General features: G+C 39.2%; 3 protein-coding genes across 12 annotated transcripts; 2 read left to right on the top strand and 1 right to left on the bottom strand.

The window, feature by feature from the left end:
* Window positions 1-106,178: 106,178 nt before the first annotated feature.
* Window positions 106,179-141,998, top strand: SNX2 (sorting nexin 2). Of its 3 annotated transcripts, XM_086770050.1 has the most exons (16): window positions 106,198-106,309; window positions 114,230-114,351; window positions 115,485-115,602; window positions 122,068-122,231; window positions 123,507-123,573; window positions 123,783-123,826; window positions 123,917-124,058; window positions 127,350-127,428; window positions 133,136-133,211; window positions 134,219-134,332; window positions 134,560-134,653; window positions 136,461-136,666; window positions 137,655-137,798; window positions 140,497-140,577; window positions 140,685-140,756; window positions 141,511-141,998. In XM_086770050.1, the coding sequence occupies exons 3-16, from the start codon at window positions 115,569-115,571 to the stop codon at window positions 141,559-141,561; spliced, it is 1,368 nt and encodes a 455-aa protein (XP_086626176.1). In that variant the 5' UTR covers window positions 106,198-106,309; window positions 114,230-114,351; window positions 115,485-115,568; the 3' UTR covers window positions 141,562-141,998. The 3 variants fall into 3 exon arrangements, 2 of the variants coding, with proteins under 2 accessions (XP_086626175.1, XP_086626176.1); XR_015261413.1 differs by lacking the exon at window positions 114,230-114,351 and having other exon boundaries at window positions 106,179-106,309; window positions 140,497-140,597; XM_086770049.1 differs by lacking the exon at window positions 114,230-114,351 and having other exon boundaries at window positions 106,179-106,309.
* Window positions 141,999-149,940: 7,942 nt separating this feature from the next.
* SNX24 (sorting nexin 24) lies at window positions 149,941-241,556 on the top strand. Of its 5 annotated transcripts, XM_086771040.1 has the most exons (8): window positions 149,944-150,063; window positions 175,318-175,425; window positions 196,160-196,243; window positions 202,966-203,070; window positions 233,799-233,893; window positions 235,133-235,165; window positions 236,063-236,127; window positions 240,525-241,556. In XM_086771040.1, exons 3-8 carry the CDS (start codon window positions 196,181-196,183, stop codon window positions 240,593-240,595), a joined length of 432 nt encoding a protein of 143 aa, XP_086627166.1. In that variant the 5' UTR covers window positions 149,944-150,063; window positions 175,318-175,425; window positions 196,160-196,180; the 3' UTR covers window positions 240,596-241,556. The 5 variants fall into 5 exon arrangements, with proteins under 5 accessions (XP_086627163.1, XP_086627167.1, XP_086627164.1 ...); XM_086771037.1 differs by lacking the exon at window positions 175,318-175,425 and having other exon boundaries at window positions 149,941-150,063; XM_086771039.1 differs by lacking the exons at window positions 149,944-150,063; window positions 175,318-175,425 and adding an exon at window positions 191,929-192,013.
* Window positions 241,557-243,153: 1,597 nt separating this feature from the next.
* On the bottom strand, window positions 243,154-251,207 carry PPIC (peptidylprolyl isomerase C). 4 transcript variants are annotated; one of them, XM_086770966.1, is made up of 5 exons: window positions 251,037-251,207; window positions 247,510-247,623; window positions 246,926-247,031; window positions 245,142-245,326; window positions 243,154-243,741 (listed from the first exon to the last, which is right to left on the bottom strand). In XM_086770966.1, the coding sequence occupies exons 1-5, from the start codon at window positions 251,199-251,201 to the stop codon at window positions 243,613-243,615; spliced, it is 699 nt and encodes a 232-aa protein (XP_086627092.1). In that variant the 5' UTR covers window positions 251,202-251,207; the 3' UTR covers window positions 243,154-243,612. The 4 variants fall into 4 exon arrangements, with proteins under 4 accessions (XP_086627092.1, XP_086627093.1, XP_086627094.1 ...); XM_086770967.1 differs by having other exon boundaries at window positions 246,938-247,031; XM_086770968.1 differs by lacking the exon at window positions 247,510-247,623.
* Between the last annotated feature and the right edge of the window lie 9,762 nt (window positions 251,208-260,969).

Here is a 260,969-nt window from a genome sequence, read left to right as displayed (position 1 = left end):
AAATTCTGAATTTCTTTCCACAGCTCTTATCTGTCACTTGGCAACACTTAGATTTTTGAGCTAACTTAATAAACCTAGCACTCTAGGTGACCTGAGCTCTGTTGTTTAAAGAAACAACCAAACCTCCAAAAATATTCGTCATCCAGGAACAGCAATACCTCTAACTGGGCCTCCTGTCGTCTGTGTGCATATGAAAAATCTGAATGCAAAGTGAGAAGAGACACATGTGCTGCAATTGCCAGAGTGCTGAAAGAGAGCATAAGAAGGAGCAATCCTGTGCCTGGAGAAGAGCTTAAAACAAATTGACAATTTGCATTTCTGAGGGTGTGAAGAGTGTTGACTATGGTCATGCAGATGGCAGAAGGAGCAGTCCTGCTGAGTGATCTTGACTGCCTGGAGATGGGTGAAGCTGCCATAGCTATCTGTACTATCTAGCTGAAGCAGGGGATAAAACTGAACTCTGTGAAAGGATTTGAAACAGACCAAGGTGTAAGTATTGTCAAGTCCTGGAAGAAAGAAATTGCCTGTTCCAGAGAGTGAGGATTTAATAGTCACCTGCTCTCTCTCAGGCTATCACTTTCTACAGAGTATATTCTCATTCAGCACATAGTGAATCAAATGATGCAAGTATCACAGGGCAATAGAGATTACTAAACGAGATAGGATTGGGATGCCAGAAAATGTCCAGGTTCTGTGGTTAAAGATACCCGAGAGGTGATTGATGTTGTGTCGAAGACTCCCAATTCCAGATAATTGGATAACTGAATACAGCTGGGGAGGTCTGGGCATTTTGAGTGAGCGCTGCATGTGCTGCTCATCTGGCTGTCCACGGTTACGGAGCACGCTGGGGCAGAAAGCAGTTTCAGAGTGAGCTAGTGCGAAAGAAAGGCCAGCTTTATGTAAGCAGGAAAAGTAGTGTCTGGAGGGTTTTATCTCTGGAGAAGGTGAACTCATGTTATATAAACTGCTGATTTTAATGTTCCTAATTTGTAGTTTCTTTCCTACCTAGGGCCCCAAAGTCTACATGTGGTACTCTCTGATGTCATGCCTTTTAGAGAAATGCTGATTCTGTGATCTTCAGCTGGCTGAGCGTGTGCTCTGCATATTTTTATCCTTAGTAGCTATAGAATCCAGGTGCCATAACTCCTTCTGTTTGGTTTATAATACCCCAGGCAGATCCCCCCTGGCATGAGTCTAAGTTGGGTTTCTGCCAGCAAAGTGTAAACATTTCCCAGAGGCAGAAGAGCTGATCAGGGATTTTCCAACAAACATCTTCAGAAAAATATGAATTAGCCAGAGCTTTTAACAGGAGAACAAACTCCTTTTGATTACAACCCTTGGCAGAAAATGTCCTCCCCATCCACTTGGAAATTTCTGATCAAACAAAGGTAGTGAAGTAATTTGCTAGTGAACCAATGTGTGTCCTAGTACAACTTTATTTGTGGACACCACAGATACAAGGAATGGCTTTTCATGTTCTCTCACCCTCAAAGATGTCAGAATAAGACCTCTCTGTATTTGTCCTGTAGTTCTGTAGCAAAGGTGATCAATAGGTTGCTAGAGAGCAAGAGTGAATTCCCAATTTCATGTAATCTCTGGCTCTCCTCTTTTGAAGAATGAAGATAATTTGCTAGGACGCTTGCTTTTTCATTGTTGGCTGATTCGTTCGTTTGTTTCAGGTATTTGAGATGGGCAGCATATGGAGACATGCAGTACCAAGACTGCAAGTATAGAACTTTATTTCATCAGCAGGATGGTGGACTATGTTTTCTCCTGCATTAGTACAGCAGCATTTTAGTAATATTTTATTTATTTGCCTTTCAGTCTCCATTTTAGAGGGCAAATACATTGGTTTACTAGGTTACTAATGAATAAAATAACTATAGTCAGCATAGTTGGTGTATGAAGGAGATGGAGACAAGTTAGACAAACAGTTCAAATTGAATATTCATTTCACTATAACTGTCATTCAGAAACCTTTTCATAAGATCAAGTTGACATAAGATCAATGGCGTAACAAAATACAATTGACAGCATAACTGTAAAAAAACACTCCAACATCCACTTATTTATAACAAAATGGTAACTGTCTCAGAAACATGTTCTCTGAAAGCTGATTTGTTGCATGTTTCATCACCTACCATTACAGCAATGTCAGAATATGACTGTGCAACACAGTCAAAAGTGAAGTAATAATGTCAGCACATTATATGCTAGGTATGAATTAATGGATCAGTGAATGGATCTCATGGAGAGACAACTTTTGTCTGCATGTAGACTAAGATTCAGTTCCTAGCACCCTTGAAATATTTCTTAGCCTTTTAAAAACCTACTTGATGAAAATTTGACAGAATGGTGGTCTATGAAAAAGGTAGTCCCTGCCTTTGTAGCATCAAACTGCAAGCCCTAATTGTCTATCATGAAATTGTTTCTCAGTGGTGTAATAGGAATAATTTCTGAAATTATATTGCATTTCCTATTGTAATTTCAGAAACATCTTTCTGACTGTTCTTTAGCTGTACACCATCCATCCTCCTTGCACACATTTAGTAACATGTCACCAGTTTTTCAGATCCTACAGATTTTGTGTGATGGACTGCTTTTGTCTAACACACATGGACAGCTATAAATACTAGCTGAAGCCATCTGTTTCCTGAAGAAAACATTTCTCTTTGTCTTTGACGTCTGCATAGCCACTTCCTTTCCCACTCTAACTGCTAGGTGTTTTGCCAGTGTGCTTACTGGCAAGCAGTGTACAGGAGGAAGGAAAATAATTATTCTGCATATATTTGGGAAACTGATAAGAAATCCTGAGGCTGTTAGAACACAGAGCTAGCTTTTGCATATCTCTTTTGTCAGTCAACAATACTGCTCCAAGAAAAAATAAAATCATGTGGGTCTGGAAGGGAAGGGAAGAGGCCTGAAAGAAACATAAACGTACATGTAGATGGTGTACAGATATCTCTAGGACGTTGAAAAACTGCAGAATAGGGGCCAACTCAAAAAGCTGTCGGCCAGCCATACACTTATGTGTCTGCATTTGCATGCAGATGTCTGCATGGATGTCCAGTAGAAGAGAATCTTTAAATTCTTCTTCTCAGCAAACCTAGAAATACATTAAGCAATGAAACACAAAAGCACACAAGTGCAAAGTCATAAGGAAACACTGAAAAGGAGTTACTTACCTCCCCCCCCCCCCCCAAAAAAAGGCGAGTGACAAAGACAACTGTCTTCCAGTACACAACTAAAAAGGAAGATAGAAATAAATGCCTCTTCTTGTTGCTCTGCACATTGTCTACTATGGGTAGAACAAGAAGCAGCAAATACAGGACTGTAGCAAAAGGGATGGAGGTTATGTGTTAAAACTTTCCACAAGTGATGATAGCACTGGAATCAATAGCCTGGGGGAAGATGTGAGAGAGCCGTAATTGGAGGCTTTTAAGAGCAGGTGGGAGAAGCAACCATCAGGAATGACATGCCAGAACAACCCTTAGAAATGCCATGAGGCAGGCGGTTGAACTTGAGTGACCTCCTGAGATCCCTTTCAGGCTGTTCTCTTTTAATGGGTCTGTGATTCAGTTGTGGCAGGATCAGCTTAAGAGAGAAAACTGTTGAGGTCTTTACAACTGTGGGTTTTATAGCACTGTCAAGACAACTAATGGATCTGCCAGAGGTCTATGACATGGCATTTATTATCTGATCAAATAATATCCATATACAGGTTTGTTAAGGAATTGAGTAAGTGACATAACTTTAAACTTCCTTGAAAATGGCTGCCCGAACTGTGGCAGCTTCTAAAATATGTTTCTGGTCCATTAAGAAACCAGATAAATTCCTTTTGCTCAGTGCAAGGCCAGTTTTCACTAGGTGTTAGGTTTCTGAGCTATAAGAAAAGGTTCCTTTACAGGATCCTCAGATTTTACTACGTGCAGTAGTGGCACAGGAGAAAAGCAGAGAGGTCAGTTACTGAGAGTAACTCATCAGTCCAGGTTTAGTGAAAAGGAAGAACCTCCAGCAGCAACTAAAGGTGCCCATTTTGGTGAAGAGGAGCTGCCACTGCCCTAGCAAGCTTGTAGAGCAATTGTGGGATGAGAGAGTGGCAATCCTGGGAGTGATCCCGTACCAGTACACAGCCCTCAGTTCCCTTCCCTGTTGCTCAAAGATGGCTTCTGTCTCTCCCTTCCTGGAGGTACATATTAAAAAGCATCCTAGAGATATCAACAAGATAAATGTGGCTTCTACCAGCAGCACAGGAAAAAGTTATGTTTGCTGTTCCAGTAACAAAGGTTTGAGCTCTTGGCACAAAAAGGATGCCCTGGTGAAAGGCTCTTGAAAGCCAGACTTGGCTGCTGCTGCTGCCAGATTCTGGGAGGAAAACAGGACAGGAGAGTTGCATCTTCAGCAACAGCTGCTGCTGAAAGCACTCTCACCTCTCACTCAGCAATAGCCACTGCTGTTTCCACTGCTCTGACAACTGCAAAGTGGCAACAGTGCTGGTGCCCTACACAACTGCCTGCTTTACCTGTAACAGGAGCAAGGCCTGTACAGAAAATAATCACTGCACTCAGAGAGCACATGTGTAAAACAGTACTGTTGGTGAGCCTTTTCCTGTTTGTCAGAAGGAAATGTTTGTGAGATGCTATTGGGCAGATCTGTTAAAGGTACTGCCAGCTCTCTCCGGTACCTTGCTCCGCAGAGCACTCACTTGCCACACTGCTCGCTGTTTACTGCCGGTGTCAGGGGATGATGCACTGATGTTGCTCAAGAAGGTCTCACTTGGCAACACACAATAGGATGCTGGTTACACCTGTGTTGCTCCAGGTCCTTTATTTCCCTGGGCAGGACCAGGTAAATAAATCAGTCAATTTCTTTTGTTTCCTGGAGCATGATGCCTGACACTTCTCCTAGAGGAGAAAATAACTTTATCTTGGAGTGAAGAGTTATACCCCAAAACAGTGGCTGAGGCAGCTGCATTTGTATGAACTACTTTCTGAGACACTTGATAATGGGAATACCCTTTAGAGCACTCCTTATAGAGGATGTTACAGTTCACAATTGTACTTTGACTTCATAAAATCTTAACAGGAGAAAGAAATATCTTCCAAATCTATAATTGCACTTATTTTTCCTGGGAGTCATTTGCAAAAATAATATTAAATGCATTGCTTTTTAACAAAGTAAAAGCAGTGCTGGGTGCAAACTGCTGGCTGTTCTCAGCTAAAAGTCACTTGGATGTCTCACTGGCTTGAAAGTGCCTGCCTGATATGTTCCCAGGCATCCTCTCCTAAGCTGCTTTTCTGAGGCTATTTTCCCTCTACAGTAGCTAGTAGAAGTAGTTAGAAAACCGTCAACCATATTCGTGGGCATCTCTAATTGTATGACAGAAAATTGCCATTCAGTGACATCCAGTGTCCAGTGACAGCACTGGAGATAATTTTTGCCAGTTCTCAGTAGAGTTGTGCTGTGTCTTCACAAACCTGATGATAGTGCTGAAAGGAAGTGCTTTAGAAAGTACTTCAAAACTTTAAAAGACACTGTGTACACAGAATACTCACAAAGAAATCCAGTGTAGTATACACTTTGAAAACTTTTTGTGTCTTCATATGAACAAGATGAGCAAATGCTGCAACAGAGTCCACAGTAAAAAAAAAAAACAGGAAAAAAGCCTTTTTTATGTTGTGGCAATAAAAATCCAGGCATTCTCCTCCTTTGCTTTTTATTATACTTTTACAATAAGCATAAAATATGCACATATTTCATTAGGCAGTGTTAAACAGACAAAAAAAAATCCATCTGAGGATCAAACGCTTGTGTACGTTCCAATTTATTTTGAGGGTTTTTTTTAATAAAAGTCCACTATGGGAAAAGTAGCAAAACTTGTTCTTTTTAAATTTCCTTGGGTAAAGAAATTTGCTGCATGAAAAATAGTAGGCAACCTTAGGGAGCTGTTATTCTGCCCTTTCCAGCCTTTTTCAATAGAAAGAGAGGAAAGATTTGTACTTCAGCATAAAATTTTTAGGCCAGAATCTGGGTGTGTTTAACAGGTGTGTTACCTGCTCTGAACGTCCAAGGACTGGGTCATATCCAGCAGAGACTAAGGGGAAGAGAGTTTGGCATTGATCAAAACCAAAGAAGATAAGCTACTTGGAGATCTCCAATGGTGTCTCTTAGTGAAGTGCTTGGCAGTCAAGAGGCCGCTTCATGCTTCTCCTGTAACACACATTTTGAGGCTGTTAAAGTCACCATCTCTTGGACTGTTAAGTCAGATACTGGAACAAAAGGAATTTATTCTGAAAGCAATTCTAAAAGCAAATTCTCTTGTCCAGAAACAGGACAAATCCATTTCCAACAGAGAAAAATTTTTCACTTCTACCTTTGTCCTCTAGATGGACAGATAGACAGATGTTCTTTTATATGTGTATGTAAATGTATATATAGTGCAGAATAATTTAAGAGGTCACAGGTATAAGATATAACTTGGCAGCTACCTGTTAAACTAACAAGTTTTCTCTGGCATTTTGTGCTCCTTATATACCTTTATGTAGCAGAACTTACGTCAGTCAAACACTGCTTGTTCAGAATAATGGTAATTTCAAAGCAGTGAAAGCATGCTGTGCAAGGTGCCAGGCAGCTGCTCAAGAAATATTCCAGATAAAAGCCTTTTCAGAAGCCAAAATTTTTCTAATTATATATTTAGAACTTGACTAAACATAAGTTTGGAAAGATGATCCATACAAACTTTCCAGAAGTTCAATCTGTGTGCATTGAAATTATATTTGAAACCCAGTAACTACAAAACCATAAGTCAGTGGTATGATCATCCAATTATCAACCATCCTTAGAGTATTACTTTCTGTATTCCAGATGCTGTCTTTGTGCTACTTCAAGTGCAGTGTGTTCCAGGTTTTAAGGCATAGCTCTTTAACATGGTCTCCAGCTTCTGGCGTTCAAGTATCACAGGAACACATTTCAGCAGACTGTTTGCAAAATTATTACTGCAGGGACCAAGCTATTAAAAAAATAAGATTTGCAGGGCAAGAATGCAGACATTGTTCACACAAAATCATGTGGGTTTTAAATGGAAAATGAATGGTATCCTGCAAGTAGAACATGAGTGACAGAGTTGAGGCCCCTGCTCCTTGCAGGGGAGTTGGACTAGATGACCTTTAAAGGTCTAAACTATTCCACAGTTCTATGATTCTATGAAAGTACAGCGGCAGATAAACCAGGGCAGCACGGAGATGCTTGCTGCTATGTGGCCTTGTTGATCACCAGAGGGAGACAGAGCTTGTAACATTTCAGGGTAGCGCTGAAAGTGGCAAGCAATGCTGAGGGCAAAAGTAGCACAAGATTATGTCAGTTTCCAAAACAGTGACTGATACACATAACAATCAGAGTTCACTGCTTTGCTCTGTTTTCTTAGGGTGGGCATGCAGATGATGAGCGAGAGAACAGTACCTTTGCATCAGCTGAGGACAATATACTCCTGAAGAAAGACAGAGTCACTAGTAATAATTTTTTAAATGTTAATGCAATATTTATGCAAATATGAATAGTTTGACCAAATCAACACAGAGGCATGTGTGTATGTGCTTTGCTGGGGTGCAACCTGGTCAAGAGATAACTAAAAAGGGGTTTGAGACCCCATCTTCAAATCGGAGGAGACCTGTTGTTATTAAAAAGGGCATGTCTGAATTGACATTTAATTGTTTCAAAACTTGCTAATAATAAGGTAAAATTTGGTGGCCAGAATACTGGAGGAAAAGTGTGTTCTCTTTTATAATTGCAGTATTTGTAATGAGCCCATGTATCAACATGGCGAAAAGACAGCAGAGATCATCTGTTCCTGGGTGCCAGGGCCCAACACCTGCAGAGCGGTGAGATCAGCCTGTGGATGATGAACTCAAGCCTTCCCTGTTTCATCAGCCAAAATAATTATTTAGAATTCTACAGTGGCTGCAGCAACGACTGCTGGAAAAAAAAATCTGGCAGCCAAAAACCATGGTACTGCTCCAGGCAACGGACCTGCAGATCTCAGAGGCATCATAATTACCTGGATGAGATGGCTTCTCACAGCTACCACAGCTAATCAGCATCCTCTGCTCTCAAGCAATTAGATTCGCTAACAGCCTATCTGGCTAAACATCTCCATTCTGTTTTCTGCCCTATCTTATTGATAGGAAAGAAAAAATTGACAGCTTAGAGATTTGCAAGTAGTCAGACTGTCAGACACTGTTTTTCACTGAAAGCACACTCAGTGTCATTTCCCCGACGCGTCTCACAGCAGAACCACACTGTAATGGTCAAGACAATGCAGACTCTCAAGTACTCTGTATTCCAAAACACATGCAGAAAATCTAACATTTCTTCTGTGTGCCACCTATGATTGCAAGAGTAATGGATCACTTACATAGCACTCATTTTAAATTACCAGGTATAATACAACTTTCATCTATTCAAACGCGGTGACATGAAGAGTTATTTCAAGTACAGGAGAGAAAAAAAAAGAAAGACACAGCAGCTTCCACAGCATGGAAAGGCAAAAAAAAAAAAAAAATTTAAAAGCTGTTAATCAGAGAGCTCATTTTCTTCTGTTCAGAATAGTGCCTTCATACATGGCTGTGGTCTTGGTTCATTTTGGCTATGGCAACTGTTTTAAATTTAATTTGGAAAAAGTGTTTCATGTGCCAGTTTTAGGAACGATGTCTTTTGTAGCACTGAAATAATGTCATTTCTGGGGCTGCTCAAGTCAACAGGATTACCTGGTTGGTAATTGCTTGGTTTTGGCTTTATTGAAAGTTTTTTTTTTGCATTTCAGAATAAGCTTAAACAGATAAGCAGACACATACTGTTCTTCTCTTACCCTATTTCCTCTCAGATTTGCCAAGTTTCTCCTAGTTCTCACACAAATTCTACACAGTGGGTAAAGAAAAGAAGCCATATTTAATTTTACGGGTAATACACTAATTCAATTCAATATTACCTGAATGGGAATTTTCAGTGGTAGCATAGCACAGTTTGCTTCAGGATATCTCTCTGTTAGTGCAAACACAAACTTAAAACAGGACAACAAGTTTTTCAAGAAGGCAAATTCCTAACATTATAACTATTTTGAGCGTCCATTTTAAGATCACTTTAGAAAATATACATTACTATCGTTCTTATTTCATCATTTCTTTTCCTCTTTTATTTAGTCATTTACACTGTATCCATCTTGATAAAATTTAGCCATCTGTACTATGTCATATAAGCCAAATATTCCTTCTAACGAAGTTCCTTGGGAATGTTGTCATTAATTTTCAGCTATACTGGGAATTTTTCCCAGTGTTTACAATCAAGTAATGTCTTTCTTCTCCAGAGATCCTCAGTTTCTCACACGCTGTGGACCTGCCCCTAGTCATTCTTAGTTCTTCAAAGAATTTGTCTCCAGTGATGGGATTTAGGTTTTAGTTCAACACACACACTGTTGGGTGTGTATAAACAATGTTTTTATATCAAAAGCAAACACGATTTTTTGTGAGCGCTCTGTATATGCACAAAGACAGGTTGTGTGTTTTAAAGAGCCATTGTTTCATTTACTGGCAGAGGAGGCTGACAGGAGGCAATGGAGATCTTAACTATTTTGGCCTGGGAGTCAGGAAGACAGCTGAGATCCAAAGAAGTAATTTGATGCTTTCTCACCATCTGCAAAAAGATTTTCTCAGCAGGTTGGTACAGGCTGCTATGGACTGTGAGTGAGCTCATGGCTGTGTCTGTCTCACAGAGCTTCCTGCTGCAATCACTGGAAAGCCCATTTTCTCTCTCTGCAGCCTCAGCCAACTCTGCTAAGGAAAGACCATGACAGCACGAAAGTAGAACACACAAGCCTTTTCTATGAGGGGCCAACTTCTGAGAATTAGTTTTATTGCTTTTATGTGGTCTTTTGATTTAAAAAAAAAAAGTTATAATTTGATAGCAATAGGAAACTGCTAATAACCTTTCTTTGATTTCCATGGTTCTTGTTGGAATCTAAACCACATCGGCCACCAATTGCTTCTCAAATTCTTCTGTACCCTTGCCTGTGTTCTTTCTCCTTTCCTCTCCTTCTGGAGGGAAGGAAGGGTTAAGTCCATGTCCTCACAGAGGAGTAACAGTTCTTCCCAAAAGACAAATCACAAGCAAACTATTTAATTGTAAACATCTCACTGAAGAATTGGTACACGAGTGAGACATGACTTCATCCTTTAACCCACATGCTTCACTGGTCTAGGGAACCCTGGTGGGTTCGGCCCATTTTAGTCATAGTTGTCATGGGAGATCCTTAATGACTTAGTAAGGTAGCTTAAAAAATCTCCACAAAGAATCCAGCATATGGTGTATTTATTGGCAAATGCTAATCCCCTGTAGGAGCAAGTTCTGTAGTAACAAATGATGAATTATGTGGCTTCGTAAGCACTCATGTCATCAAATGCACCATTGACCTTTTTACATTTTCAGGGGGATTTTCTGCTGTGTGCAGTTTCTCTGGTTTGGAGGTGAAGCTGTTTAACAACATGTCCTGAAGGAAACAGGTAATCAATAATTTCACTTTTGGTTACTGTAAAAGGTAAATGAGACCCATACATTTGTTGGGCAAGTAAGCAATCCAGGGTGTAGCAAAGCTTAAGCAGGGGCTAACAAAGAGCATCAGTACTCATAATACAGGAACACAAAGTAGAATTCCTTGATAGGAGGAAAGAAGTAAGATTAGGTCAAATAGGTCTTACAGTGCCAAAGGAAAAAATGTTCACTTAAAGTATGCTTTTTTTGGGGGCAAGAAGCAAAACTGCAAAAAATACCTCACTCCAGTGAATAAGTCTGTTATGAATGTTAACAAAAGATGCTTATAAGGTAGCCTGCAGTTAGCAACCAAGAGAATGGATCCCCATTTAGGTTAATCTGAGAGATTATCTGAATCTGTTACCTGGATTTTGTGACTATAATTTTGGTCTTGGGCTTGTTAGGATATGGAAACTTCAGGAACTGTATTGAGAACTGGAGAAGGGCTGCCTGAAACTACCAGATTGAGAAACAGAGCACAGAAGATCAGGATACTGTCATATCTGGCTGTCCTCATAGCTTGAGACTAATCTGCCGACAAGAAGAGTGTCTGAAACACCAATTCAGCAAAATAGGACTGCTGCTGGAACCAGGGCACAATTTCCAGAAGAATGGTTTTCATAAACTAACATTTTAAGATCTGATAGAAAGGATCAGCTGTTACAATGTGTATATGACACACACAGCTCTGTGCATACGGTACACAGTCTATGCTGCACTGACTGCAGTACAGGCAGACCTGGGACAACGAACGCTTTCTTCTTCTCATTGACCATCATCCACGTCAAATTCAAAACTATACCCTGTGTTGAGCCAACTGATGAATTTCAGCTCTTCTGTGCTTGCCTTAATCACTACCACAGTCTTCTGCACCCAGAACTATTCCTGAAAGCTGGGGGCTACAGCTGGTATCAGGTCTGGCAGCCCAGATGGGAGAAATTGAACCTATGTTTCACAAGGTGCATCCACCGCCAAGTGAAACCAAGGAATCCATAGCTATGGAGGTAATGTAGTTACTTTTGTTCTTGGTCTCTCCCTGCGCTGTGCAACAGCTGAGATGAGCTAGCATAACAGGGTGTTGCATTGCATGTACATGCTGTCACAGCTGTGGGTAGACAGCTGTTGGAAACACCTTTTTACCTTCTGGCTGAATCTGTAGAAGTCATATAGGTAAACAGCAGGTAAGTTATCTTGCCTGTAATTCACTTCTGAGGTAGATGTCAGCACAATTCTGAGGTACAGCTAATATTAATTTACGACATGTTGCACTGGCAGACTACATAAACCTAAAATTAGTGCTAGGAATGGTTCAGTGATTAGTCGTGCCTGATCAATTTGGTGGGCTTCTATGACAGGGTTACAGCATCAGTGGACAAGGGATGACCAACTGACGTCATCTACCTGGACTTGTGCAAAGCATTTGACCCTGTCCCACATGACATCCTTGTCTCAAAACTGGAGAGACGTGGATTTGATGGACAGACCACTTGGTGGATAAGGAATCGGCAGGAAGGCTGCACTCAAAGAGACATGGTCAATGGATCAATGTCCCAGTGGATACCAGTGACTAGTGGTGTTCCTAAGGGGCTGCTGTTGGGCCTGGTGCTGTTTAACATCTTTGTCAGTGACATGGAGAGTGGGATAGGGTGCACCCTCAGCAAGTTCACCAATGACACCAAGCTGTGTGTGCAGTCAACACACTGGAGGGAAGGGATGCCATCCAGAGTGACCTTGACAGACTGGAGAGGTGGGCCCATGCAAACCTCATGAAGTTCAACCAGACCAAGTGCAAGGTCCTGCACATGGGTCAGGGCAATCTCAAGCACAAATACAGGCTGGGCAGGGAATGGATTGAGAGCAGCCCTGAGGAGAAGGACTGGGAATACTGTTGGCCAAGCAGGTTGAGGGAGGTAATTCTCTACTCCACTCTCTACTCCACTCTCATAAGACCCGACCTGGAGTACTGCATCCTGGCCTGGAGCCTCCAACATAAGAAGGACATGGATCAGTTGGAGAGGGTTCAGAGGAGGGCCACAAAGATGATCAGTGCTGGAGCACCTCTCCTATGAGCACAGGCTAAGAGAGTTGGGACTGTTCAGCCTGGAGAAGAGGAGGCTCCACGGAGACCTTACAGCTGCCTTCCCGTACCTAAAGTTGGCTTATAAGAAAGATGGGGAGAAACTCTTTAGCAGGGCCTGTTGTGATAGGACGAGAGGTAATGGTTTAAAATAGAGGGAGGAAGATTCAAACTGGACATAAGGAAAAATATTTTTACAATGAGGGTGGTGGAACACTGGAACAGGTTGCCCAGAGAGGTGGTTGATGCCTCATCCCTGGAAACACTCAAGGCCAGGTTGGATGAGGCTCTGAGGTACCTGATCTGGTTGGAGATGTCCCTGCTTTTTGGAGGGGGGTTAGATTAGATGACATTTGAAGGTCCTTTCCAACTCAAACTATTCTATGATTCTATTCAGAGGGAAATGTTGAGCTGTTGGCTGGACCGCTACCAGTGTTTTTCTGTTTTAATATATTTCCTACAGGGCTTTTCATCCATGGCTTGACTGGGCTGGACCATAATTCATGGTAGAAGCAAATTAGGGCTGCAGATGAAGTTGAGCAAGAAATGCCACCTTCATTACTTTTGTGAAGATTGCCAATAACTACAGCATGGGTGCCGGAAGCTGGGCACTTCTGCAACTTCTCTCCCATCACACACCACATGCTGCCCATCCACATCCACTGGGACTGTCCACGAGAGACCTGCCAACCACCTCCCCTATCCCTGCTGCTCACCCTCGTGACCCAAGGTAAGTAGAGGCCTTCTCAGCATCACAGAAACAATTCTCAAAGTCCCACTCAACCCAGAAGTACGAAGCAAACCACAGTAGAGCAGCACAGCCACACTGGAAAACAGAGTAACTTAAGCAGATTGAATCGCTTGAGGCTTGGATCGCCGAGAGAATTTTTGGGCCCTGAGAACATTTATATGCCCTGGGCCTAGGCTGCCTTCTCCATCCCACCATGACTAATGGTCCTAATTGATTGGAACTGCCAAGCCTGGCTGCCAAGCAGAATATTTTTATAATCCTGGTTCTATTTATGCACCGACAAATACAAAACTTGATGTCAGAAAATAAAGTGCAAAGCAGAACTGCAGGAAAAGAAACAAATCAGCAGAGAGGACTGTGAAATGACGAATGACAAGGCACTGACGGGAGGTACCACATGTGAATACCTGTCCCTGGTGCAAGCGAGTGCTGAGAGCGCTTCTAGAAACAAGTCTCTGAAACAGCATTTGGCATATATTTTGGGAAATTTTTTTTCAGTTTTGAAACATCCACTGGCCTCTGCTGGAAATGCACTTGCTTTTCTGCTTTCAGTCTTTTTCAGGGAAAAATAGCATCCAAATTTGTCACCTTTAACAGAGCACTTTAAAAAACAGAACCAAACCTGCTACAAAATGAAAGCCACAAAGAATCTCAGTAGGAGCAGACTGTTTTTATTTTCTATGACAGATAAAATCTATTCTTTGGAAAAGACCGTTCCCCTCTCAGGCAACACTGCAGGTTTTTTAGCCAGGCAGAAGAAAACGTGGTGTTCTGGTTTGATTTCTTCTGCTAGCCAGAGTAATCAGTGCATGTTCATTTGTTATATAGAGGAATCAGCTTGGAGGAGCAAGGTATTCTTAAGGCTGGTTTTGAACTTCAACAAGGCCAAGTGCAAGGCCCTGCACATGAGTCAGGCAATCCCAAGCACAAATACAGGCTGGTAAGAGAACGGATTGGCAGGAGCCCTGAGGAGGACTTGGGTGTGCTGGTGGATGAGAAGCTCAACATGAGTCAGCAATGTGTGCTTGTAGCCCAGAAAGCCAACCTCATCTTGGGCTGCATCAAAAGAAGCGTGGCCAGCACATTGAGCAAGGTGATTCTGCCCCTCTACTCCACTCTTGTGAGACCCCACCTGCAGTACTGCATCCAGCTTTGGAGCACCCAACATTAGAAGGACGTGGACCTGTTGGAGCGAGCCCAGAGGAGGGCCACAAAGATGATCAGAGGGCTGGAGCACCTCTCCTCTGAGGACAGGCTGAGAGAGTTGGGACTGTTCAGCCTGGAGAAGAGGAGGCTCCATGGAGACCTTACAGCTGCCTTCCTGTATCTAAAGGGGGTCTACAGAAAAGATGAGGAGAAACTCTTTAGCAGGGCCTGTTGTGATAGGACGAGAGGTAATGGTTTTAAAATAGAGGAAGGTAGATTCAGAGTGACATAAGGAAAAAAAACTTTTACAATGAGGGTGGTGGAACACTGGAACAGATTGCCCAGAGGAGTGGTAGATGCCCCATCCCTGGAAACATTTAAGGCCACACTGGACTGGGCTCTGAGCAACCTGATCTTGTTGGAGACGTCCTTGCTCCTTCCAGGGCGATTGGACTAGATGACCATTAAAAGGTTACTTCCAACTCAAACTATTCTATGATTCTAGGATTCTATAGCAATCCAAGGACTTACTATAGCTGATTTGACGTAAACCATCTTTTCTCTTTCATTGCTACCTAAAAAAACACATAGGAATAGTCACAACTTCTCTCACAGCAGCTCCTCAACTCTGCTCTTGCTTGTGCACTGGCTGCAAGCCTTCATGAGCCTGTTTGGCTTACCTTTATTCAGACAACGCTGTCCCTCCCATTATGCTTACTGTAGTTTTATGAATGCATCAAGCTTAAATGAAATACTTGGAAAAATTCACAGATCATTTCGAGTAGACTCTGGGAGGCAGGAAGGTGAGGGAAATCTGTCAGGCGGTGATTTTTACCTTATCCAAGTTTTGATTCTCTCTGCTTTTGCTCTTTTGCTATGTGGTATTACCAATCTGTGTTTCCTGTCGATCCCTGAGCACAATCCTTTCCACAGCCGAGGCTGTCTGCAGCTGCCCATCAGGCTGGTAAAATCAGAAGAGTAACAGTGAGAAGGGGATGCATTTCCAACACTTGCTAAGAGCTTATCTGAGCGGCTGTATCATTGACTTTCTTGACTGTAGCAACAAGCAATGAGATGCCCAGAGAGAGACTGGAGGCAGACAAACTTGTCAAAGGACAACAGCAAAGCAAAGAGATTCAGTAAGGAGCTGTGTTACTCAGTAAACAAATACAGCAGAAAACACAACAGAGGAGACAGACTCGCCAAGAACTGCCATACTGGAGTAAGATCAGTGCCCCTTCCTGTGCGTGAAGTAGATAAAACCTGGTCTTTTACATGATCCACCAAGTTTTATAAGCAGAACTGCTACACAGTCATTTGTCACTGTAGTGCTGGGAAGATCACTGCTGAGTTTCACCCTTCGGCCTGCATTCAGATACAAAAACTGACTGTGTATTGATTGTACGGTATATTGGCTTACCGCTGACACCATAAATACGGGCTGTAAATCTGCCCATTTTCCCACAGCACTGGCTAAGGGGACGAGGGCCCTGCCCTGTGCTCCCATGCAGGCACTGGCGGCAGCTGCAAGGGGGAGAACGACCGGTTATCTCAGGGGACACCACATAAGATGGAGCCACGGCTTGCTCACCCATGAAAACCCTTGTGAGGTGCCCTGACCAGCCCTGTCCTCCCACACTGCCTTGCCGGGAAGAGGAGATCCCAAACCTTCCTCCTGCAGCCGCGATGCCAGGCCCTAACGCCTGCTCTATCGCAACGACCGAAAAAGCGAAGCTTCGGTTTTTCTTTTTTTCTGCTCTGGAAACGCATTTGCTGGAGGAAGGCAGCAGAGGGGGCCCTTGCCCCGCCATGAGGCCGCGGGCCGGTGCCTCTTGCTTATACACCTCTCCGGCCGGAGCTGGCGAGCGGGTTGAGTTCAGGAGGGGGCCTAAATTGAAGTGAGGAGCTCAGAAGAAGCGTTGCGGTGGGCAGCCGTGTCCTATTCCCCTACCCTGCTCCAATCCTCCTTCCCTGCAACAGGTGACTGGGGAAAACGCTTTTTTCCAACACGGCCGGGTGACTGGTGCAGGCCCAGCCGATGTTTTTTGCACCCTTCACTAAGGCACAGTTTGGTTTGCCATATTTTTGCAATGGGCAGGTCTCGAAAAGAAGTCCCCTGAGACTGAAATGCTTCCTTTATGGTCAGGGAAACCAGCCACAAAGGGTGCCACATTCCCAATGCTGTCTGAATTCATAGCGAATCTGGAATGGCATGTGTTCACGTTCATCGTGAGTCAGGAACGTGACATGAGAACTTTCCAGAATATTTTCCCTTTGCTTATCAACTGGATGAAACTGATAAACAGAACAGAATGAATTTTCACTCCCAAAGCAGCATTTTTTAAATCACACGTAGAATTAAAGGATAGCTAGTGAAGAACTGATTTAGCAGAATTTGTCTTGTCTCTGGGCCTGATTCAGCAGTACAGCACTGATGCCAACAGGGTAGTGCACAGAGGTCTTCAAGAGGGAACCTTGTTGTAAGACCCTGTCTTGAGCTATGATCATGATTACAGCTATCACTGCAGAAGAGTATGTTTTAGTAATTATTATTTCCTCATGTACTCTACAGGAATAAAAGAGCAAAGAGTTGTCATGCATAAGTTACACTTATTCCATTTGTGTTTACTAAGCAAGAACTGTATACCTGCACGTAACAGGCAATAAATCCCTGATGCCACAGCCTACAGTTCAGAGGCAAGAGAGAATGGAAAAGAAAGGAACAGTGAATGGCAACAAAACAAGTTTTTATTTACTTGTGATGTTTATCCTTTCCCTGAGATTTTACCTTGTACAACTGTCTCCCTTCTTTGGGGTGTTCTGTCTTCAGGTGCAATGTGATACATTATGCTTGGTTCCTCACATGGGCCAAAGTTTTCATGACGGCTTGGAAAAGAATTTCTGTGGAAGTTGTAAAGTACTTCCTTAGTGCTTTTTGAAAGTGTCTAGACCAACAGATAGACTGTGAGGAAAAAGAAGGAATAAAAGCACCAGGCTGCATATCTTACTTTAATATTGATTTAGAAGAATTTTTTTTTTGCATAAAGGCTATCATATTTTTCTTTTTTGTAGTTTTTAAGTGGTCGTCTGATTATTTAAAAACTATGACTAGCATGCATGTCTGGGTATTTTTTTTCTCTACAAGAAAATTCACAAGAAATCTCAAAGTTATGCACAATTGATCTTCATGAAGTATCACTTTTTCAGTATAAGGGAAATACCTGAAAATTTTTAAAGAACTTTTTTTTTGTGGTTAATTTTTTCATCTTGCTCTTTGGGGTTCAGAACGGTTTTGTTTCTTTGCCAAACACATGGAGGAGAGACAATGATGTTGAGCATGCAATAGTGATTCAGATGGAGTCCTGAGACTGTCAGCATTGTCCATCTGTCAGGACAATCTGCTTTGGATAAACAGTGAGAAACCAGCAGGAAGATACCAACTTTTAATGACTGCTAGGGAGGACAAGTGAGGAAAAAGTGTGTGAAACAGAAGACAAATCAAGAATTTGAGGTGAAAGCTATCCATCTACCCCAGAGTTATGTGGCAAGTTCATCTCTGGGAAGGCAACACAAGGCAGCATGAAGCTGAACTTGGTTAGGACCAGCTGGAGCATCAGTCTGCTGCACCTCACAGCACAGCATGCTGTGTGTAGACCTCGTGTGCCCCCATGACAAGGATCTCCACAGAGATTAAGAGCTGAAACTGAGTTTGTGACCCCTTGCAGCTCAGGAACCTTTGCAAGTCCCTGGATTTTTCATGCTTCTCATCTGCCCAAGCTACTCTGAGCTCCTTTCTTCTGTAAGCACATTTGTCTGTCTTCCTCTCCCTAGGCAGAGGGCATCTGGGTGGTTGTGGCAGAAGTGGAGTCACAAGGAAGAGGAGCAGCTTATGGGGAGAGGAAGGAGTGCTTTTGGGAGGGCCATGCAGCTGGCTGTGAACATGGGAGCAGCAAGAGGGGCTGGAGGGAGAGAATAGGTGCAAGTAAGGCAAAGCCAGAAATCTAGATCGTTTTCTTGCATCTGTGTGCCTCTGTGACCTTTTGGCCACTTCGTGTCACCCCATCTGTCAGCCTAGAGCCTTGGAACCACCTGATGTGGCCATGTGCCAGTGGGTAGCCAAAAAGCACAAGGAGGCTGGGACTCAGGCAATTATCACCCAGTGACTGAACAGGTTTCTAATGACCTTAGGGCTCACACTTTCACTGAAAGCAGGTAACACTCCTGATGCTTCACTGAGTTGGGTAAGGAAGCACTGCTGCTCCAAGTTTCCTGATGAAAGAACAGTGGCAGAGTAGGTATGTGACTCTCATGGCCTCGAAACATCAGCAATGTCCCTCTTCCCAGCTCCGTGCGCAGGGCTGTACCAGGGTGTCCTTTCGGTCACCGTCCCGTGGGACTGCACGCGGGAGATGCTGCGGCTCTGTTAGAGTGCATATCTACCTGGAAATAATTAAATACTCGTTGATACTTACAATGTTATCAATATAATTGTGGATTAGAATTTTTGCTTTTCAACAGATCCTGGTTTTACAATAGGTCCTGTGAAAAAAAAAGTTGAAACAATAAATGAGTGTAAATAGTGTGCAGCAATGACCTGGGATCTAGTCTTTCATGGTGTACAAGAAAACTATCCTTTACTGGCTTGCATTATGCTGCTGAGATGCTGCTGCTAACCGGATACTACTTCTTGACTAAAAAGGTAGCATTTGATTTGGAAACAGTACATTTTTTATTTTAAGTGGAATAGAAAAAAAAAATTGATTTTAAGCCCTAATTGCATACATGTCAAATAACATGTCACATTTAAAGGCTGTTGTGGGACCAAACCGGTGTAATTGTATATGGACAGTGTTATCTAATTTACCCTGGTTTGTATGATTTACTGATATGTTTTGCTGTGGGTTGCATTATTTAGTTGTTTGATAATCTCTTTTCTTTCTGTTGTGATTTATGAGATGGTATTTCTGCTTGTTTTATACCAGCATGTTATTTTGTCAATCAAAATCTCTTTGTGCAACAGTGATATACAAAAAAAGATAGTGGAGAACAACCCGTAGAGTGTACCTCATGTTTGCTTTAAACAGATTATTTATGGGAAATATATCGGAGGAACCAATTTGCAAAGCAACGGTTGGTTATGTGTAAAGAACAAATGCTGCAATCAGCACTCTGTGGGTTTGCTTGCATATGTTTTGTGGACCTGTACAGTTGTCTAAATGATTAATGATGACAAAATAAAAATTCTTTTTTTCCTTTTGAGCCTTTGTACTTTTCCCTTCTCTCTCCTGATGGTGGAGTCGTATGCTCTGTCTTTGCTGCATCACATTTCCTCCTCACCTTTCTAGCCTTATCTGGGACTAAGCACAGAAACAGTACAGGGCCTGGCTATTGCTTTTCCCTGTTCCGCAGGCTGCTGCTGCAGGCTGGGGAAGTGCAGAGGTTTTTGTCTGATTTTGCAGCTTGTGCCTTTGAGTCACAGCTGATGAAAGAAAAAGGGATGGAATACATCCTAAGCAGTCAAGGCTATGTGTTCAAGGGGTTATGTATGCATGCCAAAGGCAAAATGTAGAAAAATAAGTTAATTATTGTCCTTAATATCTCCTGCTGAGATGAGAATGCAGGTGCTTCATTTGATCTCTTTCTACATGGGTATCAAATTTTGCATTTCATAATAATTAATGTTACCAGCTCTTTCACTGATCAGTTACTGAGTTTTTTTATTTATGAAAACCACCAAAAAGCAAGAATTAACTGAAACAAAAATAAAATACACTTTAGACCTGTGAAACACATGGTTTACTGTGAACTCTCCACAAAGTACGGCAATGCAGTGACAGTGATGCCAATACTATTATACAAGCTAGAGAGAAAAATCTTGTAAGCATACGCAATGCTTAAAAGAAAATTTTGTAGCAAGTGTTTTCCATTTTATTAGAATCAGTTCTGCTAAGACAGGCACCCATTCAGATAGCCAACTTGAGTCCCAAGCATTGAATGATGATGTATTGTACATGCAGGCAGCCACCTTAGATCACTACAGAGGGCATAAATACAGCATTAAATTGGTGCTGTTCCATTTTTTACCTGTATAAATTCATGGTCCTGTTTCTGTCAATAGCAAAAATCAAATTGGTTTCTGTAGGGACTTCATCCATGAAATTAATTTGTTGGCTAAAGCATTAAATCTCTGATTATGACCTCAGTTATTTACTATACATATGATTCAGATGTCAGCAAAATATAATCAGGACGTTAGATGGTTATAAAGAAAAGAAAATCAAACAGAAATAAAATTATCTCTATTGACAAGGAGCAAACACATGTGTCTGAAATAACTTAGGAAGCTGGAGCTGGTTTGTTGATTTCAAAGAGCTTTGGAGGGAATGTAAAGTACTTAGTACAAGAGTGCATGAGGTGTGCTTATACCTTTAATACATCTCACATATTTGTCAGGGAGAAAAAGTGAATCTATTTTTAGAAACAAACTTTGCAAGAGAAAAGGGAGCATGAGAAAGTGCAGTTCCCACCCAAGCTGCGAACTGGTATTTCCGGGTTAAGCGACCAGAAGGCTTGATGGCCCTACTCAGAATTACAGGTTTACATGCTTTCTTTCTCTGTCTTTATCTCTGCATTCACAGGCTCAGTGGATGATAGGTATTTAACTAATATACAACAATTTATTGCCTTGAAACAAGAAAACATCACAAGTCTAGGTGACTTTCAAATTTACAACACAAACAAAAGCGAGACAGAGAAAAGCTAACATAATTCTTTAGCATCAAAGCTGCTGCTAAGAGGAGTTCAAAAGTACCCTTATATTTATAAAATATGCTGACAATCAAAGAGCATTTTCTAATTCTCTAAATGAGAAGACAAGCAGGGTGCTGGTTTAGAAGGAGGAATAAACAGGTATGGTATTTTGTTATCTTTCTGACAAAATGTAAAAATTCAAAAAATTAACTGCAGAGGCAGTGTTCAGAACGTATATAAACCAAAGGCTTTCCTTTAATCCTTTGCTAATCCCTTACTTATCTTTCCTACTGTACATGCATTGTTAACAAAGATACAAACGGAGCAGAGACATGCAGGCACTCTAAAGGAGATAAATTCCGATATTTCAAGTACAAAATGCAGAATACCCTCCACTGAAGAAGTCGTTGTACTGATGATAGCATGTTTACTTTTTAAGATTTATAAAACATTTTCGCAGTATTTAGTAGTGAACATATGCATATTTCTGGATTATTGAAACATTTCTTATTTTTTTATTATGATAGATATGAGAGACTTTTAAAGATAATGTAATGATCAGCTTTGAATTATACCAATGTACTAAATTCTCATTATAATTTAGGAATAAATAACAGAAATTTAATTAAACTGCTGTATTTTTATGTACATTTTATGGGAGAAATTGCATTAAAATATTTATCTTTTGCTAGAAAAACACTTCTAGTAGAAGAACACAAGTTAGTCCCTAAGTAATATTCCAGTCCTTTTCTGAAATTTAGTTCAAGATGAAGGTTGTTGGAAGTAATATAAATTATTGACAGTGAATGCACTGCTTATATCTGAAGAGCAGACCATTCGTGGTGATAATAAATTTGGCATTTGAGTGTTCCAGAGACCTGCAAGATTTTGTTCAAAGACACAATGCAACTGGAATTTTCAGTCTGCCTTATTTCAGTCAATTTGGAAGAGACATGGTTACAAAGTTGAAGTACAACTTTGTTCAGCTTCGTCTTGTTTTTTGTTTTATTTTATAAGTTACTTCTATCATTTTGATGTCAAAATTGTAGTGAAGGGGAAAACCTTTGCAGATATGACTTGTATAATCAAGCATTGCTGATTCCACATCCTGTGCCATATTTTAATGGCTAAATGTGAAGGATTATCAAGTCATCGAGTATAGAGGTGACTATATTATTTAACGCTAGATATTTTTATGAAAAATCTACACCACTGTTCATTGTGTGTATAATGCTACTGCTGGAGGAGGTGTGAAGCAAAGTTACAAATAAAATAAACTCTAAAAAAAAGCCCAACTCTTTAGAGACTGGATAAATAGTGAGAAGCATGTTTAATACAACTAATTTATAGATGAATGTGGTGCCAAGCAAGAATACATTAACAAGGTAAGGCTGCAGGGTCTCTAGGTAAGATAATATATTGCTTTCATTAAAAAGCAATCTGCATGGACCATATCCACTAACACTGGAAACTCTACAGCTGTCACCTTTATCAGGGGAACAAGAGCAAGCCACTACATTTTAATCACTGGAGTTTGTCAGGAACGAAAAACAGCCAGCTTCCCACAAATCAACAGACATGTATCCTGATAAGGAGAGTGAATTGGAAAAGGACAGCTACACCCCGCACTACACCACCTATTCTGGAGTGATCAAAGCGCTGTAATTGTAGCAGATAAATCTACTGAATTAGGCTCTGGGATGAAACACCCGTCTTTTCACAAAACAAACGCATGCTTACTTGAGTCATCTGTGACATATTTCACTTTTTAGTTGGAGTATTCCCAGTAGTTCACAAAAGCAGCATGAGAGAAAAATCAGATGCTTGTACCCAAAATCCAGTGGCATTTTTTCCAAAATCTCTTTCCTGATCATTACACAGTAATTAATAACTGGACTGCAGTTACTGAGCTATTATTTTGACTAGCTCTGCCAATAAAAGTAAACATAATTATTTTTAATACTCCTAGTCTTTGAATTTGTCATATATGATATACATGACAGCAAATACTATTTTTCTATGGTAGATAATTATTCTTCAAAGAGATGGCACAAAGGAATTGAGAGGAGCAATGCTTGGTATAAGAAGAACTTGAAGACTCTTGCAGAATACATACTATGAAAGTCAAATTTTACCCTCTAGTGCAATCATAGTTATATGATAGCTATGTGGTAGGCAGTGATAGCAGATATGACCCCTATAATGGATAATATAACAAGGATTTCCTGTAAGGAAAGAAGTATTAACTGTAAGACTGTCATGGAAAATTATTTTGTCCAAGGTAAATATGGCAATAATTGCTTGCTTGTGGAGGGCTGACTGTAACTTTTTTTTTTAAGGCAGGGAGAAACTGATGGACAAGATTTCCTTTTTTTTATGAGCTAGAACGGTAAAACAAAACTAGATTTTTGGGAGAGGTATTTTCATTAGCAAGAGCTTTGCAGTACTGATTAAAATCAGTACAATGCAACAGAGAGGTCTTTTAAAAAGGGCTAATTTTAATACTGTGTATAGAAATCTTGGAGGGAATGAGATATATCGGGTTGATAGAATTTACAGTTGTGAACTCCCCACTCCTTGACTGGCTAGGATTAGCTCATTTGCGGAAGCTGGTATGATCCTTGCTGGCAATCTGGGTAAGAGCACTTAGCTAAACACCTTATTACATTTGCACAGGCAATTCAAGTTCTTAATCAGAAGTGAGAGGGGAATAAAGTAACTATTACCTCACAAGGTAACAGTATTAATCTTGAGAAATACAACACACCAAGGATCGTTAGTGTGATTTGTTGTTTACTGCTCACTAGAAAATCAAATTTAGATACAACAGGCCTTCTTATTTACAGTATTTCAAAACTTTTTGGCATTCAGAAAATATTCTAAATAAATCAATTAAGTATAAGTTATTGGAACCCTTCAAGGCAGTTTTGTTTATGACACCCATTCTCCCATTGCTTATTTACATACAGTTAACAATCACTAAAGTCAAAGCTGCAGATCTCAGAAATTAATGTGAGTTCATAACTAGAAAAGTTACTGTCAGGCTGTCGTGAGAGCTCAGCCTCAGAGAAATCATCCTGTGGCGTGGTCTCCATGAGGATACGGATCCCATCTACGGCAATTAAAAAGGCATGCGGAGACAGGCACCAACTGATACAGACAGGTCACCGCCGAGACTTAGGAAAGTGCCTGAGCGGCTGTGCAGAATACGCATCCGAGCCTCCGTCAAAAGTCTCGGAGGCTGGGAGCCTAATTTCCACAGGCACCATTAGAAGCATCTGAGGTCTGTAGCTGCGTGACTGCTTCTCTCCATGCCCCTTTACCAGGCTTACAGGGTTACGCCATCACAGTAAACCAGAGTTCATGGGACTGTCCGCCGTATCTTTTTGCCGCTTGTAGGCCTGGTTGGTTATCCGTGAGAACGGCGGGAGGCGATTGCGACACTCACGTGCTAAGCAGGTAGCTAAGTAAACCAGCCCCTGTCACCTTCCCCTCTGTGTTTTGGTTCCTGCTAAAAGCTATGATAGCCAGGCATCACCCCCCAGCACTCATACACACACAAAGAGAGATATGTGCATGAACACTCTTCCCACATGCTCAGTTGCACTGTAGAATCAGTTAACAAATACATTATTTTCCCTGGTTTCATTCCGGGATTTTGCTTATTTATTTTAATATCACAGTTGTTCTGTACATCTTAACAGCTGCAGAGGTGGGGACATCAGGATTTATTCTAATGGGTGTAGGACTTTGCTCACTAGACGGCAAAGAAGAGCTACCTGCCTCTGTGTACAGGCTCTGTTTAATTCTACAATTGATTTCAAAGTGTAAGAGAATGATGTAGCTAAACTCTTCTGAAAAAAACAGAGAACTGTGTTTGCATTTTCTAAATTCCCCAAATATTTATCTGTGAGAGGACCTCAGCCTGGATTCTATCATATGCTAGAAACCTATTGGTTACCTGAAGACCAGAAAAAACAAACATGAAATCAGTTTATTCTTGTGTTTCACCCTCAGAATCAATTATTTTTATCTTCTCTGCATTTCAACTGTCCTTTTAGTGGTAAAATAATATCCAGAATGGAATGAGAATCAAAGATTTCTTTTTGGCTATCATTTTCTTCTGGAGTAAAAATTCATGTAATCCATCATCTGGAGAGCTACTGAAATAAAATCACCAATACTCTGTCAACACTGTGAAGAAAGTCCCATTGTCTTTCTGGTTTTTTTGTACTTTACAAGAGAAGATCTGAGTATTTCATGTTGATTGTTTGATTGGCTGCACTGGGACTCTTTAAAAATACTAAAAAATCAACAGTCTGTTACAAATCAAATACATGCTTCTATCAATCATGAGCCTGGGGTATTATCTGAGGTTTTTACCCAGAAAGATGTCATTAAAAGTTGCAGAAATTAATTGGTGCCATTGGCTGTAATGGCCTTTCCTGACACAGTTTCTCAAATGTAAAGAAAAATTATGGATAAGGCAAATTCCTCATGGGATTTTTATAGATGTCTGCTTTGTTCTGTTATTGTTTATTGCAAATGTTATTACTGTGATCTATTGCCCCATCATGCTTTGTCTATACTGCTTATGCCATTTCGCAGCCCGCAACAACTGAGGGCTTCTGTCACTGGCCAATTCCATTTGTTTTGGAATTCTGTGTTTCATATATTCTTGTAACATTCTCTAGGTGTTAATTTTGTGTGTTTAAAATTTCATACTCAAACAGATGTTGTTCTGGTTGATTAAATGCTGCCAATGATCTTTTTAGAACAACTGTGAATTGTCTCTCAGTATGTGCATCTTCTTCTACACTTAGTTAAAGTGTTGTACAATGCTGCAGGAGCTATTAGTTTACTTCAGTTGTTCTCTTTTGCATATCTGTGAAACAGATCTCTTACAAGACAGTTTTCACTCTCTTCCTTTTTAAATTTATTACTTATGAGACTATCTTCTTAATTACAAATTAGATTATCCTGAGAGCTAACCTTCCAGAAAGGTAAATCTTTTAGGAGCACGAAACTAAGAAATGCAGCCTAAGAAGTACAGTAGTAAATGAATCCCCCAAAATTAGATTTGAGATTCACACAAGGTTTCATATTGAATACCAGCATGTCTTCTTAATACCATCACTGAAGTCAGGTAATAATATTGTATTGCATTTTCCATTCTGGGGCTTGAAAGATCCACTTAAAGGCATTTGGGACTGTAAGTCTTCTCTTAAAAAACTGTTGTGAATTAAACTTTAAAGCATACTTTTCTTCATTAAACCTCATCAGAATACACTGTGTATAATTTATTGGACCTTTAGGTTAATCTGTTCAGTGTTTTCTGTAAAATGCAATACATTGAGCGTGATATGCTCTGGCAATATAACCAAAATGCAAGAAACAGGGGCAAAGAGGGAAACCTATTACTGTATTATAATTTCAGCAATGTAAGGGTATTTTCTTTTTTTTCCTCTAGGCTTCGGGCTCGTCATACGCCCATGTGAAGTAGTGTAAAAGGATTAGCATCTTTAACCATCCGCCCAGGCTTCAATCTGTAAAGCAGTGATAGTTAGCCTGTCATCTTTCAGTTTTAATCTGCTTCTGCTGTGTGCATTAGTAATCTGTCTTCTGCCCGTGCATTTTAGCTCTGTCTGTTGATGCAATGCCACTACTCTTATCTAGCTATGGCAACTTCAGCGTACAGCTTTCAAACACACACTTTATCTCCTTGTGACTGTCAGTTTGTTTTTGTTTGGATAGTTTCAGAACTGTGCTTCAGTATTTGAATTGATTATCCTGTGCTAAAGTTGCAAATCCTTGGAGAGCCTCAGCAAGGGTTTACTGAAAATGGGAACAATGGGCTGCTTGGGGGGGTCAAGGGATCAGTAACAGAAACACAAATTTTCTTTCATATGGGGTTTTTGCAGTGGACCTTCTCTTGTCACTGATATTCTTATTCTAGGACAGGTCTTTGTTGGCCTGTTTTACATGGCATTTTAGTCCCATCCTGGTTGTAATAGTCAAACATGCCCATAGCAAAAGTATGACTATTGTTATTTAGACTTCTGGTGTCACTCTCAGGGAAAAAGGTCTGCATTTGAATAACTCTAGAGGTTGAATATGGCCTTTCTCATAAAGGCGGTTCCTGCAGGGCAGCTTTGTTAGACTGGAGATGTTGAGAAGGCCCATCCTGTGCATCACACATCAATGGGAAAGTGCTTTCTCTACCCCTCCTTGGTGATTTCCAAGACCACTTCTCTGCCATCTTTCTTTCTTTACATTTATTGTTTCATCCTCATCTCCCCATTATGGGTCAGACATCCCATGGCCCTCACTGAGGGTAGTGCAGAACAGCTGAGAACAGCTGTATGTTGGTGTCACATTGGGTGTTCAGGCAAGCCCATCAAAATGGCACAAATCTAAACTGGAGCTCCCAGTGACATTATTTCTGTCTGGAATTGTTACTTGTAGGACCACAATCACCACTGTCCATATAGCTAGGTACTTGTGGGACATTGTTTACATTACAGCAGCAAGGGTACCTCAATTTCTGCAGTGCATAAGGCTGGGATCTTGCCTCCCCTTATCCTCCCAGCTCCATACGATTTTTCAAGTGCTCATTATGAGTATGATGCTGAAGCTATTCAGTGAAGGTGTGACACAGCGTGTCAAGTGATATGGTTGTAGGTGGGCAGACACTTTTTTTTTTTTTAAATCAACTATTCATCATATGATTTAGATGACCCATTATTTTGTAAAGTTGTGATCTATTATTAAGCAGCTCACAAAAAGGCTGCCTTTGCCAGATTGTTTTCAACACCCAGCTCAGCCCTCTGTAATTCACACCTAGAAAGCTGAAGTGACATGTCTCATAACCAATGTGTGTCCTTGTTTGTACTGAAAATGGAGGCGGGACTGCATGTCGAGTGCCTTGCCCATATTTGTTTACTTTCATGGGAAGAGGAACCCTTGGGCTGTATTCTGTTTTTTTTTTTTCTTTCTCGTTCAGGTAGACTTGTACAACAGTACTCAGAAGCAATGCATCAGAAATTTTCTGGGTGCCCATGTGAGTTACCTGTACCTAGTGCGCTCCCTTGGCTGCCAGCTCCCAAGAGAAGACCCTAAGGAGATGCAAGGAGCATCTCCAGAGAGGGTGAGCAGTTATCTGCTGCAGTTGTTTCTACCATGCAGTGTTATCTTCCCTGTGTCTGATGGGATAAGGAGGCAGGCTGCCCTCATTCATCTTTGATTTCCACCAGGGGATGGTCAAAGAATACATGAGATGGATGCAAGGACACCAGCTTGATGGAGCTCAACTACTTGCTCCACTTTCCACCAGGTTGCAGTAGCAGCAACCAACAACTCTCAGAGCAGTATTTCCTAATTGTACTCTACATACCACTTTTGTGACAGCCGTCCTTACAAAGAAGAGCTATAAAAATCAGTCTGTTGACATGCTCTGGGCGTGGAGTTAGGTTTTCTTAGAAGGTATTGTTCTGATTTATTGAACCTGCTGATCACTCAGCAAAGTTAACAGAGAAAAACCTTCATTTTTATCAGATCATTCACGTAGTCAGGATACAAGCCTCTGTGTAAAGACTCTGCAAGATGCACATTAGAAAAAAAAAGGGCCTGTTGTGCTTCCACTAATGTTGAGGCAGTTTGAAGAGGACCTGTTTCTCATTTCTCACTGGTGTAGTTGTGCTGTTCCCAGAGGTGCAGAGACAATACATAAGCGAGTAGTCAGGTCCTTTTTTTAAAGCACTGGAACAACAGGATGCAGACCAGACCAACTCTTTTGCAGAAATGAGTGTGGGCTTGATCCTCAGTTTGTGTAAACTGGCACAGCTGAGACTATCTTTAGTAGGGAACTGTGGCGATTTAAGACGTTTGAGAGGCTGGCTCCCCAGGCAGAGCAATGAGAAATGCAGGACAGCCAAAAAGAGACACAGAACATTAAAAATATGTTGATAATAGGGATTTTTAAATATATATACACTACAGGCTTGTCTTAATCTATAAAGTTTTAATCTTTTGCTGTCTACGAGACATAAGATGATGTATTTTTGATACATTTTTAGAGGTCAGGCCCAAAGTCATGCTCCTTTAGAGGTCTCATGGCTGTTTGTGCTTTTTTGATGTTTGTACCATCATGCAGACCTGATAAGTAGATGAATGACCATGATAAATGAGCATAATGAGAAAGTGATAAGAATTGCAGCATCTGACATGAGTTATGTCTCTGTTGTCCAGAAATGGAGATGCTCTACTTTTATCTTTACTCTCTAATTTCTTAATTAGAAAGAAAGCATATTTTCCACCCAGTGTATATGTATTTGGCAAGCATGCTGTCTAATAACAAGATATTTCAGCCAATGACCTTATTATAGATACTGCTGTAATTTTTTTGTTTAAAAATGTCTCTCCTCCCTGTAGAGCATGAGCCACAGGACCAAGCTTTATGCAGTGATATACAACAAAAATTGCTAGATGTAAAATCTAATGGGATCCTGATGGTTTGCAAAAAATGAAGGATTAGGGCCCAATCCTGCAAGCTTTTGAAAATACATGCTCATTTTCTCACATATATGGTCTGATTCAAGTTGCTGGGATTAGTTATATGAGTAATGACACACACATGTATTTTTAAAAGCTAGCTATGGAGATCAGATTCTAATCTGAGATGCCCAGAAAGTCTGGATTCTGAAAGCCTTATAAGGGCAAAACTCCCTTTAGTGAGATTTGTCCCACTAATAGGACTCTTGCTTTAGAAAGACAACAGAAGTATAGCCACTGAAATAGTCCTCTAAAAATGAGCCACTGCATGCTGTTGGAGAATTAGAGCTGCAGATTTTTTCAGAAAATGCAGTCTGCCTGCAGGAACCTTAACTTTCCAGAAATCAAATGAATGGTCTGACTTAATTTATAGCAGGGGTGCTTTCAATCCAGTGATCGTTCATTGTCTTATGCCCCTACTCTGCAAAGATTCACGCACTTGCATGCTTTTCATACTGAGCACTTCCGCTGAAAAAGGGTATGCATTTGTGGAAGCAGAGCTTAATGGATTGAACCTACTTCTCTCAAAGTGAGTGGCAAAACTGTTCACTTGAGTGAGAGGAAGATAAGATTAACAGCAATAAAGCTACACCAAGTTATGAAATTCTGCATGCTGTAAGCAACAAAACAATACTGGCTTCAAAATCATAGAATGATAAATTAAAATTAATTTATTTTTATTATATAGCACAACTGCTATAATATAGTGTTTTATTCTGCCATTTAATTATCTGCATTAATTTTCTGTAATAATGCCAAATTAATTGTGCTTAACAGCTGTCATCAATAGTTGAAACTACCCCAGATAACTGCAAAAGCATATTGTGCAAATGTTTTTGTTTTGCTTGCATCAAAAGGCAAAGTTTATAAAACATCAGCAGTACTATGTGTAGCAAAGAGGAGAGAAACATTTTGTCGAGGGTGTTTATTTAGATTTTCTTGGTTTCCTTTCAAACTAAGATTTGTTTACTAGAGGCATTACAATTTAGTGAGACAAATTAGGCTAAACTTTTTATCTCTGGTGGTTTGCACATGCACTGATTGAACTAGTATTTCTTCTAAAGATTGCCTGGGAAGATAAATGAACAAGAGGAGCAATTAGAGTAAGGAAAAACTAAAGATTGGCTGACATGATTTAAGTTTACCTCTAAGGCAGTTTGTCATTTTGTCTCTATAATCTCTATCAGAATTGACTAAACCCGTAAACATAAATCATTATACTAATTTATTTCACCACACTGTGGTCTGGGAGAAGAAGATTTCATTTTTTTCAACAGACTTTGGGGGATTCAAGCATTCGCAGAACTTTTTTAATATGTAAAAAAGCAAGCCATCCTGAAGAATCATTGATTAGTATTTCAGCTTCTTTAAAATCTGATTTTTTTGTGTGTGTTAAGCCAAGAAATGTTCCTGTTACTATTGCTACAATAACTACTAAGAATTCAGAATAAATGGGCATGGATTTGAGTTTTTAAGTGACTGTATAAAGCTTAATGCATGACAAAATGTAATGTGAGGCCATCAGTTAATACTTCACACTGGACCACTTAATAAGCAACCTTCTCTCCTGAGATGCATCAGAACGAAGCCTGTAGGACTGTGGAATACCTTTGTGGGAGGGAAACCAGTAGATATCTGAGGACGCCCTGCAGTATAAATCTCCATGGGCTGTCACAAGGCCTGTTATAGACTCTCCAAAAATAGAGCTCTGTATATCTTCATTAGGAACTGTACTAACAACACTGGCTGCCTGCAATTTTATTCAGACGCCACAGTAAAGCAAGGATTATATTATGTTGCTCTTGTCAAGTGAAATATTCTTTAACAGTGACTTTAAGGGATGGATTTTCCAGTGTCATTTAGACATCTACGTCCTAGTGACTTGCCTGTTTGTGAATGGTCTCATTCGGTTCAGTGGAGCTCTTTGGATATGTCAGTAGCAGCAGGATCGCTGCCTAAATTCTCCCCTCAAAAGAACACCATCAGAGATTTTGCCTCTCATAGACCCCTTACAGTGGAGGCTGAGCATTGCCTAAGCTCGCTGCCAGCCAACTCTACCAAAACCAAAACCAATGCAGGTTAGTTCTGCTAGCTAAATCAAACAAAAGGAAGGAGAGGGAATGTGTCTCCAGATCTGGGAGGGCAGCCTGCAGCTAGATCTAGTTAAGCATATTGTGAATATTCTGAGTGTATTTTTAAACCTAAGCTATGCATAGCATTTTCCTACAAAATCCTTACTTAAAAATAGGTAATTTGAGGACATCCAGAACTTCAGGAGTCTGCTTTCCTATGGATTTTTGTCTCCTTTTGGTTGATTTACTTAGCAGTTCAAGAAGGAGAGTGCCTGGCACAGCCATTTCCCTTGCAGATTATTTATAAGTCTCTGTGCCTTACCTTGGCACCTATTTTCTTGAAACCATAAGGAGTTTAACTCTTTTTCAGACCACTCTCCTTGCATCTCCCGTAACTCTATATAATCAAGGGTTCAAGCACTGTTATAAAGGAATACACAGATAAAGATTACACATACCTACAGAGCATGAGTGCATAAGCCATAGGAAAAGATGATAAACCAGGATCCCTCAGTAATTATTTCTAAGCAGAAAGCTTTAGAGTTTTCAGAAGCCTAGCTTGCCTTGATAGATGTTTCAGTTATCAGTCTTCTGTATTTGTACTCTACTTAATTTACACTAAATTCAGCACAAGGAAAATATGGCAGGAGAATGTGTCATTTCGTTACTTCACTGCTGCTTAACATAAGGCACACAGTACAGACAGGCATAGCTCACTGAGAAATGTGTATGGGACTTGGTCTTCCACTGGCACGTCCACTGCGGGTGACAGTTCATCCTTGGGCCCATAGTGATCCCTTGTAGTCCCTGCAAACCACAGAAGCAGCCTGTGAGGCTGAGCACAAGCCCTGGAGTAAATTCTGCTACCTATATGCTCCTTTCCTTCCACTTTATGCTTCCCCCCCGCCCCCCCCCCCCCTTTCACTAGCAAGTATGAGTAACTGGAATCCCACTCTTTCTTGAATTTGTATTTCCAGACCAGAGCTTTTGTCACTTAAGTTGTGTGAGCAGCTTTGAACACAAGCAAAAACCTATGTCTCTGAACAGCCAGATTCCCACAGAATGCAATGGAATGGCAGGGGCTCTTACTTTTTTTTCAACTTGATTTTATATACTTTTTCTTTAAAAGCATGCTGCAAAAGGTTAGGTGAGCTTCTTATCTTTTCCCACCTGTCAACCCCGTCATACCTGGGACTGGTTAGAGCTGTAACAGCAATTTCCATAATTAATGGCAATGTGTGGGAACAAGACACCACTGGTGCCCAAAAGTGCCAAAGAATTCTGAACTTCTTTAAAATAGTTCTAAAATAAAGATAGGCATTAGTAATGTAATGAACCAAGATTACTTCTACTGCTGGCCTGGCCCTAAAGCAAAAGATGCATTTGCAAGGAGCATGTATTTCCATGCTCTTTATAGAGGTAGAACAGGCTGAGTGAGAACCAGAAAAATTCCTGCTTAGCTGTAAACTCACTGAATGGAGGGAAAAGAGGCAAATAGTGCCAAGTCTTCTGCCTGTGCAGGAAAGATATTTTATGTTGCAAAAATGCTCATCCCAGCTTTGAACTCCAGAGGGCAATAGTCCACAGCACGACAGATATGTAGGCATTTATTTAAAAAAAAAATTAATTTCCAAAAGCTTTCTTGATACTATCAGCAGAACTGGGGTCATGCCAATAGACACATAACAATGATGGGTGCAGAACATACAGCCAGGGCTGTCCAAGTGCAGCTGGTGACAGAGTATGAGGCTAATTGGGAAAAAAAAAAAGTGCTCTCTTACCTCTGAAAACAGTCAAACAGGAGTTCAGTAGCATGCTGGAGGAAAAGCAGGGTAGGACATAAGTGAGGAGAAGATACATGGTGCAAGCAGGTCATGTAATTTGGATAAGTCCTCCTGTGTGCTAACTAATAGCCTTAAGCTGAGTGTGAGAGGTGTATAAAAACTTGCAATTATCTATTCTGATTATACTTACAAACCCACATTTTTTCTATGTTAGGAACACAGGATTTCTTGCAAGCATCATCTGAGCTGCAAACACTCTTGCACAGCTTTGTTAATGAAATAAACTGTTTGATTAATCAGGAACAAAAATATCTTAATACCACTAAATTCTTCAATATTGTAATTGTTTTTTGAAAGGTGCACTAGACAGGGCCTATGTTTTTCAAGTAAACCACTCCTGCTCTGGCTGCGTCACTGGTAGTACCACTAAGGCCGCTCAGGCTTCTTGCAGATCATCACTGCTGTGGTGGCTTTTGCTCCTACTTGGAGTCTGTGAGTTGTTTTAATCCCTCATCAAGATGTCTGCTGCCTACCTTGTCACTGCTGGCACTGTGCCTCTTCTCCCAGAGGAGATTTCATTGCCCTGCTCCAGCTCTGGGCAGAGGTGACCTCACCTGGACACCATCCTAGATTTAATCCCCAGCTCACCAAAGCAAAATGGGCTCCAAACAAAACTTGAATAGATAGTAGGCAGATAGGAAAAAAAAAAAAAAAAGAAGAAGAAAATGAATTGTCTTTTTGCCTGTCATTGTTTTCAGCTTCTGTGAGTCATGCTTTTCAGATAAAGACTTTGCACTGTTTGTTGTTGCATGCTAGCGTCACTTCTTCCCCTGAGGTCAAGGAAGAGCTATATCTGCCTGCCTGCCAAAGCTTTGCTGGGGAGGAAAGGTTTGTTAGGAAGCAGTGGGAAGTTAGTCAGCCACTCATCTAGGATTCAGAGAGGTGAGGGATGAAAAAGTGTTTCACTGGACTTAGATACTTCTGAATATTTTTTTTTAAATCCTAAATTCATGTTCCTGTAACTATTTGATTATGTTGTACAAATAACTGGCTATTTGCCTTTATTATTTTTAGGTTTTCTGGGATTTGCCTTCCCACACTAGTTTTCAGGGTGGATACTATATGGCTGCATTTTGTTGTTGTTTTCACAGGGGCAGCATGGGTATAAGCTCTATTACCCACCTTTAATGTAAACAGCACCATCTCAGCTGCTCACTGAATAATTGGGAGCTGTGTCTGGATCAGGCTGAGTACAAGTAAATTGAGATAAATCTAGGTTTGGGGTTTTTTTCCCCCTTTAGTTGGGTTTATTTTTACATTCTTTTTTAAACACCTAAGTTTTAGGGTTTCTTCTCTTGAACCATTAACTGAAGCAACAACGTGGGTTCTTTACAGTTCCACAAAATTTTTGGATGATCACATACTTACAGAGGCAATACCTATGATGACAGAACACTTCTGCCTATCTTGTCAATCCCAGAAACGGGCACAGTAATCACAGATTTGTTATCCCTGGGTATGACTTGTATTTTTAAAACTAGAGTCACTGCATGGGGCTTAATATTCCCATGCTTGCCTGTAACTAAATCTAGAATCTGTTCTATCACTGCCTTCATATCGAAAGCACTACATTTGCCTGTTTTAGATACCTGAAGGTCGTATTTCCTTCTGCAGAGATAACCTCTTGTGGCAGTTGCATTCCACTCTACCCAGGAAACTACTGTGCAGTGAAATTAAAGAGGATCTTGGGTCTTTTTCTTATTGCTCCTTATTAATTATTGGTACAATGCAAAGGGACAATGAGTAAGAGGATCATATCCAAGACAGCAGTAAAACAGAAATCTGCATTTAACTCTTTGAGTTCAATGTGAGTTTAAAATAGAGGGAGCAAATAATCTCTGTCTGACAATTGTGAAAGCTCTGACATATAAGTTCACAAGTCAAGCAGTAAGGGTTTATAAGAAAACTGTGATACTACAATCAACTTCACAGGTTTGTAAATAGTAGTTTATAGCTAAGAGAAAACAAGTTATCCAAGTGACTTACTCTTCCAATGTTTTATACCATTCTTCAGTAACTGATTTTGCAGAGAAGGTGAAACAAAGATACCTGACTTCAGTAAAGCATATGATACCCTCTAACACAGAAAAACATCAGTTAGGGTACAGCTTAACATAGAAACAGTGGAGTCGGTGGTAATTGGCTAAAAATGAGGTGGCAGCAGGTTCTTTTGAACAGGAGATGAAACACCTGCTCTAAGGTTACAGATGGAGTTTCTGAGAGGTCACCATGGGGAATGATATTACTTAGCAATCTTTGCACAAAAAGTTACGGCAGTTGTCCAAGGTGCAGAGCTGAGAGGAGCTGTCAGCAGGAGGGGATGTGATTGTCCTACAGGAGCAACCAAATAACCACAAGGGTTACAGTAACAAAAAGAAAAGGATACTTAATCATATAAACTGCCGGAATAATCATGTAGGTACTGGTAAAAATCTCAGTTACAAGTGAGAGGCTCTGTACTTGAAAATGAGAGAGAAAAAGCAGTGATCATAGATCACAATGTAGTCCTCAATCATGTACTAGAAGAAAAAACAATTACAGTATCCTAGGCCAGAAATATTGTACAGCAACACTATACAAAACGGGCCGAGACTTCATCAGGATGTATGTGGCATGTCAAGTTTTAGTGTCTGCTAAAGACAAAGGAAGTCTGCAGGTGTTGAGGAAGATGTTCAGGGAAGATGAGTAGGTTTCAAAATCACTCCCCTCTACTCATGTCCCTTCAACGTGTCTTCAAGGTGAAGAGAGTTCCTATACTCTTGACTCACTCTAGTGTTACAGAAGATGGCTCTTTATATGTGGATTTGTAATCGTCAGTTTTCTAACTTGCATCCTACCCTTTCACTTCCATTGACAGACTCTCCATCTTGACATTGTGTTTTCAAGGGCATCTGTCAGAGCTGTTTTCCAATGTTGTCTTCTTTCTGAATGCGGACATGCAATGTCCATAGCTTTTGCCAGACTGTTTCTCCTTGCCCTGTTTGTAAGCTTGCAGTCTAAAATGTTTCCTATGTGCCATGCTAATATCAATGATACAACAAACCTCAACATTAAATTAAGTTTCCAAATTTACTTGAAAGAACAGTTCTTGGTTAAAAGTAGGTGTGCTGCACATATCTCCGTATCAGAACAGAGACTGGCAAGTTAAGAAGGTTACACAGAAAATATATTAATCTTCATCCTACAGTGTGACCAGCGCACAGTGTAATGTGTATGGCTTTTTGGTTTGTGTGCAAGAAAGGTATTTCCTGTACATTTAAAATGCTGTATTGGGTAGCATACATTTTAAAAAAAAATCTGCTTTGAAGCAGCAGTTCACAGGAGAATGCCTTTGCCTCACTGAGCAGCTTGGCACCAATATTCCAAAAAATAAAAATATAAATGTTACACTTCAGTATTACTCAAATATGCAATTAAAGCTGCCTCCTGTTACCAGAATTTCCATTACTACGGATGTATGTTAATCTTAATATATATGACAACAATAGTTTTGTTCCTAGGACAAGCTTTGTCTGTATTGAAAACGTATTTAAAAACAAAAACATACTACTTTTCTGTAACATTAGTTTATATCTGCTAATTCTGTGTTGTCTTTTCCGCTCTCACTTTTCCACATCTCTCCATTCCTGATACCTTTAGAGTACTGATGATGAGCTACAACCCTACCCTGCACCTTGTTTCCTGAAGAGTGTATCCTCTGCCAGAGCATCTCCTGTGCTGGCACCAGATTTCCTGCATCTCCGACGCTGAAATTAATCCCCACTAAGTTAGTTTCCACTGCTTCCATGCAGGGTCAAAGTAAAAGAATTGCAGAAAAAGTAACAAGGGACTGTGTTTTAAGGTGTAATCAAACCCTTCCATACCAAAACCAGCACTGAGCTGTGTTTAATTCCTTTTATTTGTTTTTCTAGGAATTTTTATTAAGGTACTATAGTACACAAGTCCATAGTGCTCAGGTATATTTTATTCAAATGCATCTTTCAAAAGGGGAGAAAAGGTATGACAGACAAAACATGTGATTGCTAACAAGAGCTCACTCAACTTTCAAAATGCGACGTGGCAGGCAGCTCTTCACACTCTGGGCAAATGGCACACAGTACCAAGAGACATTAGGTTTTTAAAAGTGAAGTTAAACTGATAAATTAGACCTCATTTATTGAACAGCAGTTACAGCCAATTGCCCAGGGAGTCATTTGACACCTTTGAAGACCCTGCTAACTTAATTGGTGATAGTTTGGGGGTTGAAGGAAACATTTAAGCCTGTAGCAGCAGGACACCGTGCAGCATGAAAATGGAGAAGATAGGCATTCTCACTGACAAGGGGAGTCATATATAGATTTTTGTGTCCATTGTTTTCGCTTATTTGTGTGTGTGCTTTACTCAGTCAATCAAATATAATTGACACCACTGGGTTCTGTTGTTTTGTGGATGACAGGAGCTAATGCAAGGGAAAAAAAGCTGGAAGTAAACTTCCCCCTGAAAGGCTGTGTAAAGGTTTTTCCACTGGGCTTGTGACATTTTTTGCTCAATTGTATTAATTGATGTAGTGACAAGGCAGTTGGAAAGATGATGGATACTGATCACTACACTTTTCTTTTTTTTTCTTTTTTTTTTTTTTTTAATATCTGGGCATTAACATAAACTCTGCTTTTGTGTAAGCAGTAGGAATGCAGCCAGTAAGAATGTAAGATGAAGGTTTAAACACCTGCACACCACATTTATAGGACTCAGCAGTCACAACTAGAGATTACTACAGAATGAGCAAGGGATATTGCCTTGAGACAGGGCACCCATATCCCCACCTTGGCTTTTCTGTTCCATTTTTTTTCCTTCTTTTGGAGCCCTCTAGATGTGCTGGCTCCTTGCATCAGCTCAAAGGGCACATTTAATTAAAACTAATCTGACTCTTCCCTAGATTTAAAGCATCTCCAAATCCAAGTTGGAAACTTAATTGCTTGAATGAGGTGATAGAAGAAGTCAGTAGATTTGGTTCCCACAGTTAGTTACTGCAGTTAGGTGGCTGGCTTCCAGTTCTGCAGACTACAAGTGTGGGTGATCACTGGATTCAAGGTACAATGCAGTAACTACCCTGTGCCTTTCTATGAGGATGCTGACGAAACCACACACACACATTTGTTATTCTGCCTCACAGCTTTCCACAGAGGACACTGGAGTCCCAGCACAGAAGAGGTGGCCCCATGTGCACGTGGCCATGTGCACAGAGACAGCGGGAATGTGGTAACACAAGCATAGCTTTGCCTTTGAATACAGATGCTTGATCTGGGCTAACACAGACATCAATCAGTCAGTTTCCTAAAGGACGTCATCCCCGGAGTTGGCTCAGTATGTAAATTGCATAATTATAATCTTAGTTTTTCTGAAAGACACCAATGTCAGTTCCTTGCTTCTGGACTTCATTCAAAGGACGTGGATAAAAAGGGAGTTTGTAAGAGTTCAGACTTCTAAAGGAGAAAGTCTGAGGACTTGACACAAAAATGTAAGTACACCTGTGAATCCACGTTAGGGGGAGCATAGGTATCATCGATGAACACATAGATTGAGTGAATGTTGAACCAGTCATACTCTTCCATTTACTCATTGTCTGCAGTTGTGGTTACTAGACTGGGATGATTAACACGTTTCATGTGTTAATCTCCTAATTAGAAACTTGGCTTTAAATGTCCCACCATCTTTTGGTGGATCCTATTACCTATTACTGGCTTAATACCTACAGGTAAGAGGGGGCATTGGCCGGAGAAAGTTGTCGCCAAAGATCTCATCCAGATAAAATGGTTCATGAAGAAAACTCAGGCAAATTCAGGGAAACTAAGGTGCTTTTTTTTTTTTTCATAAATAAATACTACCATGGGTGTGTCTATCCCATAAATATTTTCTTTAGCAACTTGTAATAGAAGAGCTGTGCCCACAGTTTAAGTGATCTGAATTCGCTTCCTCCTCTACCACTGATGTGTATGATGATGGCAATTTAGGGTGAGAGGCAAACTGGCTAGGATTCCAAATTAACCAAAAGGAAATATGTGGAAGGGAGAGACTCAGCTCTGCTCTTGTCATAAGTCAGGGAAAAGAGGGCACCACTTTTAACCAGAACTGTAGCCAGGTAGAATCTTTTCTTTCTGTTTCTGACATGGTTCTTCTCACACAATATTCTTCAGTGGTACACTGGGTCACAAGAAATGGTGCCTGGTCATGGGTTCACTGTCCTCCTCTTTCTGATGTGGAGCCACATTTTGTACTTGGAGTTGGGGAAGCATCATGTCCCTGAGTCTGTAGGATACCAGATGGAGGTTGTCCCATTGGCTCTTGCTGGAGCTGTTTCAGGAGGAGTGGATCCAGCCAGCATGGAGCCTGGCTTTCACTGGTGGTGGTGGAAAACCATTCTGCTCTCTGAGCAATGAACAGTTTGCTGCCAGGACTTGTCTGGTTGTGCAGCAGCAAAGGTGAGTAACAGTTTTACATGTCACACTGCACATGTGAGAATCTGGAGCCTCTCTGTTTTTGTATTTGCAGACTACAAAATTATTTCACTTGTATTTTCACAAATGTCCAGGAAAAGTGCCACCAAAAAAAATCCATTGTTCCTCTCTGATTTCAGGCTTCACAGACTCTTCCCCTTGGATGCCTTGGTGTGCCTGATCATAGTGCATCAGTGTGCAATATGTGAAACAGTGAAGTCTTCTGCAAGGGCAGATCCCTCTAAAAAAAAGGTGGAAACATTTGCAAAACAAGTGGTACATAATCAAAAGCAGATGATAAAACAAACAATGTCTGTGTAGAATCATCTTAATAGTTCAGTCAAAGAGTAAGAAATTATTTCTTGTTATTTCTTTGGTACCTATTGATAGTTTGCCCATTTGGAAAGTGAAGATCCACCAGCAAAAACCTGCGGTCACTTTAAAGTATTTGATGGTTATAATTTCTAGTCTCAGTCAAAAGCCAGTAATAAGCTGCATACAATTAGACTCTTTAGATGTTTGTATTGTGTGTTTTGGTGTGCAAGCTGACGGGAAATGAAGAGCCAATCAGAGATGCATTCCTGCTTGAAGAATGGCAAGTAGCTATTAAAGGGAGAGCCATGAGTTTCACACTTCATTGAAGGATAGTGTTGTCTACCAACCAGTGCAGGCTTCTGGTATCAAAATTGCTATTTTTACGTATCTATGGGAAGGAAAACTTTTGTTTTTATTGAGAGAACTAAGGTCAAGTAAGAGTATTAAATTCACCACACTTCAGCAAGTAAGGAAGGGAACAGCAAGTCATCTGAGTGAGAGAAAGGGATGCTTTTTTGATGTAACCTTAGTGTAAGAAGATTAATTGCTGTTCTTGTTTATTCTTCAGCTTTGTCTTTTGTATGTGTAAGTGTTCTGCCTGTTTTTAGATTTTATGACCAATTACTGTACTTAGCCTACTTTGGTTAGTGGCTTAAGGGAAATGGAAAACAATATTATGTTCTTCACCCAAGGATGTGGTGGGGCTGTAAAATCAGGCCCAGAGACACCTGAAATGTTTCAGCTCCTCAGCACACTAGCCAAAGGGTATCAGACACCCCGTTGATCTGCATGGGCCGTGGCAGAGTGAGCATCACAGGGATCAAAGAAGGCAGAAGTTTCGCAGAGTCTGTTGATGACACTGAAGGCTCTCTGCATGCAATAAAATATTGGGATATAGACTTGAGCTTGGAGGCTCAGAGAGGGAAAGTGTCACATTTTGAAGGTATTTTCTTGCCCGTGTAGGAGCTTGTAAAATTATGAGGAAGCCAAAACTCTGTGTCTTGAAGGAAGACATAAAAGACCTGATTAAAGAGAAACTGCCTGATGAGACTTTCAGTTTTTATGTCAAGTTCGTCTAAAGCATTTGAATTCCATTAATTTTAGTAAACTTTCAGTCATGTCTGTGTAGTGTTTAACCGTATACAACATGTTCTCCATGTTCAGATGGAGAATGACACAAATAGGTGATTTCCCTAGGACATACACAGCAAATTGCTGAATCAAATCTGGAACTCAGTTCTTCTGGAATCAGTGTAAAGCCTTGTCCTTTAACATGTACTGTTACTTCAAGTGGCTGATCCTACCAGGGAATTAGTATATTACTGTCCTTGTAATTTAGCAGATAGCTTCTAAAATGTGTAAACAGAGCCAGCCATTTTCTGCTGCCAAGGAAAGCACCACATGGCTGGAATTGTGGATTGCTTGCAAGGTGTCCTGAAACTGGTAACATGTGCCGTGAAGTCCCCTGTGAAGTCCAGCAGTATAGGTCTGCCAAAGACAAGGACTTACACAGAAAGGATGATTTGGATATTCACAGGTGAAATGAGGTTTAGAACAATTTTTTTAATTATTATTATTTTCCCTTTAATCCCTTTTGGATACTTCTAAAAGTATCATTGTCACCCTGAACTTGACCTTACTAATTAGTTCTTCAGAAGTTTGATTATATAGGTATCGATTTATGTTTCTGTCATGTGTTGTGTCATTTTACGAAGCAGGAGCGTGGCCTGGCATCACTGAAAAAAAAACTGTCAGTGGATGTTTTGTTCCATTTCAGTGGGAGATTTTTGTTCTATACAACCCTTGCATGAACAGAGAGGGAGTTATTTTCAGACATTCCTGAAACAGAAATAACTCCACAGTGTTAGTACAAACAATGTGAAACAAATGTACACTCCCCCCTCCAGATGTTTTTAATTTTCTGGTTAATTCTCCCAATGTAATTATAGCAGTGTGAGAAACATTGGCAACAATGGGTGAGTCTGCAGTCAACATCCTTTCTGTGTTTCATTATGAAGTTGGAAATAATCCTCTGTGCTAGAAAGATAAAATCCAGTACAGTTTGGAAACTGTGGCTTTAGAATCTGCTACCCCTTCATGGTGAAATTGGTTCTACTTTCACTGAAGACCCAATAAAACTGAAAAAGCAAATAGTGGTATTTCTTGTTGAGATGGTGAACAGCCTAACTTAAACTTCATTATAACAATTTTTTTTTCAGTTAATCTTTGCTTGTTTCCATGGTAATTAGTTAAGTCCTTAAGATAAACAAGTGGAAATCCTTATGCTAAGAATTGGAAGGAAGACTGAATTCATTCAAAGTAAAATATTTCCAAAAGCATGCCACAAGCTGGCATTTGTGGGAACTGTGATGCCTTTAGGAATGCTCACTAATGCATGGTACAGCTCATCATTCAGTTCACCATCCATCTATTAAAAAAAAATCCATACATTGTTATTTATTGTTCTTCTTGAAGTATATGGATTGTTTAACAGAAAAAAATGGGAAAATATTATGTTTATTCAAGGGGCTTTCAGTGTATGCTTCAGCTGTATCACAATGATGGTGATAAAAATTGAGGCATAAATGGATCAATATTTTATAAATATTTTTATCTCAATATAAAAAATACATGTATGATTCTTCGCCGTAGTACTGAAGAATTCAGTGTCACCATGCTGTCAGCCCCTCCGTGCTTAGTCATATATGCTATAGCTTCTGATCAAACAACATCTTTTGTTTCCAAACCATTATTTGCATATTCCTTGATAGTATCCTTTGGATGCATATAATCTGTACGTCATACCAACATGCAGATGGATGATGGTGCATGTTAGATAACTACTACCTACAATTATATTTCAGTGTTGCTTTATGTGTGTGTAAATGCAAATGTGTGTTTGATATTTGTGCAAAGCCACATTTGTCCTTTTATACTCTAGTCAGATTTGCAGGAATGGAAAAGCTGTAGTTCTTCTTTAGACTAATTTGATGAAGTTGTACTGCGTGTGGCATGTGCAGAGACCAGCTTTTCTATGTGCAGAGATGCACCTAATCTATATACACGTGCCAAATGAACTCACAGTATTTTGTGCTACTCCTTTTAGGTCTTTGATAGGTAAATAATCTTTATGATACACAGCGATCCTGACTCATGCCCACTGAAATTATGGATATAAAATAAGCAGAGGGTTTGTGTCAAGGTAGAGAAGGCGGGAGTAGCTGTACCTCAGCTGCCCATTGGATCATGACCATCATAATTGTTTGTGCTTGCAGCCCAGAAAGGCAATCATATCCTGGGCTGCATCAAAAGGAGTGTGGCCAGCAGGTCGAGGAAGGTGATTCTCCCCTCTATTCTACCCTGGTGAGACCCCACCTGGAGTACTGCGTCCAGCTCTGGAGTCCCCAACATAAGAAGGATGTAGACTGGCTGGAGCAAGCCCAGAGGAGGGCCACAAAGATGATCAGAGGGCTGGAGCACCTCTCCTATGAGGACAGGCTGAGAGAGTTGGGGCTGTTCAGTCTGGAGAAGAGAAGGCTCCAGGGAGACCTTATAGCAGCCTTCCAGTACCTAAAGAGGGCTTATAAGAAAGCTGGAGAGGGACTTTTGACAGGGATATGTAGTGATAAGACAAGGGGTAATGGTCTTGAGATAGAAGGAGGTAGATTCAGACTGTATATAATGAAAAATTTTTTTACAGTGAGGGTGGTGGAACACTGAAACAGGTTGCCCAGAGAGGTGGTGGATGCCCCATCCCTGGAAACATTCAAGGCCAGGCTGGATGGGGCTCTGAGCAACCTGATCTGGTTGGAGATGTCCCTGCTCTTTGCAGGCGGGTTGGACTAGATGACCTTTACGGGTCACTTCCCATCCAAAACGTTCTGTGATTCTGTGATTATATGATTACTAATGCCTTGTGGCATATCTCCAGGTTATGGCATGAAGCCACCACTGCATCACTTCTTCAGTTTGCCATCTACATCACAGCTGAATCTGGTTCTAGGCTCAACTCTCTTGCAGTAAATGGTATGGGAGCTGGCTTTTTAAATATACCCACTATTGAGATGCTTGTATAATTAGGCTTTTCTAATAGAGTTTATCAGTAAGCAGTACCCTTTCCTACTTCATAATTAACATCTAAATTTTGCACATTAGCTCAAGATTTTAATAAGGCTTCAAAGGACTGGAGAGTACATCAAGCAAATAATAAATATTTTAAGGAGTAACATGTATATAACATCATGTGCATGTGGAGATTATAAAGGAGTAACATGTATAAAACATCACGTGCATGTGGAGATTATAATGGAAGTGCATTACTTGCGATAATGTGTGGAGTTAAATATTCTGAAATCAGCATACCTGTAGTATAAAATGATTTATTTTGTACAATTTTAAGACTGCAGCCTATCAGAGCATTTCATTTCTGCTTTTTCAGCCAAGACAGGTGCTTGGATGTATATGTAAATATACAATACCAATATGCAAAGTCAGTGGGCCTTATATGAATGCAAGCAGTTGCCAAAATCTGCTGTAAAATCAGAACCTTCTTTAGTAAATAAATGAAAGAACAGCTTTTGTACAGATCTCTTTAAACTTTTTTACTAAACTTCTAAAACCCAAAGTAATTTAGGCAGAACAATGAAATTCAGTAACATCATAAAAACAGAAAAGCGTCAGGAAACATACCATGAAGTTGAGCCTTTCAGTGGGTTGTCTTACCCTCCTGTTTGTGCTGAAGCTACACCAATGTCATATAGGTCTAAACTTTGTTTAATCACCATGTTTGTGTGCATGCTTGCATTTGCCAAGCAGGATGACTGTTTCAGCTGATTTAAACCAGCATATTGGATCAGTGCTGTTAGTGTTTTACATCAGTGGAGAATGCTGCCTGTACTATGCAGATGGCATGCTAAAAGAAAAAGCTAGGGCTTTCTTGAACTTACTACCTTGCTTGCCACAGTGGGAGGCAGAAACATAGGGCACATCTTCCTTAACACAGGCATAGGTGAGTGAAAATGTGGTGTGCAAGAAGTACTTGACACAAGATGCAGTTGGATTCATGCAACAGACACAATATTTGTAGGGTTCACTCTAGCTTTTTATACCTGCTCTTCACCAATCAAGTGTGATGGTGCTTGCACATTGGAATGAAGCTGACAACAATCTTGCAGATCCTCCAGGGGGCTTGTGGTTTTAGTTTTCACAGTAATAGATGAAAAATGAGCAGGGCTAACTGTTGGTATCATTATCCAAAGTTCATTTTCTTTTTCTGTTCATTGTCCTGCAATTGTTTCCTTAACCCCCTCTATTGATCTAGGGAGGGGAGGCTTAGTACTCTGCCACAGTCACCTGCTCCTTAGGGAAAGAATAAACAATCCCAGAAGAAGAAGGGGAAGAAAGGAAGGGGGAAAAAAAAAAAACCAAAACCAGAAGATTGACTGGGGGCCCTAGTGGATTCCTTCTTACACCAGAGCATCATTTAAGTCTATGTTCTTCCATCTACCTTGTTTGCAGTAAATAGCTGCCTATTATATCAGGTCAGGCAAGCGCTGTGGCGTCACAGCTCAGCAGCCGTGATCAGCTTGCCAAGCGTGCAGGGGACGGCCTCCAGGGAGCAGATGCATGTGTCAAGTTCTTGAGCTGTCAAGGCTCAAGGCGACAGTTTATCTGGAGGGTTTAAAACATCCTTGCAAAGTTTCCCATTCTTCCCTTCCCCCCTCCTCTTGTTGACGATCTGCTTGAAAGAAGACAGATGCTGGAGCAGTTTTCTTTAGACTTGTTTAATTCCACAAGGTGCAATGCACCAAATAAAATTCTGTCCATCTTTTAAGAGGGCAAGTTGAGGAGGCAGACACTTTGTTGGGAGGAGGGAAAGGGGTCCTTTATGCTAACACAAATATTTCCAGATGAGTTTGATGCTGCCATTGTACCTTCCATATGTTCTTTGTGCAGAATAAACAAACTATGTTAAAGTTCCTACAGCAACCAAAGAATTATGTCTGGGGTGACATTTTCCAAGCCACTTTTCAACCACATTGAGTTGAATATTTTATAGCCCTTTAACAGAGTACCATGTTATCAATGTGCCATATCTTTTTCCCTTGCATCATTTTAGCCTTAGAACACAACAGGGCTGTCTGTGGATTTGTTTGCATGACCAAAAGGTTTATCTTGTAAACAGAGCTGAATCTCTTATGAAACCATATCTTACAATGCCAGTTTCATATCACTGCCACCTTTGCAGTCTGATTCTGTTCATGGTAAAAATGCAGAGCCATTTGTCCCAGACATTATGTCCAATAGAGTATGCTTTAAAAATGTAACCTCTCAAAAAAAATTCTGAACTCTCTTTGTCCTTTGTCATCCTCTGATCACAAGGAGGCACATTTTCACTCAGGGCAAACCTTTTTCTGCTTCTTGAACCCATGAAAGGTAATTTCTATATTGGCTTCATAAGTTTCACTTGCATCAGGAGGAGGGGAACCACACCCTTTTCAAGACATGTTCTCTCTTTTTACTGTGCTTCTTTTCTGTCTTCTACAAACATAACTCAGGCAGCCAGTTATAGAAAACCTTCCTTTGAGACAATCCTGCCATTGCTCTTCTCTGTAGAACAAGAAAAATTATAAAAGCCATGAAGAAAAGCTGAAACATTCCTCCCTCACCACCACTTTTGCCATGCTTGATCTCCTTGAATAATTGCCTTCCTCCATCAGAACTTAAGAATTTAGAAGAGCTCCCAGCAGGGAGAGGCAGAGTTTAAACCGGGAAGTAGACAGAAAGCTGCATCAGATTTACTCTTGTGCTTTCTTCAGACAGGTTAGGGACTGCCCTTGAGCTGTCTGCAGACACAAGTGATCAAATGCTTTGGACTTCCACAAGTATATACCCTAACTTAAGGCCAGCAAACTGGCCTGCATGGCACTCTCACTTCTCTGTATGGCTTCCCAGTGCAGATCACAACAAACAGGCACACAACACTGAACAAAACGACACTCACTTAACCTTCTTTTAACAGGTAACCAGTCAGATTTAAAGTTAGCATCATGACCCTCTGGTAGCTCTGTTGATTTGCATCTTCCAAAAGTCTGCTTGGAAAGCCTGTTCTCACAGAAGCCATCTGACTCATCAGAGAGGTCCATTATAACATATCCATCCTTTGGTATGCACAGCCTGGAATCGAAGAAAAGGAAGCTCAGTCACCGTGGTACAAGTAATATTTGTTTTCCCATACTGTCTGTGTGTAGGCTGTTAAGATAATTTTTTAAGAAAAAAAAAATGTTGCAGATCAGTTGTCACAGATTATTTATTGCTTGATTGCTCTGCAAATCTTTTTGAGTCACCCCCGCTACTTTTGCCTGGTAGCTTACCAGCCTCTGGATGAAAATCTTGGGCTCTTTCAGATCTGCAGACTGAGCCTGGATGTCATGGCACAGAGATGTCACAATATAAGGTCTCTGAGCAAGTTTCCACAATAAAAAAAAAAAGGAGGAAAATAAGCTTCTCCAGCAGTAAAATTTTACTAGCCATGCAAGGACATACAGTACCTTGTAGGCTCCTCGAGCCTATGCTTAGCACAGCCCAGGCTCAGTGGAGTACCCGGTCACAAAGTGAAGATTTGGAGTTACATCTGAGTATGTGATCTCCAGCTGGTGCTCTGTGCTCTTTAGGCAATCTTGTTCCTCTGTGCAACTCCTTCACAAGGACAGCAAAAGCTGGCCTTCCAGAACTAAGCTGACATTATTTTCAGCCCCAGCCATCCACTCTCTTATCTGTCCTACCACATAACAAAGTGTCAATGATGGGTATTCTTCCTGTTTGCTGTATCCAGCATTCTTAATCTTTTTTTTCCACTAAGTGACTGCACATTGTGTGAGAAAGATGAAGTAAATGGAGCAAATCTAACACTCCATGCTAGAGTTTCTTGACATCCTTTGCATAAGCTGGTAAGTGGCATTGCTCATGAGGCAATTAACATCTTTTTAATACAATGGAAGGTGTGAAGGATGTATCCTAAGCATAGGGCTACGCTCTGAATAAGGAAGAGAAAATAAAGCACTGAATATGTACTGAATAATAAAATGAACCTATGAAAAGTTTCTGATTATAATACATATGACTGATTGGACAACCTCACAGCTGGCATAATCAGACTTTTGAGGGCATAATGCATTATGCAGACATTATGTTATTTCAGCAGTGTTTTTAGTCTGCAATACAGAAATTGAGAAGATAGTTCGTAAAGATGATTTTTTCTTAAATGGCTTTCACATATGTCTCCATGGACAGCAATGTTTTTTCATGCCACATTGAAAAGCAGGAGTTAGATTATAGAAATTGTGAAGTACTGCAGTGATTGATGAATGTATGTTTTAAAACTATTATTTTCTGTTTTTTCCTATTACATAGAATTAATAACTTTGATACATCTCCTCATTACTAAGGTGATTCCAAAACCACAGTTTCTTCTGTCTCTTCTACATCTTTCAGTAAATTGAGAAAGTGATAAGGTTAACTATTTTATGTGGTATTTAGATTTTTTTTTGACAGTGGCCTATGAACAGTGATGTTGTTCACAGTAACCCATGACCATGCCTTTTGCAGGAACCCTTCTATGTTTTTTTTGTGACAGCTTTGAAAGATGTATCACCATTGTCAGAAAGCCTTCCTGAACTTTCAACAGAGTTTTAAAAAATATGTTCTTGATCGCTAATAGTAGAACTGTATGGATTTGGCTTTCTCCACTAAAATTCAAGATTTCAGAGACAGTAAGAGAATCCAGGATACCATTGTTAGGATGCTGTTAGTGTCCTAGTTGCAGTTGTCCCAGTTGCAGTTGAAACTCACTAAGCCATCTTTTAGGATACCAAGTCTCTATCCATTTCAGGAATGCTCAGAATTATAACAAGAGAGCACTTCAATTCATAAAAAAAAAGGCTGCAATCAGGAAAAGATAATTTATCAGAATGAAGTCTTTAAGTGCTTTTTTCCAGTTAAAATGCATCAAACTGAATAATTGAATTGTATTATTGCTATTCGAGGAAAATTTACCTAGTTATTAGAAAATGTCATTAAAAGGAAAATGATTGGCTGTAAAAGTCTTTCCCTGATAAAATGTGTTGACCTAAATGATATTCCTCAAAGGTAAGTCAGAGTGTTATGTGATGTTCTCTTATCGATTGTTGATTCTATGTGTACCTCTGGGAACAGAAACCGCAAAGAAATGTTTTGAAAGGAAAAAGAGTGACCTTTTCTATGGAGGCATTTTAATACTATGTGATGCTGAAATAAATAACTGCAAGTATAACAAAGGGGGGAAAAATCTTTGTGAAAAAAGTAGGAATTTTTATATATTCAGGATGAAATCAGAGTTATAATACAACTGCTATCTACAGTGAAAGCTATAACTTCAGACCTTCCCATTCATGCACTCAGTACTGGAGGGGTAAGGTTGCACCATTGTCATAGTTGAGAACCAGAAGTTTCTACAGTAATTCTTTTGCAATCCTCTTATATTAAAAAATAGTATTTTCTGGGGTTTTTTTTTGTTTTGTTCAATATTTCGGTCAAAGATAGTGGTATTGTTTATTAGCCAAGCCAACACTCATATCCTTAAAAAAAGAGGCTTGGTAGATGTTATAACAGTAGAAGGAAATTAAGCTACTTTTATATAACTGAAATATCTTGAAGATCATGATTACTTTTAGTGCAATATTTAAATCATGTTACTGGAAAGCTTATTTCTGGCCATCTGTCAAGCTGACTTATATATGCTAAGTTTTATACAAGCCTGACAGGGAGCACCATGTGACTTATTCTTCATCAGTTTCTTTATGGTCTAAAAAGAACTAAACAATCCATCCTAAGCCTAATGTATTCCAAATCCCAAGAGGAGGAAGGAGGGTAAGTGCGGATCTATAGAGGGTTATGACCTTTAAGAGAACTCCAATTACAGGTACTGTGGGTAATTTCTCTTGGATCTTTACAGGCCTTGAGACTAAGTAGTTAGTATTCTCATGTTCAAGATATGGCTATATAAACTAACATATATCATGAAAGTATTCCTAAACATTTTAGCTGGAATATATTTTGGACATGGTATTAATGAATCATAGGAACAGTTTAATACTTAAAATCAAACACAGCAGAATGGAAATAACAAGGCATTTATATTAGAAGGAGTTTTTGTAACATAGTGCAAATATAAATATATTTTGTTTAGACAGACTATTCCATCTGTGTTTTGTATCTCGTTTTTGCTAAATTATAATAGTCATAAAACCAAGTAAACTGAGATGAGTAGCTAGTATTAAGAAGAACTAAATCTAAAGATGGGATACCAAGTCTTGACAAGTGGATGGAGTAGAGGCTTAAATCTTCGTCTTTCCTTCCAACAAAAAACAAAATTCCCTCTTTTTTTTGGGGGGGGGCAAGGGGGGAGCTTAGAGAGAAAAATAATTACATTGTTTCCAGATACTTAAGTTTTTCTGCATTTTAAAAATTCTAACTGGACTTAGAAGTAAAGTATAGAAAAAATGCACAATATTGCCAGTCCATTCTTGGACAGGAAAGCAGACCAGGCAAGCACAGGCTTCCTAGTTCTTAGCTGGAGCTTTGTAGCTTCCTTGCTGTGGTATCAAAGGCATACAAAAGTATATAGAGTTTCTCTCCTCTAAATTTGGACAACAGAATTTGCTCACTTTTCTATTCATCATTTGTGTGAATTTACCCACTCTTTAGTTTATCTCTGCTCCTCATCAGTGTTTGAAGCCTTTCTGTCATGACCTGGAATGATGTCTTTTTCTTTAGGGCAAAGTCTTTCTGAACTCAGAAGCTACACGGTGATAATTTAAGCTATTCTACTTAATGACATGAAAATTGATTTCCCTATGGCTGAAGATACCTAAATTTGAATATGCAGAGGATGGGACAATAGAAACATTGTACAACAGTGCATTGTGGTTCAGTTCATGTATTCCAGCCAAGAAGAGGAGGGAAGGAGCAAGAAGTCCCCAGGGCAGAAGGTGGATATAGGTCTGCCTGCCCAGCAGATCATCTTGGCCCGCACATTAAAAGTCAGCCAGCACCCACCAGAAATCAACAAGGCAGATGCTTCAACAGAGGAGGAAGGTAGGAAAGGAGATGTTCTCCTTATCTGTTGGAGAAGCTGGCTGCAAGGGAGGAGGAGGAATGAGGAGAGCACTGCAGAGCGAAGCAGTGTTTTGATACTAGTCAGGAATTTTCACAGCATCTCCAGGGCTTTCTTGGCTTGAAGAGAAGGATCAGGCCAGCGATATCACTGGCCTGCTCTTCAGGTTCTTTCCCTCCATGTGTGTTTTTAATAGTAACTGCAAGACACACATGCAGTCAGGAGCTCTGCCATGACCCAGTAGCCCAGCTGTATGCCTGCTCTGTCACTAGACCATCCCCCCTCAGATGGTCATCCAGGCTATCTCATTTTTCACTTTGGCACTCACCTAAGCTCCAGCACCCTTCCCCACAGGCCACTTGTCTGCTCCCTGCACAGCAGAAACACCAGCACATCTCCCACCCTCGTCACGTCCCAGCAGCCAGAGCTGCTGCAGCAAGAGGTCCTCTGAGACTGGGCCTGCCGTGGAGGCCGCGGCAGCCACTCTCCAGCCATGCTGCCCGCCTGTCACCCTCCAGCCCTTGCACCTTGCCCTCAACACCCTCTGCTCTTGCTGGGGCAGTGTTTCCTGCAGAAGCCGTTTCAGTGGCTGTTGCCATGTTCAGCAGTGGTCACTGTTTCAAGTCCCTACACAACTTTGTATTATTTCATAGAATCATAGAATCATAGAATCATAGAATGGTTAGGGTTGGAAGGGACCTTCAAAGGTCATCTAGTCCAACCCCCCTGCAAGGAGCAGGGACATCCCTGACTAGATCAGGTTGCTCAGAGCCTCATCCAGCCTGGCCTTGAACGCTTCCAGAGATGGGGCCTCCACCACCTTTCTGGGCAACCTGTTCCAGTGTTCTATAACCCGCATCGTAAAAAATTTTTTCCTAATTTCTAATCTAAATCTACCCCCCTCTATTTTAAAACCATTACCCCTCGTCCTATCGCAACAGGCCCTACTAAACAGCCTATCCCCATCTTTCTTGTAGGCCCCCTTGAGGCACTGGAAGACCGCTATCAGGTCTCCCCGGAGCCTCCTCTTCTCCAGGCTGAACAGCCCCAACTCTCTCAGCCTGTCCTCATAGGAAAGGTGCTCCAGCCCTTTTATCATCTTCGTGGCCCTCCTCTGGACTTTCTCCAACTGGTCCATGTCCTTCTTGTGCTAGGGGCTCCAGAACTGGACACAGTACTCCAGGTGGGGTCTCACCAGGGCAGAGTAGAGGGGGAGAATCACCTCCCTCGACCTGCTGGCCATGCTTCTCTTGATGCAGCCCAGGATGCGGTTGGCCTTCTGGGCCGCAAGGGCGCATTGCCTGCTCATGTTAAGCTTCTCATCCACCAGCACTCCCAAGTCCTTCTCCTCAGGGCTGCTCTCAATCCATTCCCCACCCAGCCTGTATTTGTGCCTGGGATTGCCATGACCCAGGTGCAGGACCTTGCACTTGGCCTGGTTGAACTTCATGAGGTTGGCACGGGCCCACCTCTCCAGCCTGTCAAGGTCCCTCTGGATGGCATCCCTCCCTTCCAGCGTGTCCACAGCACCACACAACTTGGTGTCGTCGGCAAACTTGCTGAGGGTGCACTCTATCCCACTGTCCATGTCGCCGACAAAGATGTTGAACAGGGCCGGGCCCAGCACGGACCCCTGAGGGACGCCACTCGTGACTGGTCTCCACCTGGACATCGAGCCGTTGACCACCACTCTCTGAGTGCGGCCATCCAGCCAACTCCTTATCCACCGAGTGGTCCGTCCATCGAACCCATGCCTCTCTAGTTTAGAGAGAAGGATGTCGTGCGGGACAGTATCAAAAGCTTTGCACAAGTCCAGGTAGATAATGTCAGTTGCTCGTCCCTTGTCCACCGATGCCGTCACCCCGTCATAGAAGGCCACCAAATTGGTCAGGCACGATCTGCCCTTGGTGAAGCCATGTTGGCTGTCACCAACCACCTCCTTGCTCTCCATGTGCCTTAGCATGGTTTCCAGGAGAATCTGCTCCATGACCTTGCCAGGCACAGAGGTGAGGCTGACCGGCCTGTAGTTACCTGGGTCTTCCTTATTCCCCTTTTTAAAAAATGGGGTTATGTTCCCCCTCTTCCAGTCATCGGGGACCTAACCAGACCGCCACAACTTCTCAAATATGATGGCCAGTGGCTTGGCAACTTCATCCGCCAGTTCCGTCAGGACCCGAGCATGGATCTCATCAGGACCCATGGACTTGTGCACCTTCAGGTTCCTCAGATGATCCCGAACCTGCTCTTCGAGTACAATGGGCAGTTCTTCATTCTCGCAGTCCCTGCTTGCACCTTCTACAGCTTGAGCGGTGGGACAGGAACTCTTGTTGGTGAAGACTGAGGCAAAAAAGTCATTGAGAACCTCAGCCTTCTCCATGTCCTGGGTAACCAGGACACCAGTTCCCTTCTGGAGGGGGCCTACATTTACCCTGGACTTTCTTTTGTCCCCTACGTACCTATAAAAGCTCTTCCTGTTACATTTTATATCCCTGGCCAGATTCAGTTCTGACAGGGCTTTGGCCTTCCTTACCTTATCCCTGGCCACTCGCGCAGCCTCTTTGTAGTCCTCCCAGGCTACCTGTCCCCACTTCCACCCTCTATAGGCTTCCTTTTTCACTTTCAGTTGGTCCAGGAGCTCCTTGCTCATCCACGCCGGCCTCCTGGCCTTTTTACCCGACTTGTTTTTCATCGGGATGCACTTCTGCTGAGCTTGGAGGAGGTGCTCCTTGAATATGGACCAACTTTCCTGGGCCCCTCTTCCCTCCAGGGCCGCCTCCCATGGCACTTGGCCCATCAGGTCCCTGAAGAGGCCGAAGTCCGCCTTCCTGAAGTCTAGGGCAGAGAGCTTGCCGTGTATTTTCCTTGCTGCCCCGTGGATCTTGAACTCCACCATGTCATGGTCGCTGCAGCCAAGGCTGTCCTTTAGTTTCACATCCCCGACCAGTCCCTCCCTGTTGGTGAGCACCTCTTGTTTTATTTCTTAAGTTTTATCTTCCTTCTATGGTGCCATGGATGTTACCACTTGTGTTTTCTCAACACTACAGAATATTTACACAGCAAGAATTGTTACTGTCTACACAATTTCTTGTATTTCACTTTTTTTTGTATGTGTTTACTGACTTTTTACAACATTTTTATGCACCTTTGCTCCTGTTATTTTCCTTTAACATTTGTAATTTTTTTACTCTCATTATCTTCATTTGCTTTTTCAGTTTGTTTATGCAATCTGTTTGCACTTGATTTCTATTCCTATCTCTCTTTACATTTCATATCGTTGTTTGCACAATTCATACCAATTAAGTGTTTCTGGTTCACTGCACTGTTCGCACAAGCAGCCTGCCTCCCAGGTGAGAGGCTCAGCCACGAAGGAGGAGGATAGCATTAAGATCGGTGCAGAGCCTGTGTCTGCTATACGCAGCCAGTCACACTGCAAGGGAGAATGTGGAAGGGGAAGAAATGACAAAAGAATAAGACAAGAGCAAACAGGAGATGGTATTGGGGGAAAACACTTAGAGAAAGAAGGAGCTATGAACTCAAAAAAAATGAGTTGCCCAAGATTTCAGATATCCTACAAAACAATGACTTAGACTTTTCTTGCTCACATAAGTAGGAAAACAAGAAAAATGGCTCCCACCGTTCCCCCTTAAGTGTGAAGATCCCATCCTCCATTTGCTGTAAAATATAGGAAAAAAAAAAATGTAATTGACTAACTGAGAGTCAGCCTTGAGTGTATTGCTTCTTTGTTGCCTTTCAGACCACCAAATGCATCTTGCAGTGTCACATGGAGGTCACCAAGGCAGTAACTGAAGTCCCATGATAAGCTATCTGCTTGCGAATGGCTTTGTGAAGCAGAGGGTACACAAAGGTGGTATTGCCACACATAGGTGGCAGCTTCACAGCTCTGTTAATGTCCAGGGCTCCTGTGGCTGTTACAAGCAGGCCTTGCTGAGCTTAGCCCAGCTAGAGCTGTGCGACACATGGGTGTCATGCAGCTGCCCATGCTGCCTGCCACTGACAGCAGTCACATAGCAGTGGAGATCTGCCATGGCCTGAAAATGCAACAGTACAGTACCTTTTTTGGCTGATAAAGACCTGTATGACTCACAAGAGAGCATACAGAGATTCGCATCCTGATCATACCTCTGGTGCAGCCTTCAAAGCCCAGACACACAGTGCTCCTTGTTTTGGTACACGCATCCAATCAGGACAATTGAATTGGGAATAAGCAATGTATTCTCACAGACTGATCAAAGGACAGATGACTTTGCTGCTCCAAACAGCTCAGGAAGAAAGTTGGATCTGCCAAGATGTCCTGGTTTTGTCCGGGATGGAGCCAATTTTCCTCTCAGTAGCTGCTGTATTTTGCATTTAGTATGGGATTTGGTATGTGAAGAATGTTGACAATACATTGACAATACATTGTCAATATTATGAGTTGTTGCTAAGACATTAAGGACTTTTTCAGCTTCCCAGGTTTTCCTAATGTGCAGGAAGCTGGGAGGGGTACAGGCAGTACAGCTGATCCAAACTGGCCAAAGAGAATATTCCATGCCATCAATGTCATGCTCAGTATATAAGCAGGGGTTGATCATTACCATTATTTATATATATATAATTATCTTTTCCTTTTCTATCCTAGTAAACTGTCTTTATGTCAATCCACGAGTTTTCTTTTCCTCCCAATTTTCTCCCCCATCTCCTGGGGAGGGGGAGGGTGAGTGAGCAGCTGCATGGTACTCAATTGCTGACTAGGGTTAAAACATGACACAGGAACAGTTGTCAAATGACTAGGACAGCTTTTTCCTTGCAGTTAAGGGAAAAGTGCATTCATTCACTGATGCAACACACAGAGGCCAAGATCAGATGTGAGCCCTGTGAATACTGTCTCTCTGCCTGTGAACATCAACATCTTTTCATGATCCTCCTCACCTTGCAGCCTGAACTACAGCCACCAACCATTCCGGTCTCACCCACACAGACACAGTGCAGCAGGAGAAGGTTCGGGGAGGCAAGTTGCCTGTTGATGGATGTGACTGTTGCAATCCACTGGTAGCAGCATTGTGAGCAGAACACAGTCAAACACTTGAGAAAAAGCACATCTAATCAAATAATTTCCTAGAGAGCAAACAGGCTGAGCGTGCCAGAGTAGAAGGCAAAGAGCAAGAGGCTACACCTTCCGTAGCTACTACTTCCTTGGGCAATAAAGGTGTTTTGAGCAGCATGCTCAGCAATGGCACAAAAACCTACTGTGTGCTCCTGCTGATTTCACACAGATCACACCCAACCTGATCATATCTTAAACTAATCCATCAAATGATCCAGTGTAATCCATCATGAAACCTCAGCCTTTTCAACAGATGTATGCTCATTGTAGTTTTGCCCTGGCAGATCTAGCCAGTTGGAAAACAACACCTCAGATGAAGGCCTATCTTACTAGTAACTGTTCCCCAGAGAAGGAATTAGCTTTTCGAACTGAATTTTCAAAGTTTATAAAGAAGGCTACAAGATTGCTCCAAGGCAGGTCAATGTAGGCCCTTAGTACTCTCAGGTACTTCTGCTTCAAGTTAGGAAAATCCAATGATGTTTCAGAAGGAGCCACTCATATTTCACGTACCTTAAGGTAAGTGTTTAACGTAGGTGCCACAAACTAAAAATTAAGAGGCAGCAAATACCTTTCTAGGGACTACGAAATGTGACTTCAGATATAGTGAATCTTGGCAGTCATGATTGCAAGTACCCTCACATGGGTACAAGGTACTGTCACTGGAGCAATTTGACTGATCCCTTTATGCAAACCAGTACAAGACAGTTGTGAACAGACTTAGCTGGATAACCACAATGAACACAGCTGCTGGTGTTCAGAATTTGTATGTAAAGGGATTGGAGATATGTTGGCAAAACATGGTTCCCTCTGACATTTTGTTCAAGTGCACCTTTTACTTTATATAAGTTCATTGCATTCAGGAACGGTCTCAACTATTTAGAGTAAAAGAAAAAGTGTTAGCATGAGTTAAAAGCTTCTTTACCCAGCCTTGATCTTCTCTGAGTAACACTAGGGGAATAACCATTTCAGAGGTAATGGGCTAACATATGACGTTAATCAGATATATTGAGCCATAGGAAAATTTCTAGATGAGCAGTTTCTCTTTAAAAAGCTGTTTCACAAAAATAGTGATAATTCCTTTACTTTCATATTGTGTGGCCTGGATCTTTTTAAAGTTCTTTCTTCACTTATCGTACGTACGTATTGTCGTACACTTTTAAACCTTATATCTTCCTGTGGAACCGTTGAACCTTTCTAATGATAGCAGCTGCATTAGCCTCCCTTCAGAACTTTGTTCTAATCTGTAGAAGCAATTTAAGGGGTCACCTTACACCAAAATAAACCGAGTCTCTGTACTGACGTCAGTGGAGTTACAGAAATGGTTAATACAGAGGAATCTGTCTGTGGATAGCAGGAAATGTAATCTTATTTTTGAGTTAATATACATTGGATTGTTTTGTTGTAAAAAGACCAGGAGGAGGGCGAGAGTAGGCCAAAGGAATCCTCATTGTGTATGACATTTTTTCAATCACAGCAGAGGGCATAATCTCATACCAGCTGCCATTCTTTAAGCCTACAAAGCAGTCTTCAGCAGTCAATGGACTAGAGTCCATGCCTTGAGGAAGATAAACACAATTTAGTCTTGCCATACAGATCTCTCTTTTTATTTTTTCCTGATTTGTAACTAATGTTTGGATACATCTTGATAACATCTCTCCCATGTAAGTCCCAGATTGCACAAGATCAGGATATTTTTCAGAGTCACATTTTTGCCTTACAGCAAAATGTTGATACAATCAAGACTGGCTAGATTACAAGCAATCACAATTTTTTAAAGTCATGTTTCATATTAACACAATAAATCTATCACCTGAGCAGATAAAAATATACACCAGATAAGATCTTATAGTTTATTTGTTTACAAAACTGCCAGGATGATTTTTAGGACCTTATTTCACTGTGTCCATGTAGACACAACTGATATAAGCACTGGATAAGATTACATTTTTGTTCTGCCTCCAAGAAAATGCATAGTATTCTTTCTTTGTTGGGGGAAGTTGCTGTTGCTTCATTTTTCCAAGTAGGTGGCTGGGCACTCTTTTAGGCAACTGAGAGCAGCTATAAAACTATTTTAATGTTGCACTCATTCTTTTTAAGGTGTAGCTACTTATGCTGCACTGCAGGAGCAGGGGTGTAAAATGAGTGCGTGGGACAGCCAAAACTGTCACCTGAACTAGGAATGAGGAACGACATCCTCTGTGTCCAGTTGTGTTTGTTTCCACAGTAGCTGACAGTGGATAGATGAGTGAGGACTTCTCATTGCACTCCGTCTTGGGGAAAGAAGGCCATTGCACAGCGCCTGGCACTGGGGACCAGGAGGCTTGTTAGATCAAACACAGGAACAAATGCTTGCAGCAGTCCGTGCCCAGCCATGCCCTTCCCTTCACCAGCATGGCCTGTCGACGGTCCTGGTAGCCTGGTGGGCAGAGGCTTGATGCTGTTCTTTCATGGGCTGGTTACTGCCACTGGCCAAGGGAGATCAGCACCACTCCACTTTTGTCCTGGCCATGGCCCATTCCCCTCTCTCATAAAAGTAACCCATCACGTGGAAGTGAGCAGAAGAAACATGTTGCTCAGGGCTTTGGGAGCATCACAAGGGACAGCTGTATGTGCTGCAAGGAAATGTCCGTAAGGTGGGTGCAGCCAGTGGCACCCACTAAGGAAACCTCACTGTGACCACCTTGTTGACGCAAGAAAACCAGAGGCTGTAGCAGTGCATGCACTGGATACGGATATCTGGCCGACAGGTACGTAGTGGAGTCTTGGGTGTATTTTCTTCTTTGGAAAAGAAAGGGCAGGGAAGAATATTTTAAAAGCTTTAAAGATAAAAAAGCCCTGGATTGCTTTATTTTGTGTTGAATGTTTAGTATTACAAACCAGAACAAAATTATCTGCCACATAGTAGACACGGGCCAGTATTGGTAATATCAGTAGTAATCTGCACTAACAGTAGCTGTCTTCAGTAATTTATTATTGCAACTAAATAGGTATTTATTTAGCATTTGTTTTCATTGTAGATATACATGAAATATGTCTCTGGGACTTTTAATTGAAAGTGTTACCAGATTATCCATTTTGCACTTGTTCAGTACAACAGTAAAAAGAAAAGACTTTGTGATTGGATTTGTACTCTTCTGCCGTTAGTCTGTATGCATTCCTATTGATTCAGGTAATGCACCCATCAGGGAAATAAAAATGTTAGGCCTTATTTAATTAAACCAAATTACTTTTGTGGCTTTTACATAGTTTTGCTTATTTTTTCCCTTCTGGGAGTCCCATTAATGTCTGTTGAGCTTTGCATTTTATTTGTAACCGAAAAAATAAGAGCAGGAGATAACTTAGGTGAATTGCAGTCGTATGTAACCTATTAGACAGTGGAAATCAAAGAGCATTAAGTGAACATCCTTTAAAGTAACACTTAACTTTAGAAAAGGATCAGAAAACTAGAGGATCTAATATTACTTGGCCTGAATCTCTGTTACCATATTTGTTTTGATGCAAAGCTCTTTCTATGTTCAGAACTGCAGCTGACTACAAAGAAAGTTCTAGATATGAAAAAGTCTTAACTAGAGACAGGAAACAGGTAAATATCTGTAGGTAAATATCTACACAATATGACTGTCTGTAGTAGTGCAATGTCAGTGACCACATCATATGCAATCTGCAGGGCTGGAGGAAGGGTTTCAGAATACATATTCTGGAAGACCTGGGCTTGCTTCTTGTAAAAGTAGTTAAAATCTGTAAAATTCAGATATTACTTCGTACATCTTTGATCTCCATTTCTTGAAAATCCATTAATGATTCCGCGAAAGGTGTTTGCTTCAATATGCATGTCTCTGCACCTGTGTGATTATGAAATATGGGAACATAAGTGGCAAATTTCCACATTCCTTGGTTATCCCTATTCTTCCATGATCTCAGTATTTCTGTCTTACACTTGCCTGTAACTGCCACAAGCAGACTTAGAAGGCACTCTAAATGAACAATAATGCTAAAGAAACTATTTTCTTCTCTATATTTAAGTTTCTATCATATTAATAATTAGATTCTCAGCCAAGATAAACTTTCATGCTTCCTATCTAAATTAGAGTTCTTTCCTCTGCATTCACTCTTTTTCCCTTATTTCACTCTGTAAACCTTTTTTTCCCATATACAATAGATACACAGTTACAAATATATTCTTCACAGGTATTACTGCGTTTCATTAACTAAGCTACATAAAGAAAAAAATTATAATAGAAGTTTTAACAACTGAAGCATATTCTGAGAAAATGTCCCCTAGTAACGCTACAACAAGAAGATTCTCCCCACACATGTTAAGAAAAAGCGATAAGTCTAGCTCTGTCTGTTGGAAAGAAACTTATGTGCTTCCTGCAATGATTAATGCTCCTCATGAGTGAGAGAGCTTTTTCTTTTTGCCCAGATACCTGTTAAGACTGTCTTAACCCTTGGCACTTTACAAGAGTATCAAGGGGCTGCAAGCAAGCAGGATGGGATGGGACAGCCAGGCAAGTCACAGGAGAGCATGACAGAAAATGGAAAGTGATTTAGCACACCACTGTTGGGAGTGTGCCAGCCCCACAGCTAACCCAAAACGACTGGAGTCCCGATTAGGCATACTGCAGTAATGGAAAACCATCAGATTCATTCAGTATTCAAGGTGGGGAGCTGTATAACAATTTGTTTCACAACAAAAAGTTGACAGAACAAATCCAAAACAACAGTGTGTGCATGTTTACATGGGAAGCTATTGGCATCAGCAGTGCATTTGAAGGTGTGCTTCAAGTCCCTCATGCTTTTTGTAACATTTTCAAATTCATTGCTGTCTTCAAGATGACAGGAAATTCAGGTCTGCCTTCCTCCTGGGAGATCTTTATTCACAGACAAGTCAAAAACCCTTGACAAAAGGCAACCAAGGGAACTTGCTGACCTTTTAGCTGCCTGTCTAACATCAGTGCAAGTATTGCTTCCTGATAAAATGAGAAATTCAATTTAAGGGGAAACATAGCAGGTATTTGAGTAGACTCTCATTTTATTTTACTTCTTGGGCTGTCTCTCAAACAGAAAACAAATGTAAATAAACAGGACTCCATCCTTCATTCCTGTGCAGTTACCAGAGCTAACAATGCTGCTCACAAGGGTAACATCATTCTTGCACCATTGTCCACCCCTCTGACTGCTCTCTTGTTCACTCATTGATGTTTACCTCCCCAAAATAAAACTGTCATTTAGAAATCCAACCTTTATATTATTCTGTTAATTTTTGCCCTTAATTTTAGGAAGAGAGGTCCCCTTCATTGAAAACCCATCAGTACTACCTCAGTTCCCTGGAAATTAGCTGATTCCTCAACTCTGGTTAGCCACAATAACTTCCATAGTTTGGAGGAGAGATATAATGCTAGCATGCACAAAGATTGCTGAGTTATAAGGGGAGTCTAGATTTGTGCCCCAACACATCCAACACCTTTTCTGTATGAACCCCTTTTCATCTTCCTCACTTGCCCCAATGAACTATTTGTTTCTAATATGATCAGTTTGAAAGCCTTGAGCTTTCACATGGGAAGTCTTGGCTGAAGAATACATCAGGGACTGGGGCATCACCCTTATGAGGACAGGCTGAGAGAGCTGGGACTGTTCAGCCTGTAGAAGAGAAGGCTCAAGGGGATCTGATCAATGCATATAAATACCTGAAGGAAGAGTGCAAAAAAGTCAGAACCAGGCTCTTTTCAGTGGTGCCCCGTGACAGGGCCAGAGGCAATGGGCACAAACTGAAATACAGGAGGTTCCCGCTGACTGATAAGAATACTTTTTCACCAAGCACTGGCATTGGTTGCCCAGGGAGGTGGTGGAGTCTCCATCCTTGGAGATATTCAAAACTCATCTGGCCACAGTCCTGGGCAACTGGATCTGGGTGGTCCTGCTTGAGCAGGAGAGTGAACCAGATGACCTCCAGAGGTCTCTTCCAGCTTCAACACTTCTGTGCTTACATGATGCATGCAGGACATTTGAAGCCAATATACAAACTGTGTTCTTCAAAGGAGACGAGAAGCCATTTTATGTATAGAAAGAAAATGAAAAGGACATGGGTCTCCAATTTTGAGAAAGACAGAGAATGACATTAAAAATCCTTGCATTCATACTTTGTCATTTGGAAGTATCTCCCTGTTGTACTCTGCCAAGTAAATTTTTGGCTTTAGTGTCCTAACAATTAAAAACATTTAGTACATAAAGTTACCTTCTCTGCTATGGTGTGTACATAAGGATGTATTATTTTATTTGTACATAGGATGCAAATTATAGAAAAGTTTAAAAAATAAATTCTCTGATGCTTGTAGAAACAAGCACACCAGTTTAACAGTAAGTTGTGGTCTGTTATGAAAATTAACCTGAAAGTGTAGAAATATTTAAGTACAAAGTTTAATCTTAGAAATTTACACATCAGGCTTGATTTGTACATATTTATTGCATATCTTTGCCATCATTAGTTTAAATTTGCTAACCTGGTTGATACAGCTGGATTTGGAAGCCATTTAAGAGTTTGTCCCCATCCTAAGGCTACAACAGAAAAAATACGCATTGTGAAGAAACAAATAGAAAAGGCAGAACAAGTCTGTTACTGGACTTACAAAATTATTCACACTGTAGTATCTCTTAGTTTATTGTTATTTGCAATTAACATCCCTGTTGGGGATGGTGCCTGTGGGGACAATAGCACTCTAGCTTAGCCAGGTATCGTCATATGGATATATCTTGGTGTTTCTTGTGGTTTCAGTTTATTGCAAGTAACTAAAATACACTTGGTAACATATTGCCTCCCTCCAAGCAGTCTGTAAAATTTCTGTCTAATGAATGGAACAAAACAGGGATTCCTACTGCCTGTGTTAGATGTCCAGGAATAAACATATGCCTCAAGACCTATCTGCTTTCTTAACAACCCTTGCTGGTTGTGTGAACAGCACTGTGTTCAAGCACATGGGAAACACTGTTTAGCCCTGGAGCACAATTATCTGTCATAGCCACCTGCTAAAATTCTGTGGTGCTGTGCAGGCCTGCCAGCCAGCACCCTGCAAAGCACAGAGAGCGTTGCTGGGACTGTTGCCGACAGGTAGTTCACGTGCAGCCAGCTTGTTTTGGACTTAAAGAGAGTTTATCTTACAGTTGTGAGCTGTTCTATGCAATTTGGTCTTAGTTTACCACATTTAATGTATTAGGAGAGACTCAGCCTCTTTTCTGGGCGCAGGCACAGAAGGGGACACTTAGAGCAGAACTTGTGCATCAGCACAGCAGTTTTTGCAGCAGTGCCCTTTTCACTATGTTCTTCCACTGCTCTCTCTACATCTGAGAATCCCACTAAAGGTGGAAAAAACCAAGAATCTAGTAATATTTTTCTTCAGGTAATTAGCAATATTTATATCTGCTGTAAAGATGCATGTGGAAAGTGAGGTGACCAGCACTGAGTGGCCAAAGCCTAAGAAAAAGCTGGAGTCTCTGTTCTTCCTTCCTTGTGTTCTCCTCTCTCAGTAAAGCTTCAGTTGTGGTGAGTGTTGATGCATGAGTCCCAGAACTGCTCCCCGTGACACCACCAGCAAAATCAAAACTGTTAGGAACTATTTTTCCTTTATTCATATCCCTGGTAACAAACATTCCTGAACATATACTGTATGTGCAGGTCTGCAATGCTGATTTCCAGTCCTTCTGACTGAGCTGTGAAGATATATTCTCATTAGTATTTTAGCTATGTATTACTGCCCTCACTGCTTGGGCAGTGGGAAAGAAAAGGGTTTATTTGAATGGACTTTATAGGAAGCAGGAAAAGGACAAAGAAGTTTGAAGAATGAACTGGAATAGAACTGCCTCATTTCTCCTGAGCTTTCAAATAATCCAGGTAAATGCGTCAGAGACACCACAGAAATAGTGTTTCAGATTGACACCATAGAGCTCTCTAGTATCCCTCCTAATTATTACATATAACTCCATAGGACCAACATTTTTCAGGATGTCATTATCAAGAATGTTGGATTGCTGATGACTTTGACAACTAGAATTTGATGATTGAAATGCTGTCTGCATGCTCCATCAAAATACAAAAAGGCTTCTCACTGGAAACTAAAACCCACTAAAACCCACTGTGTAATACTGTCTGTTCTGCATTGCTTCAGTGATGATGTATCTCTCTTTTTTAAGTGACTGTTTCAGTACACTGAAGATACACTAAGGACATACAACAATCATATCTTACCAGCTGTTTCATATTCAGCCTGCGCATCGTGCTAGGAGTGGAAGCTGCCCTTCAGAACGGCCTTAGCTTCTGTGTGGACAAAGAAAAGGCAAACCAAATTGTCATAGCTGATAAAAATGAGCCAGCTGCCTTTCCAGGGCAAGCTGCCTCTTCAGATTCAGATTTCCTAAATTTTCCACTTTGTGCACTGCAGAGCGTTCTCCTCCAAATACATGTATGTTCTGGTACTGCCCAGTAGTACGCTTAAACTTTTTACAGTGATGTGTACAGAGAACAGGGACTTTATGTGTGGAATGGTGGATCAGTTTGCCCAGCTCACACACCTACTAGCCCTACTGCCATAGATCATCACTCCATCCTAGAAACCAGGTCTCTGAAATATTCAGAAAGATCAGTTTCTTCAAATGTCAAGCTGGAAACAGAAATGCAGAGTAATGAGGTTTTTTGATACCTCTCCAAGATTTTTGCAGTTCCGCTCTCTGTTCTGGACATAATTTTGCTGCTACAGGAAAGCCTGATAGTTGAGGTTACATGAACCACAGATAAACACTTGAACTAAATTGTGTAGCTTCTGACATCTGTCTACCTATTATTTTTCTAAAATACAGCCTTCCTTGGAGAGCGCCAGTCAAGGTTAGCAGCACAGAATCCCACACCAAGTTTTAGGATAGTTAGATGATCACTTTCTTGATTCTCACTTCACTTCAGCTGAAAAAGCGGTTATAAGTACAAATGCAATTATATTCTTTATACTTGCATTCAACTATTATGCACTATCATACTACTGCAACACATTAGGGCTCCATGAGGACCAGAATAGGGATTTGAAGGAATGCAAATAGGTTGTTTTTTTTTTATTTAGAGGTGCAGATTAACCTTTTAAGTACTCAGTACTGAGATTTTAGCTAAGCAGCATAAATTCTCACATAACGTTGCCTTCAGTTGTGTGTGATTATACTATTTACAGTCGCTCCATAGGAAAATCTGAAAGAAACCCCTTCACAAAGGTGAGCTGAAGGACCATCCTCGAAGCTATAATGGCTGCTGTCACTGCAGCGTCCCTGAGTTCTGAATCACTGATGTCGCAGCAGTTCAGTGGCCACCAAAAATAAGTTATTTTGTACTCTCTGGGGGTGCAACCATAGCAGTGCCCATGGTTCTGCAAAGAAGAATAACTGTTGCTCTATCCCAAAAAAAAACACAGACATTTCCCTGTAGACTAAAGATGTACCTGTATAGCAAAGTTCCCTTGATGTTTTTCTGTCATACAAGAAAAGGAAGGTAGCTAGTCATACTGTAAATTTTATTCCTGCCATGTCCCAATCTGCAAAAGTTTCAACTTTTAAGATATGGTAACAGTATTATTACACAATTTGAATTCTATCAAGCTAAATTGTTTCCTAAACCTGGCTGTAGCATTCACCAGCTGGAAGAGTTCATAGGTACTACGCAAAATGAGGCCTCTAAAGAGAAAAAGAAAACAAGGAAAATGCACATCCCAGGCTCCCTGTCCCACACAGCTCCCATGCCCTTGTAGCACTTGTGCCAAGGGACAGGACCTGTCACAGCACCATCACGGAGAATGTCTGGCTTTGGAGAGAAAAAAGGTAATTTTCAGGAGATCTAAAGCCAGCAGATGCCATGCATCTGACAGCTCTCCTGCTCTTAAGGATGAGGCGAGGGTTGGGGCAAGGCTGAAATGAAAGTCTGTTCAGGAAACTTTTGGCTAGCAGCTGATCCCAGAGACCACTCTATTTTCAGCCTAGGCCAAGGCTAAGAATTCTGTGGCTTGAGAATGGAGAAGCAAAGCAGATCCTTCAGGCTTCAGTTCTTGCCCCAGCCTTTCTCTGCTGTGTGCAAAAAGGATCAGGAAATACCCTGGAGACAATTTACAGTCCAGTCATCTATGCAACCTAAAGGATTCAAACTGAATTTAGAGATAAATCAAGAGCAATCCAGTGGGTTTTTCAGTTTATCCCCACAAAGCTCGTCTTTCCCTCAGTATATTTATTGCTCCTGAGTCTGGTTCTGACAAGGGATATTGATGAAGCGGACAGATTTATTATTTAAGTTTAAATCACATTTGATAGCTTTTACTGGTTAATATTTTATTATGTAGTAACAGTTCATCTAAAAATAATATTTTGTCCTAATTTTTCCAGACACTTTGGAGATCTCCACACTCAGCATGAAGAAAATGAACCGTCTGTGTGCCTGTGTGAAATCCGCTTTCTGGCAGTTCCCCGCACTGAAGTGCAGGTTCTCGGGAGACCACGGAGGAGACCCAGACTGCTGCACAGTATTGATCACAGATGAATGGGCTGCAGTAACAAATCCTAGAGATAGCTCACTGCTTTTTTTTTTCCTGAAGACCTTTTCAAACCTTTCTCTAATCACTGGGTAGAAAGCAGTAAATTAAAGCTGCAAGTTCAGGCTTCAGAAACGCTTAGCAGGCAGGGTGCAGCAGGAGAACATATAAGAGTTTGAATTATTGTATGCTGCAAACTTCCACGTTTTCATTTGAGTCATAAGTTATGGAAGTGAGCATAAATAAGAATTAAATATCTGCAAAGTCTTTTTTCTTCCATCCTTTGATTACAGTTCTATTTTATTTATGACCCCCAAAAGACAGCCAAACTTCTATTATGTGACATTTCTTCTGTAAATTGTTAAAGAATCACAAAAATGAAATACTTCACAGCAGGTTTTTCCTCTATTGCTACCTGCCTGTGGTATTAGCTTGGTCTCTATCCCAGCCCCCTCTTTAGTAGGCAATTTTTTTTCAAGTAGAAAAGGAACTTATTATAGTTTGTCTGCCTCTTTCTGTGATTTTCTCTAAAGCCAGGTGATTAAGCTGCACAAGGTATTTGATGCTTCTGCCACTTTCTAGGTTGTTGTAATATTTTCATTGTTAGTACCTGAAGTATTATTAATTAAAATAAAATTCAAAAAAGAAAAAGAAAAAGAAATCCTTGCATGAACATATGGCAAGTTGTGTATAGAGCAAAGTTAGAGACTATATAGGTTTTCATGTTACTGGCCAAAACAGCATTTTCTTGCCCCCATTGCACCTCTGGGCTGTTTTTCTGGACTTCCCTGCTCTGATAGAAGAGCTTCTCTGAATTTCAGCCTCAGTTTATTTATTGCCAGGCCATATTTATTTGTATCAACTCTCTCCTTAGACAGCTCTTCTCTCTCACAGGTATTCATACATAGGTGTATTTATAGAATAGTCTTTTCTACCCTTGGCTTTCATTTTGCTAGACTAAACAGTCCTAAAGATACAAGAAATGGTGCCATGGAGAGCATAAATCTGAGAGTATCATTTCTAAAACTTTATAGGCTACTGCCTCCTCCAGCTGTTATCATTATTTATTTCATTCTTCCCCAAGCAGAGCACCGCCTTAAGTATTGCAAGCATGATTACTAGTCCAGCTCATTTCTATTATTTCTGTAATACTTGGTTTCATCTCTTGCACTGGTAATGGTTGTTCTCGCAACATGCTCTCTGAGCTTCTTGCATCAGTATAAAAACGCTTCAGTTCTTTCTCTTTGGCTATGCTTAAATTCCTCAGTGAATTATATCCAGCCCTTTTGTTGATGCTTTTGTCTGCAAAACTTCTGCTATTGTCCAGATTAGTCTTCATTTTTCTTATAATCCTTCTTTCTCTGCTTCTTTCTTTGTCTGCTGTTTTGCTCTTCTGTACCTGAGTTTTTTGAATTAAAACTAGATTTGGAGGATATATAACTGCTCCTCCTTGATTTAAAGTTCCTATCAGTCATGGCAGTATCCATTCCCAAAAGATAGTGCCTCAAGGCCCACGGAAAGTCCATCTGCCAAACAGAGCCACTTCTCAAGCAAGCATCTGTGCAGTTGACTTCCTCACTGTGACATCTTTTCCTCTAGGACAAGATGTCATTTTGAGCACCTTCCCTTTTCATTCCTGATCTTTTCCCAGGGGATCACATACTGTCATTTGTCCTGATAGGAAAGCTAGCATTAGATCAGGATTATCTCCTTACCTTATATATGCTCCTACATCCCATCCTTGTTCCTGGCAGTCAAAGACTTTCTCCTGGGGCTGCTCAGGTGCCAGCCTGACCCGTTCTTCTGCTCAAGGAGTCCTTGAGCTGCAGGTCAGTCACTGCCTGACAGTGCCAGCACAGCATTTCTGCTCCATCCTTCTGCTGCATCTCTGACCAGCACTTGTTGCTGGTCAGAGACCAGTGCTCCTTACTGTCACAGCATTAAACCCTGGGTCATTGGCCATCTTTGTTATCCTGCATTTCCCAGGAATAACAAAGGTTATTCCCTCTCCTCTTCTCTTTTTCCAAGAAGCTGGAGCTCAAAAGTGAAGGCACCAAGAAGCCACCCAAAGCAGGCAACAGGATGCTGGTGCTGGCTGCCTGTGGGCATGAGCTGGGTATTTGTCAGAGGTTTCCTGCAAAGCTAATATGAACTTAGAAAAATCTATATAGGGAGATTGTGTGCTTCATCCCCAGAGCAAGCCTCAGATTTGCAGCATAGTGTTTGGGCTGACTTGGGTGTTGTTTTTTTAAGAATTGCTAACAAAAAGTCTTTGCTTAAGGCATTATTCACTCTTCTGACAGCAAGGACTCTGTTGAGTGAGTAGAAGCATCTGACTTTTCATAATTCTATCTAGGTAATTCCATCAACCAAGTACAGTGATCAATGACTAGCTTTATTAATTTTTTTTTTTTATAGCTTTTATAGTAATTTTAGTTTCATTAATTTACATATTTTTTGTTTCAGTATTTTTTGAGAGAAGACTTAAGTAAAGAAAAAACATGTTTAGGCAATGTTCCCAAAACCCAAACAAAAAGTAACTGTTTTCTTTAATCCTGAAAAGAAAATAAAATTTTAAAAAATACAGATTAGGTTTTTATAAAGCCTCTGTTTTACTATTTCCTACTTTCTGCCTGCTTCTGACATAATTTCCTTCTGACCTGTGTTATAATTGAGGTCTGATCCTGCAAAACATTAGTACCCAGAATGAGGTTAACTTTTGCACAGGCTTATTTTGAGGATGTGGCCAAGTTGCAATGGTCAAAAGGCAAACTGCTGCTTCAGTCCTTAGTGGCATCTACTCATTCCTCTCTCTTTTCTGGTAAATCATTTATATAGTGTTATGTAAGAAATCATTACTTGATAATAGATGCCTATGGAGACCATACATTTTGTTAAGCACTGCTGTCTTCAGCATACAGCATTGACAGGAGATGACAGAGAAGATAACTTGCCCTCTGACACCTTATATCCTCATTCTCAGTCCATTATCCTAAATGTTGGAAGAGTCTGGACTGAGACCTCTCTGCCATCTGGCTGTCTCTCAGTGTTTCTCCGATGACACATATCTCCATTCTATTTATGGACTGAGGGGCATATATGGAGAGCTGGCTCATCACCCCACAAACCTTTCTTGTTTCTGTGTCAGCACATGGAAATAGCAGTGTCTGACCACAAACTCTGTGTAATCCTAGCAATACTTTTAACGCATATTTACAAGGAAAAGTGAAGTCCAGAGAGATCTCTTCAATCTAGAGTTGCTGCTGTTTCCAAACGCAGAAAACAAACTGCAGCAGAGAAGAATTCACCTCATAAGCCCAAATAGTAAAGGCAAAAAAAATCTCGGTATACAGACACAGTTCGAGTTAGGCTGCACACAATGGAGTTATTCCTACATTTTTTTATTAGTAGTATGTTATCAGTAAACTCACAAATAAAAGTATATCACACTGTCATCAGCCTTTTCTTAATGTACTTTGAAAATATTCATCATCTAAATCTGTTTCTCTCTCAAGTCTAGCTCTGGAAGTGAATCAAGAAGATTAAAGAGAGTTCTCCCAGCTTAGGCTTTATCATAGCAGACTGACAGCGACGCTCCCTATTCTTCCTGTCTCTTGCTCTTAAATGTTTTCATAAGTGAATTTATTGTTATTCTCATTAGCACTGCCAATTTGGGAAAACATATTGCTCCTATTAAGATGCAGGCTGTCCACGTGCTCCTTTCTGGGACTGGTGTAACAGGTTTTCATAAGGATTGTGTCAGCAAAAGAAAGAGAAGAAGTATCAACATTCCTCTTTTCTTGGCCAAGAAATTTCCTCAAGATTTCTTCAGTGTGCAAGTGGCAAAAAAAAAAATGGCTGTAATGCAGCTGTTGCATGAGATAAATGTTGACTTCTCACAGTGGATACTCTGTGCTTCCATCTTAGACCAGCCTAATCTCACTTCATAGAAATCTCAGCAGTCTTCCAAGTGTCAAAAGTTTACAGGTACTCTCTACATTTGCCTTTCTGTTTCCACTAAATTGTTCAGCACTGACCCACGTATTATCTACTAAAAATATGTCTTTGCCTGTTCAGTATACAGCAATTTGTTGGGGTCAAATAATTATCACTTGCAAATTACTAGTAGTATGCTGCTTTCACACATTTTCTCTCTCCTCCTCAGAAAAATAATTTTAAGCAATTTTAGTCCATAGTGAATTTTACTGTTCTCAATGTCTGTGTTTTTCATCATTATGTCATGTAAAGTACTCAATATTACTACACAATATTGTCTGTGATAGAATCATCATACTTTCTCTCACTTAAAAATTCAGTTGATAATTAAAAGCTGCACCTTTCCTTTAGCTTATAGTGATCTTTTTCTGTTCATTTAAAAAAAAAAAAGAAATTCATATGACAGCACTTAGAAATTAAACCCCATTTCTTAAATTCAAAAAGTCGTAGCTTGGAACACTGATTTGCTCATTCAAGTTTTCTGCTGTTATTAGACAAGTGGGTCATTAAACACAACAAGGAAAACAAAATTCCATATTTTCAAAGGAATATTCTGAACAGGGATTTAAGAAAATCAACTGAAGGCTATGCATCCTTCTGTGCAAACAGGTAATGGACATGATGAGCTAGCAGCAGCAAATATTAAATAATTGAGATCCTCTGGGAAAATCTTGTTGCTGTGATTTAATTCCCTGGGTATGTCCAATGCTAGTAGCATCTCTTGACCTTAAAAATGTTTTCTTTAGAAGCTGTGTTCCAGGAAGTTCTCGCTCAAATTGTTTCAGTTTGCCTTACTGACTAGATCAAGAATCCCATCAGGGAGTTTAAGGAAGTATCAGAAAAATGAGATTTTACACTGAAAATTAAAGTTAATTATAATTTAACAGTCATGAAAAATGGTGCACAGTTCTAATGGCCTAATCCATCATTGCTCTGTACATATTTCACCCATTTTTGACCAGAACACAGAAAGTGTTAAATGCTACCTTATTTGTTTTCACTGAACTTGGGTAAACGCTAATATATTGGAAACAAAGTGAATTTTGTTCTGTACACGTATGTTTGAGACCTAATGCTCAAGATCTTCCCTTATGGTCATATTTGGCAGCTGAAATGTCTTGCTCCCAGTCATGGGGAGTAAAAGCACCCTTTCCACGGTTCATTGCTTTGTGATTACCCCTGGCTGTTGTTTTGACTGTCCTTCCCTCTCCTTTTCCCTCTCCTGGAAGTCAAAGTGGGTATTTAGTCACCAAATCTTCCTGCTTTCACGTAATCTAAGAGCTGCCCCTCTAAGGATTTAAACAATGCTCATGTAGCTATTGACTTGAGCAGAGGGTTGAAGAGTTGAGTCTGAAATCCAAAAGCCATAGTCTTTTTCCAAGTTTTTCTCCCCGTTTGAGCAATACCGAGAATTTTTCCCTCTCTGTCTCTGATAAGTGCTGTGATCCAAATGTTTTAAGGACAAACTGCTCCATCCCTGGTGCTGCAACAAAGCTCTTATAAAGAGATACTGTCATATCTTCCCATGAAGACACTGAGAAGGCTGGCATCCTTAGAGTTTTTAAGATCCCTGTTCTGACATGAGATCGTGTGCTAGCCTGCAAGCGTGTGGCTGCTGGGGGAAAATGTGCAGACATCCTCACAGATTAGATATGCCCATCTGAGCTTCAAAGCAATGGAAACTAAATGTGATTGAAACATGTCAAAATCTTCAGTTCCTGTCCCTTCTCAGGGGGCTCATCCCAAGCCCATGCACTAGTACTTCAGCCAGCTCAAGCCATGGGGAGAGCCCCACGAGCAGCAGCCCCCCCCCCCATCCACCTTCCCCCATCGCCCTGCATGGCACTGCCGACCTGGAGCCCTGGCTTCCCCACACAGCAGCACCGTCTGGGGCGGGAGGCAGCACTGGGCCCATGGGGAGATAAGGGCTGATGGATGGCGTGGATGGCCTGGGGGATGAGATAACGGCCTGGGACCTAACCAGCAAGTATGTGGTGGGAGGAGATGCTCCCTGCTACCACCACAGCCCTATCTCCCACTGCTGTTTGGGAAGGAGGTGAAGGCCTGACCCTGTGTTTATTGTTACAAGAGTGTTTCCACCTTCCTGAATGGAAAATCTTACCTGAGAGAAAGGTTGGAAAGTGAGGTCATACCTTCAAAAGCCTTTACCACGTTTCTCAACCCACACTCTGGTTCCTTGTCTTCCCGCTTGCTTAAGCACAAGGTCTCCAATGACCACAGGTGTGTTAGGTAGGTTATTCCCCTGCCTTGCTGTCACTTCATACATGTCTGATTGCCCCTCTTCTTGGTATTGTGATGCAGGAAAGTCTTCCATCCCTTGTTTGATGTTTTAACATCTTCAAGAGAAGGCATTGGCTCTCAGTGTTTTATAATACCTAAGTCGTTCTTGCAACTGGCAAAATTCAGGATAACCCGGTAAGAGAAAAGATTTTCTGTAATTCTTCTGAAAAAGCAGTGCAAAAAGGAGATCTCCACAGTTGTATTTTCACTTTTTTAATTAAACAATTCTATCATCTGCTACATTTAAAAAAAAAAAAACAAAACCCTTCCCAAACTTGGGAGTAATCCTTTGACTCTTACTAATAAGTTGTTAATATTGCTGCTGTCATAAAGATATCTGCAAAGATGAGGGTGTTTGTTTTTTTTTTAAATGAAATTGAAAAAACAGGTGATTTTTAAAATGTGAAGGCGTGGAATGTGGGAAATAAGACCAGACCAAATTTATTGTTCTTTGAAGAGATTTTTAACATTATCAACTAAAGCCAGTTGATGATCTCCTTTCAGAAGTTAAGTCTCTTCAGCAAATGAGTGTTTAATAATCCTCATGCTCTCATTTTTGTAATCATTTCAGTCTGATATTAAATACGACTTGTTCAGATGTCTCTCTGATACAAGGTATGTGTGTCAGTATTTGGACAGAGAATAATTGGATTCATATCTCTGTTATGCTTTCAAATTGCGAGGTCAGATTTGGGTCTCTGGCTGTAAATTCTTCAATTCTATTCTAAGTCAAAGGAATGTGACAGATTTAATACCTAGAATAAGTTATTAACTGCAATGATGCAGAAACCAGTGGCACTTTCAGAAATAGTAGTCTATACCACTTCTGTTTTCTAAGGAAAAAATTAAAATACAATCTTATTTCTTTGTTTCTTGCAGTTCTAGTAAACATTTTTCTTGATTAATCCATTAAGAACTTGAAATTGATGTGCCCATAAATACAATCTTCTGTTACTTTTTTTAGTGCAGCAATAATTTCTGCAATTATTTTTCCTTTCAAAATTATAAAAGCAAGAGGAATTTATACATACGCGCAGCATTAAAGCATCACTAGCTATAAACAGAAAGTGCCTGTTCCTATCACAAACTGTTTATGAGAGACTAATATAGAATTATGAGCTGTGCGGAAAGAAATCAAGAAAGTTTGGTCAAGTAGGGAACTTTGCCAACTGGTGCATGTGCTTAGTTGAAAAATAGACAGAGTGACCTGTGCACTTTGTAAGAATGAAAACACTCGTGTTTGCTTCTCCTACAGGCTGGTTCGTTATGGTGTGCTCCATGCTCTCCACATCAGCCTGTTTTACCCCTGCTGTTGCAGGGACCCTGCTATGGGCCTTTGAGATGGAAGCTGTGGTTCCTGCACACAGTCTTGCCACAAGTCTCTCAAGCTTGAGGCTTGAGGGCTATCTTTTTCTAACTCTCCTAACTGGCATTGTTTATGAGGACAGGTTGTTACACTTCCCTTTTTACACAATGTCTGGTCATTGTTGGTGATCACTGAGGGCTTAGGAGAAAGCAACCTACTACGCTTGCCAATAAATATGTTCTGTTTTTAAGATATTGTCTTAGGGAATTTAGCCCTGTGTAACAGTCTAAAGGACCACTGGGCTACTCTGAATGTCTGTATTTGAAGGAAGATCTGTGGGAAAATGTAGTAATTTTTTACTACATAAGCAGATACAAGCAGAAAAAAAAGAACAGAGTAGCACTCCAACACACAAACCAGATCTGGGAATATTGATACACGAAATGTAGCCATATCTCTCCACAGTTGGTATTTGCTTAAGCTAAAAAACAACCACCACACATCACATTTCATATCCTAATATCCTCAGAAATTGGCTAGAACACTGTGCATATCATTATTGCCAGATATGTGTTCTCTTTGCAGCTACTTTCATGAATAACTTCAGAAACCAGCCAATTTTTAATTTTTTAAACAAATCTTTTGTTTTTTTCAACCAGGATGATATTATCTTCCTTTGTGGTCAAAATGGTGTAACTGATCTCCTAAGTTTCTTCAAGAGAAATAATGTAGAGTGTGGACTTGAACTTAGGGCTCCTATGCCCCAGAAGAATAGCATAATTTCAGAATCATGTCTCTCATTTTGACTGTAAAATTTATCCTAGATCTGAAAAATAATGTTTTTGTAGAAAGTTCACATCTCCAAATCTGCTTTCAGAAAAAGCTTTTACTGAAATGTTGCCAATTAGCCCTAACTAGAATACAGCGTATAGTATATAGCATAGAGCAACTCTACAAGAAACCAACTTTAATGAGTGTTATATCCTTTCTACCACAACTGTGGTGTTTTGGGAAAAGGGCCTAGTAGGCTAGAGCCAAGAGAATTTATAAAGCTGTCATTAAAGCCTATGAGAACCAGCCCAGTTTACCTGAAAAGGACACTTCTGCTTATTAAGTAGCACAATAATCACAAGACATGATGACAATGTATTGTTCTTTTAGGAGTACTCTCATGACAGTCTTCATCCTTCCCATTCAGAAGCCATGTTTAGTAAGCATTAAATATTTTCCCAGAGGTAGACAGCACCAAAGGTCTAACAGCTCTTAGCTACCAGCTAGCCAAGCACTAGTGATGAGAGCAAATGATTGGGAGATACTACTTTATATTCTTATGATAGTGGTACTATCTTTATAACGTTTTAATCTTGTTTTTCATTTTTTTCAACATTATGCAAAGTAATTTAATATATGTATGACATCATCACGGCTAAGTGCTTGGGCTGAAATGATAAATTATAGGAAATCTTGAAGCTGAGACTGCTATGCTCTCTTTAATTCACCATGTTGTGTCTAGTTACAGCTGGGACCCTGAAGCAGTGGGGAACATTCTGTACCTATAAATCACAACCAGTCATGTGCACACTTATGCCCTCACTCTTATTTTGTTATGAGAATCACTTTCTGCTGTTTTAGGCACTCTTGGCACTTCTGGTTGTTTATGAATAGTTACTTTTATACCAAATTATATATTCTGCTGTGACAGTGCAACCAGAGACATTTCATCCTTCGCACATTATGCCAGGTCGTTGCACAGGGCACTGTTTATTAGCAATGTCAAGAGCGCCCTACCACTGATGGCCAGCATGCAAGTAGGAAGTGCACAAGATGGTGGAAAGAACTGCAAAGGAGTCTATTAGAACTACTTTAATATTTCGCATAACCAAAACCTGTAGCTGCCCCAGGGAGGCGGTAAGTGGACTGGAGTCCATAAGGAATGATAGAAACCTGTCAGTGAGTTTATTTTGATGTAAAGGTCCACAAAATGCAGCACTAAGAATCATCAGCATGAAGGAAAAGGGAGTGCACTGCTCAGAAAGTTGCTGCTTTGTACTATGGACAAAGCTACTGTGGTGAATTTTATTATTTGAATGTTGTTGTGGTTTTTTTTAAAGAGTGGGAAAAAAAAATCCAGTAATTCAGGAGGCATGGCCAACTGAACTGAACTAAATTCAGTAAGCGTTTGGGTTCCAAATTTTGTTTTGTAGAAAAAAGTAGCAAAAACCAAGTCATATCTTGGAAAAAAAATGTTGAAACGAGCTTTCACTTCATACTTTTTTTGATGTATTGAAGGTAGTTTTCATGATGTCATCCAAATAGTTTAAATAAACTGTTTGCGTATAAGGTTAACAAGCTGCAGCAGTAGCAGGGTCTGTGTGGGATATTAGAATTAATTTGATCAATTACTTTTAGTTCCAGAGGTCTCCAGATGAGACAGAAGCCAGCATACGCAGTTTGGCAGATGAAGAATCAGTGCAGTCAACACATGCCGTGAAGGTAATGAACATTCCTTCAAACTTCATTTTTCATCCTGAGCAGAGAAGACAACTAAGCCAAGACACTGCTGCTCAGAGCAGCCAAAATGATAACCATAAATAATCCTAATAGAAAGCCCATGGCTTAAATGCAATTGAGAAGGATAAAATAAGTATTTTGCCATTAAAATGATGTTAAACCTGGAATTTTCATTATGATTTGTCCTGCAGCACATAGAGCCTCCTCTACCTTGAGATGCAGCTTCTGAATTAAAAGATTGCTGAGCATTTTCTTTTGATAAACTGCTTGCAAGAAGAAGCTGGGATAAACAACATTTAGTCAAATCAGGGGAAATCTCTATGGCCTTGTATTTCATTTCCATAGCTGAACTGAAATGCAGGAGGATCGATTCTGCTGGTCAGGTCTCGTGGAAGACAGTGGGAGGCATTCCTATAAAGGGATGCCATGGGCTCCGTGCTGCCCAGTGCTCATACTCTTATACACACAAAACTCCTGATGGTTCATTAGGAGTTTTTACCTGCATTAGAACCAGTTGCCTGCAGTCCATATGCTGAATCTGAACTTTTTTACTGGCATGAAATTTGTTAGATTCCAAGCATAACTAAAATAATACCTCAGTAGAAATTGAAAACCGTGACAACAAATGCAAAAATGTAATCTGTCATGCATTGCATTATATATATACACACTCTGTTTTCTATCAACTGTATTCTCTTTCTTCTCCTGAGTCTCCCTAACTTCTCTGTACAAACAAGCTGATGTACTTACAACAAGTCATCCATAGGCTCATGAATACCAAACATTATTTTTTTAATAATGTTGCTCTCCTAAAAGAATGTCATTATATAGTTAAATGTCTAAGTGTAGAATTAGAATGTTATACTTTATTTATATAGGAATCTGCTATAAATTTTCATTTAACTGTAGGTGCACATTTTCACATTAAGTTGAAATTGTCAAGTCACTTACATGTGTTAAAAATGTGAGAGTCCAGGATTCATGTTTCATATTATGTGAGATTAAGACAGAAGCTAATACAGTTTTAAAAACCTGTCTTCATTATAAATCTGATGTTATCTGTTGGAAAAGAGAAATAGTCTGACTATTTCAATGCAACTTTTTCAAATTACTACATTAAAGTAAGATGATGCAGAAATGAGGCACATAAGCTCTGCTCAAATTTTACTGATCAGAATTGCTTATACCTTCAACTTCTTCTTTCCAAAAAATCTGTGATGGCAGTATTTAAAACTTGAATTTTTATATTTAAAGGTACTTAGATAACTTTACCTTTTATTGAAATATCACAGATAGTTAAATTCACTGCAAGCCATTCTGTTCTGATTTTTAAATTCTGAGATTTACAGTCTCGCAGTATTTTTGCTTTACCTGCACAGAAGAAAATTCCGTCAAATAAGTTCTGATGGCCAGATGTCCTGTTTCTCTCACTTCTCAGTACAGTCTACTCATCTCTATGCAACTATTACCAAGGGAATCACTTCAGGTTCATACCTTGGCATGTCTCAGTCACGCAGCCATTGCACTCTGTTACCTGTGAACAAAAATTCTGGGCAGAAATCCCACAGTTCACCTTGCACATTGATTATTGTCGTCTAAGTTTTAATCTCCACTGTAAGAGTAAAGATAGTTTTATTAGAGATTGTATTATCTCTGTCTTTTCCTTCACATCTCCCACTGTTTTTCCATAGCTCAAATAAACGCTCTTTCAGCCAGTTCCACTTGCAGTTCCTCACAGAAGCAGCAAGCTGTACGTAGCGCAAGCATACCGGGCAGCGGGTGGCCATCAGGTATATGGCAGACCAGATCACTACAACTTAGAGGCTACAGGGAGAGCAGGGAACTTGGCGTGTGTAATCAACACCCACGGTTCACTCAATGCCTCTCAGTTGTCATAGGTGATGTTTCCTGTCAAGTGGTAGCAACACACTGCAGTCAACTTTGGTAACATTATTTCCCTACCAAAAATTTGGCTATCACAGCTGTAATGAAATGTTGGCAATAGGTGGTTTTAAATGTTTTCAGTGTTCAGGTACTGGATGACACCACTCACAACAGACATTTGCTTTCCCCATAGCTTTTACTAGACAGGAAACTCTACCTTGACCCTACATAACGGCAGCGTTATTGGCTGTCAGGACATGCTCCTTTAGGCTGTCTTGCTTCCTCTGTCTTATCTGGATATGTAAGAATGCATACTGAAGAAATGTTTATTGACTTCAGTGAGATTTAGAGTTTATATGTCCGGGAACACTCAAGAAAACTAATTCAAATTAACTGAAGGTGTGAATTTAAAGTTGTGACTACTTTAACTGCATTATGTGCACATTCTCATTCAAAATTAAAGTCGTCCTAATTCGATTTAACTACATTTACTTCCAAAGTAAATTAATACATTCTAAATGAGAGTTGGCTACACAGAAATTTAATGTGGTTTACCCGATCCATTTTAAAAGTTAATTCAGATTGATTTTTCTGCATGTTCTAGACAAAACTATCAGCTCTTAAATCAGCTCTGAAATGGAATGTGAAATCCTATTTCATTTAAGTGTGTAGTCTAAAATGTTACTCACTAGCTCCTCTATGGATTATTCTGCATGTCTGCAGCCTATGCGTTACACCTAGAGATAATTTTTAAGAACCAAAATACTACTTTTGTCATTTGAAGAGTCTCTACATTACAATTCCTTTGCAATAGACTATTTCTACAGGAATGTCACTCAATCTCTCTGGACAGTAGATTAGTAATTATTGAGTGTTTTTAAAATAAAATACGTTTACATGTCTGGCTTTGAGAGATGTTGTAAGTCTTCAGAGGGAAGAGAAATTAACAAATTAATATTATATCATGAACCAACGCAGAATAGAACTCAGAACAATAAAGAGTACGTACATAAAAGAAGGCATACTGGACTGACTTACAGATGTCATTCTAAAGTTAATACAGCATACGTACATACGAATCCAAGCTCTCCATAAGTTAAAAGTAACGGCTGTGGACTGTAATGTGTAATACCAAAGATGCACATTAACTGCGGGGCCACTGTCAGAATGTCACACAGTTATTTGCTGTCTTTTGTAATAGCAGAGTGAAATGTAGCAAGATAATTGCAGATTATTCTTCATAACAACCACCCCTATTAATATAGAGGTAGTTAACAGTATTTTCTTAGAGCACGTTATCATATAGTATGTTTTATCTAGTTATCAAATTCAGAGCAGGAGAGGAGCTATTATTTTTTTACAAAGCTGAAGCATGCTTTGTTCTTCTGGAGAGAACAGTTAATATACCATTAGCTCAAACAAGCTCATTTGTTTATTGACTGATAGATGGACAGAAGAACAATATTTATTATGTGTATAACTTGTAAACATAAGTTAGAGGAAGACTTATGAAGTGCCTCAATGAGTTAGTGTAACAAATTATACTGGCAGTCAATAATTATTTGTCCTCCTAATCTTCTTGGTGATTTTGATGAGAAAGTAAAGATATGTCTGCCTAGGGAAGTGCAGTTGTACCACATCCTATTTTACCGCTTCTAATTTAATTAAGGGTCCCTGCAGAGTTTATTTTCTGATAGCACACACTAAGATTGTGTGGCTGCTTCAATGGCTGTTATTGTTATCAGGTTTTGCCCTATGAGGTTGGTGTGGATAAACTATCACATATAGTCATACCTTCGTTTTGTTGTATAGATGAACCTGAAGAGGACAAATTATCCTTCAAAAGCAGATTGCTATCTAAATTAGATAAAAATAAATGAGGGCCTGTGAAAATTAGGGGTAGGAAGAACTTTAGGATTTTTAAAGTTTGAGTTATGAAATGTTATTCTGGTGTTTAGCGCATATGAATACTTGATTTCATTTGCAACTGGAATAATTTAAATACCTAGATTCAGTTTACAGGTATGAATTTATTCATGTTTAATACTTTCACAATGTTAACATCTGGTCCTAAAATCTTATATTTTTATTTTAGATCAGTCGGTATTTCAAAGATCTAAAGGTACTAAATCTTCCAAAATCAAATATACAAATGCATAGAAAATTACACGGTTAGATTCAAAGCAATCTAAATCTTATCTTTCAGCACAGGCCTGTCTAGGAGCCATGCAAAAATTTAAGCTCTCAGTGTGTGCACAAGCTGCACACAGAAACCAAAGCCAGTTCTTGTAGTTTCAGCACTCCATTTTCATACTTATTTGTGACTATTTATGGAAGGGACATTCAATTTAAGCAACTTCCTATCACCTTTTCCAAAGTCTCATGGGAATAGGAAAAATAGAATTACCTATGACAAACCTATTACCTGTTACTCACACTCATGTCATATTTTGTGTCCTGTCCCCAAGCACCTCATCATATATATGCACCTTCTCCAGAATTTGTTCTTGTGTTGATAAGACGAGGATAATTTGAGACACAAGAAAACACACTGAACAAATGAAAAAGCTTTAATTAACTATGGAGTAAATTGATTCCATTTTCTATTTGGTAAAGGCTATTTAATATACCTCCCTGAACGTGCAAAGATTTCCCTGGGACTGCTGAAGCAAAATAGTAATAAGTGGGGCACATTCACTGAAATGTCTAAGCAGTGCTACCAACTCCATGACAAACAAAGTTTATTTAAAGTACCGCTGCCTACTTGATCCTGCTAAGGGTACAGCCGTACACGCAGTCAGCATGGTTTAGTACAAATACATTTGCAAGCCTTATACCTGTACACATATTTACTGTATGTGTGTAAGCTGTAGTTAAGCTACAATAAAGCTGCACAAAAAAAAAGAGGTTAAAACTAGAACTGCATTTGTGAAACTGAGCCTGTAGCTCTGGCTGCGCGAGTTCAAAGATGCTGAGGCTGGCAGACCTCCCGTGGGCTGCGGTCCCTCGCACAGGCAGCTGGCAGCTCTGCAGCAGCAAAAAGGGCTCCCTGAGCTCGCCCCAAACAGCTTTCTACTGTCTTAGTGTTCAGACCTTGCTTCAGTGAAAGAGTGTTAGTTTAAACCACTGCCAAATACAGTGATTTATCAGATTAGCATATACCATGGAACCGAGCTCAGGCTTACGTCGCAGCTGCACAACGAGTGCTGCCCCCGAGGGACAGGAATGAACGGTACCTCTATGGTGGTGATGGCATGGAGTAAAACTATCTTAGGTGACATGTAACATCTAACTACAGAGTAAGTCTTTAGCAATGACAAAATTAAGAATAAGGAACCTGTTCCCATTAGGATCAGTGGAAAAATGTATAGATACTGAACTTTGAACTTCTAGATCTTGCTACTTGACATATTACAACAAAGGAAATAAAGATGTATTAAGTCCTGCTATCTCTGACATCTATGAATAAAATTTAGGCCTAATTACCATTCTTCTTCAAAAAGAATTAATCAGTGGGATAAAGCTTCTTTACATCCAGTCATATTGCAAGCAATCACTTTCTCCATTTGTGGCACCTTAAACACTGAAGTCAACAATTACCTACTTGAGTGAGTGTTGCAATTTTTGAAGCATAAATGGGGAAAACTCCATGAAACAAGCAATTATTTTAAGGTCACTGCTCCCTTAGTCATCTGGGAGGCATGCATATACATTGCACCACCAAGGAGCACTTTTTAATAGCAGTGTAGATGCTCTGTCTTGCAGCTCACTGGCTCTTGGCCCCATATAGAGTCTGGATCCTCCTAGCAGATTCTTACACATTTCTCTGCTGCTGCTGCTGCTGCTCTCAGCTACTGACCCACTGATGGAAAAGGATTGGGGATGTTCCCCTCTGAAGTTCAAAAGCTCATTTTATTTTGTAGGTCCCAGGGGATGCAGCAAGTAACTTCTGATGTATCGACTTGCTCCTCAGCGTGCTTTTTCCTGCTGACCCTCCTTTCTCTGTGTCACTTGCATACATCCCAAGTTCCTCTCCAGTATAGCCAAAATTTTAAAAAAAGTTCAAGAGGATATTTCTAGATTGCTCTGTAACACCTCTCTAAGAACCTTTCACCAAAGGGTGTCTCTCCAGGCAGATACCGTACTCTGTGTCAGAGGGTTTCATTCCTGTACTAAACAGCAGAAATACAAGTATAGCATGGTCAGTTCTATTCCTCCAGTAGAAATCACAGTATCTGTAAAAGTTTTCTTGCTGGACTCCAAGCTCATTTTTAAAATCCTAAAGTTGGCAGCAGAATAGTTTTAATTATTCTTTTACTATTTTTCAGGACAGAAGGAGTCATTACCATAATGTAGTACAGCAGTCCCTCTGATAGCAAATTCTGTTACAACCAGGTATCTTTTGTCTGAATCACAGCAAATCTTCCACAAACGTATCTTATAGTACTTTGGGTGCCCAGTCATAGATAACAAGTCACAGCTCTTTTGGCACTGGATGAGTACATACAGCCCAGAAAGACATCCACTGCCCTTAGACATCTATAGTTTAAGACAAGAAACAATAGGTAGCTTAAACAAATGGAAAAGGCTAATTAAATGGTACAGTAAACTTGGTAGACATGAAACATTAAAACAGAAATAGAAATGTTCAAAACCTGGTTTTCTGAAAGTCTTTGTGGTATAAAAAAAAACCACCTCTGGATGGTGTCAAGGGGCTGGTGTTGCAGTACACGTAATTCTTGGCTGAAGCAATGGTAAATGGTCAGCTCTGAGGAAGAGCAGATTTTACTAAATCTGAGGCTTTGTTTGAGGTACTGAAGCTGTGCACTCCAGATTCCCTTCTGTTAGGAAGCCTGATTTGTTCTCTACATCCCTTCAATCATTCACACACAGACACAAATTCTCACACACTGAGAAGCAAAACATCCCTGTATTGATTCTTAGTATGATTCAGAACTCATTCAATGTATCTATACAAACAAGCACCATTAGGAAATCAGAATCAAATATTGGTCCATAGCAGTTGTGTTTCATACAGATACAGATTTTTTTTTAATATGATAGCTCTACTGATCAAAATAAAATTTTATCTGAGCATTTAAAGAGATTACTAGAGTTTTAAAGATGTTCCTATGACAGATGTACATTTTCTGACTTCTTAGGCTTCAGTATTATAGCTGGTAAGAAAGCACACTCAAGTATTTTGTCCACAGTAGCAGCAGAAACACAATTTTATTTTATTCTTTTTAAAAGTGCAAACATTGATTTTCTTCAAATTTCCGAGAAAAACTGACTATTCATAAAAGAACAGCATATTTCAGCCTAAAAGGTAAGACTTTGATGTTGTTACAGGCGAAAATACTCCTCTAGTTACAGGCTGCTAGGGAATTTATTTGTCTTAGAAGAATTCCTGCTCCAAGATATTTGCAGACAAGGGAATATATATATTTGCACCTGTCATATACAGCACAGGCTTGGAAGGTTACCAACGTCATTTCAAGGACTAGACAGTTGGGTCTAAATCCTTGACTGTGGCTGAAGAGTATATCCACCAAAGGAGCTGGTGGTCTCATTAAGATGGCCTCTACACTTTCACGTCTTGGACTAGGCACCTAGCAGTCTTCTCTCCTGGTATTTTCTGAAGCTGAATTAGCTCCTAGCAGACCTTAGGGATGAAGACAGCAGCCAAAGATGGTGAGCACAAGCAGTGGCCATCTTTGCGAGCCATCAGGCAGTCAGAGGCTGACACCACAGTTTCTCCGCTGGCTCTGTGCTGCCAGATGGTGCTTACACCAGGGCACTCCATGCACGACAGACAAATCTGCCTTAAGGAAGCCATCTGCACTTCGAGTGGAGCAACAAAGGCATCTACTTTAAAGGGGACGTGAGGTTGGTTGTCTCAAATGCTGCTTACATTCTGGGCCAGAGTTATGCAGCAAGTCCCAGAACGTGTAGAGTTACATGGCTAGCTGAGAGCCTCGAAAAAAAAACCCTCTCTGGCTCAGTCCTGCTCACTTAGACTGTAAGACCTTTTGGATGGAGCCAAAACATATGGTGTCTGTACAGGACCTAACCCAGTGGGCTCCCAGCTGATGACGTGGGCTTATATGCTATTGCATTGCAAAACACTAAGAAGGTTTTTGGTTTTATTATTCAGTGGATGCCAGAAAGTGCAAATGGTGCTTTTGAAAAGCCTTAAAAAAAGTTAATCTACATCTGTAGTGTTGCAGTGTAATGAATAGTCACTTTCCAGCTAGTCAGAAGTCTAATTACAGCTCACTGAAAGCAGACAAATGAATTTATCTGTGGTCTCAGTTTGCAGTGCAGGCACACACACGCACATCGAAGTGCATGATGAATGATGATGAATCCATGATCCCCCTCTATATTCCTTTCTCAAAGCACGGGATTTGATATCTGTTCAAAGCACAAAAGACAGGATAAACAAGCATCAGTCATTTTTAACAAGAGAAGTTCAGTAAAGGGAAGCAAACAAAATCTGTCTTTGGTTTATGCTACCCATAAAAGAAACAAATTCAAATGTTGAGCTTTTGAGGGAAAGCAATGAGGAAAAAAAAAAACCAAACAAAAACAACCCTTAAGTATTAAAAAAGCGCAAAGCAAACCAACAAAAAAAAACCCACAACATCTTGACAGAGTCATTTTGGAGAGAGGAAAAAGGGAAAAATAGATGGAGGAGACAATCAGTTTGCTGTATCCTCCACCAACAGACCTAGACAAAATAGTCTTCTAGCTCCTAAAAGTAGGTCTCACTGGTCTGGAAAGGGAAGTTCTGTTGATATCAGAATGACCTTTGTGGTTATGGGGGGAGTGACCTCTCTGCCCAGCAACTTCGCCACGGTGAGACGCATTCCAGAGGCGGCTGCTGAACACCAGGCTTGCTCCTCACACGGTAGCAGTCAGTGCATTCACACTGAAGGATTTTGACAGGTAGGAGGATACTATGGCACAAAGCCATAGCATCAGTACTGAAGAGAGAAGGGAGAGGCCTTGCCAAAATATACTCCCTCAAAGCTAGCTGCTTACTGTAATCACACATCATTTATTGTTTATGAAAGACAGTCTGATACAGGCAGGGTGCAATGACCTTGCAATTTATTTCACTTTTCTTTGTCACAGACAAGACACAGCTGGGTCAGACTGAGGTTCTTATCCACTCTCTGACCAATACATGCTTTTTTCCCCACCTAACATTAGTTTTCTTTACACACACCAATTAGGAGAAATTCCTCTTCAGAAGTTAGCAGCTCAGATACAGTGCAGGTGTTTGCACTGACCTGGCTCAACTGCTCACTGCCAAATCTGTCTAGAGCACTATCCAGTATCTCAGTGGTCTCCAGATAGTGTAGAGGCCCTGCCTTGCTGACCTTTCCTGTGCTTGCCAGGAGCTGGAGGGAGACCACCAGGGCCCCTCCCACACCCATTGCAAACAGCACTTGTCCTTGCGTGTGGCATCCTGACACTTACCAGCTTGGACTGACAGAAGAATAGTGTTGAATTTTTTTCAGATACCATTTTGGGAACATCTGAGGGTATTACGCAGGGTTTCTCAGTACTGGAATATATAGCTCTTATTAAACATGTCTGTGTGGTACCAGGCATTGGATTATTTTCTGGAGTTTTAACAGGTTAATTTAGTTTGTGGCAAACAACATTACCACATACAAGATATTTACACAGAGGAACGTGGAACATGTATAAAAATACTAATGTTGTTAGGCAGGTCCATGTTTTGGATGCTACCCAGTGTCTGAGCTCTTCTCTTATCAGCAGATTCTATTGTTTAAAAAAATTAGTGTGTTTTATTGACAATACTAGGCTTGACTTAGAAAGTTTAAAAGTATACATTCACCTCCCTTCACGGCACCCAAATTCTCTTTCAGTCTTTTCATAGCATACAAACAGTGCTATACTCCCTGGAAACTTGACTGACTTCATTTAACTGTAGACAACCACGGTAAGTGCATTATCGACATGTAAGCAGATAACAGGATGGGGGCAACTTTTGGCAGGTGACCATCTAATGACATGACAAATGTGCTGCTTTCATGCCAAGTGTCATAAACAACCACGTATGCACTGCCTTTTTATAATCCTGAGGACAGGTTACATAGATCGGACAGTTCAGAGATCTATTCCTATGAAATATGTATGCTGTAGGTAGGAAACAGAGATTTATGTACTTAATAGGCTGACTTGCAGAAAGTCTCTAACTCTTAATGCATATAGCACCTTAGGATCAGAAAGTACTGTATGTGCATTCATTAAGCAGGCCCTGCAGTACTCCTGTGGTAAATATCCCTTTGTTCCAGCTATACTGCAATTTTTTGCTTTACTTCTGCTAATTAATATTCAGACAGTGCTTACTATTATTCTCCCAGGAAAGCACTGCATTATTTCATTTTGCCCAAACAGACCTTCCCTATTTGTTAACGTACTCTTTTCTCTTTGTGTTTTACGGGTCATTAATATGGCTTGCGTGTGCTTGCCTGATCTCTTGATCTGAGGTTGCAAAATTTCACAGTGCAAAATGTGGTCCAAGTCTTTTTCCTCATAAAGGAAATAAAAGCAAAACATTAATCTCTGTAGTGCTTTTGCAAATCAAAGAGTAATTGAAGGATTTAGGATTCTCTCTGCTAAAAAAAAAAAAAAATGCTGACAGAGAGTATTAAGAGTCAGGGATAAAGCCACATAAGACAAAAGCAAATACGGTAAGAAAAAAGTTGCGTATGCTCCCAGTCTTCACAACCTTTACTCCCAGGCATTTGGGACGCTGTTAAACAATAACAAAAAGTGGCTGATTATTTCACCTTATGACGGTCCTGCAAGAACAAAAGGAGACTAGCTTCAATACTACTAGGGTCATCCAGGCACTTCTGAATTCCCTAGTGAGTTGGGATCCAGCCATTTTAAGAATGGGGTCTCCCAAATATCACATGATGGATGTGGCAGAACACAGCCTATAGGTCCCTCCCAAGTCCCTCCTGTGTTTTGTAACTCTTTAAGCCACACAAAGAGATGTCATGCTCAAAGAGTTGGAAAAATAAACCCAAACTGATGTGAAAATGTGGCTGGGGAAAATAAGCTCATGAAAGCCAAATCTGACATTAGTTTTGGACTTCATTGAATTTATTTTTTTGCACAATCGTAACCTCAGCTGTTGCTCTGGGAATTATAATGTAATGTTTTTCTTCATAGCCTTTAGGCCATCAATTAATGCATTTTTGGAGACTGTTACTATTTGTACAACATAAAATATAGTAAGTTTATCTACTTTCCCATAGTGTCCAATTAGAGGACAAGGGAGCCGTCCTCCAAACTGAACTTTAATTCTGACATCAATGAATGAAATTATGATTCACAGGCACTGCTGGTGCAAATGTCCTGAGGACACTCTGTTTCAACTCACAGTGCTTCTTAGAGAAAAGCTCACTAAAAATTATATTTCGAGCTGTTCTCTGATGAACTAGCTCATTGCTTTCATCAGTGGAGACTTGAACTCCTCTTCTCATCTTCATCTCCCTTTTAGCACATACATTGATAGATCTCTAGGGATGGATGTTGTGGAGATAGTATAAGACTGGTGAGAATCCTTTCCTAGCATCAAAGCTGGCTAACAGCTCTGAAACAGGCCCACCTCCTAGGAATGATGTGAGCCCCTGCATATAAAGTGAATTCCTGTGAATGTTTTAAATCAGGGAAATATAAAACATTTTCATTTTTTTTTCAATTTGTCTTCTTCAAGGACCTACATGCTTGCTTTCTTGTAACTATTGGAGTTCCCTGTTACTGCAGCTAACTTTTCTTGCCTACAGAAGAGAAAGGTACCTTGCATAAGTCCCAATATTTTGGGTAGATTTCCCAGGATCCTCACTGAAATGCACAGGTGTCACCCAGACAACTGCTCAGAGCAGATCAACATAGATCTTCCGTTTATACAAGCAAATGTCATGTTGTAAGTTACTACATGTGCACTAAGCTCTCTCTTGTTCCCTATTTTCAGGGTAAATAAATCTTTGCTACCAGATACTCAGAAGTACAGAATGCTTCACAACTATTTTAATTCTTTTTCTTGCAAATAGACTACAAAACTAAACATAAAGGTCCAAGCCTATTGAGTTATGTTATAAATAACCCAGAGCTTGACATTTCTTCTTTGTGCATAGACTTTTTTTCTTCTTTCCCACTTTAAATCACAATTTATACACACGATTTTTCCATTTAAATCACGATTTACACACACAATTTAATCACAATCCAGCTGCTAGCCCTGGGGATCCATTCTAGACCAGCGCTGAAAATGCTGTCACCTGGAGGCAGGTCATCTGGAGCAGAGGCTGTCATCGGTTCTTCCAGCTGATCCCTAACCTGACAATGACACTAGCTGCAGAACAATGCAGATGGTTACTGAAGGACAGTAAGATAGGAAAAAAAAAATCCCAAAGGAAGTTGAAAATTGATTACAAAAAGAAAACTCTACAAGAATTCACATTATTGAAATCCAGCTTTTGCGTATCTAAACAGTTTTGGTAGCACATGACTAGCCTGTACCTCATCACCATGCAGTTTAGAAAAATGAGATTTTAGTCTCCAGGCAGTTTTCATTAATTTTAAAAAGCATTCTGTTTTACAGACTTATTTCCTGCCTTCAGGTTAACATTGGGTGTGTGAGCACTTTCCAGGAAACAGGCTGGATTTTTCACTTGGAGTTTTTTTCCAGCAGACCAGATTCCCATAAGAAGTACCCAGGTGGGAGGTCAGCCGTCACTTTTGGCCTGGCTTTCAGTTATGCTGCTGGCATCAGGTCCATGCTGAAAGAGTGGAGAATCTGATGTCCAGGGGAAAAAACAAGCAGCTGCCAGAGAAGCAAGGGCAGGAAAGAGCTGCTTGGATGCAACACAGAGCAATCATTGTGTCCTTATGTGGCATGTCCAGACCACAACAGAAATGCAATTAGATTAGGGAAAAAAAATGGACTGGGAAATTCTTGAGATGATTATCAACAATTACCAGCATCATTTCTGTACTTACTGCATTTCCATTTTCTTCAGCGAAAAGATACCAGATACTGTGCTGCTGATGGCTCTTCTATAGCAAGTCGTTTATTCAGTTCACTTTGCACCATCATCTGTGAAGACAACAGAGAAAATAAGGGCAAAGGAAAGACAGAAGCTAGAAAACAACAATTCTAGAAAGGTAAGCTGTAAAATAGCACAAGGAGGAAAAGGAAAACAAAACATATATTTAACAGAGCAAAATGTTGGAAGATAGGCAGAAAGGATCACCATATTGTCCCAGGTTCTATTTAGACATGCAGTATTTTTCCCTCTACTTTGAAATTTTCATCTGTTTGTTCCAAAAATTAGAACTGAAAACAAAAGACTGTATGCTTTAAAAATGGATCTGTGTATTTTGTCAGACAGGAGACAGATGAGCGTAAGGCAGTGGGATGAACCAGAAATTTCTTGAGCTCCATTCCAACTCCATCTCCTACAATCCCATGATAAGGCAGAAAGTTATCACAGACAGATACAAAACTGAAAAAAATAACTGATCAGGTTGAACAAATATGAGAGATAAGACCATTTTTTTAAAGGATTCTTAAGAAAATACTGTATATAGGATTTATATTGTGACAGAGTGATCTAAATTATTTTGGTTTATGTTTCAGGATTACTATCTTGCTTCACGTGAATTGGAACACTTGTTTGTGTTGGATGCTTTCCTTTCAAAAAATTCCCTGGGGCTTCTTTTTCAGATATAAATAAAGTTGAAAAAAAACATGTGAAGTGTGGATGAAGGAGGAAAAACAACAGATCCAGACTCTCTGGTACCATTCAGTAGCAGTAGATGCCAAACATAACAAGTAAGTTTTACAACAAGCTTTACACACTAGTCACCTTTTTCATGAAAACTCTAATGCAAGAAAAAAATGATAGTTTAATTCTTCACGTCTTGGTAAGCCCTTTTCAACAATCCATGAAACCTGGGTATTTCCAGTGCAATGAGAGAATCCAGTGCTTGTTCTTGCATTTATGGCTACAGTCTAAAACTGAGCAAAAGGAATCAATCTGCAGAAGTTCTGTAGGGCCAGAGGAAACAGATGCCACCTTGCAAACTAGAAGAAAGAAAGAAACCCGGGCTGCTCCCTATTCTGACTTAGATCACATATACATAGAATCATAGAATCATAGAATGTTTAGGGTTGGAAGGGACCTTCAGAGGTCATCCAGTCCAACCCCTCTGCAAGAAGCAGGGACATCTCCAACTAGATCAGGTTGCTCAGAGCCTCGTCCAACTTGGCCTTGAATGTTTCATACATTGAGCACTCTCAAAAGACACTGTTCAGAGTACTGTGTAGTGTCTCATGAAAGAGTTGATCCACACATGATCAACTCCACATGTATTAGAAAGTTTTCTTATTATCTGCCCAAAACTTTCCCATATGCAAATAAGCCTTTACTTCCTGCTATATTATGAGGGAAACGCAGAATGGTTCACCATCACTTCACTCCACTCTTTACAACTTCTCCTATATAATGTCCCTCATTGTTTTCTCAGCTTTTCCTCACAGATCATGTTATCTAGCTTCTTACCCTTCTTGTTGCTCTCCCCTGAAATCCTTTTAGTTTATCTCTATCTTTCTTACTGTGCTCTGCAGACACAATATTCTCAACTGTGGCCTGAGCACTGAGTTGAGTGACAAACACAACCTGTTTCTCATGTCTTACATAAAATTCTCCTATTAATATTTCTAGAATGAAAATCGCCTTTTTTGCAGATGATGCCCACAGGAACAACTTGTGGTTTGCTCTACACTCTCCATTTCCTGATGCAGTTTTGTTTCCCCATCAGTTAGTCTTTGTTTTGTATTTGTGCATTTTATATTTGCTTCCTGAATGTGATACTTATTTTTTTTTAATTCTAACAGACAAATCTCAAGTTATTAAATTTCAGAATTTAATCTTCTTTCAGCTCTTCTCACTTACCTATAAAGCATCTACAATTTTTTTAAGCCTGACTCTGTTTCATAAGCTAAATCAAGATTGCAGCACTGACCTAGAATAGATACCTGTGGTGTCAGCTTACAATGTCTTTGCATTTTGGCTGTGAAGCATGGACCATTCCTTCTTGATATGGCTTGTTGACTGTCTATTGTGGTAGATGGACGAGGCAACAACTTGCTGCCACTTCCCATCAGTTTCAACTAGCTTCTCTGGGAAGTGGATGCGTCTTTGAAAATGCATATTACAGTAATTACTCAAAGTGATCAAGTGAAATGTTTTTTCTAAAGACAACAACCTGCGTAGGGTTGTCAGTTGGTCATGTGCAGTGGCTTTGATTTAGTAGATTAGCATTTTTCCATACTGCAAGCCACTTCTTATTCCTTTATTCTTTCATATATCATCTTCTTGGATGGACAATGCGCGAAGGACTTTTTATCTGGCTAATTGGTGGACACGTTTTATGACACTTTTCTGGTGTACATCTCTGTGGATTTGTGACTGAATTTGGTATCCACTTTGTAAATAAACATGAAGACAGGCTTCAGTCACATTACTTTCACAATAAGCTTTGACGTACATAGTTCTCTACCAACTTAACCTAGAGAAATGGCAGTCCCGGGACAGTCGAGGTTTGAAGTTAGCCACCAGAGGGAGTCTACTTAGCTCCAAATGTAACAAAACACTCAGTGATCTCACAAGAAAAGGACTATTTTAGATCATACATTTCATAAGAAAGTCTAAGAATACAGAAGTGAGGACATGAATGGCAACCTTGAAGTATGTTCTGGGTATAAACTGTGTTTTCAAGTGCAGTTTAAACACCTGTGTTAGAAAAGGAAGCCTCTTAATTTACTGAATTCATAAAGGAACATGCTGCTCATGCCAACTTTGACATAAATGTCTGGGGAAAATGAAATCCAATGCATTGTTTTTCTTTGAGGAAGAAAAAATACAAAATCCTTTCACTGAGACCAATGGATTTTTCCAGAAGTAACATGCTCATCTAAAATAATGGGTTCCATCTCAACTTACTGACTTAGCAAAGAGAAATATATTCTTGGCAATAGCTTAGAGCTGTTATAAGAGAACAAAAAGCTCGCTAGTCCAAAATACCATTTGCTTCACTTTTTTATACTTATAGTTAAATAACAGTATGGGAATTTCCTAAGGCTTATGGTTTCTGTTCATGATTTTTTAAGAGAAGTGGCTTCTATATAACATTTGGTCTCTGAATCAGAAAACCCATAATGTGTTCCCATCATACTGAAGTCACAATTACAAATCCACAAATGTTTTCCATTTGATTTAATTTGGATATTCTAATGCTTGGATCTAACAAGCAGTTCAATGCCAGTATTTATGTTTTTGATCCATAAGAACCTCAGAGAACACTTTAATTTCCTCCATGTTTTAAAAGGCTTAAGTAAAAATGTGTAAGCTTCTGAAAGAAATTTAAAGGAATTTACCCCCTGTAATATTCAAATGAGTTACACTAATCATGATCTTTATTCAGTATGAATAAATTGTTTAGGTCATACTGAAAGATGAAGATATATTAAATACTTCTGATTCTACCCTGAATCTCACATTGTCTCAGGGCAAATGGAAAAATTAAGCAACTGGCCATATCTTTTATACCTGCCTATGTTCTCATTGTCATCTTTCAAGGTACCACCTGAATGCTTCAGCTGTATCCTCAGGATGCCACAAATACAGGGGAGAGGGTATACAGTGCTTCAAGATGTGCCGCCCTCCCCCAGTCCCCATCCATTCCTCTGTACCCAGCGAAAAGATGTAGGGGTCAGATCCAGTTCTTTGAGAGAGGCTCAGCCTTCCTCATCCTTTCTCCATGACCAGTCAGTGCCTGGATCTAGGAACCCATATCAGACAGCACAGCAAACATCTGTCTTCACAGGTTCCTGCTGCCTAAACACCTGTGCAAAACTATTGGTGCCAGCACTGCATCTGCATTTCTCCCAGTCCTCCCAGTTTTCACCAGTTTTTCAGATAATGTTGGCTCTGGGGCAAGCCCTGCTACATGAGCAGCCTGCCCCACAAACAGGATGTGCCAGCACAATTTTTTCAGCCCTTCCTTGATGAATAGGTACACAGAAGTCAGCCTGGCACATGGATTGGCTCGATAACAGTAAATGCTGGAGCACATACCAGGGTCACAAAATTAATAAGCAGTAGCTGCCAAATGTATACTCCTGTTAACATGCTGTCAGGGACAGCAGTGATGGTGAGGACCACACAGACTGCCCCGAAGTCTGGTTTTGGGCCACACACCTGCAGGCACCAGCACCCTCTCCTGCAGGGGCAGACCGCGTCCTTTCTCTGCACAGGCGGTGCTCCATCCTTTCCTGCTCCATCTTACCAGCCCTGTCATCTAGGGAGGGGATGGGAGACCTCCTCTGCTCTGGACAGCACAGATGAGGCAGTTCCTTACTCTGGTCATAACTCCCCTGCACGGAGGTCCCCAGGTGACTTTTTCCCTTGATGGAGGCAGGCGCCTTCCCAGCAGATGCCTACTGCTAGCACGGCAGTGTGTGCTTCAGGGAGTCTCTGGAGTGTTTAGTTAAAAGCAAAAGAACAACTACAGCTCAATCTGCACAGGTGGGCAAGCTTCCAGCCCTTTTGATCTCATTAGGAAACAGGTGCCTGAATAATCTTGGGGATCTGAGATAAATTTTTAGATAACTGAAAGCATGCAGACAGTTGCCGGTCTCACTGCACACCTGTGTAAATCAGAGTTGTAGGCACTGCCTTTCTATCTATATTGCTAATAAAATTTAGCCAAATGTAGGAACGGAGGAATCACCACAACAAAGCAGAACTACGGTCGTATCCCAACCACTAAAATAATTCTGGTCCCACATAATAAAATGCATATAAGATAAGTCTTCCAAACATCAAGAAGCAGATCATTTATTTTTTAAAACATGAAGACTAATTAAGCTTATAAATATTTAACTTAGTTTATCTATGGGTGACACTATGCCATATGAATGTCTAAGCCTTTCTGAAGGTTTCAACTACCATGTCTACACTCAGATTTTTGTACTGCACCAGATTTATTTAATTTCTACAGATCAAAAAGTACTGCAACTGAATAATAGTTCAATCATTGAGTATGACAAAATAAATATTCTCTAAGCATGAAACTTAATTCTTAACTATTGTTCCAAAACCATCATGCTTTCTTCACCACTTCTCACATGTGCTATTCATTATTTATTTGCTATACAAGACCTATTTAATATTTTTAGTGCTGAGTTTCTGTTACCAAGTATGTGGGAGTTGTTTCCAGGCCACCTGGGACAATGTCAGCCAGGCGGCTTATTCAGATTGCAAACCCAGCTGGATCCTGCCTGGGCCAGCAAAATAAATTCCGACTGCTCATCTCAGCCAGTCAGTTGGAGGAAGAGCATTGCAATAACCTCCCATAGGACAGGGCAACAAAAACCAGAGGACAATCAAATCCTCTCCCAACACAGAGGGAACCGAGCTGGACTTTTGGGCAGGGCTCAGTGACCCATCTGCACAGAGCAGGTACTGCTTCCAGCCCATGCCTTAAATTGCCCATTGCCACCCAGCCATTCCCACCATGTTGATCTTACTGGTTTGGCCGTTCACTTGATGGGTTCCAACAGCCATCACTCCCACTGGCACCACAGGCAGATCTGCTGCAGCGAGCTGTCGGTGACTGTGGACAGCTAGGTGAGCAGCTGAGAAAACATAGCTTTGAAACACCATAGATCTAAACATCTTTTGAAAATGAATGCTTCAAAAGAGCACATACTTCGTAGAAATTGGTCTATGAAGAGGAAGGTGGGTATGCTTGTTGCAGGAAATTATTCAAAATAAATTAAAGATTTCAAATATCTTGAAATAATTAATTCCATGGACTGGTGGTATGTGTTGTTCTGGATAAAGCAGCCTGTCAGCTCTTTATGATCTATATTCATAGCATCAGGCAGGAAGTGGGAGGCTGCTCTTCCTTCTTCCATTTTAATCTGTAGAACTGCAAACAAGAAGGAGGAACTGAGATGTCAGTCCACTATCCTGATATTAATGTGCCAGTATACTAGCAGCCACAGGAAGAGAACTTACTGATCTCCAGGGCAAACACTTTTTTTGTTATATGCTAAAAAAACTGCTTCTCAAACTTTTGACTGATATATACACACACACACAGACACACACACACACAGATAGATAAATATAGTCTGTATAGAGAGAGAATATATCAATAGATACCTGGTGTATATATATAGACAAAAAGTATATATAGAGTGTATATCTAGTCTCTATATAGTGTATATAGATACTATATATCTCTCTATATAAATACTCTATCTATATACACCGATATACATATATTCTATCTCCTCAACCTCCCCTCCACTTTCTATATATTGTTTTATAGTGGCTCTCTCTGTGTGGATCTACATATTTTGTATCCAAAAAAATCAATGCTAAAAAAGCTAAAAGATAGCTTGTGTCAAAGAGGACATGCACCTAAGCTGCCCAAGATAAGGTAGACCTGCGATAGGTTTTCTACAGAGCCGATAGAAAGAGATAAGGGACATAAGTGGGGGTGATCTAGAGTAAACTGAAATTGCTCTCTGCAGGTGTGTATCTCCTACCAACTAAACAGGGAACATAGAAATGAGGATCCTTATGTTACAGGCAATTAAGTATCATGCTTAAAATTAGGTAAGACAAAGCTCTTTACAATCTGTCTTTATCTGAAAGGGAAAACATGCCCAGGATAGAAAGTCCCCCCTTATGGTAGTGCTAGGATTTTTACAGAGGACTGGTTAGGTGAAGTTAAGAAAATCCCACCATGTGCCACGCAGAATTTCATTAGTATCACTTCAAGTTCATACTAAATTCATGCTGAACAGGTTCAATGATTTCACCAATTAACTTACTGGCAGAATCATACCTGTAACCTATTGAAATAAGATGCTTGATGTTTTTCAACACACACAACATGAGGTTAATCAAAGCAAGGAGAATATATTGTAGGATACAAACAGAATAATGGAAGATGAGAAAACCACATGCACTTTATTGTAGCTAAATTTCTACTTTATGCAGACCAAGCACTTTAAAAATCCCTTCTAAGACACAAAGTGAATTGCAATGGTTTGTTTCTGAAGCTCCCATCTCTTTATCAATGGATTCCTCAGTCTTAGGACTGCATACTCTTCTAAGGACTTCCCTGAGCTCTTGAAGCTGTTTCATTAAGAAGAAATTTTAAAATGTTATTATTAACTTATTTAGACAATATGTTGATTGTTTTCTCAATGCTTTTGAGAGATTTTTTTTCTTTACTTTGTGTTTAGCACCTGTTATCACTTGAAGCACAAACTTGAAGGAAATAGATTTTCCAAGCCCAAAGCTACGCCTCCAAAGGATAAATTTAGCTGGAGTGAAATAAAAATTGTCAAAGGAACACAATGCTGTAAAGCCAAATTTTGTCTCAACATGTCTGAAAATATCTTAAAGAAAATCAAACATATGTATTAGATACACAAATACATGTATCAGATATGGTAGTAGCTCGAGTGGTGACAGTGCCAGATTCTTCTTTTGCACTGCTGTTCAGTGGATGTTTGCAAGCTTTCCTGTTACTTACTGGGAAAGCTGTAATCAACATTAAATTGATAAACTAATTGTTATAACAGCCAGAGACAGTGCTATTTGGTGGAAATCAATTATGTTAGAAGTTTTTCATTTTTCCTACTTATCTTTTGCCTGGTCTGGCTATAATGTAGACAGATGCCCCGAGTCAGTTTACAGCAAAATTGTAAATGATGCAAATTACAGCTGCATTTGGACTGTGCAACTTTGAAATAAAGCAAATACTAGTTCATGCATACTCACACTGTGCAATTTTCAATGAAGAATTGCTTTCACATGCCCTTATCTTATATGTTCACAAAGTGGGAAAAAAATCTCAGTGGATTGTAGATTATGCTCTGAAAAAAAATGGCTGGAAACATTTGAAACAACTTTTTCTGGCGCCTAGCTCTCTTAATCCATGCAAATGCAAACATTTTGAGAGATATTTTTAAGTTTCAGTGTGTTTTTTGTTTTCTTTAATTTTAGGGCTCTGGTTTTTTTTAAAGTTGCAGCAGTACACGAGCCAGTGTGTCTGGAGGGGAGGGAAGTAATTTTTTCTCAGACTAATTTTGGATTGAGTATTATTAATAGTATTTTGAGTCAGGTTAATTCTACAGCTACTTTATAATTTTTATGATGATAAATACCACAATCAGCCAACAAGTCACACTTAAGATTCAGGCTCAATAACTTACAGAGTTTATAATTTAGGATATGTGCATATGCTTTGCTGAATTAGATTTTCTCACCTAACCGCAGTTGTCCTAAAGCCAAGCACCTCTCTATGTATTTGTATAAGTATCCTCTCTACACAATGCAAACATGCACCCATCAGGCAATCCATCCTAGCATAAGAGTTAAAGACGGAAATCATCTTTTCCTTTGACTGTCTCCTTCTCTAGCCTACAAATTAGGCTCAATAGCTTAGACTAGACTTCTGCCTTTCAGCCAGCTACAGTTATAAGGGGTAAACTGTACCCAAAATGTACAGGAAAATGCTAAGGAAGAACTGAAGTGGAGAGTTTTGGAGCTATGTGTTGGATACGCACATTTGTAAAACTCCAACAGGGGTCTCAGAAAGCAGATTTCCATTCTCTTACTTTCTACTTTAAGACCAAAGTGAATTACCTCAAACCAACTACACACAGCAAGCTGAGAGGGGCAAACTATTTTAAAGCACTGAACATCTATGTAAGAGCAGATACAACACCTTCCTCCTTTAGCACATGTGTAATTGCAGCAGAGGAATGGCTGGAACATGAAACACCGACCCTTCACAAGCTCTTTGGAGACCCTCTTGGTATTTCCCTAGCAATGGCCTCAAAGGCATGGGGACATAAAAATACATTGTCTGCAGTGTCTGGAATATAAATAACAAATATTGTTCCTTATATATCCCAAAGAACTAGTTGCAATGTCACCCTTGCCTTTTATGCACATTTTATAAATTTATTAATTAGCCAGCGCTATAATTTAATGTTTGAATAATGCAGATCTTCTTTCGGAAAAATCTTGTGATCAGTAAAACCTACTTTTGTTTCTATGGTAACAACTGAAAACTCTCAGCCACCTTAGGATACAGCAAGGCCCACGTCACGGGGATTCCACAGCACAGGAGGAGGCTGCTGTATATGAGTACCACAGTGTCTGCGTTGCGCCAAGTAAGCAGGAAAATAAGCTTCCTTCCCACAGGCCCATGATTCCCAAGGTTTACGTTCATGGTGGTGAACTGGAGAGGCGATTGCACCAAGTCACTAATTTTCTTGTCTTTTCCACCTTCAGGCTTTTGTCGTGATTCTCCACAAGGTTCTCACACATGCAAAAAGCTTCCTCTTCCTTCACTTATTCCTCTACTCCCTCCTCAAATCTCCTAAACTAAGATTAGCTGAAGAATTGTAGCTCTTTGAAAGAGAAAGACAATATAAACTTTCTTCACCTACCAAGTGGTAACAGAAAACTATTGTGAGCTCTCATCTTAACTAAGCCCTGCACTAGATGGAGATAGTACTGCTAGCTGAAAGATGTAGACTGAGATGCAGCTCTGGTTACTGGATTTTTTTAACAAAGTGTGCGCTTTCAGCAGGTGATTTTTGTTTTCTTCTAAAAACAGACATTTGGAAATGGATTGGATTTTTTACCCTGAAACTGTTTTCATTATGGTTCTGACCCTAATGTTCTCACTAGATTAAATTTTCCCTGGAGAAATTAGGAAAAATAAACAGTAATGTTAAATTCTCCCCTGGCGAAACAGTGATGGTAAGAGCTAGGAGGCATTTCTGAGCAGTTTCTAATGCAGTACCATAAACTACCTGCAGAAAATGAGGATCACCTCTGACCCTGCCTCCCAGCCAAGGAAAAGAAAATGGTCCACAGTTGAAGAAACTTGGAATCCATTAAAGAAAAATTGCATAATAGCTACATGAAATCTTTTCTCTGACTAGAAGGATGTTCAGATGGTAACCCCTGATGTGCCATAGAAGGATGGCACCAACAGAGACTGTGCACTTATTCATCCCTGTCACTGTGTTGAAGGTCCAGCCTCCTTCCTTCCACCTTTCTGTTTTTCTAGGTACCCTTGTATTGTTCAGTTTCAGACAAAAGAATGAAGACAACTCAAAATATCAATATAAACAGATAGCTCTAAAAAAGGAGCCGAAGAATATGCACTGAAACTAATTTCTACAAATATCACTCAGACATCAGCTAGGACTGCATATAAATCTTTAAGGAGACTGACTGCTTCTAATGCTCTCACCTCTAACTGAAAGTCCTAGCAATTCAGAGAATAGTAAAAAATTGATGTTAACTTTATTGATTTGTCATCAAAAATCTTGTAATAATTTATCCCTTATAAAATTAGTTTAAATTGATTAATAAAATGCTACAAGTGTTCATACCTTATATAGGACCAGCTCCAGACCTTACGTGATTTCCTCACATTCTCTGGAACTAGGAAAGCAGGTCAAGACACCCTTATGTTTATAGAAATGTATGAAATTGACTTAGTCATGGACCATGGGCCTGCAGTTACATGACCCAAAAATTTTACTGGGCTGTAGCTGAACAAATCATTACTTGGCATTTAGGAACCCTTTGCTCTCTTTAGTATGTTTAAGACTATGCTTCCCTTTGCGGCCGTACACAGATGCTTAAAGAAGGGTTACCTTCAGGCAAGTCCATGCTTCTTCCAAGTATTGTCCCACCTCCAAGCACTCTGGGGCTTTTTAGATGGATGGCTTCTACCTTGGCAAGGGATGCCTCAGATCTACCACCTGCTAACAACATCCTTATACTTGTTTCCAGTATGACTCTTGTATTGGGACACAACTCCTTATGAGCTTTGAGAGACAGCGGTCAGTGAATGGGTGACTGAGGCCCAAATGCATATTACATTTGGAAGTGATACCAGCATCAGTTATGAATATGAGCACAACACCGAACGAGCCCCAACAGCGCCACGCTGCTGCGAAGTCACACTTCATATAAGGATATGTAACAGGCAGGATAGTGATGGAGTTCTAGGTTAGGCATGAGGAATACCTTTTCTGGTGCTCAATAGCAAAGCACTAAAGCAATTTAGTAGAGGTTTTGGGGTTTTCATCTTTGGAGATGTTTAAGAAAAGGTTCGACAAACATTTTCCAGCAAATGGACTAGATAACCTCCCATGGCTCTCTGCAGACCCACACCACAGGTACTGACCTCGAGCTTGTATATCTATCACTCTGTCTTCCAAAACAGCTTCTTCTTAGTCTTGAGTTTTTCAGTTCCATTGATATTTCAGTTGTTAAAATGACACAATATTGCAGTGGCTATTACATTAGTACAATACTAAGACAGAGTCAGTGAAGTCTGACACATGTAAGAAGTTACAAAAATCTGGCATATTTGATTACAAAACCTTGATTCACTTTGCTTAGAACTTAATAATCTTTACTTTGCATCTAATCTAATTGGTTTTGGACAGATGGAAAAAAGTATACCCAAGCAAAGTAATAAATGGTATATTGCCCATATCCAAGTAACTTCTCACGGCCACTTCTACACTTCAGCACCTCTGTGGCCTGAACTAGGGAGACAACACAGAGCCCTAACACTGTTGCATTGGTCTTTTTAAAAGCCATGTAAAATTGACAAGATTATACTCTTCAGTGAAACCTGTTTCTGTATGATAAAAGGAAGGTTTTCATTGTGTACTGACTGCCAAGAATGTTTATGCAGAAGACATTTTTTAATTCCATATCCCCTCTGAAGGGCTGGACTGCAAAGGCTCGCAGAGCCCACGGATGCTGTGGGCAGAAGCAGGGAGAGGTACAGTGAAAGTTTTGTGCAGTAGATGTGTTGACTTGGAGGAACAGCTGACTGGTGGGCCAAAACCAGAAACACACATTTTTGGAGGGTTCTCAACTTTTCTCAAGGCTAACCAAGAAAGTATAGGATCTGACAAGAACTGACAAAAGGAAAGGAAGGGACAGAATAGAGAATGAAAAAAATAAAAGCCCACCTCTAAACATGGGTTTGGGTAAGACTAGCACTGTGATATTGAGGCTTGCTGCCAAGGTGAAGAAAATGTGGACGTACTAGGTATTCTAGGAAAAAAACAAACCCTAGCTGCCTCAGGTTGGGCATCCAAGTTAGTAAACACTCCAGATTTTATTCTTTCAGCCTCTGCTCATTGCCTGTGTAATGAGCAACATACTCCCACAGGAATACTCCAAAGATAAAATTCAACAGTGCCTGTGAAACACTCAGATTCGGTAGTGATGAGTCTCAGAGAAAACTCATGAGGAGACGAATCTTTTTTTGTCTTCGCAGTAGGGTTGGAACTGCTTATAATAAACAAAGTACAGAGTCAACTGTTAGGAAACAATAAGGACAAACAGTGTCTATAACTGTGTGGTCGATACTGCTGGGGAAGAGGGTTCCTATAGAAACACTTGCCTGTAAGCAGGTAATTAAAGCAGGCACAGCACATATATGCAAAGGGCTGAAACAAATTCCACATGTAAACTTATCCCTGGTGTTTCTACTGTTCAGGTTCTTGACTTTACAACCTTAATATCCTTCTCATGTAGCATTACAGAGGTGGTTTTATTGGCTGCAAAGGACGGGGTGGCTGCAGTTTCCATCAGGATACGAGGGTAGCTTCCTCTCCTTCAGATTCCGACTTAGTAGGATGAGGTAGAGTTCACAGCCATTACGTATTTGTTAAATGACACACGTATTAATACCCAAACTGACAGAGATGAGGCTTGCCTTTAAACAAGGATTTGTTTTTTGCAGTAACACATCACAATCTCATATGTGATTGGCTTTTTGCAATCATCTAAGCTTTCCTGCAGCACTAATGGTTTTCCAATCTATTTCCTTGATTGGTTTTCTCTATTTTGGATTATTTTTCCACCAACATTTACTAATCCATGGTTTTTCAAACTGAAATCCCAATTAGTTAAAAATCCAGGTCCTGTAGTTACCTCTGTATTACTTTTTGTCCCCTCTGCCACAAAAATATCTGTAATAGGTTTCTGCAGCCACAGATACCAGAAGTAACAGAAAAGTAAGTTTAAAAAACACAACTTGTAAATACACTATTACTTTGAATCAGAGAAGCTAAACTCCTTACCTACCTTTCTTAATGAGCAGGGAAAAAAAAAAACAAACCAAAACTGACATCTTCTTTGCTCTTCATTTTATTCTGCTTCTGTAGCATACTCAATTGGTGTGATAGATGACTACTTCAAGGTATTTCAGAGAGCTGATTTATAGTCTAGCCACATGAGTGTTAACGGCATGGGTTTGAATGCTGATGAAGTCAGATAACCAGTCAGTCTAGTGGAAAACTATTAAACATCTAAGTACTGTGCTAGGTTAGTACACTTGGCAGAAATCTAAAAAATTTAATACATACCAATATGATCTTTCTAATCACAGCAGATAAAATTATGGTGAGATATGTTAACATATAGTGTCAAAGGACACAGAATTATTACTGAAGTGACTGAATCCTAATTTCTAGATAAAGCGTGCAGGTGCCAGTTATTTGAAAAGCTTCCAGGAACAGCATAGCAGAACAGGAATACCACAGGAAACTAAAAACGCTGTAAGGATGTAATGATAGTACCATCCACAAAAATGCAGATGCCAGAGAACTGTATTTCTGGATAGAAAATGTTTGCAAATTTTGAATAGTTTTTTTTTTCAATTTCTTAGTCTGCATACTTAAATCTTAAAAGGATCTTTGAATGTTTTTAGGTACATACAGCAACGGGCTGAGTTTAACAATAGAATGAAAATGTGAATAGAATATATTTAATCTCATAGTCACTGTGAATAACGTAAGCGTCACTAATATTCTTGTTTTGTGCAGAAAACATGACATACTGAAAAATGTCCCATCCCCATGAAAACTAAAAAATGCTATCCAACCTGGTAAAAGACAAGCACATTATTACAGCTTCTAGTAACAGTGATGTAGCTATGTTGGTCCCAAAATACATCTTTTACTAGATTAGTGGAGAACTTTTTCTAACCTGAGGAAATATAGGAAAGCTTGGCTGCTCCTTTTCTATCTACTTCTATACATCTAAGAAGAGGTATCGTCACTTTTGTTGGAACTTTTGTTTATACATCTCCTCTATTTGATAACTTCTTTGTCATTTGCAATTGGAAACTTGGGAGCTTCCTGAGCTTCAACACAATTTCGTTTTCCCGAGTGGGAGATTTACAAGGTCTCAGATGCTGGCAGGGACAAGGGCCATTCTCTCTTAATTCAGCAGTCCACATCTCCAAGGAGAAAGCTCTCCATGACTTTGTACATCTTGAGCTTGAGCAGTAGAGATAAAGTTATACATGGCACTTTCATGTTTCCAAGATAGCATGGACTTCTGTTTACATATTTACAACTTTCTCATGATGTGAGAGGTCAAAGTGAACAATATGTAAAACGGTATTCTTTCCACTGAGCCTTTACTAGGTACTCTGCAAAACCAAAGCGGTGCCACTCTCAACCTAGAGAGCTTACAGTCTTTACAAACAGACTCATTCTTCCTACCTGGAGAGCACTGTCTCCATTGGACACAGTTTAGAAATTAACTTCAAACATCAACGAAGACCTCACAAAGCACGAGCATGCTGAGTGGATGAAACCTGTACTTTATCAATATGGAAAATCAAGATACTTTGTAATACTTGTTTTCAATATAGCAGAAACAACAATAACCACTCAAATCAAGCGTAAGTATCCTCAGTAACGCTTACTGTATTGATATTGTTGACGTCTGATTTAATCTTTTTTTAAAATTAGTATCTTAACCTAAAATTTTGGAAGAACTGATGTCATTTGTGACCTCACAAACGGAGAGGGAAGAAGAAAAGCAATTTGGAAATAATTTAAGGAATGGGCCTGCAAATACTGTATTTGCATGAGACATGTTACTTCAGTGGTTGTGAATACTGCTGCACCCAGCAAACGACCGCTCTGCGAGAGTGGGGCGTTAACACCTCCAACCCTCACTCCCCAAGGAAGGTCTCATCTTAGAATAGCGTAATGCGTGGAGTTTCCTCACAGAAATGCAGTTCTTCATTCAGTGACTGACATGAAAAAGAGAATAAAGCTTTCTGGAAGTTGCTCCCAGCTCCACGATGCACACGGGGGAGGATTGCAGTGGTGAAGGGTCAGCCCTGCCGTGCCGACTCCTCGCCGAGGAAGACAAGGCAGCAGGCCCCGCGGTGTTTTCGGAGGAAAAAAAAGCCGGAAACGGGTGAGGAGCGGGGTGGGTAAAACGCTTCTCCTCCGTGGGGAGCTTGCCTCCGCGCCTTTGCCAGCAGACCCCTCCGGTCTGCAGGCTCATCGCTACCCAGCGCTGCACCCCCGCCACCCCGCTGCGGGCAGGCACAGCGCCCTGTCCCGGGCCGAGGGCGCCGAGAACACAGACACGCGTGGACGCCGCCTTCGTGGGACGAAGGCTCTGAGGGCTTCCGCGACCGCCTTCACTGAACTATTTCACGGCGGCGTGGGCCCCGCCGCCCCGAACGGGACAAGCTACCGCACCCCCGACCCCGCCGGTGGGCGCGTGCGCGCCCCCACGGTCCCCCTACTCGTCACGTGGCAGTTGGGGGGAGGGCGGGGCGGCCGTCACGTGAGCGCGGCGGGGAGCGGGGCTGGTGGCGGGGCTGGAGGGGAAGATGGCGGCGGAGAGGGAGCCCCCTCCGCTGGCGGAAGCGCGGCCCGCTGACTTCGAGGAGCTGGAGGACGGCGAGGACCTCTTCACCAGCACCGTGTCCACTCTGGAGGTGAGAGACTGCCCGCCACCGTGGGCCCCGACCCCCGCGGCCGGGCCGGCCCCCTGCGGGCCCTCCTTCCCCTCCCGTCTCCACCAGGCCGCCGGTGCAGCAGTTCTCATCGGGGCCCCCGGCCCGTACTGGCCCGGCCCCAGCAGCAGGCCTGCCGCCTGCCACCGCTTCGGGAGCGGCGGCTCCTCGGCGCCTCCTCTCTGGCGGGCGAGTGGCCTCGGCCCCGCGGGGGTTCGGCCGTTCCGCTCAGCTCTTCTCCTCCCGAAAGAAACCGAAAGCTCGCTCTCCTAGCGCCGCTGTGCCAGGTCGCCGCTTCCACTTGTCTTCCCCCTTTCCCGTGCTGCCGGGGTAATAAATATTTCCACCTTTCCTCGTCACACGGCGCCAGTTTTGCTGGTCCTCCCCGCCTCAGACTTGGCGTGCGTTAGTAACAACCCATTTTCTTCGCGGGGCCCCCCTCCGGGTCTTCACTCCCTCTTCCAGTTGGCAAAAACTTGCAGAAACGTACTCCCCCCCTCAGCCTCCTTCCGCAGGGGCAGGCGCAGGGCTCGGCTGCGGGGCCCCGGAGTCCCCGGGCCCCCCCGGGCCGGCGTCGCTCGGCCCCGAGCAGGGGGGCCGTTCCGGGCCAGCGGCGGCGGGAGGCGTTCCTGCAAGGTGTTACAGAACCTGCGGTTGTTCGAGGAAAGCAGAGCCGGGAGAATCTGAAAACTTGTGAATACGTCTCTAAACCGTGCCTGCTTTCTGTGTCAGGAGTCTGATACAAAAAAAAAAAAAGGACCAGAACAACTGAATGCTTGAATAGGTCCTCGTTCTGAAAAAAAGCCTGTGCGTTCATTCTTTATAGCGGGGGATTTTCTTGCTGAGTTGTTGTGGTCATCTTTCACCTGTGTGTTTTGCCAATATCTTCTGGAAGAACTTTGTTCTTCCTGTACACAGTTGCCCATTTAAAAAGAAAATTGTTCCTGTTCCTTTTTTCCTGAAGAGTTTCCTGTCCCTGACCTTTACAGTAATAGGATCAGTGCTTGTTTCTTTGTTTTACTTTAGCTGTTGCCTGTCCTTAACAAAAAAGGTCAGTATACAAAGAAGCTCTTAACTGTATTTTAGTCACTTGCCTTCTCTCAAGTCACTTTTTTTTTTTCTTTTTTTTTTATAGATGCATAATCTGTGCATTAGTAGAAAAAGATCTGTGGAAAAATGCTGTGAAGGAATAGAAAGTAATGTGAACCTGTAGTTAACAAGATTTGTATCACTAGACTTCTGTGCATCTGCGTGGTACAATGTGTATTATTGGAGTCTTACTCTGTGTGCTAAGAAAGGCTGCAATGTAACATAAATAATATCTTTACTCATATGGTCTAGAATTAAAGCTGGAAGAGATACAATAGATTTAGTGTCTAAATCACAGTTACAATGAGATGTCCTCGTCTTGTTAATTAAAAATTGTTATTGAAAACTCCTATAACTGCAAAAACTGGCAAAAAAGTGCACTTTGTATTGGGTGGTTTGGCTGACAGTTCCATTGTACTGCTTTATTTTTGTAAACAGTCTATTTGGAATAAAGTAGCAAAGTATAAAGGGGAAGTATCTTTGCTTAAAGAGCAACTTTGAAAAGTTTTGTCAGTAAAGCTTTTTTTGGCATCTAATCAGCTACAGTGTTTCAGGAAGAACCTTAATCTTATGATTTTCCTGATTTGGAAGGAAGAGATTATGAAAATTGACTTTGAACTTCTCAAGAGCTTGAACATAGATCATTTAACTCAAGTGTATAGCACAGTTAGTCGAGGGAAGAACCGTTATCTCATGGTGCCGGCCTAATTAAACTCCGTCTTGAGTGTTATTTAAATCCTGTAAATATTCATGAAGTAGCTGTTTCTCAATGGCAATGGAAGTTCTATAGTAACAACAGAACAGCATCCTGCTTTTCGTAGTTGATCATGTGTTTGTTGATACAAGCGGAGAGAGCATGGCAAGGGATAGTGAAGTGCAAAGCCAGCTTATAAAAAGGCTATGGTACTTTGAAAAGATTCCCAACTGGTTTATCTTGGAGCTGTCTATTTGCATTTCTTGTGATTGATTTCAGCCCCCCTCGTATTTTTCCTTCCTTTCATTCTCTTTGCAGCTCACAAAAGGCACGATCTTCCTTTCTTACCTATGATATGGTTGTGGACAAGCTGTAAGATACCTAGTAGGTCTTCTGAATAGCTTCCATGTTAACAAAGTCTCAATTTAGAAAACACATGCTAACTCGTCTGACAAAATAGAAATTTAATGTGTATTATGAACAGCAAATATGAAATATTTAAAGGCAGGAAGGCTTACTGACTTCAGTGCCTTATCTGTATAATCAATGGAGAATATTGTTTATTTCAAGAATAATTCTCTGATGGGAAGAAAAAGAAGCTGGAGCTTTAACTTACTTTGTGTACGTATTAAAAGTTAGTATCTTGAATTAAACCCTCTTAATTCTAGAATATAAAATGTTAAAAGATCACACTGAGCTGTAACACCTGACATTTCTAGGGTGCAGTGGGAACATGCTCTAGGACTTGAAAACTTGCTGGGTGGCAGAGTACATGAACACTTCCCTTTCTGTGAACACAGGGGCACCTATGAACTCTCGGCACTGTCAGCAGCTTGTCTGAGCTGACGGGGTGCTTGTTTCCTTTTCAGATATTTACAGTGCTTAAGAGTAGTGGAAATGTTATTTCGTTTTCATTGTGCCAACTATTGTAATGTCTCAAGTACTGCCTCCATTAAATTGATGGTCACTGAGTGGTCTCTGGCTGAGAGAGTTACTTTCATCAATGAGAACAATCAGACAAATGCTCTAAGCCAAGACTGCATTTAGAAAGATACTCAGTGGTGGATGCTGTGTGAGTAATACTGCTGATGATTATATGTATGTGCTGGTTGTCACCTGCAGTGCTTTCCCAGCTACCAGGTTTTTGTAGCTCAGAGACTTCCTGAGCCCTAGGTAGCATTACAGTGATCTATGGACTTACCTACTTGCTAAATTTTTGAGTGCGTTTTGTTTTTTAAAAAAACTGTGTCCATGATATGCACAACAAGAAGTTGTGGAAGTTAACTGTGCATTATGCGAAGAACCATCCCCTGTTAAAAGCTGGTAATCAACAAATTGCTAATTTGTCATTTATGTCCTCTGCCGCTGTTAGGCAAGACCACAAACCACTTTTTTTGAAAGTCATTTTGATGACATATGCAAAAATAGCGTATGTTAGATTTTCTGGAAAATTGTATGTTTAGTGTTACTCTCATTTAATAATTTTCTCCTTCTTCCTCCTTGCATTAGTCTATTTCTCTGCCATTTACCTTCTTTATCTGTTTCGACACTTCTTACTTCATTTTCCCTGAACTTCTAACTCATTTCTGTATTGCCTGTCTCTGTCTTTTGTAAAGCAGGTCCCGTGTGAACATGTAGCTGGGCTGCCACCTACTCATTTCAATCAGTATTTATGTTCCTGGGGGGGTTTTTGGTGGTTTGTTTTTTTTTTTTTTTTTTTTGTAGTGGAAGAATACATGAGGGTACTTGAAAACAGTGAGTAAGCAGTAGATGTTCTAATCTGTTAAGGACTGTCATTTAGGGTAGGGTGTGTATATAATCTCATTGCTGGTTTATCAGTTTATGTCAAAGATCTGCAGTATGCGTTTGGTTTTTGCACAGAAGGCAAAACATTAGATAGGCACAGAAGTCCAGATGTCTTTAATAGTATCTATTGAATTTAACAGTGACAGTTATAGAGGAAGCAGTAAAGACCCCATTGGAATATCTAAGAGGAAAATATTAAGTCCTTCAACACTGTACTATACCTTTGCAGAAAATTACAACTGTATCCGAGATTAATTGGTTTAATTCTACTGGAAATGTGCGTCTTGTTTCTTGCTGTTAAATCCAGGCTGTAATGGAAGCTTAAAGAACATGCAGGTGTTCATTCTAGTGTGATTCCCTTTGTCTTATTTTCTGCTGAAAACATTACTGTCCTACTGTTGAGTCTATTTTCTATGCCCATGCTGTAATTTGTGAGCTTCTGTAACCCTGTTTCAGACAATAAGATGCATTAACTCGAACAACTAGAACAGTATGATGCTCGGCTTTTGTCAGCCTCCTTTTTGTTAAGACTGAAGGAGGCTAGGAGTTCAAACAAGTAGTTGAACTGGTTTGGGGGAGAACTGTACTGTTAAGAGAAGAGAGATTGTGTCCAGACTCTAGGGTTGTAATTTCAGCCAACAGCAAATGTGAGAACTTGTTTCTTCGTGAGTCAGAGCTATGAAATAGTTATTACCACTGAATGTAATGCTCAATAAAAGAGGGGAAAATGGAGCCTCTTATTGCCATTGAAATTGAAATGGGCCCGTAGGCCTCTCACCAGAAAACTATTTTCTAGAAAACAAATAAAGCAGGATCCTGACTGTCCTGCATATCTGAATGCCCGTCCCATTAGGTATCTTGGTTGTTGGATGCTTCTCCTGATGTTCTTTCAGCTTAGGAGTCACTCAAAAATTTTGCAGGCATAAGCCTTTCAGGAAATGGACGTGTTTGTGATATTTTGTGACTCATTCGCATTAAGTAAGTTTAAAATTTCTGAATAGCTGTGCTGCCGATGTGTGTCTGAGCCATGAGGGTTTTTTGTTAGTCCCATCTTCCATTTCTTGTCTGATAACTTGGATTTTCACTGCACTAACTACTAAGTCCTCTGACAGACATCTTAACTGCCATTTTATTTGTACTTTGTCAAGATAAAAGAGCAAATATAGGGTACTGTCTTTAATCTTATACCTGTAGTGAGCTGTAACTGGAATAGCTTAATATATTAATAGTTGTTTGAGTGCATGGATGCTTTATTTGAGAGGCTAAATAGCACTTCCTGGCCCACTGACTGTAAAATAGATTATTAGAAATTATTGACTACAGTTTGTGATATGTTCAGGACTGTGGCTTTCTGGGTTTTCATAATTCCCCAAGAACTATGTCTGTTTTGAAGATAACTTTTGAATATAACAAGCTGAACTTTGTTGCAAAACTCTTAAAAACAAGCTGATACTGCGTCCAAAGTTAAAGTAAGTGTTCAGACCATTAATAATTTTTAAGAAGTTTGTACACTTTATCTTCTTCGTATAAAGTCCCAATTGTTCGTGAAGATATTTAACCCCATCCTTAATTTGTCTTGCCTGAGAATGACAGCTGTTTAAAAAAAAAACAAAGAGGCACTGAAAGTTTAATAGACACAGAAATACCTTATTTAGCTTGTTGTGGTTTAACCCTAGCTGGCAGCTAAGCTCCACACAGCCGCTTGCTCACTTCCCCCAGCAGGACTGGAGAGAAGTTTAGAAGGGTAAAAGTGAGAAAACTTGTGGGTCGAGATAAAGACAATTTTCTAAGTAAAGCAGACGCTTGTGCACAACACAACCAAAACAACATAAGGAATTCATTCACTCCTTGCCATCAGCAGGCAGGTGTTTCCCCATCTCCGGGAAGGCAGGGCCCATCATGTGTAATGGTTACTTGGGAAGACAAACAATACTAACACCATCACTCCAAATGTTCTCCCTACCTGCCTTCTTTCTGCCACCTTTTATGGGATATCCCTTTGGCCAGTTCGGGTCAGCTGTCCCAGCTGTGTCCCCCCAGCTTCTTGTGCATTCTGCAACCTTTTTGCTGTCAGAGCAGAGAGAAACAGAGAAGGCCTTCACACTGTGTAAGAACTGTTCAGCAATAATTAAAACATGCTTGTGTGATCAACACTGCTTTGGTCACAAATCCAGGCCATGGAACTATACAAGCTATTATGAAGGAAAGTAACTCTTTCCCAGCCAAAACCAGTACAGAGCTGAAAGGGCATTTTAAAGGAAAGGCATTTTACCTGTAAATCATCTACAATATCTACTGTTGTTAAAAACATAACTTGAGATTTATAACAAATATAAATTTATTATATTTTTATAAAATAAATAGCACATAAGTAGAACTTTTGTTTCACTGGAAGTCTTTCAGTAAGAGCCACTTCTAGACTTTGTCTTGTATACAAATTATACCAGCTGCATTAACCAGCTTTGCTTCTTGAGCTTTCTGAGGTTCCCTTATGATCTATTTGTTTCAGTCCTCACCTTTTGTGAGTATTCTCCAGTTGTGGTTTGTGGAAACAGAGGTATGTGAAATTTGGAGAAAGGCCTCTGTAATTGATACACTCGCTACAGCTGTGATGCCTAGTATCCAGTGCAGAATTCTTGGTTTTCTTGAATACTGCCAAGGGCAGGATCTTTCCCAGCTCAGTAACAGAAAGAGATTTGTAATCCTAACAGGATTTGATATTTTTCCATGTGTCTATAGCTATTCCTAGGAAGACTCTGTTCCTTCTTCAAAATGGGAATGGGTTCCAGTTATTGGCCTCCGGTTAACTTGTTGCTTTAGGCATGTTAATGTTTGGTTTTTCATATTATGCCATGCGTTGATCAGGTTTAAATGTTCAAGGCGGATCTTGTGTCTTTTGTGATGAGAAGGCAGGAATAGTTAAAAGCAATCATCAGTAACCCAACTACGAGAAGATAGACTGGGGGAATAGCTTAAAGGTATGAGTATTCATAAAATCATAGAATGGTTTGGGTTGAAAGGAACCTTAAAAATCATCTAGTTCCAACCCCCCTGCCATGGACAGGGACACCTTCCACTAGACCAGGTTGCTCAAAGGTCCATCCAGCCTGGCTTTGGATTCTCCAAGGGCTCTTTACCACCACTCATTAATAAAGAGTACAATTAAGGGATAAAGCTGAAAGCCATCTGCTGTGTGGAACAAGTGATCAGGAAGGCTTTTGTTCTCTGTGCCTGGCCATGCTACAGCTGTTTTTCATGGAGTTGAATTGACAAGCATGAACTATATGTCTTTCTGCATCTGTAGTCATGTGGAATCCCCACTGTCCTAAACCTCAGATCTGTCAAAATGTAAGTGGGTTACTGCTCAAAGTTGAGTAGCAGCAAAACTGGTTTGGAATGAGTATCTGTAATGTTTTCATGAATAATTACTTTTGCTGATAAAACTTTAAACTATTTGAATCTCACAGGGAAATCAAGCATTTTTGTGCTCTGCTGTTCTAGCTGACAAGTTCTTGAACTTGCAGCTCTATGCGGTACTGCCTAGAGAAACAGACCATTTCTTCCGGACCCTGCTACTTCTGAGTTCTCAGATAATTTAAAACTGTTGTCTGCTAGATGTGACACATGGTATCTATATTGCCATTTGTAGAATAATGAACCATGTCAAGTGGTGAGGTTTTCTCAAATTTCCTAGTTCATTTCATCTAAATTAATTGCAAGCTTTGTGATACAACTTCACAGAATGAATACACCTTTATGACCTCTGAACACTCTTATTTGTGCTGTGATCATTTTGGCATTGGTTTAGTATGAGATGAGGAGTGTAGATGTGACTAGTGGATTGGTTGCCTGTAAGGTTATAAACTCTACTAGCTACATACAATTCTCACTTGTTCCTATTTTGGCTTTCTTTGCAGGCTTTAGGGCAAAATCCAACAAGCAGTTTGAGAGGCTGCTGCTTTCATTTCTCCTCACTTTGGTTCATTTATTGGTTTCCCCACATTGTATGTGAGTTTTTCAGAGAGTGGCAGCCTTTGGCAGAGGGAGAGGGATATAACCTCTTCTGTCGTTTGAATGGAGCAGCTCCTTGTTGCAACCATAATCTAGTGTAGAGCAATATAAATTTTCTAGTGTTCTTTTTTTTTTTTTTTTGCTTTTATCTTCCTTCTGTCTTCAGCAGGGAAAACCTTGGGCTAACAGCTTTCTAGGTTGAGAGTCTGGATTTCATGTGTCCTCTGAAAAACTGTTTTGTACTGTGTCTGAATTCGTCTGGCAGGACTTCTACTGTTTCTCACTTACTTCCTTTGTACCAGAATTTCAGGTGACTGAGGACTGAGACAGACATGGAGGCCAGGATCTTGCTCTGTGCTGCTTGAAGTAAAGCAACAGTGCTGTACTCCATATCAGGACATACACTGTGCTTGGAGAGCCAGCTGTAAGGAAGGCCTCTCTGTTAGAACTGTTGCTTCTGCTATAGTTATGAATGTTAAAATAAAACCTGGACAGATTTTCTACAGTGGCTTTCCAGTATTTTTCAGTCTTTCTTTAATCTTCTGTAACCTGTGATATTTGTTGAAGTGTAACCTGAAATGGTTTACTATCTGTTTTGTACTCTGGTTCTGAACTTAAATTATGACAACTCTGTGCCAAAACTAGGAAGGAAGTAGTGACACAGTTTTGAGATGCTTATTTTAAAGTGCATACATTAATGAATAAATAAGCTGTTGTTGAAGCCTTAGCTAGCTATCTTGGATGAAGTTGTGAGCAGTGAGTCTTGCAAATTTTCTAGAACTGTTGAAATAACCATAGTTAATACTTACTCAAGAAGGATTTTCTAATTGAAGCACTGATTTTCAGTTCGATCTGTATTTATTTTGTGCGTAAGCTATAAATTTAGTAGCCCAGTTTCAGTATTGCTTTGATTTTCCCAAGTGTCGTCAAGTATTCCTGTTTTTCACAGGCTAAGTTCTAGTCTTCAGTGAATTAAAAGAACTGTATATATGACGAGCCTAGCTTCCATGTCAGTACAATGTAACCTTCTATGGTAGTAATCCCCAAATTCAACCTGTTGCAAAGATACTGACGTTTCTTACGGCTAAAAGCAGCCTTCAGTTGTTTGAATGGCATTAATGCACTCTTTTAATCTCTGAAAACCTGGTATAGACCCCTTGGAGATTTCTTTAATTTTTTTTTTTCTGTGTACAAATCCAAATCTAAATACCAGCCTTTCCAAAAGGAACTTAAAAATCAAATTACATTCAGCAGTACTAATAAACTTATTCTAAGTATTTCTGTAGCAGTTTTTGTTTCATATTCATTGAACTTGAGGAAATGGGTGACTTCTTTTTCTCTCCGACAAGAAATGAAAAGAAATGTTGACTAGCTCATATCGTTTGTTCATTGTTACCGTGCTGGGAGCAGGAAATGGAAATAGCTGACAGGGTTTCCGTTCTGTACATCTTGGTCTTGTTTCTTTGCAATGAAAGAATTTGTTTGTTGCAATAATTCTTATATACTGACACATGGCAACTGATTCTCTGCTAATTATTTCACTTTTTTTTTAAACAGTCAAGTCCTTCATCTCCAGAGCCAGCAAGTCTTCCTGCAGAAGACCTCAGCACAAACTCCAATGGTCCAAAGCCGGCAGAAATCATGCTAGATGATGACAGAGAAGACCTCTTTGCTGGTAATTGCTCTTTTCTTCTGATGTGTCTGCATAAACTCTTTTACTCTTGGACTGAAAGGAATGTGCTTTTCTGGGAAGGAGGGTTAAAAACTTTTTATGCTGTAAAAGGCCATTTTCTTAGCTATAAGGAAATATGAAGCAGCAACCCAGCAACGGAACCTTCAATTTTAGTTTTACGCAACTGGCTTAGCAAATCTTAACTGTTGCTTAACCTCTTGAAGGTATGCTTCCTCAAATATTCATTAAGTAATAAATTAGTGCCTCTATCCATTATCAATCATTCTTCCCTGACTTCAGCAATCATGTATTTAATTGAACTCCTATGATCTTCTGCAGTATGTTGTCAAGTTTATGAACTTGCAGAAGTAACACACTAAAAACTTAAAGTAGCCGAGATTGTTCTTTGCCCGAAGTTGTTTGTTTTGCCATTGTTAACACATCTTGCTATTGATAGTATATTGTTGTAAAACTGTTTTGGAGTATAGCCTTTCATTTCAAACTCAGAGGAGAAAACTTAATCCTGCTTAGTAGTAAAAACAATGGGATATGTGACTTCTTTTCAGGTTTAGATTAATTTGTAAAAGTTTTGTTGGTAAATTAAAATTATGAGTATTTTTTCACCAGATTTGCACGTGTTGTCTCTGTTGTAAACACTGCTGTTACACTTTGGATGTTACATATTTTTGTAGTGTAACTATTAATTCTCTCTCATATATTGAATTAGTGGCACTTTGCGAAATTTATTTAATAGAAAAGTTTAATTTAAATTTCTTAAGTAGTTTGACAGTGATGTATGGATTTTTTTCTTGTGAGACTGTAGCGTTAGTTAAGTTTACTAAATACAGATATCTCAGTGTGTACTGTCAGAGCATAGTGTTGGTTTGTTAGTAACGTGTTCTGTTGACAGTGGTAACAGTATTTATCATTATGGAATTAACAACATTCAAATCTGTTTGTGTGTAAAAACATGACTTAAATTACATCCTGATTTTTTACTTAATAACCATACGTAAGCTGTCACAGTCTTTTTTCCAATTACAAAGAAATATAATCCAGATCATATTGCAAGCTGGAGGATATTTCCTTTTTCAGAAGTCTCTTTTGTTAATATAAAAAGGTTACTAACTGGCATATGGGACCAATCTTGTAATTTCACTAGTGCATGATTGTATATCTGTTACTTGACAGTGCTTTTCGGAGAAAGATGTGTGACATAGTTAATAAATAATCAGTCAGACAACACATTTCCAATGCTTAATCAATGTCACTACTTTGGTGTTGGTTTTTGACTATCCTAACCATGGGTTATGGTTCCTGTCAGTTACAAGTGTAGGAACATTAACTATTCAAGAAAGGAAGTGTAGTATTTGGAGTACCTTATGTATGTCAAAAGGTGGTTCTTAACACTGCTTCTCAGTACTAACACTTTTCCTATTACTACATATTGAGTGTGTCAATTGGCAGTCTGCTTTGAATACAGTCCTCATTGATTCCCTGATGTAATGATTTGAAAAAAAAAATCTTAATAGAATTTAGTTCTGGGCTGTTTCGTATAGATAAGTGTATACATATGCTCCTTACCATTGTTCTGAACTTACAAAATTTGTATTTGCATATATTTGAACTTACATTTTCTTATGACACTGTTAGATTGTGTTGACTAGTTCATTAACTCTGGAAGTGTTTTAAGAGAAAGAATGAAGAACAGAAGGTAATCCTGCTTCTTTTGAATTTGTGTTACCTTGTCTAATAACTTACAAAGACCAGCAATGCTTTAGCACCAAAGCTTTCTAGTATTAGTAATTTGGTTATTTAGCTTCCTTATACAAAGCTGACTTTTATAACCATAGAGCCATTTGGCGTGGGTATTTTAGAAAAGCCAGTTCTCCTTTGGATAATATTAAGAAAAAAGATGGCTGGAGTAAATATTGAAGGGAACCAGACAGAAGGAACAAATGTTAGCAGACAGATTGTTTCAACTGAAATGAATGCTGTGAGGAAAACACACAGAACTGATTTAATGAGTTTGTATTTTGCTATGGAAGACTTGCAGCACTAAATTGAAAGCATCTAACATAATGCATATCTAACATAACCAACACCAGTCTTTAAAAGGTCAATTTATATACAGACTGAGGCTAGCACAAACCCTCAAATGGGGGGAAAAAAACAAGAATGATTTATGGAACCTGAGGCAGAATATGACATCTTTTACAGTGTCCTGTTCTAGGCAGGAAGTTTGCATAAGACAGTTGTACCCTAGTGATGAACTTCTGTTTTTCTATCACTGTCAGCCTAGGCATCCTCAAAAATGATGTCTAATTTGTGTTCCAGTGCTTTGCATTCACAAGTATAACTAGTTTTCTTTCGTAGGACTGTTTTGCTAGGCAATGATGTTAATCCATCTGATTAATTTTCTGATACTGATTTGCAATGAATAGAAATAATGTGAGAAGGCAACATGAGATGTCTATTTTCTTACTTCCAGCATGATAGCATAAGCCTGGCTTTCTGTGAAAGCAGGACTTAATTTACAAGTGTAAATTTACAATTTAAATTTATTCAACATGTTGAAATTCCAAAGAAACCTTTATGCAAATATTGCACAGCTTAAAGGGATGCTTAACTGGAGCGGAAGTGAGTAAGGTTCCACAGCTTTCTAACTTATGTTGTTCCTTCATATTGAATTATTAGACACTATAAAATCTAGGTCAAGGGAATCCTATAGATGACTCCTGAAAGGAGAGACTCTGACTCTCTGGGGATATAAACACATTTAGTTTTACAGACTTATTTGTCCAAAAATGTGATGGTATGCCTCTTTAGCTATTGTAGGCTTGATAAATCTTTTTCATTGTTGCATCTAATAATGCAACCTAATAGAAAAAGAGGTGAGGGAGAACAAACTGTATGTTTTCTTGTACTGTTTTAATGCAGTTCAGAATCTAGGGGTTTTTTTAGGCTTTTTTGACTATGCTTAAAACCTCTTTCTGTCGCAGCTACAGGGTAGTATATGCAATAAAATATTTTAGATACTCATTACCTTCTCTCTGGTGACTCATAAGTGCTTTGGCTGAACTATTAAAACTGGATTTCACAGGTGGAAGAAAATGAGTTTTCCATCTGTCGTTGGAGACCAGTAAATTTTGCTCCTGCATCCATTAGGATTGTGGTTCTTGGTTCTGTGAAAAAACAAACTGTCTTGCTAAACCAACTTCAGCACTTTCACCCTTAGAATAAAAGTCAATGTGTTGATTCTTTGGCCAAGAAATAATTACTTTATCTTACCCTGTAGAGCTCTTACATGTGAAGACCAGTGCTCAAAATCAGCTAGTATTAGGAGTGTCTTGAGGGGCTTTGGGGTTTGTCTTAAAACCTGACTGTACGTAAGTCCTGACTGTCCATTCTTCACTTCTGCTGTACAGTGAAGAACTAGATACTGAATTGAGTCTTATAAAATGTCAGCCTAAAGTTCTGTATATAGTTACAGAAATGTGCTGTGGACCTCCTGTGCAGGACATAGGTGTCTGTGCCTTCTGCCTCTAGTGCTCACAGGTGATGACGAGCAGGGCTGCGAAGTTGTATCAGTGCTCTTCGCCATTTTTGGAGAAAATGGAAAATTACAATTTTTCTTCTCCTCTAGTCCGGTAAAAGATTACTTTTAAGGTTCTTTTGTATTTTCAGTGCTGAAAGGTGTTTGGGAATGGATTGTCTTATGCAGATATCTAACTATTGTGTCCTGGGAGAAAGTCAATGCATTGAGGAGGGTGATGTTTGTTGGAGTTTTTCTTCAGCTTATGATAGATTTGTCTTAGGCTTTTTTTCCTGTGAGTTGATACAGAAGGGGAGATGCTAATTCTGTGGACTGGGCAGGACATACTTTAAGCCAAGCTGAACAGCAAAAGTTTCTAGCTGATAGTGTCTGTCAGGCTGTTGTCATGTAGTGTGCCTGATCAGAAGAGTTTGATGCAGCAGATGCCTTGCTGCTTTTTAGAAGCTGGTTGTTCAGTTACAACTGAATACAGTTGTACAAATCCACAAAAGCCTGTAAACATACCGTTTGGAAATCAGAAGACCTTATTAGTGACAGACTGTTCTGTTAAAACTATTTCTGTTCTCATTAAGATTATTCTTAGTACTCCTGGTTTAACAGTAAGACTCATGGGCTGTGACTTAGGTGTAGTAGTTCTCACAATCAGTTCTGTTAGGATACCTGTCTCTGAAATATTGCTATACCTGGAGAAGCCTTTTTTTTTTTCTTTTTTTTCCAGTAGCTTGTCCTGTGTTCTGGACAACAGTTTCTACTTCAAGTTAGTTCTATGTTTGTGTGATCACCTGAGTAAACTTTCAAAGATAATAAGCCAATTTAAACTCTGGAGCCGTGTCAGAATTTCAGAGGTCTGATATTTACGAGTGTGATCAGTAAAAATAACTTACTCAGATGAAGTGAGCTGCTAGTAAGGAATAGCAAACTTGCACTTTCTAAGATTATATTTGAGAAATACTGATGGTGAAAAGTAAAGAAACAAGAGCTATCCAATGCCGAGATTGAGCCCAGTGCTTGAGTGCTGATAGAAACCTGGTGTAGTTGGCTGTAGAATTTTAATCAAGTATAAATAGTTGTCTTCTCCAGCAGGATGAAATGTTTTCATGTTCTTTTGCAGCTAAGCATCTTGAGGAGGTGGACTCTTCATCCTTAGATACATTCAAAACCCATTTGAATGTAATCCAGAGAAGCCTGCTCTAGCTGACCCTGCTTGAGCATAGGGGTTAGACTAGACGATCTACAGAGGTTCTTTCCAAACTCAGCAATTCTATGATATACTCCAAAACAAAGTGATGGCAGTAAACTTCGTCAGTCTTGAGCAGAATGAGCATCTGCTTCAAACCAGGTTAAGGCATAGTGACCCTGAAGTTTTTGCAGTTTTTTTTTCAATTTATTTTGAGCTTCAGTATCGAACAAAATTTAGGCACATAGGCATTTTCATCCCTGAAATAGAGAAGTGTGGTTTTGTTCATTTATGAAAAACATCAAGGATTGGAAAAGAAGTGTTACAGAAGAATGGGAAACAGAATTGACTAGCAGAATATCTCTAAGTGGCAGCAGAGTTAAAGCTGAGTGGTTTTTATATACTGATTATGAAAGATTATAATATTACTTTTTGCAGTAATAAATGATATCGTTCACTGCATGCTGTTTCCAGTTGTACTTGTACGTTGCTAGTAGATGGCTGTTCTGGAGAAGCAAAGAATCCTACATCGGACAAAAATGATTTTTTTTTTCTTGATTTTTTTTAATTTTTTTTTTACATGCACTATAACTGTGTCACAAATTTTAAAGTCGATCTGATCTTTTATGGTCCTCTTTTCTTAACTGTTGAGTAAAGACTAGTTGTATTCATTATATGCACTAGGCTTTAAAAAGTTTGGAAGAAAGATGACTTCTTTTGAAAATTGAGTGATTCATACAGACAAAAGTTGCAAGCACAGCTCTTTTCCATATTACATGGTAAACCTTTTTGATAACATTATGTTACTCAGAGTGGATCTGTTTTAGTGCCTTTTTACCTGCTTGGTTAAGTACTTGCTATGGCAAGTCTAGTTTGTAAAAAGACTTGAGATCAGGTGGGAAGTCATTTTTCGTCTCAAATGACTGTTCTGTGGCCAACATTATTTTTTAAGGAACTAGAATTCTTGAAAATGTACATTTAGCAAGAACCACAGCAGTAGTTATTTAAACTGGAACAGGAACTTCTCTATATGCAGGAAGTGTGTAGCTTGCCAGTGGTCAAAACCAGTTAGTGGAGGAAAGTATGTGGGATTTGTAGAGCAGAGATTTATGTCTTCTTTGAAGACAGGTGAACTGTGTACAGTCTGAAGAAAGTATTCAGTTTCTAGTGAACTGTTTTAAGCCCCAAAGAGACTGAAGCTAGAGGCTGATACTTAGTCTTGCCAGTCAGAATGTCTCACTTGCTAATATTTATATTTGACAGGTTGTGGGCTTTTGGTGGGAATGAGGATGCATTATGGTTGTGTATCTTCATTTAACACGTGGCGTGATCTGCTCAGTTGTCAGCCTATTTGACTAAATCAGCTGTTGTTCAGAGTGCAAAAACTAAAATTGATATAGGTGCTGGAAAAGAGCATCATTAGTTTTCACAATATCTCATGCAGAAATAAATGACTTATCACTCGTACCTACTTTAAAAGACTCTTTACCTAGTATATTAAAAACCACACAATATTAATCTTGTTTTAACCCTTTATGCACTAGAAGCTCAAATATCACATCTGGTTTTACCTATGTCTTGAAAGAAATTGTCTGCCACAAATTAGTACTGTTTACAGGTGATTGTATTAAACTTGTTTATTGTCATTTTTTAGCATGTGTGTTTGTTATCTTCATGATGCACATGCATCTCTGTTGCACAAAAACTTCTCTACTAACTCAAAATTTTTATCTAGAAGCAACAGAAGAAGTTTCTCTGGACAGTCCAGAGAGGGATCCAATACTTTCGCCAGACCCTACTCCTGCAATCACTCCTGTAACACCTACTACATTAGTAGCTCCCAGAATGGAATCGAAAAGCGTAACAGCTCCTGTGATTTTTGATAGATCCAGAGAAGAGGTACGCAGTAAACTCCTAAATCATGGGAATTTCTTGTTTGTTTTTTGAAGTTTTTTCTTCTTTTAAAATGACAGTTCCTTTATGTTGACTCACGGCCATCACCGTTTGCTAAGGCAAAGTATGTAAAAGAAAACCTATTCTGTTTATTTTGCATATAAAGTTTAGTACGAATTTGATTTATTATGGTGATTATGTTGGAGATCTGTGGTGTGAGGAGTAAGATGCTCCATTCCTTCAGAACAAGTATTGGAAAAGCCTATGTAGGAGGAAGCGGTTAGCTTGATACAGAAGAAATGTTAATAATGTATAATAACTCTTGCTGGCATGGTACAAGTTTGAACTTTGATTTCTGAAGCTGTTAATGGGGAAATAGAGGAACCAGTTGTTAGTGTTATCCTGCCTGCTAACAAACAGCTGAGGGTAATGGTAGTTTTAACATTGCTGTTTACATTTGGTGTTCCATTCAAAGCCTGAGCATTGCTGAGTGCCATTCATTCTGGAGTGTTCTCTTACTAGACAGTGCCTCTGCTAAGTGAGTTTGCTAACACGACTTACCTGTGGCTTGAGGGTGGCTGCCTCCCCAGGTACCATAAGATGGTGTTTTATTCTAATTTTTCACCCCTCTAGCCCTTGTACATTGTCCCTTCTGCCATGGTGTTTTTTAAGTTCTCTGTTTTTGTCAAGCCTGTGTATTACATGAAAGATTATGAAATTCTCCATGATTAGAGCTCAGGCAAGTATCAGAAAATTCTGTCTGTTACTTTTGCCTTCCCAAACTCTTCTGCTACAAATACCATTAATAAAAAGGAATTTCTGTCCTTTGATTAGAGGCATGTAGAAGCATCGCAAATGAGAGTGGTTTTTAAATCACGGTATCCTCTCGCATTGTAAGAAATACAATTAACATACCCTTAAGATAAATATTTGCTAAAAATTTGGAGACCAGAAAGTCCTGAGAAAAGGCTGCCATACTGGAAGCTTTTCCAAGAAAGCTTAAAACTAAAACATAGAATCACTTAAGTTGGAAAAGAACTTTAAGGTCATCAAGTCCAGTCATAAACCTAACACTGTCAAGTCCTCCACGTGAACTTCGTTGCAGTGGCAATCAGTGTTAGAAATTATGTTCACTTAACATTGTATGGTGAGTTTGGAAGGGTTTTTAATTTTACAAACATACTGACTTTTCCTTCTTCTCCCTCTGTACCCTTATCCTTGTAACCATACATAATATGACTACACATTACCTTGTTAAATAATGGCATATCTCTTTTCTAGATTGAAGAAGAAGCAAATGGAGATTTGTTTGATATAGAAATCAATGTATCAGACCCAGAGAAAGTTGGTAAGTTCCTTGAGCCTAATAAGTCAGGTGATAGACTATCTTATCCCTTGAAGACTATTCAGAGAGTTTAGCTTGATTTCTTATTCAGTTATGTTTTGGAGGTTTTTAGTATTTAAATGGAAAGCTATTTAATATATATTTTGGAACAAAAAGTGTGTGAAGGGATTATAATAACTTGCCCTAGGATAAGTATCTTAATTTTCTTACAGGAGATGGAATGAATGCTTATATGGCATACAGAGTAACAACAAAGGTAACTAGTGCAACAAATAATTGCAGATAACTTTGTATCATAGCTGAGTAGATGGCTCGGTAATTCATAACAAATCTTTTTGTTTTCAAGACATCACTTTCCATGTTCCACAAAAATGAATTCTCTGTTAAAAGAAGATTCAGTGATTTTCTTGGCTTGCACAGCAAATTAGCAACGAAGTACATGCATATTGGTTACATTGTGCCTCCAGCTCCAGAAAAAAGTATTGTAGGTAAGTGTAGCTCCTGTAAGGTTGAATTTAAGCATGGCATTTAAATGCTGTAAAATTAAGTATTTTAATTCCTGTTGGGCTTGTAAAAAAAAAAAAAAAACAACAACTTTCTCCATAAATATTACTGACTCTTTATCAGGTGGTCCAAAATACTAAATATTCTTTCTGGTCGGTATTTTTAAAAAGTTCGGGTTAAACTGGAAAGATATGTGCCGACCTCTTCCTCACTCAGAACGGCATTGATTATAAGGAGAGTTGTTGTAATACATGGCCTTCTTTTTCTTATCTATCATTCTTTCTTCACTGTTGCCCTTTTAAGAGCTGATTAGTCTATCATAACAAAGATGTTAAATAAAAGTTTATTTTTAACTTGTGCTGTTATCAGTTGCCACTGCGTACAGAGCTTCATACATACTCCACCTCTCTAATCCTTCAGTATGTTTCTTTTGTCATGGTGAACCCTAAAACCTCTAGTTAATTCTTCTAGGTTCTAATTCAGAAAGTACTTTTGAGTGATGCTAGTCTTCATGAACACTTGCAAGGATCAGATCCTTTCTCCATGAACTAAGAAGCATGCCAGATGCTTTGGAGCAACTTCAATTTTATAAGCTCTAAGCAGGAGAGATTCTTTCAAAATAACTAAATATTTAAAACAATAAAACCTGTTGAAGTCTTTTGGCTTACCCATATAAGTAAGTGATTGGACTCTAGAACACTGATATGTAGGGAATGGCAAAACTTTTTTTCCGGCAGCTTAGTCTGTAAAGCTAATCAGAGCAACAGCTTTTCCTATAAGTAGGAATACGCAACTCAGTAGATGTAGGCAGCAGAAAGCTCAGGAAAATCATGCTTTTAATTCTGTGGAAAAGCACTGTGTTTTTCAGTCTGTAAGACTGAAGATTTGTTCTGAACTTCTGGTAGTTCCTGAAAGTAATACATGATGCTGTAATAACCAAGTTTTTGTGTTACAAAAATAAGTTTAATTACAAATGCTAACAGGTCTTATAAAGATGTAATGAAGCTTCTAGTCATGTCCTTTGGATGATAACACCATTTAAGGCATTTATGACAATATGCAGTTACATGAAAATGTGCTTTCACAGTCAAATTCATCTGTAAGACAACACTTGGACTGGATTTGAGGTACCACTTGAACAAAACCAGCATAAATACTGATATTATTGGAAGTTTGTAAAATGGTGGGACTTATTGCAGTGTAAGCAAGCACTGACTGTCACTTCAGATCTTTGTATAGAGACTTTATTAAGCTTTGGGACATTTCCCAAAGAGCAGGGAACTCTGGCTTTAAATTTTAACTTCAGTGCACACATGGTATTTAGTTATATCCAAGAATACGTAGTCCATACATTTATAATTCTGAAGGAAAGAAGGTATTCTAGGCTGATTTAAAATTAAGCATGTTAAAGCAAAGAGCTGACAAAACGGCTGAAAGTAAGGTGACGTGTTTACATCACACATATTTTAAAAGTCTTGATATAAAATATACGTTCAGTGTTACGAAGCGTGTATTGTACAGAAGTCTGTAGTCTGTTCATACTGTTACACTGTTAATAATGCCTGCAGTTTTAAGCTGCAGCTTTATTTTGGTGATGGGTGGGAGGGACTGGCATTTCAGACTTTAGCCACAGATTCAAGTGGTCAATTACTGACAGTGGAACAATAGGATAAAACTGAGTCAGTGGTGAGCTAGAGTTGGACGTTCTTCCAGACTGCCTCACTACTTACATATGTGTGTTGCAAAATCATATTTTCTATTTCTCAGAAAATCATCTATTAAGTCATGGATCCTTTCCTGTGAAGGATTACAGTGCTTGGGCTACAGCAACTGCTTTACACTTGCATTTAAGTAGGCTTCTATTAGCAGAGAAAGAAACATGATGTGATATGCAGAAATAACTGTCAGTATCACAAGTTAGGAATTCCTCATATTGATCATTTTGATTACATTTCCAGTTTTTTCCCTGTGAACTTCTGTTGCTATCTAATGTAAAGGACCTTTTATATTAAACTGCAGTATTCAGTGCTTTCTGCAGTGAAATATTAATGAATAGTAATACTCTACTGCAAAAAGATGGGGCATGTGAGTTAACTCACATTTGTTTGAATAGCTTAATCTTTGTACTTAAAGACATATTTGATTTTACAGATAAATTTGTGGATTTACAGTTATACTACACTGTGTAGTATACTTCTGAAAAAAATGCCGATCGGATTTATTTTCATCGTGTTACAGAAAAGGGAAAATCTAAGGCTTCACTGAGAGGTTAAGGGTGTCTCCTTGTTCCTGTAAGGATGCTGTTTGTCCCCTCCATGGGTTACTGTGTGAAACTTCTAAAGCCAGAAGGGAGATCGGGTGAGGAACAACTTTGGGAACTGTTGACCTGGCAGGTCACAGAATACATGTTCAGAATCTTAGCCTTAGAACTTTTAGCTGGAGAAGCACAGAACTAACAGAGCAGGAATACACTACAGGTAGAAATAAGATGTTTTTAGTGTATCATAACATACCTCTCCTGTATTTTAGTAAATAAGAATAATTGTGAATGTTCAGTGTTCAGTGGTGTTTTTGATAGGACTCAAGTTCTTAAACTCTCTGGATTTGGGTCTTTAGCATGAAAAATATTGACCTCAGTCTTACAGTTTTGGAATTCTGCTGTTGCTGAGGTTGAATGTATTTCCTATACCACACTACATCAGTAAGTCTGGCTCCCTGTCATAGTTTTTTGGCCACTTTTGACTTAGGCAGAGAAAGTGATGTAAAGCTGCATACATTTTATTCTGCTAATTTTGTAGTTGTTTATATGCTTCAGAATTTTTAGAGCTAATTAGTTTGCCTTAGTTGACTAAAAAACTCTTAGTTTTAGAACTTAAAAAAAAAAAATTAAAATACTGGTAATAAGCTTAACAATTAATAGGCTTTTAACCTGAGGTTTATTTTCCTGTTCTGCTTTATCTGGGTAACTTTTCTTCTGAACATGAGTGACCAGAAAGACTCTGATCTTCATTTAGATTGTCTTCATAAATGCAAATCAGATTAGTTTTGTGTAACTTTTAGTCAGAATTAATATATTACAGGAAATTGCATATTTCACAAAGCTGCTTCCACAAAACCATGCAGCATGCAGTGTTGATGTTTTTCCTGCTACTGTGTAGTGTTTTTCATTGTAGTTTGACTTAAAAATGTAAACTTAGGTGAGCTTTATCTTCTAATCACATCGTTATGTTAATGATTTATGTGATAAAATCAATATGATGCCATTTTCTTCAAAGGCATGACCAAGGTCAAAGTAGGCAAGGAAGATTCGTCATCTACTGAATTTGTAGAGAAAAGAAGAGCAGCTCTAGAAAGGTAATGTATGTATCTAACTAAAACTTGTTTAGCCTCAGAATGACTTGTAATATACTACGTGGTCTCTGTAATTGCTGTTTGAGCCGTCTGTATTTAGGTAGATTCTGGAGGCTGTGTGCAGCTGCCAAATTTTTGCATAGGAATGGAATAATTCCCGTTAGTAATGGGAAATGTAGCTTTACTCATGGAGAGGATTATAGCTAACTTTTTAAACTGGTTGCTGCTTAAAATTGAAATTACAGAGATCCAGTAAGTAAAACTTTTATCAACTTACTGGGCACTTTGGGTTTAAGGAATTAAGGCCCTTCAGCACTATACCTGTTCCATAAAAATCAACTGTTGGGCAGGGAGACGGGTGAAAGAGACCTTCAGTCACTTGCAAGTAAAATGGCCTTCTGATGACTTAGTCACTGATGTGATTAGCTGAATTCTGGCATAAGAGATATTTGATCTCTGTTACCCAGCACTGGTATACAACTAATATTGTTCAAATATCTTTGCTGTGTAAGGGTGCTGTCACTGGTACACTGCATCATTTTCCCCTGTTGACGTGGCTAGTAAACACTTTAGAAAGTATCTAGTAGAACTTACACAAGTATACAGGCTTAATTTTGGCATGATTTTGTAATATGCCCATTGGAGTGATGCATTTGCATCATCTGAGAACAACAGACAGTATAACTGTTTCAGTTAAACTAGAAAATTAACAGAAGTCAAAGGTTTTAGTTTGTATGTTGAAAGACCTGTCTAACAGATAATCTATGAAATTCTTGAACTTCCAGAGTCCCAGAGCTCATCTTAAAAAGAAATATCTCTTCAGAATCCCATTGCTAATATATTTCCATTTCCTAAGTAACAGAAGAACATCTGAATTGATACTGAACTTCAAAGTACTGACAGGTTCTTCTGTAGTCGTTATCTGTAACTGAAAATTGGCATATAGCTTAACATTTGCTGCTTCACATTGCACTCAGAAGTTACTGAAGTTGTTCTGTCACTTCAAATGGAACTATGAAACACGTTCTGGTTATACAAGTTTATTGCTAAAGGATTGGTACTGTTGGATATGCAGACTTGGAATAACAGCTGGGACGGATACTTCCACACAACTTTAGATCAGCCTCACGGTCACAGGCCCTGGTCCTCATGGGGGACTTCAACCACCCTGACATCTGTTGGAGAGACAACACGGCAGGGCACAGGCAGTCCAGGAGGTTCCTGGAATGTGTGGATGACAACTTCCTCCTGCAGGCGATAGAGGAGCCGACAAGGAGGGGTGCCATGCTCGACCTTGTGCTCACCAACAAGGAGGGGCTGGTGGGGGATGTGAAACTAAAGGACAGCCTTGGCTGCAGCGACCGTGACATGGTGGAGTTCAAGATCCACGGGGCAGCAAGGAAAATACACGGCAAGCTCTCTAGACTTCAGGAAGGCGGACTTCGGCCTCTTCAGGGACCTGATGGGCCAAGTGCCATGGGAGGCGGCCCTGGAGGGAAGAGGGGCCCAGGAAAGTTGGTCCACATTCAAGGAGCACCTCCTCCAAGCTCAGCAGAGGTGCATCCCGATGAAAAACAGGTCGGGCAAAAAGGCCAGGAGGCCGGCGTGGATGAGCAAGGAGCTCCTGGACCAACTGAAAGTGAAAAAGGAAGCCTATAGAGGGTGGAAGTGGGGACAGGTAGCCTGGGAGGACTACAAAGAGGCTGCGCGAGTGGCCAGGGATAAGGTAAGGAAGGCCAAAGCCCTGGCAGAACTGAATCTGGCCAGGGATATAAAATGTAACAGGAGGAGCTTTTATAGGTACGTAGGGGACAAAAGAAAGTCCAGGGTAAATGTAGGCCCCCTCCAGAAGGGAACTGGTGTCCTGGTTACCCAGGATATGGAGAAGGCTGAGGTTCTCAATGGCTTTTTTGCCTCAGTCTTCACCGACAAGAGTTCCTTTCCCACCGCCCAAGCTGTAGAAGGTGCAAGCAGGGACTGCGAGAATGAAGAACTGCCCATTGTACTCGAAGAGCCGGTTCGGGATCATCTAAGGAACCTGAAGGTGCACAAGTCCATGGGTCCTGATGAGATCCATCCACAGGTCCTGAGGGAACTGGCGGATGAAGTTGCCAAGCCACTGGCCATCATATTTGAGAAGTTGTGGCGGTCTGGTGAGGTCCCCGATGACTGGAAGAGGGGGAACATAACCCCAATTTTTAAAAAGGGGAATAAGGAAGACCCAGGTAACTACAGGCCGGTCAGCCTCACCTCTGTGCCTGGCAAGGTCATGGAGCAGATTCTCCTGGAAACCATGCTAAGGCACATGGAGAGCAAGGAGGTGGTTGGTGACAGCCAACATGGCTTCACCAAGGGCAGATCGTGCCTGACCAATTTGGTGGCCTTCTATGACGGGGTGACGGCATCGGTGGACAAGGGACGAGCAACTGACATCATCTACCTGGACTTGTGCAAAGCTTTTGACACTGTCCCGCACGACATCCTTCTCTCTAAACTAGAGAGACATGGGTTTGATGGATGGACCACTCGGTGGATAAGGAGTTGGCTGGATGGCCACACTCAGAGAATGGTGGTCAACGGCTCGATGTCCAGGTGGAGACCGGTCACGAGTGGCGTCCCTCAGGGGTCCGTGCTGGGCCCGGCCCTGTTCAACATCTTTGTCGGCGACATGGACAGTGGGATAGAGTGCACCCTCAGCAAGTTTGCCGATGACACCAAGTTGTGTGGTGCCGTCGACACGCTGGAAGGAAGGGATGCCATCCAGAGGGACCCTGACAGGCTGGATAGCTGGGCCCGTGCCAACCTCATGAAGTTCAACCAGGCCAAGTGCAAGGTCCTGCACCTGGGTCATGGCAATCCCAGGCACAAATACAGGCTGGGCGGGGAATGGATTGAGAGCAGCCCTGAGGAGAAGGACTTGTGAGTGCTGGTGGATGAGAAGCTCAACATGAGCAGGCAATGCGCCCTTGCGGCCCAGAAGGCCAACCGCATCCTGGGTTGCATCAAGAGAAGCGTGGCCAGCAGGTCGAGGGAGGTGATTCTCCCCCTCTACTCTGCCCTGGTGAGACCCCACCTGGAGTACTGTGTCCAGTTCTGGAGCCCCCAGCACAAGAAGGACATGGACCAGTTGGAGAAGGTCCAGAGGAGGGCCACAAAGATGATAAAAGGGCTGGAGCACCTCTCTTATGAGGACAGGCTGAGAGAGTTGGGGCTGTTCAGCCTGGAGAAGAGGAGGCTCCGGGGAGACCTGACAGCGGTCTTCCAGTACCTCAAGGGGGCCTACAAGAAAGATGGGGAAAGGCTGTTTAGTAGGGCCTGTTGCGATAGGACGAGAGGTAATGGTTTTAAAATAGAGGGGGGTAGATTTAGATTAGAAATTAGGAAAAAATTTTTTACGATGCGAGTTATAGAACACTGGAACAGGTTGCCCAGAAAGGTGGTGGAGGCCCCATCCCTGGAAGCATTCAAGGCCAGGCTGGATGAGGCTCTGAGCAACCTGATCTAGTCGGGGATGTCCCTGCTCCTTGCAGGGGGGTTGGACTAGATGACCTTTGAAGGTCCCTTCCAACCCTAACCATTCTATGATTCTATGATTCTATCTCTCTCTGTAATAGAGATGGCCAGTTTCCCTCTTGATTCCTTACTTGAACAACAGAAGTAGGATTAGAAAAAGTTAAGTCCACCAGCTTGTGTGCATGCTGCTTTTTCATTTACTTGTTAAAGGAGTTACACAAGTGTACCACTTCTAGTGGAAGTTGAGCACTCCTCCCATACCAGGGAATGGACTCCTTGGGACTTTTGACAGTGCTGGGAAGGCTTCATAGTATGTTCTATTGGGGTTTTTTCAGAAAGGCTATGAATATCTTACATGGCAAGGAGCAACTTTTTCATCATGTCAGCTTCAGCTGTCTTTTCCTTTCAGAATCAAAAAGTTACTTACCTACTAAGGTGTTCAAATGATATTTAGAGGCAGTGGTTCTATTGCTCTTGCCTAAACTGAGGAAAACATATTAAAGTCAGGCCAAAGAAATCTGCTTCAGTTTGCTCTTTTTTGAACCAAGAACTATGTGGAAAGCAATGTACCTTGTTAGTTGAGTTTACTAAAATTTATGTCTTAGAATCGTGAACTTACATACTACAAGACTGCCAGGCAATCGTCCTGAAGCACACTGCCAGTTGCCTCCAGTGAAAATGTTAGAAGTCTCCCTTGGAGTAAAAGCTATTCCATAGCAGCAGATTTCTAAAGGAAAATCCCTTTCGTTGCTTGCCGTGTTAACTTGTGCATTCTGCGGAGTACAGAACAAGCAAGGAAAAGCTGAGCGATCTAATGTATAAAATAGTTTCACTGCAACCCTTAGCTTCTTTAGGAAGAAAAATAAGGATCTGGTGGCCATACCTAATAGAGCATGGAAAAAGTACATAACATTTATAATACCAATATACCTAGACTTTCACTTTGAAGTTCCAGCCCACATCACTTTCTAGGACAGTTTCTAAGCAATTTGAGAATGTAACGGCACTGTTCTGGTACTTCACGGCTGAAACTTGGGCAAAACTAAAGCTTTTGCAAAAGTAGAGTGTGCTGTTGATAGTATTCTGTCACTGCATCTTAATTGGCAATAACATATATTTCTTACATTACCTTGATCTTTTGAGGTACTACATTTCTATAAAGCGTTCACGTAAACGTCAGACACTTTCTCTTAAAACATAACATTAAAATCAGTTTTGACGAACTTGAAGCAGTCTTTAGCGGAAGACAAAGTTGAAGCAGTTTTTAGGGGAAGAATACTGTTGAAATTTCTCTCTTCAACTCATATTTGTTCAATCAACAGCTTTTAGATCTAAGTAGAAATGCAAAAAAATTGCAAAGGGAAGGAATTGTGTTGATTTTGTTTTTATTATTTTTTATTTTTGTTTTTGTGTGTGTGTGTGTATGAGTCTTTTAGAACTAATGTGGATTGAAAGCTTTAGTTTAGCCAGCAAATAAATAGTTCATCCCTAGAACATAGTTGGCTCACTTCTCCAAGATTTCCTTTAATTCTGAAATAAGTCAGCCAGAATTACCTGTAACAAAAAGCCTGTTCACTGCACTATACAAGAATGTTTAAACAAGCTCATCTATTTTTTTTTTCTGGTATAGATCAACTGTCACTAGAGGAGGAGGACTTTACTCAGCTGTTGAAAATATGAATTATAATATTTTATCACTGTGCAGCATACAGTTACGGCAGGCCCCACCTTAAGGAGTTTCTGGTGGAAACAAACTATGTTAGAAACCATTTGCCACACCTTTGGTGTGTTATGTTGTGGTACAGAGTGCATGTGGCTGCATTACTTTCAGTCAGAAGTTCCAGATTTTATGGCGGCCTTTCTTGAGCAAGACTTCAGTGCATATTTCAACAGTTTAGTGGTCATATCTTGTAACTCTGTGTAGGACTTAGCCTAAGTGTTTGTTGGAGGAACATGGCAGAACGCATAAATATGATTTAAGGAGTCAGCAGAGAGGTGAAAGATTGAAGGGGCATGGAGACTGAACTGTCATCTGACCCTGTAGAGGTGACTTTTAAAAAGTGTTCAAGCCCTATTAGATAATGAGGGAGGTGGTGTGCTGCACTGTACCCATTGTTTAGATGAACGACACTTTCCAGTGCTGTCAGGCACATTAAATATATTTTGTTACCTAATATTTTTATTTTTAAAATTATAGGTATCTACAGCGAACAGTAAAACACCCAACCTTATTACAGGATCCAGATTTAAGACAGTTCTTGGAAAGTTCCGAGGTATTTAAGTTCTTTTAAGTTCTCCTGTTTGTTTCTAGATATAGAGCAATATATTCTTTTTGTACTGAGACTGATCCCCTAAATTCATATGAATTGTACCCTTCATGGGACAGAATGGCAGAGCATACTTAGGTAATGGTGTGCTTCTTTTGTGAACAACAGACTTCAGTCACTTGTGCTATCAATCTGGCACCTTTCACAATATTAAATGTATTGTTAAAGATATTGTATATCTCTTTATAAATGTGCATAGTGGATTAATTGTAATACTGAACTGTCTTTTGGCCAATGTCAATATCTTTTTTGTAGTAATAAGTCACAGAGACCTCACTACTGACAAAAGCATCATTGATAGATAACTTACAGTGGATCTGTCAATGCTGCTGACAGACAAAACATCACATGAAGGGTAAATGGTCTGACACAGGGGCCACATTGTATGGCATATTCAGACTAGTCTGAATAATAATATCAATTGAATTAAAGTTTGTTAACTTACCCTCAGGTTTTCTAACTACATAAGCAAATACACAGTTCTCCCATATGCTTGAGGTAGGTTTTGAAATCTGGTCTATATTGAAAAGCAAAAAGACGTCAACCTTTTATAATCAGCACACAGTGCAAATCTTGCATTAAATTAAATGTTTTACAGAATTTGTTTCATCTAGTTTGTTGTAAATCTAAGCTTTTGTGTTGCTGTAGTGGCAGTTTGTTCTCTGTAGTGTATAGGTGGGTAGTTAGGACCTTTGGCTAGTTCATAATAACTTTGGACAAGTGGGCTGTTTGTCCCATTTAAATGTAAAGATGTAGAAGAAAAGTAAATAGTCTATATTTTTAAGTTTTCCTCTTGAGAATGTAAAAGTAGTAAATCTGAGAAATTAGATTCCACTATATTGAAAAACATAGGAGTAAAGAGAACACTATATCCTTTTCTTTCCCCCTTGTGCCCAGTTAAACCTCCATCCTTTTAACCAGTCTGTTTGCCCTTATTTGTCATTCAATTCCAGCTGCCGAGAGCGGTTAACACCCAGGCTCTGAGTGGAGCAGGAATATTGAGGATGGTGAACAAGGCTGCCGATGCTGTCAACAAAATGACAATCAAGATGAATGAATCGGATGCAGTAAGAGCTGATTTTTCGGCTTGAGTAATGAGACGAATTAATGAGCCTCAACAATTGCATTTTAAAGCTGTAGAAGTAGAAAATGGGTTATTAATTTGCTTATTGGCTTGAATTCTTAGCTGTATCAGTTGACCACCCTGCCAGTACATGGATAATTTGCTTCTTTAAAACCAGAAATGTTGTTGGTAATCTAATTTGTAATGCTTGACTCTTTCATCTTTTATCAGTGGTTTGAAGAAAAACAGCAGCAATTTGAGAATCTGGATCAGCAACTTAGGAAGCTTCACGCCAGTGTTGAAGCATTAGTCTGCCACAGAAAAGGTAACTTTACTTTTATGTGGCTGCATGAACTGAAGTGCTTAGAACATCAGGAAATGGTGATGCAATAAGGGCTTAGTATGTCAGAGCTCTTAACTGATTACTAGTTACACAGTACATTTTAATGCAAAAATCTTCTAATTGTACCTTGTAGTTTAAACTGTTCTAGCATTTGTGTATACATTTTTTTTAATGTTATTTTTAACCAGAATATGTCATTCCTAAAGTCATAATTTTTTTTCTTGCAGAGATTCAATACCATACCTAGCAAGTTATTCTACTACAGTAGACATCCATAAATATATCTTTAGGTCTCATTTCTCTCCGAACAAAAGAGTAATTTCTTTCCGAACAAAAAGTGACTGCATAAATCCATTTAAACATCTTTTTGGTTCAGAATTGCTCTGTTAACAGAGTTTAAGCTCTTAAATAGGAATTTATTATTCTTAATTTGGTCCACATAATACATGATCAAGCTACTGCTAAGGTAAACTTTCCTGGAAAGATAAGTAGTCTCAGAATATCAGCTTTTGGTTTATTGCAGAGAAGCAAAGTCTGTAAATTTGTATTTTAATTACCCATGCAGCTGTTTTGTCAAAGATTGCTTTCCATCAGATGATTTAAAAAAACCAAAACACCAAAACTTTGATTTCTACTTCAAGGAAGACCATAAATGTGTCTTTTGACACTACTGTATTAAGTTAAAATATGGGGTCACCTTCCAGCTCTACATTTCCAAAAGTACTTGAAAATTTAGTAAGTTACTTTCTCGTAACTCTATCAGGAATTACTCTCTGTAGTAAAAAATCTTTGGCCAGATGTCCTCAAGACTAAAGAGTATTTTAAGAGTTAATGGAAAAATCAAAGTGTGTGTTTACTGTTGATTTGACACGTGCTCATAGATTTGAAAAAAGGTTGTTGTTTTGTTTGTTTGTTTCTTTAAGAGTTGTGTTTAAATTTTAAGGGGTTTAGATATTTGAATACATTTTGCTTCTACAAACATTTCTGTGCTCTGATGATTCCAGAGAAGCAGCATAGTTGCAAACAAACCTGCACTTTTAATCCTGAAGTAATTTGGATTAAACATTTCTTCGAAGGTCCTTCATAGGACTTAACTTTGTACAGAATGATTTACATGAGATTCGATGAGACAATTCCCCTAGTATTTGTTAATAAATAAACTCAAAACTTCACCTTCATAGATGCCAGTCATGCTGGTATGTGGAGCGTGTTTTTGTTTTTGTTTTTTTTTCTCTTAAGGCATGTCAGAATGTCGCAATACATTACAGTATGCACAGTTAAAGGTACTTTAGTCAATAAAATAGTCCAACAGAAATAAATTCCACTCATGGGGTTGGTGGTTTTGTGATGTAATTGGGGTTTTTTCCACTCTGAACTGCATGGAACAATTACTGTGTTATAGACATGTTAAAATTGTTTTGAATTTGCTCTGTAGGTGAGTTGGCTTTTGTTTTGTGGCCTTGCACTTTCTCTGAACTAGGCAGTTGAATAATACCAAAGTGTCAGTTTTTTCCATGTCTTTTGCTAGACAGAGTAGACATGACATTAACAGGCTCAGCAAAACCTTTACTGATGGAGAGTTTTTTTTGTGGGGGAATTTTTCTCCTAAATGTAGTTTCATTGTGATCTCCTTGTATATTTTATCATGAGCTTTAGGAAACAGAACTTGTATTTTCAGTTAGTGAAATTAGAGTTGAAATGGGGCAGAGGTGTCTGCTCCACTGATGTATGCTGCAGAGTAATAGAACAAATTAACTACATTGTACTGAACATTACTTCTGTATTTCAGAGCTTTCAGCCAACACAGCTGCCTTTGCTAAAAGTGCTGCCATGTTAGGTAACTCTGAGGACCACACTGCTCTATCTAGAGCTTTGTCTCAGCTTGCAGAGGTTGAGGAGAAGATAGATCAATTGCATCAAGAACAAGCTTTTGCTGATTTCTATGTGTTCTCAGAACTGCTTGGTGATTACATTCGTCTCATTGCTGCAGTAAAAGTGAGTACTAGTAGGAAAAATTTCTGTGTTCAAAGTCACATTGCTCAACTTGTAGATTTACGGTAAATGAATGTGTGCGTTTGCACATGTTGTGACACAGTTAAGACTAAATTTTCACCTGAAGTTCTAGCTGAGTAAAATGGATGTATCCATGATCAGTTATTCCAATGATAAAAATGGTTGTGATAAAATATGGTAATGGATTAATAAGATCCAGACAAAATGTAAATGGTGAACAGTACTAACTGCACATTATTTAGGGACATGATACACTATTCTGTCTAATCATACTGTACTGGTTTCTTTTAGGTTACTTATTTTCACAGTATGCTCATAAATTTTAGAGAACATAATTTGGCCATATTTTGTAGATAGCCAATAGTTTTTGTAAGTAAGAAACAAATACACTTTGTGGATCTACATCTCATTAAAGAATATTCCATTTTGGTGTAAGTCATGCTGCACAGCATAATTAGGTTTTGACATGGGAAGGAGTGTTTACAAATTTTATTCAGAAGTATCTTTGAACTTGCCAGGTTGTTGGGAATATATATTTTTCTTTTAATTATTTTTTTTAAATATGTATACTTGAATTCTGCTAACTTAGTCCATTGCTAACAAAAATGTATTGCTAAATATGCATGTAATCCATGTGCATGAGAAGTTTGCTAGAATCTGCATTTAGAGAAGTGTATGCATAACAGAGCACTTTGTAGTGGTTGTTTTGGTGATGTTTTGATGGAATGAGGAACATAAAATGGTTTGGGGCACTAAGGTGTCTGCTCGGAAAAGGCTTCTTGAATGCTCTGTTATTTGTGTAAAATATTGAGCTGTGCAAGCATGCTGTCAAATGAAATGCAAGAAGATGTGTGGTAGACACAGTGAGGTTTTTTTTGAGTATACTTGTTCCAGTTTTATCCAGAATTACCTTTTCTTGCTAGGAATTTAGACAGCTTGGACTGTTTAATAAATTTGTCTGTCCTTGCAGGGTGTGTTTGATCATCGAATGAAATGCTGGCAGAAGTGGCAAGATGCTCAGGTCACTTTACAAAAAAAACGTGAAGCTGAAGCAAAGCTCCAACTTGCCAACAAACCTGATAAATTGCAGCAAGCTAAAGATGAGATAAAAGAGGTAATGTTAGCAAACATTATTTTGGAGGTCAGACTTCCTGCATTAACTCATTCATTCTGCATTAGTGCACTACTTTATACCATTTTTATTTACAAATCACCTACTCATTTGCTGTTTTCCGTATTTGCTGAAATTGTTAAAAGGAATTTATTTAAAGTATTAAATGTATGCAATTGTTACTCATTGTAAGATCTGTAAGGCAGTTAATACTGTCTCTACAGAGTCTGGGAGATGGGAGGAGGGGAACATGGACAAGTTAAATAATGCTTTTAACTGTTAAGAGATTGCTTGGGTAGGCAGAGGAGCATCTCTTGGCTTCTAAAGCTAAAATCTAGCTAAGACGACTAACGGAGAACTGTTCCCATGTTTTGCTTAATTATGCAGCATATCTACCCATATATATACACGTATGTATATATGGTGTAATTTCAATAAAAATAAATATAACATGTTGAAGTGTCATAATTTATACACTTTTTCTATCATGCTTCACTAAGGAAATTGAAGAGGTAGGACAACTTAATTATTTAACATTAATGCATTCTACTCACGCACCTGTATTCTCCCATTAAATAATGGGAGAACATCATTGCAGATTTCGAGCTCTCTGATGCAGTTACTTTGTTTGGCTTCTTCATTGGTCACTAACCACATGCTGCTTTGTTCTTTCTGCCCTTCAATATATTTTGCATATGGTGTTGAAATTACTCATTAACTTGGCTTTCTTTTTTTAAAAAAGGCCTTTATTTACTGGGGAAACTTAGTGTCACTCTTGTGTGACCACATTCTTGCTGGTTGCTTCTCTTGATGTTACCTATCCATCCACAATATAAGTGAGCTAGAACTCCTTGTCAAAAATACTTCCTGAGTATTGGAAGTAGTAGGAAATACTTAGTGATCCTTTCTCAGTGCCAATATTAAGAGAATGAATTATATTGTTCCTGAAGGATTTATTTTTCCTACTTTATGGGATGATTAAGAGAAGGTTGTTAGTAACCCCACAGTTTGAATATGCTGCCATTGAAATATGTTCAGAGTTGCTGAATTCTGTAATAGTAGCCCTTCTGGCAGAGAAATTGTAAAGTGGAAGCTTACACAGCTTGAGCTTCATCCGTGACTCTGTTTCTTTTTGCAGATAAAAGGCCAAAGAACAGTCTAGAAAGACCTTATTGAATAATGAGAAATTTCTCCTTGTCAGAACCTGTAAGATGGCAGAAAGATGGCTGACTGTTATCCACTGATAATTCATATAGTACCTGGCATTTCATCCCATGATGAAACTGGGATGTTGGATGCATTAGGCTTGTAGGGGCTTTCACTGAAGTCTCAGGCACCTACCACCTTGCTGTGGTAGGAAGGCACTGGCAGTGTTAATCTACTTCTTCCTTGGCTGAGTTTTGTATTGTTTCAGTTATCCAATAACTCTTTGGGCTGTTCTTCCATGAAGGACATCCTGTTATGACTTGTTGTATAGCTTCATAATGTGTATCTGAAAAGGCAATAAAAAGACTCTGAATAAATATGAACTAAAAATATAAATACATAGATATTTATTAGAACATAGATGATGTTCATCTCATATGACAATAGTAACTTGGCACTGCACTACAAAATGCTTTTGTGAATAAACAGCACCAATAGATTGCTAACAGGAATATGCTATATTGAAGTATGTTGCTTCCCTGCTGCCTTTTTTTGAGGAAGATAAGTGTTCCTGGATATATTGGCTCTCATGACTCAGTATGTTGAGATGAACAGATACAGTTGCATTTTAAATATGTTAGCCTGCATGCACCTGAAGTGTGAGGCTGATAGCTTTTTTTCAGAGTATTTCTACACAACTAGCTTAAATTTAACAATATAAGAGGTGTGTAAAAGCAGTCATAAGGTAATGTAGATGATGATGTCTTATTGTGTAGCTAGATGCCTTTGCCATGAACTAAGGAGAAACATAACCTAGTGTCATGTATTGTTACAGGAATGCCCACTCCCAATATGACAGGACCCCACAAGCAACTGAATTTTCCTTCCGTGCTCTTCTTACCTGCAATAATTTTTCTATTCCTGCTTTCTGTGAAAACAGTTCTCACTGAACAAGAAAGCATGTGCTTTGGCTTGCCTAAGCAACGTGCATTCTGACTGGAAAGGCAATAAACACGTCCTCAATAGCTTGTAATCTGCAACAGAAATATTATAATCATATATTTGACCGTAGGCAGAGATGAAGATTTAATTATCTCTTCTGGGATTAGGAAAGTACAGGGAACTAACTTTTGAGACTTTCGAGACTTTTCCACACTTAACTGAACAGATAGTCACAGATATCTTACTGTTTATATTCCTTTTACAGCAGTGTTTGTAAAGAGAATTCCGGGTAATGCTTTAGAGATCCTTTTTCTTTTCTAAGTAATGTTTTAAAAATGTTATTAAGTTTTCCTTAATAGCAATACTAAGATATTTTTTTCATTTCATCTACAGATAGCATTACCTTACAGATACCATTGTTTTAACTGATCTGATGATATCCTATTACACAAATTGTTACTTTGAAATTGTTGTTTTAAGACTTTCCCTTAAGTATGCCAAAAAACAAATAGGTCCTCTTCAGCTCTTGAGTGACTATCACTAATATACTAAAAAAAGTTCTGACTGAATAGACAACACAAAGTCTTATCTCTGCATGTTTTTCCTTTGCCAGTGGGAGACCAAAGTTCAGCAAGGGGAAAAAGATTTTGAACAGATCTCCAAAACCATTCGCAAGGAAGTGGGAAGATTTGAGGCACGTACAATTTTGTGCAAGTAAATTACAGTTTTACTTTAGATAATATTGACGTTCCAAGTAAAATTGGTTGAGAGGTTAATATGCCATAATTTATTTATTAACAGAAGGAACGAGTGAAAGACTTTAAAACTGTAATTATCAAGTACTTAGAGTCATTAGTGCAAACACAACAGCAGGTAAGATAAATTTTGTTTCTACAAGTTAATATTTAATATGTTTCATTATAGGTTAGTTAAAGACAAGCTTTAAGTATAGCAGTTTCTAAAACATAAGGAACTACTTTTAGTCTGTACTGTTTTGGAGAATAACATAGTGATAGCAGTTTCCCAGCTATTGCTGTGCTCCCTTGCATAGCTCTAAATCAAGGAAGCAAGGGAGATAGGCAAGCAAAGGGTGTTGTCGTCTTCTGAAATTGAACTAATTTTCACTGATAGATTGGAGTAAATTGATGAATATGTACTTAGACTTACTGAAGAGATTTTAATACCTGAATGTTTATTGCTCTTTTTAAAAAGTATAAAATATTACTGAATATTGTAAAGCAGCAATACATTTTCCAGTGACTCAGAAGTAGACCTTGTTCCCAAAAGAGTATCTGGAGTCTTTCTTCTGTTCATTCTGGGAATGTAACTGTCCAGCTTTTTTTGCCTTTTTTTTAAAAAAAAAAAGTGGCACCCTTAGAGGTAAGAATAGCAAAGCTTACAAACAAATTCTTTATAACTGTATTCTGTAGCATTGTGTTCAATGTGTGGTAACAACTGTTGCTGCAAGCATATTTGTGTATTCTTAATGTGAATGGATAATACGAAGCACTTACGTTCTTACTTTGTCCTCTGGAGACAAGTTTACCACAAGAGGAGGAAGGTGTATGTGTTTTCTTTTCCAGCATGTAGTACTTCATAGTGAGTGTTTTTCCCTTCTCTCTTCAAGCTAATAAAATACTGGGAGGCATTCCTACCTGAAGCCAAAGCCATCGCCTAAAAGAAGGATATTCTGAATGAGAAGACACTCTGGATGTTTGTCCTGGATAAAACTAAATTCCACAGTGAAATCACTTTAAATCATCCAAATAAACCACTATATATTTTATGAATTAACATGTGGCTTTTTTTATATACTACAGCATTTTATTAACAAGCTGCATGTCCTGAGCCTCTTTAAAGTGGACTGTGGCATGATGTTCTGCAACACATTGCTGAATTGAACACTATTGTGTCTTAATACTTGCACTAAAATGTGCACTGCAAGGCCAGAAAGCTGATATTTTTGTTCTTTACAGTACAATGTTCTGTAGTACGTTTACCTGATCTTTATGAAACAGATTGAAATGCATCGATTAATGTTCACTTAAACATTCCTGTATAAAATCATGGTTTTGTGATTACAATAATAAAGGGATGTACCTTGTGAAACATTAAGCACTCTCTGGTTTTTTGTCTGTAGATATTTACTGGTGGTGTTAGAAGTAGCATTTAGAACAAAGTGAGATTATATGAAAGGCAGAAACAACATTTAGTAAAGAATGCTGGAGGTGGTGTTAAAGATCCACAAACAAGTATTTGTGGTAAACTATTCTGTTCTTTAATTCTGGATCTGTTTGTTGCTGGTATTTTTTTCACCTGAAGTTATCACTGCCTTGGTAAACTATAATGTGTTAATACTCATATAGTCAAAAGACTAATGCTTGGGCAACAGACAGGCATAAACCAAAATCTCTTGCAAGTTTTTACAGAGCTTCTGAAGGATTAAGATCACCTGCATGTTCAAATACTGATGTGCCACTAGAATTATATATTTCATCAATTGTCTTCAGTGGTCTCAGGATAAAAAAAAACCAAAACCAAAAAAATCTTCCAATAAATCTGGTAATTCTTGGAGGAATAAAAGTAGGTAATTTGGCTGAGTGCAAGCTCTTTGTAAGGGCTAGGATTCTATTTGGATTTTCTTCAGTAGAAAATACATTTACAGGAACTGATTATAAGTTAAGAAAAAAGGCCAACCGCAGCTGAGAAGGCCAACCACATCCTGGGCTGCATCAAGAGGAGCGTGGCCAGCAGGTCGAGGGAGGGGATTCTCCCCCTCTACTCTGCTCTGGTGAGACCCCACCTGGAGTACTGTGTCCAGTTCTGGAGCCCCCAACACAAGAAGGACATGGACCAGTTAGAGAAGGTCCAGAGGAGGGCCACGAAGATGATAAAAGGGCTGGAGCACCTCTCTTATGAGGACAGGCTGAGAGAGTTGGGGCTGTTCAGCCTGGAGAAGAGAAGGCTCTGGGGAGACCTGATAGCAGTCTTCCAGTACCTCAAGGGGGCCTACAAGAAAGATGGGGAAAGGCTGTTTAGTAGGGCCTGTTGCGATAGGACGAGGGGTAATGGTTTTAAAATAGAGGGGGGTAGATTTAGATTAGAAATTAGGAAAAATTTTTTTACGATGCGAGTTGTAGAACACTGGAACAGGTTGCCCAGAAAGGTGGTGGAGGCCCCATCCCTGGAAACGTTCAAGGCCAGGCTGGACGGGGCTCTGAGCAACCTGATCTAGTCAGGGATGTCCCTGCACCTTGTAGAGGGGTTGGACTAGATGACCTTTGAAGGTCCCTTCCAACCCTAACCATTCTATGATTCTATGATTCTAAAAGAGCAGCTAAACATTTTTGAAATACACAATATTAACATAAGACTTAACTGCTTTGTCATTTTAATAACATACTTAGCTTGTCAATTGAATGTAGTAATATTAAGGGAACATATTAATAAATTTTAGGACAAATGTTAATCATATAAAATACAAGAGAAAGCTCTTGGTTTCAGCTAATGGTAAGACTGGAGGATAAGCCCATGAATTTGTATTGTTTGTGTTCAAGCATAAAGAAACACCCAGTATTATATCTGAACAGGATGGAAACCTAAATTCAGCTGAAAGATCATACACTCTGATTTATGCAACAAAATTAGTGTAAACTTTCTAGATTAGTGTCTCCTATTGTTTCTGTATAGAGTTCTGTTGACTTAGTATTTCTAGGAATTTTCAGGGAAACTAGTACAGAAACTTATTTAAAAAAAAAAACATTTATCAAGCATATTTTTAAATGGTGAAATGCTAAAACCTTAAGCTTGTGATACCTTGTGCATCACTGTTTGTTAAGTCATTTAGCTTGTAACTGCTTTTTGAAAAGCTCAAGTATGCAACAGGTTTATGATGAAGAAATCGATCTAGGCATAACACTCTGTGTTATGATATACTTGACTTTGGCTTGCCTGGTGCTAATGAAAATTCACTAACAGCTCAATATTAAACTTCAGATTCGTTCCAGTGGAGCTAAAGTGGATACTTGTAGAAATAAAGATTCAGTCTGGATATGCAGAGCTCAAAATGGGTAAACATATACTTTCATGATCTTTTTTCTTTAAGTGTTTTATCCAGCTTTCTTACCTCTTGATTTTTTTTTTTCTTCTATAAGGATTAGAATTCAGTTGAATTATGGATCAGATTTTTTCTCTCAGTGATGAGATGAGAAATAGCTTTCACATTACTCTCCTAGAAGGGAGTAGTGTAACTTTCTTTGTCTGTACTAGACAACTGAAAATTTGAATGAGCTGTATAGGGTTGGTTTTACTCTTAAAAAAAGAACAACAGGATATAGCATTTCTGGAGTTCAGTGTCACAGAGGCTTGCTAATACAAAAAAAAAATTTAGTCTTTTTTTGCATCACAAGAGTAATTTGAACAGAAGACCCAGATTGGCTGTCACCTTTGGCTAGCGTAACTCTTGTTTCAAGAATCTGTTTATTTTGCATATATTTCCCCGATATTATGAACACTGAAGGTTTGCTTACCATCTTTCCTAGTACAATTACCATCCATATTAGCAAATGTTTCTCAAACCCAGTGAGTGGGTGGTGTTGCTGAACCATTTTCTCTGTGGAGCTCACTATGGGATCTTGTATTAAATTTAAGTGTTGTTTCCCTGAAACTCCAAGCCAGTGTATCATTGAGAAATCACTAACATGAACAAAATGAATGTTTGCAAAATGGTAAACTACATTTAGAATACTGTATAAAAGACAAGGTACTACTGAAGTTTATTTTACTTTTTAGGTTGAAATAAACTCTGTAGATGTTCACAAGAATTTTAAATCATCCTCATTCTTGTATCCATCATGTCTATGGTGCTTTTTGAATTAAAAATAATGACATGATGTGGTTCAAATTGAAGCCATTGTTACCTCTTTTTAAAAATGACATTCAGTCTACAATAAATCTCTGATTCTTTAGTCACTGTCTCTTTTAAAATGGAATATTTTGCTTCCCTATCACTTATTACTTCTTTTACATCTAAGTTATTTCCCTCTGAAGGTCTCATATGGGAGTTTGTGTTTTGACATCTCTGGAGTTCATGCCCCAAATATGTCAGTTTCTTTTAAATTCTGGTGAAGATGAGTTGCTTGCTAGTATATCCTGTGCATTTAGGTGAACAGCCAACATCCACTAAAATTATGTGTACAGTAAGATGATTGTCTTAAAGAACAAAAATTAAAAAAAAAAAAACCACTTAAATATTTTTCTGTCCTTCCACTTTAGAGTGGAACAGGCTGTGTAATAATTTGAATCCCTGACAAAATTTTAGTCCATTACAACCGGGGGGGGGGGGGGGAGTTTCATATTAAAACATGTAAGGAGATGAAGTTTCAGATTTATTAAAATTTTACTTGTTATCTGCTAAAGGGATTCTTCCTTTATTTATGTCGTAGTTCAGCCCCAATGGGGACCAGACTACACAGTCTCTCTCTCACTCCCCCCCCACTCTCCGAGAGAACAGGGAGAGATTTGACAAACAAAAGAAAACCAGGAGAAAAAAAAAACCAAACACGCAGGTTGAGATTGAACAAAAAGTAAATTTAACAGTAATGACAGAAGAAAACAAACCAGTGATGGAACACAAATACAGTACAATAGCTCACAACAGATCTCCACATCCAGTCTCTTCCAACTAGGAGGGCCTCCCTTCAGCACCCTCCTCACTTATATACTGAGCATGATGTCAGATGGGATGGAATAGCCCTTTGGCTAATTTGGGTAAATTAACCCCAGCTGTTAGCTAATTAGTTAACTATCCCAGCCATAGGGGCTACCAGCTTCAGTTCTCCACCCAGCTCAGGTAAATATTAACTCTATCCTGGCCAGAACCAGGACAATTTAAAATTCTTGTCTTCCATAGTTGAGTGGAGGGAGAACTTGCTAACAAGTAAAATAACTTTTGATTTCACTGCTAAAACACTAATTTTTTTTTTTCCCCTTAGATCAGTGAGGAAATAACTGCCATAGGGAAGGGTATAAAAGAATCCAAATCTGTTTTCTGTAATTAAGAACATTAAGAAAGAGAGTCTCAGAAGAGTATGCAAGGCAGCTTAGGCAGAATCCTTCTAGCAGGATATTTGTATGAAGACTGAAGTAAAAAGCAATAAAAATGGAAGGGCAAAAAAAGACTTGAGATAAACCATGTATCTGTGGTTTAGAGAGATCAAGATAAGAAGAGCACAAGTAAGGAAGATAGCACAAGTCATGAGAAAGGAAATGTTTTATCTTAGCCTCACATTCAATGTGGAACTTCCAGGGGAGGTCTTAGCAGGGTAGAGGAGCCCTGCATCTTATGAAAACCTGCAGTTATCTTAATGTCGTACTAATACATTGATTTTTTTTAATATATATATATATTTTTTTTTTTTCCTCCTTGCCCCACCCACCCATGTTCACACGCAATCAGGGGATTCAGAAAACTACCCACTTAGCAGCTCCCAATATTGTGGGTTTTAGAAGTACTGAGGTTTTTATTTGATTCTGTGAACTCATGTAGAAAACTGACTGACCTTTCCGGAGTTACAATTCTGCCTGTCTTCTTTCCAAGTAGTCTTGTTTGTACTCACTGGCTGATGAGAGCGCTTTGTGATGTTTTAGAAACAACTACACCACTTCAAAAACAATGCAGCTAAATCTTTAGAGGAGTGAGGAAGACATGAACCCTTTCAAAAGCAAATGCTGTTGTACTCAAAGTTTTATCAAGTGTGCTGATTTTTTTTTCTACTATTTTAGGAAACCAGTGTCTATAGGAGTACAGTGAGGTGAAAGTTTACTTAAAACCTGTTTTTCTGGCAGCAACTGAATGGCAAACTGAGGTTGTGATCTTACTAAGAATTATCACTTTTTTTTTTTAATCTGGACTCTTGTTTTGATGTGTACTTTACTTATCACTTTGATTAGAATTTTTATATGCATTTCTTTGCCTACTTCTGTTCTGGAAAGGAGCCACTCCAGAAGTCCTTGAATTGTGAGGATTAGTGGAAACTGATCTTTCAGAGTTGCCTATGTTCATTCCCTTTTCTCTCCTATGAATCATTCCAGCATGATGAATGCTGAATTCCCCTCTCCGCCCCTATAGGAGGAATTGTACAGTGACAACTTGGAAAAAAAGAAAAACAGAAATGGTCCACAATGGAGTTTTTTGTTTTGTTTTAATAATATGTATTTTATTTTTAGATAGTCTGAAAGCTTTATTGTGAAAATGCCACATTCTTATTCAATTATTTTAAGTGTGGCATACTTCACTGATTGGACCTTATTCTAAACAGTGATGATTCATGGAAGGTTAAGCTAGAGTTTAATGACAGGTAACAGTTAAAACTGGAGTGTATTTATTCATTTATTTTACATTTAGATCAAGTTAATCCAAGATACTGATACCTGTAACAAAAGCCAGTTCCTACAGTTCCTAGAGGACCTTTTGGGGCCTGCTCAACAGATGAATTTGAAGGCAGCCTATGTAATTTTTACCAGTAGAGATCAACCCTTTTACAGTTTTGCCTTTAAGTTTACTAACACGATTTTAATACATGTTTAATACCCATTCAAATCAAGTTACATTTAAAATATATTCTCCTTGTTTTGTTATTTGTGGGAATCATTGTATCATTTGTGCAATTAGCTTGCAAAAACGAGAATCCTGAATGGTTTTCAACGCACGTTGATAGCATTTTATTAATTAATGTTTCTTAAATTTTTGCTCTTCATTGTATGAGACTGAAAGACAATCCTTGGCCATTCAGCCATGTGGAGAAATCCTATTTTTTCTTTAGATGTAACTATAAAGATTGGCCAACTAATGATGATATATTGTGCAAATTAAGTATTTAACATTCCAAAACATATTGACGTATTTGAATTCAGCTCACTATGTAATCTTCCTTGTTCCTCTTGGCTGATGCACAGTCAAAAGTTCCATTATGTACTATTGAATTTGAAACCAGATTAATGTCTCAAACTTTTCTTTGTTAATAGGTTATAAGGTATTAGGGAGAAAAGTAGCCTTTTGAACTAATTGGTTATTAGATTGCAAACAACCACAAATATTGCCCCTATGAAATTCTGCTGGCCTCTCATTAGCATAAATGTGTTACTGACATAAGTGGTGTCATTAGAATTATCCATCCACATTGTATTAGGGTAAGAATAGAAACTAACTTTAAAGACTGGAGTCTTAATCGGAAACTAAGAATAATGATAGCTTGATAATTATTCTCTAGCGCGCCCACATTTACCAGGCTGGTAAGACTATTATTATACAGCCTGTCTTTCCTTGGGATGATTGTAATGTATTTATCGGAGTATGCTTCCGGGGAAAATGGGATTCCTTATTCACTTCCTTCAGTCACCACTGTGTTCCAAGGACACGGTCCCTAAGCCGGGAGCACATGGGGACTGGAAACTTGTTCGATCTTGTCACCACTCCCAAAGAGTAGCACTGGGACTGTCCTTGTGGTCCTAGTAGTTGAGGACACTGGCACAGGAGCAGCATTGCGCAGAAACGAATGCCCGACGACTATCTTCCTTTGGTTTCAGGTCATTTTTTATTATGTATGGTTGTTACTTTGCTTTAGTTCAGCAAAGTGAACTAGTGTTAGTTTGTTTTCGTTCTCTCGGTTTTAGTCAAAAGCCTTCTATTTTGTATTGAATTCTTCAGGTCTTTGCTTAGAGCAAAATATAATTGAATTTCGCTGGCAGTAAAACAAAGAGAAATGGAGGGAAAAAGAGTTTGTGACATTTTTCCCCTGATGTTACGAGTCTAGGAGGAAGCAAATTAGTTTTCAGAAGATGTTTCGAAAAGCTGATCTTGGAAGCACCGAGATAGCATAACCACACAGGTCAGATAAAAATGATCATTTGTTTCCTGTCCATTTTTGAGCTATGCTTTTATACTTGACTCTGCTTATGCAAAATTAACCCCTGTACACACATGAATTTATAATGGTAGCTACAAGATCAGTGACAGATGGTGAAGTTGCACATCTTAGCCATGCAGCCTCTGAGGCTTGTCAGCATTCATAATACCTTACAAGGTGAGTTTTAAGGTCTAACAGATCTAATACAGCTGCAGTTTGCTATCACTTTTCAGTGCTTCCAAATGGTTTTAAGCTTGGGGTTAGCAAATTTGTGAGGTGGGAGGGTAACCCTGTGCAACAGCATTGCCTACTAAATGCATATAGTATTGCATCTTCTGTTTCTGCCTCCGTTATTTTTAAATCATCAACACGGTTGCTTATTTGGGGGAGTAAGAAGTTTTATTTAATTTCCCCAGTGGCTAGAAATCATCTGCAGTTCTCTGAAACGCTTTGGTTTGCTCTGCTAAATAACAAAAGCAAGAGGCAGTTTCTCAGGAATAGCCACAATATGGGCAGTTTTCCTCAGTGCTGGACTTTTTTTTTTTTTTCTTTTCCACCTTAATTTCCTGTATCGGTTCACAACCGGCATTATGAAAGGTGCTGTATTTGTACAGCTTATCGGGAGTTTGTTGACCAAGCAGGCACAGGCAGTGGTTTGAGCGGCGGTGTGGATTCAGGACTGGATAAATTCAGCCCTTTGGACGCTAATTTCTTGTCTCCTCGCTTTTCTCGAAAGCAACGCTGCTGCCCTGGCGTACGCGGTGTTTCCGAGGAACCTGCGCCCTTCTGCCCCCGCACCGCACCGCACCGCACCGCACCGCTCCGGGGCGGGTACCGTGACAGCGGCGCTGCCCGCCCAGTACCTGCCCCCGGGAAAGGCCCCGTCCCTTCGCCCCGCCGGCACCGTTCCCTCGCACACTTTTACAGCAGGCTTTCCCGCCCCTCCCCACTTCGAGTAGGTTCTGGCCGTCGAGACGGCGGCCCCTCCGTCCCCGCTCCACCGGCCGGGGTGCGGGAAGGGTGTGCGGAACAGCGCCGGCGATTGGGGGGGGTGGGCCCACGGGGGCCGTAGCCCAGCGGCCGGCCCGCGTGCCCCGCCTCTCCCTGCGTCACGTGCGCGGCGTCACGTGCCGCCTGCAGATGGCGGCGGCGGCGCCGCTCGCCGGGAGCCCGCAGCCCTGAGGGGGAGCCGGCGCGGCCCGGCCCGGCCCGCCATGGAGGTGTACATCCCCTCCTTCCGCTACGAGGAGAGCGAGCTGGAGCGGGGCTACACGGTGAGGGGCGGCGGAGCGGGAGACCCCCGCCGGCGCCTCGCGGGGGCAATGTGGCGGTGAACGGGGTTCTGCCGGGGGCCAGGCCGCCACGCAGGTGCCGGCCTGAGGGGCCGCCGGGGCGGGACGAGGCCGCCCTGCCCTGCCCTGCCCTGCCCTGCCCTGCCCTGCCCAGAGCCCCTCGGCGTAGGAGAGGTGGCTCCGGCTCATCGGGCATCTCCCGCCCTACGCGAGCTTCGTGCTGTGGTGCGGAGGCAGGGGGGACAGCAGCAAAGGCAGCGTGGCCAGCGGGCGGGGAGAGGCGGCGGTTCCTTGCTGCTCGGCCCTGCTGAGAGGGGCTCCTCTGGGCGCTGGGTCCAAGTCTGGGCTCCCCAGCGCAGAGGCTGGAGGGACTGGGACGTCTCTTGCACGAAGGCAGGCTGAGGGCACTGGGGCTGTTCAGCCTGGAGAAGAGAAGGCTCCTGGAATCTTGTCACTGTGTACAAATAATCTGAAGGGAGGGAATGAGGAAAAGCCAGACTCATCTCGGTGGGGCCCTGTGACAGGACAAGTATCAATGGGCACACATCAAAATCTAGGGAATACTGTTTAAACAAAAGACAAAACCATTTTGTTCCTGTGAGGGTGATCAAGCACTGGTACAGGTTGCTCAGAGGACTGTGAAGTCTCCATGTCTGGAGGTTCTCAAGACCTGACGTGGTCCTGGGCAGCCTGCTTTAGCTGCCCCTGCTTGAGCAGAGGAGTTAGTTTATGTAATTTTCAGAGGTCGTTTTTTGCCTCAGTGGTTTTCTCATCCCATGGGGGACTGTTAGGCTGTAACGGTTTTCTATGTGTTGCTAGGTGGACACAGGGCATGCTCTGGTACAAAACCCAAGGTGTTTGACTGAAGGTGGATACTCAAAGCTAGCCTCTTTCATTAAATGTATTCATTCGGTAGTTCTGAGGTGGTAAGCAATAACAGGAAAAAAATTAATCCTGTAGAATTGCTGGAAGATGGACCGATGTAGGCATAGTTGCACAAAGCATGTGCATTCCTCCCATGCATCTCGCTGGTGCTAGTGCTGTATATTCTTTGGTCCTCTGTACTGCCAAGTACTTATAAGCCTTGTAAACCACTTCAGATGTGTTAATGTGGAAGCATAACTGCATTGATATTTCTGCCTCTTAGTTGAACTTAAATGCAAGTAGTCCCCTACAACATGTCTGCATGATTTTGGGGAATGAAACTGGCTTTAAAACATTCTGATTGAGTGTGGTTACAGTAGCGCAAGCTGATCACAGCATGTCCCAGCTGGGCATGTTAGTTGAAGTGACAGAGTGATTTCTAAGATGTACGTACTACACAACTAGCGTTTTTCATAGCAATATATATTTTTAGTGTTTGGTTTTAGTGTGTTTTTTATTTCTTTAATAGTAATTCTGTCAGTGAATCCTGCTATCTAGAGGACTTGTTTTTTTAAAAATTTTATGAATGTTAAGCTGTGTGAGCTTCAAAGAAATCAGAAATGAAACTATGTCTTTCTAGAAGTCTTTCAAGAAAATAATCTTGAAAGTGAAAATGTTTGATTATTGCAGCACTCTCAGGTCACTGGTGATGAGTCAAACTCATGCATGTGAAACTTGCTCTAGCTCAGTAGAGTTTGGTAGTTGTTCTTGCGTAATTATTTGTCCTCTTCAATCAGATGAGAGAGGTTCTATACCACGTCCTGTACAGAAGTTATCATGCTTTACACTATCAGATGCATGAGTTCAAGGACTCCCCTGGCTATGAAACCATACTAGAAGTCATAGCTATAGTTTCTCTGGGTCAGGCATGCTTGTAGGAGACTATATGAAAGTCTATTCTGATAATAACATGGTGTATTTCCTTTATGTTTTAAAGAGCTTATAGACTATGTATTATTCTAATATAATTGTTTATTTGTTACAGTGCTAAATAATTTGCATAAGTACTTTTCCAAACACAGAAATTCATGGTTGATGCAAATTATTACACTATGAGCCCTCCCTCCAGCAAAAGCAAGGTTAATGAAAGCTTACCATTGTGCTGCACTAGCTAGGAGGATGCTGTGTAGGCAGAGATATTTGCCTGAGCAAAAACAATAACATAAGGATTATTTTGCATTGAGCAAAAAGGTGATTTCACTTGGACAGTTGGAGCTTATGAATGTTTCCGTGTCCAGACCACATCAGCTCTCATTCTTTTGGACCTCATTTTGTAAGGGCTAACGGTCAGAAGCTGTGAGTTTGGTAGATACTGATATAAAATACAGGGATTGCAGGGTGTTGAACACTTTGTGATTAAGCAGATATTTCACCAGTTCTGTGCTACCTGAATCTGATGAATTAGAAAAGTTGAGATAAGCGGAGGAACTGACACTGTGAAGTATTGAATCTCTCTGAAATGTAACCTTCAAATTAAAGGAGAGGGATGCAATCCTGGACTACTACAGTGTATCTGAGTGAAGTACGTTTTTGTCTGTGAAATCATATAGATTATTCAGTTTCAGTTATTTTACATCGTCAGGCTTATGTATAGTATTAACATTTAAAACAGTGTACCCCCCCAATGAACACAACTGGCAAATTGGTAACAATGGACAAGGAGAAGGCTGAGGTACTCAGCAACTTGGACCACTAGACAGGGACTGAAAGAGCAAAGTCCCTACCAGTGTAAAAGATCAGATTTGTGACCACTTGAGGAAACTGAACATACAGAGGTTTATGGAACCTGAAGAGATGCATCCCAGAAGGAGCTGGCTGATGTAGTTGTCAAGCTGCTCTCCATGGTATTTGAAAAGTCATGGCAGTCAGGTGAAGTCCTGGGTGACTGCAAAAGGGGAAATGTTGCATGTATTTTTCCAAAGGGTAGAAAAGAGGACTCTGGGAACTGCCACCCTGTCAGCTTTACCTCTGCACCTGGGAAGATCATGGAACAGATCCTCCTAGAAGCTATGGTAGGGCAGGGAGGTGATACAAGACAGCCGCTGTAGCTTTACCAAGGCCAAGTCCTGCCTGACCAGCCTAGTGGCCTTCTATGATGGAGTGACTACATCAATGGACAAGTGAAGAGCTACTGCTGTCATCTGTCTGGACTTCTGTAAGGACTTCAGCATGGTCCCCCACAGCATCCTTCTCTTTACATTGGAAAAATAGGGATTTGATGAATGGACTGTTTGGCAAATGAGGAATTGGTTGGATGATCGCATCCAGAATGGTTAACGGCTCAATGTCCAGGTGGAGATCAGTCCCTTAGGGGTCTGGTTTGGGACCAGGTCTGTTCAATATCCTCATCAGTGACATAGACAGTGGAATTGAATACATTCTCAGCAGGTTTGCAGATCACACCAAGCAGAGTGGTGCAGATGACATGCCTGAGGGATGAGATGCCATTGAGAGGGACCTGGACAAGCTTGAGAAGTGGGCCCATGTGAACCTCATGAGGTTCAACAAAGCCAAGTGCAAGGTCCTGCACCTGGGTTGTGGCAACCTCTGGTATCAATACAGGCTGGAGGATTAAGGGATTGAGAGCAGGCCTGAGAAGAAAGACTTGGGGATACTGGTGGATGAAAAGCTGGACATGATCCGGCAGTCACGCTTACAGCCTAGAAGGCCAATCATATTCTAGGCTGCATCAAAAGAAGCGTGGCCAGCACGTCGAGGGAGGTGATTCTGCCCCTCCCTCTACCTTGGTGAGACCTCACCTGGAGTACCACATCCAGCTCTGAAGCCCCCAACATAAGAAGGACATGAACCAGTTGGAGAGTGTCCAGAGGAGGGCCATGAAGATGATCAGAGGGCAGGAGCACCTTTCCTATGAGGACAGGCTGAGAGAGCTGGGGCTGTTCAGCCAGGAGAAGAGGAGGCTCCAGGGAGACCTTATTGTGCCCTTTCAAAACTTAAAGGGGGCCTATAAGAAAGATGAAGACAGACTGTAGCAATAGGATAAGGGATAAGGGTTTTATACTAGAAGAAGGTAGATTTAGATCACACATAAGGAAGAAATTTTTTACGATGAGGGTGGTGGAACACTGGAAGAGGTTACTCAGAGAGGTGGCTGATGCCCCATCTCTGGAAACATTCAAGGCCAGGTTGGACGGGGCTCTGAGCAACCTGATCTGGTTGGAGAAGTCCCTGCTCCTTGGAGGGGGTTGGACTAGATGACCTTTAAAGGTCCCTTCCAACCCAAACTCTTCTATGATTCTGTAATCACAGATGTACTACTTTGCATAGTTGATCTTTTACTATTCTCTTTCCTGTAAGTGCTAACTTACTGAAAATTAAAGTATTTTCTTGGAGTAGCTGAAATAAGGAACTATCAGGGATTATGTGGTTAATAGCAGAAAAGGATAATGGAGCTTGGGACAGACAGAAGATTGCTCATATGCTTGCTCCCCAGTAGCCAAGTAACGTGCCAGGGAGTTAGAGGTGGTGTCTTCTGCACTGTGACTGTCAAGGGCTATTGCAGAGAAACAAGGCTGAAGAAGGGATTTTTGAGAAGTGTGGTAATGATTGTCCTGGTTTCTTGGCTGGAATCAGCGATGGTGGTGACCTCCTGCCCCTCTGCTGTGGCTATGCATGGCTATCAAAACATGCTTTCCTGACATCACCAGGTTTATGGTTCCTTATCTTTAGCAGAACAAAATCCATTTCCCCTTTCCTCTTGGATTCAGCCTGCCACCAAGTATTCTCACTGCCTGGAAAGGAAAAACACAAAAAAGGATGTTTGTACTTTTCTTTAAGGAAGCTCATTACCAACTTACTGGTTTGGTTTTAGCTTGCTTTCCCTGAAACCTAGTTTCAGTTTATTTTCTTTTTCTCTTTGATATGGCTAGGCAGCACTGGGAAAGGCGAATGGGCAGAGACCCATCAACCACGGGCTAGCTCTAGAAGCAGAATCCAGTTCTGGGAAGAGGATGGAAGTAACTTGCCGCAGAAACTGGGAGCTTCTCCCTAACTTCAAGGGGAAAACTACAGAGAAATTAAGAAGTGGAAAGAGTGAAGTCTTGACCAGTGAAAGGTCAGTTTAGGGAAAGAAAAGATGATAAAGAAAAATGAGGGAAAAGTCTATAACGTAACATTTGAGATAGGACTCTGTCAGCAAAGTAAATAGGAAACTCACTCTTTTCAATCTTTGTTTCAGGAGCTCAGCTTTACTAAAGCACTTTTCCTCTGATATAAAACCTTGAAAACTTTTGTTCCACTACCACCCCCCTAAAATATCCCTGACTGAAAAAAAAACAGAGTAAACTTGTACTTTTTCCAGTTCCATGTGGGATATACATAAGATAGTGAAACACAGAATAAGGAAAATGTCTGTTTTCCTTGTGGACGATTAGATTTCATTGTCAGTTTAAATTGATGACACTAGCTTCCAAACTATTGAGCCTGTGCTAATAAATGCAACAGTTGTTCATAATTTGGCAGTGGATGACCTTTAAATGTAGACGCTTAGTAAGGATGTCCTTAGGGAACAATTCAACTTCGAAATGACACCCGTGTTCTTGTTATCATTTAAATATGCTCCCTTTGTCAATAACAGAATAATAAATACTAGTTAGATTTCTAAAGTTGATTCAGATGCTGGGAAACTTACTGAATAAATTAGCGTACATTTGATTTCTATTGACCAAAAAAATTTTACAGTGGTATATTGCAGGTCAAGGTGACATACATTTAAATGTGTTGTAGAGCAGAGGGCATACTTGACTGTCACTTGTGCTTACTGTGTTTTTAATTAACACTTCCAATACGATTCCCCACATTTCTCCTGGAGTTGCAAATGTAGTCGATGTAAGATAACAACAGGTAAGACCCTAAAGTACTTTGGATTTCTTGAAAGTCTGTAGACTTTACCTCTGTAGAAGAAGCAGTTTAATTACTGGGCTATACTCTTGTTTATGGAGATATAAAACTACAAAGACCTAAAGTTAGGTATAGCTTATTTATTTCAGCATTCTTTACTGTTAAAGTGAACGTGCATAGAGTCAAAAAGGGAAGTTGTTAGATATTTATCCGTATGAAGCCTAAGAATAGGCCACAATAGCAAGTGATAAACGTGAGAGATAAAGGAGGAATAGTTACAAGTATTGTAGTTCTAAAGCATGGAGGGAGTAATTATGTGAATGAGTTTATGTAAAAACAGGTTGAATTGTTACTATTCTAACTATTTCATTGAGTCTCTAGAATGTGTGAACTTGGTAGTTTTAGAAAACCTGAACAGACTCTGTGTGCTTTGAGTATGAAATTTGCCAGTATGAAGACTTCTTGCTTACCAGTCTGGCTTGTACAGGCTCATCAAGTTTTACCTTGTGTCCCAAGTCCTCCTGAAATCATTAACAAATCAGTTACTCTAGGCTCAAGAACGTTAAACAGAAATGTTAGGTCTTTTAGATGAAATCAGACATTTTTGTCTTAGTGTCTTCATAGAGAATTTTTTAGATGTCCTGGTATCTCCACATGGGAGACAGAATAAGTTTGTACTTTTCTCTCTTACATGAGAAGATGAAAGGGATAATTTGGCAGATTCCAGGGATTTGCTTGCAGCCCAGAAAGCCAACCGTATCCTGGGCTGCGTGAAAAGAAGCACGGCTGGCAGGTTGAGGGAGGTGATTCTGCCCCTCTACCCTGCTCTGGTGAGACCCCACCTGCAGTACTGCGTCCAACTTTGGAGCCCCCAACATAAGAAGGACATGGACCTGTTGGAGTGAGTCCAGAGGAGGGCCACAAAGATAATCAGAGGGCAGGAGCACCTCTCCTGTGAGGACAGGCTGAGAGAGCTGGGGCTGTTCAGCCTGAAGAGGAGGAGGATCTGGGGAGATCTTATAGTGGTCTTCCAGTACCTCAAGGGGGCTTATAGGAAAGACAAAGAGAAACTCCTCAGCAGGGCCTGTTATGCTAGGATGAAGGGTAGTGGTTTTAAAATAGAAGGAGGCATATTCAGACTTGATATGAGGAAAAATAATTTTACAGTGAGGGTGGTGGAACACTGGAACAGGTTGCCCAGAGAGGTGGTGGATCCCCACCCCTGGAAACATTCAAGGCCAGGCTGGATGAGGCTCTGAGCAACCTGATATGATTGGAGATGTCCCTGCTCCTTGCAGGCGGGTTGGACTAGATGACCTTTAAAGGTCACTTCCAACCCATACTCTTCTATGATTCTATGTCAGCAAAATGCTATGTGATACCATTGGTTTTTTTTCAGTTCCAATGAAGGAGCATGTATTAGTGGAAGAAATAGAACTGATTGTTTAGGCCAAAGATTGCTGTTATTGGAAGTACTTTTTTCTTGTTGTTAACTTGTGCATTTGTCACCAGTGATGATTAAATTTCTTTCCTCTAATCAGTTTTCCTTTTGGCACACTTTAAGTCAGTGATATGAAGCTGACCACTTGGTGTGCAACGGAAACTTGAAGAGGATAAAGTAAGATACAGAATTTTGCAGCACATGTGAAGGCAGCTAGAGCAGAAACTGGAAAAAGGTGAAACCAAAGTGAAAAACTGACTGAATGTATATATAACAATCAGCTAAAGCTGTTTCAGTTTTTAAGTGTTAAATCTGCTCAACACCCTCCACGGCTTCCCCCCCCCCCTGATTTCACAGTCATGAAATCCTACTGGAAAGGGCTCCGTAAGATTTCTCTGAGCAAGAAATCACTTTTGATGTGTTCCTGAGGGGAGCTTCAGCAGTAGGACAGAGAGGTAGCAGCATGATTACCTATATCAATTTACCATCTGAAAGACCAAAAGTTGACACATTCTGTCAGTAAGCCATAACTACAGAACATCTGTTACCCAGTTCTCTCCCAGGATCTACTGATTTGTGGTTTTGATGAGGAAGTTACATTCTCAGAAAGATAATGGGTAGCAGAGCATTCAAACATGCATCACAATAAAGATCTAGTTGAATTCCATCGAATCTTTGAGAGGTAGTAGTGGCAAAACTTTGTTAACAATATAATGCTACCAGTGGAATTATTTCATTGGAGAGATTAATGCTTAACTGCCCCTGCTGGTGTTTTCTGTCCATATGGCATCCAGTCACAATACTTGTAAAATCTTGTCAACAAAGATAGTGTTAAGTGTATGTACATTCTTTACTTCCCAGGAGTGAGAAACACACCAGGCTTTAAAATACAACATGAGGGAAGATGTGACAGATCTCTCATTTTTCTTATTACTGTAAAGCACATTTTAATTGGTCTTTGAACTTTTTAATGCCTGAGGTAATTCATTCTAGGTTTAATTAATAATGAGTCATAATTTTAATTGCATTTATGAAGTTACCTTGGAATTTCAGTATACGATAGGATTTTTATGTTAGGTGACTGGTGAGTCCCAAAGAAGCTGAAGATGTGTTTTTCACAGACTAAGTTATTAAGTTAATTAAGTTAGTACTGCAGGAGCAATTTTAGAAAGGTGTCTTTTTGATAATAGATATTTATTTTTAGAATAACTAGAAACTTTAAATGACACTTCTTCAAACCATTACAATTTTAAATTATCCGTTGGAAAATAGCACTAGGTATCCACCCACTTACAGTTTTTAATTTTTACAGTCATTGTGAAGATGTTTTCTGTGCTGTTGATTTACATGAATGCATTCTTCTTGGCCTTAGCTGTCTCTCTTTTTAAGTTCCTTCATGAGTATTTTATATGGAAGAATTTAAAGCACTGCTTGTGTGGAGGCTGAATATATGTAAATCGTACTGGTTCTTGTAATGATTATCTTCGAATTCACAGGAAATAGGAAAAAATTGGTGAGACTTTACACTGCAGCTTAGTGAACTAATTGTGTTTCTTACTTAATAGGCCACTGAGGACAAAGTTTAGTCAGTCTTGACCCAACTCTGCTGAGGTAGAAAAAGGTCTTCCTGGTGCCCTGGCAGTGAGGAAAGCATAGAGAAGACAGGCTTGCGTGGCATAGTGCTCGGTGATAGAATTTCAGTTCTGCATTTGAGTACAGTGGAAGTACTTATGTTAGGTATGTACCATGGAAGTGTGTTAATGGAGGCTTTCCAGCTACTACATTTTGAATACCCTTATTGTGAGCAACAATTATATCTCCTGTTTGGAAGAATTGTGTGAAGACTTGTATCATCTTTTCATTTTCAGTTTTCCTTAAGCTTGAACTTCCTGTGGCTTGGGGAAGGTTGAAATAGCTTTTTGCAGATCATTCTGGAAGGGGATTTTGATGACAAAGCAGAAGTGTTGTCATTGCCTTTGAAAGGAACATTGTATTTTTAATGGGAAATGAAAGGAGAAGTGTATGTAGTCTGTTAATTAATTACTTATTCTTAGATGTTGTCCTGGTTTCGGCTGGAATGGAGCTAATTCTCTTAGGACAGATGTCCTGATGATAAACATCTTGTAGCTAGAACATGGATATTCTCTTTCTGGGAACAGTCGTATTTTTTATTATTATTCTTTAAACCTATATGTCATATTATAAGCATTTCATAATTTCGTATTTCATAAACCAATAAACATTGTGTGGTGTTATTTTTTCTTTTTTAAATAAAGTATTTGGCGGAAAACAGTAATGCTTGTATGCTTTTAGGCATTGAAATAAGACGGGACAGAAACAGCATACCATGGGAAAGGAGCACCATCTCCATTCCAAGTTCTAAACAAGATATGTTTCTTCTCATTCCTCCTCTGCTGGTGCAGTGAGAGCTCCACCTCCTGTTCAAAACAACTTTCAGTTCTAAAAATGTATGAATAGGAAATCTGAGAGGATGCTTTTGGATGTTGAAGCTGCCACCAGTGTAGCTAGAGTAAATAATTTATAACAAATGAGAGCCAAACCTCTACTACATCTTACGTTTAGTATATTATTTATTTGTATGTCACAGAGTTTGTGGGTTCCAGGTAAGACCAAGGCCTCTAGGTGACAGTTGTTGAATTGTGTACATGGTACACAGTTTCAAAAATCACTCTTGAAAGGGGTTGCCTACACTTGGTAAGAGTTGTTTAGCTGATGAGGTGCTGTGAAAAGTTATGTCTATACAAAACAGTATTGTTATTGTTTGACTACTTAATTTTCTAATATAGTGAAAATGATATAAAACTTTTGTGAAAGTCTTTTCTCATGCTAATCTACCTTGAAAACTGTGAGGTAAGAATTACTGATCTTCATTGTTTGTTTGTTTTTTTTCTATTCCTTGTCTCCTCCTGTAATTGATTCACTTTTTAAAAATGGATTCCCTTTTTATACAAAGGTAGAAGGTATTCATGTGCTGCAGTATCTCTAAATTGGAAAATAATGAAATCTAAAGCTTTCCTATCATCTTTTACATAAGGACAAATAAAGAATCTTGATTATGTGGTGAAACAATCAATTGTTCAGTAGCACATTTGTATTGATTACAGTGAACTACTTTTATGAGAAGTGAGCATATGTACTTCAGCTAACTGCCTTTACTTCTGATCTTGAACAGGGTTCTGTTTCTTTGCATATAGATTACCCTTCCGTAGTCTTTACTTAGTAATCAAGCACTTTCCAGGAATAAGACTCCTTGGTCATGCATCTTCCTTGCAGTCAAGCTATGATGGTAATTACCATCTAACTTTCTTGTTCTTTTGAGATGTGGAAACATAAGGAATGTGTCTTCATTTTGCTCAGAAGTTAATGTAATAATAGATTTATAGTAATGCCAGAGAATGTTACAAAAATATTTATTTTACTTAAAAGATGTGAAGAAATTGATAGTCAGGAAAACAATGCAAAACAAATTTGAACTTGAATGCTATGCCATTTTAGAATCAGAAAATATATAAGCCTATTGTTTTTCTGATTTCTTCCAAATTCTAAGAATTATGTCCACAATGGTGTACACTACATGAAACTCTAAACCACTCTTTTCTGAAAGGCAGGTTAGAAAATCTTTAAAAGCTAGATTTTAATTAAAGATCCATTCTCCATCTAAAAGCCAAAGACCTAGCTTCCATTTCTACGTTGTAGTGAGGGAACTTTAAAAATCAGTAAATACTGAAAACATCTATTTTTGGTGTTGAATAGAAAATGTCAGAGGCCTTTCTTTTTGCTGAGTGCTCAGAATGTGGGTGTTTGATTGGTAGGAGTACAATCTTTGCACTATTTCCTTTGCATGTTCTAAAAATTTCTGTTTGACTCAGAGATTACAGAGCTCAAGTAGGTTCTGAAGTACAGCTGAGTATGCTTTTTTTGTTGTTTATTTCCTGTTCATATTTGTCCTGTATATCAAATATGTTCATTTGGTAGTCTTGATTTTCCCATCCTTTGGCAGGAATATTATGATATCAGACTTCCAGGTCTTGCCATAAATTCTTAGTGCCAGCTGGGAAGAGGGAAAGGATATTTTTAGATGTGTTTTAAAACAACTTGGTAAGAACTTGTTAGCGGTGTTATTGAGGAGTAATTGTCTTCTCTCAAATAAGACAATCATTATGTTAGCCTGAATTAGGGACAAAGTAGGACAATATACTCCAAGTTCAGCCTTTGAGCTAAGTCCTTTAACATTTTCCCTTTATCTTTTGGTGCCTACTTGCTACTATATATTTATCTGAAAAATAGACATAAGGAGAATACATTAATGGAAGTCGGAGTTTTAAGGTACTTGATAGAATAATTTTTTTCTCTGTGTACGTTTAGTCTTCATATTTGAATTTTTCCTTTACTACTAGATGGTTTGTATGTAGTTGCAGATTCAGAAACCTTCTAAGCATAGTTTTAAGTCTGAAAAAAAAAAATGGTAACATGTGATTTATAGTACAAAACTCTAAATTAAAATCCTGATTTTTGCCTAGACCATGGGAGAAGGAAGGGAGTTTCTTCTGAAAGGCAAATATTCTGTAAACTTAAGAAAAGGTGATTAGAAGTTAGTTTTTTAAACCATGAACACTACTACTTTCTCTTGTGCCTTTTTTTTTTTTTAAAGTCTGAATGTTATGAATGTCATTACTCTAATTTGTAAATTCAGTGGCCAGGATAATACCACTAATGCAAAATTTTCCTAGCTGCCTAGGTATTTAAGTCATTTCGTAAACTGATAAAGAAAATGCATTTACTTTAGTTCTGAAGTGTATTTGGTGTCTCGGTAAGAACTGGCAACATGCTGCACATTCAAAACTATTTTTTGCTGCTCGCCAACTAAATTGTCAAAAATTGCTGATTTTAAAAGGGGTAAAAACCTGCTTAAAGTAATCACAGATATAACTGTTATCTGTTAAGGGCTAAGAACTTAATGCCCCATTTCTCAAATGAGTTTTTACAATAACGAGATAGCTGTATCACACTTCTAAGTGAAAAGCTCATGAACTTGCCTGCATGGTTGTTTCCAACCTCTGCTCTTCTAACAAGCTCCCAAAGTTATTGTTGTTTATAAAAGTGGAAAATAGACCTGATAAAAATGTTTGGTCTGCAGGGCTGTGTTTTATTTATCATATCACAAAAGAACAATGTTTTGTTGCATCATGGTCAAAATAGAAGTGACCTTGCTTGTTCATGGGTGCTCAAAGCTTAGAGATAAGAGGCAAAATAATAGAGTACAATAGAAAGAGTGTAGTGTAATTATTTGTGGCTTGTCAAGTGAAGCCCTCTTGGGCCTCAAGTGATTCAAATCTGGGAACTCTGCACAATTCTGTACACTAACTGTAGCCAGCATCAGAGAAATCTCACTCAGCTTCTCCGACAGTACTGAAATTGCATCAGTTTGTCATGCACTGAGCATGCCAGCTTCACACAATATCATTTGCTTGCAAATGGGCCTGGCCCCAACGCCCTGAGAAGCATTCTTTGGTATCTGACTCTTGGCCTGTGATTTGTCATGTCTCTGGTGCTATCGGCGTAAAGTAATTTTAATAGATTCTGATAGTTTGCTTGTGGAAGGTAAAGAATGCACTACAGATTGTGTCAGGTAGCTTTCTATGGCATGTAGCATGGTAGAGGCCCTCATGATGGTGACAGCCAAACAAAGAGTATGGAGAAATGAGAACCCGATTTTGAGTGGTATTTGACGCTCCCCTTCTCAGCACCCTGCTGTGGACATCCGTGCTAACTCAGCAGCTTCAGGAACTTAGCAGCTCAACAAAGCAGTGTTATTTGTGCTTAGGAATTGTTTACAGATGGAATGTATAGCCAAAAATCAGTGGCTTTGTTTATCCCTTTTGAAAAGGAAAAGTGCCTAAGATGTGTAAAAATGCAAATTAATTTCCAGGGACTAAACTGTATATATTTTTAAATTGGTATTTGTATTAATTGTTTGGAGTTTTAGTATTCTCTAAATAAAATCACTGGATGTCTTTAGCAAGTATGTTCTCTAATACTGAAAAAAACCAAAGCTTCTACAATTTGTACTGGATGTATCTTCCATAAAATTACATAAATATGGTCTAGAATATAGATTCCTGAAGAATTTCTTCATGGATTTTAATTGCAATAGTTACTTGACAATTATTGGGTTACTAAATCTTTGTTTGGAATAGTTTTCTGGTATTATGAAGTAAGTATGTGGCATTTTTTTACTCTCCCTTTGACACTACTGAGATGAGATTATTTTGCCATTGACAACTCTGCTCTTTGCATCATTTTTTTCAGCTGACTTCCTTAATTGATTACTACTTTGGTGTTGGAGCCTGCAGCATAGCTCTCCAGAATTCTGCTGACACCAATCGATTAATGTGAAGGTGTTAATGTTAGTGATTTAATCTAAGAAACATTCAAAACCATGTCAGTGATCTGTTCCTAAGAACTGCCAGATCATTGAATCTTGTTATTTTGAACATGTTCATTTGAGTTAACAAGGATTTCTCTGGAAAGCCAAGAAAAAAAAAAAACAGTGAATCTTGTGGGAAAAGCAGATTTTTAGTCAATTGTTGTACATTAGTATAGCATACATGCACAAGCCTTAATATTTAACAGACTGTTTTAAAATATGTTCTTATTAATATTAATGGTATCTCTGAGGAATTTATAAAAATGCTTCAGCACGAGCTATTTCTTTTGAGTTTTACCTAGGGAATTTCTGACAGCAGTGTAACTCTGAGCACCCCGCTAGCAAGTCTCTGCAAGTCTGCCACTTTCTTTCCCACTGTAGCTTCCACATTTGCTTAGCAGTTTTGCGTATCTAAGCAAAATGTTAAAATGAGCATGCATTTTTTCCTTTTCTATTCTAAATATCCTCAGAAAAATACTGTTGTGTTATACAGTTCCTCAGGGAAATTCTGGATTAGGATCAGAACTCACTGTTCAATGTTTCATGTAAAAAGAATGAAGGAAAGTTTCTTTTTAAACTTGATATAGAACTTTTGAAAGTATGTTTTGCTTTTATTTCTTGGTGGAGTTTTTTATAGGATGACTTCTTAAAACAGTGTGGATTTTTGTGATGTGCTGGCTTATGTGTATGTTATTTGTGCATCAGTAAAACAGCTTTGCCTTATTTCCTTGTTAAAAAATGTGGTTGATTGTGAAAAGCGCGAGTTAGTTGAATCCAGTGACCATGCTGTTAACACAAGTTTTGTTTGTACTGAAGGCAATCTAAATCGGTTGCCCCTAAGCAAACATCAAATCCAGCAAAGTACTGTGGTCAGTGCAATCTTCTTTTATTCATATAGGGGCAGAACAGACATGCACGCACACACGTGTATTTGTACATATGTGGGTGCAGGGAGACAGAAGCACATGTATATGTCAACAGTGGAAGGTTTTACTGGGTTGTATTGCAGAGGGGTCTGTTCGAGGTCCTGTATGAGTTGATGTTTTAATGACCTGGATGATAGAATAAGAATGTCCTTATTTAAATTTACCATCAACACCAAGATGGAAGTGACTGTGAACATGCTAGAGAACAAGAGTAAAATTAAAAATAATTTTGAATTGGAAAGATTATTTAAGAAGGGAAAATGGGGTTCGAATTCAGTGGGAACTGGTGCAAACTGCTATATTTATCAAAAATAATTAATAGCATAGAGTAAGATATAACAGACTAGGTAACATATTCCTGAAGGGATCTGGGGCTTATTGTGCATCGTAAGATGGCCATGTCATTGTTGTTATGCTGTTGCATGTTGGGATTTCAAAAGATGAATGTAAAAAAGAGGTCAATGATGAGGATTATATAATGCATGCTAAGAAACGTGTGAGTTTGTGGGAAGGAGTATCCACAGGAGAAGGCAGCGTAGGAGGAAATACGATGTATTACACTGCTTTCTGGATCTCTGATCAGTGTGAAGAGTTAAATACACCAGGGGCTGTTTAGACGGAAAAGAAAACACTGAGCAGGAACTTCATAACAATCTTTAATAACATGAAAGGGTGGAAAGGAAGCAATTAGTCTGTGGATTGGAAATGCTGTGCTGTTTCCTGTGCTATTGACCGGAAGTAGGAAAGACTAATTAGGAAATGGTGCTGAGTAAAAGATACTGTGGCACCAGAACACCCTTCAGGAGACAGGTATAGGAACTCCACCTGAATGAAGCTTCGATGTTTCTGTCAAGAGTAAGGAGTATATAGTTGGTCCTTCCTGAAGGCAGGACGGTGAGTCAGATAACTCCTAGAAATACAGAGCCAGAATAGACCTAGGGTCTTTCAGTACTGTGAGATAATATGCAGAAAACCAATGTAAGCAAATTGTGTGGACTTTCTGAAGCCCACCTGGCCATGTCACAGCAAAGTCTTCCTCAAGCTTCTTTTTGTGAGCCTCCCTTGACCCTCAGCAATTGTCCTTTGCATTATTTCAGAAATTTTTCCTATATCCATCCCCTAATCTCCTATCACTTTTTTATTCTGTGGCTTTCTAAAACTCTTGAGAGTTCACTCAAAGTAGCTCTGTTCTCTTCTCCTGGAAACTGTAGGAGCATCTCATAGTGGAGCCGTTGTTGAAACAATCATGAGCTCTTCCATCTCTGTCTTTGCGTGCAGGAGAAGAAAAATCATTTGTTAGTTTGCGCAAGAGAGCCTTTTGCAAGGTCTTCTTGGAAGGTAATAATTTTTTTCTGCTCTCAGCTTTAAATTTTGAGGTGATAGTATTGCTTGGAGTGGACTTGTCACATCAGATTTTTTTTTCCTCTTTTAGACACTGCTAATATTATTCAGTGAAGTGTTTGGGTTCAGTATGTGTCTTGTTTAGTACCTCAGAACTGGACCACTTGTATCTGTTTCCGTAACTGTAAATGTACATAGCAATAAAGAGAGGTGTAGACCGTTAGGGACAACATCTCCTTCTATAAGCTAGTCAAGAAACTGCAAAAATTCAGTGCTACTCTTACCTGAGTACGCTTCTTCCTGTGTATAATATCTGCCGTAAAATTAAAGCTTTCTAAATGTTTGAATTACTAGATGGATGAGTTATTAAGAGGTGGCTAGATTGGTGGCTTAGCTGTGAAGCAGAAAGCAGCACAGGGACAGGAGTCCTGATCAGAGCTCTGTGTCTCCAAACCCCGTCCGGCCCTTTGCCCTCATCTGTCTGTTAAAAAAGGAGACAGGCACGTTTTTGTAGGAGGGGAAAGCCATGCAGGAGCTGTTCTCAGATTTAACACCTGAAGACCACAGACATGTTCCAACTCAATCCTGTCTCATCTAAAGAGGCATGCAGGTAGACTGTACAAAGTTTGGAAAATTAGAAGGCTCTTCAGATTTACTAGACCAAGTGGTTTGTGCCACTTACTCCGAAATATTTTCAGGCACTGATCAAAGAATCGTATTTTTTAAGAGTATTTCAGGGGGATTTATAGGGTATTGTTGCGGCCACTGTTGGCAAGTTACATACCTTTATCTGCAGAACTTACTGTAGATATCACCTAGTCTTGGATTTGGTTAATTAATTAGTCAGGCACGTGTTTTTAACTTTGTGGGAAGCGCTGCTGCTTGTCAGCGCTCAAAGATCGGTGTCATCTCCTTTTCCTGATATTTCTTGCATGTTCACTGCTAATGCTGACCTTGTCTCTGCTCTGATGCAGGAAACATGATGTGATGACTTTCAGTAATGTTCTTGTGTGCTTGCTCCTATGTGCTTTCTGTTGGGCACTGACATGCTCTGTGCGTTCCAGATTGTGTGTTTTGCCAGAAGTTGCAGACAGAGGAAGGCAATACAACACAATAGTGCTCTACCACCCGCCTGCCAGAGACTTCCACAGATAGTTTAGCTTCACTTAATTCCTGAAGTATGTAATTTGTTTATTGCTCACGTTTAGATATAGCTTTTTTTCCCTTAACACCAAAGAAACGGTCAAAGAATCTTGTACAGCTCCTGCAAGAGTAAAACCGTAAAACAGAAGGCTTGGTGCAAAGTACTGGGTGTACAGCAGCATGGTGATGTGCCTCTGTCTTGAATACTAAGTATAAATCCCTTGTATTTCACTGCTGTCCTTGGCTTTAGCAGGATGTTTGTTGCTAACTGATTTTAAAATCCCTAGCATGCAAGAGGCATGATCATTAACAAGGATTATGATTACAGTGAACAATTTTCATTCCATGTGGCTCAGGTAGACAATTTCTGTATTTCTTAAGGTAGCAGGGTGAAGTTATGGTGGGCAGTGTGATAAGTAGGCAACATGAGTCAACATCTACTCAGTCCGCAGTTGCAAACCCGTTTTTACCTTCTGCATTACAACAGTTCTTTGTTTCTACTTAGTAGACAGTAAAACGTTATTCCATTTACAAATCATAAGCAGACCTGTGGAAGAGCACTGGGGACTAATTTGTCATTCCCCAGGGAAGACAAGTTAATAGCCAGGTAACCTGTCTGATGGCTGACATACATTGGCTGTCAGCCTTTTGGAGGCCTTAATGCTGGATCATCAGAGTTAAGGGGCAGAATCACCTCCCTCAGCCTGCTGGCTACGCTTCTTTTGATGCAGCCCAGGATACAGTTGGCCTTCTGGGCTGCCAGTGCACATTTTCGACTCGTGTCCAGCTTTTCATCCAGTGGGGTCCCCATTCCTCCTTGGCAGGGCTGCCCTCAATCCATTCATCCTCCAGCCTGTATTCATACTGGTGATTGCCCTGACCCAGGTGCAGGATCTTGCACTTCGCCTTGTTGAACTTCATGAGTTTCACACAGGCCCATTCCACAGGCCTGTCCAGGTCCCTCTGGATGGCATCTTATCCCTTAGGCAAATCACTGCTCAGCTTAGTGTTTGGTTCAGTTCTGAGTTTAGACAGCACTTACATGGCCTGCGATCAAACATGAGCAAGACCAACCACAACAATGCTAGAACAGTTGCTCACTGAATAGTGCCAAGATCTTGAGAAATAAGTTTTTAATTGTCTCGTGAGGCATTAAGCCTGAAGGGATTGATTAAGTTATACATGGACAGCATTATTTCTTGAATTCTCTGACTTTGGAGTGCTTGACTTTTAACCTCAGTGTTCTTTTGTTGTATTCTTTGACGTAATAATGTCTAAATTTATACTTTTACAGTGGATGTTGTAGTACTCTGTATTTCAGTGAAAACAATAGCAAAGTTCACTGTATAGTTTTGAAAAAAAAAAAAAAGCCAAGCTACAGGCTTCTTAAATGTTTTATAGCATGTCACTGTTTTTTTCTTTTATTCTTCTTTGTGTAACGTTGTAAATATTTAAATATGGCTCCCAAAAATAAAATCTCTATTAAATGTTGAGCCCCTATTGAAGGCTCTAGGGATTTGGCTAAGTTAGAACTGGTTGAATGCATTTTAAAAATAACTTTTGGCTGTAATTATTCGCTTCAAGAACTTTGAGTAGTGGTCAGAAGTAAGAGGTAAGACTCAGGCCACTCTGCTGGTGACCTCTGAGAAGCTTGGAGGTCCAGGTTCTGCCTTTGGGTTCCAGCTACTCCTGAGCAGCTGGGTCAAGGGATATCTTTTGTAAGGTCCCAGTATGAGCAGATATTGAGCCACACTGGACTGACTTGGTTTAGATCTAGTGGAAACTTACAGTCACTACAGAATATTCCTTTTAATTTGCAGGGTTTTTGAAGCAGAGAAGGCTGGATTTCTATTTCTCTTCCTTAAGCTTTCTAAGCAAAGGTTCTCTTCGTGAGTGGGAATTAGCACTGCTTTCTCCTGCTAGATTCTTGGAATTAATCCTGGCCGCAATGAAGTCAGAGGCAAATGTTTGTTCTGTTTGGTCAATCTCCTTCATACTTTACGTTGTAATCATATGTGTGTTATTAAAAAGCCCAATGGTAAAAAAAATGCACTTAGAAATCACACTTAGCATAAACTTTGCTGTTTTCTAGTTGTTGTTGATCTTAGCGGGGTACTGATTTCACACATAAGTATGTGTTTGTGTGTCTAATATGTATTTTTATTAAAAATAAGACAACATTCAGCATTCCAAATAAACAGCTATACTCTTCTTTTATTAATCTGTAAGTATACTCATATTAGTGTTAAGATCTTGAACTGATTCTCCTACAACATTAGTTTTTTAAATTAATAAAATAGTGTATTAGGCAATAAATGGTGTGTATTACAGAGCACATTATTAGTTACCTGGATTATTAGTTGTGTAGTACAGCAGATAGTATTTAAACAAATAGAGATACTTCTGTGGCCTTGATTTTTATGTACAAAATAAAAGTGTAGCAAGCACAATCTGATTCATAGGGACTTATTGTTGTAATTACTATTTATTTTTAATTGGGAAAGTACAGGAAGTATACATTTTTCTTATTTAAAACGTCTAGTAGACTGAAGTTTCTCCTGGCTGTTTTTAAGAAAATCTTTGGAAAAAATTTGAATTCTTTATAATACTGCGGCTTTCAACTATAGATGCTGGTATATGCTAAGCGTTCTTTATAAGGCATTCGCTTGATTATTTTGTTATTTATAATCACAAGAAGAATGAATGTTTAAAAGCCCATAGAAAGCACTGGACTATTTTTGCCTCTACTGAGTTATTAGTATTAGTCATTCTGTAACTCGAAGAGGGTGTGCATGCTCTTTATCTGAGGATTGTCCATGTAAGTTAGCTCAAGCTCACTCCTTGCAGTGATGGTTTTTATTGGCTTGTATATTTGCTGGAGTGCCTAGCAGACCAGTAGGGGTCACTCTATGCATTGAATTTAGGAGATACGTACTTAATTTTAGGGGTTTTTTTTAATTGTGTGTACTAGCACACTTGAAAATAATATATCCTAGAGAAGAATTGTACTCATTATTTATTATATTATTCTATTGTCTTTGAGTTTGGAGTATCTGTACAAAACATATATAGCAGTTAACATTTTATAAGCTAACTGCAAAGCATGGGTATGTCAGAGACTGGATGTCTAATGATACAGTTTTAGGAAGGTCTGACTTTGAGAGAGTCTTCACCGTTCACTGGAAAACAGAGTGTGCTGAGAAGAAAGTGGTTCTGGTTGGAGCTGCTGTATTTCCATGCCCTAACACAATAAAAGAGGCTGGAAAGTCTGGTGAGGCAGATCAATGGGCCACATAAGTGCTTCAGTAATGTTTTCTTCCATTTCACACAGAAAACAAACTTTAAGGACGTATTAACAAGTCTACCGGAAAGATACCAAGCATATTTTTCCTTCTAAAATGTGCATCTGAAAGAGATGGCTGATAACATCCTGCTCTTCTAAGTCGAGTGTTTAATCGTGCAACTAGTTGATAATCAATGTCGTCACTTCGAACCAACATATATAAGATCCATCTGTCTCCAGTTTTTCTGTAGTGGTAATGTTGTGAAATATCTCTTTCCCTTCTGCCCTTCTTTAAAATCTATATCTTAGGATTTGAAATGTTTTCCATATAAGGTTGAAGAAAGATGAAAGGACATGAGCATCTTAATACTTTCTTAGATGGGGCTTTTATCCAGTTTTAAATTAAAGATGAAGACTGAGATTTGTTGTTTGTAATACTTTCATTACTGAGATCTCTTAATGAGAGATGAATTGCACATAATTAGATGGAATTAGCTATGCTTTTTATTTTCATATCATTCCCATGATCTCCTCTTCCACACTTGGTGCAGTGGTTTCTGTACACATTATTCTGTACCATAGTTGTGCTTTCAGGAGCTCACATGGATCTTTAGCCTTATTTTAAAACATTTTTAAGCCATTGAGAATCTTCATTGTAAATCGTCTGGGGAGAAAGCCCTGTTTTCCAGGAAAAAACACTCCAGTCTGGTACCCTAGCTAAGATCCAGGACCTGAGATTTCAGTTTCTGATTCAGGCAAGTCACAGTGGTCTGATAGTTTGATTCAGAAAAGCATGGAGAGCAATGTGGAGTCAGGTGAAACTGAGGTAGAAAGTAAGAGCATATTTGTAGTACTCATAGTCTTTACTTCAGAGGCTGCCTGTAAGGATAAAATGATTAATTTCTGTAATACTGGTGAATCACGGCTTCTCTTGATTCTCTGTACCCCCAGGTATACTAGTTGTTCTGGCCATCTAAGCCTAAAATATTTTAGCACCTTTCTGTGTAGCTTTTGTTTCTTCAAAGCTGATCTTTGGAACAAAAGCTTGCTCTCTATTCATTTAAAGTACACTTTTATATTCTGTTACGCTTATCAAAACTTTAAAAGATTTAACATGTGACTGTTTCCACCTCTTCAGTTGATCAGTATGTAGCAAAATTCTGCAGTGGCTGAAGTTAATGATGTGTTGCTGATGTGGTAGCAGCTGAGACTATTAATGTCAGTTAGGTAATACTAATAGTTACCATAGCACATACTACTTAACGTGACCTATGTATGATTTATTCTGGTGGTTAAAGATAACTGAGTAGTGGTAATTGGGAAATTATAGTGTTTATTTTAAAAGGGAATATTTGGTTAGGGAAAATGATTATTGTATTACTCAGTGATTAATTGTATTACTTTTTGCAATTTTTTCTTAAAAAAAAAAAAAAAGCTACGTGTTCCAAGGGAGATAGAAATAAGGTTTTCCAGGAAAGTTCAGGGATTTGATATGAATTAGGGATATGACAAAATGTCTGCATACTGAACTATACTTTCAAACAGTGACTTAGTTAATGAGATACCAGGAAAAAAAAACAACTAAAATACTTTTGCTTCTTCATCCATGGGGGAAACATACCCTCATCCTTCTTCGAAATATATCCAGAGAATGGTTTTTGAATTACGTTGACAAGATCACAAAATTTGTGCATTCAGACCAGATAAAGGGTCCAGGTTCCAGGATCTGAGAAGATAAAAATATTTTATCACTTTATTGACTGAAACAATGTTTCTGTGGTTTTAAATGAACGTGTGATTCTTTTTTTTCTCTGCACACATTATAAATTTTGATTCCGTTTAGATGTGGCGATTTACTTTTTTTTAAACTCAGTCTCATTTTCAGGTATACTTGTACTTAAAAAACTTTTTAAAAGTAAAAATTAGTAAAAAATTAAAAAAGAAAAACAGTTTACAGAGTCAAAGAGTTAGTAATATAACTGAGAGCTGATAACAGTTGAGCAACCTAGACAGGGTGAAAAGATTTGCTGTTAAAACGTACAGTAGTAAATGTCGTACTAGTTTTGGAAGTTGCTGCTTGTAAATTGAACTTTGTACAGAACACAAATCGGTCATTTTGCCAAGGAGCAGGGTAAGAAGACTGCAGGTGGAAGAGGGAGCAAAAAGTGACATGGAAGTGTACTTCAGGAGTTGTCATAGACCCTCAGTGTGGGACCCTTTCGAATTATGTGCCTTCAGTGCAAAGATGAGCGCCTGCTCAAAGGAGCTGTCTTAAGTGATGTGTTTTCCAATGGAAAGATCTGGTTATCTAGTGGAGGTTGTAGTGTCTCATGCTTTGGGATTCAACATAGCAGAGAAAGAACTGTAAATTGCTGCAAATTAGTAAACAGTGTGTTTGTGACAACAGGCATTTGTTTTTCATAGTCTTTCAGGATTCCTTTTAAAAATGTTAGGTTCTTGGTTTGTAAACCTTTTATAAGACAACAGCCTATGGCACTAAAATCTATACGTCTACACTAATAAAAAAAAAAAAAAAGATGCCTCTGATGCATAATGAATCTAGATACTAGTTTTTCTTTTGACTTTGACTTTAACTCCATTGGGTTTAACTAGCAAAACAGAAAAGTTATTGCTTCAGCTTAGTGTGCCTGTCTAGAAAGAAGCAATGATACTGCTACAGGCATGCTTTGAGCAATGGCTTGGGCATTTACCCAGTTCATATATCCCTGTCATAAAGAGTCAGTTTCTATTCTTTTGAAGTCACATGCAATGATGTAGGCTTTCTGTGAATTATTCACAGGGAAGAAAAAGTCTTCTGTCTCTTCTAAAATGGAAAGAAGTGCCTGTAGTGTATGTTTTCCTATTATGAAATAAAGGAATATTAAAATAATGTCCTAAGTATGAGCAAGTCATTTAGGTTATTGCATCCTGCAGTTAGGATCTACTTTAGGAAAATAGAAGCTGAATCTAAAAGGAATTAAGTAGTAACATTATCAAATGTGAAAGTAATTTTATGTTATCTAAAGATTGAAAGAGTGAAGTATGTTTAACTCACTTTCAAATTCTGCACATCCTCTATGTATCCATATATCAGCAGCCTGTCATACAGTCTCTGTTTCCAGTCCTCTTAGCTCCTATTCTGTGACAGTGGACATGTATGGCTTCTTGGTTTTCCTAAGAGAACTCACTCCAAGGTATGTCCAGCAAAAATTGGGAATGATTAATACTGAGTAATGTATCCTTGATTTTTAGGATCACTCAAAATAGATTAACTTCATTTTATGAAGAGATACATTTCTTGTGCTTTGGATAGATGCTTTGCACTTGAAATAAATCAAGCAGTTCTAGGTCCTGGGTTAATTTAAAAGTAGGTTCCACTTGGATTTTTTTGTTTTTTTCATAATTTGTTATGAATTGCTGCCATCATCAGTATCAGTGTCAAGGCGTTGAGCCCAGATATTTATACATATCAGACAACTGAGATGAAGAGAATTTCCGGTTTTCTTTATAAGCATAAAGTACAAGAACCAGACTTGGAAAGGCTAAAATGTAATTTGTCTGCGACTTTTTGTCTAAAGATATTCTTCTTGATAATTTTGAGTTCTTAGGAATAAAAGGTTATGTAGAAAGGATTTTATGGCAGAATGCAGAAGACTTCTTTGTCTTTGTTTTCTTTCTTTTCAAAAAAGAAAAGTCAGTGCTAAAATAAGTTTCTTGAATATACATAAAATAGCATCCTATCAATACTGCCCATTGTCTGGAGTACTTCCTCTTCACTTCCCACTTACTTCAAGAAGATTACAGAGCATTTACTTTTCAGACATTTGGCATAGCATACATTGAATGTGTGACTGTTTTTTTATCTTCCGTTTCTCCCTTAGATCTGTACATATTAAAAATGCATGGTTTTTTGTACGTGCGAACAAATGCTGACAGCTAACCATAGCATCTGAGGTGGCACAGTTTCTGTTAGATGTATACTGAGCTAGCTGTGGAAAAATCTTACCAAAAGGATTTTGAAATGTAAGTAAGTCCTTGGTTTCATTTTTCTGAATCATTATAAATATCGGCTTCTGGGCTGAAATTTTCCATCACAAGTAATAGGTACACATTGAAATTCTTAAGTTTCAGTGAGATCAATTCATCTACTTCTGAGAAAAAAAAACAACAAAGCAAAACCAAGTGTTTTGCCAGGGTTAGAATAAATTCAGTCTGGTAACTGTTGTGCCACTTCTTTTTTTTTTTCCTTTGGAGTAGAAACTAGGAAGCTTTATTAGAGTGGGAAAAGTAGTTGCTCTGTACCTAAAATTCGATCCAAAATTAGCCAGATGACCTCTGAAAATCTCAGGTTACCCCAAGCATTTTTTCATTCTGAAAGCAAAATTCTCCTAGATTTTTTGCAGCGTGTTACAAGAACACCAAGAAAAGAACAAGACACTTCTAACAGTTATTCTTTTTGTCTGAAAGAAGTTTCAGTGATACAAATGACCTGAAAATAGCAAGACTGCTGTCATCTTTTGCCTCTGTTAATAAGTCACGTATAGAATAGTCCATGTTGTTTCTACTGAGAAATAGCAGAAGATGTACTCTGCTTGTTTAAGGCATTATTCACTTACATTTCTCTGTTACTTTTAAAGCTTGGATTTCTCTAGTTACGTAGTACTTGGATTTAGTCAATCCCTCGTCCCATACTGCATGTCTAAGTCAAGGGATAGGAAATGCCTTCTCTGAGAAATGAGTATTTATCTCTTTCCCCTTAAAATGAGAATAATTTTGTGAATGTCTGAAGTGGCCAGTAGTTTTGTTTTGAATCTGAAAATTGTTTTCAATTATAAGTATACTTATAAGCTTTTTTTTCTTTGAAACAAAGACTACTTGCTCCTGTCTACTGTAAGATACGAAATGGAAAGCAAGTTTTTCTGACATCTGTGCTTAGATCAGTGTACCTCTAGAAGTTTCATGATTTCAAGTTATTCAGGTACGTGTTGTAATTTGCTGGCTTTTTTGAATCACTGCAGTTTACTTTGTGCTAAAACTCGTTTGAGTTTTCCAGTTGGACTGCTAATGGAAACATAGATTCTGTAAGGAACGGTTGTATACTGTAATTATATCCTTACAGGTTACTCTGTGGCAAATGAGTTTACATTTATGTAGTTTTCTACTGAAGATAACAAAAAGGAAGTAATAAAAATAAGAAAATTAGTATTTTAGCTGCAGGAGAGTTTGTATAGAGAGCCTCTGCCCAAGAACTCTTCAACATTTAAATCAATATAGTTTGAAAGACTCTCATGCAAGTTGATATAATAACCTCTGAAATACTAATGATCAGTTATTGCTTCCATTGGGAAAGTGTACCAGTCCCAAGCATAAAAATAGTCATTTAAAATGTCTTTACTAAGCAGCACAGTATTCTACTGAACTAAACCTCAAGTAGATCTGGCTCCCTAAATGGTAATTCCATCTTTTTTTTAAAAGGTCAGCTCAATTAGATTTTGGCAAGATTGAGTCTTCAGTGTCTCTTAGTATATTCGTCAGGACACATTGGCTGGTAGTTTGCAAGTGTTCATGAGCAAAACAGGTTAGTAATACATTGGTACCAGTACAGATAGATTGTCCTCATCACCACATAGACAAAATACTCATGAGAACTGTGCAATTCTTTAAGCACTAGTGGCATGATATAATGAAGTTGTATTCCATTAGGCACTTGTATACAAGGGAGCAAAATGTCATCACCTGAGTGTGGCTGCATTTCTGTGATACAACCTCATCTGTTCCGTCAACTAGTTTTGCTCTGATCAATAAGCAGTTTTCTGTGGCCTTTCACTACTGTCAGATGTCATTGAATGATGTAAATACACGTCAGAAACTAGAAACTTGACAGCTCACCTAGACTAAAGAGAGAAGTGTAGGAGAGAGTGTACTGCTGGGATAGACAGAATGACAGCTGATGTCTACTCTGTATAAATGATTTGATATTGCTACAGACAAGATTTTTCATTTTCCCTAAGTATAGAACAAAATGACTGTGTCTTGTACAAGTCAAATCATTCAGAAAGACCGAAGAGAAAAAAAAGGCTTTTTATATTACAGGACAGCAGTGATTTAAATGGCCCACTTAGAAGTTAGCTCTTATTTTGTTCTTGTCTTTTTATACTAAATCTTGGGTCATACTTGCTGTTGAAATGAAGGAAGATTAAATAAATACTGAAAATGTTCTCCTGAGCAGCATACAATGTGTAAAATGTCTGCTCATGCTAGCATACCCTTTCAAAGCATCAGAGAGTTCACTTCTTCAGTATTTCACCACAGAACCAAAAAATTGAGGGATTTTGGTTGGTTGGGTTTTTTTTTTTCAGTTGAAGCTTAAAAAATCCTTAAAAATTGACAATAGAGGAGTAAAGAAGGAGAGAGTTATATTCCATAGTGGGGGATTGTAGCTGAAATATGCAATATTTTTCTCATTCAATTTTTTTTTTTTGTTATACTTCATTATTCCAATGAGGATCAACTGCCTAGGAGTTAGTACAAAGAGAAGAGAGCTTGGTACTATTCAGTGTTTAATTTACAGTTGCTATGAGTCTTACACTGTGGAACAGACTCTTGCTCCATTTTTATCAGGAGTTTACAACACAAGTTGCAGACCACAATTTTCTAGGAGGAGGGGAAGTTTCTGTAATAGATGGTTTGGGCTAGATAAACATTTAAGTTGTTTGAACAAGAGCATGTGATTTGTTTGGTTTTTTTTTTGTCTGGAGGGTTCGTTTAATCCTTCCTTTGCAGCATAGAAATCTTTACCATATTTGCTACCACATAAGAAGGAAAATGTGGAAGTAGTGATTTTGGAGAGAAGGTAAATACATTAGTAAAATGAAATCTGTTTCTAGAAACTTTGTGGTTTTGGTAATCTGAAGTGACACCTGCTGTGTACTAACAGAGAGATCTGTACTCTAGCATACTTGTAATAGCAATCTCACTGATACCAGATTGCCCTCCACCCTTCTCTCCTGGCCGCTGGCAAAACTACTGAGAAGGTAGGGGTGTTAGCTTTGTGTGATGGCACGCGCCTGTGTAATCAGGTGTGTAATGTAGCTGCCTATCTATCATATCCAGTTGAGTCTTCACTGCCTTAATAATATTGTGCTTTAATGTTCTCACATATTACACTGGAGCGTGATTTGTGTGAAGAAAAGCTCAAGAGCCCGCAGATTTGGTACAGTGCTTCCACTGCACCAGGCTTTGGTCCTGTACCACGTGGCCAGTGCTTACGTACTGGATATTTGATCTTCACTGGTCACTTGCTGTACTGACCATGTGTACCAGGATGTCTTAGCTGAAAGGCCTGGTCTTAGAGCAGGAGTCAAAATTCCCATTGACTTCTAGAGTCCTCAATTTGGACTCTCGGGTTACTGTTACCTCCACATCTCTTAACGGGTTTTCTACAGGGCTTTCAAACAATAATTGTCCTCAGCTGGAAAACTTAGACCAGGTTTGTTGAGAGGGACATGAATCTTGGTTAATAATAGCCAATCAAAACCACTCTAAATTAACTGTATTCCCTGTTTTCTCAGACATCAGGTCTTACCTCTACCTTTCATGTTAATTATTTGATGTGACTTAACTTTGTGTTATATACAAGGAATGGCTAGGTGCTCATCTGCCATTACACATTTGTAATGGGTACACTGGAAAGTGAAGTAGGTGATGTGAAGTCATTAATTGCTACACTACTAGCACACTTTAATTAGTTTACTGTGTATGATGAACTGTTGTGATGAAAGGGAGGCTGCCGGAAAGCTCTGTGTTTTATTTTAAATCAGAAAATTATTTTGAGTTGATTTCTGATTTGGCTTATGAACTCACTCAGGGCCAGTATTGTTGCTTGCACGTGAGAAATGTTGTCACTCTTTATGATATATAAAATGATGAAAATTATTTTACAACAATGTTAGTGTGAGTAGAATAATTGTCACAAAAACAGAGTGGTGTCAAGGTGTGGCTGTTAAGTGGGACTTTTTTTACTGACTTCGTTATGGCCAGGATGTTACCCACTTTTTTGTCAAAGAGAAAAGGACATGGTTGACAGAAGGAAAAATATTCTAGCTGCAGTCTTATGCATCTGGATTCAAATACCTTGAGAATGGTTATTGACATTCTCTAGAAGCTAGCAAGAGGACTCTGCTGCAACTTAGTGCTCTCCTCTGCTTTAGGATACTTTTTAGGTTTAAAGCAATCTACTGCATATTTTTTATTTGTTAAATATTTTTTTACAAAATCACCTTTATTTTACTTTGGGTACTTGGCTGCTAGTACTGACAAGTGAGATTAGATATCTCATCGTCCACTATAACCCCACCAAATGTTGTGAAATCCAGAATACAATGTCGCTTTCCCATTGTTCACAGTCCCACTCTTGGTATGGTATTTCAAATACTCTTCCTAGAGCTATTTCTGCAACAGTTCTGAAATACACTTGCAGTCCTAAATACACTGCACAGTGATACAAAGATGAAAATTCATTTGTGGTAACAGGGAGTTGTGTAGTTGCCCCAAACATGTACTGATCATAGCAATTTTCCATACCATTCTGGTTTTTCTCTCTGTGTGTTGTATATATTAAAGTAAACACATAGCCAGATTTTTTTTCAGTTACAGATTTTGCAGTGTTTCTGTCACTTCAACTTCTTGTTGCTTATTAAGACTTCAGAGATACAAACCAGTAGCTCAGTAATTGCTTTCTTGAATCTGCCTTTAATAATTACATTTAGTAAAGCTGTATTGAAAATTAGAAAGGCAGAGACTAATGGAAAACTAGATTTTTCACTGAATTAGAAAGCAAGACAATCCATATATTGACAACATTTCAAGTTGAAACGGATCAGGAAAAGTGTTTTGGACTGTCTGTGCAAAGAGGCAAACACAGGCCTGATGTGCAGTGGCATCTGCATTTTATACAGGCAGAGAAACTATAAGAGATTTCATGTAAATAGGTGTCTTGAAAGGGGACAGTACAAATCTGATTTGGAAGCAAGTCACTTGAGGTTTTTTTTTAGTCAGAGAACTTCTTTTTTTTTCGCATTAACTAAAAGTCTAGAAAGTACAACTTTTCACTCATTAAAATACCTTGAAATATGAGGTGGGGGAAGAGGAAACATGTTTTAAGTTCTTATTTTAGGCTAGACTATAATCGGCAGAAGAATGTTTGTTGAGGTTGATATGACAGCACTATGAGCCAGCTTGTATGAAAGGGGTAGGAGAGGGACGGTATGGAGTCATTTTTTAGTCATTACTGGGACTTTTCACCAAAACCTTAAGGCATTTGAATTCCCATTCTAAGAACAAACAAAAACATGAGAACTATTTTCAGACTTCTATTCCTGATATGTTGAATATTTTAAATGCCTCTTATTACAAGCAGGCAATGTATTTATTTATTTATTTATTTGGCACAATGTGTTCATTAATAAATGAATACTTTGTAGTACCTTAAAATAAAAAGGAAAACCAAACAACTTAAAGTGTCTACAGATCTTGCAGTGTTAATAGATCATCTTGCAGTTATGTGTTGTTAGTTGGATATAAAAGCTTTTTCTTACAAGATTTGTATTTTAAAACAGATTTATTTCCTGTTGTGGCTCCTCATGCTTTCCTTTTTTTGTGTAGTAACTGAGGTGTTTTGTTGATAAAGATCATTCAGGTATCTTTGTGTCTTCTGTAGTATTTTGAGATTGGACTTTGCTTCAGTTATGCTCTAAGTAGGCACTGTGCCTAGCAAAGGTTATTTTAAGATCTTCAGCATTTTTGGAGACCCTGTTTTTACTGTTTTTACCCAACAGTACAGTCCCACTTAAATGCTACACATTTAATAGTAGTTTGCTTTGACAGCATCATACTTTCTTCTGCTGTTTTTAGGACATATTCACAGAGTTGGGCACATGTCTTGCCTAAGTCTTTGTAAGATTTGGATTGGTGTGCATCAATAGAGCATAGATCCTGTGATTTTGTTACACTATGGACCAATCTCAATAAACATGGAAAAAGAGAGTTTTGCTTATGTAAATTTATACATTTTATTTATGGGATATAAAATAATTTTACTTGAAACGGCTTCTAAATTTTCAGTTTTCAGTATGTTTCATTGAACATATGTTGATGGTTTGAGGGCTTCTGAACATAGAAAACCATTGATCTTAACTTACTAGAAACTTTATCTTAAATCCTGTTCACATAAGAGAATTTAAATAGGAACTTTCTTTGTGTTATATACATGTATTAATCAGTATGTAATCTTAAGTGCATAGTTAATACATGTTGATAATCTGATAAGCTTCTTCATTAATCTAGCAACTTTTATAACATATAGAAAGTGCCAGTTGTTGCTAGTTAGCTTTTGAACCTTTGTTGAGGCATTGTGCTATACTGTTCAGTGATGACAACAAAGAATATGCTACTAGATCACCAGCAATCTGAGAAATTTCACTCTGGTTTGTAGATCCATAAAAGCTAGTATTAGCTTTGCTTGCGATGGAAATAGTGAATATGTAAGACAGCACTGCTGAAGTCACAGAGGAAATGGAGAGAACCACAAAGGTGAGACATGCTTGGGGTTGGCTCTCTGGAACTACTGTTTGAGCAAACCAGCATTATTTGTAATTTAGGAAGGCTGTTGTCAGTTGTGAATAAATTACTGTTTGAACAGTGACTTTTGGACCTGACTTCTTTTTTCCTGTATCTGGTGGGAAGGACAAAAGGCTCTTAAGAGGAGAAATAGTGTGAAGCTAATGGGAATATCTTTTTTCAAAATATTGCAACAGGATCTTCACAGAAACAGCAGGTTCAGGATATCATTCGATAAATCAGAATAAATTTAGCTTTTCAGGGTAGTTAATCTGCAAAGCTGAAGAGCAAATTGCAGCTCGATAACACAAAACTGTACAAATTTGTGTCAGAGGAAAAGTCATGAATGTGTAACTGGATCTTCTAACTATCTTCCAAAAAAGAAGCACAGAAAAGGAAGCAGATTTTTTTTTGTCTTTTTTTTCTTTTCATGCTAACTTGGAAGAAGCTTTCTTAGGATCATAGAGTCATTTAGATTGTCAGGGACCCATGGAGGTCCAGGCACCCCGCCACCCCACTCCTGCTCAAAGCAAGGCCAACATAGATCAGATTGCGCAAGGTCTTGTCCTGTTATGCTTCAGCTTTTTCCACTACCTCTCTGGGCCCCTGCTCCAGTGTTTATCTAATGTAGAGTTTCTGATGAAACTATTAAATAGGCCAGATTTGGCACTAGGTCTAGTATTAGTCTTAATTTTCTAGAAAAACTGAGCGAGCTTTGTGTGCAGTAATTTTCTATTGGTTCTTTTAAAACAATGGATAGAAGGAGATTTGATAGAAAATGTTGTTTTCAGTGCAAAGAAAGATCTGGGAACAGGATTATACATTTTACAATATTTATTTCTATTTCTGATGGGTAGAATTTTACAAGCTATTTATTTTGCAGATTGATGTGGTGACACATCTCGGGGGAAGACTTTTTTTAAAACCAACATATTGAGTAATGTGTACATAAAGTGACAACTGTCCAAAAGCATTTAAGTCCTAGGTTTTTTTCTGAAATTATTTTATAACTATTATCTTGTCACTGTGAACTACAGTAATATTTAATCTCTTCCTTTAAGATCCTTAGAAATCCTATCAGTCTTTACTGTCAGAAATGTTCAGTTTTAATAGGATGTTACAATTTCATGTAGAATTAATGGTCAAGATCTTACAAAGCTAATATGTAATATAGGAATAAGAAAATGTCACCCTTTTAACACTTAGTGAGTTTTTACCTGAACATTTTAATGAGTTTGCTCTGTCATCTTAAAGAGTAGTTGGAGGAGTTTGTTCTACTTTAAAATCCTCCACTGGTTTCATTCAGTATTTGTTGGTAAATGCAGTGATTAAGAAGTTTTGAGGAATTTTTTTTTCTTTTTTTGAGAATACCTGAAGTATGAATACTACTTGATGCTTTTTCAGTTATATAGTGTCAACATATGGCAGAAGCACTGACTGGAGCAAAATTGTGCAGTGGTTCATGGTTTTGCAGGTTAATGTCTTTTTTGAGACTTCTCTCATGAGATAGAGGAGCAAAGAGATATTTTTCACTGAGAGTCTCTTTCCTCATGTGGAAAAATCAATACTGCATTTTGTGGGATAGCTCTTCTATTTCCTCCTGTACCTCTTTAATATATCCTGGAAGGAGGAGCTGAGAAATGTTGGATCTACCTGTAGAACAGTAGTGGTCTCTGCAGTATTACAACTTTTCGTGTTAGGTCAGCTAGATGCCAGCACCGGCAATGCTTGGAGAAGCTGACTTTAGGAGATATTTGGGCTTGTGTGTGCACTTGCCAGGCTTGGTGGTAAGGTTTCTTGGGTTCTTATTGCTTTTCTTCCCTGCATTTTTTGTGTAATCCTTATCGAAAAGCCTTCCTGACAAAATGAAGAAGAAGCAAGTAGGTGCCAGGGTTAGTTTCTCATGTTCTGAAAGACAGGCCTGTACAACAGTATGTGAGGTGGGATGTGCTTACTGTCCGTGTGGGTGTAAGCACGTTGTACATCTCTGCTCTGCATCTGCTGGGTATCTTAGGGCTTGGCCTTTTAACCTCAGGCCTCTGGATTGTGCCCAAGTGGGATGCTCAAAGTAGGTTTTCCTAGGAAAAAGCATGAAACAAGTTGTTCAGCATTGCAGAAGTACTTGCATTTTAGATCTAAAGTTTCCAAAGTTAGCATGATGTTACCATTTGCGTTAATCTCAAGGCCATACTTTCGTACATACAGTTTTCCTGCCTTTTAAAATATTTTTTAGTTCTTATGTAGAAGGAGGCCCTAAGGACACCGTGCTTCACTCATTTCTTCCCGCAATACTGTCGGTCCCACATGCTGAGCTGAGAGAACACTCGGTGGGGAAAAGTAGTGTGTGCCTGTTCACTGCAACTAAGTATGTGCAGGGACGCTGGGTTGCATTGTGTTAAAAGCTTAAATGACACTACGAGTATTTACATTCACAACCTCTGTTTCTTAATAGTTTCCCCTTTTTCTACTTTTTACCCCTGAGCAGGCAACTGGGAATGAAATTAAGGGAATATATAATTTGGATAGGTGCTGCTTCAGACACATGACTGGTGGACATGAAGCTTTTAGGTCCCTAGTATGGGCCTCTGAACGAGGAGATGCCTGAGTTTTTATCATCTAGCTGCCCCACTAGCAGTGGAGGCAGGGGAAAGGGATACCAGTGTATCTCACAGCAGGCGTATGCAGTGGCATACATTTCTGATTCATACACAATGAAATAATGTGTTCCCCAAGGTTACAGGAGCTGGAGTACTTCAGACTAGAAGTCCCTTCTCCTGCTCTTCCTTGGCCTGCTTGTTTTAATGGTAATGCAGTATGGTCTTCCCAGGTGTTGCTCTCCTGTGCCCCAGGAGATTGAATTCCTGTTTTCCATAGGATTCCTGTCCAGCATCTCTTTCTTACAATCCTCCAATCTTTTTTCTCCTCCCTAACATTATAGCAGCTCCTGAACCATGGAAGAGTATTCTGTAGGCCTGAAATTTGCCCTGACTTTGTGGAGATGCCTTAAACTTTCAGTCAGTAGGGATGCACTGTAAAAATAACAGAGCAGCAGCAGCACTGATACCATTTGAACATTATGCTTTTTTCCAGAAGTTTATGGGCTGGGCAGATTTGCCTCCCAGCTGTCTTTCTGGTCTTCTTGTCCACATCTTGGGGGAATTTGTGTGAAATGGTTTGGGTTTTGGTTTGGTTTGGGAATTTTGATTGGGTTTTTTGGTATGAGTGAAGTAAAATATATTTTTATTTAAGTGTGTGTTTGGACTGTCTCAGCTGTAACTTTCTAAAAATACTTTCTGTCTGAATCACATACCTGGTATGGAAAATCTAAGCCCAAAAATTAAAGATTGGCAAAACTGTAAGTAACTGAGAACAGTCTTGTAATGGAAAATATTAGATTATTCTAATTACTCCTAGCACTGCCATTAACTCTTATAATACATTTTATTAAATTAACTCCATCTTGGGTCCTCTTGAAATGTTATTGAGATGTTAATTAAAAATAGCAGTTGTGTGTGTGAGCTGCAGCATGAAATAGGAAGGTGAGGAATCACCTGATGCAAGGTGAATGTCCCTTTGTTGCCCCTTCAGATTTCTTACCTATGAAAAACATGGGTGAAAGAAGATGTAAGTGGGGGCAGAGGCTGTACAGAAAGATGAGCAGTTGCTTGCTGAGGCAGTTGGAGATAAGATGGCACGTCATACATATATAGGATAAGGTAAATTGCATTTTCTCTGCCCTGTAAGTAGAGAAATGACACTTTCTGTAAATATGTAGAAGAATCAACTTTCACTGTAACTAAGAACTTAAAGTAAACTAAGCAAAGTTTACATTCCTTCTGCAGGGAGGCACTGGAGACTCACAGTAACAGAGCCTTTGTAACAAAAAAAAAAATATTTGAATAAGTTATTTGTGGCAGTGTTTTATGTGAATAGAAATGGCAACACTTTTTCTACCCAGTACAAGAAGTGAGAACTGGGAAAATGACTAGGTTTGCATAGGGGAGCAAAGTTTTAGCTAAGTTCGTAATAAGGCAAAAGAAAATTTGAAGCAACAGAATGAGGGAAGTAGTGATATCCGTGACAGTATCACATTGTATCTTTAACGACTTCTTACTGTTATCTGTCATTTCTTTCTTGATAGTACTTTTGAATTTGTCCAACTGAATTTATGGGTTTAAGTTCTTAGGTATTTAAACAGTAGAGTTGCTTGATATCTGCAGGTGGTGAACATCCAGAGTTTTCTGGTACAGTAAATGCAGATTTCTTTTATGCCCAAGACGCAGGATATGAAATGTAACTCTCAAATTTCAGATAAAAATGAATATATTAGTATTGTTTCCTCACAATGCCGCATTTAGGAACCTATTAGCTTTTATCACTGAAGTCTTCAAGCCAAGTTAGTTCTTAGTAGTCTGTGCTTGACCACGTCTTTAATTTTTTTTATTCTTTGAGGAAAAGGTAGTCACAGAATTTTAGATCTATGAATGATACTTTTTGACTCTGATGCATCTAGTTGACATTTGAAGAGACCGGTGCATTGTGTTATCTTCAGTTCAAGCAACAGTCAGCAATTAAACATTTGGCACAATTTTCAATCATCCATTGACTGTTGCTTTGTTTGCAGTATGCATGCTTTTATTTCCATGTTTACAGCATCAGACTCAGTTTATAACTTATTTTTAGTCTTTCTGAAATGTGTTGGATACATAATACTTTATCTAGCTGAATACATGTGCAGGCATGTAATTACTTGATGTTTGCCTCACTATCTTCCAAGTGATTGAGAGGCTAGTTGCAAATTAACATAATTCCCCGTGAATCAATTTTCATTGTCTTTAAAATGATAAATATTTAATTGTACAACCAGTGTTCTCTGATAGGTTATTCAATCTTGTATTGCAAAATTGCTAATAGGATACTTTAATTACATGTGTTATCCTGGATACTGGTTTATATTAATATTTTTACTTCCTTTGAATCTATACAGTATGTTGACATAATTGCACTGGATGTAGTCTCCAAAAGCGGATTAAATATTGCCTTTTCTCAGATGTGGGTCTCTGAGTCAAATTCTGTGCTGACCTTAGTTCTTGCACTAATGCCAGTACAGTTCTGCCTGAAGCATCTGCAGTTCAGCTCCTTGCTGTGTTTTATACTGTAACTCTAAGGAAAGCAAATTAGGAAATTCTTTTCTCTCTTCCCTGCATTCTTCCTGTGTGTTCAAGTCAAATCTGAACCATGCATCCCTCTGAACTTCTCACTCACCCTGCTTCTTTTTGTGGGACACCTGCACCTTCCTGACTGCAGCTCCCACAGGTATACCCAGGATAGAGCCAGACTGGCCCCTTCTTGGCTCTGAGCTTTGTCCAGACTTTGCCACAAGCTTTGCAGCTTGTACTGTCTATGCTTCTGCTACTGCTACACTGCTAGCAGTACCTGAACTAGTTTAAGTCTGGCTCTGGAGTATCTATTCACTGTGGCCTCCAAGCCAACTGCAACATAAATGCTGTTAGTCACATCATGTAAATTCAGAAGCTTGAAAACTTAGATCTTAATTTGGGTGCAATAATTTATTATTTTTGAGCAATGTTTGTGATAGCTACTCTGGCATTTTTTTCAGTAGTTGTGCTGAGTTTGTCACTTCCATTCTCTCCGCCTTCCTTAGGGGTGAAGAACCATCTGGTTTTCTGCAGTTGTATGTATCAATGGCCACATCCTGGTAACCTGTTTCAGGTCTTGTGTCAGTCACAGCAGGCTTAGTCCAGTAAGAAATGAAACTGCCTTATAGCTATTTGAGCTTATTTCTTCATTGCTCTTTGAATTACCATTCAAAAGATATTAACCTGGCAAGGGAAGCCGTTGGTGAGCAGGATGGTGTTCTTTGATAAACTGATACGATAACTCTTCTTTTCAGAAACCACTGCTGAAGTTTGAAGTAGTGCTGTCAGTTGCATGTAAGAATAGCACAAGTTTCAGGCAATAGCAGAGGTAATAAGGTTTCAAGTTTGGATGAGTTAACTCCTTGAAAGGAAGTACCTGAAAATGTTGCATGCATCCTGACTGCTTATCTGTGTTGGAAACAGAATAGCATTTGAATCCTCCACTTTGGGGCTGAAGACCTGCTAATCCCAATATTTGAATGCAGTCTATGAAGAATCTTTGCTAAGCTGCACAGACATTTAGAAAAGCAACCTCCTTTGACAACTTTGATTACTGCTCTTGAAAAGTGATTCAGATGAACTACTTACATTGACAGGTAAAGAGAAGCAGAGACTTCTCAGATGGATTACTCCAGAGACCCTAGTACGAAAAGATACAAGGTAGATGTACAATATTTCTTTGCCCTGGTGTTTATTCACCATAAGGAATGTGGAGCTGATTTTTAATAGCTTGTGTACACTGTAACTTGACTAAATACTTTTGTGTTTCATGTTCATACTTGTTTAGTTAGTCACTAGCAGAGGGAAAGGCTGAATTCACGTACCATGGTGGGCATACCATGGAGTATAAGACAGTATAAAGCCAACTCCTTTGAAGTGTAATGCTCATCACCCTGCTGCGTGTGTATTTTTAATGTGTTCTTTGACTCCACTTGACATTTTTGTTTGTGAACAAAACATCTGTGCGTTGGAGGTCTTAGGTCACTGAGGTGCTGTCACTAGACAGCAAATACAAGTGCAAACAAAGTAACATAGACTTAAAGTTTCTAGGAAAAAAAACTTAGTCTTGTGTCTAGCTTTTTGCAAAAAGGAGTTTCTTGCAGCTAGTTGGCTGCAATAGGGAGGCACTCTTGTTGTCATTAGGGGTTGTGTCCTGCCTTGAGAAGTGAGAGGATTCTGCAGATAAATAGCAAGGATTTGGCAACAAAATAGAAGAGTCCTTCTATTTCATCAAACTTAGAACTCATCTGTTTCATGTAAGTATACTTATACCATCATATGCTTTTTGCAGTATTCAGGTATTTTATTCTGATGTAATACTGTGTCCAGTTCTGGAGCCCGCAACACAAGAAGGACATGGACCAGTTGGAGAAGGTCCAGAGGAGGGCCACGAAGATGATAAAAGGGCTGGAGCACCTCTCTTATGAGGACAGGCTGAGAGAGTTGGGGCTGTTCAGCCTGGAGAAGAGGAGGCTCCAGAGAGACCTGATAGCGGTCTTCCAGTACCTCAAGGGGGCCTACAAGAAAGATGGGGAGAGGCTGTTTAGTAGGGCCTGTTGCAATGGGACAAGGAGTAATGGTCTTAAAATAGAGGGGGGTAGATTTAGATTAGAAATTAGGAAAAAATTTTTTACGATGCGAGTTACAGAACACTGGAACAGGTTGCCCAGAAAGGTGGTGGAGGCCCCGTCTCTGGAAACGTTCAAGGCCAGGCTGGATGAGGCTCTGAGCAACCTGATCTAGTCGGGGATGTCCCTGCTCCTTGCAGGGGGGTTGGACTAGATGACCTTTGAAGGTCCCTTCCAACCCTAACCATTCTATGATTCTATGATTCTAATATTTCTATTGGAAAGTTCATCTTTTCTGTAAAAAGGCTCGAGGTTGTTTTATTGGTAGAACACTTCCAGAAAGAGACATCGAGATGATCCAGATGGACAAGTAGAGCAGAGTAGGCTCTGTAACTGTGGGCAGTAGCATGTATTAGGAACTTTCCCCTTTTCAGTAAAAGATCAACACATTTTTCCTTAAGTTTGATTCTAAAGAAGTTAGCCAAATAGGTGACCATAGTGACAATGAGAAGGATGTCATCTGTGTAACAGTTGTGCTCTGCAGGGCTAATAAAGAAAAGTATCAAAAGCAAGTCAGATCTTGTAGCTTCTTGGTTTGGTTACAAATTAGATTTCCATAGTCAGTGTTTTGCTGGCAAGGAAGAGGCTTTTTAGCTTGGAAAGCCAAGTAAGTTATTTTTCAGGAAATGACAGAGCAGTTCCTATGGGATTTCATGAAGCATGTGTTTGGAAAAGATTGGTTTAAAGAGAGTTGAAAAAATCAGAAAACTACTTATTCTTATATGTCAGCTACTCTTTCATTCAACAGTGACAGCTCCGTAGAAGCCTCCCTTGAGCTTCCCATGTTGTAAGAATTACAAAACTGTCTTCCTCTAAACCTTAAGAAATATGACATATATTTCTCAAATACCGTCTTCAGAAATAATATCCCTGAGTCGTATGCAGACCTTTTGTATGTAATTCTAACCAACACTGTGCCGTTATGTGAGTGGAGGAGCCCCATACTGCAAAAGTGCATAGAAGAGAGAATATCCTTAATTATTTTGTGGTATTGGTGGGGAAGACAAACTGCATGCTGAAAGGTTCTCAGAGAGACTGTGTTCTGGTTTAGGTAGGTACTGTTGCCAATAACACTGCTAAGTGTTAGTGAAGAGACAGCTTTTTCTCTAATAAATGGCTGAAGGTTACATAAAATTAGTAAGGAAATATAGGAGCTGTGTTTTTAAGAACATGTGCTTGTGATTGTTCTCTAGGTACAGTTTTTTAGTAATGAAGGTCTAAGTTAGATTGCAGTAACATGAGAATTAACAGAAGGAGTCAGTGAAACAACATACTTGTCCTCTCAATGGGTTTATATCACAGTAGAAAATCTATTTATTGTATTATAAAAAGAGTAAGACTGCTTCTTCAGGCCAGGAGGGGTCAGGTAAGTGCTTCACGTAGGCTGGAGCTGGTGGGAATACTGCCTGAAAATCCTGCAGTAAGTGTTTCCTTTCTCTGAAGTGGTCTTTTTTCTTCACAGACTCTGGACAAAGCAATGTCATAATTGCATAACATCAAGCTTTGATTTCCATAGTTAAAAAAACTATGTACTTTTTTCCATGTGCTGTAATTTAATATTATACATTGTAATTGGGAATAAGTGAAACAGTCTGATTTCAGATAACAGACATGACAGTGCTTGGAGTGGGGGAAAGGGGCTGTTTGAGGGTCCAACTCAACTTTTGAACTGACTTTAGGTAAGATAAGTGCATCTTGTCATAGATAATGTAGTGGATCAGAATCTCTTTGGGGCCGTTCAGTAAAAGTGAAACACGTGTTGAGTAGAGCCGTACCACTGCAGGTTGAAGCACAGGCACAACAAGCAGTTGTCCAGGTAAGCAGGGAGGTGGAGGTAGCTGTGGGCCTATTGCCTGTCTGTGAGAACCAGTGCTCCAAACATCTCTGCTAACTGAGCTGTCCGTCTGCAGCTCCTGCTTTCGATCTGTGCTCATTGCCATCGGGAAAAAGGGTTCAGCATGTGTCAGGATTGCTACTGGGATGGACGGATGACTCTTGGCTCTGTCCCTGTTCATCCTTCCTCCTAACACTCTGATTACTCTCAGTTTCTAATACCCAATCTTACACTTATTTTCCTTTACTGGCTCTAATAGCTACTTTATACCTTCTTAGGACCCTAGCAGAACCAAAAGGAGCAAACTGAGCTCTTCGAGGCTGTTTTACTTCTGTCTTTACTGTTCCCCAACTTGTTTCCCAGTTCTGCAGCAGGAAGGGGGCTCTTTCCTTATGGGAAGACTGTGCAGGAGCTTATGTAGGGGCTGCTTGTGTAGGCTGAGGAGGCAAAGGTGTGACTATAAGCAACCTAGCTAAGGCACAGAAGGTCTTAAATCTCAGCAAGTGGATATGGTGGGCATAACCCAAAGTAAACAGTGGATACAAGACAGGAAAGAACCAGAACTGGGGAGAAAGTGGTTGGAGAGGAGGGAAAAAGGCAGGTTTCCCTCACCTCATGCCTCTGTGGACCCATGTCAGCCTGTCTCTGCGCCCTTGAGCTGCCCTATGCCCACTGCAGAGCTGAGTTTTGCTGCCCTTCCTTCCAAAGGATGAAGTCAGAATAAGTTAATTTGTTTTCATTTAGGGGATAGCAAGATTCCGTTTTATCAAGGCTGCTATGAAGTTTGAGTTGGCTCTGAATACTGTCCTTGTCTCCACCTCTGCTGTGGAGGGCTTTCAAAAGTATGGAGCATTGCCATGAGGCACTTACACCCCTGAGATACCAAATTGCTGCTGCAGCTACATGCAGCTCTGGTTACTGCTGCCACCCAGCTGCTCCTGCTGATTCTGTGGACTATCTTTTTCCCCCAGATCAGTTGGATGGGAATAGGTTTGAAGTCATCTTTTGATCTTTACTGTATGCTGTGGTCTTGTTCTAGTCATAGCACAACTGAGACAGAAAATGTGCCATTGTCTGAACAATAATGAAACACTAAACGTGTGGAAATCCTATTAGTGTTTCATGGACCGTAGCTGTCATTTCATTTGCTTTGGAATTTCTTCCATATGGCCATGACAAAGGTTTAAGGTTGAGTTTCTTGACACTTTGAATGCATTAACTGTTCTTCAGACAGAAGTCTGTCAAGCATGCTGAAGCATCTAAAGGGATATATTTATTTCTGTAAGTAGTATGTTAAATAGAATCGGTGTTGGTAAGCTTAGTCTTAAGAGAGAAAAGCACAGTACTAGAATCTTGTGGAGTTTTCTTTCCTGGTGAATGTTAGACAAATGTATCTGTTTTTTGCAAACTTCTCTTTTTCAGCTTCTGGTTTTTGTATCTCCTTCTAAGCAAGGCTGACCCAAATCTCTTTCTCAACTGTAATTTTTCAGAAGTTTCTATACTTTGCAGTTCATTTATCTATGTATAAATATACACAATGTGATAGTATTAATTTACTGTAATTATAAACTGTGTAGTTAATGTGATTTCCATGAGTGAATATAAAAGTGCCATCTCTGTATTTCTCATTTAATAGAAAACTAAGCTGAGAAGTTACTGTTCTCGTTAGTTTTCCTCGCTAGTCCTGGTGGTGTTTGTCATGTCATTCTTGTCTGTGTTTTTGTTAATTCTGGGGTTTTGAGACAAAGTTATTTGAGCTGCATATTTTCACATCAAATTATCAGATAAAAGATGTCCTTTTGTATCCAGTGTAAGCTTTTGACATAGGTGAGAACTGAAGGAGGGCGGTATTAGTATTATTTACCACACAGTCCTTCATGTGCACTTATAATATCAGTGGGCTTACAGGAAGGCATGAGTGGTTCGTCTGTGTCTTATTGATTCCTGTTTTCTTCCATTTGTGCTTCCTCTCTTTGCAATTCACAGTGATACAGTACCAATTGTTTGGCTGTATATAATCCAATTTAGTTTTTACGTAGTACTGTCCAGTTTCTGCAGCAAGAAGAGAAATGTAAATATTCTTCTTGAAAATACTGAAAAAGGATCATTCAGTTAGAGATTTACTAACAAGTAGAAATTAATAAATTCAGGAAAATGTCTAAGTTAGGCATACTTGCTAACAATAGTAAATTAATAAAATTATTTCCAAGATCTGAATATGACCCATATCGTTGGAACAAAGTGGAGGCAAAGAAGAGAGACAAAAAAGGTTTTCTTTAAAAAAAAAAAAAAAAAACAAACATATGCAAATCTATTCTGTAGTTGGACCTAAAAGTTTTTTCTATCTTATGAACAAAAACCATAGGAATTCTTCTTGAAGTGTTTCTTTTGCACGTTTGATGGTTATGAATTGTAGTGGCAGATTTGCAGTTCTGCTAGGCAAAAGATCAACATTATTCATACTAATATCCAGTCCGAAGGTGTTTGTCTCATACATCATTTATGTGGGTTAAATTCTGTTGGAAGAATGCTTTTAAAGAATAGTGATCTTCTGGCTTTATGCAAACATTGTTGATAACTGTTGTGGTAGTTACCAAGAAAGGGGGGTCATTTCTAGTTTCAGAGAACTCATAAGGAGTTTTATAATTGATATCTTCATATCTGTGGTGCCTTGTGTCCTAGTCAGGATGAACTGCAAAACTTTCAGTACAGTGTAATTTCTGGTATTTCAGTGACTATGGGAAAAGCATTTTACTTGTCTTATTTAGTGATTAATTGCTGCATTTTTCATTTAACTAACTATCACTTATAAAAAGTCTTATGTCTTTTCAGAGTTATCTGCTCATAGAACATGAACATTTTTACAAGGAAAGTAATTTCCTTGCAGTGTTGCAGTTTTTTTTCCGCCATAGTTCTTCCGTCTTTATTTTGGCACTTTCATCAATGTTCACCAGTTTCCTTACATTGTTTTTCTGTCAGGGCCTGCAGTTGCTCAGTTAAATTTGCGTGAGATTTGTCTATAGCTATTTTGAATCCACAAAGAGATCCTGTCTCTTTTGTAAGCTAATGTATCTTTCTGTCTTTCATATAAAGCCATTTCGTTTTATGAATTAGTAGCACAGAAACTCATTTCTGTGCTTTGAGTTTGCTCTTGCGAATTGTGATCTGGTAAACAGTAAGGAGGCAAACCTAGAATTTATGCTGTCTAAATAAAGTCATTTAATAATCTGAAGTTCATAAGCACAAGATGTGTTATCTCACTTACTTGCATTTCTGTTTTATAAGTTACTTTGTAGATCAATTTAATTGTTAGATTTGCATTAAATAAAAACATTTAGCAGTTTTCCACTTACTTATCACAGGTCGCTTTATGTTTCTGAAATATAGGTGCCACAGTGAGTAGAGTAGAAACCCCATTTGCAGCAGGTTTTTTAAACAGTGATTTTCAACCTTATGCATAGCAGATCTGTTGTCCAGCTTAGGTGGCTGCTACAGCTGGATCCAATGGCTTTGGATGGTAGGAGGCAAAGTTAAAGCCTGTATACAGGTACAACCAGTTGAGGGTGTAAAGGCAGTGAATTTGTGGTTTTGGAAATGACATCACTCTGCACGTGAAGCTGTGTTTCTCTCTTCTCGCATCTTCTGTAGAAGTGAACAGCAAATACATTCTTAAGTCTCATCTTGTTAGCAAAAACTATGCAAACAGTAATTAAAACCTTGCTAAGATTAAAAAGGAGGCTGAATAAATGCTGCATACTTTTTGGTGTTTTGAAGCCATTTCTGTAATTCCTTAACCAGTGATGAAACACAGAACAAATAGATACATGCTTTGGAAAGAAGGCCCACAGAGGGATTTATATTTCCTTTCTTCCCCATATTCCAACTATTCTCCTTTATGAAATGACAGGTTTATAGACTTCAGAGGGAAAGAGGTTTCTCTGAAGTTGCACATGTATGACTAAATCCAAAATGTGACTGCACAAGCCAAGCTATGGTTCACAAGAAAGTTACCTGTCAAGAGAGTGCTTATAGCTGAGGCAGGAGCCCCTTGGACTTCTCCAAATTGCTTGGCAAACCTTGTAGCCAACAGAAATGTTAAACTAACAGTGGTGCAGTGGCTCTTAGCTGACTGAGGTGTCAGTGGGTGTTGAGAGTTGCTTGTACTTGCTGGAAATTTAATATCAAGGTAATTTAAAACTGTTGCAATACCTTAACTAATGACTCATGGTCACTTCTGACTTAACTAGGCTCATGTTATCCATTCTTCCTACCAAGTTATCCTTGAAAGTCGTTCAATGCAGTGGCTTTCCTGTGCGATCCAAAGCATTTTGTTCCCTCCAGAACTATTTATTTTGTACAGTGTGTAGAATATAAGATACAAATAATGTTTTCCTCTCGTATAATTAGGGTGGTAAGTCTCAACTAAAGAAAAAAGCTACATTGATTTTTGTTTGCATATGATTCTCTCTACAACTCTGAACTTACAGCTTATTCCTAAGGGTGCCTTGGAGTTTTTCATGTGTAGAGGAAAATTGTTTAATAGCCAATAGCTGTTCTCCCAAAATAGTCTAAACAGATAAGGGGGAAAAAAAAAATCAGTGCACCCAAATAAGGTTGCCTGCTTGCAGGATTAGGACACAAAAATAGTCCTTTCCAAAGAGGTAGAATGTACCACAAGTTATTTTGATGTATTACAATGATCTGAACTAATTTTGGTAATGTAAACATTAGTGTGAAACAACTGCAGTCCCATCCATGCTGCATTCAAAGAGAGGTAGACTCATTTCAGTCTGGATTAAATAAAATGCTGTCTGTTTCTAATGTGATTTGTCTAGCTGGTGAAAACCATTTTGACCTGTTTGAAAGGCAAGTTCTAGTGGACAATGAAAAGTGTTTATCCAGCATGGTTTCTGTACGTTTGCTCTGATCAATGCTAGCTGGGCATGTTGTGACAGAAACCTTTTTTTTTTCTGCATTCAGGCATAAACACTGTTTGCAAATTTATTTCAAAGGACTTTTTATTTGGCCTAAGTCTTGGATCTTAATGTAGTTATCTGTCCTCAACATTATCTCTCATTGTCTTGGAAATAATTATTTCCAGCATTTTCTGAGCAAAACAGAAAACAAAGAACTCCTAGATAGACCAGGCACCTTTTCTGTTTTGCTCTTCTGCTGATCTTGTCTTCGTTTAATAGACCATGTTTTCTTGAGTGCTTCAAAATATTTCTCATCACTTGCCCTCAGAACTGACCCGATGACCTGGGAATCAAGAAGATGTCATGTTAGTGACTACTAATTAGTGGATCCAGAGAGCTGCTTCTCCTGGCCTTTCAACCTTCCTGAGGCAGCAACAAAAGCTGTCACATGTATCATACAAAGAAAACAAGCGTTTGCCATGTTGTTTTTTTTTTTTTCCCAGGCTGTAGATAGTAGCACAAGCTCAGCTGAGACTACGGATGCATTTGTAGGTTAGGAGGAAATTAACCTACAGTACAGCATTTGCGTTTATTTCTTCTTTTTCTGTGCATAACACACTGTGTCTGTCATCCCGTTCTTACTGAACATGTGTGAGTGTGTTAGTATACCATATAGTAAGAGGAAAAAAAATGAATCTTTATTTCTTTTCTCCTTTTTTTTCCTTACCATTCTTTTTAAAAATTTTTTTTACGTTCGTCAAATGCATTAAATATTTCTGAAAAGGGAATTTTAATGCTTAGTTTTTAATGTACAGTATACAGTCCAAGCTTAACTTGTCTTTTTGTATGTTTGTTCAACAAACTTGGTAACAGAAGATTCAGCCATATTTTTCATTAATTGTTGATGTACTTCTGCACCTCATGAATCGTCATGGAATCATGGGTTTTTCAGGACCATCTGCTGGAATGACCATGGTAAAATGTGCAGTTGCAGCCACGTCACAGAACTGTTTGTGCAAGTAACATTAATTTCCTTTTTATTATTTATAATTTTCAGGTCTTTAAAATAGAGGTGCTAATGAATGGAAGGAAACATTTTGTGGAGAAGAGGTATAGTGAATTCCATGCACTTCATAAAAAGGTAGTGATCTCTTTCTTCATGAAATGTAACTTTGTTTTGCCTTAGCTGTGATATTTTCCTCTCTCTTGAAATTGTTACTATACATGGTTTATCTTAAATATATCTTGTGATTCATGTCTCTGGAAATGAGTTCCTAACTTACTCAGTTTCTTTATTTTACGGAAGAGGATGATGACTTCTCAGATGTTACTAATTATCCTTTTCTTTTTCATTATGATTTATGTGCTGTATTGCTAAAATACTGTCTGTAATTTGGTTTTTTCTTCTTGTAAAATCACAAAATAAGACACATTCCTATAGCAAATAAATACATTTTTATTCAATTAGACAAATAATTTGTTAGTTCTATAAATTGTGTTGCTAACTTGCTATGTGTAAAGCTGAGGAAACAACTTGTGTACACCAGGAAACTAGACAGGAAAAAAAGAGTAGATCATCTCACTCTGCTCGTCTTCATACAGTGAATGTGATATGAAATATCTGCTAAGCTTGTCTCCTGAGTCATCTTGATAATGTGTAGAAGGGAACTCAGTACTTTTGAGGTTGGTTTTCCACTAATTGTTCTTCAAATTGTTTCGGTCACTGTGAAAGGAAAAGAAGGATTTCTCCTCTCCAGGCTGAGCTGGATGCTGCTCTACAGTTGTGCTGCTGAAAGGCAAGTTTTAAATTTTTTCTGCCTTATGGAGGCCAAGTATTGTGAAGGAGAATTCTGGAAAAGCATTGCAGCCCATTGCCAGTGGTGGGGCTGCAATGAAGACCTTCATTCCTTTGTTCCTGGGACCTGAGTCAACTGAATGTTTGTTGGTTTGTAGCTCTCAGTGGCAGCAGAGTATGTACACACTCATCTAGTTTGACTCGTGCTGCTTGCCTTCAGTATGGAAAAGCTTCCTCTGCAAATGGCAGAGAGGTGCACAGGCATTTACAGCTTCCACCACTACAGTGTCAGAGGAGCTTACCCACACCAGTATGTTTGCTAGTGTCCCTGAATCAGCTCAGGAATCCTGTCATTCAGGGAAGAAGCATTATCCTGGTGACAGAGAGGATGGATTTTGACAGCCTAATATAGTACATGGATATAAGCAAACTTGGGTCAGCAAAAGGCAACTATTGACCCATCTGTGTGTTGACCCTCAAAATCCAAAGAACAAGAATATATTTTGCTTTACTGCGCCATAATTAAGATGTGCTAGTATTTCTTGCCTTTTGACCTCTTTCCTTAGTTGTGGTATCAGCTACTGCTTTTGAATACCCATTTGCTTGTTTATTATTTTAATTCAGATATGTCTCAGATATTTTCCCCCTTGTGTTCACATTAAATATGATACTACATGAGCAATAGTGTCAGAATTAGTAGTACAACTCACACACCCACCACCAAGCCTTGCTATATGTGTGCTTCATTTTACATATAAGAACAATCCTGCAATTGAATGTAAAGCAGGTGAGTAGAGATTGTGCAACTAAATAAGTTAGGAAACATTAAGAGGGGAAAATCAGGATTTATATGCTTAAAATGCACCCTACCCAAGTAAACCATCTCCTGTAGTGTAAAATATAATAGAACAGAACAGAATAGAATAGTTTCAGCTGGAAAGGACTTACAATGATAATCTAGTCCAACTGTCTGACCCTTTCATGGCTGACCAAAAGTTAAAAGCTTGTTACTAAGGGTGTTGTCAAAATGCCTCTTAAACACTGACAGGCAAGAGGCATTGACCACCTCTCTTGGAAGCCTGTTCCAGTGTTTGACCACCCTCTCAGTGAAAAAGTACTTCCTAATGTCCAGTCTAAACCTCCCCTGGCACAGCTTTGAACCATTCTGACACATCCTGTCACTAGATAGAAGAGAGAAGAGATCAGCACCTCCCTCTCCACTTCACCTCCTCAGGAAGCTGTAGAAAGCAATGAGGTCGCCCCTCAGCCTCCTTTTCTCCAAAAGAGACAAACCCAGAGTCCTCAGCCACTTCTCACAGGGCGTGCCTTCTAGCCTTTTCACCAGCTTTGTGGCAGTCCTCTGGATGCATTCGAGGACCTTCACATCCCTCTTAAACTGCAGCGCCCAGCACTGCACACAGTACTCAGGATGAGGCTGCACCAACACAGAATACAGCGAGATAGTCACCTCTTTTGACCGTCCGGTTATGCTGTGTTTGATGGCCCCAGGATGCTGTTTGCCCTCTTGACTGCCAGGGCACACTGCTTGCTCCTGTTGAGCCTACTGTCAACCAGTCCTCCTAGATCCCTTTCTGCAAGGCTACTCTCCAGCCACTCCTCTCCCAGTTTATACTTGTACCCAGTGTTACTCCGTCCTAAGTGCAGAATCTGGCATTTGTATTTGTTATATTTCATCCCAGTTTCATCCCAGTCATTCTTATCTAGATCCTCTGAAAGGCATCTTGTTCCTCAGGAGAGTCAACAGTGTCTCCTGGTTTGATATCCTCAGCAAACTTACTAATGGTGCTTTCAACTCCTGCATCTATATTGTTGATAACTGTATGGAACAGAACTGCTCTAGGATTGAGCCCTGAGGAATACTGCTGGTGACAGGTCACCAGCCAGATGTAGCCCCATTCACTACAGCCCTTTGAGCTCTGCCCTTCAGCCAGTTCCTCACCCAGCGCACAGTTGGACAGCTTGTCCAGAAGGATACTGTGAGGGACAGTATCAAAAGCCTTACCTAAAATCCAGAAAAACTACATCCACTGCCTGCCCTTGATCTGCTAGGTGAGTGACCTTATCATCGAAGGATATAAAATTAGTTAAACAGGGCTTTCCCTTTGTGAACCCGTGTTGACTATGCCTGATGACTGCATTGTTCTTTAAATGCCTTTCAGTAGTACCCAGTATAATCTCCATAATTTTTCTGGGAACTGAGGTTAGACTAACAGATCTGTAGTTTCCTGGGTCATCCCTCTTTGCCCTTCTTGTGAATTGCAATAACACTGGCTAGCTTCCAGTCCTCAGGGACCTCTCCAGACTCCCAAGAGCTTTGTTAGATGATCGACAAAGGTCCTGCTGTAACATCTGCTAGCTCCTTCAGTACTGTGGGATGAATCCTGTCAGGCTCTCCATGGACTTGTGAACATTCAGCTGATACAGTTGGTCCCTTACAGTTTCAGTGTCCACAAATGGAAAGTCACTGTTCATGCACTCTTGGTCCTCTCACTCAGGGGACTAGGCAGCCCAAGGTCTATCAGGATTATTAAAGACTGAGGCAAAAAAAGCACTGAATGCCTCCACTTTTTCTTCTTCCCTTTGTTGTTGTCTAATTTCACTGTAATTTCTGGAGTTGCACCAGTACTCCACACAGCAGTCATGAATGACTGCAGTGTCACTCTCAGATTTGTCTCCTTGTACCACTTCACCTGCAGTAACTCCCTTTGCAGAGATTTCTCCTTGAACACCAGAAAAAAAACATAAGTGATGGTCCCTTTCTCTCTCTCCAGAAATATCAGCAAAATAAACAAACCTGGAAAACAGGTATTCTAACCAGATGCTTTGCACAGCTCTTCAGTTTGTTCCATCTTACTCCTCATCTGCCTGCTGCCTGTTTATATTACTGTGCAAGCTTGATAGTGACTTTTTCTTGTTTTTTTTCTCTATACAGATGCAAAGCACCCAGCATATTTTAGCAGAAATATGCCCCTTTTCTTCAGTCTTACTTTTTGAAGTTGGAGTAAAATTTTAGTAAACGTGGTTGAATGGCTTGTGCTCTGAACCTTTATTAGTGCTTTCAGTGTTACAGAAATCCTCGAGAGAGCATTCTCTGGTAATACAGTATGCGCTTTCACCCTTTCTTCTCCTCTCTGTTTTGTGTTAGAGTGGAAAACCTCAATGCTATTAAAAAAAGTAAGGCATGTATTTGAACAGTTTTTACTGGAGAAGAATATTTTGAACTTGCATCTTGATCACTCTTTATGAACAGTTTCTTCACATCCCATGACACAATTCGTACTAAGGTCCAGATGCCAGTTTGTTTTCAGCATGCCAGTAGGGTATTTATTTTTTGTTCCTCACTTCCCCTTTAATTTAAAATGTAAGTTTCACTTTAAATTGCTGTGAGTACATGGCAATTGGAAAGGTATCTTTAGACTTACTGCATATTCAAGGTGCCCTTAGTGCTGGAGATGTCTGTTGTGAGCAGGAGAAACAAAGCTTCTGTAGAGAACAACTGAAGTAGAAAATGGGCACAGAGGCTGAAGGAGGGATTGTACCTTGTACTGGAAAAGGACATGCTCCACTGTCGTCATGTGGAGTAAGGAGGACTCCATGGCTTATATAAGACATTATTCATTCATTAGAATACCAATTAATGTTTTGATTAATTTTGATTATTTTTTTTAAACAAAGCCATTTCTAAGAAAATGGATGGATTTGTCTCCTTCCTGGGTTCAACCTTTCTTACATTCCAGTTGCGTAAAAAAAGTAAACCCCCGCTTCCTGTGCAGTCTGGCTGTAGTCAAAAAGGTACAAAATCTTTTCAAGATTGCCATGCTACACCAGAAGTACAAATTATTCCCTTGACAGAAAACATGAACTGCTGTTAGCTTTTTTGAAATAGTTTACATAGGCCATTATATTTTTGTTGTGAATGACAAACCAGGCCTTTCAGGCTATGCACCATTCATATTACAGTATTATATTCAAGTCTGAACAAAAGTTTTGTTACTCTTATATGGAGAGTTTTTTAGAAATAGTTAAATTCTTTCTCTGTGTGCAGCATAATTTAAAGTACAACCATTTATTCATATTTATTCCCTAATTCCTTTTTATACTTCTTTCCCTTTGTTTTTAAATATCGGTAGATCTTTTTAAGCACCAGAATGCTAAAAGGTGAGACAATGTTACAGTTATTGCAGTGAAATGTGCAAAAATCCTACATTTTCTACATCTTGTTTTGCACGTTATTTATAATTTTAGAGTAATTACTGTACACTCTAAATCATATTGACTTTTCCACATGGACAAGTAATTCTTTACTTGATAATTTGAGCCATCTTTTAGTCTTGCAGGAGACTACAGTATGTCAAATAGGCATTACCTCAGTGTTATAGATAGGAAGGTATTACAGACAGTAATTGTCCTCAGATAAATATTTCTTGTGTAGGGCCAGGTCTGAAACAATATAGCTAACACATTCGTAGATTTGTTTAATATTCTTTGACATTGCACTCATTGTTTGTTGCAACGTATTACTGGTTTACTGTAAGCATAAGAAAGTGGGCTTATCATTTATTCTTTGTACATCTGTATGGCATGTGCTTTGTACCTACATGCAGTACCTGTGCTTGCACATTTAAACAATTGTTTATTGGATGCTTTATATAACAGGGCCACTGTTAATCATCAGCTGAGGTATCAGTCACAGAGTATTTATCTTGTAAGCAGCTAGACCTTGGTGGACGCTTGTATTGTTTCAGATTTGTCTCCCCTCATCTGGACCATTCTCCTCATTTGTTACTCATCTGCAGGTGCTGTCATAGTTCACAACAGCTGTGACCAGAGCTTCAACATTCTCGACCAATTTAGAGGATAAAATGGGTTTTCATATTCTGGCTTTAAGATCAGTCAGTAAAAGTACATGGATTTGGGGTTTTGTTTTGCTGGGTTGTTTTTCTCACTTCACATTTAATTGTAATTTAACACCATTAAGAAATAAAGAAGTTGTGAAATGTTTCCAGGGCGATTGAGGTTTCCTTGCTGCAGCTTCATTACTTGTGATTGTAGAGATGTTGATATGTTGGCACTGCTTTTTCCTATAGTGACATCTCAGCAAGCTCAAAGATGAAATGTAAATTCTCAGTCTCCCATGGGTATGCATGTCAAAGTCAATTTTGAGTTCCTTTCCTTGCATTCCTTCCTTCGGATTTACTCAGAGGCAATACCCAACAAAAGAATGTCTAATGTGACCTTCTATTAAAATGCAATGGAGTCTATTCCAGTTATTTTTGCTCTGTCATTTTGAGGAAAAAGTTAATATTTTTTGTTTTGAAAAAATAAGTTGCTTCAGCAAAAGGATTATTAGTGCCATCAGAATGTACGTTTGTATCTATCTGTATGCACTTGTATTGTATGCACGTACACATTTCTGTATATAGCTGTAAAAACTTTCCTGTGGGAATCTTTAGAGGAATAGTTATGGAGCTCTCTTGGAAATACATACAGTGGCAATCTTGCTGTTTCTTTGTATAAGATATTAAACGTAACTGTCATTCTGTTGGTGCCATTTGAGAGCACAGAAATTTTACTCTCTTGATTGCCAGCTCTCCAGAGAAATGGTTAGATCTCCTTCCTGTACTTCTCCCACCTGTTCACAGTTGCCTAAATCTAACGTTAAAAATTGTCGCAGTGTTTCGTCACTGTGCTTAGCAAGGTGATACCTGAGTATGTTGCAGTGACATTGTCAGCTATCATCCCAGGTTGACTAATGGGGAACTTATTTCAAGTATTCTCATGTAGTTGTTATCATTTTGTTTTAAGGCTGTTAGTCACAAGACATTGTTAGTAGGGTTCCTCTTCGCTCTCCAGGGCATCTAGACATGGAGATTTTTAACTGCAGCCTGTAGATATGAAGTCTGCTGCATTTCAGTGAGCTAATGGGTGAGTAGCTTCATTGCCATGCTGTTCTCCGTTATGCATGGTTATTTTGCCTGTACTGCCTCATCTCTAACACAAATGTGTTTACTTCAAAGGGATGCCGTTACACTTTGTTTCATTTGCAGCTCAAGAAGTTCATAAGAACTCCAGAGATCCCTTCAAAGCACGTGAGAAACTGGGTTCCCAAGGTTCTGGAGCAACGACGGCAAGGCTTGGAGTTGTACTTGCAGGTGAGTCTCTTCTCAGCACTATGAAAGTAAAAGCAGCATCCATTTTCAGAGTGGTGGCATCCAAAGTGTTTGAAGATTTGGCCGGTGTGAAGTGAGTTGTTTTACCGATAGGTAATTTTAGAGGTGGGAGAGGAGCTGGATACTTACCAGCAGTGATTTTTTCTGTTCACTTAAGAGTAGCAGCTAGAATTTCAGATTGTTTTGCATTTTTTTCCTGATTCTGGGAAAAGCTGTTGTCTGACTTCAACAAACCTGTAAGTACCTCATTTTCCTGTGCCTAAAATGAGGAAAATAACGTTATCCTTTCCAAAGTTGTTCTGACTTCTGTACCAATCAAAAGTGTTGCAGAAGAGATACAAGGATGCATTATTTAACTCACTTCTATTTAGACAGACTAGAGAATAGTCAACTCGTATCCCTCTACTGTACATGCCTGTGTCTGAATTGTTCATCTAGTTGAAATATGCACCTGTTATCCCATATTCATCTCAGTCGGTTTGGAAACTTATATTTAAAGTCACAGACTCTACCTGTTTGGGTTCTGATTTTGCTACAGACTGTAAAAGGAGTCTTCAGGAATGCAGACATAGAGACATCTAAATATACCAGTGATAAATCCCAGCCTTTTTAATAAATGGAATTTCTGCTCTCGGCCTGATTGTTTCAAAAATGCCCTGTGGTATAGTTTCACAGCCATTTCTCTGGTGACAAATGCAGATTAAGGTGTTCTTCTAGACATGTTCTTGACACCTTCAGCTGTACTGATGCAAGTGCTATTTTATTGAAAGGGATCACAGAAATTATCTGAATCAAAAGACTATTGTATTGGGAGGAAGGCAGGAGAGAGACTATTCTGTTTTCACTCAGATTAGAGTAGTAAACATTTCAGAGATATGATTTATGTCATCATCCCCAGTTGCAGTGGCAGAACTGGAAGAATGGTGAACTGCAACATAATGGACAATTAGCTGCATTCATAGAAAATAGAGGATAACCTGCACCATTCAGGAACCTCTTGGATTCTTAGGAAGGTTTGTAAAAGAAAAGTACTTAAGGAGAAGAATAGAATTATAGTGTGACATGAGACAGTATTACTTCTGACATTAAACTTTTTAAAAGAAGTTTGTAAATAAGGAGGAAAACACAGCTCAGATTTTGTTTTGAGATATAAGGAGTGTTTCAGGCAATGTAGTTTATTTTTATTTTTTATTTTTAAATATTTAGTTAGCATTGATAAATTGAAAAATTTAATCCTTTTTTCCTTCTTGGTCTATGATATTTATAGTATCTTTGGCATCTAAAAATTGTATTTGTTGTGTAAGTGAAAAAATATTGCTGTTGGAGAGACTTTGATTTTGAAAAGGAATAAAGCCTTTTTTGTTTTGATGACTGTTAGCACAGCTTGCTCCATCATCAATATGTTTTTCTCTCACAGCCATTTGCTGTGAATTTTGTATTTTTTCTGATTTTCATACAACTGTCTTTTGGAGAGTGTTGGCGCTAAGGCATCTGTACCAATTTCTCTTATGAAGTTGATTTTGTTAAAAAGATACAGGGTAAATTGCTTAGTACTTTTTAATTGCTGATAAACTTTAAAAGAGCATCTCCCCCTACTGGAAGAGTTAGTCAACTCTTCTTGTACGGTCTTGCACATTTAATTAGCTTTTCTCCTCTTCTGTCTCCATTGGCTGCCGTAGGAACATGCAGTGGTTTAGGTTGGAAGTGACTGCTGGATGTCATCTGACTAATACATGACAGGCTTCTAAGTTATAGCTATACTAATGCGCATACTAAATTAAAACAAGAACAAAAATCATTAATACTCTTGTCAAAGTAATTAATTTATGTTTCTTATAGCAGAAAGCAGAACTAAGCATCAGTGAAATTTTAATTTTTAAAATAATGATAGCCTGATTTTAGATAATTAAAAGTTCATATTAAGGCACTTCAGTTATCAGAAGTTTTTTTTAATAATGCCAAGCATTTTCCAAGACACATCATAGGAAGGTATTACAATTTCAGAAGACATGATGAGTTTTTAATTTAACACCATATATATAACATATTGCAAAAATGTTTTCAGGTGATACTAATGAGAGTTAATCTGTAAGAGCTGTTTGACTACTGCCATCACTAGTCAATGGTGGTACTAGTAGCCAGCCATTTGTGCAGCTGGTAAACTATTACGGAATCATGGTAGTCTTTAACTGTTTTTGCAGCCAGCCGGAATCTCATACAGAGATTGAGCATTTACACAGATGTTACATTCAAATAATTTGTTTTATTCAATACATATTCATTTCTCATAATTGCACTTTGCTCCTTGAAAACCTGTACAGGCAAGAAGTTACATGCCATATGGATAGGAGTCAAATACCGACCTGTATCTGACATGGTCTGATCACACTAGCTTCTTAATATTGTCCATATACTATAGCTGTATTCCATAGTTAAATGCAGATAAAAATAATGATATGAAATTAGAATAATAGAGTTGATCTGTATCAAGTAGTAAAGAGAGCAAGAAATTTCCCTGTCGGAGCCAGCAGGTGCTACAGTTGCCAGTACCTTGTTACTTCTTTGTGACTTCTTCATGGTGAAACCACCATCTTAAATCCTTTCAGCATAGGTTGGTTGTTTCTTGGAGTGGATGGACATGAACTCAGAAACATTCCATTATATCTTTCTGAAGAATAGCAAAATTATGCATAAATCAAATATTATTAAATTGTGAGATACAAATAGGTTTTTTCAAAAATTTATCCACTGTCAGCTAATATTAATCAAATGGCTTACTTCTCTCTTATTTTTGAAAGATTGAGTGAGGATTTTTTTCTTGTTATAATAGACCAATTTTAATGGAATTGTGAAATAGAAATATTTCTATATTATTTTTGTTACTTTTGCGTTTTCCAAGTTTGGCTGAAATTTGCAACTTTGATTTTTGATACTGTGGAACAGTTGACTAGTAAGCACTAGTAAGTGTAGCAGTTCAACAGTATTTATAATAATAATACAGAGCCCTTGTGAATACTGAGAACAATCAACTGACTCACAAGAGGAAAGAAGGATTATGTTTAATTTATTAATGAGGAAACAGATGCAAAGATAAGTGAATGACAGAGTGTGGCCCAAAACATTCAGGCGAATTAGTATAAAGCAATAAGATATTGCTCCTCTGCTGATCCGTGGTAACTGTCTGTATGCATGATCTTAACCTATAGCACACAGGACTTAAGTGGAGCTGCTTTAGTCTTCACTAAATAAAAAAATACCTGTTACTGGCAGTGGAAGAGGACTAAACCAGCTCTAATTACCTTGTGGTGGCTATCAGCTAAGAGTTACTATAAATCAGTCAGTGTGTGATACAAATTCTATCTTAATAGTTACTTGTTTGTGTATCTGAGCTTGTAGCTTGTAGTACAGCAGAGATGATAATCCAGGTGGTTTTGATTTAAAATTTGTAAAATAAATCATTGGATTACAGTATTGCTGCCAAAAATCTCTCTGATAGTAATATTAGATTGCACTAAGATTTCAACTGATTTGTTTATGGTTACGAAATGTCTTCTCTTTATATGTTTCCTGAAGAGTTTGGTCGTCTTGAGAAAAGGTAGAAGATACAGATTTGAGACAGCTGGTTGTATAGGGGGCCTCTAATTTGAGAAGGGCTGCCAACTGGACCTACCTTGAAGGTCTGTGACTCCGTGATAGTATATTTGTGAGCCTGGAGAAATATGTTTGCTTGAAAGTACCAGAAGGGGAAGGTAAGTGTGGACGATGATAAGGCAGACTGTTCATCAGCATTGTAGCTTCTGGGTGGTTTGTTTGGTTTTTTTAATCCACTGTATAATCTTGAACTGATGGTTTGTCACCAAGCAATAAAGAAATACAGTCTGCTTTGGAAGTGTATGTAAAGGAGATACAGATCACCTGAAGAGCTCCCCTTTGCATAATTATTGTTATGTGTGACATAACATGACTTCAGTAAGTCATCTTGTGGATGGACCAACTGAACAGGTAGTTGGGGTTTTATTCCGGACATTGAAGAACATTGTTGGGATTCCTAAGGGCAGCACTGAGGGACCTTATCTAATTGGTTGTTGAAGCAGCTGCAGCTACATTGTCAATCTGGTCAGTATTTGTTAGAAATGGATTTTATATGATGTACTCTTTGAGGAGCAGTTTTTATGGAGCTTATTTCCAGTGAATTGGTAATGGGAAAGAATTTGATCTAGCCACCTGCTCTCTGCTGATTTGGAGTTAGGTCATATCCTTGTCCCAGTAAGCTGACACTGGATGTTATTGCCATCCAGTCTCTCTGCCCTAGGGACTTGCTCTTTGACAGGTCTGCCTTTTAAAGTTCAATGGAATAGATATTTTCTAACCCCCTTGGGCAGAAGAAATCTCATCATTTGCTGATATCATCAGTCCAACAAGATAACAGGCATCGTTAACAGAATTCACTGTGAAGTGGCACCCACACCTCAGCATGAGACTGTGTAGCTGCTGCTCGTCTTCACTGAAATTTTTTTGTTATGGAGAGAGAATTTGGAGGAGGCTCGTATTTTTTTATGAGCTTCAGGATACTACCTCGTCTCTTGTGGTCTGGGTGACCTGAAGAAATTCTTCTTGTGACTGGCAAGACTCTAATATAAAACAGAGAGCTATAAACCTTCTGAACTGCTCTGTACATATGTAGGGTCTATATGTACGTATGTTTCTAACAGGAGTTAATATGTAGAGCTGATATTTCTCTCTTGGGTGAGGTCAAGAAACATACTTGGCTTTTTATTTACTCTTGAACTTTTTACAAAGAGAACAGTCCTGATTTCTGGAGATAAGATTGGTTAAAGTGCTGTTTGGCTGTGAGACTTGAAGACTTGATGAACTTCAACATTCCAGCAGTTTCAGGAATCCAGAACTTCAAAATGAATTATGGAGTTTATGAAACTGGACTGGAGATTTGTTTTCCATTTAAGGAAATAATCTGGAGATCTGAGAAGCACTTTGACCTATATTTCAGTATTCTTCAAAATTTAATTCTCTTAAAAAATATTTTAACTACCAATCCTTCCTGAAAAAGATAAATAAAGCCATATCTGTTAGGATTTTACTCTTAAGAAAGTAGAATTCAATCCTATACTTCTTAGCTGTCTTAGTTTCCAGCAGGGTGGAGTTAGGAAAACAGTGGACGGAGTGATGAATAATATGTAGTTGCTTTATGAGTAAGTTAATCAGAAATATAAAGGAGAAAATCACACATTATTATATTGCATTTTTTCACTCTTTTTTGGGGGAACAGTTCAACGTCAACTGCAAAAAAAAAAAAAAGGAGATGAATGAGCTATTTCTGCAGTTAGTAACAGCAGAAGGAAAGCTATCTTAAAAACCGTTTGGCCCAAGGTGTCATTTCTTCATGGGCCATGATGATTTTCTTTTGTTGCTTCAGTAAGTGTTGATACTAAGTTCCTTGTGGTAAAGTTCAAATAAATAAATAAATAAATAGCCTTTTCTGACTGGACAATGGGTATGAACAAATCAGTAAATCTGGATGGAAGAATTAAATAACATTCCCTAACCCCAAAAAACAAATCCTCTGATTTTAGTCATCAATACAAATTGTATTCTAAAGCTTTTGAACTATCTTCTTTTAAGTTGATCTAGTTGTGTGCTGTTGCTTCATAAAAGTTTTTGATTCGACTAAAAAAAATTAAAATACTGAAAGGATCTTTCTGTCGATTTGGAAACTGTTGCAGAGCATTTCAGAGCTAATACAGCATTTCATATTGCAAATGAGGATAAGAATCTTCTACTTTCTTTGAATGTCAGTCATTGCCCCTTTTTTATATCATTCTGGGGGATAAGATAATTTGATTTCTTAGGGTTTATTATCTAATTGTGAAGAAAAGAGTTTTCCATTACCTAGTGGGAAGTTTCATTATTTCTTCACTGCTTAACTGATTCAATTTCTGTTGGCCTCTTGCTGTTCTTACAAGGAGGAATGCAAACAGTCATTTATAACCTTGTCTATCCTCAAGAAGACAGGAGAGGTCTCTGCTCTAAGAAAAGCCTTTTAGACTCCTGCAAGTATACTAGAGCTTTACCTTTCAGTAGCCAAATACTCCTCCTCTGTAACTGTAGCTGAAATATTACTTCAGACCTGTCTTGGCTGGAGTAGGATCAGTAAGTAGGGAAAACAAATCCTTGGTGATGCACAGGATTTTTTACTGTTTTCTCTTCTCTTTGTGAAGTGAAGGAAAATTGTCCCATGGTAGTACATAAAAGTCAACCTGAGCTCTGCTAGGCAGAGCAAAAGCTAGGATTTTATATAAAAGACAGGGAGATCTTGGTTTGTGGATTGGTTAAAGCTGACATAGTTCTCTGGGATCAGAAGCAATCTGTAAGTGCTTTCTAAATGGAACATTTAGACATTCCATTATCAGCATTAAAGAAGAACAGAAATGTAGTAACTGTAGAGGAAGGTGTTTTTGAAGCAGTGCTGTTGGAGCTGTTTAGAAATATTGAGATCTTTGTGTGCGATATGTGCACGTTTATGAGACATTCATTTGCTTTGTCCTGTAAATGTAAATCAAGTTGGTTATTATTTCTATTCAATGATCATTCAGCTATTCAGATTTTGGTTTTGTGCAGTTCATATTCATCACGTTTATCCACTCTGTCCATGTTGATGTTCATTACAATTGTTCTTCCTTTATATTCTCAGAAATGCATTCTGTATCAAGCATTCAGTTATTCCTGTATACCTGTGCGTCTTTGCAAGAGGGCGTTGTGAATGCAAAATTTTTCATTTCTTCAAGGGAAAACTGTAAGGGTTAATGGAAGAGCAGTTTGTATCAAGCACAGAAGGTCCCGAAGCTGGAAATAACTTCCAAGGCTGCTAGAGTTTTGAATGAAAATGTCTCATGTGTTAGCTTTTCTCATTTATGTTCTTCTTTGGTGTCCGTTTATAGCCACTTTTGGAGTTAGGATGCAGTGCTAAATGGACCTTTGGTCTGAACCATTCTGACCTTTCTTATATAGTCCTTAAAGTAATTAGACGCATACTTGTGTTTTAGCTTGTTATTAGATTTGATTAAACATTAATGTGTTTTCATGAACTGAGCCCTGTATGTATTACGAACACTATTCTTAAAAGAAAAAAGATTGAGTCATGTGGTTGAGAAGACGTATTTGAATCGTATTGACATAATGAAGAGGTATGGAGGTCAGATGCCACTGTACAAGGCCTCTTGTAAATGCAAATGCCTTTTAAGACCAAATAGTTTACACGTGGGAGGTAGTTGGCAGTATATTTAAAAGCTGAAATCGGAGGAAGAAACTTTAAGCTATAAAACTTTAGTCCAAAACCTGAGCCTATTTTTATTCTTCTCCACCTCATTCTGTGCATGCCTGACCTGTGTTTTTTTTCCCACTAGGCTTCTGTTTAACCGTTCCCCATATCTGGGAGCAGGAGCTGGATAGAATACACTTTGACTTCCTTGTGTCATTCATTAACCACCACCAAGATTTCTGCAGAGGCAATCCTTCCGTTTGTCCTATGTGCACATTCGCTGTTGGGATCTATTTCTAAGTAATTTAAGACCAAAATTGGCTTATTTGCAGAAAAAAAAAAATATTCCCATCAAGTCCAGAACAGATGCTTAATCTTCCTGATTGCTGTTTCTGGAAACCGATTTTGTTTTAAATGCAGGTGAAAACATTGGGAAGAATGAGTCTAGCATTAGAAAGCTGCAAGTAAAAGTTGGATTCAGTGAAATAAGATTTAACTGATATTTTGCTGGAAAGTCTGTTGAATTATGCACATCTATTAATCACATTGAAAATTCTCTCCATTATCCAAAATTATTCAGTGTCTTCCTTCTCTAGCTCCCTTGAGTCTGCAGTAATCATGGTTGAACTGTACCTGTAAGGAGCTCTGAAAGCCATGGTATGATAAGTATAAAAAGACAAAATGTTCTTTGTCCTCATTAAAGACTGTGAGCAGTGTGTTAAATAATATTAATGGCTGGGATTGTCAGTACTTAACAGTACTTTCCTAGTACAAGTGATTTTATTGATCGATACAGTCTCAATGTAACAGGGCAGATTATTCTACTGATTTTATCGAAACCTTAACTAAGTTTGTTAGTGTACCACATATCTTTAAATAGATCTAGATGATGATGTAGATTAAGAAAAGCAGACCACCATCCATCTTTTTTTGATCAGTTAATAACTTAAATCCATCATTGCTACGACCAGCTCTTTTAAGATTCTGTTGTGCATACATGTTTCTTTGGTGGTGCAGATACATAGCTGGTTTTAGATGGCTGTGGATTTTAAACCAGTGTTCTTGACACATGCAGGATTGTGTATTTGTTAAGAGGAGGTGGAAAGCATGAGAAAATGGGAAAGCAATGTTTTAGGAGTTACATTTTTTCCTTTTCAAGTGGTGCGATGTTGTGGTTTATGATCTATATATTTTCCTTCGTTTACAATAGTGTTTGGTTTTGCTGTGTAGAATTGTGCTACATGAACTTCTCTCTCATTTCACTCTTACATATAAATACATGTTACTCAGGTAAAAGTGGAATTTACATTAGGAGTCATGACAGGTTTAGAAACCATGTCTAAGTGCTCATTCTCTTTTCATTATATTATATGTCATAACGCTATTATATCACATACTTTTGCCCAAGTTAAGATGAACATCGAACTGTACTAATTGTGCATTTACATACCGTGAGAAATGTTCTCTATCATGACCTGCATGTGCTCAGAATAACTGAAAGATGCTTTAAAAAGAGGGAGAAATAAATTAAGTTCTTTGCCTAAGATGTCACAGCCTGTTAAAGCAGAACTAGAGATATTAATACTCAAGTGCTGGCACACTGCTATAGTCGCTAAAGTCTGCTGATGGCCAATTATTCTAATAGCCATGATTCCTTCTAGAGCAGTACGAAGTCCGAGATACGTATTTCACTCAGCCTTGATGAAAGAAAAAATGTTCACCTTCCTTATTCTGAAGGCAACTCCTCATTTGACATGTAGGCATTAAATTTTGTTTTTCCTTAATAAACATTGATTTTGCTTGAGCTTTTTGGGGAGGATTAAATAAAGTCAAACAATTTTTGTCCATTATGGTAAAGGAACGAAGGAGGGAGCTGTAATTCTTGCAGACATTCTTTATTATCACCACCTGAAGTATGGTAGAAAGACATAGTTTCACCTGTCTTTTTGATCAATCTACAGCACTTTTAACACGTTTTCATTTCCTACTTTGTATTGTTTTACATAAGCTAATTCTTATTTTTCAGTATACAAATGACTATTGCTTTTTTATATTGGACTGTCAAGGCAAGTTAAGTCTTAAGGGCTTTTTCTTAAAAATTAATCTCTAAAGCTATTTAATGGATTGCCAATGAAGGGAAAAACTTATTTTCTAGTGAAAGTATTTTATTATTGCTTATGTAGTGCAACACACTATGTTCTATTATGGTGGTTAAGTAGTGTACAGCACTAAATTAGCTTGTGGTTTAAACCTAGGTCTGCCAAATCATTGCTTTTATGTGATCTGATAGTATTCTTCTGCTTATAGTCTTTGTGTGGGTGAAGACCAATCGTTAATATTCTTTACACATTTATAAACTGCACGTGAGGGCTAGGGAAAAAAGTTCCTGAAGAAGTGAGTAGTTATGTCTTTATAGAAGGATTTGAATTTGCACGTACAACACAGGCCTTTTTTGGAGGTGAGAGGAAGAAAAATAAATATTGAATATATGCTGAATAACTGAATAGCATCCATTTTGTGCTTCAGGTGAAGAACTCATTCTAGGGGGAAAAAGTAGTATGGGATCATGTAAGCAACATTAACTAAATCCTTACACTTAAAGAAGCTGAATTAAAGTTTAATTGATGAACTCAAACTGTTGATTCTTCACTTTGACATGTGCCATAATAACTTTAATGCTTTTATCTAATGTTTGTATCATTTAGCGTAGACTGTTCTGAAGGAAAAAAAAAACCCAAAAAAAATAACCCCCAAACCCACAAAAAACTGTGGAACTAATGGCACAGTTTTACCAGAAAGATACTGGATTAAATAAGCAATAATTCTTGAGCTTCTGCTTTAGAGATGTTGCAAGAAAAGAGCACAGGAACAGATGATTTTTTTTCAGGAAAGGCTGCTTAAGCAAGAAGAGCTAGTTCATCAGTTGTTAGGAGAGGTAAGCCGAGGAGGAGACGGCTAGTCTTCCTCAGATGGGTTGTGGAAAGATGGTCAGTGAGCCTTCTCCTTTGGTCCTGGAGTAAATTGGATGCTCGTGCGTTAGATGTAATTCCTTTTTGTGTGTTCTGTTTTCTTGGGTTTTATGCAATCTTGCATGTCTCCTTTTTGAAGGATATGTTGAAAGATTTCAGAGTGAACTAAAGGAAGAAGGTCCTGTGCTTATGGGTAGCCTAGGAGAACAACACATCTGTATTAACTTCTGCTAACATTATCTGTCTTCACACTTGTCAGCATTGCTTGCCTTTATTTTTCTTTTCACCTGCTTATTGTATCTGCAATTCAAATATAATATGGATTTAGTTAAGTGTAAAAAAGCTCATTTTACTGAAAATGTTCAAGGTAGAATGTGTTGACTGGGACAGACTTGAATTTAATTGCATGTACATTTACAAACATATTCATTACTGAATTATGCCTTAATTTATAATCTTTATACGGATTTTTCCTGTTCTCTTTAAAAACATGGACATTAAAATAAGAAACTTATAAGAAAATCTTCAAGTATTGATATAAAAATTGAGGTTTGTGATGTAGTTTCTTCTTTTAATTTTTCATAACTATTATTGACTTTATCTAATATACTTTTTCTTATGTAGATGAAGAAAGTTTGCAGAAACAAAGCATAAAGTAGAAGTAGAACCTTTACTTTCATTAGGCACATTGTAAGGGTGAAGATTAATGTATATATCTCTTGCTAATTCTTTTCAATTACTCAGTTCATATAAACTCCCAAACCTTGTTAATTATGCTGAAGTCAAGTGGTAATTTTTAACAGTGTTTCCACAGCAAGGGAATTTTCCTGGTCTAACCTTGCCCTCCTGTAGAAACTCTCAGCAGATTAGGCATTCTGACTCTAGTCCATTCATTTTCAACACAAGCCTAATTGCTGCCGACTGCCTGCCACAGGTACCGCGGTTATCGTACATTTAAGGGATGCAGGTTCTTCTGAGAACAAATAAGGAAAGATTAATTGTTTGTTTTGTTTCATCCCAAGAGAAATGTGGGAGCTTAATCAAGAAAAATAATTTCTTCTGTTGATTTGGCTTATTTGTGGAAAGGGATAATTGTATAGAGGCAGGCATAGAGCTATGCATTTTGAAAGAAATTTTGCCATTTACCTACTTGGGAAGCAAAGATACAGCAAAATGAATGTAACACAGCATTGGAATTGATGGGGATGGTTCACATTTCTCATAGTAAGTAATTTGGCTGCTGGGCTTTTATTTGAACCAATATTGCTAGGTGGTATTGTCATTTGTTTTGTCTGCTTCTTTGGAAATCTAATCAAGGAGACAATAGTAGGGGGAAAAACGCTTTTCCAAATTGTCCTTAATTGCTAGAGCACGAAGTGAGCTAAACACTCCGGTATTTCCAATTAAAGAACTTGTTTCCAGCAAGCACCATTAAATCTATCTTTCCCAATCTGATAAATAAGCTATCAAAGAGTGGAACAGATTAATTGAGAGCAATTAGTTCAAAGCTCAGTATAACAGTCAGAGTAAACCAGCATTATCAATGAATGCAAATTTTACATAAAGCAATAAGAAGCACTGATGCAACAAAATAGATTTGAGAGTAACAACTAAACACAAAGGAAATTTTTTTTCTGTGATACAGAAATTACTCTTGTTTGTTTCTCCTTGCAATAAAAGCATTAAAAGCCATTTATTTTCAAGACCTCTCTTACAGAAATGTCAAATTGTGTTTGCTCCACCTTTGCTACATACATTTCTCCTTCAACGTGCTGCAGGAAATAACAGATACGGGAATATCACAGATCCTACAATTCAGAGCTAATCACAACGTTTAGTCTAGTTCCATCTAAAGTTCAAGAAAGCCCTGCTTATACTACAGCATTGTGTTTGTGACTGTCCGGTAGGCATGGTAATCTCTAAGTGTGGTTTGCTTATGTTAATAACCAGTAACATTTTTGATGGATGTTCCTTTCTTCCAGCTGTCTGTGCATGCCAAATGGTATTGACCCACATAGTGCAAGCATCATTCTGCACATGGGTCCTGTGGATACTTCCCTTAATGACAAACCATAGGAAAACCACCTGGATGCTCCCATTAAGTGCCAGCCTTTCACCTTTTGAGAATGACTGTATCAGCATGAGGAGAAAGCCTCTCTGTCAGCTTAGATTTTGAAATAAATTTGTAGGCTTTGAGTATTAGTATGTTCCAAGAAAGTATTGCATGTTGCTTCAATTGTTGATACTTATTACGTATATAAGGCTTTGGAGTAGTGTGCTCCATCAAGAGATGGCAGGGTAGGATACACGTAGTCTGTTACACACTAAACAGCCTAATTTCTAAGTCAGTTTTTACAGAACTACCTTGGCTAGGTAAGTTGTACTACTGCTGTGCATGTTGGCATCACTCACATAAACTGACAGCACAAATATACCAGCTGCCACAGCTTTTAAAACTGCTCTCTTAGAACTGCAGCTTGTGTCATGCATCCCTGATCTTTACAGCAGCAATGTGGCTGAAGTCTGCTTTTGTAGAATTACAGTTTTAAAATGGTTGGATAAAAACCTTATTTCTTATGCTGTTGCAGCCCACTGGGTATGTCTATTCTAGGAAAATGAAAAGGTCAGTGATAACTTTCCCAATACAATATTCTGAGAAAATGTCATTCCAGTTATGTGTATCTGACTGGGGGAGTTCATCCTCCATTTTTCAAGCATCTTATTTTTTATTTCCAGAATATCATCATCGGTAGGGAAATAGAGTATTCATAACTTTGGTAGGGTGGTGTAGTATCAGCTCATGAACAGATGATAGCAGACGTGCTGCAACAGACATAGCGCTTTGAACACAGGTGATTTAGAGTATTTTTCTTTATATCCTTGCTGGAAAGTTACTAGGAGATAACACTCATATTCTGAGTAACTATGCTTTTCTGAGCAACTTCCCTGTAATGTTGGCTCCTGAAAAATGTTCAGAATGTCCCCATGAAATCCTGAGGAAGCTAGACAAGTGAAACCTCTCTGAGTTTTGCAAGACGTTAGGGCATCCAGATCTCCCAAGTGCGCTTTTCAGGATGGGATACATCTCTCACATCTGGTTCACTGGGGAAGGTTCCTAATGTAACATTTCAAAAGCACTCGTAAAGCAACAGGAGATTACAGAGGAGCAAAGACCATGCACAGGATTCACAATCAGCAGTCTTGCAGCCACCAGCCTTTAAATAGCTGTCTTTACATTATCCCATCACATGTTTCTCTGTGTGTTTACACTCAGTCATGGTCATGGAGCGGTACATGTGAATAGTTTTGAACAGCAGCAGCTATATAACTTCAGGATCGGGAACCTGTTTGCTTTTTTGTAATGACGTATTTGTATGCTGTGCAATAGTGCTTACTGGCTTTACAGGTGGATTTTTTTGTAATTAATCAAATTCAGGCAAGTTTAATCATGCATCCTCTATTAGTTATCCAGCTTCAAATACTTAAATGATGAAGATAGGTACTGCAAGAGTAAGTTAACATAGGATATAGGAGTCTTTTTGTAGTATTGGAAGTAAAAGTGAGTGGGTTTTGTGATGAATTTGTGCTCTAATGATGCAGGAGGCTGTTGTTAACTGTGGTCCAGTGCAGATACTCATGAACAGTATTATTAATGTGGAAGTGCAGGCAGCATTTCATTGAAGAGATCAAGCAGCCAAGCTTGGCATCTCAAAAAAAAATGAATGTGGCAAAAAAAAATAAAGAATCTCAATTGCTCTAGTTTGATAATTATTTTTGCCCAGTTATACGAAGTGGTGATGTTCACCAAGGAAGTCAGAGGCAAGTCCACCATTGGACCATTGATTGATGCTGAGATACAGGACAGGTGGAAAAGCTGGGCTTGTTAATATGTGGATGGAGACATCTTAATTTTTTTTCCCTGTAGTATATTTGCGAGTTATAACCAGCATATTATCATTGTTATATCTATATGTTATCTCAAACACTGTGTTATCATTGTTATATATCTATAGCAGATTCTTTCAACTTCATGTTCACTACCCATCTTCCCACCTTTTCTTGTTTTGCTTTTTTTCCCTGAAATTTCATTTTGTCCCCTTGACTGGTTTATTCAACCTACATAGCAGTCATAGTGTTGTCTTCTGATAATCATGTGTTGAAGGTCACCTCTGTGTCCAGTCAACAGAGGGTGCCATTTTTTCGTAGTCTTCAGTTCTACTATAAATCCTTTCTGAATCCTTATACTGTATCTATATCCACTTTGATTTCAGGGCACCACTTCTCCAAATGTACTAGCATTGATGGCATATTCTCTTTTATTTGCTTATCATGGAGTCTAGAGTCTGATTAAGTTCTCCATACCACAGTATTACAGTACTGTTCTGTCTTTTCATTGAGGCACCAAGAAATGTGACTTAAAATAACAATTTAACCTTAGCTTCAGATGCCAAGGTTTTCTTGGAGTATAAACTAGAGTCATCATGGACAGAATAACCACTGGGAAGGAAGTGTGCAACACAGCCCTGTTGGAAATTCTTCTTGCATGGGAAACTCAGAGACAAAATATTTGCCAAAAATTAATAATAAAAGGAAAGAAGGTTGCTGTCTAAAAATGCCAGGATATATGATTCATGAATCCATGATTCCCAGTTTCAACCTCATTTGTGGACTTCACTGGCCAAAATTAAGTAGTTCTCTGGTTGTTAAGTAAGGGACATCAAGCAATTGCTAACTGTGAAGATAACATAAAAACCATCCAATTTATAGAGAGCAGCTTGGCATTCTTGCAGGATTTTAATGTTATCATAATTTTTAACAGAACTCCAGATAGCTATGTTGCTTCTGTTAGAGAACTAACTTGCAGTCTTGTTTCTCCGTTCTGGAGAAGTCATCCCTCTTTCCAATGACAAGAATGTGGAGAGTTTTAGCCAAATCAGAATATTATCTGCAGAATGGTATGCTGTGATGAATGCAGACCTCCAACTGATGCTGCTTGTCTGCCATCAGCACAGATGAAGTAAATAAGCATTCACTGACCAAGTTGGGATGGTCTCTTTTCACAAGTAATTGCATTGTTCCTCACCTTTATCAAGGACTCCCTTGCTAGTGAGTTTTGGGAGGCACAAGTGTCAAGGAACAGAATCATAATGAAGTTCCTGTGATTGAGCAAGGATTACATTGCTCTGTTAATTCTGTAAAAACTTGTCAGTTTGCTGCCCAAATAAATGCCTAGAGTGGGTAAAACATGGAGCAGAGTGACCTCTAGAAGAAAAATCAATGGCAATTCATATTTCATATGTCTATAATTGCTTGTGAGAGCATGGCAGCAGTTTGTTTATAGAGCAGCTCGTTCTACCAGGGATTGTTTCCTGACTTTTTCTTCTTTTCAGTGGTGATGCCTCTCATGAACTGTGACTCGCATTCAGACACAGCAATAGAAAAATTTTACTAGTGGTGATTTTTTATTATTGTTTTCACATTACTATCTTCAGAATTGCTACACTATGCTCTTTTTGAACCAGTGCACTGATCTATAGTCACAAGTAAGTAGTGTTCAGAACTGTTTCCTTGGAAGACTCCTGAAGCTGGTTTTTACCTTCCTTTTAGAAGGCAAGGATTTATCCTCTGCAAAGTTATCAATTTGCTAGTATTTTAACCATTAAACTGAATCCATTGTTTCCCCTTCATTTTTAAGCAATTTGTCAGAGAGGCAAGGAATTCTTACAGTCTGTTAATTTAAAGACAGAATTTTGAAAATATCCTTTTCCCCCCTGCTTTGCTTTGCTTTGTTTTTTCACTTTTTTTAAGAAGCTGTTGTAAGATTTGTATCCCCACTGAGGTCTGAGATGTCATAGGGATAGAGAAAATGCCTCTCACTTTATGGATTACTGTTAGGTCAACAAAACTTTGGCAGCATTGATTAACTTGACAGTGAGTACAGCAGTACATTTATCACTTATGGCTGTGCTGTAGAAAATCTAATAAGAGGCAAACAATTCCCTTTAGAGCAGTAACAGGTTCACTGTGGCTAACGGTGCATGCACTGGAAATTTCTGACTTTAAATTATACCCTTGCTGCTAGTTGGGTCATTGACTCAAAGCTACTGCACTTTCACTACTATGTTCAGTATTATTAATTTGGTCAAAATTGTTTCAGCTTCTGTAAATGTGATCAAGCTGTATATTGGAGTTCATGTAAACTCATAAGCATTTTTGAAGAAGGCATGCAGAAGGAGCTTGATCCAAGCTGTGTTATGTAAAAGGGGCAGCTGCCTGTTATAACTACAAATGCTTGGATTCTTACAAGGTTATAAAAGAAAAATTTTGAACTGTTGCTTACAGATTTGCCTGTCATTCACATATTTAAATAAACCCAAAACCCAAACTTATCTTACATTTAGTAAGTTTCATTGGTTGGTGAGGAGGACTTTTTTCATATGCGCAAATGTGTGCTTTATTAATTACCAGCAGTTACCTTAAAAATTCTATACAAGTTGATTTACAGATATGTTCTTCCAGTTGTCTTGTTTTTGTAGGAATTATGAGAATTGAACAATGAGCAAGAGATTTTCTGTCTCTCCTGTGTATAAGTGCTGCTGCTTGACTGAAAGTTAGCATTTGGTTCTAATCTGATTGAGAAATTATTTTTTATTCCGTATTACTTGGTTTCACTTTAATAAATCTTTTCTGGAAGTCCATGACCAGTACATTAGGAAGTGCCTTTGCATTGCAAATGTAGAGAAAATCAGTTTGATTTTTTTTAAGTCTTCTACTTGGTAGTTCTCTTAAATGGAAGCCCTGCATAAGACACTCTTTTACGGAAGTGTACCAAGCTTTTTTTCATTTCAAATAACCAAAAGTAAGTGAAGGCCACACACCTGAATAATTGTGTTTCTAGGTACAAGCAAGGAAGGACAATGAAGAAAATGCAGTATTAAATGAAGTTCAGAACAGTGTGCAGCTAAATTTGTGGATTTATCTTTGTGATATAATCGGCAAAATTGCTGTTCAAATGAGAGAGGTGGGGTTTTTTTAATATTAGAATATATGGCTCACTAGAGTAGAGAGCCTTTGTGAATAGCAACTGTTCTTTCAAGTATTTTGTGTTCTTTTAGAAAACTGTTTAAATTGGATGTTTTGTTCTGTAATATCTGTAAAAATGATGTCGTTTTCTTTGTTGGGAGAGAAGTATTCTACTTGAATCAATTGTCAGGAGGCTTAATGTAATAAGGCAGTTTGTGGTCTGACTAAAAGAAACACTGTGCAATAGAAATTCCCATAGCAGTTTGTTTTTAACAGAAAAACTGAGTTCACCTGAAACATAAGTACATTGAAAACCAAGACTTAATAAGGTAGAGAGCAGCTTTAGAGGGAAGCTGGGTGGGTTGCTGTCCAAAGTATGTCTCGTAATGGCTCCAATTTAACCAAATATCTGTGTTAATGACAGGATAGCTCTATCAAGCACATAACAGCAGATTATTTGTAACAAATGGTAAGGCAACCTAACATAAGTACCCTTTGCATAGTGAGGGGAAAAAATAACGATTAAAGTAGTCCTTCCTGTTTGTGTTTCTCACTCTCATTGCATTTTAGAGGCAACAAGACACATTTCCACACTTTTTTTCTGGGTTCATACAATAAAGGAGTTACCCTACTGCCTGCCTTACTGAACAGAGACCTGATATTGATTAACTATCACACCAGCATCAGAACTACTCTTAGGATTCAATTTTTTTGTTGTTTTGCATATTTTATTGATCAAAAGTGGTAAATGAGCATCAAGCGTGCAAGAAGACGATGAATTGTTTACTTGCATAAAATAACCTTTCAATAAGGGAAGATGCATTGCTCACACTTTTGGTGCTGTTCTGCTGCCCGAAGCAGATGGCATTCAGCTGCTATTGATTTGCTCCTATAGTTACAGAGCAGCATGTAACAAGGCATGCTCATTTCTCTGAAAGAGAGGTAAGGTTTTTTGCCAGGGTGGTGGGAGTGAAAAAAGAATGATACGGGATTTTTGGGATTGTTTTGAGGTTGGGATTTTTTGCAAGAAAAAACAGGAAAAACCTTGCAACTTCTGTTAGCAGCTCCATGCAAACAAAAAACAGGGTTTGTATGCTTGCAGAGAGAGGAAGTTGCTTTGTCTAGTTCTAGCACTTCTAGTAACGTTAATTCCCACTGCAGATTGGATCCATGAGAAGGCAAGTGCTTAAGATTGTAAAGAGCATCCAGAATTTAGTGTTGCAGACTCCATACCATGCTTCTTGGCTGCTGTATTTTTTATTTATACATGTTTTTTCATGTGTAAAGACTGACAATTCCTGGTCTTGATTCTGCAAACAGTTCATTTCACCAATGAGTAAAGAGTTTAGTAACTTGCTGTTGGATCCCTCCTGTAGTGGGGGAGGGAGAGGGACAAAGACAATTAGATAATTTAAAGTTTTATTTCTGGAAGAGGTGGGTGGTACTGAGAAGCAGGGTGCAGTCCTTGATCAATCTGTTTTAACACAGAAATAACCCATACATCAAGATCCACATGTGTGTTAGTATGAAGGTTAACAAACTCAGTCTCTTGATGACAAAACTGGACCAGTTAAATATTTTGACAATATGATTGTTACATATTCAAGTCTTCCTTGCCTACTTGACTGTTCTGCAGTGACTCTTACTGATGGAAATATTTACTGTTGATTTTTGAACAGTCTTGAGCATCTTCCTGCTCTGATGTTGTTTGTGAAAATAAAATAACTTACTCCATTATGACTGCCCTGCTATCCTCCATATCTTTTATATTGTCTTCCTTCTTAATGAATTATGGCACCTGACAGAATATTCTCACAGCATGGTTAGTAGCTAGTTATTTATCAAGAATTTAAACATGCATATTGGTGTCTGTTAAAAAATGTCCTTCTTCATCTGTTCAAACTTCTCTTCTCTGACATTGATTCCAACTTGCTTGTGTACTTTATGAAATGCTGTTTAAGTTTTTTTAATATCCACATGGTTAGATGTCACTACATGTCGACCATTTTTTATGCTGCTTCTGTAGCATGAGCAGGCAAGAAGTGATGACCTGAATCTTTGACTTTAACTTGTTGGTTTCAATCCAGAGTACAAATTTTCTATGACTGTTTTTCAAAGAGAACAAACCTTGGTGAGTTTTTCAGAAAACAGATGCTTTTGAATTAATGGCTAATGTTGTCAGCACAGCATTTACTGCATTGTTCTAAGTTGACTGGGTCTTGCTCTCCTGTGGGGCTAAGGAAATGTTTTAAACATAAGAATTATTACCAAACAGAAGTTAATTTAATGAGATAGGGAAAAGTGCATGTTTTTAAACAGTTTTTTTTGTTGCAGTGGTTCTATGCTAAAACTAGTTGCTTTCACAAATTAAAACAAATGCATTTATATTATTGGTCTATTTCTGTGGTGTCTGTTTATACTGTTAGAATTGACTCTGATTTTCCTCAGGCCCATGTCTCTCTTCTTTCTGAGTTTGTTAATGGTCACACCTTTCTTTGTGTTTCTTTGCCCTTGTGTAAGCAACCACCTCCCTTAACTACATAATTGGGATGACAGGGTAAATTGTTAGTGTATTAATAATTCAGAAAAGAAAAAACCAAACCAAATGTGTACCTTGCTTTTACTTCTACAGGTGAGTAAATGTCTTGCAAATGCAACATATATTTTCTTCTTAAGCTGATTAAAATCTAAAGTAAGCGTCAGAGGTTTTAAAGTAAAGCTTACTGATTTCCCTGCAGTTACTCTTCCAATATTGCAGAGTAGCCCAGAGTCCTTATTCAATACCACATTTTGTGCTGAAAAGGCTACCACCACTCAAAACTGAAAAACAAAAAGTCCAAAACCCCCACCATATAAATCTAAATATATTTGGTCAGCTACGTTATCCCTTCTTTACCTCTACATAAATGGCACAATGAGTTCATTAACCCCAGGTGTAGCGCTTTCTACTTCTCTTGTTTCCACTTTGGAGTGGGTACCTGCTGCTTAGTCTAATTAGTTTCAAAGGGAATGTTGAGTCATTTCTCAAGAGTTACTCTGACCCAAACCTCTGACAAGAAAATATCAAGGATACAAAATAAGTTATTGTAGAGTCAAATACCATTTTTGTTACAGTACCTTGCAGGAACACCGCAGATGAGGAAATCATCCTCAGATGATTTTTAGGTTTTTTTTTTATATGACATTTGCATGAAGTCATCGTTCTTATGGAGAATAAGACTTGTCTTCATGGCTGACTTCCTCAGTCTCCATGAACACCTGACTCTTTCCCAGCAAAACAAGGTGGAGCTGTGGGACATTTCTTATGAAGCAAAAAAGAAGTTAAAATGTTATTTCAAGGCTATTCTTAATTGATTCAGTATTTTTCTGGGCTTTTTCAGTTCTTTCAAAGCTGTGTTACTTGACCAAAACCACATTATCTGACCAAAACATCCAACATCCAGTTGAATATCTGCATCTTAACAGAATAGTCGGTGACATTATCCAGAGAGTGGGGTTTTTTGGTGATCAAGAGAAAGGTGGTCATGCCGCAGAGCTCTGTTTCTCTGACAGCTGAGATATCATTCCATTTCGTTTCCATTCCATTTGGCTCTGAAGAATTGCGTACAACTTAGTTCTTTAATCACTGCCTTTTCTTGAGGCTTGCTCATAGCTTTCCTCTTTATAAAGGACTATTTACAAGCATAGTAAATATAGTAGATAGAAAGTATGGCGGTGTAGGGGAAAAAAAGAGTAAACATATTCTGTGCAGAAATGGGTGACAATTTTTTTCAAGCTCCTTTTTGAAATGAAACAGGAGGGGAAAAAAGGTTTTTACATATTTTAGTATGTCTAGAAAGTAAACATGAAAATACAAACGCTGTAACTGTTCTGCAGCTAAAACTGTATTCTCTGTCAAACTTTTAATGAAGTGTGAGTTACTTTAATATATCTCACAACCTGTCTACATAAAACTTCTAGTGAATTGAAATAACAGTCATTTCACTTTTATTTTACATTCAAAAAAGTATTTTCTGTCAGATAATTTTTGTTCATTACAGGTAAAACAAGACAGGAAATATTTAGTTCTAAGTGATGTTTTAAATTTTCTTGTGTTCCAGTAACTCTTTGTTTTGTCTTTGTTTTGTCCTAATATTATTTGACTTTGCACATCTTTAAGTAATATGTATATTTCTGAAATAAAACTTCTCAGAGTTGACAGAAAGTGTTGGATTATCATCCCTGCATCACCCTTTCTTTTTCACTGCCTGCAAATGGGGATGCTGGCTGTCCACCAGCCTCCAGCTCAGTCCTCTGTCCCCAGCAGTCCTTCTACAAAGCAGAACAGAGCTCCCATGTCCCTTCAGCAAATCTCTGCCCTTGATAATGATGGAGGAGGGAGGAGGTAGAGGGACTGTAGTTGCACAAAAGCCAACATATTACTTCTCAGCATGAAGTTTTGCTGGTGAGGACTGAAAGGTGGGAATGACCTCTTCCAGCCACCTAAATGGCAGAAAGTATGAGTAAAATAGAGTGAGTTGACCATCTCTCAGCCATGCTCCTTCTTCCTTCTCTGGGAGAGCCATCTGCTACTGTGAACTAGTACAATTAACCCTATAGCTCAGCTGGCATAGCATAAAATAATAGTTGCAGCAGATTGGACCAGAGGTTCCTCTGGGAGAGTAGCCTGCTTCTGATAGTGCTCAAGGTACATGAGGGAGAACAGAGAGACCATGCTTTGATAATTCCTTCTTAATACACTCTCCATTTCCATGCATTTTCAGTTCAATTAATTCCTCTCCCATCAATTTGTTCAGTCTCTCCTTAAACACACATAAATTTTCAGTCTCTACAGTGTTCTGTGGCCATGGTTCAAGTACCTGTTCCATGAAGAAGTCCCTCCTTCTGTCTAAAGTCCCTCCTTTTTTATAACAATAATATATAATAATAATTTCTAATAATTTCTTCATTCCTTTTTAATAGTTTCCAATATACTTTTTATTTGCCTTTTTTTAATTGCTGGTGTTTAATGAGCCTATATTTTGTGGGATACATTGCAGTCCCCAGCATCTGCCTCCTCTGATCACTAATGGTCAGTCTAAAGCCCATAATTGTTTGGGTTGTTTTTTTTTTTCCAATATGCATTTCTCTGGGCTGTGTTCTCCTAACCTCTCTTACAGGACTTGTAACTGTTCATTTATCCTTGCAGGGATCCTGGCTGCTGGGTTTGCCTTAAAGCCTTCAGTTGGAGGTCTTTGTCAAAAGCCTCTTGGAAATGAAAGTAGACTCTATCAACAGGACCACATTTATCATAGAATAATAGAATGGTTAGGGTTGGAAGGAACCTTCAAAGGTCATCTAGTCCAACCCCCCTGCAAGGAGCAGGGACATCCCCGACTAGATCAGGTTGCTCAGAGCCTCATCCAACCTGGCCTTGAATGTTTCCATGGATGGGGCATCCACTACCTCTCTGGGCAACCTGTTCCAGTGTTCTGTTGCAGTAAATTTTGAAACAGGGTCTCCCTTAACAGCAAGGCTGTGATGCTTTCTCATCCAGACATATTCATCCATGTGCCCACTAATTCTGCTCCTTATTGTAGTTGTTACTAACTTCCCTGCTACAGGCATACTAGTTTATAAATCCTCAGTTCTCTCATGGTGCTCTTTTCTTCTTTTTTTTTTTTTAAATTATGTTTGTAATTTTTTTTGGTCCTCTGGTTCTAAACAGCCATAAACAATATGGTGAACATGGATGTTAATTCATAAAATTCATCAGTGAGTTCCCTGGGGCCCTTTGGGGGAACACTGTGTGAGCCTACTGATTGTTAACTGTAACAAGCAAATACTCTGTGTATTTTATGACCTCAACTAGGATCCTTTGATGAGGATCCAAAAACTAAAAAAAAGGAAAACTAAAAGTATATGCTGATTTAAATCTGGCATTGATGAATGATGATGGCTGCTTGTGGCTTGGACAGGCATACTCTTCACTGAGTAAAAAACTGGATGGCTGGGCCCAAAGAGTTGTGGTGAACAGAGTAAATCCAGCTGGCAGCCAGTCACAAGCAGTGTTCCTAAGGGCTCAGTGCTGGGGCCAGTTCTGTTTAATATCTTTATCAACGATCTGGATAAGAAGATCGAGTGCCTTTTCAGTAAGTTTGCAGATAACACCAAACTGGGCAGGAGTGTTGATCTCGAGGGTATGAAGGCTCTGCAGAGGGACCTGGACAGGCTGGATCGATGGGCCAAGGTCAATTGTATGAGGTTCAACAAGGCCAAGTGCTGGGTCCTGCACTTGGGTCACAGCAACCCCATGCAACACTGAAGGCACAGTGGGAGGAGTGGCTGGAAAGCTGCCTGCCGGAAAGGGACCTTGGGGTGCTGGTTGACAGCTGGCTGAACATGAGCCAGCAGTGTGCCCAGGTGGCCAAGAAGGCCAAGAGCATCCTGGCTTGTGTCAGGAACAGTGTGGCCAGCAGTGATCATCCCTTTGTACTCAGCACTGGTGAGGCTGCACCTCAAATACTGTGTTCCGGAGTGTGTCCAGAGAAGCGCAACAAAGCTGGTGAAGGGTCTGGAGCATGTGTCTTATGAGGAGCGGCTGAGGGAGCTGCGGTTGTTTAGCCTGGAAAAAAAGGAGGTTGTAGCGAGGTGGATGTCGATCTCTTCTCCTAGGTAACAAGGGATGGGACTAGGGGAGATGGCCTCAAGTTGTGTCAGGAGAGGATTAGGTTGGATACTAGGAAAAATTTATTTACTGAAAGAGTAGCCAAGCATTGGAACAGGCTGCCCAGGGAAGTGGTTGAGTCACCATCCCTGGAGGTATTTAAAAGACGGGTAGATGTTGCACTTAGGGACATGGTGGACATTAGTGGTGGACTTGGCAATGTTAGGTTTATGGTTGGACTCCGTGATCTTAAGGGTCTTTTCCAATCTAAATGATTCTGTGATTCTATGATTCTAAGAAAGGGTTATCACATACTAAGAAGACAGGAACATGCAGTAAACCCTGATATTTACTGGAACAGTCTTAGGACTGAAGGAATGCTTGCAAATTTGGAAAATCTAGAACTGACATTTTCGGTACCAGCTTTATTTGCCTTAGAGTATGTATTTATGACAGCCTATAATTATGTGATCAGATACTATTGCGAGTTTTTGCTTCTTTTTCCCATCCAACCTCCTCCTCAGTGCAAAAGGTTCAACACAGAAGGAGAGCAGCATCTAACTGTGTAAGAAACAAAAAAACCTACCAGTTCCCAAACTTTCCAGGTATCATATTTTCAACCTGAATGTTGGGGTTTTTTTTCATTACAGTATTTTTATGTTTACTTCCTTAAGCTTTTAGAAAACAGTACTGCAAGTTTCATGCTCTTCTGCTTTACCTATTGTTGTATTGTGGATTGTAAATGCGGTCACTTTTTCCAAACGTTTTTTTCCCTGTACTCTTGAGAAGACTTTTCCAAGCATAACTGCCAAATTTGTTTTCCATCCAGTATGTGTATTTTCTGGATCTGCTGCTTGATATGCATATTATTGTCTTAAGGTATTCTTGCACCTGTTTGTTATTAGCAGCATTATTGACATGGTTTTAATTACTTGTTAATTTCTGTAGTCTTAGTGGTCCACTGACTTAAAAAACACTTATATTGAGCCATTTTAAAATCAACGTTTATTTTGGTGTCTGTCTTTGTCATTAATGGATCTGCTTACTCTTTGTACTACTTTTTTCCTGTTACTTATTTTTAAAAGCCTTTCTTGTTCATACAACTTTTTAAAATATCATTAACTCATCCTGCCCTTCTACTTATTTTTGTTTTGCTCTGTTGATTTCTTCATTTCTCATCCAGCTTTGTCTTAACCTGCAGTCCTTTGAGCAATGTCTCAGGAAATGATATTGACTGCTTTCTTTCATTTTTATTTTACAAAGGAACTGTAGTCTGTTGCACTTTGTTTCTTTCAAGGGCTAGTCTTCTGTTTTGCTGCAGAGAGATTCTGTTTGCTCCCACTACATTATGTTCCCAGTTTTCTGAAAAAAAAAATCAGTATTGTATTTTTCACATCAAATCAGTTAATATTTGTACACTTAGTCAATCTGCTCTGCACTTAGTAGTTAAATATTAGTTGGAATTGTAAATGTATAATTAATGTGTCGCTTTCTAACTAAAGTACTCACTACCCTAAAACTTACTTAGTAGTATTTTTAATCAAAATTAGTAAAGTGTTTAAAATCAGCTTAGGTAAGGCTTAAGTAAAAACTTTAATAGCTTATAGACACTCTTATGAATTTCTGCATACATATTTTCAATGATGCAGGTCTTTTAACCTGTTGGGCTTCCCTTCCGTCTAGTTCGTTTATCCTCTGTGTAGCTTGAGAATGCTATGTTAGATGGATTTGTCACTCAGGAGATACTTGGTGAGTTTTAAGCTCACTGGAAGTGTAATAATTTGATCTGACCGTCGGTGCAGGAATTTTTCTGCTGTTCTCCAGTCAAGGTTCAGAGGTGCAATTCCCCTCTGTGCCGTTTTTATTATTATTATTATTACTTTTGTGACTTTACATCAACTTTCAGATAGTAACTTATGGATCTCTGTTGGAAGTATTTTGGCATGTAATACCTACAGTCAATATCTTGTTCCCTTTCAAGCTCCACTGTGTAGATGGCACTCTTACTGTTGACTTTCCTTTGATATGTAGCCTGGGAGCTTTAGCTAGCTGGTTCTTCATATGGAGCATCACTTCTGTGTCATTGTATGTGTGTTTGCATGCTTCTTGTTTCTTTAAATAGTTCTAAGCATTGTCCTCCTGTTCTTACAAAACTGCCCATGAGTGAATGTTTCTGGTAGTAATGAGGGGAGAGTCCTGACTACAACAACTTTAGTGACAACTTATTTAGAAATAATTCTTCTTGATAATGTATAACAACATCCTCAACTTCATAGTTCTTCACAATGGGTAATGTAAAACATTATTGTATCTGCTATTACTTTAAAAAAAAAAAATGAAAGGTTGCTCTTTGAAGCCTAGTTCCTTTGTCTACTTGGTTTTTAGTTAATATGTTCTTTTGGTAACCTTTTTATCATTTCATGGAATTGTGTAAAGCAGTTCAGGAAAAGCAGGTTAATAGAATATAGACCCTGCAGTGTTCTAAAAGATGTGGGTTTTGGTCCCAGTGGAGATTGACACTCCAGCCTCCTTACTGTAGCTGGAATGTATTGATTTTCTTCTCCCCCATTTTAGCTGCACCACTGAATTAGGTATTGTGAAACATCTTTCCCTGTGAAGAGAGGAAAAACTGTCATGAACTTTTTCACCCTAACAGTACAACATTTCAAGCTAAACCCGATTGAAATGAAAAGTCTGTAAGGACTCTTAAAAACCTTGTAAGTCAGCTCCCCACTCTCATTTCTCCCCCTCCAGTAGTTTTTCCAGCAGCCTTGTGTAAGTATGATAGATGGTTGTAAGAAATTAATTTTCAAATATTTTATCATTAAAAACAACAACAGTAATAATAACAAAAATCTGTGAAAATGATGCGTTCCTGTGGTATGATCTCCTAAGGTTAGCAAAGTGGTCTTGTTCAGGTTTTCAGCAAGATGTTCAGTTACTGTTATAATTGGCTGATGAGTAGGTTTGGACCTAACTAGAATGCCAGTGTTCGATTTCACAGTGTCCTCTGTGAAGATATGTCACCATTTACCCTGGCTTTAGTGACAATTTTCTAAAAAGGAAACTCGTGGGAAATCATTATGCTGTTTATATGTCTCCCTTGTTGGAGAGCATTATCCTGTGATATTTTAGCACTGTTTTCCACTGCATGATGGCATCTAGCTAAGGTTAAGGCAGAACAAGTCCCTTTGCAATTTTGTGACTATATTTTACTTACTGAAGAAGAAAAGATAACCGACAATTAAATATTTCAGATGTCACTGAAAGAACATGTGCAACTAATCAATGACATCCTTAGGGAACGTGATTTTATGAAACTGATAAGGTAGAAAAATTGGGATTTTTGTGATTTGTGTTACATAATAATAATTGCACCCTTTCGATGAAAAAGACATTTCTGCTGATGTAAACATCAGGCTTTCCCTTGTGCTTTTTTTTTTTTCCTGAAGCATGGAGCTGTTCATTAAAGTGTGACAGTAACAGATAAACACCTTTTATGATTTTCTAAGAAAATATGCTGCTTATACTCTTAGTTCAGCTGAAATCAATGAGTTTGAAAAATGTATTTCTGGAGTCACTTCCCAAATCACTTGCCAGAGGTTGTGTTAGGTGTTTTAGTTTTGGGATTTTTAAAATTTATTTTAGGACGGAAATACATGTGCTGATTTTTCCTTAAATTAGTCTACTTAGCACTTTGGGGCCCATATTTGAAACTCTTTGCTATGATCTTGGTAGAATTTGGATGTATTAGAAATTCTGTGTTACTAACAAACTAATTGTGAGGTTTTGTTTCCTTGAAAATATATGTCTTTTAAGTTTCTGATTGCACAGCAAATAACATAGTAGTCATGTTTACAAGCCAATGTCATATAGTTACTTGAACAAAGGCTACAGTTGAGCACGTTACATCACAAATTGTAGATAGTGGTTTAGAGACTTCACCTGCTGGTTCCTTTTCTGCTCAGCTATTATTTAGAGATCACTAAGTCTGCAAAATACTTATTTCTTACAAGTTTTCAGTCAGAAGTAAAAAAATCTGTTGTGTTGTGGGTTGTTCTAGGTAAATTAAGCCAATTATGGTAATATTTATTTATGATTTAAGAGTATTTTAACAGCTTAAATAGGAAGCTGAGAATGCTTACATTTTTTTTGTAGATGTCCATTCTGGGCCACCACTGGACGTAGGAATTACAGCTAGACAGACATACCTAATCCGATGTGGATGGCTTTTTTGTTCTTGTTGTTCCCATTTTTTTTTCTCACTTTTCCTTTGGTTTCTACCATGTATATTAAATGGCTAGATTATGTGCTGGCCCTTTTTTGTATCGAAACCAAAGAAGTCAAGCCAGAAGATCATTTTCCCCTTTAATAGTATAGTTAACTTGTGCTTTTGTTTATTTTTTTAATTCCTTTAAATGTGTGTCACATTACATTACATCAGTTAAAAAAATCTTCCTTTGTCCAATGCAGTCATTCCTCCCTTTGTAAAATTCTGGAAATGACAAAGTTCCCAATCAACAGAGGCAGCGTCCAAAATACAGCGCACTGCAAAATTGCCTTTGCTTCTCTGCAAATTCTACTTTTTCAAGTTTATTGATCACCAAAGTGGAGTTACTGACAGTTAACAAACTATATGGATTAACGTGCTAAACCAGATGCTATTTGCTTGCATCTTTTTGTGAAATATGTTTGATTGGGGCAGGGTTAGCAAGGCTTGTCTTGACTTGGTGTGTGTTGTGGAAAAAAAAAATAAAAGAATGAGATATTCATCTGGAGTGAGCGGAAGTAGAAACAAATAGGTTTGTAAGAGTTATCAGGAGTTTTCCTTTTGTACAGTGGTCTGTCCTTCTCTTCTTTGCTGACAATCACTGTTCTGTTCAGCAGCCTCAGGAGGCAGCTCAACTTTTGGAAAAAGCTGTCAGGAAGTATGAGGTTTTACGTAAGCACTGGATGCCCTTAAACATCTTTATACAACTTTTTGCCATTCTTCATTGAATATAATTAGTAAGATGGTTTTATTTGAGCATTGTTATGCAGCTCACAGACCCTCTGAATATGCATCCACCTCCAGTCCTCCTTCTGTGCATAACCTGAGTGCAGAACAAGATAAATTTTGCAGGAGCAGAGTGCTGATTTTGCAGTATGCAAATAAAGTGGCATTTTTTAATGCAGCATCTTCATATAGAGGTGAACTGAAAGGCTTAACACTTGCCAACATTTCAGACCTCCCTGTTTGTTAAAATCTGGAACAGAAAAGTTAAAAATCTGCACTTTCCCTGTTCCCTGTTCTTTTTTCATGCTCAAAGGTGATGGCTTCTTGAAGCTGTTGAAGAAACGTAGACTCTGAATTCAGATTTGCAAATGCAACTTAAAAAAAAGAACCAGTTTTCAAATGTCTTTGTTTTCAAATGTATTTCTATCTTTAAGTCTGTGCACAGCTTATGTAATTTTTACACTAACTGGGTTTTCATTATACATATAACCAAACAATTTTCTATAAAACCTGCTATAAAACCTAGATGACCTGTAGATGTCTCTTCCAACCTATTTTTTTTGTGATCCTTTTATCCTTTACATACCATTGCGTCTCCCTAGTGATATTGTGATGTAGAAGAATACACATGCAAGAATAAGTTACCTCCTGAAAGTAAACAGAGTGATGTTTCTTACTACCACCAATCTTATTTCTTCTCTAGGTTTTGTTTCTCCTAATATAGGGTGTGAAAATTAACATCATGAACATGGACAGCTTTACTTGTACAAGTCGTTTTCTTTATAAATCTAGTGAAGTTTCTTCCATGCGTATGTTCACTGCAGATCCAGGCCTTTATGAAGGAAAGCTCTTTAGGAAAGAGCTTGTGGCTTTCATTTGCATGTGAAGTACGTACGTTATCAGAATGTATGGCAGTATGAACAGTAAATAAATAGGGGCTTAATCTTTCAGGTGAGACATTGGTTGAATTTTTGAACGGTTTTATCTGTCTCATGAAAATTAAGGATCAACAATTATTTTTGGTCTGCTTCTATGAAACTGTCAGAGATCTATTGTTTCCTTTAAAAGTCATTCTTTCATGATGAACATGCACCTAAGCATCTCATTTATTTGCTGAATATTTTTAAGTGTACATGTAATTAATTTACTTAAAATTGTAAATCATCTCATCAGTGGAGAAACAAAGGAGAATGGAGTCCAGCCATTGTGCCATTGCTGTGGAAAAATGTGGCAGGTCTAGCCAGCAGCTCTTTGGTCAGAGCTTTGTCGTTAAGAGTCACAGTGCAGATATAAGGGGTACGTTGCAAGCTGATCTGTCAAGCCAAGCAAAGAGTTTCCCTTGTTAGCATTTACCAAGGCATGCATTAATAAGATTGCACGAAGTGGAGACTTCCTTTTTCCACAAATGTGCCAGACAGGAGTCTTCTGTAAGGTGAACGCAGAAGCACTGAGCTGTAGCTGCTGTATTTTCTGTTTTAAATAAACAGAATTTTATTCACAAATTAGTGTGCCAGTAACTTAGTTCCAAAATCAGACATCTCTGCTTGAGTGGCATCTAGCCTTGGCACCAGTGATGGCAGGTGAAAAATAATGTAGTAGCATAAGCGAATGTATTTGTAATTCATTAAGAACTGTGGTTTTCCTATTGAAATGAAGCAGTCCAAAATAGGTTGTAAAAAATGGAGAAGAACTGAAAAGTGTTGCAAGTGGAAAATGTTTTGGTTGCTTGAACAAAAGTGTGCAATATCTAAAATGTTTTAAAATCTTGGGTTTCCATTGTGTGTTTTTTTTTTTTTACAGACAGTAATTTTAGAAAATGAAGATCTCCCTAAAATATTTCTTGATTTCCTGAACGTTCGCCATGTACCTACCTTGCCAAAAACAGAAAGCTGTGGGTAAGCTCTCATTTGCTGAAAAATACAAGGAGTCCAAAAGGCCTATATCCACTCAGTGCTGATGCAATTCCATTGACTTAAAATGGTCTTGCCGCCAACTCTAACACGGTAAAATAAATGGGCATTAGGTTCATGTTAAGTATGTTTATATATCCCCAAAAGGTGGTAAAATAAATCCAGCCTATTCAAAGACAGAAGTGAGGTTTAATGTAATATTATTGGAAAGCAAATGAGAGTTTAGATGAGAAAAATATGATTTTCTCATAGGTCTTGAAGTATCTACTGAACTGAATTTTGTAAGATATTCATAAACACTCACTAAAGTTGCATAGAAAGCTTTTGCCTGTGTTTTATAATGATAGTATCTGGACAGAATAGAAGTTTGTTCTGTGATCATTTTATGATTTCCCCGTGTGTGTTTGAAAATTGTGTCTTTCACCTTTCTGATGACATCTACCCCAGTGACCCCATCACCCTTCCCCTGGGAAGGGTTCTTGATCGAACTGGGAGAAGGGAATCTTAGTATGATTATGATACATGTAATGACTACAGAAATACCCGAAACAGTGTAACTGGAAGCTCTGCTACCATCTGCAGCTGTAAGGTTTGTAGAGAGAATAATATGTTTTTCTCTGCAAGCTGACATAGTTGGAAAGTACATCAGCGTTACCAGAACGTTCTCTCCAGAAATACCTGTGTCCCTTTTCCACTTTGGGAGAGGCTGTGTGGATCTGCAGGGGAGAGAATGCAAGTTGAAAAAGGTGGAGATAATTCCGAGACCCTCTTACACTCGGAAGTGTCTGTGGCCCAGGGCGGTCTCCAGAGTGGCTCAGAAGCTAACAAACAAACTTCTTTTAGTTTTCACTTTAATGTAATGACATCAGCCAGTACCCTCAGTGGGACTGCACCCCATCACTTCACGGATAGATAGATAGATACGCTTGTGAATCTGTTAAAGATGGATGCTGTCATTTCCAAGTAGTGGTTGTTGTAAAACCATAGGATCTCCCACATTCATTTCATAGAATCATAAAATAGTTTGGGTTGGAAGGGACCTTTAAAGGTCATCTCGTCCGTTTTGTCACACTGCATTATGCAGCTACTGACTGAAAAAGAAAAAGGTTGACTGAAAAAGGTTGCTCCTAAGAACCTTGATGGTTCTTAAAGGATTTGGTTTTTTTTTTTTAATTGTAGAGTTAATTTTGTTGTAACTGAAGCTTCCTCTCACTTTACTTGCAGCTCTTTTGATGAAACAGAATCTGAAGAATCAAGGTGAGCTCGATCCCTACTCTTTCTATGACACCAGATTAATAAACTACTTGAAATTATTGGCATTTACTGTACTTGTTCCATGCAGTTGACAAAACGGCAGTAGTTTAGCATTAAAATTAGATGTGTTTGTTAAATGTTATGGCTTTATGGCTAGTTTCATCAGCTGCACTAGATCCATTCATTCTTAGTGTGAATTATGCTTGTATTGAGAAATTCCTTACAAACCCCGAACAGAATACTATTAGCTCTGAAATATTTCTAGGAATGTTTATTACCCATTGAAGTCTGTTTTTCATAACAGGAAGATTTAGCAGAAGGAATTAGAGGTTTGGGTATCTCCCCTGTGTGTTTGATAGAGCTTTGTGCGCATCTGGTTGCAGTACTTGGCATGTAGATGCATGCGCTGGCTGGGGGAGGATGTCTGTACCATGACCAGGGTGGGAGACAGCCCTGGGAGGGACTTCCAAGGACTTTTTCTCCATGGATGAGGTGTACAGCAACCACTTCTGGGGCTGGAAGAACATGGTGAAATTTTGAGTCTGTTTGGTGGCCTGAAGAGCCTCTAGACCATGGAGCCTGGTTGTAGGTGATCTTGTAGCCTGCATTACACTAAGTACCAGGGAGCAGAGCAGGACCAGGAGGTCTCAAAGCCAGCTGCAAGCTGCCCCTCCTGGATGCAGCCCCTTCACCTCCAACTTCACATTGAGGGTTTCACTGTGTGGCTGAGGAGTGGCGAGCTTTGCTCCCAGAAGCCTGCCCTTTTTGGGCAGTGCTGGGGTGCAGAAATGCACCAGCATGGCTCCTGTGCAGCTCAACCACCTTGCTTTATCAAAGCTAGTTTGTAGAATGTTGTTTGCTGTCCCTTGATACTGACATCCCTGTTCTTGACCTTTCCAGCAAACTGTCCCACCAGCCTGTGCTGCTGTTCCTAAGGGATCCATATGTCTTGCCTAAAGCCAACGGTAATCAAACCTGTCATCTGTTAACAGCGCTTTACTGATCTGACCCTGCACCGCATAAACCACATTATTATTAATACCAGCCTAGTCAAATGACACTGGGCCAAAATCTAATAACCTGCCAATAAAACGATAGTTCTTGTGTAAGAAACTATTAAAACACTAAGTGGGGTGGGTGATGTATAAAAGGGTGGTGTTTTCTTCCTCAGTTGTTCTCTCAGACAAACCTACTGAGAATTCAAATCAAAAGATGAAGAACATTGCTTTTCTTTTCTTGTTGACCCTTTGGCTGTTTTGCCTGAAGGATTTGAACTTAGAGGCCCAGTCCTTTGTAAGTGCTTTTTCCCTAAACACCAGTCGATCTACTGTGAGCATGTTTGTATTTCCATTTGGATTATTACTATTTCTTATCATTTATAACCTCTGCAGCTCTTAAGAAAAAAAAAAGAATGTATACTTTAAGCGTAATTGATGTGTTTCACAGGACATTTATGTTACCCTTCATGTCTTAAGACATGGTTCAAAAGAGTGTTTGAAATAGCTTGTTATAAACTCCTTTTTTTTTATAAAAAATTCTTTGCATTATTCATTCAGAGAACTTACCCTCTATCTCAAATTAAATGTGTGCAGGGAAAAAAAATACTAGTTTTAGTAGTGTGTTCCTCCTGGTTTTGTCATTTTATTCGTTTGAACTGTTACTTCTACTAAATTTTGTATTAAAAATGCAATGCACTTTCAAGGGACAATTGTCTCCCAGAGCTGTGAATTAAGATTTTTTTTTTTAATGTGGCATTTTGTTTGATTTTACAAAATAGTGTGTTGAAATCAAGAGTCAGGTTCTTGAGCTGCCTTGAAAAATCACAAAGTTTTTAAGAATAAATTTAGGAAAGAACACTTGTTTGCTTGTAGTTTCTTAGCCAATGAAGCATACTTCCTTGAGATTTTCTCAAGATGTATATAAATATTGTTTGTAAATACAGATGTATTGAGGTGTAAAGAAGACAAAGCCACACTCTTTTTAGTGGTGCCCAGTGGCAGGACAAGAACATCAGGAAATACTGTCACTCTGAGGGTGACTGAGCACAAATTGCCCAGAAGGATGGTGGAGATGCTCAGAGTCTGTCTGGACATGGTCCTGAGCAACTGGTTGTAGGTGTTCATGCTTGAGCAGGGGGTTGGACCATTCTGCAACCATTCTGTAATTCTGCTGTTTTTTCAAGATGTTCTTCAAAACCATAGGGACTAAGCTTATGTATTTTCAGAAGGTTAAATAGTCTCTCTTGCAGGCAATGTCCATTTTAGCTAGAAGTGTGGCCCAACAGCATTGACCCTATGGAATCATATTGAGCTTCAAGGTGAAGTTCTACAGCAAGTGCAGAGGTCCTGTGTGACCAAGATCCACATGGGAAGACACATTACAGTCATTCAGTTTTTACTTTGACTTAGCCCTAGTCTGGTCACATGGACTGAATGCCTATTTGAGGCTGGAGTGCAAATTACAAAACTGAGGAACCGAAGCACAGTAAGGGGAGATGGTCACTTCACAAGGTCACTTCTGACCCATGTGACAACAGTAGTGCAGAGGCACCCACAGAGTTACCTCTGTCTAAAGGTTGGTCCAGATACTGCCTATACTAATATTTAGTGAGTCACATCGCATGTCACATCTTACTGTTTAATGCTCCTTGTAATTGCAGACTTGGATTCCTCTTGAGCAGGGTGTAAATTATGAACATCATTTAATTCCATACCATTCCTGAGAGAGAAAATGTATTTCATATTCGGTTTTGCTGAAAAAAGAAGACAGTGCTTAATGTTTTCAGCCCACATGTAGGGTGTTGCTGTAAGACTTCTATGCAAGATTTTTGCAGTTCTGTGATAGTATTTATCTTCCTTCCCTAATGTGTACTCTGAGGAAGGCCTCATTAATGATATCTGAAAGAAAGGACTTTTCAGGCTTTTGCTAAGGCATTTTTTGGCCTTAGCACACAATATTTATAATTTCTTATGGCAGGTGTATTTGAAGACCATGGAATACCAAATTCATTTGCAAGTTATCTGTTAAGTTAATTAAACAGAAATTAGAATGTGAGTTTAGAGTTTAAAAAAGGAAGAAGAAAACCAAGTTATAAGTACAGAGGCTCTACTAGTTGCCTGAAGTCTAGTTAGAAGGAAACAAAGTTTTTACATAGCTACCATTGCCTTTAATTCTTCTTTATTTTCAGTTTGCACAGAGAAAATATAGGTGAGACCTTTCTAAAATTTTCTCTCAGATCAGTTCTTGCTTATGTACTCTTTGAAGAATGTGAACTATGACAGTTGTTTGGATCAGAAGTGGAGTTGGTCTTTCCTGGATACAGGAATGCCTGTGTTAACATCTTCCCATAAAACAGGAAATTGTGTATTTGTGGGCTTTTAAGAAAACAAATTGTTGTTTCTGGAACATAAAGAACAAATTTTTTCTCCCTCATTGCACTCTTTATAAAAGTCTTGGCATTATTCTAATGACTGGACTTTAAGTATTGTTGAGTTGCAAGACAACTTTCCAAAGATAAGATTCATAGTTAAAAACCTAACTGATTATCAGACTCACTTTTTCATTATATATCTAACACAGTCTGAGTGCATGAGCACATCACTTTTTGTGTAAGGTGGCTACTTCTTTTTTGAGGGGGTGGGAAAAAAAAAAATGTATTATTTTCAAGAAAAATTAAGGAAAAATCTGAAATGTTGCAAATTTAAAATGATACTTCAGAAGCAAAAAAAAAAAAAGGAATTTCAGATTTACTGTCATTTGTTTGAAAATTGTTCTGATGATTCTCTAAGCCATGTATCTGCAAGACTGTGGTTCTGTGTATTTATACATTTAACTCACATTAATATGCTTTATTTTTTTTTAGCAACAAAGCCTCACAGTAAATCTGATGCTTTAAGGTTGTATCATTTTTTTAATCAATACTCATTTTCCTATATATACTGTGTGTTAAGAAGAACCAGTAAAAACTGGTTTCTGGAACTGCAGCATTTAATTTAGAAGGAAAGCATCAGATTGCCTTTACAAGTGTATTTTTAATAACATTAATGACAACAGCATAGGGTTATTCTACCAGGGTGATTTGGGGTAGCTGAGCTTGCAGGACTTGAGGAATCATTATTGGATTCAAAATATTAACAAGTAATTTATAATGATGACTTACTACGAGAAGTTGGGGAGAATTATGCATGTATTGTTTCTAGTGGAGGTTGCAGTTCGTTAAAACATCCTAAAATATCTCTGCAACATCTTTAATACACTGGAATCACCTTATTAATACCTACAAGGTAACACCTTTAAGCTAATAAGGATTTTTTTTTCCTTACCTAGTCCAAATCGACTTTTTGCTCAATATTTTTATGTCCAAAATGATTTAGGCAAAAGTACTAGGGGGAAAACCTAATTCCCATACACATTAGGTGATCTAATTTATCAAATATCTAATGATTTTCATAAAAGTTGTATCTCCCCTTTTTGAATATTCTGCAAGCTGATAGGTGAAGGAAAGATTTGATTAGTGTGGAAAGTTCTGTATCAGAAATAGTCTGTTCTTCTAGGCAAACCCTAGTGTACTAGCAATTTTAAGACCATAAGATGTGATCAGAAATTCTTACTCTTAATGCCCAGTGATTTAAGTAAACTCCTCTTTAACAATGCAGGAGTTAGTGCATTTGAAAAATGTTTTCACTTCAGTAATGTACACCCTGGCATTCTTCTGTGTGGGTCCATTACCGTATTCTATCAGGTAATTCTTTAATGCTAAATTTAACATGAAAATTAAGTTCTAGTTTCCTCTACATCTGTGGTAAGAACACAGTAGAGGTTTTTTCCTTCAGATATTATAGGATGACTTTTTGTAACATGTGGCATTTTATGTTGATTAGACAGCCTGAAATTTTCCTGCCTCAAATAACCATCTCTGACTGGATAGGCATCCTCAAGTGTTCTCAGTCTAAACATTGCTGTAAACCACGATGGAAAAACAGCTTTGAAGTATTCCCAGTAGCAATCTTGGAATTCCTTCAAGTATATTGAGATTTTGTTAGAAACTGAATTGCCACTGTAATCCATCTTCCTTGTGAGAAAAGATTCAGATAAAGAGCTGGAGCCTAGCAGCATTAAGTATTAGAACATCCCTTTAAATCAATAAGCTACAAATCTGGCAGCACATTCATGCAATGCCCAGTGCTACACTAAAGTGGCTTTAGTGCTGAAACAGCATTACTAATAGCACATCCCCAACATGGATAAAGAGTTGAATGATGCAGTAACCCAAATTATACGAGGCCTTACCTAGTTACGTTTCACAAAAACATTTATATTGTACTGACATAGATAAGAAAGGTTATTTTCCTTTTTTTTTCAGATAACTTTCCAAACGTCGTTATAGAAGGCATTCTACATGGAATATTTTATCCTCATTTACTGCCCAGGTAGAAGTGATGCGTAGATAGACAAAGCTGAAGCAAGTCTCCAGGTCATGGAGAATGGAATTAACATGATGTGATGTGAAAATTACGCTCAGAAGCAAGAGGCAGAACCTCAGTTTAAGTTCAAGCATTTTATCTTTTTAAATAAAATCAATGTCACTACAATTGCTGCTTTTAGAAGAAGAAGATATGGAAACAACAGTATTGAAGTTATTTATACCTTCTAAATATTGACACATTCTAACTATTTAACACTAAAATCTCAAAGTCATACACTGAATTACACTAACATTTGAAAAGAATCAAAAGCTTTACTAATTATTTCTATAATTTCTATAATAAATTACACTAAACATTTTTGCACCAGGACTTTTCCCAGCATATTACCCATTGCTGGCAGTGGATGGATTAAAAGTGCTGGCACTGAAGAGAGTGTGTGAGAAACTGCCAAAAAAAAAAAATTAAAGCAAGAAGAAACTGAAAGCAACTTGAAGTATTTTCTTCATTTTTCTTAAATTATTTTGAATCTGCTCCTTAGTATCAAGTTGGAAAAGAGCCAATGGAGGGGTATGAAGAATTTCTATTGGAAAATATGCTTCCACATTCTGAAATACATAGCGTGCGCTCTCAGGAAGTTTTCTAGATTTCAGTTGAAATTATTTTATCTAGCAGGAGAATTTACATGGTATTTATGCCTCTCCATTCAGTTATGACATCTAATCTGTGTGTATGTTTACTCTTCATGTCAACTTGTAGACTGTATTCCATATCTTAACATTTTATAATTCACAGAGCATACAGCTCTGTGGTAAGCTAAAGCAAGAATATGATTAAGTAGTAAAATTATAAAACTAAAACTGAGATATATATATATATACTTACGTGTATATATATATATTTGTTCAGATTTAACTGGAAATTTGTATGTGTGCTACTGGACATTACAATATAAATTACTAGAACATGAATGTACTGCTTCAGTGTGTTTTTTTGTACGTTTCTGTTCAAACAAGACATTTCTCTGAGCTTGTGACATCAGAGATGGGTCTCACAGGTATCTCAGCATGAAGCACGAGAAAATACTTGGGTGTTTGCTCATTTAAAACTCTCAGCACCATGCTGTCTGAACATGCTAGGCTTATAAAAGTTTAGGTCTTGGGGGAAAAAATTCAGTGTAATTGAACAGCCAGTAAGTCCCTGGGCTCATCAGAGGACGGGAGTGTTGCACAGAAGCAGTAATGGCAAAGCTAAGCACGAACAGAAGTCTGCTTCCGAAGATGAATGGATTGCCTCCTGCTGACTACTAAATCTATTTTAAAGCTGCCCGGGGATGGTGAAAAGCTGGGACTTGTACAAAAGGTAGGCCTGTGACTGCATGCCTTGTTCAAGTAGCAGAACTCCCTATACCATCTGTGGGATCAACCTCCAGGAAAGCTTTCAGCTACTGGTGGAGTCCAAGACATTCTCACCTTACTTCCTAACACTGCTTCCCAGTGCTGCTTTTCAGAGAATTTTACCTTGAACAGTTAGTAGAAAGAAAAATGAACAGGGGTAAAAGGGAAGTCTCACTGCTGAGTCCTAGGCAAATGTAGAGGCCCTCAATAAGTTCTCCTCTAGCTGTGTTTTAAAGAGGACAGTGATCCTTTCACAGGTCTCTGGAAAAAAAAGGGCCAGTATTTACCCTCAGGAGAGGCCTCAAGACGGGATGGTGAACCAGCAGAAGCACCCCTGTAAATACAACTGATGTGTCAGGAGGACCTGAGGTAAATCCCAGCCCACAGCATTTTCCTGCTTCCTTGCAATCGGGGTGCCCGTAGGTACCTACAAGCTCTTGTGCCATAGTACTCAATCTTCCCCTGCACCACTCAAAGTCTGCATATCCCACATGGGCTCCAGGACACCCTTCGGGAAGCTAGTCACTACAAAAATAAGTAAGTGGCATGCTGCCTACTGTGCCTACCTTCATCAGATCTTGGCATCGGCTCTTCTATCTCGAGTTCTAAAACACTGAAAACTCAAGAGAAAAGAAATCCACATCTCTTTGCTGTGGAGTACTATGTAACTGGTTATAGAACCTAACAAACACAGCTATCTCTTTTAAGTGGCACCTCATGCTGACCTTGTTTAAAAGCTACTAGTTAAGTAAGTTGTCAGCCTAAAGAGTTATTTAAGAAGCATTACAAAAATAACAAACCTAAAGCTGCATCTTTAACATACAGCAAAAACTGCAACAAAAAGCATTTGAGTTTTATCATAAATAACAATAGCTAGGTGTTATAAAATTCACTGCTGTAAAACAAGGGCTCTTCTGTTTTAATCAGTTTCTAACTGATGATCTTATTTAACAACAGACAGAGCTGCTCTTTCTTGATAACAGGATTATATCTGAATACTGTGTTTTTTTGAAAGACAGCAGGGACTTCATCTGACCCATTAAGATTAAAGGAATTTACCATCCCTGCTCTAACCTTACAACCTCATTTCCTGGAAAGCGGGAACCCCTGCCTATTTTGCAGAATCACCTGAGGTCAGAGAAGAGGCCTTGGGGTGGAAATGAAAAAAAACTCTTCATTAAGTATTTATTTGAAACCAAAGTTTATTTATTCAAAACACTTCTGTATTTTACTCTTTTTTTTTATTTTTAAAAATGCTGATACTGTTACAGAAAATATTTTCAGTTGAAAAGGCGGAAACAAGTACTGCAATAATTTCCAGAGAGAACACAGTGACTGTACTTGAAACCTTGGGGAAAAAAAAGAAAAAACAGAAGTACTTCTACAGTTTTTCATGAAAGGCTTTTTCTGCAAGATCTAGGATTTAGTGGGATATATCATGAATTTCAAGGACTGACAGATCCGTCAAGTTGTTATAGAAATGGTCATCTTGTATGTGTTTGGCAAATGGTAAGTATTGTCTAAATACAGCCTCGTATGTTTTGAGGAGAAAACTCAATGCATAGTTGAGATTGGTCAAAACCAGGCCTTAAAGAAAAGTGATTTTTACTTTCCGTACTGACTGTTGGTCTCACCAGTCGCCTACTTCAACTACAAATGGTTCTTTGACAGCTATTTTGCCACTGTTTACAATCACACAGTCTTGAAGCGGCTGGTCATGTTCATCTGTTTGCTGGAGTTCTATTGAGTGCACCACAGACTGTTAAAAAAGGAAGAAAAAAAACCAAACAAAGTTCAGTTTAGCCAAGAAAACTCCAGTGGTTCAAGTCTGGTAGAAGGTAAATTATACCAGAAATAGAAACAACTGAATTCTCATAGGATTACTATTTATTAAGCAACTTCTGAGCAAAGGCCTTTACCTGGTTGAGTTCCCACGTTTTGCTTTTCTCCGCATTAACAGTTGTGCCACTCTGCAACCCACACACAACTGACAAAAGCACCTGGAAGGCTCTCGGCCCGCCTATAAAAACTTTCAGCTAACAAAAATGAAGGGGCAACTGAAAATATCCTTTCAGCTCATTGACCTAGCACATACAGAGTCTATCTGTAGCCTATGAGTAGAAAGTTAATCCAGAGATCATAAAAGATGAGCAGTAATTATTTTTCTAATTGTATAGAGTAATGGCCCTTCAAGAAATCTGATGACTGCTTTTACTTTCAGCATAACACACACAAACACATAGCTTTAAGTGTCGTACCATGAACTCCAGTCAGGTACCGGTAGACTACCAGCTTCAGGCTAGGCAACTGATTAAAGCAGTATTTTTAAAGCACAAAATTCAGTTAGAGATACAGACTACTTGGCTTTGGATATTGTCCATTAATCTAACTAAACTAAAACTTAAGTCTCAGTCTCTTTCTGCTACTACTGTAGCTCATGAGAATCGAATTCAACGTGAATATGGGAGTGGGGGACAAGTATTCTGATGAGGTTTTCAAACGCCTCAAAGAACTGGTCAGTGCAGCAGTTCATGTTTCCCCCATTCACTTCAAAGCACAGATTAAATAGAATAATTTAAAAGGAAAACCAGACTTCTAAAAGTATAACCCATTTTAAACTTACATTCTATTTGGCCTTTGATCAGTTTTCCAGCTGTATACAGTTTGAGGAAATTAACTATTTATTTTCTTTTTAAATAGATCTGAATATATGCTTTTGTATATTTTACATTCACATGCTTCTAAAAACCCTAACAATGAAAGTGTTATCCATAACTAGCACATGCTACAAAATTACATTTAGCTCGTAGAAATACAATTATTTCATAGCTAACAGCGTTAGTGAAAGGGGGACCCGCACTTATTCCATTTGTAATCTGCAAAGGTGTCAGTGTTGATTTCAGGGGTTAGTGGTCTGAAACAAGAGCACTGAAAAGCCAAAGGCATGGTTTAAGTTTCCAGTTCTGCAGTCACCATTTGCTGTTTCAGTTCTACATCGTCCAGCTCTAGGCTCTTCACAATCGTTTTCTACCATCTACATAATAGATAAACACTCAATTGTTTTCAATCACAATGGTATAAGTTACATTAACACAAACATAACGCAGCAGAATTTGTCCAGATTTTCCTGTATTAATCTTGCCACTAGTTTTAGCTTACCATTCCATCAAGGACTTTGCCAAATACTACATGTTTTCCATCTAACCAGGAAGGCTTTGTCACACTGATGAAGAACTGGGATCCGTTGGTGTCTGGGCCAGAATTAGCCATGCTAACCCATCCAATTCCATAGTGTTTAAGCTTGAAGTTCTCATCAGGAAATCTTTTGCCATAGATGCTTCTTCCTATGACACAAAGAAAGTAAGCTTTAAAAAAAAAAAGAAAAAAAACCACCAAACCAAAAATACCTTCTTTTTGTTCAAAAAATGGAAAAAAACAAAGTATAAATTCAGGACTTGAAGATTCATTGTCTGAGTAAGCACAGCAACATCACTGTTCCATTGTGAGTGATTCTATACCTAAAAACATTTTGTGTGTACAGAAAAAGATAAGCACATATAAAACACCACATATAAAAGAAATATTCAAAGAATAAAGCATCATCAGCTTTAAATGTAACAAGCAAGCTGAATACCTTCAAAGGTCCTGCTTACATACACCACAGTATACTTCACTCTGTTCAACAAATCAAAATTATGTGATTACGGCCACTAAAAATAAGATTGCCACGTTTTGTGACAATTTCAGTCTTTACTTTTACAACTTTTCCTCCTAGAAAGAAATTGCTTTAGACAGGTTTAGAAATACAAGAAGACGAAATGGAAGTTAGCCTAAAAGACTCGTTGTGGATTTGTACAATCATTATGTAAGGATTTTGGTGTTTCTAAAATAGTTGAGAAAACATCTGAATCATCTTTAAACCATCATCTCTTTGAAAAGAGGTCTGTCTCATTCTTTATTTGTACAGTGCCTAGCACAATGGGGACACTGCTCCCAACAGCACCAGACACAATCCCAATAAACAGTATTAGCAGGCAAACAAAAACTGCCTACCTTTAATGCTAAAACTGCGTCTTTGGTATTCCATTCTGTCTCAGCGGGGAAGTCACTAACACTGTACGCAGAGAGTTCAAACCATAGCACGTGAAGAATGTGCGTGTAAAGGAAGAGAAGAAATCAGAAGCCAGAATGCATGCAGTGCAAGAGATGCTGCACTGGGACTGCCCTCCTCAGTAGACTAAACAGGTGTTCTGGAGGCTCAGGAGGGAGAAGTGAAACACACAGCCAGAACTCACACCATCAGTCAGTTTATGGTTTCAAATTTAATAAGAGAAAAAGCAGGAGAAGGCACGACCCTCATTTTCTAATTTCTCTACCCCTGCTTTGAAATTCCCTTCCACAGGACACTTCAGAAGGTTCCACAGAACTGGGCACAGAGGACAGCCTACTCCTTCCCTACCTGCCTGCTCTCTACACACTTTTACTGTTTCATCACGGATTAGTTTTCAGCTGGATGACTTGAACTGGTTCACGAATGCATGCAATCAATGAGTGCCTCAGGGAAGGAACAGTCACAAAGCCAGAGTAGGGGAAGAGTGGAGACATCCATCTTTCGGAGATAGTGTGTTGTAGGAGCAGCTCAGCTGGTCATGTGGCTCCAGCCCACCACGTAGAGTCATGCTTCTTGAATGGGGACAAGTTGCAGATAGAAAAGAGGTATCTGCAAAAACTGAGGACAAAGGAAGCTCTACACATACTTACAATCAGGTAATGCAAATAACTGAAACATATGTTCCAAAATGCTTGGAAAAGCACTAGATGCTCTAAAACAAATAGGGTTGGTTTTTTTTTCATTTATGTGAACTGAAAGAATGAGGGAATATGCTGTTTTGCCCATCTTTTCAGCAGACATTAGAAGAAAGGAAAGGGAACCTGGAAGATACCATGCATGTTACCTCCTGATCCATCTCCAGCTGTAAAGTCTCCTCCTTGAATCATGAAGTCTTTGATCACACGATGAAATTTACTTCCTTTATATCCATAGCCTCTCTAAGAAAATGAAATAATTTTTTAAATGAACGTAACATCCAGTTCTATACAGTCATATGGAAACATGTATGTGGTGAATGGCCAGATTTCACAAAATATACCACCACTGGAGGCAAATACTGGCAAGAAACAAATTAAAGTGAGATGCAGGTGAATGCAGCTGGGCTACACTACCACAATGCAAGTGTTCAGCTGACTGAAGTCATTGTTTTCATTTGACTGGTATCTGACTACAGTACCTCTGCATGCTAGATCTGTGTGGCAAGGAGAGATTGAGGTGGTGATACCCAGCATCTCATAATTGCATCTTGTGAGCCAAGCCCCAAGGACCTGAGAAGACACACACCAATGCACAGCCTTGGGGACGGCACTCTTGCATAGGCTCCACTGAATTAAGATTGACAGTTCACAGCTGAAAAAGTATTGAACAAACCCAATCCAAACTTGAGTACACAGTGGAATAAAACCGCAAACGTACTTCTCCAGTTGCCAGCACAATGAAGTTCTCCACAGTCTTTGGGACAACTTTTCCAAACAATCCAATTACAATTCTGCCAACATCTTTGTCTCCAATCTTCACATCAAAGAACACCTGAAGATTTTTGTGAAGAGAACAAAAGTGATACAAACGTGAATGCAATGAAAAGGCCAAGCTTTTGAAAATGTAAGGTGGTAACTGCTTCTGGCCAGTCTATATTAACAGGATCCTTCAATTACTGAGGGTGCTGTTTAAGAAAAATCCTTTCAGAGCTACCAAAATCAGATTGTGCAGAAAACTGTTTAAGAACTGGTGACTACACGTTTTGATTCTTGTTGCTTTTGAGGGCTCAATGAGACTGCTGTATCAAAAGTTTGAAGGTAGTACTCAAGGCAATTTTTTGCCAACATGCACGTCTTCAAAGCTATATGGAAAAGACAAAACATGAAAGTAAGGAACAACAATTATGCTGATCCAGGGAGGTGAACAATAACAAGGAACTATAGTACTAACACTCCCCACAAACAATAGTTTGCTGTTCACTCATAATCTGCACTGTTCTCAACATTAATATGTATGTGATTACAGGCAAAAACCTAGATTTCATTAAATCACAAAGAATGGGAAGAAAACCCTATGGCTCAAGCAAGGAGTCCTAAATATGCATTCAAACCTGATGAGAAATAACCAGGCTACGTTATTCAGCTGATCGCCTAAAAGCTTCAGCGTAATGTTGATAAAAAGCAACTTCAAAAATGCAAATGAGTTGTAAAGCATTTTAATACAGTTCAGAATATATGAATGCATATTTAAACGTGCAAAAATGTTCCAACAATTACAGAAAATAGGAACAGCTGTCAGGAAATGAGGCATTTTGAAGTTCTGAAAAAGTTACATAAAGACTATTGCAACGTCTAGAAAACAGCAATGTGTATTCCTATGATGTGGTATTGGCTGTTCCTTGTGGCACTCAACCAAATATTACCTGTCTGCAACACTAAGAAATTAGTCCAATAATGATAATAAATGACCACAGCCCCTCCAATGTGAATGCCTCTTTCACACCCTCCTACTAAACATTTCTACTGTTTCTTCATCTTCCATGTGGTTTTGACTGTTGAACTTTTGGCTAATGCTATAAAAGCTCTATAAAGAAAATAAAATTCCTTTTGCTACACCTCATTCATTTCCTTGGCAGTTGGCACTAAATAACATACTTCTTAGATGTGTGGCTCCCAAAGTATTAACAGCACACTTTCACTAACTTCTTAAGATTTTTATAAACATACCTCTCTGAATCTTGCCGCCAGGGTTATCTAGGTAAGGGGTACTGCCTGTCTATGTTTTCTAAATGCACCTCCTTTTGTCTAGAAATGTTGTTCTAGTAGAAGGACTGCCTGAAATATATAAGCATATCAAGCTAACAGAACAAAGGCTACCAAATAATGACTCCAGATAGCAGCGACATCAAACACTTCCACAGAGCACATGGAGACAAGTCCATCCTGTATTGTGAACCTAACCCAACTAACTAGAAGGCTTCATTCATGGTAGAACTGCTTGCCTAAGCAGCAAATCCAGTATTTCCAAAAAGCGTTCTTTCAGCTTATTCTGCATTTGTGCACAAACAGTAAGTTCCTGGATTCCTGTTAGCACTCTGCATAGCTGTGCTACACTCTTGGTCATTTTTTGAAAGCTCTGCGCTTCATAATTATGCACCATAATTATGCACCACGTCTGTGCATACTTCTGGCCAAGAAATCAAATACAGAAATATCTGGTAGCCCTAGATGCCATTTTTGCACAGAGAAGCCATGTTCTCTTAAGGGTATTTCCTCAAGTTCTTTGGAAAGTCAATTAGCATCTAGACACTAGTGAGCTGGTCAACACAGCACTCCCCGAGTGCTCCACGTAATTCTGGCTTCTCTACCGCCAAATGATGAAACCAACCTAAAAAGGTAGAGAAAAGGGCAGCACAGATGCTCAAAGATCGGAAATACCTTTTATATGAAGAAAGATTAAATATAACAATGCAAGCTGGAAAAGAGAAAACTGGTGTGATTTGATGAGCTCTGTAAAGTTATGACTGGCTTGGGCAAGGAAAATTGCCAGCTACAATTCTTTATGTCTCACAAGGTAAGAATCAGAAAAGGGCATAAAATGAAATCCCAGGTAGAAGGTCTGCAGAGGCAAAGTACTTTATGCACAATTAAACTGGAATCTATTGCCAGAAGATGATCTGGCCAAAGCGTATGAGATTCACCCCTCCAAAAAAATCAAATTCATGGACTAGAAGTCCATAGCAATGAAAATGTAGACAGTTGTAGACAGTTGTAGACAACAGTGATAATGAAGTTCAGAGACAAAGGCAACAGCCTGTGGCTTAGGAAGCCGAGGCCACGCCAGAGGAAGCAGCTCTGCCGCTGCCCTGACCTGCCACGCTTTTACGAGTGTGGGCATCTTTCACCAAGAACACAGCACTTGCTCTTGAGGGTAGGCGGAGAGGCACTTAGGGGCAGAAACATCTAATCCCCACTTTAACCAAAGCTGGACTAGACATCCCACCTCCCACATCAGCAAAAAGTTTTGGAAGGAGATGCTGGCATGTTGTGATAACCAGGTGAATCCACATTCCATGGCCAGGCGGCATGGCCCACAAATCCATTGCTTGGGCAGTGCCATCTGTGACTACCGCAGGTGCCTCTGGCACAAACTCCATCCGTCCTGCCTACGAAGATTTCCGATGCTGACTCCTGCTCCGCAGCTTCGCTGGCAGCACGCTCGGAAGCGCTGGGCTCCGAAGCGCTGGGCCATGAGCGTTAGGGTTGAACCCAGACCAGGTGCCCCAGCCTGTCACAAGCAGGAACGACGATGGAGTGGGAAACTCCATCGATGAAGTGGGCAACAAAATGACAGCTCACAATACCAAGAGTTTCAGAAAAGCGAAGGCGGGGGCAAACAAAAAACATATATATACAGCAGCAGCGAGCCCCAGAGCAGCTACAACCCCGCTGCTCAGCCCCAGACCGCCTATGGCGACAGCACAGACCGCAGAGGCAAGGACGCAATCACAGATTTTGAAGTTACCATTTCTGTGAGCCCCAGGCAGGCGCGGCTAACTGGAAGTTTGAGGTGTGCCAGCGCCTACGGAAAGGCGGCATGGCCAAAAAAAAAAAAAAAAAGCAAAAAAAAAACCCAAACAAAAAAAAAAAACTGCCCAAGATTCTTATAAAACGGGAAAGTTAAGGCGTTTGTCCAAGCCCTCCCCAAACCCGACCCCCGCCAGGGCCTCCTTCCCGCCCGGAACCCGTCCCGGGAAGGGGGGAGCCGGCCAGGGACGTTCCAAAATCGGGGTAACAAGCAGCTGGGAGGCCCCCGCCCGCTCAGTGCCGCCGGCAACGGGCGCGGAGCCGGCAGAACGAACACTCCGCGACATCCCCCCCCCCCGCCCCCGCCCCTCCCCTCGGGCCGGCGGCCGGGGAGGCTTCCCGGTCGGCAGAGCCGCCCAGGCCGCGGGCGAGAGTCACCTTGGCTGTCACGCTGGGTCCCCTCTTCTTGAAGCCTTCAGCCGCCGGGGCCAGGACGCAAAGGCAAGCGACCGCACCGAGGAGCGCCGGCCCCCCACCCGCCATGGCGCTGGGGCGAGCGCTGCGGCGCCTGCGCCCGCCGCCAGACGGCTCCTCCTGCGCCATGTGGCGGGGCGGGGGGAGCGGTCACCCATCCGAGTCGCGGCCGGCGCTGGCGCTGCTTAGCTTTGGCGGGTGGTTGGGAGGGGCGCGGCCGGTGGGGGCCGAGGCAGGGGCGAGGCGGGCGCTGGGTCAGGTGCGGGGCTGCTGCCTTCCCAGCCGGTGTTCCTACTGCTTGTCACTGCCAGGGTGAGCCCCGGACCCCTGGCTGGGTTTGGGGTGGTTACAGATGCCAGAGGGGGTGGGGGCTGGTGGTCTGAGCCCCGTCAGGCAGGAGCGGGAGTTACCTGTGAGGAGGTGCGCGGCCCAGCCTTTGACTGCAGCCAGGCCCTGCGCACTGGAGGGGTCCCTTGAAGATCCCACAAGTGGGTGAAGTAGCCAAAACGGTCGATGTTCGGGGGATTTGGAGAGTTGGTCCTTCATCTTTGGCGTATTTAATGTGCTGAGTCGAAACACGAGCCCGTAAGGCACTTGCAATACTTGTAGTGTCCTTTGCGTTGGCAGTAGAGCTGCACTGCTTGGCACCTGTGTTGGTCCTCCTGGCTCTGAACGGTAAGGAGCTGCACCAAACCCTTCCATCAAACACTAACGTTTTTCCCAAGCCATTGCCTACCAAGACAGGGAAGAGGAATCGCAGTCTAGCTAATTACCCTTGATGCTGACTTGTTACCCTCTCTGCTCAAAAACTGCTTGCATTTATGCCCTGTCCCAAGTGTTGTGGCTGCTACAGTCCCTAGAAAATCTGCAAATCATACACAGTGAAATTTGTGGCCTCCCAGGTGCCAGCACATGAAAGAAAAATAATTAGTTGATACACTGCAAGCAGGAGGGTGACAGTGGCTTATGTAAACACATTCAGGATTAAACTGGGCAGCACTGTGTTTCTGGGTATATGGCATAGCACCTCTGCAGAGAGTTTGGTGCTGGTTATAAAGCCAGTCCAAAGCTTGGGTGGAGTGCCTGAGGGAGAATAAGCTCTGCGCTGACACGTTGGCACTGTCATTGCTGCTGAGACTCTCAGCTTAAGACCGTGCCTCAGTTAGCAAGAAGTAGACAGAATAGTCGGTGCTGAAGTTAATAGTTTTCAGGTGGTCTGTCCAGCTGACCAAATGCCCACTAGCAGCTGCAGAGTGCTGGGCATGCTCCTGGAACACGTCTTCTGGTTTAGTTTCACCTGACAGGAATCTAGTTTGTGTATGGCGAGACATCTCTACATGGAGAACCAAAGCACAGTAAGTGGGGGTGTTGGAAAGATCCACTTTAAAAGTGCACTCCTGTTCCAAACTAAAACGTACCATAAACATACCTAATGTGTGCCTTTGATAGTCGGTTGGTCATAGACTGTTTTTTGCAGGGCATGTCACTTTTCTGCTGTTTCCTCTTCTGCTTCACATACTGGCTACACTAGTGCCTCTGAGTATAATGAGATATCTCATCAGGAGACTGTAGTAAAAACTCATTTTTCAGGCACAGCAGAGAGTGGTGGTTACTGATTCCACATTACATAGCACATGAGCAGAAACACCAAATTATTATCTTACTTAATTGATGGCTGACACAAATAGATCCCCTTTCCTCAAGAGGTGTAAGATATCTGCGGTTGTAGCTCCTCAGTCAAAGAACCACCTCAACTAATCTAGGGCTTAGCTTTGGCACCTATATGTAGCATTTTGTAAAACTGAGTGCCTGTGGGGACTCATTGTCAGCACTGGGGGCTATGTGGCTTCAGGGCACGGTTCAAGACATTTCCTCAGTTTCCCTGTAGCTAATTAGATCTGTTCATCTGAGTGCTGAAACAGAACTAGTTCATGTGTGTACAGGTGGTTAAAGTACTTCTTTGATCCTGTTGTTAGTGGTTGCTATATTTCACACTCACATTCTTCTTTAAATATCAGGCCCAAAATTTTACTGTCTCTTACGCTAGATTCTTCAATATGTCAGTGCACTTCCAGGGAGCGTGTGAGTATGAATTACTCACAGTAAACTGAGTATGTGTTTATTTTCTCTGCAGATTTGATAAGGTAATGAGAATTTAAAATTGTGATTCAGCTGCCTTCCTGTCATTGCATCACTGCATAAGAATGGTGTTTGACCAGCTCTAGAGTTAAGATTTACTGCAGAAATAAAACAAAATCCCAAGATATACTGATCTCTTGGAGTAGTCAGGTATAAACTTTAAAAGGCCTGTATTATTGTACAAATATGTTATAAAATAGTTAGGGATTTTAACTAGATACTCACATAAACCTGTCGCAGGCCAGATATGTACCTAATCACATAAAACTTAGTAGTGAAAATCCAGAAGGTGAAAACTTATCATTTCCATCTCTCTTTATCGCTACAATCTACCTTTATTACACCTACCTATTCGGTATTTGTCCGCTCTGAAGTTGTAGTCATTACACTTTCACTAAAAGAGAAATGTTACAAACTGGGATGTTCAGAGGAATATGATGAAAATGGGAAAAGGGTTCCTCTTGGAGCATGCATGAGGGCATGTTAAAATTCTTCAGCACTCTACAGTTAATATTTTTAGGTTTGAGGTGAGTGGGAAGAGACCTGTGTGGGACAGAGCATTTTTGATACTCCAGATGCAGGCAAGTCGCAAGGTGAATGTTGACAGAAGTGTGGGAAAAAGTGAATCTGAAAGAAGACAAATGCTGGCTGATGAAACTGCTAATTTCTCAGAGCAATTCAGTCAGAAAAGTACACTGGTTCAAATCGTGATGTGCAGAGGAGCAAGCCATGATCTGGAAAGACAAGAAAAGACGGTCTCACTGGGCAGCTCCTTAATTCGATAGTCCTTAATACAGAAGGGCCTGGTCAATGTAGGTGTGCTGAACAGTACTATCCACAATACTCCCCAGAGTTCCCTTTCAGTCTCTCTGAATAAAATGTTGGTGTTTGGAAGGACAACTTCTCTCTCTGTTGAAGTGTAAGTATGTTTAATCCATGTACAGATGGCAGTATGAGGCAGGAAGAATGAAACAAGTGGTTAATATCACTGAAGAGATTTAAAAACAGCAAGATGAGACAAGATCTGGTTTACATTATCTTGGAAAGTTTATGCACATTGGTGATGCTGCTAAATACTTTTTGGAAGAAGATAAAACAATGTTTAAAGAGGAAATCTTGAAAAGAGGCAGAAACTTAATATGTTCAATGAAAACTCAATTTTAAGTGGAAAATCTCTTCCTGACGCTGAAAGAGGTACATCTTTTTGTAGGAATTTGATGTCGTGACTGTCAAACTGAAAGTGCATAAAAGCCGGAAAAACTGTACACTTTGTACTAACTGTGAAAAGAAAGAAATCCGTATAATAAAACTAGGGAATAATATGTAAAGATCTGTTATGACCTCTTTATTTTTCTGCTTTAATTGTGTATAACTATCTTGAAGATTCTGGAGGTCTACACAAGCTCTTTACACGGACAAACTGAATACAGTCTGCTGAGAACTATACTGTAGCTTTGCACAGGGACAGTTCTTTGATATTAAAAAAAAGTGCAAAATCAGGAGAGGGTCTACAAAAGAAGACCACTCTTTCCTGTTACATCCTCCCCAGCCATGAACAATTCATTTACCCCTTCAGTGCAGCTGATTTGAAGACTGTTATCATTTCTCCCCTCAGTTTTCTTTTCTGTAGACTAAACAACCCCAATTCCTACAATCTTCCCACATGGGTCAAATATTAGAGTAGGCATCATCTGTGTAGTTTTTAGTTGAAATATTACCTTTATCCTTAAATGTCGGTAGAAGTTACAGATAAGCACATTTTGTCATTTCTGGCTCTTTTTTTTCTTTTTTGAACTGAGCAAATGACATGAGGCTATTGTGACAAAAATTAAGTAGCCCATTCAAAGAATATGTTAAAACAATACGTTACAAACTTGTAATACGGTGCACAGGACATTTTGCATTTTAGAGCTAGCCGACATGAGTTATTTTGGTGTTTGTTGTCTTCTGAAGTAATCAAGCCTTTAAAAGAATAATTTGCCACTGTTTGACAGTCTTCAATTTAAGTAATAGTATCTGTAATGAGGTGTTTCATTGCTTCTGATGGGCTCTTTACAATTTAAAATGAGTACAGAAGAGAGATATATTAAGCGTATAGCATCTGACAGATTTTGATTTCTAGTAGTACTAGCATTGGCAGTAATTCTAGCACTTCCTTTCAGCACTATAGCATTTTAGTGAGCTGTGATTTGTTGCACTGATATAGAAATATTTCATATCCAAACTGCTGTAGTATATCATGTTATACAGGTAAAAAGAATTCTGGGCATGACATACGTAATAATAATGCTTTATGGTTCTATAGGCACTTTCATCAATGTTAACTGCTTGACAGCTGCCAGAATAAAACTTGGAGTAAGCACTGTGTACTGTAAGGGTGCTGTAACTGAGCTTTTATTTTTATTTTCTCACTTTGAAATGGGTTTTTTATTCTCAAACCTGAATCACTGAAAATGTGTCATCTTTCCCAGGCTTGGTCTTTGTCGATATTCTTTCACAATGCCATCATATTACTTGTCTTGGTTTTTTAATGTAGCACTGGCAGAGTAAAGTCGTATGTTTAAAGCCAAACTTTTTAATCCCATAAAGACTACGAAATGACACCACTTCATCTTATATACTGTCAGAATTATAAAATGGTTAAAAGCTATAAAATATCAAGGCCATTGTGATTGCATATAATTCTAAGAGATGACAGTTAAAAAAAAACAACTTAAGGTCCACAAATTGTAAGTGACTATATATGGCCTTCATGAATAATGAAGAAAGAGGTTTATGGGGAGTTTTGTTTGTGTTTTTTTGTCTTTTCCTTTATGTGACTTCAGAAAGATGGAGTGTATCATATGTACTGTCTCTTCTATTAAATCACTTGTAAAATGGCTTAGACTTCTCCTGACATCTGGTGCACTTATGCAAAATAAATGTGTCCTATGCTCCGGATAAGTGTCTTCCTTTTGGTGACTAGTTTTTAAGCTTTTTAAATTTTGTATCCAAACACAGTTTGAAGTGTCACCCTTTCCACTCTAATGGTCAAAGCATTTATTTAGGTGATACCAGCAATGTGTTTCCAAAATAGTGCAGCTGGAGCCAGAACCATTTTTGCTTTGAGCACATTTGTTTACAAGATATCAGAGCTATCTGTAATTGCACATCTCACTGCAGTGAGCATTTAGCACATAGTCATTCATTTGAATTCTGTTTTTTGTAGCGTCTGCTGTTGCATAAGATTCCTTAGGGGAAAAGAAAAAAATAACTAGCAGTAAAGCCTAGCTGTAAGGAAGCATACAGTCAGATTTCTTTGTTTTCAAGGCAAAAAAAAGCTGAAACTTCATAACATCTTAAAAGTATGTAATTTTTTTTCTCTCTCTGATTATTACTTACAACAAAGATTCTAGTTCTCCAGACACTTTTGCCAGTCTCTTAACTATGGCTTGTGTTCCCTCTTCCATGGAACTACTCACACCTAAAGGTAAGTACATAGGTGTTTGAAAAGTTGCCTTTGTCATTAACTTTAAGTTCCAGTAATCTATACTTTTAGCCTGATAATGCCCAGAGGTGCAAATCAGGGTATACAACCTATGGCTCTGGGCTCTTAAGAGAAAAGAGGAGAAAATTCCTTCCTTAAAAACACAAATGGGAAAATGAAAATGTTGTGGAGCAACATCCTGTCACGGTGAAGGATTGATCCAGCTTTGCTCTTTTCATTTGAGATTTTAAATTATTATTAATACAGTTGCTGAGGGGTATTTTGAGCAAGCATAAGGTAGGGGAATAAGGAAATAGGAAGAGTGAAACAGAGAAAGCTCATTAATTGTTTAGGAGGTAAATAGCAACTCAGAAGTAGCATTTGGAAGAAGATTAACATACTGAGCATTGAGAGGTGTGTGAAAGGGGTTGGTCCCCACCTTACAAATGCCGGAGAAGATTGTAGTAGTCAAGAGGAAAAGTGGGGCATATAGCTATCCAAGAAGAAAGTGATGATGACGAGTACAAGAATTTTTCCTTTGCGAGTCATAAAGTGGTCAGATTTTTAGAGAACTTCTATATGAAAAGTGATAATTTAGAAAAGACCTGAGTATCTAGAACAAGGGAGAAGGCTGCTTCAAGAATGGTTTTAAATGGACAAAAATATGTTGGTGGTTTGTTTTAAGATGACTGAAAGGTGAGGATAAATGATATTTCCTTCTTCAACTCACTCTGGAGCCTGTTGTGCTGACAAAAGTACAAAGTTAGCGTCGTTAGTACAGGAAATATGGCTTAGAAGATACAGGGAAAACAGATATATGTAATTTCAGTGTCCCTGAAGTTCAGCATTGTTATTACCATGCTAAAAGTAGTGTCTGATCAAGGACCCCATCTATCTAGTAGGTTTCTAATCAGTAAGAAGTTACTGAAAAGGTGAATTTATTTATTATCTTACAGAGTAAGACAGATACCTTAAGCTACCTTCAAAGATTTGAGGCCAGTTCTTCACTTGCATATTTGCTTTTGACTTTGAAAGAGATTTCACACTTATGCACATGCATACACTTTACTTAGATATCACCCTATTTGTTGCATTTCAGGTCATTGTGAAAATATACACCGAAGTAAAGAATATATTTTATTATAGCTCTAATATTCTTCCTGGAAATGTTGCCAGTCAGAGATCAAATCCTGAGAAATACATACCGTGATCCTTTGTCTATATGAATTAATTTTGTGTAAATTTTTGCACATTAAATATGTGCGGCAGCTACAGGGACTCTGCCAGAATTACTTACAGCTCTAGGAAAGGCCACTAGTGCTGCTTACAAGATGAGCGGTATTGCTCAGCTCTGGGTAAGTGTATGTATAGTTGGTGCCCTTCCTTAGTATCTTTTGTTTGAACAGTGTTATGGTCAGTCATATGTAAACTCCTGAACAGTGATCCTCCTTAAGAATTTCTATGTCTAGTATCTAGGAAACTATGATGGTTTCTCACAATTGAAAAAAAAAAAAAGCAGTATCCTGATTAGCATGGTACAATAACTCTGCATGTGTTGACATTTTAGTGGTGTTTGTGTGGAAGCAGGGCTTCAGTAAGCCTACTAGTTGCTCCGGAAGACAAACTTTGTAATAACAAATGTCCCTCCACTCCTCCTTTCTCTTAGCTTTATTGCTGAGCAGACATCACATGGTATGGAATAACCTTTTGGTCATTTTGCATCAGCTGTCCTGGCTACGTCGTCTCCCAAGATCTTGCCCACCTCCAGCCTACTGGCCTTTGGGGTGAGAAGAGGCATGGGAGGGATAGCCCTGATGCTGTTCGAGCACTGCTCAGCAGTAGCCAAAACACAGGTGTGCTGTCAACACCTTTCTAGCTACCAATAGAGGGTACAGGGCACTATGAGGGTAGTAGCTATGGGAAAAATTAACTCCATCTCAGCCAGACTAAATACAGCTTTATATTTACAAGTCAGATGATCAGAGGTGCCTGAAGGATCTCAGCACTGCATTCCCATTATCAAAAGAGGAACCAAGAGGCCTGACATGAAAAACGGGGAATTTTAAACACCTTGTTCACTTGTCGGAAAGGAGCTTTTGGCTGTTGGGGAACTTTTTGGTGTTGTTTTTAGACTTCACAGGGTTAAGCTAGTGGAAAAGAGTACTGTTTTAAAGTTTTGTTTAAAAAGTGTCAACAACCCCCCTAAGCCCTGAAGACTACACAAAGTATTTTAAAACGAGAACTTCTTACAAAATACGTAGAATATACATAATGCATGGAAATGCAATTGTCTGGAATGACAATTTGCTCATACTGCTGTCACATCTCAATATTTAATTCATCAGAAACTGATGCTGATGACATGTTTTCCACTTGGCATTTGTGTTCTCTGTATTTCCTGTGAAGCGAGACTGCTAAGCCTTAACTGTAAGTATTTGTTCTTAGTACACTGCCATTAAATGTTTTACTGGTTTGGGGTTTCGTCACCTGTTGATAAGAAGCACTGTAACACAATAGAAAAAGTGGAAACAGTCTGGGAAATTTAAATTAGTCTGAATAAACAGAGCAGGTCTCTGAGAAACATGATCTAGTTGAAGGTGTCCCTGCTCATGACAGGAGCTTGGACTAGGAAGGGGTCCCGTCCAACCCGAACTATGGTTCTATGATTCTATGAAAACTAATCAAATTTGTGACTGTGTGCAAAAGAACCTGGGATACATAGCTCAAGGATTAGAAGTGTTAGCATTTTACTGGGAAATGCTTTCAGAAATATGGCTTCACATTGTGTTTTATATGCTGAAATGCATATTGTAATTGTAACACCATTGAAACTTTTGTTATTTCTTCAGTCCTTAGATTGCTTATACTTTGCTGGATGCCATATTTTCTCTATGTCTGGAAGCATACCTTAATTACATAATGTTTTGGATGGCACATCTCACAGAGTTTTGGTTGACAAAGTAATGATTTGGATGGTGACACAGATTAGGAATCCTACTTGTATTATTTAATCCATTAAATTCTAGATAATCCTCATTAGACACCCAAAAGCCTTACATTCACTATAGTTTTTCAGTTAAAAATAGGCTTTGGTGGATTTAAATCAAATCCTACAAATACTACCTGGAAGCTGACTTATTCATGTGTCAGTTTTTACATATCTTAAAACATGGCCCTGGTTTCTAGCAGAAGTAGCGGCAGAGTAGAAACAAAGCAGATGTTTCTCTGATTGTATCTAGGGATATGTCAATGGTATTCTTAGAAATAGAGACATTTTGGCTTGGCAAGCTACTGGTGGCATTTTTCTCCTCATTAAAACATCAGATTGATAAAGTCCATGTACTGCTCTGTTCCAAAATGTTCAGGCTTTTTTAAACATTAGCATTCTTACAATTTCATTGGCACTGCAGGCTTCTAGGGAACTCACTTTTTACAGATCTCTTCCTTCACATCTTTCCTTCCATCAACCTGACAAGTGAGAAAAAAGTCACCCCTAAGATTGCCAGTTGTGTCTGCTGCCGAAGGCAAGGGATTATAGTGAATACTTAAAATTCAGTTCCAGGAAAGCTTTTTCCTTTTTGGAGCTAAACCCTGTCTCTCTCCCAGCTGACAGAAAAGCCAGCACTTTCTTAGATTTAGCAGTGTTCTGTGTCAAGATTCTTTGACTTCAGACAGCATAGCCAGGGAAGTGACAGCTTTATACATATCCCTTTGTAGGAGACCTCAGTAGTGTTGTAAATCCGGAGTTTATTCACAACTGTTGTGCTCATACATCGCTATAAAAGCAGACTGATATATCATGTGATGCGCAAACTACTGTTTTCACACTTAGGACACCAATCTGTAAATTCGAACCAGTAAATCTTCTTGAACATGAATACAAAATTGGTACTTATTTCATAAACACATTGGCTATGTGTATTGTGCCTAATGCAGCAAATGTTCCCCGAGAGGATAAACAATGTAATCCACAGCTAAAGTGTTGTCTTATAATGACATGGTTCATAAATTATAATGTCATTAGGAAATTAGATTCAAACCATTTAGAAAAGCAAAAGGAGTGTTTGAAATGTAAATTAGAGCTTGGATCTTTTTTTTCTGCCTCTTTAACATCAGTGTAAACTCAGTTCTTACAAAGTGGTGTTTGCCTCTGTCAAAGCAGGATACTCAAGAGCACGTGAACAGCGTGCTGGTGAAGCCTTCCAGCAGGACTGTCCTTGTTGGCTGACCCTCTCTTCTTTCTGTCTTCTGTCTGTGATGCTTCCTCATTAATTGTGTTTTCTGTCTGAGGA

Source organism: Chlamydotis macqueenii, chromosome Z (assembly GCF_036417535.1).
Source record: "Chlamydotis macqueenii isolate bChlMac1 chromosome Z, bChlMac1.mat, whole genome shotgun sequence".
Taxonomy (NCBI): Eukaryota; Metazoa; Chordata; class Aves; order Otidiformes; family Otididae; genus Chlamydotis; species Chlamydotis macqueenii.
The sequence above is the reverse complement of the archived record's forward strand: the minus strand, read 5'-3'. Positions and strand labels throughout refer to the sequence as shown.

What these genes read in the sequence shown, in the direction of transcription:
- SNX2 (XM_086770049.1), top strand. Translation starts at nt 106,202, where the DNA reads ATGGCGGCGGAGAGGGAGCCCCCTCCGCTGGCGGAAGCGCGGCCCGCT. An exon ending in ATCAGACCCAGAGAAAGTTG is followed by an intron (nt 123,574 to 123,782) that starts GTAAGTTCCTTG and finishes ATTTTCTTACAG; the next exon opens with GAGATGGAATGAATGCTTAT. An exon ending in TAGTGCAAACACAACAGCAG is followed by an intron (nt 140,757 to 141,510) that starts GTAAGATAAATT and finishes TCTCTCTTCAAG; the next exon opens with CTAATAAAATACTGGGAGGC.
- PPIC (XM_086770966.1), bottom strand. Translation starts at nt 251,201, where the DNA reads ATGGCGCAGGAGGAGCCGTCTGGCGGCGGGCGCAGGCGCCGCAGCGCT. An exon ending in GACCCAGCGTGACAGCCAAG is followed by an intron (nt 247,624 to 251,036) that starts GTGACTCTCGCC and finishes AAAAATCTTCAG; the next exon opens with GTGTTCTTTGATGTGAAGAT. An exon ending in GCAAAGTCCTTGATGGAATG is followed by an intron (nt 243,742 to 245,141) that starts GTAAGCTAAAAC and finishes CTTTTTTAACAG; the next exon opens with TCTGTGGTGCACTCAATAGA.
- SNX24 (XM_086771037.1), top strand. Translation starts at nt 150,004, where the DNA reads ATGGAGGTGTACATCCCCTCCTTCCGCTACGAGGAGAGCGAGCTGGAG. An exon ending in ACAGAATCTGAAGAATCAAG is followed by an intron (nt 235,166 to 236,062) that starts GTGAGCTCGATC and finishes TGACCTTTCCAG; the next exon opens with CAAACTGTCCCACCAGCCTG. An exon ending in TGTCTTGCCTAAAGCCAACG is followed by an intron (nt 236,128 to 240,524) that starts GTAATCAAACCT and finishes TTTTTTTTTCAG; the next exon opens with ATAACTTTCCAAACGTCGTT.